The sequence below is a fragment of the Aythya marila genome, assembly GCF_965140915.1.
Source record: "Aythya marila genome assembly, chromosome: 4".
Taxonomy (NCBI): domain Eukaryota; kingdom Metazoa; phylum Chordata; class Aves; order Anseriformes; family Anatidae; genus Aythya; species Aythya marila.
This window is the reverse complement of record NC_139045.1, coordinates 32,578,789-32,867,146: the sequence shown is the minus strand read 5'-3', so window position 1 is coordinate 32,867,146 and position 288,358 is coordinate 32,578,789. Positions and strand designations below refer to the sequence as shown.

General features: G+C 40.5%; 4 protein-coding genes across 9 annotated transcripts; 2 read left to right on the top strand and 2 right to left on the bottom strand.

Moving 5' to 3' along the window:
* Nucleotides 1–4,032: 4,032 nt before the first annotated feature.
* RPS3A (ribosomal protein S3A) lies at nucleotides 4,033–7,709 on the top strand. Its single transcript, XM_082758742.1, has 6 exons — nucleotides 4,033–4,180; nucleotides 4,512–4,615; nucleotides 5,727–5,914; nucleotides 6,095–6,303; nucleotides 6,880–6,989; nucleotides 7,544–7,709. Exons 1-6 carry the CDS (start codon nucleotides 4,119–4,121, stop codon nucleotides 7,663–7,665), a joined length of 795 nt encoding a protein of 264 aa, XP_082614868.1. The 5' UTR covers nucleotides 4,033–4,118; the 3' UTR covers nucleotides 7,666–7,709.
* Nucleotides 7,710–10,527: 2,818 nt separating this feature from the next.
* Nucleotides 10,528–89,355, bottom strand: SH3D19 (SH3 domain containing 19). The gene is given in 21 exon segments (XM_082759242.1): nucleotides 10,528–13,484; nucleotides 14,823–14,920; nucleotides 15,844–16,030; nucleotides 16,535–16,587; nucleotides 16,841–17,028; nucleotides 18,142–18,200; nucleotides 20,608–20,738; nucleotides 21,053–21,125; nucleotides 22,078–22,146; nucleotides 23,464–23,728; nucleotides 25,335–25,393; nucleotides 27,693–27,805; nucleotides 31,064–31,171; nucleotides 41,721–42,716; nucleotides 43,413–43,614; nucleotides 43,889–44,036; nucleotides 45,265–45,307; nucleotides 52,483–52,523; nucleotides 70,936–70,975; nucleotides 89,041–89,143; nucleotides 89,145–89,355. Coding segments are annotated over 21 exon segments (3,294 nt in total). The 5' UTR covers nucleotides 89,346–89,355; the 3' UTR covers nucleotides 10,528–13,367.
* A 27,399-nt stretch (nucleotides 89,356–116,754) lies between these two features.
* FHIP1A (FHF complex subunit HOOK interacting protein 1A) lies at nucleotides 116,755–211,017 on the top strand. 6 transcript variants are annotated; one of them, XM_082759442.1, is made up of 15 exons: nucleotides 116,786–116,839; nucleotides 117,059–117,153; nucleotides 125,154–125,262; nucleotides 134,518–134,613; nucleotides 165,664–165,895; nucleotides 167,287–167,913; nucleotides 172,640–172,798; nucleotides 174,923–175,009; nucleotides 186,612–186,779; nucleotides 190,595–190,674; nucleotides 192,150–192,337; nucleotides 192,822–193,859; nucleotides 196,949–197,127; nucleotides 197,408–197,546; nucleotides 201,774–211,017. In XM_082759442.1, exons 5-15 carry the CDS (start codon nucleotides 165,794–165,796, stop codon nucleotides 202,022–202,024), a joined length of 3,018 nt encoding a protein of 1,005 aa, XP_082615568.1. In that variant the 5' UTR covers nucleotides 116,786–116,839; nucleotides 117,059–117,153; nucleotides 125,154–125,262; nucleotides 134,518–134,613; nucleotides 165,664–165,793; the 3' UTR covers nucleotides 202,025–211,017. The 6 variants fall into 6 exon arrangements, with proteins under 6 accessions (XP_082615569.1, XP_082615571.1, XP_082615568.1 ...); XM_082759443.1 differs by lacking the exon at nucleotides 117,059–117,153 and having other exon boundaries at nucleotides 116,755–116,839; XM_082759444.1 differs by lacking the exon at nucleotides 134,518–134,613.
* Nucleotides 211,018–211,153: 136 nt separating this feature from the next.
* On the bottom strand, nucleotides 211,154–254,930 carry GATB (glutamyl-tRNA amidotransferase subunit B). Its single transcript, XM_082759448.1, has 13 exons — nucleotides 254,734–254,930; nucleotides 253,226–253,376; nucleotides 239,528–239,641; nucleotides 236,236–236,434; nucleotides 235,036–235,158; nucleotides 231,543–231,656; nucleotides 230,506–230,590; nucleotides 230,065–230,109; nucleotides 227,770–227,959; nucleotides 220,885–221,018; nucleotides 220,394–220,472; nucleotides 214,808–214,942; nucleotides 211,154–212,238 (listed from the first exon to the last, which is right to left on the bottom strand). The coding sequence occupies exons 1-13, from the start codon at nucleotides 254,922–254,924 to the stop codon at nucleotides 212,110–212,112; spliced, it is 1,689 nt and encodes a 562-aa protein (XP_082615574.1). The 5' UTR covers nucleotides 254,925–254,930; the 3' UTR covers nucleotides 211,154–212,109.
* Nucleotides 254,931–288,358: the final 33,428 nt, after the last annotated feature.

Here is a 288,358-nt window from a genome sequence, read left to right as displayed (position 1 = left end):
AAAATACGTATGTTTAAAAAAAAAAAAAAAAAAAAGCATGGTTTCTGTTGATTACTTAATAACCATATGTATGGTCTATACATATATAAAGCAGGATTGTATAGAAGGGTCTGGCTTTGCTGAGGTTTTTTTTGGTGGTGGTGTTTTGTTTTGTTTAAGAGGCACTGTAAGATGAAACTCCTTTGGAATATATTTCTAAAAAAATTTTTGCATCTATCAAGAAGCAAGTGTTATAAAAAGGATGATCACTTGAACAGGATTAATAGAATTCCATTTTGTTCAGACTGGACACCTGGAAGGACAATAGTGAACAAGACTTGCATGTCCGTTTTTTTAAGAAAGTCATATCCTGAAGCGTTAACTGAGATGTGTGCTATTAGCTCTCTGAGACTTTAAAGGTGCCCTTTATTTCATCTGCATCGTGTGACAGGGATAGCAACTTCTTTCTTCTAATCTGTGGAAAGATGCTTGGGATTGATTTAGTTTAGAGAAGCTGAGAACAGGCAAGTTTCTGATAATTAAATACCTCTAAAACTAGAAGGAAAGGGTACAACAGAATCCCTTCATGTTGAGGAATGTGATTACAAAGGCTAGTAATAAAGGGTGGCAGATACGAAATCCCAAACCTGTTAAGCAGTTTCAAGGGAAATAGAGAAAGCTGGAGGAGAAGACAGGAAATGTTGATTCCTCTGGGTTTCCAAAGATTTATAGGGAGCAACGTAAAATGTCCCCGCTTCTGAATTATGAAAGTGCATCTACCCCTAGGTGGGGGTTGCAGTCCCTTATGCTAGGAGGCAAATGCTCCCTTTGCCCACAAAGCCCTCCTGTTACAAGTAGACCTCTGTCATTAAAGCCAGAGCTGCTCTTCACGTTACAGGCTGGCAGCAGCAAGTTTCCTAAAGAAAGCAACTTCCTCGTGGTGCTACCCATAAAATAATTTACAGTAAAAGACTGCAAACAATTTTGAATCTGACTTGCCTGGTGTTTTCTTACAGGTAATCTATACTGCTGTCTGCAATTTAGTCAAAATAAATTGTGTTTCCCTTTTTTGTTGCTGTTTGTTTAACCTGTAGAGTTATCAAACTGTTTCAGCAGAAAGGATGCCATTTTCTTCAGCTTATGTTTGCCTTTTTTCCCCCGTTCTTCCACTTTTATGTCTGAGCTCTTCATTGCAGCCTGATCAGAGAATAGAAATGTTACTTGATATTTCCTAGAACTTATATTTGGAGAAATAATTTTCTTGCTCTGATTTAAAAAAGAAAAAAAAAAAAAAAAGGAAAAAAAAAAACACCTTTGGAGCATTGCTTAACTACAAATGTACATAGGGGCTTGTGGGATGCTAGGTTGTATTTGTGTAGCCAGCTATAGCTGTAAAAAAAAAATGAGGGGAAAATGCTACTTAAAGCAAAGAGAACTCTGCAAAACAATGTGTGGGGTTATTTAAAAATAAAATAAAATAAATTCCCTAAGGACAAAGGATTTCACAAGGGGAAATCTTGTAGAGCTTGACTGATTTGTTGTTGTTGTGTCGTGTGTGGTGCTTGTTTTTTTTTTTTTCCTGTTACCTAGAGCAACACGATAGCAACAGAGTAAAGAGTGGCCCTCTGCCTTGACTACTTCAGTTGTGAAGGATGCTTAAAGGGAAAAAAGAAGTCTCTTAACGACAAGGCTTGATTTAATGAACTGTTCTCTGATATCTATATTTAGAAATCTTTGCCCTTTTTAAGAACTAGAGCAAGCCAACCCCATTGAATTGAATTATCACAGCCAACAGGGAAGTGACTGTAAAAGAAATAAAACCAGCCGGCCCTTCATCTCAGCTACAGAACTGCAGGTGAAGTTGTACAGCTTGGTGCAAGTTAAGAAGGAAACAGAGAAAGGGAAATTCCCTTTTCATTGTGAAAGAAGGTGGGAAAGGAGGGTGAAAATGCTTCTTGATGACATAGTTTGGACTTGATAGATAATCTGTTCCATTTTGGAACTGCCTGAAATTGTGTTGAGGCATAAAATCAAGACCCAAAAGAAGCTTCCTGTTTGGCACAGTCTAGAGTCACAGAAGGAGTTAGGATGCAAGGGGCTTTGGAGGCCTTCTAGCCTGAGCCCTGCTCAAAACAGGGCTAGTTTCCAAGTTGGATCAAGGTTAAATGGTCACTTCCTCCTAAAGAAAATGTGTAAAGAGAGAAGAAAAGAACTGTAAACATTTCAGCTGCTCTGACTGCTAGAGGCTTTTGAAGTATTTGCTTACCTTTTCAATTGTCTGTTTGAAATACTGGGCAAAAGCATCAGGCTGAAGTGCCAGGGCAATTGACCTGATCCAGTGTGACCTTCTTTCTAGTGGGCTTCCTACCCTGTTTGTTAGGCTCCACTGATTTTGCTTTTTTTGTTGTTGTTTCTGCCTCACGGATCACCTCTCCTTTACAGCTGATTCCAAACTCACTTAGGAGGGAAGTATCAAGGAATAAAATTGCTGATCTTTTTGTGTATGGGAGTCTCTGAGTGGAGAAAGCCTTCAGCTGCTGGGCAGGGCAAAACAAGGGCAAGTCAAGTACTGACAGGTGAACAGATTATCGGTGGTATCTCACTGCGAAACGTCTAGGAAAACCTCAAAAGCTGTCCTTTGGAGATGCATAATTTCCAGAACTAGAAGAGGTGTTTTATTTGTGCAGGTGAGATTTTGCAGTTAAGTCAATCTGCAGCAGGGAATCCTAATTAACAATGTGCCAACAACGCAGGAAAATAGGAAAGAGTCTCTTGCAGTCCTACAGCTTGGAGAAGGAGGCTTCACCTTCCTGTGTTGGGGGTCTTTTTTCCCTGACATTCAGGAGAAAAACCTGAAGTGTTCTGTTGTGTTTTTTTCATTTTTCTCTTATTTTTTTTTTCCTTGAAGCCTGATTACAGAAGAGGTAGTAAGCAGGAGGTCTGCTTTTGTCTGATTAAGCTCTCTGTCTGATAGTGTGAGCTGCTGATGGAATCCAGTTGCTGTAGGCATGCAGATGAAATTCCAGGCTAGCGTGAAAGAAATTGATGAAGTAATCAGAACTGTGCCTGCTGCTCTGGTTTCATTTGTAAAACATAACAGATGGCTTTTGTGTGGCTGACAACTACCCTTTCGCAAGCGCAGGATTTTTATTACCCTGGACATGTTGTAACTCACGACTCCGAACAGATTCAGAAGCCCCAGCCTCAGAGCCATGCTGCCGGCGAGCAGCTGTAGCGCTGCAGAGGGACGGAGCTGGGATCCTCCACCACAGGCAAGGCAGGGCTCCTGCTGCTGTCCGGGGGCAGCAGTTGCCTGAGAGCCGGGTGGTTCGATCCCTGATCTGCTGAGCACCTGTGCTCCTGGTGTGGGACCGAGCCCACGCTGCAGCTGGAGCTACCACACGGGCACCCTGCTGGAAGGAGGGCTCCCCACCACGTAGCAGGGTGTGCTTCCCATGTCCTCAGCGTGTGGCTCTGGATGATGAGTGGAAGAATGTGAAAGCAGGAAGAGGGAAGTCAAGGAATTAGTGAGCTGCGCTCACAGGGCTTTCAGCTGGTCCTCAGACATCTCCCGTGTAATGCGAACTACTGAGAAACCAGCCAGAGCAGCTCGTACTATTAATTACTGTGCTTGCAGCGTGACTGCCAGAGCCTGGGGGGCTGGGATCACACACTGTGTGTGCTTCCTTAGCTTCTAGGTTGGGTTTTTATGGGTTTTGCTAGACACGAGGAGTAAGTGCCTCTGGATGAAGTGTGTGGAATACACACGGCAGTGCGTGCCCTCTGTGAGGCACGGCACCGTGCCCTGCAGTGCACGAGGGGCAATGGGAGCTGACTATTCATGACGAAGCTGGGAGCTGCTGTGACTATGCGCCGTGACCTGCTAACTCACACGGCAGGCTGCTCCGAGGCAGCTGCAGCCGACCCACAGCCCGCTGAGGGCGCAGCGCCCACCGCACCCCGGGGCGCTGCGGGGCGGCCGGGAGGGGCAGCGCCGCCCCTCAGGCCACCGGGTCCCGCCCCGGCCCCGGCCCCGTTCTCGCGAGGGCGGGCGCGGCCGCCGCGGGTCTCGCGCGAGGCGCGCTCTCGTAAAGTCTCGCGCGAGCGGCGGGCGGCCTTTCGGCGGGCGGGCCGGCACGATGGCGGTCGGCAAGAACAAGCGGCTCACCAAGGGCGGCAAGAAGGGCGCCAAGAAGAAAGTGTAAGGGCAAGGGGGGGGGCGGGGGGCACGGCCGGGGCGGGACGAGGGCCGGGGGGCGGCGGGGGACCGCGGATGGCGACGGATGGTGGCGGATGGGGGTGGATGGCGGCGGATGGCGGCTGCTGTCATGGCGGGCCTGGGGCTGGGCCTCACCTGTGGCGTGTGCTCGGCTGGGCCCGGGCCCGAGGCCGGGGCTGGGGCTCGGCGGCCCCTCGGGTGTCTGCGGCGTTTGTGCCTCCTCTGGCCGGCCGTAAGGGAGAGGGGAGCTTGTGCCGGCCGGGTCTGATCAAGGAAGGAGAGTGAGTGCTGCCTCTGCTCTGTCCCAACGAAGGGTGGACCCGTTCTCCAAAAAGGACTGGTACGATGTCAAGGCGCCAGCCATGTTCAACATCAGAAACATCGGGAAGACGCTTGTCACCAGGACTCAAGGAACCAGTGAGTACCGCGGCTTTGCTTGGAAGAGCACATGCGTTGCGTGCTCCATGGGGGACGTGCACATGGGACTCCGTCAGGGAGCTGCTGACAAGCAGTTTTTGCTTGTCGCAATTATGAACTTGGAATTAAAAAAGAAAAAAAGGGGGGGACGGTGAGGGAGTTAGCTCAAAGTTACAGCCCTTGTTTCTGTAAGAGTACCAAACTGCGGATGTGCTACAGAAAGACAAGGCTGAAGTTTCTGATGGGCTGCTGCTGTGAGCAGATGAATTTGACAAAAGTTAAGTGATCCTTTTGAATGTCAGAAGGCGAGATGTGGAGACAGTGTTGCACGGCACCCTGCTTGTAACAGGGTCATAGGAGGGGTTGAAATTCAAAGCCTTTACTTAAGAGATCTTTGTTGAGAGCTGGAGTTTCAAACTTAACAGCAGCATATGTAGAATGGGTAAAGTTTTGTTTGTTTTGTTACTTCTAATCTGGTCTACACACCTGAGGAATAGGGAGCCTCTGTTAGGAATGCAGAGAGCTCTGGATAGAAATACCAGTGTTTTTGGAAGGTTAGCTGTGTAGAATGGCAGCTAAAAAGTTATTTTATGATCTCCTGCTTGCACTGAGTTATGAAGGTAATCATTATTTCAAGCTGTGTAATGTGAAATAGTAAAATTAGGGTTACTGTAAACTAAGAATGAGTCTGCTGACGTTAAAATAGCTAATTGTTAGAGGCAGGGGTGTGAAACAACCTGACTGTGCTCAATACCTGTTACTGTTTCATCTCTCATAAGTACACGTGGCTTTTTTTTCGTTATTGTATTTTAAAATACTTCGTAGCCTCTCCCGCTTGAAAAAAAAAAAAAATACGCACATACTGGAATTTATAGTATAGCAGTGTTTGTGCTCAGCATCTGGTGTAATTTACCTAAAGATTGCTCAGTTTAACAAGTGACAGTACTTGGTTGAGTTGATCTGGTCTTACTCAAGATGCATTTAAACTTGAAAACAACGAAGCTGGAGGCATCACCTGCTACTAGAAAAGATCAGATGGAAGTTGAGTGTCTGACTTGAGCAATACTTCTCTAATATTAATAAAAGGTGTATTGTTTTGTTCCCTAATCAGAAATTGCCTCTGATGGACTGAAGGGTCGTGTATTTGAAGTGAGTCTGGCTGATCTGCAGAACGACGAGGTTGCCTTCCGTAAATTTAAACTGATAACTGAGGACGTGCAGGGCAAGAACTGTCTGACCAACTTCCATGGAATGGACCTCACCCGGGATAAAATGTGTTCCATGGTCAAAAAGTGGCAGGTGCGTGAGGAACGAGCTCTGCGGGGTTGCTGTCCTCTTTAGGAAGAGGAGGCGGCTACCGGTGGGTTTTAAAGCAGTCATGGAAATGGTACCAGCAGGTGTAAATGAACCTGTTGGGGTGATGGTGCTTGACTCCTTTTTTTTTTTTTTTTTTTTTTTTTTTTCCCCCCTCCTCTCCAGACAATGATCGAAGCCCATGTTGACGTCAAAACTACCGATGGTTACCTGCTGCGCCTCTTCTGCGTGGGTTTCACGAAGAAGCGCAATAACCAAATCCGCAAGACCTCTTACGCCCAGCACCAGCAGGTCAGGCAGATTCGCAAGAAGATGATGGAAATCATGACCCGAGAGGTCCAAACCAACGACCTGAAAGAAGTTGTCAACAAGCTGTAAGCTCTGATGGTTTTCCTCCCTTGGCTGCAGTACCGATAGTTGTTTGGTAGTTACTGAGCGCTAACTGGGGGCCGGTGCTTCCCTGACTGACCAGCAGGGATCGGGCAAGGTGTGTCTCTGGCACCGAAGAGCTGAGGTGCCATTTGCTTTGAACACTCTCTGCATCATTTCTGTCAGCCTGCATCATTTCACGTTAGTGTAAATGTAAAATCAGGCCCTCCAGAGATCTTGGAGTCATGTTTCTAAAGACCAAAGTGGTAATTCTGATCACTTGAGGTTGTGAATGTTCTGGTTTCTTCCTGTGACATCTTCCAAAATACTGTTTGCTGCCTGAAGTTAGATCGCAGGCTTGGTCTCTACGTGGCCATGCTTGCTCTATATTCCTGCTAACATTGCAAGGAAGATAACATCTTATAATCAAAGCATGCTTACCCAAATTGCCAGAGAGTGAAGGTAGTATAGATGCAAGATCCTGTCGAATGTTATGTGTTCTTAGGAATTACTTACTGTGCATGTTGCTGATGAGGAAGCAGGCAGAGTTTTAACATTGTATCACTGCTCTGACTGTTCAGGATCCCAGACAGCATTGGCAAAGACATAGAGAAGGCCTGCCAGTCCATCTACCCGCTTCACGATGTCTATGTCCGCAAAGTCAAGATGCTGAAGAAGCCCAAGTTTGAATGTAAGTCGATTACTAATCACGTCCCAAGTTTTAAGAGGGGGGGTGGCAAAACACTTGAATATGCATTTGCTTTGGGAAAAATACACGAAAGCAGCATCAAAAGATTATGTAGGTGTAGTAGTGAAGGCTTGCCCTTCTAGTCAGACATCTAGCTTGCAGGCCTGGAAGCCAAGCAGTGGTTAGTTTGGAGCTTGTTGAAATTCTTGCCTGAAACTGGGTGCTTAAAGCTTTGGCTTGGGAATGAATGATGACAAAATGTTTCGGTCCCAGATGACACGGAATGATTTTAATTTCCCCATTTTCTGACATTCCCATGAAATGTAGTAGGTTCTTAGAACTGTAAGAATGTACGTGGCTGTACCTTACTCCACTGCTGGCTTCTGTTTTATGTCTGACTGTCAGTTAATTCAGCATCATTTCCTTGCACGCACTTGCTGGAATGGAGCTGATCCTATGTTCAGTGTTCTGGTGGTTTAATTTGTATGCAGTGAGCAGTTGGGTAACTTCAAACTGCTTTAAACAGGGGTGTATCTCACTGTTGTATCTCCTTGCAGTGGGCAAGCTGATGGAACTGCATGGTGAAGGTGGTGGTGCCGGGAAGCCTTCTGGGGATGAGGCAGGTGCTAAAGTAGAACGAGCTGATGGATATGAGCCGCCTGTGCAAGAGTCCGTCTAAAACTACAAATTGACCAAAAATAAAAGTTTTATTATACGGAATAAGTGTTTGGTTGCCTGTATTGCTGCTAGACAATATTGGTACTGGACGCGGATTTTTTTTAATGAGGTAAACGTCTACTGCCTTGGTTTAAAAAGGAAGAAGTGATTGTTTTGGAGATCTGTTTCTCAAGACTGGTGTTGCAAGGTAGGTGGAAGAAGGTGGTTTGTCCTGTTTGAAAGGTGCTATTTGAAAATACAATGCTAACATTTCTGTGTGTTTTTTTTTCCCCAGTAATTTTGGTCCTCATAAAAGAAATTATTGTGGATTTGTCTAGAAGTGTTAACTTCTGTAGGTGTAACTTTTGTTTCAGAATATCCTAAGGGAGTCTTCTGGGTTTACTAGTCAACTTCAGAATTATATATATGTTTAAACTTCTTGGTGATAATTTATTTGATACGATCTATCATGAGGTAGATAACTTTTCTGATACTGAAAGTGATCATCTTTTTAAATGAAAGTTGACGTTTTGATTATGGAAGTAGTGTTAGAGCTGTAAGCAGTGTAGACGTGAAAAATATGCTTGAGAGGAGTAGGGTTGTGTGTAATTCACCTTCAGTCAGAACTGAGGTTACTAATCACATTTGAGAAACCTGTGGAACCTGGAGACAGGAGTATTTCTACTGTAAAAAGGCAATGGTCTCTTTTTAAAAAATAAAGCACTTAAATTACTCAGCAGATCATTTAAGAGTACTCGCACCGACTTTTGTATTCTTGAAATGCAGGTGAGTGCTTAAGTTTGATACTCTCACAGGCCTGAGTACAAGCTTGTAACAGGAAGAATTAGGCCTTTTATTTCCCGTCTTCTGTTTAAAAGTATGTGAATGGGGCGCTTGGGATATTTTATTCTGAGGTACATGGCTTTAAACAAGGCAGGGTTTTTTTAATAATGGTAGAACACCTTAGGTTGCAATTAGAAAGCTTTCAGTAAACAGAAGACTTGCTGATTCACAATCTTTCAAGGACTGGTGTGATTCAGTGTCTTGATTTGGGGCTTCCTGCTTAGGTCTAAGATGTACTTGTCAGGGATTAAACGCTCTAAATGCTGTCGCAGGAAGGCTCCCAGCCCAGAATTGGGTAGGCAGTAAACATAGGCTCTGAGTGGATTTTTGTTTTCCGTACTATGGAACTCGTGTAAACTGCTGCAGAGGTGCCCAGTTAAAGCCAGTAAGTACAAGAAAACGCTTTTTAGCTTTTTACTAAAGATTATGAGAAAAAGTTAAAATAGTTTCGTTCGACTCAAAGGTAGGTGCGGAGGAAACTTGGAATATGATGCGATTCTTCAAAGCTTAATCGCACATCTTTGGCTGAAAGGGATGTGATAGGGTGCTCACTTCTGCCTCCCTTTCCTGTGTTCCTACTCCTGTGAGTTCCCAGCTATACACCATGCCAAGTGCCCGGCATTGCTACCTGTAGATTTACTAAGTGGGTAACTCAAGTCTGAGGAATTTTACTGGAAGTAGTAACGTAAATAAAGGAGTAGAGCATCCGCAATATTTGCGCATTAATAAACAAAGTCTTAATAATGAGATGGATTACAGTCTGTGACTTAATACTTGAGTAACTTACCTTTCTTGGTTGGCCAATACAGGCATCCTTGTTCTTTTTCCAGCTTGGTAGCAGAAGGGTAGTGAGTACGCAAAGCTGACACTGAAACAGGACTAAGGGGGAGTGCTGCTTTTGATCATTCCTCTGTTTTGCTTTTCTGTGCTGTTGAAGATGCATCTTAAAATAGTGCTTACTGGCAGCTGCTGAGTTTTGTAAGGTTTGGTGTAGTGCTTCAGGAGGCAGTTGTAGTTCTCCAAGAGTCCTAGGTAGGGACTGATACTGTGAAGCCATAGATTGGAACCAATTCCTCTTCACTTCTCCAGCAAAACTAAAAACTCACTGGAGTGAAAAACAAACCAGGGTTTGGAGTAGATGTTGCAAGGCTGAAAAATTGAACCTTGAACCTACAATTGTTTTAGTGCAGACGTGTACATGTATATGCATATATTCAAGCTCTGCATTAGGGCAAAGATCTGTCAGAGCTTTCCAGTAAAAAAAAATTGTTAGTATTTCCTCTGCTTAGCAGTAATTCCACCAAACAAATCCTCAGGGACTGAACTGGCCTGTACTCATCTATAATAGGAGAGTTAGAAAGCCTGGATACTATTTCTGCTTGTGAAAAACGCCTTTTATCATGTTACATTGTCCTTTAGCTGTTGCAGGAGGGCTACTACAAGAGCATCTTAGGAAAGAACAAAAACTTGCTTTTCCAGTTTTTCAAAAAGCAGTGCTTTGTGTGTATGTTGTTTTTTTTTTTTTTCTTTTTTTGTAGCATTAACCTATAGTGTAAATGTATGCTTTGAAATAACTTTAAACATACAGAAGTAAGCAGAAAGGGAACTCTCGTGCACCTACTGTATTCTTCGTACAAAATTTCAGCTGAAAAGTCCTGGTGTATGAATACCAAGCACACACACAATTGCTGACGGCTGAAGCTCAGCCTCTGTCATTGTCACGAGGTCTTGTCACAGAGCATGGCTGTCTTGTGCCATACCCCGTGAGGCCGGCTGGTTGCTGCAGGTAGCAGCGCCAGGCGTTCTGCAGGTGAGAAGTGGGAAATGTACCTGAGTCCAAAGACTTGACTCAACTGGAACCGCCCACAGGGTTCTCTGATGGCCTTGAACTGCTCCTGTAGGTATACAATTTTGCAATTTTTATTGCTTTTTTTTTTTTTTTTTTTTTTTGCTGGTGGGTGGGTTAAATGTATGAGCAAGAGTAGCATCTGTAAAACTCATCTCAAGTGGAGAGTCAGCTCTGTGCAACATAAGGTGATAAAATTGCAGTCACGACTTAATTATAAAAATTTATTGGTTAAATACATTTTTAATTTACAGAGGTACCATAACAAACTTACCGGACTTAACAAAGATTTATTTACCACATGGTTAATTGTACACAGAACAGTCTCCTTCCTGAAGATAGTTCCAGAGGGTGGGGCAAACAATAAAAGCCTTGTTTATCAAAACGTTTTCTATTAGACTAACACATGGGGCTCTGGCTGAATTCCAAGGTTACAGCTGAAATTTGCTACTACACTGCAGGTAAGATGTGTGCTCAACCTCATTCTTGCTTTTCTGCAAATTATGTACTGTACACCTTAGGAATTGTATTATCTGTATGCAGTTTCACGGTGATAGCAGGCATCAAGTCTTAAGAAAATCCCTTCCTGTAGAAGCCAACCGTCTTTATCTGACTTTTAATAGCTTGTGTTTGCAATAATGTAAACAGCCTTTAGGTGGCACTCCTTGCACTGAATGTAAGGCTTTGCTGCTCTTCCCTGCGTGAGTCGGAGGAGATAGGAAAGAAGAGCAGTCTGAACTACTGGGAGGCACTGACTTTAAACATTCCATGGAAGTTAGAAAAAAAATGGTCTACATCACAGTTATAGAAACGAGGGTGAGGAAACTGAAAAAAATATAAAAGAAATCCGTTCTAATTTGAGACTTGTATCAAAATCTTAGAAAACTGCCAGACAAACAGCAAGCAAGCATCATCTGCTTTGGACTCATCCACCATCGCTAGGATTAAATGTGTTTTCTGAGGACTGCTATTCTGCTTCTGGGGGTGGCTTTGTTGCTGTTCTCCTTGTGCTCTGCTTGCAAGAGGTTCAGGAGTTGTCTGGGCACAGGCCATGGTGCAAGAAGCCTGTTTAATAGGGTGGTCCCCTGAAAGTTCATGGTTGAAAAGTCAGGAATCTCTCATATTCATTTAATCGGAGACCTATAAAGAAAAGGCTGCTCTATCTGAATAAACAAGAACCTTTAGCACCTGGTAGGAGAGCTTGGAGAGTGGGATGAGTTGTTCTCAGAGGTGGACTTAGGTTGAAGTTGAATTCCACAGATCAGGATAGGCTCATTGGGATGTTAAAAATGAACAACAGCTGTAGAAACAATCACATTTCCATTCTTCTGGAACAGTGCATGACTTACAATTATTGTTACAATGTTAACCCCTTTAATGAAAGTAAAAATCCAGTTCTCAGCTCTCAAAAGCTTTGTGATCTTCATCCTCTAGCTGCGTGACGGTGACAAGTTCAACTACACACCACATTTGTGAAGCTTCTAGAGAAAAAACGCTGGAGTGCTAAAGCCTGCATCCAGACTTGCGAGTACTGCAGCATCACAGTGAAATCTGCAGAGCAAACGAGTGCTGGGGTCCTCGTGTCGGTGCTGTGCTGCGTGCTCCCTGCGTGTTCACTTCAGGCAAGCCCTGGCCAGTTGCCCCGACAGGGTGCACCCGCTCCCTGCTGTCTGCCTGCTGCGATGGGAACCAAGGTGCAGTGAGCAGGGAGGAGAGCTGCCCTCTCCGGCTGGCTTCAACACTTTATTTTTCCTGTTCCAGGCAGAGGTTAGTTGCTTATCAAGGCGTGCGTGTTTAACTACTTTGTCAGAAGGCAAGTGTCACAAAAAGGAATTTACTGCCAGCCGGCTCAGCTCCTGCAGTCACGTCTGTCTCAGCTTCTGTTGTTCAAGTCGCACCGCTGCTTTTTACTAAATGATTTTGTTCAAGCTTCTTGATGTACCAGTTTGCCAGACATTTTTTCCTTAAGGCCACGACAGACCATTTATAATGATGCTCAGTATAGCTGGTACGTGGTAACAAACTGAAAACTAATCCTGCGTCTGCTGAAAGCTAAAACCAAGGCTGTATAATATCCTTCATGTTAAGGAGAGGAATAGTGTTACTGAAGTATGTTCCAGTGCTTGAGCGACAAATGAAACGCAGACTGAGTGAAGTCTGGCTTTCCACTTACATGAAAGGGGTGGAGGGGCAAATAGTTGAAATAGAGCAGCTACTGCACGAGGGGGGCTGAGAAAGCTGAGTAAATGCTGTCCATCACAGCTAACTGCTGCTGGGACAGAAGGGCAGGGTGGCGCTTAAAGAAGAACGGGGTAGTCGAACAACTAAAGCTCTATCTAGAAAAGATTTAGGGTAAGGGAGAAGAGGTTTAAGATAATTCATACCAATTTGAATACTATTAGTTAAGAGGCAAAATACCTGTGTTTTCTGATCTTCCCATATGAGCAGCTTTAGGAGAACAGTTAACAAAGATTTGCTTGAGTTTTCCCTCTTACCAGTTCTAGATTTGATATTTTTCTACTATGAGATAAGTTACATTTCTTGTCCTCTAAGTCATAAAAACAAGTGGATTCTACTGCTAATGTGGAAGTCAAGCAGTAAAGAAACCTGAATATCAAACTTTATCTACATACTGAGTGCTGTAGTTATATATTAAAAACAACTCTTTAAACAGTTTTAAAAGAAGCCCACGGAAGCTTACTTTATGCAGACGTTGTGCATGACAAATGTAATACCAGATAGTAAACATAGCAGAATGCTGTTTAAGTTAAAATGGTGCTGCACCACAGTATTTCCCTAGCTGGAAACCACTAAAAATCGTGCTTGCATTTGCTCTCAGAGCATTCATGAAGCATGGCTAAACACACAGTCACAAAAGACTAAAATTGTCTCGTTTAACTTCAAGATACTTGTATGACTGTCTAGAAAAAGTAGTGCAAAACATTGATAGTCAAAATACGTCGATGTCTTTGCTGTGCCGTCAGGCTAGAGAACATTCTCTCCCGCGTATAGGGAGTACAAAGACAGGCAACACTTCATGGTGTTCTTAAAATTTGAACAAAGTTCCTGGGAAATATCCCAGATTTTCCTTGCAGCTCTCCACTCATCCAGTCCTCGTCTACGGATTCCAGCTCTGCTATGATATCACCTGCCTGTAAGAGAAGGAGTAACATGAGCCGGGACAGCTTACCAGGTAACAGCAATGCATTCATAGTTCACGTTATTCAGAGGCAGTTACAATCAAGCCAAAAGGCAGTAGGAGATGGCCTCTCTTCTCCTGTTACATTTCTTTGAAACTATGTTTGCTGAACTTTCTCTGAGGGTAAATACTGGTCCTGTTTTGAAAAATCACCGCTTCCTGGAAGGAGAAAGTAGCACTGCTGGATAACTTCCTGTGCTGCTGCGGGTCTAAAGGTGGGTAGGTATGCCAGCGAGATGGCCTACAGGCTGCTGCCTCATTCATTGTGTGTGCTCCTGCTCTGTGATTGGTTTATTTCCTTCAAACGCTTCAAAGATTTTTCTTTCAATTCAGTCCCAGTGATTCCCAGCACTTGGAAACTTTCCTCTTTCCTTTGGAAACTTCCCAAAAGGGCTGCAATCATCAAAGTGGCTCAGCATGGCCTTTAAAATAAACTCCATCTTCTGCGTTTGATCCTTGTTCCTATTTTCATCATCCTGCCCTACGTCCACAGTATTGTCGTAAGTCTAGCCTTTCTGCCAGTACCTCAGTTCTCTTCTGCTTTAAAGACTCATCTGTCCTTTCAGTATGGCAAGCTGTTAATGCAGAAACTAATTACTTTGCCAACTTTAGAAAGAGAAAATAATGTGTTTCAGCTGATAAATGCAATTTTGGACCTGCTGTGAAAGTCTGTTGTTTCTCAGAAACTTGCTTTTGAGGACAGTTACCTAAATATCATGGGTTTTAATCTACAAGGGCATGCTGTTTCATGTTCATGCTTTTTCATATTATCTGGGCTTGCAGCAAGTATTTCATTTTCCTCTTGCTCCCATGGCAACTATGTATTGTGCTACCAAACTTTCAGATTTTGCTGTACTAGGTGTCCCCTACAGACATCACTGCTCTAACACCAGCACTCTTACTATTATCACATCATCTTCTTGCCATTTTTCCAGACAAAAAAATAGTCTCCCTTGGCCTTAACAAATGATGAAGAACCAAATATACCACAAAAAAAGGTGTTGGTATCGTCATATTTGCTGGATTAGATAAGTCAGAGGAAGACTTCAATTCCTGACCTCTTCTCAGTGTCGTCTTCTGTGAAGATTTTGCCAGTATGAAGCAAGTTGTGGTAAGGACAAAAAATGTTTTGAGCAGGTCTTTCATCGAACGTGCTAATAGCTATGCCTTTTTCTGGAGTTTGATTCGTTGCTATTCCAAGCCTGTTTTCACTATGGATAAATCCTATTTTAGCATTTTTTTATGACCACAAAATCTTCTGAAAAATTGGGCTAACAAAAGAGGCACTTACCTTGAAGGAAAGCTCATCTTCATTTTCGCCATGAAAATCATAAAGAGCTTTGGCTTTTCTTTTCTTCCCTCCTAGAGACTGTGACATCTCTACTCTGGCTGCAGAACATGGAGAAGACAGGTTATTTGGATTCAAGTCAAATACATCATTGTTTCCAGTGACACTTCCTGGTATTCTTGTGTGTTTTTGTTTTTTTTTTCCCCCCCTATGAGTGTGCTGCAGGGTGCCCAACTGTTATTACTACTGATAGTGGGCAAATTTCATTGTTCCTAGTGGAACTGAAATCTCTACTGCCACTAGTTCATCTTACAACACCAATGTATTCTTGTGGTTTCCTTCTAAAAGGGCTAAAAGTAAAATCCATTTACTCAAACTTTCCAGTGTAGAAACTTAATGAAAGTTGTCTTTTCTTCTGTGTAGCGGGAGATGCAGCAGTGTTGTGTAACTGCACTCACTGTGTGCTACTGGTCAGACAGGTGATATTTATTTCCTGTCAAGTTTAACTCATGGCTTTAGTTGCCAGCTATGAGGGGGAAAAAAAAGTGATTGTTTTGTGTCCTCTGTTAAGGTTTTGACTGTATTGGTTGTAGGATTAAGCAGAAGCTTGAGGAGAGCAAGCAGAGGTCATTTCTTGATTCCCTAAGAGAATTATAGTAGTTATTTACAGCTATACCAAATCTTTGGTTGTACTGCGGTATTTCCCTTTAGCTGCAGGAGAAGCGGCCTCCCTTTTTATACACCTGAATTCCTGGTAAAGACAGCTAAATTAGTTAATAAATAATTTGGGAAGCAATACAGATTCTGAAATGGTTGAAAGTACAGTTTAGGTGCAGATAGAATATGACTAGAGTAATATACTGCCATTATTTCAGACTGTGGTTCAACACTTAGTTTAGCTTTAGGATGTTAAAGACTGTAGCGGCATATGGTTTTTAAGGCAATGGAAGAGTTGGGTTCTCCCAGAAATCGTTACCATCAGAGCCTAAGGAATAATGAGTTGTCATATAGTAGAGCACTGTACCTGAGCAGATCTGAACAAACACTGCTGGGAAAATCCCTTCCTTGTCATTCAGCCTTCCTCTGTACCACTCCGAATCTACTTGTTCCAGTATCTGGATGTAGTCTCCTTTTCTGAAGGATAAGTCGTCTTTGGTTTCTGCTGTGAAATCATGAAGTGCTTCACACCACTCCACTGAGTGTCTGTTGTTCTGTTCAAGTGAAAAGAAATGCATTAATTTCAGCAGCATCAATAGAGGCAACAGCACTAAGCTCCTGAACGCTGGTGTACAAGATGTGGGTATGCACACTTTCTCTCATACTATTCAGCTGTTGGTGAAGGTGTAGGCTAGAACAGCATAGGAGCAATTACTACATAATTTCCTCTAAGCTTACAGGCATTCCTTTTTATCACTGGTGGCAGAGGCTAGGATTAGTAAATTCAAAATTAGCCCACTGCAACACTACTCAAAACAGAACTAACAACTTGCTTAAGCACAAAGGATAAAAAAGTTGCAAATTTTAACTTGTCAAAAGCTACACATTGAATTAAGAGCAACCGTCAGACTTCTAGATGTGACCACGCATCGTTATGTGCTGTGGGAGTTGTACTGCATTCAAGTTTAAAGATGTGCAGCTAATATGACACTGTAATAGAAATTCTATGTAAATCTATGGAAGATAAATTCTGGCCCCTGCCTGTGAAGCTGTATTACCTGAGGAAGGGAAGAAGAAACCTCCACCTTGTTCTTCAGTGCGGCTCCTGTACCTATGTAGCAAAGGACAGGTTAGAACAGTAGCAATGACTACTCAAAATGTACTAATGAGAGCAGATTTAGACATTCAAAATGATTATTAAGAATAACTTCTTAAGAAGTCCTAGTATTTCTTTTGATTGTTCTCATCTCCCTTTCCACCTCTTTCCCCCATGCATTGTCCTGTTGGACTCTATCCTTTTACACCGCCTGTGTGTGTACAGTACAAAGCCACGTTCTTGAAGATTTTTGCTAACATAGTCATACCTGTTCCAGGCAGATCTTCAATTACTTCCACAAAGTTCAAGGGGAAAATTCCAGACGCGCCTCTAAGCTCTCCTTTGGCCCACTCTTCATTTACATATTCTTTAAGGATAATAGTTTCACCTTCTGAAAAACTGAGTTCATCTCTCTGGTCTCCAATATACTCAAATCGTGCTATGCATCTTGGCCCTCTGCACAAACAAGAAAGGAACTTACTTTGTATATTTCCTATTAGTCGCCACATCCCAAACAACAACACCACAATGACTTTGATGCTGGGCTACTTCTTGCATTTTTACACTTTTGTTCATATCTAAGCCAGTGTTCAGATATACTTCTGTTAAGAGTTTAATGTTTTTTTGAACCAGTATCCAATTCAGGTACAGTAAAACAAGGATGAGCTGGGGGGTGGAAGGGCAATGTATTTGTCCCAAATCCCAAATACAATGTGTGTGTGTGCTAGTTTTAATTTACTTTGACAAACTGCATTCTGTAAAATTCATCCCAGGGTGGGGCAATAAATTATTTAGGAAAGAACCATCAATGTATCTGATAAAGTTTATGCAATTTGGTATAACACTGAAAAACTAATTCATCTTTTTCCTCAATTTAATAATTTAATACATTTGTTAATTGCTCAAGCAAAGATGTTGCAACCAAGCAACATCTATGGTTTCTCAGAAAGGTCATGCTGTGAAGAAAAAAAAAAGTGAAGCTAGGCTTAGTTCTTTCCATAGTATAGTTTAAAACAATGTATAAGTTTGATTCGCATCCCCATTCTTATCTTCCTAAAAACCTTAGGGTGGCGGCAGCATTTTCTGCTGTATTTGCTTAGTTGCAGAAGCAGCATTTAAATAAACAAAGGTTCAGCTAGGACAAGCTATTTCTATCTCCAGAACAAACTCAACACTCCTTTCATACTGTGTTCCTACCTCTGAATGTGCTTTATTGCTGCAATAAATAGTTATGAAAGCCAACAAACCGCCACTTAGTTACAGCAAGTTGTTCAAGGGGGCTCTATCTACATAAATGCTTGTTTGCTTGTTATGAAGTGATATACCAGTTTTTGAACACATGAAGTAAGTTTTTAGTCTTTTTTACCTGAATATGAACCTTAGTAAAATGTCATAAACTTTCATTCTTGAGAACTTAATTTGTAGAATAGCTTTACAATAGATGGATAAACTGCTAACTATATCAACCTCATCACAGTTAACACCTGCTTCAAAGGTATCCTTTTTTTTTTTTTTTTTTTTTACTTACTAGTAAATCAAGATAAGAAAGAAAGTATTTATTTGACTCACTTAATAGATGGTGATGAGCAGGGTATTTTTTTCCTTTTGCTTTCTTCTGGAACATCAATCTAGTAAGACAGCAAAATCAGTACAAATATTCCATTTTAAGCTTATGGCAACACAACTACCATAAACTTTCAACTTGTTAAAATCACCCCTGATTTTAAATAAAGCACAGATCCTGTTATGGGCTCCATGTGATGCTATATAATCACTAACATGCTCTGATATTTTACCATATTAATGTAGATTTTGGTTTTGTATGTCTGATTTCTCCTTTTCCAATCTTATACAAATAAGGAACACTAAATGTTTTTTGCTATTAGCCTTTCTCAATATTCCTACTTGCAGCACAGCTGATTGACAGAAAATGAGACCAGGCGGTACTACAGCTTGTTGCATGTAGCTCCAACCTTCCAATTGAAAATTCCTCTCTATCATTTACTAGCACAACATATCACAATAGACAAGATTAGTGTTTACATATATTTTTCTGGGCTTTGGTAGCCAGCTGTACTGAAAACAAAAGCTTATGATAAATCTCACTTGTAGGGGCAGCACCTAAAGAAAGGTTAGTTTAGAGAAAACAAACTAATTGTTCCTAACTCAGCTGTAGGTAACTACTATGTGCTAATTAAAGGAAGGGGAGAAATATAATTTAGAAAATCAGCACGTGGATATACCAATCCATTATCCCAAGAAGACTAACTGTATTTTTGGTATGATATCAAGGGAGCTTTAGTATGAAACTGCAAGCCTAGGGAACCTGGCTAGGAGCTTTGGGTCTCAGCTCACTATCACATAAGCCAGTTCCCATCCACACCAATAAAAATGTTTCATTGCTGCTGTGATGTGCTGGAAGAAATCATGCTGACTTTTAGGACAAATAATCTCTGCCGTACTCTTGCTAGAGAAGCTCATAGCAGTGGAGCCCTGAAAGGTCCATGGTAAGCAATAACTATGTATTACTGTTCGGTGTCCAGACACCAAGCTAGTATGCAGCTCAATATTGTAGAACACAGTAATGTACTGATGGAGGCCTTGGATCAACACCCAAGCTGACATGAATACATAGGAGAATTCACTCAGTGCATTAGCCACATTTACTGTCCTTTTTTTTTTTTTTTTTTTTTTTAAATTTTGCTCAAAGGCTATTTTTGCACTCAAAAGGGTAAACAGCCATTAAAACTCAAATAGGTGTTTGAAAAGCATCTTCCCTAGCTTCTATGAAGCCTTATCTCTCTGTGGCCATGATGAATTTGATGTCAAATCTTCATTCCACTACTCTAACATAAAATCCTTTCCTTATCAGCTCTCAGTTGTAACAAGAACATTGATGATTTAAATTGTTGGCTTGTGTAGAGGCTCAATGTAGCTAACAAATCTTTCTTGTGAAAGCAAATATGATTACTAACCACAGGTCTATTTTTGATTCTTCAGCACTTCCCAAATTTTAAAATTCTTTTCCAGTAACGCCATTACAAGCCAAACAGACACCCTCTGTAACACACTGTGAATTACCAAACACTTGGTATTTTTCCACGTAGCAGCAGTTCTCAGCTCTTTCTGTCAGCTGCCCTGTTCAGTACAGACCCTTAATGTCTTTAATGCCCAGCCATACACCTTCACTGCATCCCGGTGCCAGTTCAGCATTCGTGCATGTCCATCTGGCTGGGGTGGATAGCCCCATGGCCCTTTCTACTGACACAAAATGGACTTCAATCTCTAAGTCAAGCTTACAACAGATGACTCAGCTTTCAAGGTAGTGAACTCTATTGTATCTTCTTTAAACCTGAGCTGCTCAATCCATTTCCACTGGGCTCCAAAACAACACCCGGCTCTTGCCCACAGTTTAATGGCAAGTGTCACATTCAGTAACAGGATTGCTTTAAGCTCCTCATTTGCAATAGCACAATCTCCTTGCGATGTGCCAGCACACTCATTTGTGTTGTCACTTAGGGGAACACATCCAGCTGGAAGAAAAAAAATCTAGGAAGGAAGAAAAATGTTTGCTTGGGCTCAGCTGCTGCCCTGACCCTGTACAGCCCTACCTGGCTGCAAAAGTGGTGATTCCAGCACAGTTCAAGGGGACAAGAATACCAGAGAAGCTGACATGGAAGCACAAAGCAATCATCTTACTGCGTGTTGATTTTTACATATTGCTGTGAAAAATAATCTGCTCTGTAGACCCAGAGAAACTACCCCAGTTAACAAAGAGAATCTGGTAAGGGCCATGATTTTCTCACTTGGCTTGAAACTAATAGGAAAATAATCCCCATAACACAAATTAGTTCTGCCAAATCAAGCATCTTCCTAATACCATGCAAACAAGTTGGTATGTCTTCTGCACTGCCAGAGGGAAAAGAGATTATCTAAACAGTGAATGGAATTAAACACACAGGAGCTTCAGTAACATAGAACAAGAAAACCAATGCAGTAGGATTGTGTGTAGTACTGTATACAAAGCCTACATACAACTACTTTCACAAAGCTGGCAGGAAATATCCCTGTGCGATTCCCACATTTTCCTCTGTACCACTCAGCATCGATTTTCTCCAAAAGACAAACTGTATCTCCAGAACGAAGGTCCAAGTCATCAGCATGCTCTGCAAGACAGCATCATTTCAGTTAATGGTAGTTATCACACTCACTGATTTTCTTTGAGTAAAACCTTCTTAATATAAATATTACGGGCAAGAGCAGAATGAGTTTTTGTCAAACCTTAGTCACACATGCTAAACAAATTAGCTTTACCTAGAAGACTGGCACAACTATAGCTAGACCCATGGATTTGAACAATTCTATGTGCAGACCTTGCACACTGAGCTTCCTGATTATTTTTAAGATCCAAGTCCTAAGAAAATCCCCATTTGAAAGTCTTGGAGAAAAACAAGCTTCGAAAATATTCACATTTACTTACCTGCAGAAAAATCATGCAGGACTACAGCATGAGGTGCACTTGTGTCAGCAACTTTTGGAGGGTTGTTTGAATCCTGACAACAACAAATACATCCAAGTAGTTTATAAATCATGGAAGATAGTAACACTGATTCTCTGTCACATACTCTGAGAGTCACTTTCTGACTTTGGACACAACGTTGTTGTGGTACCAGAGAACCACCACTGGAGGCACAAGTGCTGGTCACTGGCCTGTATTCTGTATGCCTTTGGCCAGTGTAAACCAGAAGGCATTTCACCAAAATCTACTTCTGATCCAGCAAAAGGAAAGGGAGGGCGTGAAACTTTTCCCAGTATAGACAAAGCCTCAGTATAGACAAAACCACTGTGCCTGAATTGCTTTCAAGCAAGGTAATTCATTGTGGGGAAAAAAAGGAAAACAAAACCAACAACCAAAAAAGCCCAGCGTGGACAAAGGTAAGGACAGAATAATATGAATTACAACAGATAACAACAGATTGCACAGAAACCTATTTCAGCCATGTAGGTTTTGCTTATCAAAAAGGCTGCTCAGAGCTAGCATCTACACCAGCTGTTTGATAATAATACAGTCATGCCCTAAAACAGGTTAAGTTCTGTATAAGCACAGAACAAGGGAAATTCTTTGAAGTCCCTATGTCAATCACTGACACATCACATACAGCACTTTGTAAAACTGAGCGCTCATCTTTTCCCTGCTTTTCAGATACTCAGCCAGGGAGTGATTACCTTCAGAGGAGACAGAGAAACTTTTACAGTTTCCTCTCCCTTCTGGCACTCCAAGTAATCACTGTTGCTCTCATAAGCAGAATGTCCTGGTGCTATGAGGCAAATCACCATTATTGGGGTTTGTTTTGGTGGTTGTTTTGTTTTTATGAAAGAAACACAAGGATTTAATAACCACTATTGCATTTCTCAGTACAACCTTTAAAGCCTAAAGCAGTTGATACTTTAACATAACTGGAGTCTTAACCATTAAACATTTATGAACAGACGAAAACGTCTTACCTTACAGGATGGTTCCCCATGGTTCCTGGGAAGGCAATCTTCCTTGGCAATTCCATGAGACAAAGGTAGCTTGAATAGAGGCAAATGGGAATAGTTTGTTTCAATTTTAAGCACCCGAAGTTTCCACTGCATGTGAAAACAGGCGATGGAAGTATTCATACAGGTAGCTAATTTAGGAATCTAGTGGGAGATGACAAGCTTCTTTGGAAAGCATTCAGAGCAGGATTGCAGGTGATATGACCTGCCATTTCGAGAAACCCAAGTCTCGCCATCGGCTTTAAAATTTTCTTAGCCACCTAACTTTTCTTATCCCATATGGCACGTGATGTTCAGCAACACTCTAATACAGAAATGTATTCAGCTGTCATGGAGGGCACTGGAGAAATGAGCCGGGAGGACAATTTCATAGACAGTAACATGCAAGGTCAAGAAATTACTGGCGATCTGCTACTGAAAAAAAAAAAATCTCATTTCCAAGATATGTCACATGTTTTTCTATGAAAACAGGAATGGCTGTGCCACAGAAGAAGCATGATGCTTCCTTTATGTCAGACCTGTTCCTACTATCACTTAGATGCACCTTTCTCTCTCTTACTCCTCTGTTCCACCAAGAACCTAAACACAAGAGTGAGGACCAGAGAGAAGGCAACAGAATGCTTCTAGTCTGTGCTGCATGTTGATGTTGTCATTCATGCTGTGGTTCTGTGGGCACTTTTTTTTTTTTTTTTTTTTTAATGGCAATAGCACTGGTTCAAGCTGTCACCAGTTCGGATCACTGACCAGTTTTAAGTATCTGCGGAAAAACTCCCTCCTGTAACACTGATCTGTGTTATCCCCTAACACCACATGCAGTACTAAAAAATAAATATATATAAAAGTATAAAATTTATAATGAAAACGGTTGGAATCTGTACAATGAAAACCAAAGATAAGTAATGTTACATTCCTCGCTCTTTGCAGGCTTGATTAAGCAAGGTAAGCTACTTTTTATGTTTTGATGCTCTTCCAATTTTGTTAAGTGTTTTGATATACACAAGGTATAGCTCTATACAGATGCAATATTTAGCATCATTTTATGTACTCAAATAGAATTCAGAACTGATGACTGTGGAAAAGACCCCAACAAATCAAAAGCTATAGAGATATATAAAAAATAATATAAAAAAATTACATGTATACATACATCTATACATCACATTTATATATTGCTTTCTCTAGTACTACCTCACACTGCTTATTACTCTTTATTTATCAGTATTTTCTAGGGAACGTTATGCTGATAGATGCACTAATCGTATCACAGTAACCTATCTCAATAGTTTTCTCACTACCATTTCCACCAGCATGCTTTTATAAACACCAGTGTCAGAATATCTCAGCTCTCACCATGTATTTATTGTAGAGGGGATGACCTGGTTTAGGTCTTGGAGGTAAAGCTGGATCTTGATTTTTTAATACTTGGCTCTTTGTTCTCTTGGGTCCCAATTTGAACTTGCTTGGTCTGTTATCAGAAGCAATGTCAGAAGTGGATCGGGAAAGAGCATCCTTCTGGGAGGAGGTCTTGATTGCAGAGAGTTTTGGTGGAGGTGGCCTTCCAGGAACTCCTTTAGGTGGGGGAGGTCGAGCTGGTACAATTTTTCCATTTGCAGGCCTAAAAATTGGGTAAGCCATCTGAGAAATATGCATATTAAGAAGCCTGCCACCCCCCAACCTCCACCACAGCCCTAGCAATAGAGCATGCTATAAGGAAACATGACTCATGGCTGTAGAGCTTGAAATATCTGAAGTTCTTGAGGAATCCACGAAACCTTCAAATAATGGGATTGGATGATCAAGTCCTTTTACAGATCCTTTGACTTCACATTTCCAAGTCTGCCCACCACTTTTATTAACAGCTTGCCAGTGTTCTCAAAAGCCCTCTTCATAAGCAGGATTTTTTTTAGCAATCCACTTTTAAAAAGAGCTTTGACTGAAGATGCCTTAGCAAGGAGTTCTAGTGGAGAGCCTGAGGGGAAGCCCTGAGAAGCTCTGCTGATCCAGCTGGTTTTCAGGAATCAGACTAGCTCATACTCTAGGATTTCACTCACCTGAAGTCACTTTTGGGCAGTGGCAATGCTCAAGCTTTCTGGTAATACCAGAGGTACCACACTCTCATTAGTGTACCAGTAGTTTAGAAAATAAAATCAAGAAGTCTAATAACTGACAGTGGTAATTTAAAAGAAAAAAAAATAAAATTCCTCCTTACTAAGTGCTGACAAAAAATACCAAAGTTTTCAGAATCAAAGAGAGTGAACAATAATTTGCTAATAAAAAAAAATCACCTCTGTTTTAAACAAGCATTGTGCCCATAAAACTTTGGCTTCACGTTATTAAGAAACCTGGCACTGCAACGATTCCAAAAATACAGGTTTGTTTAATTTTTATTGGGAAGTCTTCCGTGAGTAACTGCACTTTTCTCCTACAATTTTATCTCTCATATATATATTTTACATATATATATATATATACACACACACACACATAGATATGTATATTAGCATAATTATTTGCTAGCATGAATTCCTCAAGGATCAGTAAAAATTATCAACCTCAACAAATGTGCATTAGTGGAACTTCCAGAGAATCTGACATGTTTTGTGAATGTCATCTACCACTTGAGAAGATATTGGTGATTTACTAATGCCCCTGATAAGAGTTCCCTACTCCTATTTGAATAGGAATTATTTTTTTCAATTTCAAAAAATTTTTCCACTTCTGTTCAACTTATAATTAATTCTGATGGTTCACTGGGGTTTTAGGCCTGAAGTGAACGCTAGACACTGGGAAGGTCCAGCATCTGCCCTTTCGAGGGTGGCAGCATCTGCCACCTCTATTCCTCCACCACTCCAAGCCAGCCACAAGTGCAAGTGCTGTTGATCAAAAGGTCAGCAACATGCAGGAGGGGATGTTCTCTGTTCAGCTGTGGGTAAAAAGGTTAAAGATGCAGAAAGGAATGCCTGTCAGCAGCCACTGCACATTAGCTGAGGAGCCAAACAGCTGTCCTTCTGTAATCTCCCTGCTCATACCGATGTCGTACAAACAAGTATGAACCCACTAGTAGCTTGGATCTGCCTATTTATTACTGAGTACATTAAAAGCAAAACCTGCCCAAGCCCTTTGAGTTAGGATCAGAGTTGGTGGTGTCTACACTGAGACTAACTACACATACTCACATAAAAGAGATGTTTCTGAGTTAATCACTGAAAAATTGCGCTTACCTTGGAGGTAGTGCAGGTTCTAGCTGAGGTGCTCCAGCCTGTTCTGAATGATCCAAGTCCTACGAAGATTAAAAAGAAAAAGGCATTTCATTAAACCTAAGAAACAGAAAGGATCTTGTTTAAATGATGCATTTCTTATTTTAAATTACAGACAAGAAAAACAAGAGTTTCTGGCACTTTGGGACTAAAGTAATAAATATCATGGTGTGTTCTAGCATATTGTTGTACGTAGAGGGAGATGTAAATAACTTTGGCTGACTCACCTGAATCACAGCCTAAATTGTATATTAGATATGACCCAGCCCTCTTTATCCTATCACGTGGGAATCAGGCAAGAGACAAACTCAGGAGAATCATACAAACGCACAATTTCACTGCCCATAGGATTCCAACTTGTCTGCAGTTACGTTATTGGCTTTGATTTAACTTTGACAAATGAAACACTTTGAATAGGCTTAGAGCAGAAAATATGACATTGATGTAACTCACACAGGAGAGAGTCTCTTGCAAATAACATTAGCTCTCATTCAAGAAGGCATCTAAGGATGTTTCCTAGAGATCTAACACACAAATCCTGCTGAATCTTGCTTTGGCAGATCAAGGCTTTGCTGCTCCCAGCTGCCCATCCCAACCCTGCCAGAGATTGCTACCCTGTGGCAGAGTCAACAGAGGGGAACACATGACATATCTGAAGGGCTTGGACCACAGTAATGGATTAACAAGTTACCATCCTTCTGCCTCCTGCTCTTCATTTTCATCCCAGTGCCAGAGAGTACCGCCAGCTCAGCTGACCAAGCGCAGCTGTCTGCAACAGCACGGCAAATCAGCGTGCTAAATCTACGATCAAAAGTAACCTTCCTGAACCAGTAACTTTTAAAAGGGCTCAATGCTCTTGCTTACGTGTCTTGTCGACATGTGCTTGAAACTGGTAAACAATTTCTGTGATTTTTCTCCACCTAGAAAATACCTAGATGTATTTTGTGACTTTGCCTCTTGACTAAGAACTTTGCCTCTTGACTAAGTCCCCAGATGACTGCTCCTGATTAAATACTTCTGATTAAAAAGAAAACGGCCTGACACTTTCAGATGGGACTGGTATCCTAACATCAAAAGTTCTCCTCTTCTGCATGAAACCTGAGCCAATTGCTGCTTATGGTCAACAGCTTCTGTTGTTGCTTCTACAGATGAACACTGCTAGTTTCAGAAGCACTGGTTTGTGTAATACTTTATTATGAATCCATTCTCAATATTCTCCACTTGGCAATGGAAAAAGGTTGAAATGAGCATATACAATCTTGAACTTCAGTTTAGAGGAGGAGATCTCAAAATATGTAACAGATTATTCAAAGATTACTGTATGAAGTGATCCTCTGTGTGCCTGTCGCAGTAATCTGAAGGATATTGTAAATGTTCTTGGATTGTATTGTGTAAAACGTTATTTAATGTATTGTATTGGAAATTATTTTTACAGCATTATCTAGAAAAGATAGGACCTCTATGAATAGCCTCTTCAGCCACGATGTTTAAAACCCCCTTTATCCTATTAACAAAAGTAGCCACAAATACATTTGTTGGCAGCTGTCCACCTAGTCAGGGCTTTTGATTTGATTTGATCTTTTTACTGCCTATGGTTTCCACAAGATTCTCTGCCTTTCTTGCCATCACAGCTCTCAATATTTGGAAAATCTATTTTCATTTTCTATTTTATTTTAATTCTCTTTAGTAAATTTGTTTCAAAGTGAATATAGGATACAGCTATAAATGAAGCTACAGCTTCAGCTACAATGTCTACCATTATTATTTGCTCAGGAGTGAAGAGCAGAGCCTTACTTTTCAGAAAGATGGTTCTACTCAGGGTCTGACAAGGGCCAGTAGAAAACAACTGGAAGAAAAAAGCTGAAGAAAGCAAGCTTCATTCATCTACAGAACAGCTTCTCTGCCTGGACATTAGCTCAGACACAGAGAAGTACTGTGTATATGAAGGTAAAAAAGTATGTATTTCTAAAGGACTTTGGCAGTATTTGACCATAAAAGTCTTATTACAGTTTGAGCTGCTTTGCAGTGCTTTGGAAACTAAATTGTAGCGTGTCCTTGATTCCAGCTGCAAAATACAGAAAATTGAAGATAAATGTGATCAAAGTTTAGTAAAATCAACAAAGTGTTTTTCAGAACTGACAGCAGTCTAAATTACCTAATTAAATTAGAGGACGCAATTAAAAGAAGAAAACCTTATATTTTTGAGTAGTCCCTTTCATCCTTTGGTCCCTCAAATAACTTGCTTTAAAAAGGATTGAGAGTGACAAGAGATCTGTTACCCAAAGCAGACAAAGTTGTAATGCAGGAAAAGTTTTAACTTACCAATTTTTTTACTAGGTCACCACTGTTGGGTTTGCCTGCTGTGATGTCAGAGGTGTTGCCAATAGGCTTTTCAGCAGGGAGTGGTGGAGGGCTATGAGGGATGTCATTTAAAGCTGTAAAAAAAAAAAAAATCCCAAATGAAAATCTAATGAATAGCTTCTTTACACAGACCAAACATAGATAAGAAAATCCACCTTGTTTTGGTGCATCTTTCTGTGAACACAACTTCCTTCCTCATAGCCAGAGCAGCCAATGGGCAGGCCCACCAAAAGACTAGCAAAGGGAACATTGTACCTCTTACGTTGACTGTAGGAGTGCTTCCCATTCTGCATAATGAATCTTCACTTTATTCTCAGGACACCAGCAAGTTATTCTAGGGTTTCAGCTGCAATACTTGTTGATATAATATTAGACAAGCAGCAGAGTTTCTACCCTTGGGAATGTTGGACTCATTACTGGATACTCTGAAACACCATCACCATCTCTCAGCCACATTTCTAAACTGGCTCACTTTTTTCAGCTGTCAGCTCCTGGAATATCCTTCAAGCTGGAAAACAGCTGAGGGTTATTTCAAGTAACCCTGAAAGATCAGGAGACTAGGATGGAAGAATCTCCGGAAAGGTAAAGGCAAGCAAAGAAACTCTTGCCTTCTAGAAAAGTCACGGTGATAGAACAAAAAGAAAGATGGGAGCTCCCTCGTAGTCTCTAAGGAGCTAAGCAAATTTAGGACATAGAAGAGGAAACAGTAAAGTTCTTACTATGGAAGAGTGATGATCTCAGTCTCAACAAAGATACAAAAACCTGAGATACATGAGATTTGTTATAAACATCTCTGCCATCCAATTCTGGGAATGACTTGGTCAAGTTTTATCGGCATATTCACCAATATTTTTGTCTTTATATACTGAAACGTTGTCACCTATTTTACAATGCATTTGCATACCAAGAAAATTCCCTTCATGCCACAAACTTCAGACACTCTTCTGATTTCCAGACTGTCCTGGAGTTACATAAAAAGATGTACAGACAGCCTGGGCTTTCATAGACTAATGACAAAAATGAGGACAGATTCTACAGAAAGGACAACTTTAAGTTGCTCATTTCATGAAAAGTACTCTTAACAAAGGAAGAGCACCTAGGAAGGAGAGGTGGTGTTTTTAACACTTCTGTTGTACTACTATGATCTAGAAGACTGGTGTTGATGTTTAGAAGTGGATTATTTCAAGGATAAATACATTATAACACTCAGGAGCAGGTAATAGTCACTGTGTTGGCAGGGACTGAGAACAGGGAATAGAAGTTAATGAAGTTCATCCACTCTTCTAAGGTAATACGATGAGAAGTAAAAACAATACCTGCTCGTAATTGCAAGGGATATCTTCTCTTCAACATACCTTACTGATATACAAAGAACATGAGAGATTTATTTATTGATGCCATTTCAAATCTTGATATATGCACAGATGGTCTAACTTCTCTGCCTTTGCTGTTTATAAACTAAAATTAAAGGAAAGAGAGGAAGAAAAAAAAACCTCCAACAACTAGAAAGCAGGTGCTACTTTCAGTGATTTCTAAGTGTAAAAACTGAAGTGGAAGTTTAATGCTTCCTTTCTAATCATAGCTCAACAAAAATGCTAATGAGGAACTTCTAAAGCACTGGAGATCAAATTCTTAAACATACAGCTCTGCCCTCTTTTTGGTAGTGCTGTATTTTTTTGTTTTTGTTTTTCTCCAGTTTATTGTTTTTTTTCTTTTTGTTTTGCACTGGTTCCTAACAGACAAAGGATGGCAAAAGACCCCTTGTATCGAGACCATGTAGCTCTCTTACAAGGTGAATGTTACTATATCCTTGTCACTCTTTGGCCCAATTGCACTTGGGATTTTTAGCTTTTAACAGCTTACATTTCTACAGCAGTTCCTATCTGCCAAAAGGTTACTCTGTTTATTTGGAACCTGCTTCTGTTCCCCCACATCCCATTAATCTTCCATCCACAGCCTCTTATAAAGCAGTCCTTCACACCCCTCTAAAAATTGTAATTAAGTACACTCTGACTGGCAGTCTCTGTAGGAAGTTCAATTGCCACTAGAGAGCAGCAAGGGACTGGTTATCTACAAGTTCAAAAGACTCCAGATAAGAAAAAAGTCTTTTTTCTTAAAGGAAAGATCTCCTTTATGGAGATTAATTATGTTGGGTTTCTTCCATTAGTTTGTAAACATATTCTTCTAACTGAAAAAAGCTTTTATATATGATCATGTATTAGCAGAATGTCTTTTCCTAATTGCTTTATCTTCATTCTTTTCTGCATTTTTCATCACTTCCACTGCATTTCACACATACACAGAGGAAAAGAAAACCGGAGGGGTTAGGTGGAGAGAGAAGGGATCTCAGGGAATAGTGAAAGTCTTAGTAGCAATGCCACCAGGATATCTTTGGCTCTATACCTACACAATTTAGTACAACTTGAGTCTGAAATATCGGTTTCAAGAGCTATTTTCTGATCCCTCTTCGTAAGTTTTGAGGATAAAACATAAGGCTAAACTTCAGCAGCTATGTACTCAAGGACTAAAAGATCAACACAAAGACCTTGTGGCTCTCTGACAAATTTCCACTCTGAGATACTGTCAGTGTAATTTGTAAAGTTGTAAAGGATTAGAGATGGAAGGCATTAGGGATAAGATAACTATCAGAAAACTACAGACAGGAGGACCTTGCCACAAAATAGAACAAATCAGTTCTTTGCAATCGAATGCTCGCATGCCTTTTTTATTCCCTCAATTACTACCAAAACACTACAGTTTAAATGACCACAGATTTTGATGGAAGCTGTAAAAACTATGTTTACAACCTGACTAAGCTCCTGAAGCAAAATTTAATACACTAATGTGGTTCCTTTGACAAGTGCAGGCCCTGCTCCCAGGAAGCTTGGGAGCAGCATTAAAATATCCTCAGCTGATGTCTGCACATAAGTCAATTTGACCAAAGGTACAGCTCAGCAGTATGGGTTAGCTGACTGAGCAAGTTTGCTTCTGCTGCAAGGGTCTCCTCCAGCTCTTCTCTGCCAGCATTTAGATCTCTCCCCGCCACCATTTCCCCCCTGATACGCATTAGCTCCATAAGGTTTGAGGAGAATCAAGCTTAGTGCAAAGGAGGGCACCAGACAAGGTAGATGGGAGACAGGGAGAGAGGAACATGACTGCCAGCCACTGCTGCCTCCCACCACTGCTGGCCATCTGTCGTGTTCAACTGCACTGCGGGATTCCTTTGACAGCTAATACAGCAAGCTAACAGCAACTCGATTTGGAAATAGTAAGTCCCAATTAAAATTATTTCCTGGTAAAGATTTTTCAGACAATTTGGGAGAAGAACTTACATTTCCCGGGTTTAGCTGGGATTCGGATAACAGTGGGTTTCCGTGCTAACACTGGTTGAGCTGCCTGTTCCTTCACCGGTTCACTTTTGGAGAGGAACTGGAATGGATCTAGAAGAAGAAAAAAAACACAATATATTTAATATGCATTTGCTGAACACAAATCTTACCAGTTATAGCATTCATTTTTAAGCACATTAATATTTCACACCCAAGGAAGTCATAAAAATATATATAAATCTGTTTCCAGGGACAAACATTGGGCTGATGCAAATAGAGTAGTCAGCTCTTTGTAAATAACATATCTTTTAGGTACATCCACTATCATAGTCGAGTTAACACAAACATGTTACAGATGCCTTCTGGAATTACAAAGGCCACTGAAGAGCAACCGCATTGCTTGATAATAAGGACCCAAAATCAGGATGGCTTTGGGGAAATGTATTTTCATCACAGTTCCTCTCATGTGCTGTGAACACATTCACCACTAAGTTTTAATCAGCAAAATCTTGCCAAAGCTAAATGGTCAGCTCTACAGAAGTTTTATCTTTATGCCTACAGAAAGAAACAAACAAAAAAGCAGAAAGCACTTAACCATTACCGATTACAATATGTCTTTGCTGTAGAATAACTAATCCCCTTGGAGATTCTGCGTCATTTTGCTGATTATAACCCTGAAGTCATGGAGAGACTGGTTCACACCAAGGACTCGGAGGCGTCCCTGAGCTCTGTGTGTCCCTGCCTAGATCACTCATTCCTCTACAAGCCTGTCCAGTCATTCCATCAGTAAGACAGGAGCAATGTTTTCTATGATTAATAAACTTAAGCACTGGTCTCGTATTAATAGGCATGGGAACATATGTGCATGTAGAAGGCAGCTGTAAAAATACTCGTACATAAATAAAATCCAAATCAAAGGGTTCTTCCTCACGTACACCATGTCAAAGAGCAATACTTCGTTTCTACTTGTTCTATGCTGTTAACAGATGCTACCTTTTTCTCTGGCATTACTAAAAACTGCAGTAAAATGGCAATGCTTAACTGCATCAGAAATGTGTAAGGTAGAAACTGGAGAAGCATTCTGGCCAATAAATTCTCCATGACATGCATTCACAGCCCCAACAACTGAGTTTGATCTCCTCTGGTGGCCTTTTTAGATGCGTAGCTCAATGAGATGTTATTTATGGAGTGTCAGAGTCTCAGAGAGGAAGCATGCTGGGCATCTCTTTACATTCTTTGGGGCTTTTTAAAAAAAACTTATCTCTTCCCAAAACCACCACCACGCTTTCTGACAAAGCTGAAAAGACTGTATTTGATAAAACTCTATCTTCATGTTCAACAACAAGCAAACAGAAGTTATGCAGTGTGAAGTCATGATTTCCTATCGATAATTTGGAACAATACAACCCAATGCAGTTTATCAGTACACTTGCAATCTGTGTCTGGGAGTGTAAATCAGATTTTAAAGTATCCAGAAATACAGTACTTATGAACTTCATTACAAAGCTTTTAGCCCTTCAATTTAAAAAGCCTTGGCATTTTTCGAGAGGGAAAGATCAACCACATTAAGCTCTTTTTTATTATTTTTACACTAAGAATAGGCCCCAAACAGCTTCAGGCAGGCTCTAGCACCAGCAAGGACAGCATGCTGCATGGCCCAGGCATGCTCCGATGCTCATCTCCCGCTAGCCCCTGGCCCAAGGCTCTTTGTAGGTGTATCTGTCAGACAGAGGCGCAGGGCTTGTGTCACAGTCTGTCCCAAAGCCAGGACATCCAGCTACTTACAGCCTCCCCAGATCTGGCCAGGTACCTTCATGTTGCATTGCAGCCGTGAATCAAAGTGCACCGATTCCTTCTGCCAGACTGCTTGTAAACAGCTTCGGGCATAGACATCAGGTACATATAGAAGGTAAGTGTGAACCTGCCAGCCTGGTTAAGTTACTGTTAGCACTAGTCAGTAAAAGGTTTAGGTCCCCTCAGTGAAAGCTGCACCAGAGCAAGAGATGTGCTAGAGGACTGGAAAACACAGACCACACCAGGGGTGCGAGCAGTCTGGCAGTACGGTAGTTGCAACAAACATAAAACCCCACTCTCAGAGCAAGCCTGCAGTTAGCATTTTCCTTCCTTTCTTTACACCTACATCTGCTAGCTACACTGCTAGAATTTGAATTGCATTCAAAAAGATTTACCTAGTCGTAACTGCATGATGGTGTTCAGAATGATTTCAGTGCCACTGAAAAAAGAAAGCCCAAGGTAGGGTTTCCTCCGCTCTCAGTCAATTACCTGGTGACCGTAGCACAGGTACACCCATAGGGGCAGCAGGGTCCCTGGGGAAGTTTGAGGCCAAGGGTACCCATGGGAAGGTGAGCAGGGCTGGTAGCGGGCTCCTGGACACAGCAGGGCCGTAGGGAACCTCCCAGGCTAACCTTCTGCAGAGGGGAAGGAAGCTCTGCATGGATGGTGAGGAAATAATTGTCCAAAGCCTCCATCTCATAGAAGTACAGACAGAATAACACCAAATGGGAATACCCTGAACACCTCAAACAACCACAGGTCTGTGTTCTTTCAAATTGGGAGATTTACAAGTGCACAAAAGTACTGGTTGTCATCTGGTAACCATTTCTGTGCAAGGCTTTGCACAAGCAAGATGGCTTTCCTGACCATTCAGCAGTTGGCTGAAGTCTCTAAATCACTAGATTTGGGCAAAGTTATTTTTAACTCTCAGTTTCTGTCATTCTCAACCTGAGGCTGAGAAAACCGTTCTACAAACCTTAGTTTTCCACTCATTATCTTATGTTCAATTACACTGTTGTCACCTCATAATTAGCTTAAAACTCATTACCTTGTTTGTGTCATTCCATTCCCCAGTGCTGGGTTTGCAGCAGAAATTGGCTGAGTAAACGGCTGCGCTGCTTTGTGCAATGGGACTGACAGCATATCAAATTTTTATGTTGTTTAACAACAATCGGGCATCGTTTGAGCATAATTCATGGAAGTGTGAAAACAGAATTGTTAACATACTCATTTAAAGCTTCTCAGCTCAAGGAAATTAGTCTGCAAGGCATTTTTCATAACACATATCAACAGACTTCAATTGATCTTTTTTATTAAACTTTTACAATGATGCTTAAAGCCTGTGTTTCTCTGGGTCTCACTTTTCTGGAGCTTCTGTTTCAAAGGCTTATTTGATAACATATATTACTGTGCTGCTTTGTTGGTAAGGCAAATGAAAGTCATGTATCCAAATACGCCATGCACCATCTCTTTCTTTTACCAGTTTAGGAGAGAACCTTTTTGCCCACTTCCATATATCATCCTTTTTTAAAACCAGAAATCAGCAGGTTACAGAACAAGCATTCGCTTTCGTCCCTGTGAACAGGAAAATGGATAGCTTTCTGAAGCACGTATTGGTGGTCTTTAAGATAGTGAGATGGTAACAGATATCTCAGCAGCAATAAGGGGGCTCTCCAGACAAATCAGATGTGATATGCTGGAAGCACAGAATAATATCATCTACTGTGAAGAACGTCAGTCCTGCAAGAATTACTCTCAGTACGCAAAAACAGCAGAGTGTAAAATGTGTTGATGCTGACATTACAACACTTGTCACTACAGAAGTAGTATGCAACTGTGTCTACTTCCAATGTTTAATTAAAATAAAATAAAAAAAAGCTACTGCAGGCAAAGCTCACACATTCTCTTCACATGGAACATAATTATCATCGGGGTCACCAGGGGCTCCCAGGAGAAGAAGACAGGCCAACCCCCACCAACAACGGCTTTATTAAAACCCAGCCTGGCAAAACCACTGTTGGCTTTGTGGAAGCAGATTTAGTTCACACTTGGGGAAGATTTTCAATAACAGACCTCTCTTAGTAATATACCTGGAGATCCACTGCAGGTCTGACAGATAGCATCCCAAACAGGAATGGGGTCCATGCTTAAGAAACACTGGGAAATACCAAAAGTCTGACCTCTCCTGAAAATTCTGAATTTCAACCTATCTGCAAACATAAATAGTCAGATCAGAGCATGTATTCTACTGAATGCCGGCATCAGCCATTTTCCCAACCTCAGTTTTTCCCAGTTCTTTTCATCAGGGAAATTACCAGCTCACTATTCTTCGAAATGGTATTTCTGACCCAGAGAGAATTACAGAGTCTGTGCTGCCTTTCTCAAAATATGCAATCTTCAGGTCCCTCTGCATAGAAAATTGCCATGATCTGATCACATCCATGTCTTTCAGCAGACTGGGAAATTAAAAAAAAGAATAATGAGGAAAAAAAAAAAAAAAAGACAATGAGATGTAGGCTCTTTGTGATGTCCACTGTGCCTAACACAAATATAAGCTCAGGTGCAACTCAGGCTCTTTGGATTTCTTGTAGGAGAGGAGGCCGGGTCATGCAAATAGAAGGAACGCAGCATTCAGGAGTAGACCTTATATTGCTTCAGAAATCATTTCAAAATTAAAAATGGAGCAGAGACAAGCAAACCTGCTATCATAACGTTCTAGGATTTCTTTCTCCCCAGCCTACACAGTCACTTTTCATGACTAGCTCAGTTACTTCAGTAGCTGCTATGAGCAGACTGCGTAGTCCTGCTTCATTCACAGATTTACACTGCATCAGGCCTGGGAGATTTGAGGTACCTGATAGGCACAATTAGTCCAGCAGGTATTTGAGCGGGCTCCAAACCTCTTACACATAACAAGCTTTACATCTAAGTAGTATTTCTAACATTCTTGCCAAGGCATTAGCTTTATTTCTGCATCTACTTATGCTGTACCAAAAGCACACACCACCAGAGCAAGTAGGCAATGATTGCAAAAGTTTCTTCTTGAGGATTCTTTCCTCCCAGAAAAAGAAAGATGGTCCAGATGCCCAAACAGAAATTTCCAACTTCTCACACATTAGTAAAATCCAAAAATGTGTTGTGCAAAGACTTATGGATGGGAAGAATTTCTCTGGCAAAATTTATTGCTACTCAGAGCGGAGGAAATACAGGGAACCACTTGCACAGGTACTAGGTATTGCTCTCTGTTCACTGCTGACATCTGACATCTGATGAAAGGTAAGGCAACTCGAAGCCAGCAATCGTTACTTTGGAGGAATGAGTCTGATATGAAGAATGAATGATGTCTATAAGATATACACAGATTGTGCAGAAGGAGCCATCAGCACAACAAAATGCATGAAGTCACAGAATTATGCAGAGTTTGATGTTGTCCAAAAGGTATCATTAAAATTTGGTAAAAGATGCAATAGAAGACCTAGTATTAAGTCTTGTTAAAAACACAAGATGTCTTTAATACAGCAATGGAATACCTCATCCAGACGTTAGAAAGCTGAAAAATAAATGAAATCCACTAGTGGAACAGCAACATTTCTTGGGCTATTGTAAGACTTAACGGCAATACCAGCATTTATAGGGTGTAAAACTACAGCACTATATAGTGCACAGAGACAGTTATAAACAGACCTTTTCCAAGCTTTGGCTATCATCAGGTTTGTGGCATTTCTCTCTGAAACTGCGTGAATGCCCACACTTACTACCTGTGTGCTTCAAAAAAGCACAACAGTTTAATGTGGGCAAGCTAGCAGTGAACCACTCGAGGTGACGGTAATTGCACTGCCTTTGGCACAAAAGGCCCGCTAACACCAGCACCAGTTACAACATAAGAGTGTGGGGACTATTGAATCTATTTCGGTAGGGTAAGAAGAGGGTAGGTGAAGTTGCAAGAGCCTTCAGGAGGTCTCTAATCCAACCTCCTGCCTGGAAGAGGTCAGCTATGAGGTGACGTTGCTAAAATTGGCTGCACAACCTGGTCTAACTTCAAAAATCTGATGCTGGAGGGTGTTTGGTCATACAGTGGGCGACAAAACCAAAACCCAAGATTACCCCCAGAGGTTAAGAAACACAGCTTCACCCGTTCTTGCCTAACAATAGTAATGCTCGCTCATTGGTAAGAGACTCAAGTGCCCACAAACAAGCAAGCTGGAAATCTCCAGAGCAGAGGATCCATAGTGGAAGAAAGTAGGGCATACAAAATCTTTTTAATGAAAATTTGGAGGACAAAGGAATGTATGATGTTGTTTAAAATATTTGTCTAGCCTCTCAGAATAATTTTGCATGCTTTCAGTGAAGGAAAAAAATACTGTGTTGTTTATAAATGCTTCTTTTAAGTAAGCATTTTGTTGTTTTTTGACAACCTTCCTGATCAAAAGATGTCTGCATTTTAAGTGTTATAAAATTTAATCATTAAAGAAGGTTATCATTAAGAACATTATTACTTGCAAGCTACCACTTAACATGTATCGACATGGAACTCAAAAGTGAATTTGTTTGAGTTTTACAACCCAAAGGGTTCATCACCTATTAGGAGGCTATGATTTAAAATTTGTACTGGTTTCCTGAATTGGCTATAAGGCCTTCTCCTGCGGTAAGAGCGGAGCCACCTACAAGCTCCTTGGGGGTCCAGCTTAAGTTCACTACGCAAACATCTGCAGGGCCCGAAGAGGCAATGGATGCTTGCTACCACTTGTGTTGGAGATGGCCAACGCCGCAGCAAAACCAAGAGGGCACAGCACAGGCCTCCAGCTACTCCAGTCCCAGCAGAACACCTTCAGGTAAACCTCGCTTTGTCAGGGGCTCAAGCCAAATGGAAATGGATGAGGCAGCTCACTCTGCTCTGGGGATGGTACCTTGGGCAGCGAGTCCAAAAGGAGACAGGTAATTTAAAATAACCACAACAAGAGTCATCAGGAGTAACACAGCAGAGTAATGAGAAAAACTGCATTATTTTGAAGATAGGTCTGGAGTAATCTACCAGTTATAAACATTTTAGGTCTTTTTTTTTTTTTTCTCCTGTTCCTTCCTGAGGAAGCAATTAAAAACAAGCAGCTGGGCAATATCCCCACAGAAGACAAAGTTGGAGTTACTCAAGCAGCAGTTTTTCTGAATCGGCCACAATATCACACAGATGCCACCATTCATGCCACAAGAAGGAACAACATATATAAATAGACAGTAATCACTGGTTTGGTCATTTTTCTGCCCATACAGGCAGAATTGAACTTTTATACTGTGAGGAAGTAAGTAACTAAATAAAAGAAATAAGAAATGCATCCGTTGCATTACTGTTAGAATTGAAGTACATTAATATGAGGAAAATAAAACAGAAAACTGCCTCCTCGTAAGGACAGACACTCTCTGAATTACTTTTCAAAATATTTGGTTTAAATTAAATTCTGGTACATCAGGAATAGAGCGATCAGTGAACTATATGATGTCTTGGAGAAAGAAGGCAAGGGGAAAAGAAGAACTCCCTACACATAAGAAAGAATTAAAATATTGTAGCAAAATCACCTCCAGGTTTTAATTTAAATATGTGCTTTAAATGCACATATTTTGAATGTTACCTTATTTTCCATCTCAGGACTTGAACAAGCAGGCCCACTACATGCTTTAACACAGCAGCTGATGGGAGTTACAGGTGAAATCATGGATCCACTGAAGCCACGGAACTTCTACCCAGCTCAGCTCATACTAGGATTTCATTTCTTAGCCTTTTTAAATATGGAATACCCAGAAACGATTCCTCCTGACACATTAGTGAAACTCGTAACCTTATGGAACCGCACAAATCCCAGTTACCGGCTATAGCTGAAGTGTAAAAATATCCTTTATGATTCAAAATATCACAACTGTCATCAAAGCATTAACATGTCAAGATTTATGGTCCCAAGTAGACGCCTTCACATTCTAAGTGACTGGCTTGAGCAGGAGCAATTTCATTAGGATACAAACGCCTTTGAACATTATCTCTAGCCTTTGAGTGCAAAATTATGCGGGCACTTAAAACTGGCATCAATTCTGGCTGTTGATGAAAGGAACTGTTCCACAGATTTGTCATTCTTGACTGTTTCTTCCTGCCACTTCCCTTGGGCCAGCAGCAGAGACATGAGCTGGATGCAAGGTTCTGCCATGGTTTACCTCTGAATCTCCTAGCTGTCAAGCCTCCGTCAGACTTCAATTGGCACAGTGGGTGCTGAAAGCTTTGAAAGTGATCTTGATACAGGTACCCTGTATCTCAATGCGCACTAGAAGAACCATTTGGTTTTGCTTGTGTTTCACCTTTTCATCCAGATGTTCCCCTCAACTTCTGCACCTTTCCCAACATCAACAGAATGCTTCACCTTCTTCCTTTCAAATCTCTGTCCAAATCTATTTACATTAGTCTAAGTCCCAGATGCATTTGTGCTGTATCAGAAAAAAAAAATTATGAACATTCTAATCTGTGATGCAAAACTGCTCTTTGACAAAAATCTGTTGGTGCTTAGTTTCAACCACCACTGCATAAAAGCCTTTCTCCTTTTCTAGGGTTGCCATAACAACAAGGAGAGCGCTGTCATTTTGCTAAGTAATGACAATGACAAATATGTAAGAAATACAAAGGTCTGGGGAATTGGGAGCAGGATTACAGCTTCTCGTCCTGCCTTTACAAAACATTTTACTGTGGATTCATCTTGCAAATCCTAAGCTGTTCCTATGGGAACATGAGAAATAGCTAGTGTTAGTGCTCTGCGTTGCCTCATTTTTCAGAAAGCCAGTGTTGTTCTTGTAGATGCTTTGTCAAGACTTAGCATGGCATTAGTAATCAAGGGTATAGCGTATGATCTTCAGCTCACAAATGCCTGCAAAAATCTGGAAGGATTCCTAATTTTACAGAGTAATAAAGTGATAATGCTGTCAGGCCTTTTTTTCTTATCTACATATGAAGGTGTTGCAGCGAAAATGCCATTTTATTAAATGAATAAAATCATAGACTCCAGAAATCAGTAACCTTTCTGGAATCCTAGGTGTTATTCTTGATTAAATTAAGAAGAAAATACTTTCCATTCTTATGGTTAACAGAAGTGTTATTCAGATGATAGTTTCAACATGAAAGCTGATTTTTTCTTTCTTTGGGATGACTGAACTTTTGATTTAACAGAATTATCATTATATATTTTTTCAGGGTGGGGGAAAGGCAGACTCTTAGGGCACACAGCCAAAACATCACTTTCCTTTTTATTCACTTTCAAAATGTAAGAATTCTCTTTCATCGCTGCCTTCTAGTTGGAAGTTACATTTTCCCTTTGTTTATTGCATCTAATCATCAAAAGGCTGAAACTACAAGTTTTCCCTCAAATGCACAGAAACCAAGAATCATCGCTACTGCTTCTAACTTTCTTCTAAAACCACCACATACACAGTGGCTGTTGTACAATTGCAGTCTCCAGACCTGATGATCTGAACTCTGTTCCCAGCTAGGTACCGTCAGTCACACACTTCAAAACTCCTCTCCTCTTACCTGGTACTTTTCCTTCCTTCTAGATTTGCTACAGTCTCTGCAGTGCTCCTGGAGCCCATCAGTCCAAGAAAAAAGAAGCGGATCCCTGTAGAGTTAATCACCTCTCCTGCAGGACCTTCTGTTGCCTTATTTCACTGCTTTCATAAGCTGCTCTGAGGTTTGTATGTCTGTACATGTTGACCTGAACAGTTTACAGCTTTAAGGGACTTCCTACATCTGCCTTGGGCTTTTTATGCCAACGTAAAATGGAAGTGATAACAAGTCAGAACTTCAGCTAACAATATAATCCACTACCTGTAAAGAAATCACACTTGCTAACAATCATTAATATTGATTTACTCTGACAACTACACACTATTTGGGTGTCTCTTTGCAGAGTGATGAGATGTTTAATGATAAATGAGGTTAAAAAAAAAAAGGGGGGGGGATTTAAAAATCATAGTTTTTGAAACATGCATTTTGTATGACACGCCATCTGTTTTAAAGCAGAGCTCTCCCTGGATTGCAAAGAGGTTGGTGTGCTAAATCTGATATACTCGAATACTAGGAGGGAAAACCCCATTGCTGTTAAATTCAGTGACAGCTGAACACCCACTTGTGTCTTAAGCTACCTAAACCATAGTTTTATAAAACGGCCTTAACCGGCCTCTTGTTTGATGGAATCAAACTAAGTTTATGAGAGAGATGTAGTTGTAGTAATTAATCCACCCGTACAAAATAACTTTTTTAATTTTTCAAAAAAATCTGAAGTTGCATAACAAGTATATAGTTGCGTGACAACACAATAGACAGGAGAGAGAAAATAAATAGCCACTGGTGAAACAGAGTATTCCAGTGTGTTTGATCACCATTCTCCCTAAATAATAAACATTGCTGCTTCTCTAGATGACCTAATGGAACAATACCTACAAACATCCTATGCTCAGGAGACTTCCACTGCAGAGCTTCAGGCATTCTAATAAATTAGGCAGATTAGATGGCAAGAGATAAGATGTCCCAAGTTTCTGAGAGAGAATTGTGATACATTCTGGAGGGAACATCTGGTGTGTAACATGAAGTCTTTTATCATTATTTTAGTAATTGTGTAATAAATCCAGCAGGCAACCTCTGAGATTTATACAGCCCGAAAACCTTCCAAGTCCCAAAACTCATGTAATTTCATAGTGTTCTGGACATAATGGAAAACAAAGAATTTCATGCACATATAGACCCTGTCAAGGCAGGCAGAATAGGTAAGGCACAATTCACACAGGAACAGACACCTGCAAACAGTAACCACAGGGACAGTTTAAAACTTTTTCTTCTTACCTGCTGCTGCTTCACAACTGATGCTATCTTTAACGACACAAGGTGGACTCAAGGGCAAAACGTCATCATCAAAACTGATCAGATCTCCTTCCACATCTAGTTTACTTTGCAAAGTGGGTGCTGAGGAGTTGGCTGCAGGTGACAATTCCCCCAGAGACTTGGAAACTTTTTCTTGGGCAGATACAGGAGCCCGTGGGGGTGCAGCAATTGGTTTTAGCGTGGCCAAAGAAAAGGCAGGATTTTCTGCACTAGGTGACTTTTTAGGAATGAGAGGCCTTGGAGCAGGAACAGGATATTTCTTTTGTCCGTTGTAGTTCTCTGCAACCGATCCACTCTTTGTATCAAGAAAATCACTACTACTACTTTTTACAAGGCCCGGTTTTGGTTTCTTTGGCAGTTCAGGTTTGGTTGCAACACTGTTCCCAACTGCTTCAGGTTGAAGCTGCAATTCCTTGGAAGAAGGTGTTGATTTGCTTTCTGTCCATGCATCCCAATCTCCCGAAACTCTGCTTAGCCCTGGCTTTGGAGCAACTACTGGCTTCTTTGCAGGTACAGGTCTTGGGGCGAATGAACGAGGCGCAATTTCTGGTTTCTTTGCTAATCCTGAGGTATCATTAGTTCCTTGGGTTTCAAAAACTTTGATCCTTGAAACAATACTATTTTGGCTCTTCCCTGTACTCATGCTGTCCACTGCCAAATGATTGTCTAGTAAGCTATCATCTAACACAGACGACTGCTCAGCTGAAGGTTGCTGTCTCTTTGTGTTAGACTGGTTCACTTCTTCCCCATTGTCTCTTATCTGACTTTCAGTATTTTTGACCACAGGTCTGAGATTGGTTCTTGATCTTGGCTTTGGCACAGGACATATCACAGCATTGGGATTTTCTTGGTGCTTCTGACCTTCAGAAGCATCAAAACCTATTAAGGAAGTCTCATTTTCTGAAGACCTATTCAGAAGAGATGCAGAAGGCCTAGGAGGTTTCAGAGGACTTTGCCCTACAAAAAGAAAAGAAAGGGTTTCAGTTATCTATTCTAGAACACTTGATTTATATTAGTTTTTATCATCATTAGGGTGTGAAACAATGATTTTTGTTCAGAACTTAGTGCTGTGTGTGAAACTGCAATTCTCTTTCTAAAAAAAAAAAAAAAAAAAAAAAAAAAAAAAAAATTAAAAAAATATATGAACTCCAGGAAGAAGCTGAAGATTGCTAAAACATACGGCATCTGCATGCTATGAGTTCAAAACCTCTTAGCTTGCAGCAGGAAGGGTATGCAAGCAACGTTTTGACCAAGGAATAGCACAGTGATTTCCTCATCTGAGCATTGCACATTCAGCCAGTTACTTTTCAGCCTGAATGTGTAACTGCTGTTACTCCAATTGGACATCTGAGCTCTACTAGCCCCAAAGCAATTGCCCTTATGGCTGAATTGAGGAAAACATTAAAGGTTTTTATTGTAAAGTCATAAAGACATATGATACTACTCATCTTCCTTGCAGAAGAAGTTTTAATTGTAGTCTAAACGTGAATGCAATAGTACTTCAGAAGAGAGCAGCTTTGCAGGAATTTGCAGCATCAATCACTCCCAGAAAAGTAACTGTTATTCATGTTAACTGCTGCACAGATCAATAACGAAGAACATCTTCAAGAAACAGCCTAAGATTTTTATGAATGAGAAATCCAAAAATCTCACCTGGATAGCTTGCAGATTCCCAGTGTGCAGGCACACTGTTTTTTACATTACTTGCTGGCAAACGGCTGATTAGTTCCTCTGGAAAGTCAGTTTGTGTTGCAGAAGTAGTGGTATGTCTAGAAGCAGCAGCATTATTGTTATTTGTTGTATTGACTTGCACTTGATTAATTTCTTTTATCACCTGCTCATAAGACGGTGGAAGCTACAAGACAAAGAGAGAGAAATAGTAATGTATGTCCAGATGTGATCCTTAAAAAACAAAAAGCAAAAAAAAAAAATAAAAATATATATATACATGTAATTTTAAAAATACTAAATTAATATATGCAGAAGAAAAGAGCACTATCTTTTATTATTCACTGTCATGAAAGCCTAAGCAAGTAAAAACTCCTAGTGATAATACTGTTTCTCTCTTCTTACCTTTTTTTTCATTTACCCTTATAATTCAAACACACCTCATGTAAATCCATGCTCACCTCAGCTGGAATAAGCTCATTTGTCCTCCAGTGAGCATGAGACGAAGAAGAAGGGAATCCTAATCCCTGAGGAGCGACAGGGCTTGCACCTGGAAACCAGGAGGACGGCCGGAGGGGTTCAGCAGCAACTATTGTAATTTCAGGACGCCTAGAGACGAAGGCAAATGAGAATAATTATCTAAAATGTTTTAGAATAGTTTCTTTAAATGTAAAAGACCAAGGTTTTCTCAGCATGGAAAATCAAAACAGCTCAAGTCTTTTTGATTTAACCAAAGATATCTTTCTGCGATTTTGAAGCAACTTACCTGACCTTTCTAACAAGCACTTAGGCTTCCATTCAAAGCACCTAATTAAATGACTAAGCCAAAAAGTAGGTTTATTGGCTTCAGTGAAATAATTTACATGCTTAAAGTACTTAAATACAAGTGTAACTCAATTAGATGGAAGTAGTCCTAGTCTTCACAGGATAATGAGAACTAATCATGCATGTGCCTTTAGCCTGCTGCAATGCGAAAACAGTGGGATAGTCAAATCTGCTTCTGGCTGGCTACCTGAAAGATTGTCTGCCCCAAAGACTTCTGGAGAAGCCTCCCACTGTGCTACAGGAAAGCCAGAGCCCACTTCATAAGGCCTTTGGGACAGGGCCTATTTGCTTAGAGCATCTAGCATAACAGGGATTGCCATGGGTTTTAGGACCTCTAGGTACTGCCGCTGTTTTATTACTGTACCAACTGCTTTAGAGGATAAGCTGCAGCGAGAGCCTCTGTTTCCCAGCTACAGCCCCCAAGCCACTGCTGATTAATCTAGAATCCTGCATAAGATGCATTTTGAGAAGTGAGCTTTGTGAGTAGATGAAGCATCTGCTACAGAAGCCTCGGTCTGCTATCAGAAAAACTGCAGAAACATAACTTCTAAAATGATCGTAAAAAAACTTAAACAGGGGGGATGCAGTTCCTTCACACCTGAAGTAACAGCAGACTCAGTTCACCAGCTATTCAGGTTGGTGACCTCCTTTCTCAAATCTTTTGAGAAAATGGAATGAGACCTGAAAGTGTGCTTATTTTCATTGTGAAGTGATCCTGTAAATAGATGTCAGGAAAGTGAAACAGTTCTACACAGGTTTGTTGGCTGGTTGCATTCCTTTTCTGAGGACACAAACAGCACTCGACCAGAAAACGCAAACTCTTAGTCCACCCTGTGCTTAAGCATCACAGTATTTTTATTTTACTCCAAGTATAATTTATTTTTAAACACAAAAAGGATGAGGGGAAAAAAAAAAAAAAAGAAAAAAAAAAGAACGATGTAGAAAGTAATAAGACACAATCGAACAAGTTTTAGAGAAACATCTAAATGCAAAATAAATAACTGCATCTTACCTTCTATCCCTCTGCTGTTCACTATGGCTAGAAGTCCGAGAAGCTATTTAAACAAAAGAAACAGAAGTTTTGAAGAAGTTAAAATGTACCACCACAGCGGTAAGATGAGGGTAACAGCATAGCCCATACCAAGCCACCACAAACGAGACAGAGAGCACACAGCATCTGATCATATACTCCAGATTTTAAGACTGGCCAAGGTTTTGAAAAAGATTATTTGTATTAAATACGAGGGGAAGGTTTTAAAAAGGTTTAGGACACGGTTTCATCATCAGTTTAAGTCATTCTGTGTTCTAGCTACCATCAGGAGAGACCATCCTTCTTCCTTGCCTATGTTCCTGCCTCCTGCATTGCAACCCTAGAGCTGAAATTTGTTTTTCTTTAGCTTAAACAATCCATGAATAAAACAGAGAAGTGTTAAGCATATCTGGCTTTGTTTTTGATGGCTCATTTCTGAGATGTGTTCTTTTATCTCTTTTATTAAATTATTTTTTTGTTAGTTTTAAAGAAGGAAGAATACTAAGGCACAAAATCTAAGAAAGTATTTCACCCTCCTTTATATAAAAGGAAAAAAAAAAAAAGTTTCCTAAAGTTTAATCTCTTGTGCATTAAAGGTTAGCAACATTAAAAAAAAAAAAAGTGCTTTAAGTTAGGCAAAATAAGTGAATCCTGACCCCTTAGTTTTTCTTTTTGCCATATTTATATTCAAATGATTTTTTCAATGGCCACATTATGTTTTCATTTTGATCTCTTCTAAGGGCAAAGAAAATTATCTGAGGGACAGATTTCGGCATAGCAAGGACAATTTAGGAAACGGTAGAGACTTATTGTGCAGAAGCTGACGATTGTGCTGTTCCTGTGCCAAAGGCTCAGAGCTGGAATCTGAAATCAGCAAAGCGCACTTGATTTAAGAATTGCAGAGTTGTGTGTCAGACATACCTCTTCCACGGGGCATTTTTGATGTGCACTATTCATGAGTGCTAGAGGAAAAAAAGAAGGGGTTACAGAAGAGGAAGAGGGGGTGAAGGAGAAAAAAACAAGGCTCCAGAGTGCCAGAAACCACGATCAAATGGGTTAGTCACACAAGGACAGCGCACGTGCCAAAGATTTAAAAGGACAACTGTAACGTCTATTCACCATACAGTGTCTTAAAAAACGGAAATAAATCAGATTTTATTTCTAGTTCCACGCTGATTTTAACAATGGGTGTTCAGATGTTTTCCCTGCCATAAATTAACCATGAAGAATATAACTGAATATGGAAAATTCCACTGTATTGCTCAACAAAGTGCCACTGTAGGAACATGGGGAGGGGAAGTCCAATCTATTTTGAATGCTTTATTTAGCTTAAAATCAGGGTTTATTTGGGTCTGTGCTTTTTCCTCTCCAAAAATACTGGGTGACATTGAGGAGCTGATCCAGCCAGCAAGAAGCTGGGATCCCACAGTACAAACTCCAACAAAGAGGTACGGTCAGGCATGCTGACCAAGGTAAGAGGCGCACCTCAAAGTTTCAGCCATAACTGCACATCTCCTAACCCAGTTCTGTAAAAAACAGAAATCCCTGACATAACTGACACTTCACCTTCACTTTGCTGTTCACAGATCTTAACCCAGCATTCATCCTACCCACACATTAAAGGGAAGACTAAAAAACAAGCAAAAATAATCCCAAACAACAAAACCAACCTATTCCAAGTTTAGGTTTACAAAGAGGATGGAAGAAGCATTCATTTGGTAAATGTATTTAATAACTGTTCAGGGTACACCCAAATGGTAAAGGCTATTAAAAGAAATGGTAAAGAAATTAAAGCTAATTAATGAGGGATGTAAAACTAAACTGATAAACCTGTCAATTTCTTCGATCTTTCTCCTTTTCTTGATGAAGACTACATACTATTTTCTCCCATGAGACCCAAGACATAATTCTATTTATTAAAGTTATTAGAACAAATAAAAATATCTGTAAGACCTTTTTACTTTCTAAAGAGAAGCTAAAAAAAACTACAGTGGGGCATACAAATCTACATAACCCATCAAATATTTTTGTACAAAAATTTCAACTAAACAAGTAAACTCACTTCAAAGCACCACATTAACATTACTTACATAAAAATAACTTCACTATTAGAAATAAACACATCCTTTCAAAAAGGAATAACACCTACACCATTATTTATGTTTTCAAAACGCGTCCATTCTGCTGTTTGAAACCAAAAGTCCTGAACACTCATGGAATCATCTGCACAAGCATTTAAGATAAGCATTTTTTAGGGACCTCAACAAAATTCATCCCTCCTTCCATCACTTGCTCCCCTTTTTTTGCTTTCCTATTTTTGTTAGAACCACACTCCTCCAGCATTTTACTTTGTGAGCTCTTAAATCCACAGGAGGAGCAGAGGTGAAACCTACTGCATCTTCTGCTCTCACGCATTCATTGGAGTTCCAAGGCAGGAGTGGTCTTTGGATGCTGTAAGTCTGTTCTTCGTTCCGTTTGCGGACTGCCTTGAAAAAGTGTGCTATTAATTTTTCCTTCAGATTTCAAATTATGACAGCTTTAAGATTAAAAAAAAAAAAAACAAACACATTTCCTCCATTAGGGGAGTCAATAAAAAATTATTTCAGTGTGGACTTGCATACTGACAACTAGAAACCTCCACTTCTACACTAAGAAATGCTCTGGGTGAGAAGTGCTAATATTTTCAGGAGCATATATTTAGTGGTTTTTAAGTAAAAAGTAAGCAAAGTGGTTAAAGAAGGGGTGGGACAGGAAAACCCAGCACATAAAATCCACACATTTTCTTCTTATAACTTTATTGGTCTCAAGGGAAAGAAAGAATGTCAAATCGCCCCATAATATTGTCACTAGAGATGTTTATTTCCATGAGTGTCAATGAGGCATCCAAATGTTTTTCCACAGAAAAACAAACAAACAGTTTTTAACCTATTATAGCAGTTTTCAAGTGAATAAAGGATTAATGGTAATACTGTAAGCAGGGAACAGATGAGTGACTTACAGATTCATTCTGTACACAAATCAGTGGGTAAAGCTGGTTAAATAGTTTTGGCTGCGCAGGGTAGTGCCTGTGCTGGATGCTTACGTTTGAGAATGTTTTTCCTCTACAGTTCCTTCTCTGGGCTGTATTTTTCAAGCGAACTTGGCAATTCATTTCTGTTTGAAACACACTCCGATTATGGGGCTGGAGGCACTTCAAGCTCTGAGATCAAGATGCCCGTATAAGCACACTTTCTAACAGCCCTTACACCACAAACCCGTAAATTGCAATGATACAGATGAGCTGGTGGCAACTGAAGTCTGGCGTGCACTTTTGAGTCTTTTGAAAAGAGCTGGGCTAGAATTTACAGTCTTTCAGGCAACTTTTTTAGGCAATATAGAGGAAACTATGAAGTTCATTCAAGGATCTGCTCAGAGATAGCCTCCTGCTGTGCGCACTGAGTGCTTCCACAAAAGAAACACTGCATAATAATATCTGTATATTTCCATTAGCAAATCTGTATGAAATACTGAACAGCTTTGTCACTGCAGACTGCTTTAAAAAAGCAAGTTCCATTTTCCATTACAGATTGGAACCATAGCCTCAAATAGCCCAAACCTTGCGTGAAATGAAGCTTCAAATTTTTCTGATGATTTTTATTTATTGTCCCTTCCCGCAGCTGTCAGTAAACATGGTTTGGTGGGTAATAGTGGTGGCTGGGGGGCGGTGAGACCTGATACCTTTGAGGTCTTTTCCAACCTTAATGATTTTACGATCCTTCCGATTTTCCTTCATATTAACTGTTATCAATGGGTTTTAAAGTAATAATGTTACTTTCTCCAACAAGCAAATGTGCTAATATTTAAAAATACAGCTTCCCTCAATGCTTTTCCAACACCAGGCTAGAAATTTCTACCACCAATACTACAAAGTAAGCAGACCATTAGACTGAGAAGTTATTCTTCTCCCTGAATAGCTGCCTGGGGATAAAAGTTATTCCTTACGGTCTCAGAGAGAGCCACAATTGCGAGCAAACACTCCTTCCCCTACCTGCTAAGTAATACACCAACAAAGCTGACAGACTGCTTCTATGCAAGAGGCCACACTTAGGGCCTTTGCAATAGTGAGGGTGCTGCATGCATGCAGAGATGCACTCTTCAAGGGGTGCTAAAATGATGAGGTAATCCTCAAGCCTAAGCCAGAAAAGCCTAATGTCATCCAAGATCTGATAACACTAGTTATGTAGAAGCAGAGTTTCAAACTACTGGGAAATTTTCACACATCCCTGAAATAACAGGCTTGAGGCTTTTCTCCTGAACATATTTCTTGGCACAAGGGGGAGGTCTTGCTCCTTTTCTTCTAGTTCTGTTTCCAGGCACCTCAGAGAAATGTCAGGCTGCCTGACCTTAGAGCTACGCTGATTTAATGCTTGAATGTAGCTAAAAGAGATGCTGCCCAATTCCTCTTCAAAAGAGAGACTTTTGTTCCCTCTCTTGAACCAACATTAGCACTTATATGACCCCACAGTGAGTGAGTTCAGAATGGTAAATATATGTAAAACTAAGCACTTTCTCTACGGTTTTTGTCCATTTTATCTCCCTGCCCCTGCTCACCTTGGGCTCAGACCACTGGCAGCACAGGGGAAGGAGCGTGCCCCCCTAGCAGAGGTCTGTTCTCTGCCTCTCCTTCCTGGCTCCAGTTCTTCTCTGGACAACTTCAGTGAGGGAACTGGTCAAAAATTATCTGGGGCGGAGGTGGGGTGGGGGGGAACATGATGGGCATTCCTCTCCCCACCCACAGTGAGATCAAATACCTTCCCACAGCTGACCGAACTGCTGGGCACCAGAGAGGCTGGCATTGTTGCTGAATAAAATCTGTGTTAAGTACGCCCTTCGGGAAAGCCTGCAGTTTCACTCAAATTTGACAGCAGCGATTTATGAAGATACTTCACTCCTTCCCTTCCCACACCTTTCCTCGGGCTGTATGTTCCTGCCTCTGCACCAGTCCCTGCATTATGCCAGCCCAAATGTTTGTGCAGATGGGGAGCGAATGAGGTCATGGAATTGGTCTGGTTAGGAAAAAATGGGAGCCAAAAGAACCTAGGAAGCCCCCAAGCAAAACAAAACAAAAATGAAAACAAACAAAACGCACAGCCAAAAGCGGCTGCAAACCTGCCAAATGACAAGCCACAGCCTCGAAGTGCATACAAGCTGTTACACATCCTTCATTCAGCCACATATTTGCTTAGGACAGAATGAGGAACAAGTTTACAGGTTCTTCCAATATTTTATGGCAGCAGACTTGCCTCTGCAGCCCGTTCCTTAATGCCCCCCTGTTCTGGAAGAGCTGAGAAGCGAGCAAAAGCCCCATTCCCCTTTGTATCACTATTGCAGCACTTAGCTTGCTCCTTTTTGTTTTCTTTGGCATGTGGCTGTCTCGGGTGTCCGTGAAAATCATTCCCCTGATTTCATTGTGAGCTGGCTTTAGAGGTGTGTTCTCAGCTGAGATCATCATTAAAAACCCAGGGGTAACTCCTGAAGAGTTCAGATGAAAAATGACTGCTGAGAACATCTCGTTTTCACATGCTTGCTTTCTTCAAGCATCTTGGGCTCACTTTTCTGGATTCTACTGAGCTATCAAACAACAGAAGAAAAACAACACCATCTTCTTATACAGAGTTGCAGTCAGGGTGGCCAAAAGGAAAATAAGCCCTCTTCCTCTTTGGCCACAAGACAGGAAGAGACCTAGCAGTATAAAGTAAGCTTAAGCATTGTCCATAGGTTGGAAAGTTGAAACCCTGCAGATACCTGTTGTGTTTCTCGAAAATTAGATGTGAACAGCACACCAAAGCTCTGATTAAGAAAAAAAAATCTAGCACTGTTGGGAAAAATATTTTTCCAGAGAATACCATACTTTTTCCAGATTAATGGCAAGCAGAGTTAGGAATTATTCAGGGTCCATTTTTAAGTTAGATCCATCTTCAGGTGTGGCTACTGGCATATATATATGTGTATATATATATATATAAAACCATAGTTTCATGTACAATGCTATAATATGTGCATGGAGATTTTTTTCTAGCTTATCATCTGTAGAATTCACATACTATTCATATTTTATCATGGTTATTCACATATTAATATTATTAAGTATAATTATATATAGCATATGTGTCAGGGCTTCTTGACTAGAATTTTTGAACTTAGTTTTTTTTTTTTTTATCTAAGCCTCAAAAGAAGGTATCTCTTGCTACTGTATTTTCAGAACCATACATCTATCAACTGCTTAATGATCTTTTACACAGTTTATCAATTAGACGAGGGTCTGGAGCTTAGGCAGTCTGAATCAATTCCTGACTCCATGACAAAGGCCCTCTGTGATCTGGTGCTCTCTGTTTTCCAGTATCCTATTTGTGGCAGCAATAGCACAGATGAAGTGCTGCATTTTAACTACAGCATCATGTAGACTTGCTCTGAATAAAGCTTTCATGATCCTCTTTGACTACCTCCAACCTAATCCATACTAATGAGTCCCTTACTAATAGATCGAGGGAAACAAATCAGTAGAAACAAATCATACACACTAATGTATTTCCTCCCTGTGGCAGTATCCTCAAGGTTGTTTTGAGAGTACCAAACTGAAATCATGGACAGCAATGAAATAAAAATGAAAAGGGGAGAAAAAGAAACAGTATGAAGTACTTCAGAGAATGCAGCTGAAGAAATTCTCTATCTGGAAACATCATGAGCAGGCAAAGAGAAAGAGGAGTTAAAAAAAATCAGGGACAAAAAGACTGTATTTTCATACAAGATTACAAACTATTCATTTATTTTTGAAATGAGTCATGTGCATGCAACAAATCCCGTCCCAAATGGAAAGGTGCTACGGATTTCTCCTGAAATTATTCTCCTGAAATGAATTGAACTTCTGTTTTGTCAATGGAGAAAAACTGGGCATATATAACCCATGTTCTTCAGAGATGGATCAATCATATCTGCACACGAATGCTCTAGTGTACAAGTAAGAAAATGTTAGTAACTGTCAAGAAAGAACAGACCACCAGCAAAGCAAAAAGATGGTCTAACACGAGGAGGAAAAAAAAAAAGACGACAGACATTGCTAGCAGCTTTCTTTTCACATAAAAAGTTAACCAGTTAATAAAAATCAAGATGTAGCAATCTTACAATATTATGACTCTCAAAAAGTAAGAAAAATAGACTTACATCTCTTGATTGCTGCTCTTATGGATGACAAGGGTCCTTGGCTTAGTGAAGAAAGAACAAATGATTACAAAGTGGTTAACATCTCAAAGAGGAAACAACTATGTAACATCAATCTGATGTTCCCTATACGTTGTACTGGGCTTGCCAAATTGGTTTATCCCCAAGGTTGCTATCTTAACAGAAACTTGTCCAAAACTCTCAGATTATACAACTACACCCAACCCCTTCTAATGAAAACCAGGTTGCAGCTTAGCTTAAAGACTCTGAAAAGATAGAAAGCCAATTTTGTAAAGCATTTGTTCTCTCGACTGTGTGTTCAAGTTCACATTCTGTCTCATTTGACTGGAAAACTTGGAGAAGAGCCCATGTGGGTGTGTATACTCTCAGATTATTAGCATTTAATGACAACATTCCTGTAAATAATGAAAATTTACACAGCCAAGAAAACACCTACAGCCCCTCTGTTACATATTTTTAACAATTTCTTATCAGTTGATCTTCACTTTCATTTGGAGTTGCATTTTTTAGTAATAGCTCAGGGGTGGGGTTAGACAGGAAGACGTAACTACAAAATCGTTGGTACACAAGGACAGAAAAATGTTTCCTTTTGCCAACTCATCTGTTTTCTTGGTAAGATTAAGGTTTCTGTTGTCTCTCTCCCAAACATCTTATTTAACAGATATAGCAGCCTTTACTATTTCTGCAGGTACACATTAGAAGTAACCTGAGATTACCATTTTTACGCAGTGTTGCTAAATTGATGAACATATAAATAAACCTGCCATGTGTACAAAGTTAGAGAGGAGATTAAAAAACAAACAAACCACAAACGTAAACCTACTTCAGAAAAAGGTTTTTTCTTTCTTTCTTAGATATGATATGTAAAGAATACTTGGAGATGCCTTTAAAAGGATATTGAGCACTTCTAAGAGGCTGAAAATAGACTACATGTGGTTCAAATTAACACGGTATCTTAATTACAGCAGAAAGACATGCTAATCAAGTGTTTTCCAGAAACCCTGCACCAGAGCCTTCAGCAGTAGCTGGAGTAGGAGCAGGAAGGTTGGTGCAGGGAGGGCACGAGCATCCTGCGACCGCAGGGCAGGCACGCAGCGCACAGCCACAGGCAGCGCTCAGCCTGGCGCCGCCTGCACTTCTCCTGCGATTGCTGCTGGCTGCAGCTCCGCCAGTGGGATGAAGAAAAGGAGGGGCTGGAGGAGAGAAGAAAGAGACACTTACAAAGAACTTGGATGAAAAATGTCCTCCCTCTACATTCACTCAGAAAACTAATTAAGACTAGAAATGAATGTTGCCTTGACTGAACTGTCTTCTGAAATCCTTTGGCTAGTCTAGGATAAACAATGCCTATTTGTCTGGTTTCAGAAACAGTTCAACTGTGGCTTGGCCCCTCTCCACACAGCTAGCAAAGCCGCATTAGAAAACATTTCTATCAGTCATATTTTATTGCACATTCTCAGCAGAAGAGGATTCTTGCTTTCCTTCAAACTATTCCATCACAATACAGCCTTATCTTCAAGGAACACTTTTAGTTTTATGTCCCTCCCTGATGCACCCGATTTGTCTTTTTTTCTTCCTTCTAGCTAAACTCTTTCTTTTGGATGTTCAAATTTGAAACTTTATTCTTTTGCCTTCAGTGCTGTGAATAACTGCAATATTCAAGGTTTTAATTATATTTAGTACTGGTAGAAAGGAGACTAAAGTCTGGCAACATGAATCTGAAGTCTTCTGGAGGAACAAATACCTTCATACTCACAATTCAACATTTTCTTAAATTCTATTGCAGGAAATTAGGAAACCTACAAGTTATACATACTCAAGTATCAGTAAGACCCAAATGGAGCAGGTTAAGTTCTTTCTTCATCTGGCAAGAGCACTTGGAACCAGTTCAATTTGCCCCAGAATTTGATGAGCACTTTTAGATGTGAGCACATATTTTTGGCTAGAACTCATAGGAGTCATCATATATGCAAAAATTCATGTTTTCTGTGCATTAAACTGACCAAAAGAGTATAGAAAAGACCTTAAAATCAAAGTGCAAAGACCTTTCATGAAACTAACCTGGTGAAACAGAAGTATGAATGTATCATCAGCAAGGCAGTTCAAGCATGCAACAACCCGTATAATTCAGAACCCAAGAAAACACGGTTCTGTTTGAAAATTTATGAACTCACCAGCAAAAGCAAACTGTTATCAGATAGTTTTTCTTTCCCCCTTTCCATTAACAGGTCACCATCAACACCCTTCCTCTCTTCTAGCAAAGCACTGTATTTGCTATCCCCAGGAGAGTTTGATTCACATTTAACTTACAATTATTCAAGCCCTTTAAAAGCCAAGAAATGGGAGTGGATTTAAAATTTCTTCTTCTTTTTTTTATTTTCTTTCCCACAAAACCCTGTAAGGGGACTGCAAATTCCTTAACTTTGTTACATACAGAACCCCAGTAATTTAAGGAAGATGCTGTTCTTAGGGCAGCCTGTGCTTTTTGCCCACACCTCATGCTGAACTCACCCCACCCTGTTATGTAGGCAACAATTCCTGGTGTCCCATCCCAGCTTGCAAAACGAGGAGCGATAAGGTTGCTATTGTCCTCCTCTGCCCCCCAGTTAATGACCACATTTTCTCTCAAGGAATCCAAACATGTTAGCATAACCAAAGCAAATTTAGTTCTGCTATTTGATGTGGTAGGAGCTGCAGCAAGGACTCTGCTGAATGGAGTCCCTGCCTCTTTCCCACCTCCTCCTCCTGTCTGTAAAGCAGAGCAGCGAACCAGAGTGCACACACAGACAAACAAACAAACCAACCATCAATGCTCATGTCAAGGACAAGATCGCCCTAGAGATTTTTCCGGTGAGAAAAAAATGAAAAAGGACAATCACTTGTTCTAAAAAACAAATACGCTGAAGCATCTGCTACAAACACTTATCCTTCACATCGTGTTACATAGGATTTTTCTCAAGATATCCATCCTTCGGTTGACACACCTGCGTAAAAGGCATTTAACACATTTCAGTTGTGATAATTATTGACTCTTTACACAGGCACTTCAAAAAGTTAAAACATTGCTACTTTTAATATCTTGTGACTTATTGGAACATCAGCCAAGAGTTTTTCAATAGCTGATGTTTAAATCACTGTGAGGTAAAACACTAGGATAATGAAAGGCATGATGTGTTCCTCTCAGCTCTCCTAGAAATCACACTAACTTCCTTACAGCCAACGTACCACGAAGTAATCTTTTTAAAGCTTATTAGGAAGCTGTTAATATTATTTAGAAAACATTATTCCCATCAATATATTCAAAATACAATGATTTCACTGCAGACTGAGCTCCGGAAAGACGTTAGTATTTCTAAAGAAATATTAAGGCTGGTGCAAAAGATTGAGTTTACCACCACGCAGATGGCAGGCCAAGGACAGAGCTGTTAGTTTACGTGACGCATGGACCTGAGGTTCAGATTCTCCCTTGGTATAAGGCAAACAGAGAGTGCACAGCCAGCACAGGCTCTCCATTTTCACCAATCCTCCTGGGCTGGTGCTGACATGGCTGCATGTCTGCCAGATCCACCACGTGATTCTGCTAATAACAAACACCCCAATTAGTTCTCAGGCAGACAGGCTGACTGCTCCAGCTGGCTGCAGCGCCCCACAAGCACCAGGGTGATGCAAGAGGTGGTGGGAAGGGGCAGCCAGGGAGGCCAGCGGCTGTCCTTGTGGGAAGCAGCTCAGCCTCCATGCACAAAACCCGACCTTTAGCCCGTGACTCACTTCCAGCATGCAGCAAATCACCAAACGCTGGCTCTGCCTCGGGTCAGCTGTTCTTCTCGCCCTTCAGCATCAGCTGATTCACTGCTGTGGTTTGGCTTTCTGCTCATGCTGGTTGCCCAGGCTGGCTCGCTGGGAGATCAGATGAGCACCAGCAGCAAGCAGCTGGCAGCAACCTGGCACCACCCTGGCTGCTCTGGAACATGAAGACGCACCCTCACCTTCCCTGCTAGCTAATGGGGTATTGCACCCCGTGGCTCTGCGGGTACTAATAAAGATCCAGTCACCTAAGAAATCAAGTGCTCAATACTACAGATTTAGGAAATCAGACTCACCCTGGTACCACTTTACCTCTCTTGGGCCTGGCCCCACAAGCAAGCAATCCCAAAGCAGTAATAAAGCCCAGTTACAATTCAATCCTCATCGCTATGCTGAAGATGTCTACTTCTGCATCACTAAATGAACAGAGCAACTGTGACTTCCCACTGCCTGGATAAGCGAGGACGTAGTTAAGAAGCAGCTAAAACCCAGCTGCTCGGCTAATTAGAACAGCTCGCATTGATCAGCGTAGGGAGATGGTTTCAGAAATGGCTTTCTAGCTATTGCTTCAGCCACGTATTCCATATTCATGTGCTTGTCACTGTCATACTTGGGGATGGTATTTCAGCCACTGAACCTTCAATTTCATGGCAGGACACTGGAAGGAAGTCAAAGCAGATCAAGGCAGCAAATGATACCATCTCACCCACTGATCCTTGCAGCTAACTGCAGCCATCAGGCCGCAACAGCTTCCCCACTTAACGATGTCCAGCTTAGATCTTGAAGCTAAAACACCCCAAATTTTAGTGCGAATCCGAATCACTCAGTTCATGTGTATCCCAAATTAACACTTTCCTGATCCAGAGCTACAGACACGCTAGGCAGAATTCCCCTTTTCACTTTGCATTTTCCTTCAGACAACCCGAGCTGCAAATTGTCAGGGCATTATTCAAGTTTTCTCAGTCTTCACTGTCTGTTCATGGATTTCGTCTCCCATCAAAATGTGTATGACAAGAACGGAGGGCCCTGCTTATTGAAGCGTTTGGCCCCTCTGTAACAGCTAAGAATCTACAGTCTAACCTATCTAGCAACAATTTGTACTCACTTTTGTGATACCTCTGCAAATACATCTCGATGGAAATTTAGAAATAATACTGCAAATGCTTTAATGACAATTTAATCTTGGTAGTAAATAGAATAAGGGTGAACAGTGTATGAAGAAGCCTCTATCAGATAAAAAGACTTAACTGTAAGCTGCAACTTTTTCAGATATAAGTTCTTTACCATCGAAGTTCACAAAGATTGTGCATTTACAAATGGCGTGAGATGACAGTGCCCTACTTCTGCAGGTAAGCAGAATGAAATGAAGCTTCCTTCTCAAGAATGGCTCTTTGATTCAACTATTTGCAGTGGCATTTCAGTCAGCAAATCAAAGCCCTCACTGGCCACTGACAAGTCATCCTGCTTGCCTCACACATCTCTGTACATCACAACACAATCTGGTGGCTGAGTGAGCTCCAGAACCTTTGTAATTGACCTCACAGATGAGCAAAACCTGTTTTAATAATGAAGGATGAGCAGGACAAAGGCTTAGAAAAAACCTGTTGATCCAGATCCACAGGATTCAAGGTATCTTTACAGGTCTTTAACTATTATAAAGTATGGATATTAGACTTTCCTCAATAGTCTGTGTACTTCATAGAGAATGTAATTATAGTGGCAAGGTTATCTTTAAGCTTAAAGGTTTGTAAAAGGGGAAAAGTGTTATGTGAATATCCTCATTTTAGGATTAGAAGTATTAATAATGATATACTACCAAAACAGGGAACATTCTGCTTTACAACAAAGTAGTATCTTCAGTATATATAAAAGAAAGGAAGTATCTTCAGCCCCTACTAAAACCAGCTGCTTCCAGATCAACAAAGAGAAAAAATGAGGCTGGGGGGTGAGGAATCACCCAAAGCAGTCACTTCTGCTGGCCTGCTGTAAACAAAGGCCGTGAAGCTTAGGAGCAGAAACACACCAGAGCATGTCTTCAGAGGAGAACGAGCAGGAACTAAGGGTGCTGCCTGCAGGAATGAGCTTTGAGTGAGGAATCCAGAGGAGAAAGCTCAGGTACTTGAAAGTCTTCAGACTTCAAAGACTCCAGAGCTGTAATCAAACGGAGGGAGCAAGGCATAGGTGTTACTTATTTTGCCTCGATCTGTTTCCTGTGCAAACATAGTTGGAAAAACACAGGTCCGTTTGTTTCAGTTACTGTGCATCCTTCAAGGAAGATGCTGGCATATCTGTGAGGAAGGAGTTCCACGGGAATCTCGAGGCATCTTAAGGCCTCCAGCAGGTTGATAATTGAGTGTCACTTCCAAGGGACACTACCAAATAGCTTTTACACTCAGCAGTTAAGATACTATCTGCATCCTGCCTAGTCAGAGATTAACAGCACACAATTCCAGTTCTGTAATATAAAAGCCAGCTGTTTGAGAAGCATCCAAAACGTAAAGTTCAACCGCAGCCACAGAAGTGGGCTCACGGAGAAGCGTTCAATGCCGGCATGACCTCGGTTCCAAAAAATCAGCTGAGCACCTCTGAGAATTTCTAAGTGTGTCGGCCAACGCTGAGCCCTCTGACATGTAGGACTATCACGCTCCTTTTGCCCAATTCTACTTCTTTGTAATCCGTCTGAGCCAAATAAGCGGCATGAAATGTGCTGGAGTTTAAGCTTTAACTGAGTGAGGAAACAAAAGGAATTTTCTCATTATTTTCATTGCAGGCATATGTTGAGAGGAAAGACATTTGTTGTGGAGAGGTGGCCTATAAAACAGATTTATCAACACATATGCATAGAATAGACTGAAGCCTATTAACTCACAACCAAAAAGAAGCCCAACAAAGCATAAACCCTTCTACACTGTAAATGTGAAGCAGCAGCCAAAATTTTGTGTAAGAATTTTACAAGGTCATCCATATACAGATGTACTGGCTTCAAACTGATCATTTATTAAATACATAAAATAAATAAATGAATATTTAAATAATCATTTATGAGCAGCAGAAACTCATTTTGAGCCCTCCCATGTTAAAGCATCACAAAAGTTAAAACTATGCTCATGTGCGACCACATCTTGTTCCAGGGGACTGTTGACTCACCCAGTTACACCCTACAAGACATTAGGTCCATGAACTCGCAACAGTGGCCCTTACAGAAAGCACAGAGCACAGAAATTGTAAATTAAAATCTCATAACCACACCCTTCACTCAACCTGTCTTTCCAGAAAGTGCCCTGCATGCAGCTCAGAGAAACAGCATGTTTGCCTATGTGCTCTTCCCCTGCCCTGCCTCCATAAACACCGAAACACTTCCTTTTCTTCAAAACCACAAATATTGGCAGAGATTTTGGTTACAAATACAGACAATGACTCCTTAGAAATCTGCACTGTTTAACAACAAACAATATACTCATACATGTGCAGGTCTACAATGCCTATCTCTTAAGTTTAAATATGATCTTAAACTGCAGTGGCTTTTTATTCATTTGCAAAGATTCAGCAACTCTGAGATTATGGTCAACCATTCTCAAAAGACACACTTTACAGATTATTTTTCAGGTAATAGCAGCCTTGTTATTCTGAGTGTGCAAGTATGTAGACAAGGTATAGCGTACTGGTAAAGCTGGTACCTTTCTTAGCCCAAGGTGGGGGAAAAGATTCAAGATTTTAGATACCCAAATTCTTTTCTAAGTGAAACAGAGGCATCAGCCATCAAAGCTTAAAATCACACCTACACCTACAAAACCTGCATCTATGCCAAACACACTACAAAACCCCCCAAAGGCAGGCAATGAAAGGCAGGCAATGATGTTGCTTTAAGAGCACACAAAATACCTACCTCACCAATTGGGAGAAGGTCTTTACCCACTGGGGACGCTTCCCCTGTAAAGCAGATCCCATCTTCGAGCAGGTCACCGTGAAAATGCCCTGCACGACAAAATGAACTTCCTCCACCCTCAGTCATATACCCTGGCTGCCTTAAACATCTGGGACCTCAAATTACATTGCAAAATAATAAATACTGCAGCCTCTAATGGATGGTTACAGCTCGGAAGACATAATCACTATCATCACCTTTCGCCACTCAACCAAATTTAGCCTCACGAGCAAACACCTTGTAAAACAGACTGCACCGGACCTTCCTGGAGCAGCAGCTGTAAGGAACACCTTGCCAGGACATTTCAGAGCCACAAACATCAGTGCTCCTCCCTAGCCTGTCAAAATCCCCAAAACACATCGCCTTCCCCATGCTTATCCCTGCACTTGGATCAATGCACCATTTGCCTTACATCAGCCAGGTAGGCAGAGGAAATTCAGGAAGTACTAAGTAGCAGATTCAGCTTCTTCGGGCAACCAAAAGGACAGAACAACCACCCACCAGTGGGGTTACCCTTGTAACCAGTCTCTGATCTCTGATCCTTGAGCCCAAATCAAATCATTAAGACTTTTTTTAAATTATTATTTTTATTTTTTTTAAATCTCCAGTGCAATTTAAGGGCTCTGGATCCAGACAACATAGCAGGTAATTTCGCTGACCTCCACTCTTAGCAATGCCCATAACTCCAAAGGCAGGAAATTGTCCCTAACCTTTTTCACATCAGCCAACAACTTTACCTCCCTCTCCCCTTTTAACACGCCTCTGGGCCTCCAGGAGTAATGGTGATTTTTTCCTTCCAACCGCCTAACTGATGAACACAACCTAGGCAAACCCAGAAGAACTGCATGATAATTTCCTCAAGTAGCAAAGCCACAGGAGCTGCACTCCGTGGACCTTGTGGGTCCCTTCCAAGGGCAGATATCCTACGGTTCTGCAGGGAATGGCAGCTCAGCCTCTTACACTACACAACATGGAAAGCTTTATACAAAAGTAGCTGGCACCAAATTCAAAAGAGCCAAAAAAACTTCTCTGCATACAACACAAGGTTAAGCTATGGCACTTCTCGCTGCACAACACTGTGAATGCTAAAAGCCTCTATGCATTCAAAAAAAATAATAATTAAAGAAAACCCATTGAGGGATATTAAACACAAAGCAACATCTCTCTCAGGAGACCCCTGAGTCACGTAAATCTGGATGCTGAAAGAATACATGGATGCCTTCCAATACATGCTTGGTTTTTTCCTCATCTTCTTCCCTACGCCTCTGCTTTGGACATAAGCAAGACAAAGTAAGAACATTAGAACAGACGGACCTTTTGTCTGCTCCAGAAAGGCCACTTTTACAGATCCTTAGACGTCTTTCAGGATGGAAGGAGGTTGCCTGTCTAAAACCTTGGGCATTTCTTCCAGTTACTTCAGCTGCTCTAATTAAAAGGTAAATAATGTGGTGTTGTTTACCTTTTGATGACATTTCAAAATCTTATTTTTTATTTTTTCCTGTGAAAACATTCTTGGCAATTTATAATTAAGCTCCAAGAACATTAATGATTTTGTTTTTTATTGTAGTTCAACTACATCTGTATTATGCAAAGCAAAATACCTGCTTAGCACCTGCAGCAAGGCAGTTACTGCACTAAGGAGCATTTTTGTCAATCCAAATACTAACAGACGTCATTTAAAAAAAAAAAAAAAAAAAAACAAACACAGAAGATAGTATGGGAACAGTAATTACATGAATTACTAAGTCATCATTTCAGATGTGTTCTATACTGAAAAAAAAAATTAATTGCTGTTATTAACAGAGAGCATTAGAAGTCTGTTCACAGAGTACAATGCTCATTTAACAGAACACGTTTCCCTGTTATGCCTCAGAAGAAAAGACAGATGGGGCAGCAATGAAAATGATCTTCTGTCCCATACAGCAGTAGTGTGGCTGGAAAGCCTCTCCTATCCCTGTCACTGCTGTCCTTGTCTCAGGACACTGCTCTTCCTTCCAAGATGTCAAACCTACACCTTTTAGGAGCAGCAGTAGCTTTTAGCTAATCATGGGCAGAGTGTTTTAGAAGAAGCAGTGGAAAGAAGCTAATAAAAAAAACAGTGGTCTTCAAAGCGGGTGCCCATAAGAAGCTGTGTTCCCAGGAGAGGAGAGAAACCTCCTGAAGTGGTCCAATCCCAAAATGCTATCAGAATTGTCTGAGCCAGTACTGTACTGATACTAAACATCAGTGTGTGAGGAGATGGGGAAGCAGAAGTCCATGTTAAATGGAATAGAAGGACTGCAATAAAGAAAACAAAGTTATTTCTTCCCACCAAGCATTTATTCCAGGCAAGAACATTGCTTAGTGTTTTGTGAGATCACTCATGTACTTCTTTTGCTGGAACTACTAAGTATTATATTGTGGATCAACAGAGAGATTCAACTAAGTAACCATTATTTGTGGTTTGAATGATGTAATTAGATTTGGATCCTCTCTTTAACTAAAAATCAGCCTTTGCCTCATGCTTTAGGAGACTGGGAATGTTCACTGTATAGAGAAGAGAAGACAAACCTCTTGTAACAACTGCCAGAATTAAGATGTGACTATACGTACTTATAAGGCCCTTACCTTCAGAAATACTTTCCACAGTTAGAGCTGTGTGATCTAACTTCAGTCCTCTGTAGCAAGGGACCTACCTGTGACCACACTGGTTGTGGCCTGCAAGGGAAGAGGTGATGTCTCTTTGCACTGCTGAATCTTAGCTCACTTCCTGCAGCCGAGGCAGTTGGGAACAGACACAAAAGCAGCTCATCCCTGGTGCCCTCGCAGCCCTACTAAGGGTTAGTACTTGGTCAGGCAAGCCTGTGGTTTGTTGCAGCTGGCCAAAACTAGGACAAACAGGGACTACGTTCAGAACAGGGATTACATTCAAATTGCGATACCTGCACTGAGCAAAATGCCTTTGAAAGGAGAAATCTTGTAGCAAAATCAGAAATGCAACCTGTCTCACAAATGACAGAACCAGAGACTAATACACAGCTGTGCAAAATGCACATCAAGTACCAGATATATACAGTAAGATGGAAGAAGCTCTCCATATGACAGACCTCACTAGGAATAGCTCTCTACCATGAGACAGTCAGGATGCAACTGTATCATGCTTTTCAGGAGTATGTAATCAATTGCTTCTATGTTCAACCTGCCAAAATCAGATGCTACTTAAAGTAACCAATTATCTGTACTGAAATGATCTGCAGACATCAAGGAATAAGTTAAAATAAAATGACAAAGTAGGTAAGCACTACATAAAAAGAGAAAAAAGGGAAAAAGTAACGATCTCCTGCCTCTTGTGCACATCAGAGAAAGAGGCCATGGAAACCAACAACGCAAACTGAACTCTCCCACTCAAATTCCAGAGGTGAAGGAAAATGTAGATACTGACCTGAGTCCAACAAGAAACCTACACAGATCCTCAGGGAAATGAACCAAAGCCCATGTATCAGCTCCAGCACTCTTAAAATACCAATACGTGATTTTTTTCGGGGAGAACCTGAGCCACTGCTTCTTCTGAGCTGGATGTTTACAACCAGGCAAGTCTGCCTCCTCGGCCCGGACACATATCCCATGGGCTTCCCCTAGCAGCTCCTCCTCCTTCTAGAAAAATTACTGTTTTTTTTTTCAGACGATTACAAATACCTTTGGAAAGAATTCTCTTCCAGCCCTCTCTCCCATCCACCGGCTGAATTTCATGTGCTATTTGTCATTTAAACGTCTTTGGAACGAACGAATAATCATACAGGAGAATTAAAACCATGCCTGATTAATTTGGCTCCTCACATGTTACTTATAAACAGAGAATTCCAGTTCTCCCCATAGCTTCCATCCACCCTAGAGCTTGTGTATTTTCTGCAGGGTTTAAAGAGAAAACCATCTGGTTGTTTTAAAGAGAATTATTGCTGTCTTATAGGGAAAAAGTGAAATTGCCCAAAACTTCTTTTAAAAGGAAAGCACGATAATTAGAATAGGTAATTGTGTGCTTCCTGAAACTACCCTTGTAGAACTAAGGTGTGCCACGGTGGCTTACACTCCAGGTAATTATCCCAATCCACACAGAGAGCAGCCTGGTGCCCGGGTGGTTCTCAGTACCTTCCACTGGAACCTGCTCAGAAAGGTGATGAACAGCAAAACTGGCTCGTGTTCACAGGGCTCCCAAAGGAGCACTGAAGCTCTCTGAATGAAGGAGGAGGGTGAACCCTTCTCTCTTTATTCCTTCAACAACCATCTCATTCTCAGCATTATTTTCCATTATGAATTAGCATTAGCACTGGAGAGCAGCCCACACAACGGAAGGGGTTGTTCAGGGCACCAAAGCAGCCAGTCCTTCAAGTTCCCTTTGCAGAAACCAGGAACAGAGTGCTCTTTTATTAAAACAAATCCCTCTTCTCTGCTTAGAGTTAAGGAATCTGGAACTTTGGCTAGGATGCTCCCTCCACAACAACTCTTGACTGCTATCTGGGAGAGGAATAGCCAAAAATCCCCAGCACAACACTGAAGAATTGGTGGCATTAAAACAAACATCTGTAGCAATAGACTCTAGACATCCACAAGATCCCTAATTGCCAACAACTAAGCCTAACCCATCTGCTATTAATTCCTCTGCTTTACCTGTGATATTTTATTTCTCATTTAGAGACGTGTATAAACTGAGCAGGGAAAATTAACATTGCAAAGAAGAAATCAAACATAATGATTTACTGGGGCAAGGCAGCTATCAAAGAAATCTGCTGCACAAAATTGCTCCAGCTTATGCTTCTCCAGGGAGGCACATCCCTGACGTGCACAGCATGTGCTGCTTCCCAGAAAAACACGATAAACAGAAGAAAGACACATAAGCAGATTCCAGGCTGAAGTTACACCAGTTTGAACCCACATTTAACCAATGGGATTACACCATGCTCCAAGTGACCGAATGTAAAATGCAGGTCTCAGAAGGAGGAAAAAAAAAAAAAAAAAAAAGAGCCACATGATCCTACTTTTTAGATGTCAACAACAAGAGTCATGTTATCAAGACCCTGTCTTCCAGCTCTACCTTTGATTTATTGTCTGGCTCTGCTTCCCTCTGCTGAACCCACTTCATCTGTAAAATGGAGACGCAGCTCTTTTTCTCCTTGGAGATGAGCCTTCTGATCCAACTAACCACATGAGCACTGATAACAGCCCAAAGGAGGGAACGGTCGCTCCTTCTGGAGCAGCACAGGCTTAGCTCAGCTCGTGGCAATTGTGAAACTGTATCCTCAGGGCCCGGGAAGGAAATGAGCTTTCTGGACAAACACTTCTTCATACATCAATCTCTGACCTACTGGGAACACACAAACATAAGATCTTCATTTTTTCCACACCGTAGAAGTATGCTTAGAGTAAGAGTAACTTGCTACACTTCAGCCTTAAAAATTCGGAAGGCTTATTATGAAGAATAAGAATGCAGCAGTAAAACAAGCATCATCCCCAACATCTGTTCATTCTTCTAAGCACAACCCAAAGGTGTCCTGAAGGCTTTTACCCTCGCTTTGTCACACATCCACACCTTTCCCCTCCCTTTCACATCAAGTGTCAGCAAGGTTCCAAGTCTCAAACTTCAGATTTGCATTACAGCCTGAAACACTGGCTAGAAAGGGTGAAAGACTGAAATGTTCCTCTGGGTAAACAGCTGCATTGACAACGTATTGCAAACTTCTCCAGGGGATAATGCACAGCTTTTGAATGACAACAGTGAAAAACAAGGTATCAGGATGCTTGTAGGAATGAATGTGGTCCCCCTGGATAAAGCAACCCAATGTTTGAACTAAAGAATTAGATTTTGACTGGTTCTTTTAACACTGACTCCCCACAGCATTATCATTTGGAAGTCGAGTTAGTATGAGACAGGCAAGCAGGCTCTCAGCGTGCTGAAAATTAGCTGGATCACCAGGCTCAATCTCTCTCTCTCCTGGGGAGGATTTCAAGACTCGACTAGAAAAAGACATTATCTGATCTAGCAGTAGCATCAGAAGTCTGTCCACATTGCACTGTTAACTAAAATACAACAAAGAACCTAGAGGCCAACAAAGGGTTACAGGAGTACCTCTCACTCTTTACAATGCCCATTTCCAGTACACTAACCTTGAACTGAAATTTACCTAAGATGTGCAAAATCTGTTAAATGGCCCACAAAATTAATAGTGAAATTACTCCTGATGACAAAACACCTCTCTTTGTTAAACACACAGCTGTTAGCAGCAATTTGTGAAAGGCTTCAATCTAGAAACACAAACTTCCATATCTGGGAGCTAGCAACATTTGTAGGGTGAAAGAAAGGTCACTCATTCTCCTTCAGATACACAAAGCTGGAATTATTAAACGACTTACTGCAGACTGACTGTAATGGTTGCAACACAGAAAATCCTTCTATTGTCTGTTTTCTCAAGATGTCAAAAGCGTATTGATTTATACCCATCGTACAAATTGTACAAGTGTATCAATTTAACTGGAAAGTGAGTAGAGCTCCACTATATTGTCTGAACTGTGCCTTAAGACTCGCTACCTGCCCTGCTAAAGGCATGAGATCCTAATTAAAAGGTGTTTTCAGGTGATGCTTCAACAAATGGCCTGGCAAAACACTTTTTTAAGCTACAGTTAAAACATTGCTGAAATATTTATTAAACACAATTTCATAAAATCAACATTAAATAGCAGAGGAAAGAGAAATGCAGAGAATCATTCGCTAATGGAATTTTGCTACACAAAAACCTAAAACCAAAGTCATATACAAAATACCATTCATAGAAATGACAGCTTGGTTTACCAGAAGCTCACCAAAAGAATCTGTAGTCCCTTTGATCAGCTACTTAGAGTGCTTCTTTATAAAGGAACAAAAGAAATGCTGTGTCTGTTTGTATTGTTGACTTGACATATTTTAAATGAAAACAGACCAATTTCGTTCAATCAAATGAAGATGACAAGCTGGAAAAGAGCTTTAGTACATTACAAATAGACAGGATATACACTATACAACAATGTAGACAGAATGTATACTATACAGCAGTAAAACCTAGAATCTGCTGTTAGAATGAGCTAGTTCCCCCCCACACTCTCCATTTTGAGGACAAACTTTCACAGTAGTCTCCCAGATTTAAAAATCAAGATCCCTTATTTGACTTCAAGCGATTGATACGCTACTAAACCTGTCAATAAATTGTTGCAGTCTTCAGCTACCTTCACCCTCTCATCTCCAAGGTCGAGGCAACTACAATGAATTAGATCACATTACACAGCTGTGTTTCTGGATTTTGTGATCTGTAATCCTTATCCCACATGGAAAAAAAAAAAGCACAGTCTAGTTAATCCAGTTCCTTCTATGAGATTTACTCATGTTCAGGATTAGCTGTGAACATGTGGATGCCTGAAGTCTTCTATTAACTTACTGTCATGTAATTTGCAGTGTGAAAACATTTAGAGGCGTAAGGCTAAAGTGTCTACTTCTTTTGACCTAATTGACCCATGTTACAGCAGTGCATGACATGAAGCTATCAGAGCCAACAGTGCATGACCTCACAGTAAAATCAAGAAATAATGATAATTACAGATCATTGTTGCCAGCATCGACACATTTTTAATACCGTCAGGAATTTAATAATTGGAGGATGGGTAATATCAGGTCTTGAAATTAAATGTCTCCAGATAACAACCTAACATAGCAATAGGTGTTATTTAGATTAATGGGACATCTGTTTCAATCTTACTTATGTGCTAATATTTAACACAAAAAATCCATGCAGAGTGGTACACGAAGATATTCACAGGCTCTTTTCTGCTACTCCTCACTTGATCCAATCTCTCCTGCAAGGTGGACAGTTGCTAATTGTCAAGAGAGGTAAGTGTATCAAAAGCACTTTTTGTAAGCAATATCAAGGGTATGTTTCCCTCCTTTAAAACCATTTCCTATCATCTTTGGTTCATCCAACCCCCAGACTTACCAGCCTTACTCTAGGTCCCACTCCAGGCCTCCACAATCACAAGAAATATTGTCATATGATCTTTTTACTAAGCTGATCATGCTCTGGACTAAAACGTAGCCTTTCAGAGCCTCAGGAGAATTTGGGGTGTGGTGATGTTTGGGCTTTTTTTTTTCCTCCTTTTTTTTTTTGTCTCTATTTCATACAAAGCCCTGGTGTGATCTTGTATCATGAGCGTGGAACACTGGGATAAAGGACTACCTCTCCAACCATCTCTTGGCCACATTTATACCCACTGTTTCATCTTCAGATATCTGCTTTTCTTAAGGCTCATTGCATCTCTCTTCATGTGGTCAGCTAGCATCCCCATGCCCACCTCCATTTTTTCATACTAATTCTAGTGCAGAAATTCTCGTTAATAGGCCTTGCATTCAAGTACAATGATGTGCACGGTCATTTTGTTCAACTTTAGATCATGAGAAGGATGTTACGCTGCACTTTTGAGATCCATCCCACATCATGCAGCTTAAGGAAAAAAATAGAAAAGATGCCTTTAGGTCATTTTGTTTTGTCTTCCTTTGTCATGAGCTGCCTCCAGAGAGGAGGTCATGGATGCAGTAGCCCATCAAAAATTGGCATAAGCCATGAAATGGTCCTTGATGTAACTCACACAGCTCTGAAATGTTGTCCATTTTCTAAGAGCAGTGTTGCACTGCACTTCAAGTCTTGGATGCTTCACTATTTAGTTTTCCCTCAGTTTTTACTGCAAGGAATGCTGGTCTTCCTGTGGCTGCAGCTCTCTTCCCAAAGATGGTATGAACAGACTAGGGATAAGAAGAACGTCACCCAGCAATTTGTCACCATAGGATTAGGCTTCCACGATAACACAAGATAAACCATGGAGTGCAGCAGTATCAATTAGCAGAGTACGTCACGTAATTAAGGTTGGCTCTGGTCACCTCTGGCCTAGAAAGAGCAGCGGGACATGCACAAAACCATGCTATCCTTTTCAGAGCCATTTTTCTTCCACACAGCTCATCCTATAAAGCAGAACTAACATGACACCAATGGCCAGTGAAATTGAGAAGGTGATAGAAGATACACAGATGTTTAACAGGTTAGAAACTAAGTGCACTACTGACAAGAATGAAATACTGGAAAGCTGCATTTTCTTCAACACAATGAGCAATTTGCATGAGCCTGTTAATTTCTCTGTGCTTTCCATGGGAGAATTTGCAATCTGTAACCCAGACAATTTAGGGCAGTATTTTATTGTCAGGGTTGGTCCATGTTTGTAATTGCAATTCTTTGCAATTGTAATGGGGGTGGGGGGGGTGATACTAAAAACCTTTTCTTCTGGTTACAAATTAGAACTTCTAAAACACACTGCAGAGCAAAACGGTACTGGTGGGAAAGACCAGCCATATGAAGGGGGAACAGACTGAACCTGTTTCAACCTTGTATTAAACATTTTGATAAAATTAGATTTCCTTTTGATAATTATTTGAATACATTTGAATTTATTGTACTATAATCTAATAAAAGTTTAAGCATGTAGACAACAACTGCATCTTTTAAAGAAAAAACAATGAGCATTTTTAATTATAAAATACCAGTCTCTATTTCCTTTCAAGCAGATAAGAGTAATCAAAGACAATATTCCACTGCAATTGCAGAAGCACACAGCTGGAAACAGCTACAGTGCTGTTGGGGATTTGGGAGGGACAGGATAGGCACCCTCTCTTCCATTGCAATGCGTAGTAGATACAGCATATCAACTGTGCTAAAAGTTCCTTCTTACAGCTCCCTCTGTTCTTCTAACTATGAAAACTACCCCAGTGTACTGTAAAAACATAGTAACAACAACAACAAAAAAATAGCCTAAAATAAAATGAAAAGGTCATGCCATATTATGTCAGAAGGCTGGGCACCAGCAGTGTCCTTTGGAAAGGCATTTCACAAGGGTGAACCACTGCTAGCTAGCCTGCTCAATCACCGAACTTCATTAAAATCCCATTATCCACCAAGGGATATGGAGGAGATCTTATTCCGTGGAGAAGAACTGATTGAAGAGTTTGGAAATAAGACAAAAGGGAAAGAGATGGTTTGTTGTTGTTGTTTGTTTTGTTTTCCTCAAATGAGAGGATATAAGGAGGAGAACTAGAGAATTTTCAGAAGCTTAAGAGAAAATGAGGCCTTACAAATCAATAGCTTTCGAAGTCTATGGCAATTCCTGATGGAAATTCTGGATAAAAATAAAATGTGTGCATACGTGTTTTGCTCAATACCTGTTTGTTTCACCCAATTTTGAAACCTTAGGTATGATAGGATCAGAGTTAAGTGTTGCTATTCTTGACTGAGACAATAATTATTTTCCCTGCTACAAAAGCAAATGCTCCAAAGAACACAGAAGCAAAAGTCGTAAGTGCTTCTTGTCTCAAATCACAGTTTTACAAAACAACCCTGTACATGATACATAAACAAGCCTTTCCGACTTTGAGCGCGCAGAGTTACAGTGTAGTGAACCCTGTCAATTCCTTGAAAAATTAGGGAATATTACACAATTATTTTTATCACAAAGTTATTTGGGTATTTTCTTACTGTTAGCAAAACAGAGGAGTTGAAGAAAGGCATTTTTATTTTTTGGCTAATTTCCTAATTGACCCCATAAAAGGAAAGTAAAGAAAAAAAAAAAGGAAAAGAAGGGAAGAATAAACACAGGAATATGGTTCTTACCCTGAAGAGCGGCAGTCTGGCTTATTTCTTTCAGAGCGATCTGTGAGAAAGGAGGCATAGTATCAGCACAAAACTTGGATGTTCTTTAGCAATACTAGCACAAAAGTCTTAAAAGAACTGTCACACCATAGGACTAGCAAAAACAAAAGCTGATTCTGCCATAAAACTGTTTTTCTACACTGCACTATTCTGCCTGAGAAAAAGTAATATGACTGCAAGCTTAATATTTATTAAAATTCCTCTATTCCAAACAGTGTGTATTTCATGTTTTGTTTTAATGCTTTAGAAGCTTCCCCTCCCTTTAGCTAAAATGAATAAGACTTTAGTTTAGGGTAAAAATAAGAGGGAGGGAAGAGGAAAAAAGCAAAACCACAGATTACTCAGCGCAAAAAAATCATTCCATGAATCATGGCTGGCAGAGTTCCCTGACAGGATGGGAGAAAAATCAGCAGTTGGTTACAGCAACATCTGCAAATACACTGAATCCAGTGCAGGCCCGTCATTAACTCTTCGACTTCGGGGTGTTCTAGATACAGAATCTTTCTGTGCTTTCACAAAGGGTTTTGTTTATTCAATGACTACGTCAAGCAGCTTATCTGCACTAATGACATTGACCAGCAACTAATATCTACACAGTACAATCACATGACCTCAGATAAACTGCTTTTGCTGACTAATTTATTAGTTCCTAGAATCATCCCCAGATATGTTTCTGCATCTTGATTGATTTCTGAAAGCTCTGATACAAAAAGAAAGTAGAAAACACTTCTAAGAGCAAGATTCAACAAACAAAGATCATAAAACAGGTTATTATGTTATTAGAATCTACACACTCAGTTACACTGTAAGTCCAGAACATCTCTTACCGCAAAATTTTTGAAATGATTGAAAAAAAGTGAGACTTGTGTCCTCCTAAAATACATATTTTCTTAAATTAGAGTGTTTAAAATTATTTATAACAAAAAGATCTACGATGCAATTAGAAGGGTGTTCTTACACCTATATATAATCAACTCTGACCATTGTGATTTTGCTTCTGATTCCATCTGTGAGTCTAGACAAGAGAAAGCTATTTTCCCTGTTAGTAACAGTTTACTGAAAAGCTTCCCTACCTTGATGAGTAAGAGTCCTCTTAAAAAAAAAAAATCATACTTACAGACTGTATTTTGAACCCTAAGCTCCACACTTGAGCTAAAATTTCTTCTTCTTTTATTAGCATGTTTGTTCGTATAGTTTTATCTCATGTACAGAAGAAATATTCTCTTCTCCCAAGTTTTATATGCTCATTTGATTACATTTTGATAAAGCGGTAAAAAAGATCATGTCAACAGTGCCCAAAGGAATACTAATGCTTTTTCCATCCACAGGTGCTCCTATTGAGCTGTCATAGCCACAGAGCATATAATTTACTGTTTCTGACTCACAGCAATCCCCATTTCATCACACCGCATGCAACTCTGTTTGCTAGAAACAGCACGAGATAGCTCAAAACAGAGTTACAGCAGCCGTTGTTCAAAGACACGCAGAAAAAGCTCCTTCCATCTTTATCACTTGTTCAATTTACCTATGAGTATGCAAAAAAAACAACACAAACAAAGCAGGCAGTGCCTCCTACTGAAATCTGCTTGCCATCTGTTGCTTGCTGCCAGTGTCCCCGGTTATTTACACAGCCACCACCTAGCAGCAGTCAGATACAACCTTCCCACCGACAGCACGGCAGTGTGGATGTACCAGTGAGAAGAAGAAAAGAGTCACAGAAGATGTAAACACAGCGTATGTGGGCTCTCCTCTCAGCCCACGTCCAACTGGCAGATCCACCACAGCCTGGCCATGCCACTGAAACCTGCTCGCTCAGGAGATCAGTGCATTTCCTTCTCTCCTTCATTTTACTGAAAAAACAAAACATTACTGTTGTTCTTACACATTTCGTTTACTGCTAAATACAGAGAAGGAACATCATCCGCCTATACTCTGGTCTTACCAAAAAGAACAGCAGGAAACATAATCCTACAAGCATGCAGTTAGTTTTTTTTAAGAGTACATCCTTATTGCTATTATGAATTTAATGTTCTAAATTCATTTAGTATCAAGTGTAATTAGAGACTCAGAGAGTTGACTCTTTCTATTTAGCACCTTAATTTTGCGATTCTGGATGCTGTTTCGGTATTATGTACAAGCAACTAATGTCACACATCTCTAAAACATGAGCACACAGGCAAATCTTAATGTATATTGCACGTTTCATGCATACACATACAGGTACATACTAAATATAAATGCATATCCAAATCCCAGCTGAATGCCCACAGCTGGCTCTTTTACTCTGCATGTTACTTCGACAACCAAGATCTTTTTGCAACCTTTTCTAGGAGAAACAAGCAAGAAGACAGCATAGAGGCAAAGATCTGAAAATCAAATCTTGCATTACAGATTTTCCCTCACATCAAAGAAATAAATTCCCAGCAAACACTATGGGACACGATGTGTTCCCAGTATGATACCGTATGTCCTTCAATACTAAACTCTGGAAGGCAAAACAGCACGTCAGATTAGAGCACTGGACTAGCATGCACGATGAGGAAGGCAGTCCACACGCAGACACAGGAAATTTGCAGGCAAGAATTATGCTTCCACTGACAGATTCTACCTTCAAGAAACAAGCTTCCACAGATGAGATACTTGGACTACTTTCACCATCTCTGCACTACCCGAGCAATACAATTTCTTACTGCGTGTGCAGTTACCATCAAATACAGTACAAATTCCTAAACCTTTGCTGCCCTTTAACCAATACAGCCTGCGTGGATGAGTAGATTATCCTTGTTCAGCAGCAGGATACAGCGCAAGAAGTCAAGGAGCTGGCAGGTGGAGCAGATGAGGCGGAAGAAGTCAGAGACTTCTGGCTGAGGTCGGGAAGACCGCTGCCAAGTTTTAAACACTGTAGAAGAATCAAGGAAAACACCAGGACACAAAGATCTGCTGTTCATACCACAACTGTTTGGCAAATCTGGTGTTTATTTAGAAAATCATACTGTGTGCATTTCATCAGTAGCATGGACATGCTACGCCTTCTTTCAGCATTCAAAACTGAGCAGCAGACATATATGTCATATTCCAGTTGCTTTTAGAAAGGGTCGGGTTTCTTTAACTGGCGACTTTCTTAGCCTTCAAGCATGGGAAAATTATCTTGTTTGTTTGCTTTTATTTTGACAGAACAGTTTTTCTTCTCAAGGAAAGTATAAACATAACCATCAGGAGAAAAATAACTGACACGACTTTATTTTAGTCGTTCCACAAACCCAAAATAGCTGAAGTTTTTGCCAAAAACGACCACCAAAGCAGAAAACAATAGCTTTTAAGTCATTCCCTCTCGTCTTTGGAAGACAAGCAAAGAAAAGGGAAAAAGGCAGCCCGCACCAAAGAGAGCCATTGTTTTTCTCTGTTTATTTTGCAATATTCTCCAAAGCATCTTGTTGCTAAGAGTGACTTCTACTGAAAAGCCTGCTCTCACTAGAAAAAAATTTAAGAGTAAACACAAAATGCTGTTGAAAAAGGAGCGGAAAGTTAAGAGACATTCTGCTGCTTTCAACCTGCAAAGAGAGCGGGGAGCTTCCAACGCAGTTACCTCTGGACACAGATCCAACTTCCTACCCTTAATCCCAGCCCTCAGCTTGAGCTCTTGTAAAAGCTGAATTGGCCGAAGAGGACAAAGGGAAGCATGCACTATGTCCACTTTGGGAAATACTGCGTTTTCATCCTAACTATGGCTCTTGAATGGAGCAGCCGCCAGAGGGGGCAGGACATCCTGACGCTCTCCAAGAGGACACTTTATTACAAAAAACCTGTCCGTCTCAATTGCTTTTAGCCCACCATGGCACTGCAGTGGTTTGGTAAAGAAAAGTAGTAGGAGATGCTTGTAACAATACTTCTGCAGCAATGGCAAGCCTCTGTAAGAGAACAGGCAACAGAAATGGGCTTTTAAGCAGTACTGTTGCCAGTAGTGCTGGCAACCCCAAATACAAAAACTACAGAGAAGTCATCTTCTCAAAATAGGCAATTGTTGAAAATGACTAAACAAATAGCTCCAACCCACATGCCCCAGTCCCCAAGGATCATACTTCTGTAAGCTTCTAGGCCCTAAATCTGATGCAGCAACCTTAACAAGACATCATGCAGAAATACGATGGCTACTACCATTACATTAACAACTTCATTTTTGTAATCTTGACCAGCTGACCACGTTGCAACAGTTCCTGTTAGGCAGCTGCCCCAGATCAAAGAGCCCCAAATTTCCCCTTCAAGTTGTCAGTATACATAGGGCCCAATGTCAAACAAAACTGCACATTCCCTGGGCAAAAGATCTGCAGCTGTGCGGGATTTTCAGTGCTCGTTTTATTTGCACTGAGATAAGCTATAGCGGCCTGTGGTGTTGCCGTATTTCTGCCTTCCACTTCGTTAAGGCAGGACGTGGCTCTCAGAGACTCCTGCTTCTTTATAGCACTCCTCATGGGTGAGGAGTCGTAACAATGCAAATCAGTTCCAGGGTACGCAATCTACTATAAATTTCATTCAGTTTGATTAGGAACTGCTATACAATAAAAACTGCAAGACCGAACATTTATCTATATATTTCAGTATTGTAGCAGCAGAGTCCCTTATCAGTTGTTTAAAAGGCAGAAAGCATGAGGAGAGATTAATGAGAGGCTTTGAAGAAGTTTTTCTCATTTAGTTTAACGTATAGCTATCCCTGCTCTCCAAAAGGCCACAAAACCAGGACACACACCAAGTTTACAACCGTAAGGGCAGACGGTTTTTATACCTTCTTTAAATTCTGCAGAATGCTGCTAAATTTCAGAGCAGTAAATTGGGGAAAAGAATGGATTACACAGCCCGCTGCCCCCCAAATGAAATGTCACTGGCCTGTCCATTTCAATACCAACAGTAACTGAGTCTTGCAGGCACACAGCATTCTTGCAGTGTTTTAGTCTTGGAAGTAATGCTTTCTTCACTCCTAAGCACGACCGATATATGGCCATGGGAAAACAAAAAAAAAGAACAAACATGTAAATATGTACAGAAGAATTCATTGAACCTCTGGGTGAGTATTTAACCTTGAGACCTACTGACCACCATACAGCTTCTAATTATCCAAAGGCCATATTTTTCAATTGCTAAAGAGATTAACAGTGAACTATAGTCACCTTTAAAGCCTTCTGTGTACTTGTGTGCTATATAAATGAAAAAAAAAAAAATTACTGGACAACAGGGGCCACATCTACCAGTGCTACGTTTGCTGCCAATTTGTTTTTGTGGCTGTGAATTTCTAGCCTCTCGTTCTTGCTCCTGCATTACTCCTGCAACTCAACAGCAAAATTGTGTGGGCATCAGTGTAAGCACACGTGCCAGCCATAAGAGAGGGGCTGATGCAGAAAGATGAGAGAAAGGAAGGACCGTGTAAGCTCTCTGCTCCTCAAAATGGTCCATGTTGGAATAACTTCGACCAAGCTCAGCACTGGTTCCCTGTTCTGAGACCATGAACAATAAACAAAGTATGTGAGCAATCAAACATACACAGCATATCCATATGTTAAAACATTTGTACCTTCTAAAATTTAAGCAGGAAATTCAACATACATTTGTTTATAAAGGTGTATTTTTTTCAGGAAACGAAGAACTTCTGAAAGTGGAAATCAGCACATCTTTAGACAAGACATTGCAGCTGGTCAGTGCAATGTCCTTCTTAGATGATGTACTTCAGGCACATAGGACTAAAGCAGGCAGAGCTCCCAGAATCACAGTGGGAGCTAAGAGGAACCCTACTACTTAATTTTCTTGATAATTTCATAGAGTGAAGTACCAATTAACTTGACTCATCTTTTTGATAGACTGAAGATATATAACCACAAAATACCTCCCTCTCCAGGTATTTCAGAAATGTTAAAATTTACATTTCTGAAAAGCATTTCAGACATTGCCAGCATTACCAATAAAAGGAAATTATCTTTCAAGAGCATGGTACTGCCACTTCCTTCCCAGAGACATAGCTTGCCTGTATAGGCTCTGCTTATTCCTCAGTAACACAACAGGGCTCAGTCTGACACCAGGTCTCTTTGCCATAGAGTGATGATTCACAACAATAAATGATATAAAAAAATTAATATAAGAAGGACCATTTTAAGTTTTCTGTCAGGCTTGCCTTATTCTTCCCTTCCTGTTGAACAACAGTTTCCTAAAGTTGTGCATTCCTGGCCACAGGCAGGGATAATTTCAGGCTGAGTGCAGGGGATATCACTTCCACCATTTAAGCAATTTCCTTTGACCTACACGGTACAAACTAATGCGTTGCAGAAACAGCCTTTGTTATGTGCATTTCAGATAATCATGCACAATTTTTGTGAATTCACAACCTATTCTGTAACTTGCAAAAAATGTAATCTCTATTTGTGAAGTACTAATATTATATAGCAAGAAGATCATTTTTGGACACCAAATATTTTGCAAATCTCACCATGCTTTTCCCTCCAACAATCCTCCACCAACCCCACCCCGATCCAGGGGCAATTAAAAGGTTTTGGAATTTGCATATCCAAAACAGCACCCTTCTATTTTTGAGATGGCAAAAATCAACACCAGTCTGCAGGGTAATCTTACACATTACACGCTTGGAAGTCAAGTCTCATGTAACGCGTGTGAGACACGAATTCACAATAAGGTGCTGAATGGGAGTATCAGCTACAGACATTTCCACTTCCGTAGCACAGGAAACTAATTCAGCTTTAAAATAAACTAACAAGAAAAAAAATATTCTTAATTACTACATCCTGTGAACCCACTGACAGCAATGCCGACAGCACAGCTTCTATACCTCCACATATTAATCTGGAATCTAGGTATTGTTGTTAGTGCAAGCAAATGCATAGGTCTGTAGTTTGGGGGGAATTTGGAGAATAGGGGGATGAAGAGATACAGAAAGAAAAACGCTTATTGTAATAACCGATTGAAACACACTCAATCATAAAAGAACAACCTCTATAAAAAGAGAATAAATGTACAAGGCAAATAATATTTATTTCTCTTCAGATACCACTGAAATAGTCAATACATTGTTAATGGAATACTTTTTGGTCCCATGTCAGCAGTTATGCTGATTTTATTCTCCAAATTATCCCCAATTATCCCCAAATTGTTTACCCAGTCCAAATAAAGACAGCTAACATGAGAACATTCTTAAACCTCAATTGTTCTGTAGCAAGTACTGATTTTACAGAAAAGTGCATTTGAAATTAGCCTATTAACAAAAGATTTTCCTCAAGTGACATTGATAATTCTGCCCAATAGCCACACAAAAATAAAAAATTCTAGGAAAGCAAATAGAGCAACTGCTTCTCACATGCACTGGATTTTCTGTAAAATCTACAACATGGATTATCCTCCAGAAGGTCTCTTGCTCTTTACACTAAAATCACAATCACAGAATTGTCTAGCTTGGAAGAGACCTCAAGATTATCGAGTCCAACCTCTGACCTACCACTAACAAGTCCTCCACTAAACCATATCGCTAAGTTCAAAATAAAGATTACAGGCTTCAGAAACATCATTAAAAGGAGTTGTCTGAAGATCTGAAAAATGGAATTGTTTAATATTGTCAGCATATACCAATAAACCGTTGGAACCTAAGATAACCCTGATCCTTTGACACTGAATACACGTTTAAAAGTTGTGCATGTTATATGATAGTGATCAGCATCCAAAGCTCATTTTTCAAGACATGAGTCACCTGGCATTTTGAAAGCATTTTACTGAGGTGTGACATGAGTTCATCCACATCCCACCCCGAGGCAAACGTTAAACATCTACCAAATCTTCTTCAAGGTGCCTTTGTTATGGTGTAACACGTGCATGTAATATGAACATTTGTGTCCTTTGGTCCTTGAGGACCATCCTGACCAGAAGTCAGGATACAAAACAATGTTTCATAAAGGGGGAAGATAGGAGAGAATAAAAGAGGGGGGACAACAAGGAAATAGCAGATCACAAAACACCAACACCATCCGCTGGGAGAGGAGTGGCAGGCAACACTTGTGGAGCACAAGGCTTTTACACCACTTCGTAAGAACCTCAAAAGCATGCTCAACTAACACGAGCACAGTTCACAACGCACAGGTTGGTGTGTTATGGTTTAGGTAGAACTTGAAAGCTATGGATGACTTCAACACAGCTTACAAAACACAAACATATACAAATCTTAATAAAAATACCAGGTCTCTTTGTGAACAAAACGAAAGCTGTCACAACTCTAAGAAATGCTTTAAAAATGACCATTGATATTACAAACACACACCTTTCATTCTTCTCATCTGCCCCCCCTGTTTTAGGGAACAGCTGACTGTGCCCATCTTTGGGCTCCTAATTACAGTATTTCTCAAAATCCTCTCATCTGTTTTTCTGAACATTCAGCAAGTGTACTTCCTCATCCTTTCAGGCTCTCAGAGAACACACAGCTACTATAAAAGTAATATTTAGCAGCTTCTAGCTTTGACATCAGGTTAGTGCATCCAGTCCTCAGTCTCATAAACACCAATGTGTCTCTCATTCAGTTGCTCCTCAAGGAAGCAGTTCCTCTCTACTGTCCAAGGAGAGACTTCAAAGGCCAGCAGCTTTAAACAAATGGCAAGAAGATGGCAAAGCCACAAGCATCCTGAAAAGCTGAAAACAAGGGATCCCCTGATTACCACAGAAAAAACATGGGTTCCTGGGCACCGTGGTAATGCTGTCCATTATTGGAATGACCATTCCAATTCCTCAGCACCCTGGAGAAACAGCTCCCCTCCCACATGCACCCAGACCTCTCCTTTTCCCCACCCCACTCCTGTGCATACGCCAAAGAGGCGCCAGAGGATCCATCACAGGCATCCAACTTCTGTAAACACATTAATAAGTACCTCTGCTTTGCTAGGGTGCCAGGAGCATAATGACACCCCTCAATTAAATAGTTCTTGGTGATGGATCCACCAACCCCAAAGCAGTGGACAGGAACTGGAGAAATGAAGCGTCCCCAGAGTCACAGTGGCAGATAGCACGCATTTCCCAGAGCGGATGCTGGTGCTCTGCAGGAAGTTATGCCTGTTACTGCTGGATACATGAGATGTGCAGCATCCTCCTGTCCCGTCAGTCACTGATGCCTGTCCCACTCTGGTAGGGACACTGCTCCAAGCACTGTCCAGACCTGCTTAAACAGAGGAGGCGGTGGACTACAGCAGGCGCCCCACACTCTCAGGTACCCTATTCTCAGGTGAGCTTCATCATTCCAGTTCAGTGCTTACTGTGTGTTTCTTCAGATGTACTCAGAATCACCTAGACCTTCAAGGAAGTCCTAGAAAGGTCTTGAAAAGACCTCCCAGACCACCAAGTCCAACCATCAACCTGAAAGGCTGACAGCCTTACGGCGAGTGACAAAGCCTGCAGTATTTGCTATCAGATCAACTGTGGCATCCGACCATGACATTTTCAAAGCCCTAGGTAAGAGGAGAGATTTTTCCAAAGCTCTACCTTTGATCCCAAGTTCCACATTTCTATTAGTTTCTGCACTGTAAATTTGCAGTGCAGACAATCATAAAATGAACGCTGAGGGAACAATTTATCCTACGAAAGTTATCAAAATGCTGAGCTTGTTTCCAGGTATTTATATCCCATCACTCTAACAGGAAGAGCAAACAGTATTTTAATAATAAATAACATCACAGCACTCTGTTCACTCAAAAATTCTTGTAAATGATTTAACACAGATGTGCACAACCTGAATCAATTTTCACATGTAGATCTGCGATATTGACTGCTTGGGTTTTAATGCAAGACAGACTGCATGATTAATATAAATTTATCACCTTAAGAAAACAATTTACATTAATTTTAGCTTGCCTCATGTAAATAGAAACAAAATGTTATTGCTGAAGAAAATAATCAAATAGCTTATTTTATGCATACAAGATTCTGCCTAGGAGAATGCAGCAGAACCACCTTTGTAGGAAACACAGTGCTTGAAATTTACCTACAGCTTTTAGAATGTGAATCACCATGTTCAAAGCCACATTAAAAAAGCAAAATATTTATGGGAAATTCATCATCATAATTCAAGAATTAGTGAATATCCAGCAAAAATACCAACCAGCATATAACAGGTAGTAATTGATTATGTACAGTGAAGAAGTAAATTGCCTTCCTTGCTATGATGTAAGATTTGAAGATCAAAAGTGTAAGTGGTGTCAAAAAGGAACCAAAGCCATAAAAGATAAAGCACTGGGTAACTATTTAACAGAAACTTTCATATCAGCCTCCAAGAGGTTTCTAAGGTGTTGGCTGCAGAGGATAAGCAATCCTTTTTAGAATTAAAAATTAAAACTTCGTAGAGGTTTCTTGCATACTTCTCTGAAGGCACTTGCAGGCAACTGTAAGAACCAGGTTACTGAACAAGATGATCCTTTTGTCTGATCCAGCATAACTTGCCCATGGGCATGAAAATTATTAACTTCTTGTCCTGTATTTTTCAGTTTTTCAATGGGGCACAGATAAGCCAGTATCATGGCTCTGAAAGTCTGAGGCAGTACACGCTTTTAGTTACAGGAGTGACTGTATCACCCATTCTGATCCAATCACATTTTCTACAAAAACCTCAACAAGCTGACTGAGGTGGTGATTCATATACAAAATCAATGCAACAGCCCCTTAAAAAAACTTAGAATAAAAATAAATAAATAAATATAAGCAGTAGGAAAGAAAATGAGCAGTGAGATTTGTTGCATTCAGCTTCTAATATTACAGTGTGAAATCTTCAGCTTGACTTTTGTTGAGCCTTTCAGGTTGGCCTCAAATGCAGCTGCTTATAGCTATGTTCCTCTGGTATCAATATGGCAGGTATAGGTTTGTTCTGTCATATTTAAAAAAAAAATCACAGACCAGTTAAGTTCATCTTCAAAGCATCTTATTTCGAATTCCATTATATCTTGATAAAAGATCCTTAATTCTCAAGTCAGAATGTCAAGTTGATGTTTTTAGAATAACATGCCCAGTCCACACAGAACTGCTGATTTCCAACACCTGAAGCAGTTAGCGTAACACAGCGCTACGTCAGATGATCAACTTAACACTGATATCCATAGAAGCCTGGGTCTTTCAGAATTCATAAAGCACTGGAGGAAAAAAATGAAGTTTTTCTGCTCTGTGTCATCATCTACTAAATCTAGGCTTCCCCCCAAAACTTAAGTTTGTCTTTCACTGAGGGGAAGGATGGCTGCCAAGCATAAAGCACGGATCAGCAGATGATACATTGTCTTCTCAAGTCTGCAGTTGGAATGCTTCAGTAACTGTGCACACTGTTTTTCACCGTAAGAGTAAAAATCTTGGCTAGAAATTCAGCTGATGCTTCTACTCCGGTTGAAAAACTGAGAATGTGAGGCAGAACTGCCCAATGATAAGGTTGAAGGGTCCAGGCTTTTTTAGATGAGCAAACAGGAGGCAAACAAGCTATCTACACAGCTGCCTGAACGCCAGTGAATTCCTTCACTGGGAGGTAATGCGGGGCTGGAACAGGTTGCACGCAGAGGCTGTAAATCCTTCACTTTTGGAAGACTACTTATGACATGACTAGAGGAAGCCTTGGTGGATGGATCTAGTCTTGGCAGGAGTCCTGCTTCAAGCTAGAGGCTGGGCTAGGTGAGCCCCAGAGCTCACTTCCAGCCAACACTGCCACACTTCTGAGCCACAAGATCACCAGAGCAAGGACAGTGTACAATGCCCTATGCAAAGCACTGTATTTAACTAGGGCTGATAAGCATCAGCGGAAGATATTTACGTCAAATGGCTTTAAGCACTATCAAAATAAAAATTCACGCTGCACGTATCGTATGAAATACTTATTGAAATGCATGCTCTGAACTACATTAACTTTTCACAGAAAGAGGGTTAATACCACCTCTCTCTTGTTTCCAGACCTTAAGTCAAGGCTATACAGTCAAGAGTAACTATTTACAACTTTATTTACAAATACTAAACGTGTTTCATCTGAGAACAACAGCCGCTGTGGTAAAAACTTCTTCGAATTACAGAATGGCTTTTGTTGGAAGGGACCTTAAGGGTCCCAGGTTCCAACCCCCGGCCGCGGGCAGAGCCCAGGTTGCTTGCTGAAGGTTCTTGCGATGACGTTCTGACTCACACTGCCCTGTGCTGTCCATCCCCTGTATTTATGCAACAACCCTGAGTTATTACTTGTTACCTTGACAGGAAGCGATTGATTGCGACACCCAGTTAACAGCATGGTTTTGGACCATCATCACTCCCTGGGTTCTGCTCTTTGGCTATCATCTCCCCACTCCTTATGCAACGATTCATTTTTGTGCCTTGCTTTGGCTATAAGCTAAGTGAAGAAGATCTATTTCATCACATTAGTCTTTTATTATTAGTCCTTCTACAGTCTCTTGGCTAGGAAAAGACTACTCCCTGTTGGCTATCACAGATTATTCAGCTATTTTCCTTAGAGCAGCTTTTATTTTTAGAAGGCTTGTTTCTTCAGAAGACACAACATTCTTTGTGGTGCAGTCTGTGCTCTTTCCCAAGGAACTGCAAGAAGTTTTTTTCTTGCCACAGACAGCACACTTCAATTTCCAGAAAGGATGGTGAATTTCCACATACGGGTTATGTTATTATATTCCAGAAAAATTCTAGTTAGCTTTTTATATTTACCTCAAGCAAGCTAGATTCAAAGACTAGGAAATTTAGTGGAAACACGTAAAACAACTTCAGTGGGTTATGGGGAAGGCCTAACCAGGTAATTTTTTAATACCTACATGATACAACATATTAGCACTACTTTGAGATTACTTAATAAGAACTGCATTATTTGTGCTCTTTAAATTTTAAGTCTTTTACTGTGGTGGGGCCTCAAATAATTATCAGGACTTTAGCCCTTGAGCCTGCATTGAGACTGCAAAAACCATGAGACCAAATCCCAGAAGAAACAGGTAAGGGATGTCCAGCCAGCAATTAACCCTACCACACCTGAACTTGTGCTCTGACTAATTAAATAAATAACCAACATCCCCAAACTCTCTTCCTCAAACTTTTTGTGAGTGCTTCTTGTTTGCATATGGACAGACTGGCAGATCATAACTATACCTTATGCATTTATTCAAGACAGGTGATCTGTTTTGTCATGTTTATCTTTCTTCCTAACAGGCAAATAATGGTTAACATATACCATTACAAACAACAGGTAAGTGATTACTTTTGCCACAGATGAGCAGAACAATTTCCAGATCAGAGCTGAAAGACAGAGACATGCAGATGATGGAAGTTCCCAGTTGAACAATGCTGATTTATATTCCGTAAGAAGAAGAGCTTTCCACATCTTAAATATAAGGTTTATTTAAGATTATAGGAACATAGCACCTAACTCTTTCAGCCACCTTTTTCCTCATCACATTTTCTCACTACCCAGGGTCACAGGCTGCTATGTTCAGGATGTTTATGTCATGATCTAGTGACCCCTAAAGGAGTTCAGCACTTCATCAGTGCTGAATTTCATGAAAAATCTCACATCACCTTATTCTTTTCTTCTCAAGGCCAAACACACAATTTGCATTAACTTCGGAAAACTGCTGCGCATTCTTGTATCAAATTCTTATCTGAAAAAAATCCACGATGCCTGCAAATTACCATTCACTAAGTTTCATCAGCCACACTACGCAAACGTACCCCAGTAATTTCTCAGCATGTTGAGCAGGGAGATATTTAACCTTAATGTGTTAGACTGGATACAGCTCATAGTTCTCAGCTTCAAAAACAAGTCAGCACCAGTTTGATGTGGGAGTGCAAAGTGTTGATCCAACTGTGAACTAGGTCTTGTTTTGGCTAAAAACCAAAGCATTCAGTCAATCAACCAACCAAAAATTGATAATCGCATCCATAGTCTAAAATTGCCCACTAGAGCTGAAGAAGTTCCAGAAAACACTTGAAATACTGTAGAGAAGCAGATACAAAACACATCCAGAGATGTCAGCATAGAAAAAGTTGTGTGCAAAATTCACAGTCACTACATAGGAACAAGCCACAGACAAGTATTTATGATAAAAACGAGCAATATTGAATTAAATCAGAGCCTTTCCTTGTATTAATGACCATCTATACTTTTAAATACACACACAGTATAAATCACAAGAGCTCTTCATTATGAACTCAAATTTTGTTACTGACTTCTATATCTGGCTTTCTTTTTTTAATTTAAAGTAAGGAAACATCTGCTACATCCATAACAACTACTCTTTCTCTAGGAACACTGACCAGAATTCAAAGTGAAATAACATAGATATTAAGCATATTTAAAATTGCGTGTGCACTTTCAGTAACACCAGAATACTGAGATTCTCTCTCACTCCTAATGCGGCAAGCCTTTTGTGCTTAGACACACAATTAACCAAAGCATTTCACAACTAACATTTACTATACTCACTTACTCACTATAAAGCTTCCTTATTTGAGTCTGTACTCAAAATAAAAAGCTCACTGAAACAGAAAAGTACACCAGATTAAGGTCCAAAGTTAGACTGGACAGAGCATGCAAGTATATAGGAAAGACGATCTTAGGTTGGTTGTTTTGTTTTCTTTTTCATCATTCACTTCATTAAAAACAAGCTAAACAAAAAGATTATAATCATAAATTTAAAAAGAAAAATATCCAGTAAAAATCCCGTGTTCTCTATGACTTCCCTGAGTAAGAACCTATATGGCAGGCATATGCAACATGAGGGTATAATCTATCACGTTATCTTAAGATGAAATCTATCATGTTATTTTACTTACTTATATAAAAGGTTTCCTGCAAGACTGGCTTCCTTTCCCACAGCAGGTGGCTAGGAGATTCAGTTTAATGAACCTATGTAGCTAATTTTATTCTTCCCAATTTTTAAAGATTATATCCTATTCTTCCTTCCTACCACTTAAAGAAATAATATAAAAAATATTAAAAAATCAATCATTTTCTCAGAGGGAAAATCATTTCATTAGGAGATTCTCAAATTGCTCTACTTGTTACCTTCTCCCAGTTTCCCAGAACGAGCTAATCAAAAAGCTTTCTTGAATTCAGAGAAAACTCATCCCACTGGCGTACGGTGGGGTAAACAAGCAGTCAAACAAAATAGTTAAGCTACCTAAGATGTCTGCCACGGACAAGGATAGTTCTGTTCCCACCTCATCTGGTCATACCTCCAAGTTGCCATTCCCTGCTTTTAACATCAGTTCTGGCATTTTTCTACTGCTTCAGCAGGCCTCTAAAGCTCATTGAACCAGACAACAACAACAAAACACACATACGAATCTAGACACAATAGAAAAAAAAAAAAAAAAAAAAAGAAAGAAAAGGAAAGAAAAATTACACCAAAACAACAGGCAAGTAGATTTCTTAACAGCTCAGCCTACAGTTTCACGGCAACCTAAGCCAAACTAACTCCTGGCTGGCACAGTGCCTTACCTCCCTCCGGCTGCATGTTCCCACTCTCTTTTTTATGCCAGCTTCAACACCATCAGAACCTGTAGAAAACTTTGCCAGCAAGCTGAATCAGCAGAATTGCATCCACCAAAGAGAACAAGAAAAATAGCTTCCTGCTGGGCCAGTGCACCAGAACAGGTTGGTGCAGGTCCTAGTAAGCACAAGAACTCCAAGAGAGGCCCCAGCAGCCAGCAGGGAGATCAGCCCAGGCTGCCACACAGCCACAGCTTCAGTGACTTTGCTCACCAGCAGGTCGGACGAGCAGCACAGCTGACACACGGGAAGAGCAGAAGCACAGGTCCAAGGAAGGGATCACCCTTCTTGCTGCAGCAAGCTGTTAGATGAGCTTAACCTGCTTCATCCTCTTGTATCTGTGGTAGCGCAACCAGGACTAGCTCCCAGGAAAAATACTGCTTCTTCGTTCAGTGACGTCCTGTGTTTTCGTTCCTCAATAAAACAGCGCTAATTATACCTGAGTGTTTATTAAGTCAGAAGCATTTCTGAACTTTCACCCTTCAACTACCTCTCGCTTTGCCAATGCAAGTCCTGTACGTGCGGGACAAAGGTGAGCAACTGCCCTTACTTCCACGTATATAAGCTGAACAGATCAGAAATTTAATATACTCATATTCGCAATTAGCTTAACACACTGAAATGCTTAAACTGGCAGCTGGCTAAGACGCTTTTTTTAAACTTGGAAATATACCCAGTAAGTTTTTTAACACTTACGTATGTTACCATTTTGTCAGCGTAACTTCACATAATACACAAAAATGCACTTATTTTCAACAGGCTTGTATATTAATGTATAAGGGAATTATCAAATAAAGGAAGGGCAGCACACTCACCCACTTGAAATGATACGCTTCATGGATGACTTAAAAAACACTCTGGGAGTGTTTGTGCCCTGCTTTCCACTGTGCAGTCTTTCAAACAGATGGAAGGAAGGAGAGACAGCCAAAGCAGAATGCTAGTCATCCACACCTACTTTACACTAGTAAGGTAAACAGTGCCAGGCCCATTTTGGAGGGGGCTTGTCAGGACATAATAACAAAAAGTTTTATAAAAGGAAGAGAAAGGCCCTTTATTACTGATTAGTAGCATTTCAACCAAGATAAACTCTGGGAACAGAGTTGGTTTCCAGAGTTTATAAAACACTTTGCTTCACAACATGAAAGCAATGATTATATACGTACATACACGAACATAGAACCAAATAGATGTTCTCCACCAATAAATATCTCCAGAAGAAACAGCTTTAAAAAACAAGTATCAGAACTAGCAGCTCACATGTTTGGCTACCGAGGAAATGGTTCGGGAACCAACACTGGTTTTCCCTCCTGCCCTCGACGAGGCGAAATCCTGCACACGTGCCAAGCCACGCTGGCTCCTACTAATCCTGCACCTGCCCAGGAATGCACTGACATAACCAGGGTTGTGGGAAGCCACAGGGCCTGTGTGTTGCAAACTCTGCTCTGCATTGGGAGCCCTCAAATTGCTGTTTTTCTCATCTGCGAAATAATACTCCTGTTGCTCAAATGGATACAAAACCACATGAATTGTAAAAGTGATTAGAGCATTATGGTTTTATCATAATTAGTAGTTGCCAGAATATTTGGAATTAAACTTTAAATATGCAGTGTAGCTGATATTTTCCCTGGAAACAGACTTTAAGAAAACAGTTTGTTCTGGAAGGATTTTTACAGCGAGAGAAGAGGAAATTGCTGCATTTACCAACTTTGTAAAGATAGAGAATGTGATATAAGCATTGCTTGTCAATTTAATGACAATCAAATTAATGAAACTATTTCAACTGCTGCCAAGATCCACTGGATGTCATTTTATCAAACAAAAGCTTACTGCAACCTCCAAGTCTGTGTAAGAAGCCATATCAACCTGTTTGCTCCCAAGCTCCTGTCTCCATGCCTTGCTGTACACAACAGCTCTCACCTTCTGTTTGCCAAGGCCTGCAGTCCTTACCTGCACGGCAACCATTATATGCAATTTTTTATATAACTTTTATACCTAGATGTTCCATCAATCTTGACATTTACACGAAGCATCAGTAACGTATTTAGTTTCCTGGTAAGGAGTGTATGTATGTTTCCTGGTAGAGCCGTCTGGATGTGTCTCTGGTGGACAACGCGTGCCTACCTCAGCGCTAGCCTGGAGGAGCAGGCTTCCGGAGCCAGCTTCCTGATCACCCTCCGAGAGCACGCTTTCAGCTCACGCTGGGCAGCTGTACAGGTGCACCTGCCCTGAACTAACTCCAGCCCAACTGACTGGGATGAAATGCTCCAGCAGCGCTGCTGGCGTGACCCAGCCCCACAGAGAAACCCAGTCCCACCAACCAGGCTGGTCCCAAGTCAAGGCGTGCTGTGGGGTCACCGGGTCCTTGGTGCCAGCTTTCCCACCCCACACGCCCATGCTGGTCAGGACGGGCTCCACAGACCACACGGTGACCCCGGGTCCTCCTGTGGTGGCCCGGGGCCTCCTGACGGTGCCCTTCGCCCTGCCGCCCCCCCCACGGGCACCTGCAGCCTCGCCGCCCCGCGCCCCCGGCCCCTCACCTGCCGCCGAGCCCAGGGCCCCCCTGCGGTGCCTCCTGCCCAGCTCCCGCAGCTCCTCCTCGTCCTCCTCCAGCCTCCAGGCTTCGGCCATGGGCGAGGGGCCCGCGGGCGGCGGCGCTCAGCGAGCAGCGGGGGCTGCCATGGCCGGGGGGCGGCGGCTGAGGCCGGCGCCTTCCCCTCAGCGCCGCCCGGGCCTGCCCCGCGCTGCTGGGGGGGGGAGCCGAGGAGGAGGAGGAGGAGGCGGAGGAGGAAGAAGAGGAGGAAGAGGAGAAGGGCAGCGGGGGCCGGCCGCCCGTCCTGCCCATCCGCGGCTGGCCGCCGTCAGCAGGAAGCCCCGCGGCCGCCTGGCAGCGCCGCCGAAGGGGGCGGAGGAGGCGGCGGGGGGAGGTACCTGGCGGCCGCCGCCGGGGGCACCGCCACCTCGCCGGCCCCTTGGAGAAAGAGAAAAGTTGAACGAGGCGATAAAGGGCTGCTGACGGCGAGGGGGAGCCGGGGGAGGCTTCCTGAGGGGCAGGCTTCGTGGCAGCAGGGCCGGGGGGGCAGACATGCAGCCCGCCCGCAGCCTGGGGGCTCCCTGGGCGAGGGGAGGCGCTCAGGTGATGGCCAGCCCTACCTCGAGGCTTGCAGGCTGTGGGGTTTGGCTTGGCCTTCAGACTGCTTACAGATAAGCCATCTCAGGGATGCACTTGCAACCCGTAGGTACACACTTGAAGCACAGAAGTGATCTGCACAGTCTGGCTGTGCTTCAAGTTGGGCGCTTTAAACGCAAGCTGTAGTCTAAGGTTTTTTTGCCCCCTTTTTTTTTTTCCTCCTTTCCTGGGCCTCACTTGCCCATAACTAGAATTGCAATAAGATTGTTTCTTTGTGTAATGTTATTGTAAAACCAAGTCATAAATGTTTGCACAGGTGAGTCCACACTGGGCATTGCTGAAAGAAAGCGCACGAGGAAGTAAAATTCAGCTTCAAAGCAGGTGAAAAGTGGACGCTAAATAAAGTATGTGACCACAAATTAGGCCAGGAAGATACAACAAAGCACTGAGTAATCCTAATGTTGAGCAATATCTGTGGTGACTCACTAAGCACCATCCACTCTGCTGAAAAAAAGTACCACGCAGGAAGAAAAAAATGTATCACAATACGTAAATACAAATGAATGGCTACGCGTTTCTTTGTGTTTCTGTGCCTGACTTTACAACCATTGCTCCTTAACAGTTGTTCTGTTTTGGTTTTCCTCTTTAAGAGCTTAGCGTTCAAGGGGCTTAATAGTTATACATTAGGAAGACAAGGCTTTATGCTATAAGGGCACGTAAAGCCAGGCATAAAACTGAATGTACAGTAGGACTATATTAAAAACAAGTTAAACCTGCCGCTACAGGTATGTGTTCTCAAAAGCTTCATGCTTCAGATGACTTCTGCATGGGTGGATTGCATGTTAGCCAAAAGATCTCACCTCACAAATTCCAGCGCCAGATCAACACCTTGTACTTGATCTAAACTGGATAGGCATTTCCCCAGTGGGGTGCTTCTGCTGCAGATACTCTACAGGGGTGTGCCACCCAGCCTCACCTGCAACAACAACAACAACAACATAATACACAAAAAAAGAAGTTCAAACAAAAAAAGTATGAGGAACAACACGAGAGAACAGTAAAGTTGATGGTATGTGTGTGTAAGACAAAAATTCTACCACATGAAACAAATGGGATGTGTTGTTTGTATTCTATTTCTTCGCAATGGAGCCCAAATGCAGCAGCTGTATTCGTCTCCTAAACACCACTAACCACAGCGTGACAAGAACCATCCATTTTCTGCTTCCTGAATATTTATTTTTATTACTATGTGGTTTATTTCTGGGGTGACGGGAGGGAGAAAGAAAGGAAGCTTACTATCATGAAAATTACCAAGGAAGGAAAAAAAATCAGGAATACATGTATATGATAGAACATTATATAAATTTGAAGAATCTGGAAAGTTTAATTAAACTTCCAAGCATATAAAACTGAAAAATACATTTGGAGAGATCTTGGGTCTAAGACAAATACGCAGAACAGAATCATCCCAGCTGTGACTAGGGAAACATTTCCCAAAATACCAAAAAAAAAAAAAAAAACAGAATATGAAAGGATCCTGGATATTTAATGTTGACAATCATCAAGAGTTTGTTAGAGATCACAGAGCTAGCTTAGTTCACCAAGACTGTATCAAAGCCCAAGTTTTGCCAGCTCTGCATCATGCAGCCAAAGTAAGGTTTCTGGAGATGGAGCTCCAGACAGAAACGTGGTAACAGTTGGGGCCCTAAAATTATACAGGAGGTAATTATGGACACCATGGAAAAATGGATAACAAATGTAATAAAAGCAATCTTCCACATTCTCAATATGGCTGAGATGCACTTAAAAGTGCCCAGAGAAAGCCCTATGTGCAAAGGAAAGCACAATAGCTAGGTTATACAATGTGATGAAGTCTCTGAAGCACCAGCGTGGCCATATACCAGGCTCTGCCAGCAAGAAATGCAGCTGGGACAGGGACCAAGTTTCAGAGCTAAAAGAAGTGTTCAAGAGGTGCCTTGAACTGATGGAGGATAGATTTCACCAGAAAGCAAGAGGTCAAACTGATACAATTCTGAAGTGGATACAAGATTCAGGTAGCAATAACCAGCATACTACTGGAAACTATTGGAAACAGTTTCCAAGCAGTACTACTTGAAACAAACAAAAATTGCAGTGTTTAAACAAAATTAAAATGCAAAGTAGCATTGCATGAAACACTTGAATCAGATTTCCAAACCCTTTCTTGCAAAAGCCACGCAATAACACCTCCAGCTGGAGGCTGCTTACCAGAAGGCAGAGCTCTTTGGGATATGTTATCCACAGGTACTCTGCTGTGTGCAAACGCCACAGGCATTCAAGTTTAGAAGTTTTTTTTCTGGGTGGTCTGGGCTTCAAATGCCTGTGAAACTAGTGCAGGTAGGGTAATATACAGGAATGTGCAGGCTGGTATATTCTCATCCTCTTCATTTCTCTCAACAGCAAAATCTGCTAGTATGCAAGGACTGTAGGGGCACAGAGGCAGAGGGTGGATGGCTAGATCTCCATTTCTTACAGGTAATTATTACAAGCTTGGTACATACATGGTGCTGACATCGTGCTCCTCAGCACCAGCGGCAGCTGCAGCTTAGCAGGCCCAGTGACACATCCTGACACAGCCCCGTACCTGGGCAAGCAGTTTCTAGGTGGAGAGCGCTGTGCTTTTGGGGCTTTAGAGAAGCAGCAAAGCCAGTTGTCGAAATAATCCAAACAGCCAGAGTTGCTGGCTGATCTCAAAATAGCCTAGGCCAGACAGAGTACTTTGTGATAATTTGACTCAGATTGGAACACAAAAAGAGAGTTCTGCTGGATTACCACACCCAGGGGAAGAAGGAAAAAAAGGTGGTGGAGGGTGTGTGTGTGTGACTGGACCTGATATTGTCAAGTATAGCAAAAATTAAAGCCATGCAGGAAATTCTCTCCAGAAATTCAAAGAGAAAAGCTCCTCTTTTACTTCTCAGCAAAGAGAAATTATCAAAAAGGAAGAAAAAGGGGGAGAAAAAGTAAATAAAGTTCCAAAAGTTAAAGAAAAAAAAGGGAAGAGCACTTGCTCCCTTCTCACATAGTTGAGAAAAACACATCAGCATGTGGCATATGCCGCTCTGAAGCCCTGTGTGAAATACAATATACTTGTGTCTTACAAGCAGGATGAAAGAAAAAAATTGCATTCTTGTACTTCAGTGAGAATCTCTGCTGTGTACATGTGCGTAGGAATAAAAAGCCTTTGTATATTTTCATAGCTATACTTCTCCAAGAAAACAAATCTTATTGTCTCAGGAAGTCTGTAATGTAGCTGTTAGAATCTGGAAATTTCTCACCAAGACTCTGCCTCGCCACATACATCTTTGCTGTAATGTACATACTTGGGATTTCACAACGGTAGAGCAGATGAAGGAAGCAACTGGCTAAATGGGGCTTTGTATTCTCTGCTGAGCCCTCACAATTAGTTGGCTTGGCAGTTATTATTTTTTAAGTATTTTGTTCTGATTTGCATCCCTGGAATTGCTGCTTTGTTTGGCCCTGCAAAAAGACACTGTTTCTCAACAAAAAATATCAGCTCTATAGAACTGCTTAATTGAAGTCGCCCATGTAGCCTCAATGTCTATTCAGGTTCTGCAACACAGCTGAAGCCCGCGATGAATGTATCAGTGTTTGGCAGAGATACAGGAGCCTCAGACCACAAAAGAATGCAGACAAAAGATTTTCAAAAAATGCAAGGGATGAAAAAGAGTGTTTGCAAAAGAGAAAATGTAGCCTTTGGACATGACAACATTATTTTTGTTCTGCATAAAAATAACAAGGATCTCGTTCAATAGACGAATGACATTGGCAATATAGCCAGTATAGGAAACAGACATTGTGGAGGGCCAAGATCTGATAATTTGATCTCCATTTGTTTTCAGCTGGTCCAATGGGTTTTTGTGTAGCTGGAGAATGACATATCAGGAGCCTGCAGGCTTCCTGAAATGTCTCCAGCTAAGTGTGGGTTCCCTCACATTGTTACGGCTGCTTGTGGTTCCCATCATATCAGCAGGATGACAGACTAAAGGTAGATGGTTTTGTGATGAATGAAGATGATAAAAATAGAAGATTATTGATTTCCTTGAATAAAGACCTTCCTGACTGAAACACTGGGAAATTACCTTTACGTGAAACTAGGGATTTGAGATTGCTCTCAAAAAATGACAAGGATCTCTGCATGAAAGGATCAATCCAATAATTTCAAAAGACCTGAGAATATGGTGACATTTGCCAAAAGACTGGCAGTAAAGAGGGCAAAATGTATTCAGAGGGAGATTTTTACAGTTGTCAGTTTTTAAATTAGTTTTACTAATAATTTCAATTACTTTTGCTCTTTTCCAGACTTACTGGACTAAAAGTACCCTTTCCTCTCCTATCTCGTTATTTAGCAAACACCTCCAAACAGTATTTTTTCTCTTTTATTGCTCATTATCACTCACGGGGTAATAAATTTATGTCTACAGCCTCTGTGATTAAAGGGAATGACAAAAAGAAGTAGAAAACTGTGAGGAAGCACAGAAGGGAAAAGAACTGCTACAGAGTTGAATGTTCTTAGCAAGAGAGGCTGTCAAGGCCAAATTGATTTGTAGTTTGTGCCCCGAAGTATTAATGGTTACTCTACAACCACAGACTTACCAGCGGACAGGACAGTGCTGATGTTGTGCTAAGTGGGTTGGCAACAGCGTGATGTAAGAAGTATTATCACATTGGACACAAGTGCGTCTAATACCTAAGAATATACAAAACTAGCCCCAGGATGCGAGTCCAGCTTTCTGCTGCAGTTTGCATTTCAGTGCAAAGAGCTGACAAGGGAAAAACTTAGGGAAGATAGCAAAGAGAGTCCTAAAGAACTTGCAAAAAGTGAAACAGAGTCATAAATTTGTCCATTGCGGTAAAACTAGAAGTTTCCCAGAGTACCAAAATTGGTTACAGATACAAGGAACTCTGATTCTGTTTTCTTCTGTTCTGCTGCCATGAAATGCAGGCAAACTGCCTCCCACAGGATACCAATATGACCTATTAAGTGCGTAATCTTCACAGTTTAATATAGGATTTGCAGTCTCCTGTTTTGTTTTGTTTCATTTTGTTTTTCATGGTACCACCCGTGATCAGCCAGGCATGCTATCATGTTTTGCTTGTGCTGAACACCGACACAGCTCACTCTTAGCAGAAGTGTTTGCGAAGGCACGTTAATATTCAGCAACAGGATAATTTTGCAATTAAATAATTGTATGATAATTACTAATTTGTGAGTTCAGTGCCAAGAAGTTTAATATTAATGAGGTTGTAACAGTCTAGTTACCTTAATGGGTGTTTACTAATGGGAAAACATTTTTCTAATGTGGAAGTTTTGCAGAAATCCAGAACAGTCTATCCCAAATGGAACAGTGCAGGTTTCCAACTTTCACAAAATTATTTTGATCTGTTACAGTCATCTTTCAGTCGTACATTCAACAACGCACAGCTTCTTAAAACAATTTGTTTTTAATAAGAGATGAAGAATGGAAAAAACAGTTTGATAGCTTTGATTGAGTATTTGGCTAGGCCCCTTGACAGAATATTGGATGACACCTGCTCATTTTAAGCCAGCCAGCCAAACGTGGTGCAAGATGCAGCCGTGTTTTCCTCAAACATGTATTTTCCAATTAATCTGATAGGGAAGGACTTGCAAACCTCAGGAGCAATTAAGGAAAAATAAAAACACTCCTACCTGATAGTATCAGTCCTGTCTTTTTCAAATTTGTTTTATTTATTTATTTTTACCACAACCATTACTCTAAACGCTAAATGCCAATAGAAGAACAGATGATGACAAGCATCTCCATCACCACGGCCTCCATACTGGCTTTATTGAGGTTTACAGTACAGGGTTTATGTACTTCAAATTCATGCTTGCAAAAATCTATTTTGCTAGGCTACCAGGGGTAGTGCACTTCAGTTATATATACTTATTTAAATGACTGTAGTTTCTGAGCTGACAACTGCTGAGTAGCCAAGAAGATACCTGTACTTTTTAGGTGGTTGGATGAAAAAATGAGTTGTGGAACAATGCTTTCTTCTGACTACCAGAAACAGTTTTATGTTATTCATACTTTGCGACTATATAGCAATCTGTTGTTTTCAGTGTCAATGACAGGCCTCTTGCTAAACCCTTTAATGCTGAAGTTTTTTTAGCAATATAGGCCACCAACAGAGGTCCTATCCTAAGTTTTCACTTCCTTGTTACTTTGTATATACATGTGCACATTCACAGCATTCAGGAGTTTTTTCCCATGTTCACCAAGTGTAATCATAGGATTGCATTATTCACTGGGAAAAGATTCCCAGTGTGATGAAGAAAAAAACAACCTCACAAGGTTAAAGTTTGCAATGTGAAGGCACAACAGTAATCAAATTTCCTTTGTTCTAGTTACATAAGTGAACACCAACTGTCTGCCAAATGTCTGGCATTCCCAGTGAGGTCTGGACTGATGAAGGTTAGCAGCATTTTTGCAAGCTACTGTTGGCAAAATCTGAAGTTTCATGGACAGTTTCTCAGAGAAAACTCACATCTTGCATCAGAGCTTTGCTGTAGCCAGGTTCTGAGGAAGATCTGTAGACAACAGATCTGTTGTTCTCAGCTGCAAACTGAATCAACTTGTATTTTCCCTAAAGAGTAATTTTCAATTTATTTTTTTTTTAGACTTCCATCACATCTTCTTTTCTGCAACATTTTACTTCACCAGAGTCTCTCCTAATCTTCCACAATGCATATATACCACAACTCCTCTAGCCTGCCCCAAATCTCTGCCTTCCTCAGACTGCAGCTTCTCATACTGTTCATTCTTCATAATGTTTGTTTGACCCAGAAAAATGCTGCACTCTTTCCCCGAAGATGTACAGGCCATCCAGTCCCTATCTTGCAGGTGGTTTTTGCAACTTTATTAGCTCAAAGAAAATGTCATATTTGTCAAGGGCTGGCTGAAGCAAGAGGCTTTCAGAGTGTGGAAAGCACAAAAGGCGAAATTAGCCTATGTAAAACTTCCTAGGGGTTTTACACCTTGAGAGGAGGTATGGGCTACTCCTCTGCTCTTTGTAAAGGGCCTCACTCCAATTTACATGGATATCTGTTGTTTACAAGGACATGAAGCAGCATTCAGGAATTCGTGAGGTAAAAAGGACTTGAGACACACTTACCAGTGCTTTCCATGCTTTTTCTTCTTGTTCCCATTGGCTGACTACAGTGCCTTCACGGACAAAATCTCCCAAATGCTCATCTCGAAGTAACTTTACAAGTACAGGATCTGTTTTATGGAAATTTTTTATATCTACTGTGAACTCCTTTCTTTTGATGCTGCTTAAATGCCAGAAGCTTTTTGAGGGAGCTCTACAACATTCAATTCCACATCAGTAAAAGTTCAATGGTCTGGAAAATAAGGAAGAGAGTGTCGGAATCAGTTTCTGAGATGCCTTCACAAAACTCATGTGTTCAGCAGTGTGCTGGAGCCAGGCTATCAGTCCTAAAACAGCTTTTGCAGAGAAAACTTTATTCCACATAATTGCCTAGAGCCTGTAGTACTCAAGTGGCTTCAAATATAGTATCTTCTCCCTTTAGATGTTACTGCAACTTTGGGTAGTGAACTGTTCTGGTTCTTTCTCAGAAACATTGGAAACATCTGTCTGTCCATAAGAGAAATGGAGGGATTGCTCTGGAAGAAACCAGTGTTTTGCAGCTATAATCACAGTGAAGGTGATTAGGTAAACAGTTATCATCATAGCAAAAGCTTCTCTTATGCCTTTGCCTAAAGCTTTTGTGTCCAAGCCAGATAGTCTGGGTTACATACACTGTGAAACTGGAGGCAGAGATTCTTATCTGTGTGGGAGCAGAAGACTTAGGGACAACTTCATAGTGAGAGTTTGATGTTGCTCTACAGCAAAACATGCCTTTGCAGGTGCAACACAGCCCTTATATTCTGAAAATGTACTGATGCAGTCATGCCCAAAATTCGTATCTAGACATCAATTTCAGACTCATTTGGAAATTTAGAGAAAATGAGTGAGATGTTCTGATATAACTGAACACAGAATTCAGAAAGGTTTTGATCTAGAGTTCAGCAATGAAATCAACAGTGCAACCCCTCTTGCTCAGACTGGAAGGGTGCATATAAAGGAGGAGGGTTTGAACTACTCTTTTCTTTGCGTTCCATCTGTGCAGCAACGTCTGGAATTTTCTACTGTTGATAGCTCTGGCATACACAATTATTATTGTCAAAGCAATGATTTAAGAGTGAGAAAGGAATGCAAAAATTTGCAAAGGGGGAAATGCAAAATATACAGATAAAACCTTCATCCCATCTCACACGATTATACGAAATACAGCTTTCCAGGGGGATTAATAGGGTTTTATCATCCACTCCCAGGGTAAGACATTTGAAAAGTTTATAGCAAAAGGAAAGCAAATATTGAGAAGTTCTGGAGTAAACTGTCTCTCATTTCACCCTGATGCTTACAATTGCTGAACGTTGATATACTGCTGCAGCACCAGGGCTGATCCTTCTTTGGATCAGCAATAAAGAAAATGCATTAGTTTGACAGTTGTAGTAAATGAGCCTTGAGCTTTTTCTTTTTTATTCATGGCTGGTTAGGTGTGCAGGTCACGTTCCAGCCTCATTAGCGAATAGTGGCAACTTAAATCTAGTTATTAATTCTCTGGCTTGCAAGTTGTTAACAGATGAAGCCCAACAATATTGACATAATGTTGGCTGAACCAGAGATTTCTGAGCGTAGCAGGACTTTTGTTTCCTGATGAAAAATGTCTTGTTGAAGAAAAAGTAACTGCTTCCAGCTAGACAGGTTCACATGGGCTAACATTACATCTGGTGTATTAGCAAGTGGAAAAGTTACATGCCTGAATGTTTCCTTTTTTTTTTTTTTTTTTGGTAATTGTTCAAGACTTCTGGAGATCCACAGGCTATTTTTTTTTCCTCTGGAGTTTAAAAACAGATTTAATGACCTAAACACACTTCTCGTTCTCCCCAGGAAGTGATTTTTTGCCTGGGTACAATGGTTCTTGATAACTTAAAATACCAATATCTTTTATTTGCAAGATGGAATCTTCATCTAATTTACTCTTAAATGCTTCAACAGCCTCAGTCTTAAAAGCATACGTATTGTATTCATTCTGCATCAGGTCAAAACTTTCTGAGGAAAAGCTATGGATGTTCACGATTTACTAATGTATGACAGAAGCTGTATTAAAAGGGAGCACGGGAAACAGAAAATCATTACTGTTATTTCTCATGTACCCATGATCACAGTACCCCAGCATGCTACTGAATTAACTGAGTTCTATTTAAATTCAGATACCTTTTTCTTCCTTCTAATTACAATAGCACAACTTCTACTTGTGTCACACATTTGCATATGTGTTTGTGTATACATGATAATTCCAGTTTCTGTCAGTAATTAAAACACAACTCATAGCAATAAGCTAAAACTGACGTCTAGCCCTTGTAATCTAATTAAAGTCCAGCACTAGATAAAGTAAAACATTATGTTGCCTGACAGGACTGCATCCATTGCCTTCTGCAATTACTAAAAAAATGTAAAGAGAATTTATGCCATTTTCCAGTCTCTTTATTATCTTCTGAATGCCATTCATACACCTTTTCCTAAAATGTGACCTCCCCTTTTCAAAACTCCCGTAAAATTAACACCATGGCTTACCTTTCAATTTAAAATTAAATTCTTGGGAAATCCAGTGAAATGAATTTCATGGTTACACAAGTTGCTTTTCTCACTGTGACTCTACTCGGAACTGGTGAGCTGAAGGAATATTGAAATGTCAGCATGCTGCTTGCCTATAAATAAAGAACAGGCATGTAGAGTGAGTGATGTCAAGAGGGGAATGACGAATCATGTGCACATATAACCCTACATTTCTTGTGTATATCCCCCTTACAGCTCTATCCAATATTGACATGTAATTTCTGCAGTGTAATCCAAATCACGTTCAAAGGACAGACAATTTTTATTACCATCCATCCTTGTCAGGATCACTGGAACAGCACGTGTAACTGAACTCTCCAAGAGACAATCTTTTTCTGTGAGAAATGCTATCAGAACACAGTGAGCCAGGAAGAAATAGGAAAATCAGAAGTTTGTAGCACTCCTGAGGAAGAAAACTGAACAGATTCTACTGGAACAAGTAAAAATGTTTTAAAAGGGTGTCCATTGGAGCTGATTTTTGATTTGTCTAATGTCTAATGTTTTCAGAGTCCTGTTATGTGGGTCTTTTCTGTTGAAATTATTCATTAAGAGGCCTTACAGTTCTCAAACTACCTTTGTCTTCAGTCAGCCTGGCTAATACACACATGCTACTTGAAAGCTTATTTCAAGCAGTCTACCAGAAGTATCGTTATTAAGGGCTAATGAAGAATCCAGATAGAAATGGTAGAATCAGAAACCATCTAGAGGGACTATCTCGTAAGACTTTTCATTGGTGAAAGACAGAGACGTGACCGCTAATAAGGATGAGCAGTTTTAAGGAACAGAAACAGGGTGGTAGAAGCAAGAGAGCAAAATTGCTCTACACATTCTAGTTAATTTCTGGCTTCTAAACACCCCCAAACACTCCCCAGTCTTTAATAGCTTAATCAAGGAAATAAAAAGAATAAAAGGAAATGCTGAGTTGTTTGTTATTCACAGAAATTCTGGACTTACATTTGATATCACAGTTTCTATGTTTGTGCTGTCAACTGCATGTTTGATGGATTCCTCATTTTTATCTCAGTTACATTAATCTTTTGTTAGCTGCAACAAAAAGTTGTGTTTCTGTATTTATTCTCTGTATAATTTTAGCTCATTTACGATGAACTTATAGGGTCCACTTTGATCTAGAATGATCGCAAGAAAGTTTTGCATAGGTTTTGGCACAGTCTCAGGAGTTACATCTGCATTTCTCCAGTATTTCTGGGGGTGCCAGCTCAGTGGTGAACAGAATCGGTGGCAAGAGAGACGTATCAACACACCGCTTCCTGGTAAGTGAGCCTCATAAAAATTATTTTGGGCTTCTCAATAAAAGTGAAGTAGCTCTTGTGCACAGTAAATATCATCACATGTGCTCTACCCGCTTTATGCCCCTTAAGAAAGCTGGAGTGTTCTGCGGTTGGTGGAGCCCTTGCAGCCGGTGGTGTAAAAAAGAACATAAAGGCTGTTTATTCAAGGGCCTCTTGCAAAATGTGGCACATGGAAGCTGTCAGAGCCAGAACTTCAGCACCAGGCTGCTAGAGACTCCCTAGGCTTGCAGCCAGTTGCAAAGACACCCAGCATCAGAGGATTACAGGGATGGCTTAAAGTCTTGCCGATCCTCCCCTAAGGCTATGAATTCATTCATGCCGCTTCTAGACACACAGCATAAAAATTCTCTTGCAGTCTTTCAGCTGATGCATCATTTACTTAATTTGGCAGGCTCCCACTTACATCAAGACTGGGTTTCCCCATCTGAAAAGCAGCAAAACCATGAGTGCTTTCCCTGAGTTGTCATCTGGCAGTGAGGATGGAACAGAAGCTTGGCACAGGTATTACCATATACTTATTTTATTCCATGTCAGTAGATAAGGACATATATTCCAAAGAATTACCATCAAAACAATTGAGTCTTTCTGCCAACTTCAGCTGGTTTTGGACCAGGCATGCAAGTTCTCACATTATCCACAGAACACATCCAGTGTTGAAGCAATCCAAAGGGAGAACTATGAATTTTCCAGGCTTGCAGGCTCATTTGATGAAATCACATTTATGGGGCAATAATGCCATTCCATTTCTGTCCTTTGCCTCTTCTCACAAACAACAAAGCTGCCAATTTCTGCCAATTGTGAGAAATCCTGAGATGTGAATGTTTATCCATTAGGATGTGCACAGAAAATATTGAAGAGTGAAGTTTCAAAAGGCAGTGTTTTGAAGAGAAAGAAAGGAACACCCACATAATTTCATGGCAATTTGTTAAATATCAAGCCAAAGGGAAATCGAGCCAGCTTCCTGGAGCTGGCACTGTGAAAGTGGCTAGTTTTCAAGCCTTAAATTTAATATACTGCTCACAGAATTTATCACATCCAATTCTTTTATGACAGACAGTATAACTTGATGTTTGTCTGTGATGGAGAGCTATACCAAATTGTGGTCCTGGAGCACTGCATTGTACCGAGCGGTTTTTTTCTCTTTACACTTCAATAAATTTACTACTACTGTGTGTATAGTGTCCACAAAATATCTATTATAAAATAACAGTATTGGAGATTCACCAGTGCCTGAAGGTTGTGGTAGATTCCATGCATATTCAACGCAAGACTTCTGCAGTTAAGCCAACAGGGAAAGAAATAGCTTAATAAATGTAACATGAAAAGGAATAGAGCAAACAATACAGATAATTAAACAAAGGAGGAAAATCAAGGCAGGAAATTATTTTAATGCAAAACTTGGACTGAGGTGAGAGAGGACAGAGCACTGGATAGCTGACGGGGATACTAACTACAGTATCTCTTCAGTTCTTGTTCTTAATTGGATCTGACCGTGACCTCCATCATTTTGCAAGTGTTGTAGCAGGTGCCCTGCTCCTTCTCATCTTCTCCTCCCCACTAAACCAGAATATTACTGAGAAAGAAGTGCTGTGAGGAAGCACATCTGGTAAAATCTGATAAAATGAGCTACAGTACCCAGGCTAAAGAACTTATTAGTGTGATTATAATGACACAAAGAGCTTCCAACTCAGATTGGTCCCTTTTGTGCTGGGTACCGTACAGATGCACTGATCCTGCAGGGAATTGCTTACTGGCAAAACAGATAGATAGAAAAAAAAAATCACAAAACAAAAGCAACACACACAAAAACCACCACCAAAACCACCACCACCAATAAACCAACAACCAGACAAGAGCAAGGAAGCACACTGCATATGGAAACTGTCAGGCAAGCAAAATGACCGGGATTGCAGAAGCACGTAACTAACTCTGCCTCTCTGGGGCTCCAGCCTTGTAGGTTCAGTAACACTACTTACTCCAGCTCTTTAGTGGCAAGGGAGAAACACCAGGAAAACAACATTTGTATTCTCTAGGCACAATCGCCTGGACTCTATGATGAAATAAATACACAGAATCTGTTTGCCTGACTAATTTATAGTAAACAGAACAAGAGGAAACAAAGATAAGGTAAAAGCAGTTATTTATATTTCCACATCTTGTCACTAAGGTTGATTTGGTTTAATGGGCCTTTTCCCCTTGTGAAAGATTCAGATGCACAAGGGAAAAAAGGTCTCTTTCTTGGGATTACGATCACTCAGCAGTGTTAAGAAATGCTTTTACATTTCCGAAATGTTCTATTGAGGGCATGTTATTTTGTTTTAAATACATGTATCAATGTCAGACACCTACTGTCTTGGAAGCAGAGACAGACCTACAGGTGAAAAGTTTTCAACTAAATATAGTCCTGTAATACAATGCCATTATAAGAACAAAGGGACAGTGACATTTTGAGAATAGTTATGTGTGGAATTCAGCAGCATAAATTACAGTCCTGTTGCAGCCCTACTGCAATACAGTGCACTGGGATTCCCAACCCTGCAGGAAGAATGTAGGGAAAAAAATGATAAATGGCAACTAAGTTATGCAAAAATTTCCAGGAAAAACTATGCAACATACTGTAAAAGAAGGGCATTTTTAATATCTCCAGGAGAAGGAAATCATTATAGCAGCTCAAAAACTGTGGTGGCTGTTACAGGATCTGATCTGATTTGCAGTTTGATTCACCATCTTCAACCAACAGCTGAACTAATTCCTGGAAACTGCAGCTAACCTAGCTCTTGTTAGCTCTGTGCCTCTGCATACATGCTTTGCTTGTGCATCTACCTGCCACAGTGCTATCCAACACAAATTGTGTTGGTATTATTTCACTCTCTACTGCTCTAAGTCTCACACTTTAGCCTTGCTGGCAGACGGTGCTTCAGCTGTATGTGTTCAGTGCCAAAGCCTGCTGCACTGCAGCACTGCCTGGGTTTGTACACACAGCACCGGTCGGTACTCGAGGGACTCTGGTGCTTCTGCTATGACAAATAAGCAGCAGAGGAGGTTCCTGCGCTGCCTGCATCACGCCTCAGGCAGCCTTGCTTTCTTTTGCATTTCAGTCTCGAGCTATTTGGGCAGCATCCCCGTTCTTTAAAAATACTTTTCTTGTATTTCAATACTGACACTTGCAACTTCAGTGTATGGTTTTAAGCGACACCTCTTATGTTGCTCTTGCTTGCGCTGACTGCTGCAGAAATACTTGGGAAATTAGTTTTTTTTTTTTTTTTTTTAATTTATTTATTTCCTTCTCTACTGGTTTAGTTCCCATACCCAAACTGTTTCTCATCCAGCTTCTTTTTGAGCTCCTGCTTTACATTGTTTTATGATCTCCCTTTCTTTCTCAGCCTCCTGCTCCTAATAAATTTTACTTGTAATATTACTAAATGGGGAGATATAACCAGGGCCTTCAGAGCCTCCTAATATATATCACAGTTTGGCTTCTTAGGGCATAGGACTGTTACCTTTTTGGCAGCACTCATTAGCACTTTTAACAGTGGGTTCTGTTTAGAAATCAAAGGTGCCTTAGGGTCGAACATCCTGGGGAACATTAGTCTAAGAAGTTTTGTTCCTTGTAATAATGTTAATCTACATTAACACAAAATATTAAAATGCCATAGAGATTTTCTGGAACAATGTTACTAACATGGTCAAAGGTCAGCACTTGTTTTAGTTTAAATCAATGATGACTGTATGATGGATTTTTATATTAGTAAGAGCAAGCTGTTTAATTTTTAACAGTCTTCCTTCCCCTCTGCCCTCCAGCACACCCAAGAGTGGATACAGGAGAATATTCAGAGGAAAATACATATGAATTTTTTTTAGCTTGCTTTCACGCTGCTGGGCTACTGTGCCAGTAAGACCTCTTTCTTCTCTCCCGAATGAGTTCCCTTTGCTCTGGACTTTTAGTTTTTCAGAATATTTTCAAATGGTAGCTATTGTTTATAGAGAAAACAGGATAATTTTGAAGCCCTGACAATATGTTATGTAGAAACTGATAGTCATTTTAAACCACTGTGTATGGCTACCCATTGGGCTCTATGTTTGAAACACATGTTGCTTCACTTCTGTGACTTAATTGCTGCACAGATTCAAAACCGTTGAAACTTCACACTTATAAAGGACATCAGATGTGTTTCAGTTGATGCATCTACTTGATTTCTTTGGGAAGGTATTTTGAAAGTTTATCCCTTTGCTTACTGGCATAAAAGTCTGAATATTCACTCACTTGAAAATCCAATTTAAAATAGCATTGATTTAGGGTATCCTACTACTAACAGCCAGGGGAAGCAGCATAGTGATAAATTACATGTTGGGATACTAGAGTATGCACCGTATTAATGATCAAAAGGATAGTCTGTAACATACTTAAGATACCAGCGTGGTTGGTGCCTACAGGTAAAATGGTAGTCTATTTGTCCTCTGTAAGGTAATAATACTCTCCCTGGAGCAAAGCAAGAAATGAAAGCCTGATTTATCTATCACACTCACAAAAACTCCTGCAGTACAGCTTACTTCAGCAGAACTACAACTGTAGTTTACGCATACGGCCATGGTGCGGCAGCCTAGTAACAAAAAAAAAGGATGTGCTTGATGTTCCAAGAGGTGGGCATTTCCTAATGGCTTAAACTTTGCAACAGGGATTCTAAACACCAGAGAGAAAAATGAATGAGACATGACTGTTCCCTGCAGAAAAAAAAAAAAAAAAAGAAAGAAAAATCTGGCCTTGATAAAAGCTGAATAGTGAGGGGAGGGAGAGTCTGAAAATTAGATGGCAAAGGGGGTCAGATTACGTGCCCACATAAGCAAAACTGATCAAAGAGCAAGAAACGAAGGCTTGATTTATGTCTTAAAAATCAAATGCTTTTTCCTCCCTTTGAGACAGGCAGTTCGTACTTCCATGGTCTATGGAAGCTAGTGGATTTCATTAATACAAACTGATTTCCAGTCAAGGGGTTTCACAGACTTTTCATTGATAAAAATACAGCTCAAAAGCCACTGAATATTCAACCAGTACAGTAAATCTAAAATGTCAAAGAACATTGTCTGTTTTGTTGTTTGCCACAGAGGCTTATGTGTGAAATGAGAACAATTAGGACACTCTGTTTTAAACTTTAATTTTATGTGGAATTAAGTGGGTTTAGCAGTTCCAAGCACACTTGAAACAGTATGTAAAGTAAAGCTTAGGCTGAGGCTTCTTTGCATTTATGTAAATGAAAATTGGGATTAATTCCATTAAAGCTGACGAAGTTCTACAAGCATAAAATCAGTATGAAAAAAGCATTAGCCACAGCAACTTTTTAAGAGGTTATTTCCCATGCCACTAAATTATATAGCTCATTGTGCTTAAAAAATATAATTATTTGATATGAACCATATAAAGTTACACTTCAAATAGCTGCAATTACCAAATTTAGTTATTACACAATAAATATCTTCATGCTGCAATTCCTTATTTCTGTATCCGTGATATCCACATATTGCTAATGTTTTTTGCAGACCAGAAGTAATACAAAATTAAGAAAAGTGGAGAGAGGAATGCCAACCAATTAGTAATCCAATATAGGCTGCATTATACTTTCATGAGTAACTGTCACTGCAGCAAGCCTGAAAATAATATGTCAGAATAAGGTACAGTTTTAAAACTGAAAAGCACCCTCACACAAAGTTGAAGAAGCCTTTGCTAGCATGTTCATGTTCCTTCCGATTCCTACATATCCCCCTTTTCCACACACATACCCATCTGACTTACTTGGCTGCCATTCAATGCTTAAAGCAGAGAGAACTGGTAAATGTAACTCTTCCCAGAGCTCCAGCAATTACTCTAAGTAGACCATATTCCGCTCCTTTCTCTTCTGCACCTGCTGCTTACATTTAATTGATGTTTTCAAAGGATGAAAAAGAAAGTGGGAACCTCCAACCTCCTCCACTTCCTTCTAGATATCAAAACAAACTCAACATGTTCTTTCCTTCAGTGTCTATCTCACTACCACTTAGCCTGTTGATGCTTTCATCTTTCTAATTTGAAAAGAGGTGGAAGTCAAGTCCTCATAAACACTCACACAGCTGGGTCTGTCCAGCCCAATGTCCCATCTTCTGCAATAGCTGACGATACACACTTAGGGGAAGAGAATGAAAACCAGGTAATTAACAGTTCAGAAGCCTTCTGAGACAGAGGTAGTACCAGGAGTACTTTTAAAAATATACATTATAATAGTGGAACTTGTTCTCCTTTTTTTAAACTCTCTTTGAACCCATTTTATTTGTTGACTTCGAAGCAGTGTGTTGCAACAACCAGCGAACTAGCAAGACGTGCTGACACCTCTTCCTAGGCTTCAGCTGCTACCTCTCACGCTCCCACCACCTCCCACTTGCTCACAGCTTTAAACCTGCAATCACATCCCTTTATTGACTGCCCTCTAGTGCACGTGCTATGGGAATAACAATGCCACAGCCTCCTATTGATTAAAATTAAGGAAATAAGCATTATGTTCCTTGACAGCTGCCTCTCCTAGGAAGGTAGACATTGTACCTGGCTGTATAGTTGAGCCAAGGACGTTGTGATCCATGGTATAAAATCCAGCCAGCAGTCAGTTACCACAGTGCCTTCAGGCTGGGGTTTGTACTGTCCAACACCTTTAATAAAGGCCTGGATGATGGGATGGCTTGCAACCACAGCCAGTTTAGGAATGACACCAAACTCAGGGCGCAGCTGATATGCTGCTAATTCAGAGGGGCCACTGCACCCGGGGTAAATGGGCTGCTGGGAAGCTCATCAAGTTTAACAAGAGCAAAGGCAAAGTCCTGTGTCAAGGGTGGAACCACCTCATAAAACACTGCAGGCTGGAAGCCAACTAGGTAGAAAGCAGCTCTGTGTTTGACAACAAGCTGAATGTGAGTTAGCAGTGTGCCCCTGGCTTATTTCAAAGCTGCCCAGTAGCAGAGCAAGAGGCAACGGGCTGAAGTTAGAATAAAATAAAAAAAAAAAAAATAAATCCCACTAGCTATCAGGAAAAACTGTTACTGTGAGGGCAGTCAAACAGTGGAACAAGGGCTCAGAAAAGCTGTGAGATCTCCATCCTTGGATATAAGACACCCAAAGCCTGCCTGGACAAGGCCCCGAGCAACTGGATTTATTTGGTCCTGCTCTCAGCAGGGATATGGCCTAGGTGGCCTCCAGAGATCCCTTCCCACACAACAGATGCTGTGTTTCTGTGGCTGCTATGGTCAGACCCAAACTGGTGTCTGTACAACAACTACAAGAAGGTGGGGAACGAGTTACCTCCCCAGAGGGGTGCAACTTCTGTCAAAGGAAGCCCTCTCCTGAGTTTCAGGCTCCATCTGAGCACAGATTAACGACCATAAACCCCTAAGTGCTCAGGACTCAGTACAGAAATAGTTTCGCAGAAACCTGATCTTGCCAACAGAAACAGCCATGCAGCACACAGCTACAGCACTCCAGCAGCACAACGATCTTCTGAAGTCTATAAACTTTTTCTTTTTAAACCTTCCGATGTAATATTTTTTAATTAGCTTGTATTTCTGCTTATGGTTGCAACCCTGGTCAGCCACTGCTGTTTGAGTTTCTAGATTCCAGTAAGGGAAGTGAACCATTCTGGTTCATGCTGCCATTTTTTTCCTATAGCTCTCCACTACATTCCCAGACAACTTTGAAGACACTGGCAAGTTACACGTGTCTGTCTGATTAAGAATTTATGTTACACTTAAAAAACAAACAAACAAACAAACAAAAAACATAACAGAGCATTCGTTAAATTAATAGGTAGGAATACCTATTTGTGTGATTGCTCTCCCAGGTTTGTTTATGGAGAGATGCATGGAGTTTAAATCCAGAGGCATTATTAGATCACCTAGTTTTACTGCCTGTGCATCACAGCTATCCAGTACATTTATTGCTTAGTTTATCAAAACAAAACAGGGAGGTGCCTTGACTACAGCACGTAAAGTCATATGTGTATTGTCTAATCCCCCCCATGCAAATATGCACACAGAGGATTATGTGTATATTCATATACATGTACGCACACACACACACATTCATACTGTTCCTAAAGAAGAGAGAGAGGAAGGTAACCTGGAGCCAAGAATAATTTACTAAAAGAAAAAACAACAGGCTTTGCTTCTCAGCTACATAAGATACAGACTGATACCATAGGAGCTCTCGAAATATAATACTCATATGAATAACACAGGGTAGATGCTAGAGGACTTCTGACTCTAATACTAGGTAACGTCATCATTTGGCAGGTGAGATATTTCCCACAGGTCACACGAGTCAACGTATTTATTCCTAGTGAGTCCGCTAATCTCTGCTCTGGAAAGCAGAACTCCTCCACTAGAGCTTCTCCTCCCATCTGATGCAGATAACTCCAGCAATAAGCCCCCAGTGACTGGAACAGATGTTGCTGTTTATTTAATTTATTTATTTTACTAACGCACAGCTGCCAGGGCCAACAAATGAAAAACACTGAATTCCATCAGGATTATCATTTCCAGTGGCTGCATGCTAAGACAGACTCCCTAAAAATGATTATTCTTTAAACAAAGGTGTCAAGCTTAAACTTGAACATGTAATGTCTTTTGATAAGGACTCTCAAGACAATAGTATCTGACAGCTTACATTCTGTAAATATACAAGTTCTGGGGTGTGCAAATGGTAACTGATTCTGAGACGAATATGTACAATGCATGTTGTACAGTTAGGCCATATTTCTGTAATTGTAAGAGACCAAGTTCAAAATGAGCAACACAGCACTATGCAATCCAACCTAGGATTACGGGGATACTAACTGTGCGTTGTTTTCTTTTGCTTAGTATAGATTGCACTTATATGCAAGTTTCCTTTGATGCAAGCAAAATATTACAGAATCTTGTTTTTAGGAGAGAAGCCTAAGGAAAAAAAGAGGAAAAGAAAAACAATTCAATAAAAATACCCTAAAAAAGGCTGCTGAAGGGCAAATTCCCGTGAATTAGAATTCAGACTATTTCAGGTTCTCTATTTTGCCTTCATCAAGACAGTACTGGCCAGATTTCCAGCAGCAGTGGCACTGCCTAGCTTCCAGATGCTAGAATGGAACTTGTAACTGAGTTACAGGTTCTACACAGAGTGCATGAGGAGAGCTAAGCCACTTAAAAAGACCATCCAAATAGCCTGCCACTGAGTAGGGAGCTCTGCCTAGAAGACAGACAACACACAAGAGTGCAACTGCAGACCTGCCCTTTCTGAAGATTCAGTGTATGAATTAGAGACTAGAAAATGGAGATTTTCTTTTAGTTAACGCCCAGAGTCTAGAAACTGCTCTTAGTAAGAAGCAAAGGGACTTTTCTCTCTGCAGAAAGGCATCTGTAAAGGAGCCGCTCTTGGCCCTAGAAATAGTACACTGAGAGATCATTTGCCTACAAAATAAAAGAGTAAGGTTTAGTTTTTCCTCATCCCAAGAAATTCAAACTGACATTTCCTTCCTTGCTTCAGTATTTCTTACCCAGCAATTTACACAAAGTGGGAGTCTTTTGAAGCAGGGGTATGCTGCAAAGTGCACCAGGCTGGGAAGAGCAAGCAAGTGGAGCACGCTTATGCCACCTGGCAGCTAGGAACTCAGCTCTCGAAGGGAGAGAAGGAGACTTGGGGCCTGGTCTTTGATCCTAACACTGTTTATGCATTTCATTCAATGACTTTGAAATGTGAAGGGTTATGAGAAGTTCTCACCTGCAAGATTTCTCTCTCTTTTTATTTTTATTTTTATTTTTATTTTTATCCCCATAGGATTTTGTTTTAAACAATTTAGCCGCCTACTGATGGTGATCCTTGATCCTACCTCTCCAAATGGCCATTGGCCTCCATTTCAGCAAATTGCTCTGGATTTCAATAAAAATTCCTACTGAATACCCTGCAGAACAGGGAGGGACCTTAAAAATATGAAGCTTTAGGACTGTGAACTTGCTGGAAATCATACTGTAGGTTCTCGTCTTGACTATTCTCTGTCTCTTTCTGTGAGTCTCTAACTGCCCTGAGAGTTTCTAGTAATTAACCTTGCACAAAGATAGGTGCCCAACTTTTCTCTTATACTACTTATTTGGTATAAATAAAATTGCTATTGGTAAAAATGAGAAAAACAAATTTTCAAAAAATAAAAACTTTTCTCAGTTTACTTTATACTTATGACTTAGCCATAAACTCTGAAAAGAAGATAAGCTATAGTATAAAACATTAAAAAAACTCAATTTCCAAGAAAAAAATAAATCTGTACATCATGTGCAAGAAACACAAAGCAGTTTTCCTCCTTTGCAAGTACCGTTTCTCTCTCTTATTTTTTCTGTAGAAAGTAGTGCCTCCTGACTTCACAAACTATCTGACAATGGTAAAGAATCACTTTATTCCAGACCTAAGGAGGGAACAAAAAAGAACATGCAGAGGAACAAAACACTACCAGGAATTACTCTCTGATTCACTATAGATTTTTTTGTCTAGCAGCTGAATACCTCATCTCGTGCCTAGTACTGATTCATTCATAGAGGAAATCAGTATTCATATGCTCACATAAATATGATACTTAATAATATTTCATTGTATTTTAAGTGGTGTAAGAGAGACGTGCAGACTTACGAGATCTTTCATTGCCTGTTTTCTTTGCATCTTCAGGCATGCAGATGGACAGAAGTACTATTCGGAGACCAGCAGCACATGCAGTATGACAAATTCTTTCTTTACCTTGCCTTGGTATCAATTTCCTGCGGGTGCAAAGTCATGTTAGTTCAGGAAAAAAAATCTAGAATGTCCAACTTCACATCTGGCAAATGGGCTTAATGCAACACAGACCACAGGATTTTCCTGTATCGCAGGTAACCTATTTCCCATTACCAGTAGCCCAGCGATTAGACAGCCTCCCAAGGTGGTCTGTCAAGAGGACAAAGCGGAAGATTTTATGAGAGCAGACAGAATGTCACTTTGCAATGGCAAAGTAGTAGTGAAAACCCGGGGTGTGTGTGGGGGGAACTTTATCAAAACAGGGAGAATACTGTGCAGGTATCAATGAGTGCCTGTTTCTCTAAGGAATCGACATAGATCACGTTGTAATTAGCTGAGATTAGGCCTTTTATCTGAGTTCAATGGTGCTATTCAGGTCTACTAAAATATTCCCTACTGATCAACTGTCAACACTTTTTTTTTTTTTTTTTTTTTTTTTAAATCTGAGATAATTAAATGATTAAATCCAGCTTGTCTGAGGTGACTTTCTAGGGGGCAGGGACAGAACACCAGGATGTTTTTGCACTATTGACTACATGTGACATATGGGCAGGTTACAGGTTATGGAAGAGTAGCTTTGGCACTGTTTGCTTAAATACCATGTTAGCTATAATCACAATCTGTTTAATTAGAAAAGTATAATAATGCTGATAACCTGATTTTTTATTAAGAAATGTGTTATATAGTTCTTGCTTGAAGCTCCCACTGGACCTTGGAGGATAATTTGTAATTAGAAAAGCAGGACTAAACCACTGCTTTTCCTCTAGGGACATATTTTTGTTAAATATCCTTCAGCTGTATTCTTAAGGTAAGCAATTTGCTAGGGGCCAGACATAAATCTTTGCTGGCAGGGATGGGTTAGTAAATCCAGAAGAAATCTATAACAGCCTGAAGAATTTTCTGTCCTGAAACTACCTTGAACTGGTAACAGCCTATAGAGATAGAAGTAGTTTTGTTTGTTTGTTTGTTTCTGTGGGAAAGGAGACTTTATTTTAAAGAAGTTATCAGTTGTCCTCCTCCTTCCTAAGTACACAGCTTGAAGGATTTACAGCACAAGTCCAGGACTCAGCTCTGTGTTTTCAAAGCAGAAAGAAGGCAAGTTCTCACATAATGCTGAGGATATTGCAGCATATGCTTTAGACTCATACTCTCAAACAAAACAAAAAATAAAAGAAAAACAACACAAGGAGGTTTTTAAAACCATAGTTTCACACGTTCCTTATGCTGATTTATGTAGTCCCACCTCATTCCTGTACGCACACTGCTTCCTCTTTTCTGTCAGGGTGAGGATTTATATGGTGGCAGGTGAACCTGATCAGAGACCTGATCCATGTCAAAACTAGCCATAGAAAAAGAGGGTTAATTTTAATCTGGATCAGGGAACTGATCTCATTTATTAAACAGCTGCATAAATGTTCTGTGCCAGGATGTTTAGGGAGAGACAAAATGGGTGAAGAAAGGCAAGATTACTTCTTTTGATAGCAGTGCTGACCTGTGCCATTTTATAGCATATGAGAAATTGCAGGGTATAAGTGGACTGACTTTTGGAGCACAATGAATTAACTTATTCTCAAAATTAGTGTCAGGCCCTTACAATGTATCATAGATAACCAAATCTGGTTTTAAAAAGGAAAAATAATTTTGTTAAAGGAACAGTGAATTTATTTTAATTTGTCTCATAAATCGCTAATTTATAGTGGTCAAAGGTGAGTTTTTTTAACTAAATGCAGGTATAAAACTTCTTTAACAAACTTTCTTTTATTTTAAGAAGTCCTCTTGGAATGAGTAAATCAAAAAATACCAATTAGATGAGTTTATGAGATCTTTTAAGATGTTTCTGTTCATCAGAGGACAGATATTTCAGAATGTATTGTTTCTTTTTCTTAGCAGACAAATTGTTATTTCTTATTCCTTAGGTTCTCATATTCATCAATCACAAACACATTGCTTAAGTACTGAAAGGTAACATTAATTTCCAATCTACATGGATATTTTTATTAGTTACCAGTCTAGCAAAGTATCTGGATTCTATTCACGTAAGTAAAACATTTATCTTTCATGTAGTAATGATTTTAGAATGGCATTACACTGTGAGTTGTGTGCTGAAGCAAAATATCTGCAAAACTATCACAAAACAAAGCTTGGGGACATCTTTGAACATTAAGGGATAAGCATGGTTTATATCTTTCAGATGAAGTATGGTTTAGGTAGAAGTAACTGATGATTTTTCATAAGCATTTAAAGTAGTGTTTGTCTTTCTTTGTATGAAGGTTTTAGGGTATGTACAGAGAAAGATCTTAAAGGACCTTTCTTAAGATCTAAAGCAGATTTTATTTTTTTTTCTTATTGCTCACAGAAGGTGTGGAAGAAAGGTTCTACCATGGCATTTCACGTGACTTTGAACACATGCCCATGTTTCTCTCTGTTCCTAAATAGATCATTTTTATTCTCTAATACTTTTCCTGGAAAACAGAACTCTCACTAAGAAGCAAATGTAGTACAGGCTTGTTTTACTGAGGTGATATCAACAACACATCAAAGAAAACCTGCATCTTAATGAAACCGTTTCTATTTCATGGATTCTCCACTGGTAGCACACCTGAAGCTTGTAGTTGGAGAGTATAGTCAAATTTTTTGCACAAAGCACACTTAAAGACATGTAACATACCAAAAATGGTGAAGAAATTTACAGTAAGAGAGCTCTTCTAAAACCTGTCTGTTTTACAGTTGTCAATCTACTTTGGCAATTTTATTTGCAAAATGAAAACTGTCCCTGGGTCACAGAAAGGAGAAACTTCATGGAATTTCTTTAGAAAGCTTGATCTTTCCATGGAGTAAAACCAGTGCCCAAAAGTATAACCACACATGTTGTTATATTCTCTAACTACTATACATACAAATTTAGCTGTAATTATTGCTTAAACTTTACTAGACGCTGTACACTTGTCCTGATGACACAACATTCAAGACAGGCACATGCTGTTTGCTAAAAACTTGCATTACCTTTAGTTCTTGCAACTCTCCTGTCAGTCAGGTATTATGCCTCTTACTGTTTTATCTTGGTGAAGTATTTCTTAGATGCTAAGAATGCCTTCAGAACAAAAAGGGCCACTAGGAGGATTAGCAGGAGTTTGTGATAAGCCATCTTTACATTTCCATCTCTTCCATCTAACTGTGTGATAGAACAGCCTATCTAATGATTAAGAGATAGGGATATAAAGGGACAGCTATCTTGGCTTCCACCTAACTACCCCATGAAAAATAATTATGGAGTGTTTTTGAAATGCTTACAGCAGCAATAGAAAGAAATGAAATGGATTTTATCAGCATCTGTAACAGATCCTGTTGCAGAGGCTTACTCCTTAATGATCTACTTATGATGAAGGCATCTGTGCACTGGCTGGCAACTCCCACGCTGCTGAGACTGAGCAATTTAAACAGAAGTATCCTCTCAATTTCTGCTAGAGTCCTCTAGACACTTTTACCAAATTGCCAAGCTGGCTTCTGCTCTGCTGTTGTAGGCAGATGCTGAATGCCACCTACCTGTGAATCCAAGCGCTATGGCGGCACACAGAAGCTGTTTCCTGAACAAATGGTAAGAAATATTGCATCTAACATCGAAATACATGTCTCCAACAGAGAAATAAACTACCAGAGATCTGGGCAACATTCACGCTGAATTCAGACCATGAGAATGTTTTGGTACCTCTGCTGAGCACTTCTACCATAGCATTTACAATTAAAGAATAATGTTGAACTAACAATTCATCTTGCAGTTCTGAAAATAATAAACAACAGGAGAAGAGGGAAGAACTGTTATCTCTGGAATGGCTGCTTCCCCCACCCCTCACTCCAAAAGCTTAGATTTAATTTCTACATGTCAAGATATTTTAATTCTTTCGGTTATTCTAAATGGAGGAACCTGACTCAAGGTAGTTTAAATTCTGACTGGACTTTTGGATGACAGCTTTGTCCTGGGTTGGGAAATCTTAACTCTAGCATACCTAGGTGTGAGTTAGTTTGTGAGGTCCTATGTAGTTAGCAACCTTAGTAAATTATTCTTTAATTACATAGTGCATTTGGAGAGAACACTTCCTGAACTCACAGAGAATACCATTACACTTGGTAAATTATATTATATCTTTATGTAAATGAGCAGTTACTCTAATAGGCCAATGTCTTTTCCTATTTGGAGTCATTAGCAAAATCACAATCAGTACACTGACAGTCTAATTAATTCATTTGAAGCCTTTAAAAAAAAAAAAAGGAAGACACAGCAAACCATGCTTAACTATTCACCAACAGCAGTCTACCACAGTTAAAGGATAGAGAAATACAAGCTATAGCTAACATCATTGGGAAACTACCTTTAATTTCTAATTCTTAAGTGTCCTGGGCTGGATTTAACAAGGCTGTTGGTACTTCTGGTTTGCTGCTGTTTCATGAAGGAGACGTCAATGGCATGAAGCTAGGTGCCTTCTTTGATCTCTAGGTCAGCCTCTTCTCACAGATAACTAGTAATAGGACTAGAGGGAAGGGCCTCAAGTTGTGCCAGGGGAGGTTTAGTTTAGAAATTAGGAGGAATTTCAGAAGGAGTAGTCAGGCGTTGGCATGGGTTGTCCAGGGAGGTGGTAGAGTCATTGTCCCTGGGGGTGTTTAAGGAGAGGTTGGACCTGGTGCTTCGGGGACATGGTTAGTGGGTGACATTGGTAGGGGATGGTTGGACCTGATGATCTGTGAGGGCTTTTTCAGTTTTAATGACTTCAGGCTTCAGTTCCCCCTGCAGCCCCACACAGGGGCACAGGCCCTGCAGGCCTGCAGTGACTCACCGAGGAAAGAGCCCTTGGGAGAGGCAGCTGCTGGCAGAAACGCACCCCGAGGAGCACCAGCACTTGTGCAGGCAGGCAGGCAGTCGTGTGCTGCAGCACCAGCTAAGGGAAAAGAAAAAAAAAACCACAGAGGTGCGTGTATAACAGTGCCATCTAGTGACGCGCATAACCGGGGCCACCTTCCCTTCGCGGGCCCAGCCATAAAGCCCCAGAGCCATGTGCTGTGCGTTGTTATTACCACTTTATTGCCGTCCCGAGGCTGAAGGACCCTTCCCCAGTGCCCAGAGCCACCCCACAGACCCGCGGGCCGCCTCCAGGCGCCCTCCCCCGGGCGGAGGCAGGAGCGGGCGGCCGGCAGGGGGCAGCGCGGCCGGGCCTGGCGGAGCCGGGCAGGTGGCGGCTCCTCCCCGCCGCCCTGACTCAGCCACACGGCCCCGCTCCCCGCTGACACCGGCCCGGCCCTGCCCGGCCCAGCTGCTGTGTTGGGGGGAGCCGCCGAGCCAGGTAGGGGCTGAGGGGGGCCGGTTGCGCTATGTAGGTCACGGGAAATCAGGCCGGCATAATCCCCCTCCGCGGGGAGGGGAGGGGAGGCTGGGCGCGACCTGGCTGCCAAGTGCCGTGACGGGAAGCCGGCCGGGACGGGGCGAGCGGCGAGGGGAGAGCCTGGGGAGGGCTCCTGGCTGCTCCAGGAGAGTTTTTTTTTTTTTTTTTTTTTCCTCACAGGTGTGATACCAGCGTGCTTTTCCCTTGGCTTGTTGGCTTTCTGACCCTGGCCGTGGGTTCCCGGTTTGGGTTCGCACTTCTCCGTCAGCGCTCCGGTAATACCGACCTGTTGGTTTTTTTTTTCCTCAGGAAATTCCTCGCGTCAGTCACTTAGGAAAACTTAAAAAGGCTCCTTTGGGTGTTCTGGGGGGGCACAGCAAAGCGAGGGGCTGAGTTTGCCTCGATGAAGTGCCTGCCGCCTGCCCTCGGGGCAGCGCTGTGCGGGCAGGGCGGCGTGAGGCGCTCCCCGGGGCCCTGTGGGGACGGTGCGGTGCCTGCCAGGGGGCTGTGAGCGGGGCCGAGCCGTGCTGCTGGGGCTCTGCCGCATCAGGACCCGTGAGCTCTGAAAACTGAGAAATGCTGAGGCAGGCTTGGCGGTATTCACAGAATCACAGAATTCCTAGGTTGGAAGAGACCTCAAGATCATCCGAGGTAGTATTTCGCTCGGATTTCCTCCTTCTCCTGCCCAGCGCCTGTGATTGGTCTTCTGAGCATCCCAGAGACAGATAGGAAGATAAATACCTCCAAATGAGCGTTATTTTTATATATTGTCATACTTTTTAAGCTGAAAAATACTGCAGAATCTGCCTCTGCATTCGCTGTCCTGATACTTTCCAATGACCAGCGTGAAACTCTGATGCTGCTCCAGAGTCCGCAGTGGCATTTTTCATCCATACCACAGGGCTTGCACCCCTCCCCGGAGCCCTCAGAAGAATTCAGGGCCTTATTTCCTTGGCAGCGAGGCGTGATGTTTTTATCTTGTTTCGTTTTCAGATTGAAGAGGGAGTGGTAATAAACTCTTTGTTCAAAGAGCTCTCTCACATCAGTGTAGTAGTAGTGCTAAGCCATGCAGTTCACACCCATGCTTTTGGCCTGTGCTGTTTTTGTGTCATAATTTCTAGAGGTAAATCTTTTAGAATTAAGGGTAATTGGAAGGGGATAGAACACCTGAAGGAGTCAAGTCAGATTAGGATTTTCACGTTATTTGTGCTGCCTTACTTCAGCTGGGCTGTATATAAAGAGTCCACCTGCTCTGAAACTAATCTAGGAATTAGGACCTGATGCTGTGATTCATGTCTTCCTTGCTGGCTGTACGTTAATAAATGTGGAAGGTCAAAGGAGGAAGAAAAGACAGAAAACCTTATAATCTGCTTTGTAAAGTATAAATAGTTGCAAAGGGCAAGACTGTACCGGTGATGTATCGATGTGAGGATGGCAGTTGCAGTTGTGAAGCTGTTGAACACCCAGATGCCTTTTTCTGTGATTCATCTCAATCAACACAAATGTTTTCAATTGACTTCTGCAAACAGCTATTTTAATCTATTTGTTGAACCATGAAGACTGACAATATGTACTTTGAAAAAATAACTGAATTGTATTAAAATGATGACAGCTGAGTTGCTAAAGCCTGTAAAAGAAACATAACTCCATTTACTTTTTTTTTTTTTTTTACTTTTTTTTTTTTTTTTTTTTAAGACTTTACTGTCAGAGCGTTATGGTGGTTATGGTAAAAATTAGGTTATGCTCTGTGAAGGGTGGTTTTTTTTTTTTCCCTCTGAAGTGGGATGTGGAACTTCATATAATCCAAAACTTTGAGCAACAAAATTGGAGAAACTGCTGCTGGCGTGATTTTATTCAATCATGATATGAAACTGAGTTTTAGAAGTCTGTCTATGCACTTTCTTTTTAAAAGATTATACTAATGCATTGGACCCTGCTAAGTGTAAGTCTTCAGACTTACAGACTCAGTACCATCTGAATCATCAGTTTCTCTGTTAAACCCTTCATTGAAGGGTTATCGAGATTACTTTGATGTACATCAAGTTTTAAGGCTGCTTTAAAAAAAATAATATATATATATATTTACAGGCTGCTGTTCCACCCTTGCATATCTTTATTTATTAGTATACAAATGGTACTTTTTGATGTTTGCAGAATGTTTGATTGCAAGAGCTTTTAAAATTTTAATGAGGTTTATGGAAATCCAGTGTAGTTCTTAATGTCTGAGTTGTGTACTTAAGCCTTTGACAATGCAGGTCTATACGTCCTGGTCTTACTGTGACTTATAGTTTCTCTCAAACATTTGAGAGAGATGCGCTCTGCTCTCTCTGTGCTTTACAACATGTCTAGAGCAGTTGGCATGTTTGTGTTTGCTGTGTGTCCCTGAGAATAGGGCTTTTCAGACCGCATGTTCCACTCATCCTTTTTCTAATAGTTTTAAAACTATATTTTGGTTTACAGACACTTAAACTCTAAGACATGCTATTTTTTTTTTCAGCCACAAGTGTTCTCTCTATTTAAACATGCTGACATGGCATTGTTGGCTTAGTTGTGAGGTCTTCTCAGCCTAACCAGATAGTCATTTAGTCTAAGACTGTCTGACCTACCACCCAGAAAGCAAATGTATTCTGTACTCTTATTTAGCACCAAGGAAAGAGAACTTCCAGGAAGATAGAGCAAAGCACTGATTTTGTGTCTTGCAGTCTGCTCCGTGTAGCTGCTCTAACATATGGTGTATTTCAGGTGGTGTTGTCACATGACAGTAGATGCCTATGCTGATGTTTATAGATGTTTACAGATGAGTTTATAGATGAAATGATGTTTATAGATGCATTTTTACTGCTCTGATAGTGTGGACATGGGATAGGCTACAAAGGTCTGCTCTACTGAAAAGCTGGGGCAATAATGACCTGGAAATTCTGCATTTTTGTCTCTTTTACAGTACAGCATCGTTACAAAATAAAGGCTTCTTATATTCTGTTAGAATTATACCTTTAAAAACCTCATACAAACACTCTCCAGTACCTTGTTCTGATTGGATTCATCCATTTGAAAGTCAGAGGTAGGACTTCAATCTGTCTTGTAGAGCAGGCCAGCTAGACTTGGATCAGGTCTGAACACTGACTAGGCTAAGCTGAAAGAATGGTTTTGAACACACTTTTGAATGCATACAGCAAGAAATGGTGCTGTACATTACGCAGGAGTAATTATTCCATCCATCAATATATTTTTGTGGTGTTGATTGGCATTTGGAGGTGCTGCAGTGGTAATAAAGCATTCCTAGCTCAAGTTAGTGTTATCAGGACTAAGGAGCTTTCGGGAACACATACTGCCTTACTGTTTTATGGCATTAATCATAAGACTTCTTATGACTGCATGTAGTTACCTTCTGGTAAAGGAGTCATCTTGGTGGTGTGATAAGAGTACTTTCCCTTTGAAATCATGTGGCCAGAAAATGCTTGTCAAAGGTTGGTTCTGAAGGACGCATCCAGGTGAGGCAATTCAGTACGGAATGAAAGCAGACCTTCTAACGGTGGTTGAGGCTCTGGACACCTGAAGGCATCATCTGTAAAAGTGTTACCTTTGTGTCTAGTGGGATTAGCTTTAATTGGCAGAGAAAAGTTTGGAAACGTGACACAAATACAGCTATCTGCGTGCAGGAGGCCTGAAAGCACAGTTCCATACGTACCAAGTAACACTATGGTTTTTTCCTCCGGAATAAACTGTCACCTGAAAAGGAGGGATGAGGGTTAGGTTGCGTGAGGTGTACTTAGGTCTTTGATTTGCTTTGTTTTGTCTCTGAACTAAAGGCAGCGTGTTTTCCTGGCAGTTGCAATATTTGTCCTGGAATTTGTTCTGCTTCGTACTGTGGTGGCTCCCCATGGGTGCACAGGGACGTTATTGAGAAATCAATGACTTCTAAAAAGAAACAAAAAAGAAAAAAACGTTCAAGTGTGAAGTAATACTGAATTGCCCAAGTGTACTGTGACAGTTAATTCTAGTCTCATCATGATTAGCATTATAGAGAACATGCTATCTGCTTCTGTAGGGAAATAGATAGCTAAATAGTGCTAAAAATGTTAGCTGAATTATTATTATATATTTTTGCCATGTTATTGCAGAAGGATAGTCAAATGTCATCATTGTCCCTTGTACCTCTACTCAAGTCTCCAAATAGCATGACAGACGTTGTTTGATTGATATGAACAGTTGCATGCCTTAGTATAACTTGTTTGGTTTGAAAAAACAAAACAAGCTGTATGTTAATAAAAACGTGCTAGGATCTTTGCATAAGTAACTTGCTGAGAGACACTTGTGCCCTTTCTCCTCCTAAGTCTTGTGCATTTTGAACAACTTGCCTGTGTTGTTTATCAGTGGAGGGTAGGATTTATTTCTGTGAAACTTTCTTATATAAGTAGCTCTAATGTAGTCACTGATGTAGTAATATTTTAATTTGCCTGGGGAGCTGATAAAGTGATGCCAGCAAGAAAGCTCCCAGCTAGAAGGGTTTCCTAATGTACATAAAAAAAAACAAAACACTGGCACAACAAACAAACAAACAAAACCCCTTTAAGCTATTTAAAAGACCTATATGCCAGTGAACTTTTGAATTGTAAATTAAATTTAACTGTTGGCTGTCTACTGCGCTGCTGGTTGGAGAGCTGAACTGCTGAAAAACCAATCCCAACTGAACTCATAAAATCATTAGTAAAACCTCACGTACCCTGGTGCAGGAGAGAAAGTGTATGCTGAGGATATTGCATTTTTGAGTTAGTTATATAAACAGCTATTATTAATATATTTATAGTAACTAAACCATTTTTTTCAGGTGTTTGTTTTTGACACATGCGACAGAGCAACAAATGAAAAACTGCCATGGTGTAGCCAGGTCCAAAAAAGTAGCGTGCATTTTTATTAAATTACTTTAACTCATTTTGATGTGGCAGGTTCTTGCCTTATTGCAGCACATGTGAGAGGCAGAGATAATTTGGCTTGCTGCTGCAATGCTGTACTGGTATTGGTTATATTGAGAGTGGTGTTTCTGTAAGCATGTATTTTGAAAGTATTTGGGAAAAAGGGAGTGTGAGTAGGGAGGTGCTGATTTTATAATCACGTGTGCTTATCTTATTCCGCTGGACCAATCTGCTGTGCATAGCTGTGCTGTTTCCTCCCTGGAGTTTTGTGACACTTACACACTTTGCCTGTGCCATAAACGTGTTTTAGTATGGTGCCATAAATTCAGAATGTATTCCCATAAGAAAACCTATGGAGGACAAAAGCTCATGCCCTCTTGTGAGGAACTCCTTAATGAATACTACCAAGCACAGAGAGATGTGGATGCATGTCAGAGACAAGGGCTCTGTACCCTTCTGCATGTGACCTGGAATTACTTTATGTTCTCTCCCATATGTGCCTGAGTGAGGTACAGCTATGACCGGTGCTAAGCAGCCCAGTAATTTTGTGTAAACCACTACTGCCTTCAAAAAAAAAAAAAAAGGGTGTGTTGCTCCTTGTTTGGCTCTGACGTTGTTTAACCCACCCAAATGCCCTTGGGATACCTGTGGCATGGTCTGGGAGCAGCACTCATACTGGGACTTGACTGACATTTGAAGGTAGTGGTGGTGGGTTCATGTAGTCTGTTGTTTTGAGGGAATCTTGTGTTTTTTCTTTCTTTCTTTTTTTTTTTTTTTTTTCAATAGTTAGTCATTTTGCCATTCAGTTCATAGTCAGCTATCGCATTTGGAATTGCTAGGTCTAAGTGGGTAATTTCCTTTCTGAATTCCTGACTTGCATTGAGATTAATTATGCTTGCCCGCTTGGACTGGTTTCAGGTAAACAACTGGAAAGTTCTTTATCAGCTCCTTGAAACATTTTCATACGGCGAGCAGCACGTAAAGTGGAAGTACTATGCTCTCTTAAAAGGAGGGGAAAAAAGCAAAACAATTTCCCCTCAGTGATTCCTGTTCTTAATGCTTTGGTCCCAGCAGTGTGAACAGCACTGGAAGACGTTAGTGTGAACCGGCTGCCAGATACCACAGAAGTTTTATGGATGTCAGTGGTTACATCTGCCTTCAGCAGTTTTTTGCTGGCATGATTTTTACAGTGGTGATCTTTGCCAGCAACAACCCAGTGCTCAGGGGTTCCTGACTTGCTGGTGCCGATACAGCAGAACGCACAGGAGAATCGAGGAGGTTTTGCAGAACTCCTTAGGCTGCATCAAGCTGGGTTAGTTTTGCTTTGATGCTGGTGGAGTCCTTGGGTTTAGAAAACTTCTTTATGTTTACAAGAACTTTTATTGAGAAATATTTAAATATTCCAAGAGAAACAACTAAGGCATTTAGCAAACATTGCCTTTATGATGTGTTCTGTTTGCAAGTTATGTCTCATGTCAGTGGTGGTGTTTTCAGCAACCTGTTAATAAAATGGGTTAATTGGAAGAGTTAAGTGATATCCACCACCCAATATTGGGGACGTAGGGGCAGAGGTGAATGCTGGTGATAATGCTCTTCAGTAGATGGACTGCTGTGGCTGAGGGAGTGGGCAAAGTTGTAGGCACCCAGACCTGGTTTCTGCTGACATTCAAGGCAGCTCAGTTAAAATGCCTGAATTATTTGACCTTTGGTGTATATAGAAGTTATCTGAATGCTTTACCAGGCATTAATGTTTCTTTTAGTCTTTGCCTATAAGGAAGAAAATTGTTAGCGGAATTTGTGGCTTGTATTTGCATGAACATTTCCCATTAGCCTTCAGTGAAATTCAACAGCATTTGAATTACTTCATGTGCAGATACATTTTAAAAAGTTAAATGAATTAAAGATGAATGAAATGTTATCTGATTCCTCCTCTTGACAATTTAAAACTCTAAAATGATAGCAGTAGCTCGCATTTCATGGATGTTGTATTGGTTTGGGAAGTGCTAAGCTATGCATAGCTGAAATCCAGGACTTGCTGTACGTTCTTATCATTACCGTAGCAGGTGCATGTGCAGCGATTCAATAGGTGGAAAGTTACTGAGTGATTTCGAAGCAGCAGCAAGCGTGGGGGATAACGCCTTGTTGTATTGGCAGGAAGGCCTGTTCCTTTACTAATGGTGATATTTGTACCAATTTCTGGCAAACATTTCAAGTAACAACAGTTGAGGTTTAAAGGAGGCGTCAACCCAGCAGCAGCATTTCAGCAGCACACAGCACTGGGTGCAGTGACAAAAGGCTGTGACAGAAGATAATGTGATCCAAGCGGTTATCGTACCAAAGTACTTTCAAATATTCTGAGATAAAAATATTATTTATTCAGGAACGGGAGTATTGGGGTCTGTGGCATCAGGGAGTTGAAAGAAACAGTTGCAGGCAGACTAAGCCTTTCTGTGAAATAAACCAAGGGATTTTTAGAAAGGCAGACTTGAGTCGAGTGGGGTCAACATGAATCTTATCCACTCTTTCTGTGTGTTAAGAGCAATAGAAGATGACACAGGAGAGAGATTTTTCCTTCGGGAAATTATGTTAATGCAGAAAGAGAAACTATTCCTCCACAGGGGAAACCAAAAAGCAGTGAGAGGCTGGTTTGGCTCCCAGTGAGCTCTTTAACATCAAACACAGCAAGGAGGGTAGGGGAGTCCTGGTAGTTGGAGTAGTTGGGTTACTACGGGCAAGTGTAGAGTTGGAGCACAAGCAGGTAATGCTAAAATGCAACTCTCAGACTGACGAAGATCGACAAGAAGTCGTTAGAGAAATATAACGATAGTGAAAAGAAAGACAAGGAAGGTTTGCTGCTCTTTGAAGACTAGAGCTGTTGACAGATAATACAAAGCAGACCGAGGTCTTTGACCTCATCCTCTTGTAAGAGAGCCTGGGACTAAGAGGCCGATGTAACCCATGATCAAGGCGAGTGCTACAACCCTAAGCTGGCATGGGGAGGGGACAGCTTAAAGAGCACGGAGATAAGTTTAGGTCTGATGTGTTTAAAAAGCATTATTCAAAGGGTAAGAGCTGGCTGATGTAATCCCTGAGTTGCTGCAACTCTTAACTCATGGAGGATGTGTGTAATGCTGGGGAACTGAAGAGCAACTGACAAGTCTCTGTTTTTAGAGGGGAGGATAGAAATGAACACTTGTAGGCCCAGTTGTTTAACTTTGTTTATTCTGGTATTTTTCATGGGATTTACATTCTTCTGAAGCACTAGAAGATGACGAAGAAATGGGTAGTAGCCCAGATGATTTTATTTTTAAGATTAAAATGTGTTAGCCTAATGCAATTTCTTTCTCCAAAACTCTTAACAGGCCCTGCAGACAGAGGAGGAGCAGTTGATCTCTGGTATCTTGAGTCCTTGTGGTAGAAAATGTCAAAGTTTCACCCTTGTTAAAGAACGTCGGGAGGAACTCACTGTGGGTAAGTGCTGAAGTGCTTGAAAAACAGTTTTCTCTGGCAGCGGACTCAAAAGACAGTGTTCTGTTTTGTGTGTTTGTTTTATAGAAAGGATTTAAAGATTATAGTAGATGAGAAGAATGAGTCAACATGGTTATGGAATTGTAAAATTAGAGAATATCATACCAAGCTATTGTCATAGAATGGTTTAATTCTGCCCTCAGTAAAGGGTTTTTTAACAGGGCTGGTTCTTGGGTTGGCTTGAGGTTTGCATAGCAAAAGCATGAGCCCCACCGCTCAGTTCCTTACTTCAGAGTGAGGCTACTTTGAAGTAATTGCTGCCACCTGGTTGTTTCGGCCTGGTCAATGGGAGCGAGCAGAGAAGGCTGGAGGGCCAAATGCATCCTTGCTTCCCCTGAGGTTTGCTTCAGTAACCCTTCAGGACCTGTCTAGTTCTTACTGTGGGGTCCTGTATCTACATCACCTAGGTGAGAATAGAGGTATACTCTGCAAGTTAAGTGATGTAATCTTTATCACCAGTGGAGGTAAGGTCTGAGTTGAGGTAGCTCCCAGTTTTGAAAACGGAATTTATTTAAAAAGTAATAATCAAAGTACAAATCCATTGGAGGCAGTCTGGAGAAGAACAATAAGAATGCCTGGGAATCTGGAGGAATGACTGAGTGAGCTAAGAGTGGTTATTTCAGCTTCCAAGAGGAGAGGGAAGTAGTGGGGAAATGAGAGCTAGCGAGGGTCAGTCTCAGTATGTGATACACATGTTTTTGTTTCTCCGTGGTCTGTTTTGTTTCCTTGGTTGGTCAGACACTTGTATTGACGTGTTCTCAGGAAAAGTTGTGAATAGTATAAAGAACAGCTGATGTGAGCCTCTGTGAGTTGTGATAGAGACAGGGTGGGTATTGCCACGGCAAAAGACATCTAAGTGCACCAAGTGACTTTGCATGGGTTTTGATTCTTCGGTGAGTAAGAGATGGCTACAGTGGTGCAACGCTATCTGCAAAATGCAGGGAGTCTGCAGTGCTGGCAATTCCTTTTCTCCCTGTCTCTGCTTTCCTGTCTTACCACATAGGGAGGATCCAGAGGATACTAAAGCATTGTGCCTCTTTTTAATATGTTTTTTATTTCTTCCTGCATCAAATGTATGGGCGAGACTTTTAGTACTTCTCATTGTAGCAGTTGAAAAGAAGCTAGAACTTCTTGGTGTAAGACAGCAATGTGAAAAAAGGAGACTGTGGGCATGCCTACACCCACACTGGCTCTGCAGGAGCAAATCCTAGAACAGGGAGTGCTAGGAAACATGGTATGAAGACGCTTAGATTAGCTTTGGAAGCAGTTTAGTCATGTTTGTGTGGCCCTGCATCCAAGCCACTGTGGTTTTACTGCTTCCCGACCTATGCTAATGTCTACTTGCTGCCGTGCAGACTTAATCAGCTTGTATTAGTGACAACTTGGCAAACCCTGCCTTTTAATCCACTCTGTGTTGTAAACAGCCCTCTATTGTGCTTCCCCTGTGGCCTATGTTTATTAGGGTGCACTAACTCTTTTCCTTTAATTAATTGTCCACTAACAGTGCAAAACAGGGATGGCACTTGACTGTGTGAAAATTCTAGTTTGAGTGCTAGGGATAACGACAGTGAGATGAAACAAAGGCTTTAATTTCATCTGGAAGGTATTGGGCAAATTTCTGAATAGCAGAAGGAAAGCACGGAACTGAGGCAGTCCAGCTACATCAACTGATCTCTAAATCAAGAGTGAGTAGGCAGAATTTTATTGAAAGTTAACAGCTTAGGATTTTTTTTTTTTTTTTTTTTTGCTTTATTCACAGAGGTAAGTTTATCAGGATGTATTGCTTCTATGAAATGTACTTTCTCTTAATTACCATTGTGTATGTATGAAACAGCTCATTTTTAACAAACTTGCCTTTTAATATTTTAAAGTGCATCTGCTGTTTTTTGAGACTTTGAATGGCATGTATTGCTACTGGGAGGGTTTGTGTTGTTTCATAAATCTGTGGACTGTGGATTCTGGGGTTATTTTCTTGGTTTTCACATGAAGGGGAAAGATAAGGAAAGCAATTTAAATTTCCCAAACCACAAGGCTATGCATCTTTCATAAAATCTAGTCTGGGTAGTGGTGTAGGTTATGATACATGGGATGCAATACAGTCTCTAAGGAGAACTTCCATCTCAAATAAAATGCAGTGTAATCCTATGATTATACTCAGCTCAAAATTAATTGTGAAAGGGGATGACTAGCTCTTGGCTACTCACTTCAAAAATCCTTGAAAAGGTTTTTGCCATTCTGAGGATGTCCCGTATCCTTCTTATTAAAAGGAAGTTTGATGGACTCTATGCTGTGGCTTGAAGGAGCACTGAAGACTGTCTTCTGTCACAATGATGTTGACGTTCTCAAGATACAGAATTGAGCATCTTAATTCATGAAGGTTACTGCTATGAATTGACTATCTTTGTGTTCTAAAATTTTTAGATCCCTTTCCACTGATTTCAGTGAGGATAGAATTTCAGGCTAACGAAACAGCTGATTATGTATATGTGTGTTTTTAACTTTTTTTGGTTCCTTTTTTTTTTTTTTATAGCATTTCTTCCACCATTTCCTATCTTCCTCATTTGTCCCAGTTTTCAGAAATGAGAAGGTGCAAACTTGCATTTTCTCTTCCCTACCAGTTTACGATAGAGAATGCAGATGTGTATTATTTCTTACTTGGTGTGTGATTTTATTTGCTTGCTTTTACAAAGCCATGTATTTAGTGCAAAAGCAAAATCTTTGTTCTTCCAAAAATGTTACACAAGGCAAGACTGTACTTGGCAGGAATGGTTTATCAGTGCCTAGAATGAGATCCAAGTGTCAGTGCTCTCTGGAGATAAGGATGTATTATTTTCTACCTGCCAGTGCTGAATTCTGTCTGGAGGTGAATAAGAGCTGGTGACAAGTACACTCTGGCAATATTGAGTGATTAATATGACTCTTCTGAGCTATGAGTACAGGAAGCTCTCTGTTTAATTGTAACTGTGCTTTTAAAATTTAATTATGGCTTTTTATGGAGAGGGAAAAAAAAGCTGATTGGGAAATAGAATTTCGTGAAGTAATACAGATTCTTCCTATTTCATATGCTACACTGACTCTCCTGTTGCCCTCTGCATCTAAGGTGTGTATTTGTGTGTTTTGTTTGTTTGGTTTTAAATTAATTGGAAAACCAGAGGCACTTAGGTTGTGGAAAGTGACTGTAGCTCAATGTTAAGGTTTCAGATGTAGATTTTTTTTTTTACATATTTGTGTTCAGAGAATTTTTCGATGTTCTTAATGCCTTCTCTTTAATGCCTGCACACTGACTGTATATCACAGAGAAATCAAGCTTTTGTAGACTACAAAAGAACAGACCTTTGCATCTTGTTTTACTGCCTCAGTAGAGGAAACAAAGATTTATTGCATCAGTCCTGCAGTACTTTGAAGCTGAAACATTGAATATGTTAGGATAATATGGCACCACTCTTAAATACGTCTAATACTGTATTAAGCATAAACTTGAAAACATGCACTAGCCAGCTCAGAAATGTGATTATTCCTCATATGACCATCTTCTTCATTGACCGTGTTTACAGTCCCCTGTACCAATTTGCAATTTCAAGCTTGTGATTCTGGATGAGGAATGTCTTTGAAAGCAAAGCGTCCCAAACCAAACCGGCAACAATGAACTGCCAAAAAACTTTCACAACCAACAACATTAGATAGTAATAGTTCCCAGAGTAAAGTGGTTCCATGCTGGTGTTAGGTATATATTTTCCTTTCTTTTATTTTGGAGGCACAGACCGGATTAGGATTGCATTAAGGGTGCTGGCAGGAAAGGTTTTGGAGATGATCTGGAGGGTAGACAGATTTGCCGTGGTATCATCTCACTAGAGAAAATGGGCTGGTTCTGAAGATGACCCCTTTGTTTTAACAAAGGGGGAAAAGATGCTAAAATACTGTAACTAGATTTCTAGTTGCCTCTGTATAAACCTGATATGATCTTCACTAAAATTCTGGAGCATAAAACAATAAAGGATCTGCTGGGTTTTCTAGTCTAGTCTGTACTGAAATCATGTTTTGATTTCTGCTCTATAAACTGATGGTGTCCTCTCATTAGCTCTTCAATATTGGAGTGGTTTTGTTCATGCTACTCTGATGAGAGAGCTGTTTCAGAATGATCTTAGAAACTGCGGCTCTGCTTCCATCGCAGCCAGTTCGAACTATGAGTTCTCGTCCAAAAATTGTACTTATGCAAAATAAATTTTTTCCTCCCGTGATGTATACCTTTTTAACTGCTGCATGGCTCCTTAAAACAGCATGCTGAAAGCCATTTCACAATTCTAGTTCCTTGCTCATAAGAGGGAAAAACTGACAGCCTCCCTGTTTGGAATTAATTTGTGTTGTCTGGAGGATTTTCTGCCAGACAGGTTAGCAGGATGTCTGTAAAATCCATTTTGAATGCTAAGCACTGTATAAATGAATAGACACCCTTTTCATACTTGCTTTTTCTTGTATGTGTGCGGCCTTGTTAGATGTCAAATATGAATTTAATATAAATGACTCCAGTGTTAACAGAAATGTGTGGATTTCTCCTTCCCCTTTGCGCGCACCTGGCTGGTTTAACAAGATGTTGTTATGATGCATTTCCTGTCTCAATAATTGAGTTTTGTGACCGGCTTCTTGGCAGCGCGGCCAGCTTTAGCATTCAGTGTCACGCCACTTCTTTCTGATTTTGCATTTCATGGGTGCAGTGTGTAGCTGTGAAATGACCTTGATGGGTCTAGTGTGGCTGTATATTTATTTATCTCTTTCTCCATGGTTAGTTTTTAGCCAGAATGGTTTCTTAATTGCCCCTGACAGGCTCAGCGTGTGGCACACAAGTGTTTTCAAAGAGCAACAGGGATGGGTGGGTGGCAGCAAGCAAGGGAAATGCGGATGGCTTCCACAGGGCAGCGAGCACATAACTGATGATGGTTTCAGTGCTTTCAGGGGTTTCTCTCCCAGGTGGTGGAAGAAAAAAAGCCTGAAACCACTGGACTTCTCTGTGTGGACTGTCTCATGCTGCGGAATACAGTTCATCGCTACTGCGTCTCTTGTATGTGACCTGAGGGTATATCATCAGAAGGCTTGTTCTCATAAAGGTTTTTGTTGGCCCTCTCAGTTGTTACTCTGCCAGATCTCATTCAGTTGTTGGGCAGTTACTTTGTATTAATAGAGAAGGATAACTTTCACTTCACTAATTTCTTCCCCTTTCATTGTCTGCAGTGGAAAACAGAACGCAGCTGAAGGAACTTTTAAATCTAGCTTGTCTGCCACACAGAGCAGCTACCAAAGCAAGATGTTCTTTGCTGTAGACACATTAATTGCAGGTGAAGTGGATGTGTTTAATAAGTAATGCATAATAGAAGTGTCTGCTGAAGTATGAGGTCTCAATTTGGAATACTGGCTGTCACGATAGGCTCTGGCTTGATGGACACAACTCCTCTGAAAAATGGGCTTGAGACTTCAACTTTATTTACAGTGCTGAGTGGAGGCTCCAGTAGCACTGAGCTGCATTTAGGTGATGTGAGTTCTGGAGCGTCCTGCCCGTGTGCACTGAATCATTTCTCTTCTTGTTCACACCTATACAGTATCCTCTGCAGGGTGACACTTGCATAATATTCCTGTGGCAACCACAGTAATTGCTAACACGTGAAATCAATATATGGCAATTATCAAACGCACTTCAGCTGTTTCTCAGTGCCCTGCAGACTTCTGGAGAGCAATACTTTGTGACCTACATAGTGTTTATGTAGGTCATAGATCACCAGTGGCACACCGGTGAGGACACACAAGGCTATATACCAGGATTTTCGTGAGTTGGAATAATTCCTCTTTTTTTCTTTTCAGAGTATCTCCTTGTCATTTGGGCTATGGGACATAAAATAGTTGAAAAGCTCCTCATGAGATGAATATGTGCGTTTTGTTCCTAACGGGTACACTGTAGGATACCCAAAGAGTTCAAGGAGGAAGGACTTGTCATCTCCATCTCTACTTAAAAAAAAAAAGAGGATTTCTAAAGTTTGTGTGCTCTTACTATGAAAACAGAACAAGGGGCAGGGACTGCTAGACTTCGGTTTGTCATTGTGCTGTCTTACTTCACCTTTCTGTGCAGTGAAACTAGTCAACTGACAGATGAAAATTCAGATAAATCTCTCCCAGACCTGATCTACAAGTATGAGTATCATTTGGTTCTTGCTGCAACATTGTACGTGTGCTTTTTTTATGAGATAAGCTGCTTTACAAGGTGGAAAGGGCTGGATATGTGCGTTGCCTCCCCAAGTGGAACTTAGTCTGCAAAAAGAGCTGATCAAAGAGCACAGACAGGGGCGTGGTCTGTGTAGCTTGAATGTTTCATATAAGAGTTGGCACCATTTGGGGAGGAGATGTGGATGTTGATTGCAAGATTGGAATAAGGAACTGGTGTGGATAAGAGAAGTGAAGTTGGATGGCAGGAGCGAGCCCAATGTGTGGGAGTTAAATGAGATGGGGATTAGTACAGACAAGCTTGCCATTCGTCAGTATGTTCGGTTTCCAGAGCTGTGTTAGTCATACTAGGTAGTCCATTCGTGCCATTCAAATAGTGTCATAAAGCAGAACTAGTGTGAAGTGATATTTTCAAGTGATCACTAGTTCCTGCTGTTTGTATACTCCAGTTTTCTTTGAAACTGATTGGAAAGGATAGGAACAGCTGGTAGATAATGTAAACTCTGGTGTCCTGCTTGTTCTTTGTAAAACTCCTAACACTTGCTTTATGAAAATGAACATCATCTTTCATCACGTTTTGATGTAGCATGTGTTTGGTCTTGTCCTTCCCTGTAATACAGCATAGTCAGTCATTCTTCCACCTCGTGCTTGATGCAGTTTGTGTGCACCTGTGAATGGGAGATTTCTGCTTTGTCCAACTGGAAAGGAAAGATTCTTCTAATACTAACCTGTGCTTCTCTGTAATGGCTAGGGAAACAGCTGGTTTCTCTGCAATATATTGTAGGGGTTCCCAAAGTACTGTATGAAAGGATCTTTATGAAACCGGGGGCTGCAGAAACAATGATGCTTGACAAGTTAAGCATTTAATCTGTTCTGGTTTTCATTGTCTGAAGGAATTACTTGGCAGTTCTGACAGGGCTGTAAACCTGTTTTTATTAAATGCAAATTATAAAAAATGTATCTGAATGTCAAGCCTTTTCCAGAGGCTCAGCCACAGCAGGGTGTTTGTCCAGAAGCACTACATGTTCCCAGCACAGGTGGCACTACCTCCAAAATTGAAAGAGTGTCAACTTTGAAATGGACTGAGCTGCAGTGATCTATGTCTCTGTGGCTGTATGGAAGCTCTTGATTTCCCAAGTGACTGTTTCTCCATCAATTGCTGTAGGTAAGAGTTGTTCTCCAGGTGGGTTGTCATTATTAGAGTTGAGGCCAGTTGGTTTTCCTGATAGAAAACAAAGGACCAGAACCTGTTCAGACTGTATTCCCATCTCATTCTGTAAATTCATTTATAGCAGGTGTAGAGCTTTCAGTGACTTGTTTCTTCCTTACCAGACTTAAAATCTAGTTAGGTTTATGGGCAGGCAACACGTTCACTGATGGTAGAGAGTAATAGAACTAATACCAACTGTCTGTAGTTCCTACTGTGCTGGCTCCAGCCATCAGTTTTACTAGTATGTTTGAGATCTTCTTGGTTTAGCTAACGATAGCAAGAAATGGGATTGTTTTTTTTTTCATTAACTTAATAGCTTGAGTTTCTAGTTCAAGTTTATCACTGATAAAGATTTTAGTACCAGTTGATAATCAGAAAATATTATTGCATTTGAAATAAGTATGTTTCCGAGTATGTTTTTGTTTTCAATTAAACTCCTTTAAGGAAATCTTTCCTAAGTCCAGGTTGGAATTTCAGAATGGAAAAAACACAAAATACTTTAAAACCTCTTTTAAGTTACTTCGTTTGTATGCAGGATATTAGGATAAAGCTTTCTTTCAGCTAAATTATGTTTGTTTGTTTTGTTTTTTTTTTTCCTGGTGAAAGATTTGTAAGGCTTTGAGTTGTGATTTAAAAAAAAAATTAGAAAAATTATGAAGATGTAGCCTTGTGGGGCGGGAATATTTTCTTTCTTCCCAGCAATGAGCTGTATCATAGGAGCAATCCAGTGAAAAATTTGGTTTTTATCAGTTATGTGAAATGAGTGTTACAGGCTAAGGTTCTGTTCTACTGATGTAGGTAATTCTTAAACTGCCTCGAGCTTCACAAAATGTTAATAGAAAAGAGCAATACATGACTTAGATTTTACACTTTCATAGGATTCCTATTTGCAGGCTACTTGGTATGGCCTTTTTTAGGAGCCAATGATGTGCTATAAATGATTTAAACAGTTCTTATTGTCTTTATCTTCCATCACTACATCCCAGTGTATGAATTTGCTCTTACTGTGGTGCTGGGGGATAGGTCCATAAAGGATGCATTTATCTGGAAGCTTGGAGAAGCACAAAGGTGTGTACATTACTTCAGTAATGCGTAAGACACGATCTTTCTCAGTTCAAGACAAACAAGGAAAAAAACTTGTGTGTGTATCACATAATCAGGGCTATTCATTCCAGAGTTTCAGGGTGTGTCATAAAAAATGTTTTGTCCAACCACCTTGACTTATTTGACATTACTTGTGTCTCAAGTCTAATTAAGTAAGTCCATTATTTTGTCCTGAAGAATTTATGCACAGTGCAGTAAAGTTAACGGTGTGTAATGATAGGTGGGACAGGACACTGGCAAGATGAAATGAAAAAGTAAGACTAGTTTTCTGCTGGTAGCGACAGCTGGTTTTCTCAACTTCAGTCATACTGAAATAGAAGTAATAAGTAGTTATCTTTCCAGAACTGGCTTTATTTTAGTACTAACTTAGTGGAAATTGTGCTTGGTACTAAACCAAAGGAAATTGGAGACCACTCGGAAAAAAGGAGGTTTGGTAAGTTCAAAGCAGCACAAAGGGAATTTGTGGTCATTTTGAGTAGTTGAGATCTGCTAAGTTCAGACCTAAAAATGAAGAACTTTTAATGATACTGCAAAAAAAATAAGTGTGTGTCTGATTTTCATAACACAATAGATCAAAGAGAGGAGTAGGTGTTGTTAATTTATAGGCCTGTAAGAACAGATTTAATTGGAAGGCTAAATGTAAACTTATTGATTAGATTTTGGTTTTCTTTCTGCAGTCTGAGAACCTGAACAGGCTGAACAGGAAAACACCAGAGAAGCCTTTCTGGAGCTGTTGTCAGACAAACTTCTTTTTAATCAGGCAAGCAGTGAAGGTAATGCTGTGCGACGCATTCATTCTGTACACACCAGTGCAGAGCCAGGGTGGGTTTTTGGGTTGAACTGTCCTTAAGCAGGAGGTGACAGGTTTATGGCACTGGAAAGAAGGGGCAGAGGTCTGGTGGAAGTTTTGCTGCACAAGCACAGAGCTGGGTTTCCCAGGGCAGTGCCTCAGGAGTGCTGTTCTGAGGTGAAACCAGAGAGGGCATAGCGTTCGTGCAATTCAGCACATTTTCCTGTTGGTCAGGTTTGGGTTCCACCTGCGTGTACTCATACCTGCAACTGAGCAGAGAGCACAGCAGCATCTGTACTGACGGGGGTCACGGATCAGTTCAGCACAGGGGTATTTTCGGGTCACAGGTGCGTGGGGGCAATATGCGAATAGTGCAAGCATGTAGAGGTATCTCTAGCCATGTGCTTATTTAATCAAAACCAATAGTTTTCTGTTCTGTAAGTTCTTTTCTCTCCTTTTTTTTAAATGAATTTTACTAGTTACTTTTAGAAATCATGTATATTTCTGATACCTTCTGTGGCTTGTAACAATACGTTCTCTTGTTTGAGTCACAAATTAACACTGGTGCTGGAACAGAGGCAGCAAATGGAGATACCCAGAGAGGGGAGAATGCAGGATCAGAGTTGTAGGCACTTGAATCACATTTAATATTCTCTTTTTATATTTTTTTAAAGGACTTGTCACCTCTGCTTTAGTGTATGCTTCAGGGCTGTGGATATACATTGTCATTTATGTCACTGGATTCTAGAATAAGTTTTCAAACTCTGGTTTGCTAGAAATAGAATTGTCTACGTGAAAATTCAATGTCACCTGCTTAAAACATACTGTTGGGCTTTTGGAAGCAATATTCATGGTCTTAATTTCATATTAAGTTGAAATGAAAAATTTACATCAAGTATTGTTTTTATTGTAAGTCCCTTAGAACAAAGATTTGGAAACTGTAAGTATAACATTACTGAGAAGGAATTTTGGAGAACTTTTTTTTTCTACCACCCAGATTAGATTAGCGTGGTTTGCTGGCAGTGCATGAGGTTCAAAGCTGAAAAAAATATCAAATCAAATTAATTTGATTTCATTGGCACATGTGTGCACAAGTTTACAAAATGCAGGCTAAGCAGAATACTTGTTTCACCCTACTTCTGTGGCTCTATTAACTAAAATGAACTGTGGCTTATCTTAACCACGAGAAGATGGAAGTGATTAGATAAACATGATATATTCCTGTGGGGCGCCAGTTGCTAGAAGCAGCATGCAGTTTGCAAAATGATTTCTTGTAACATCCTTTTTATGTCCATTCAATCTGAAAGCTTGGTCTTCATTACCAGTGCAGTGCAGCAGTGTATCTGACACAGAGGCTGCTTTGTTGCAGGCCATTTCCATATATTATGAAGGTGTGCAGCTGACTACTTCAGCCCCAGGTTCTAAAACTTTTCAACTGGTTTGTGTGAATGTGTTTTTTTTTTTTTTTTTTTTTGTGAAACATAGGGGGTTTTTGCCTCCCTTTGAACAGGAACGTTATATTGAAGAGGCAGGAAATCTTCTTGCTAGTGAGGGAATAGTTGATGATTGAGGATAACTCAAAATGATTTTGAAACTCTGACCCAAATCTGTATTCTCACAGGTAAAATTAGTGTAACTCATTGACTTGAGTGGTACTGCTCTGGGAATTAATTTTCTGAAATTTGAATTTACATTCCAAGGAATGTATAAACATTTTGTTTCAGTGCAAGACAGTTGATGTTTGTCAGTTTAATCACTGTATAATTAGAATTCAATTGCTTTCTGAAGTTCTTTGATCCTCCAGATATAAAAAGGGATACTGGAAAATAACTTGGTAATCACCAGTTAATATTGATTTTCCTCAGTAGTGTTTCTTTCACTTCATAGCTGTTCTTCACACCTAGTGGCTACCCAGTTACACTGAGAAGACAGGTAACAATTAAAAATAAATTTAAATCTCAAAACGTTGATATTTAATAACTCCTAGTTTTGCTGGTTGTTCCCAAGTCCTCGTAACCTTTGTTTGAGTTGAGTTTGTTCCCCCAGTGTGTTGAAATTAGATTGCTAATCTGTAAAATGTTGTAAATTCTCAAGTGGCCTATGCAAGATAAACTTTTTGTACAATCTAGCAGCAGAGCACTGTTGTTGTAGGATGTGCTGGAGAGAAGCATTTATTTTAGTCTCATGAACCAATTGTTTAGGTATGCCCTTGAGCAACCAGCTGCAACTAAGAAAATGAATCTTTTGAAGAGGCTGTGGTAATGTAGCTTTTCCTTGTGAATTCAGTAACTTGAAAATTTGTCTTACTGTACAGTCTTTAAAGATTACAATTACTTGTGTCCTCATTTAAGCAAAATTCATAGAACTCTTTGACAGTTATCTGATTCTATGGGTGACACTAGTAAGTAGGCAACGGTGTGATACTAGAAAATCTGTGCAGACTAATATTTCACTGCTTTGAAGATGCCATAGTATCTTCAGTGAATGTAAGAGAATATTAAAAATCTGGAGTCTGATTAATTTATCAAGGGGATTATAAATTATAAATTGACTGGACTTGATAGCCAAGGCGATCTTCCAGTTCTAACCGTTATGAAGGTCATGACATGGAAAAAACTTTCAAAAGTCAAAATAATTGAAATATCTACTTCTGTTCTGGAAACAGCTTAGAAACTTCAGCATAACTTTCTGCTAGTTGTGAATGGCAAGATTGAAACTTTATTTTGATGTGATAGGTAGGTGATGATGATAGCTATCATCACAGGAGCAATTTAAAAATGCATTTTGCCTGAAAGGAGCAAGTTAGTTTTCTGCTTCTCTCCTTGTGGGAAGGCTGTAACCTTATCAGTCTGTTCGCCCTTTCAAGGGTGTGTCAGCTGAACAGAAAACAGCATTTTAAGGTGGGTACTGCAGCCCTTCTACTGGAGTCACGGTAGGTGCTTTTGCAATCAGTTCCCTCCATACCAAGGATCTTTGAGGATGGAATAGAATAGATGAGGAAGTTTCTGTATCCTTTCTTACACTTCTTTGTGACTGTATAGGAGATAAACAGACTACTGTTAATTTCTGTGTTGGGTGGGGCGTGTTATGGGTTCTGAAGAAGAATCTGCTGGCCTCAAAGGGTGTTATTAGTTTGGAATTGACCAAAAGCAGAGCTGAACATTACAGGGGAATAATATGGGGGAAATAAAACATGAAAGAGATGTTTGAAGAAATATTTGAAGAAACAGACTTCTTCCAGTGCCAGAAGAGGAAAGGATGTGAAAAGTTTTAAGAAAATAAGGAATTCTTTTTATTTTATTAGATATACTGAACATGATTGTTTCTCTAAACATTCCTAGGAATGTATCTATTGGCCAGTAAGTTCTTTTTTTGTCCAATTCTGCTAGCATTTTGTTATATTTCCATGCATGTCCTGTATCAGTTTTGTGTCCCTTGCTAGGGACATGGTGGCAACCAGGCCAGGGAATATTTTCTTTGCATTTGGACAGTTCTGAATGAAGTGTGAACAGGGATCTAGTGTCTCCTGGCATTTTAAACATGTTGAAATGTTTACTGCTGAGAAATTTGAATTCTTGTAATGTTATTTCAGAAGAATTAACCTGTGTTTAATGACTGTCTCAGTGAGAAATGGTAAGGTATGGAAGTGTAAATCCTCAGCATTCCACTCTGGAAGGGCTCTAAATATACAACTATGGTAATAAAAAATTAGGGAATAGTCCCAGGAGCAGCCGAGCTGCTCTAGCCTCTGTCAGAGGTGGGAGCTGCACAGCCCCACTGATCAGGAAACTGTCCCTTTCTCTGTTCTCCTGGGTTTGCTTCTGATAGTTTGGTAAACTGAATCAGCTTGGGGGTGACCAGGTGCGCTTCCATGCACAAAATACAAGTGCTAGGGATATGGCACAAGGGGAAGGACCTCGCTTTCTTGGAAACCCTGGGTTGTTTAACTGGATCATCCCATCCTTTGGAGATGTATTTTAGTGAAAACCCTATCAGAGACTCTCTAAACTATTGTCCTAGAAAGGTAGAACTGAGATTAAGATGAACTGTTAATCTTTGGACACTAAAAATCATAGCCTAGAAAGCTTTGGGGTCTCATACATCTTAAGGCTGTGGGGCTGGATTCTGCTTTCATTGGTTAATGCTGCTGCAAGTCGACATGCCATACAGAGGGGGAAAATAATCAGGCTTTAATGAGACGCAGTTGAAGAAATCCAGTGAGACAAACTCAGCGGAATGAACATGTAGAAAGCAACTACGGTTGAAGAGCTAATATGCTGTGTCTTGAGAAATACAAACAAGTAGGACGGTAGTAATAAGTGCTCATGCAGGGTAAGCCAACTGCCTAGAGCTGAGTGCCCCACAGTAGTTAATTGGGGAGATGAAGCTATTGTCCCACTGCCTTTGGAAAAGAAACAAGAAAAACTGGTCTGCTGCTTCTGAAAGGCAAGGCAGCAGCTGAAGCAGTATCATGAATGACCTTGTTCAGAATTTCTCACTTTTCCTGAAACTGGGGAGGAAGAAAAAGGCAAACAAAAACCAACAGCAAGCCCTGAGCAGTTACTGGTGCTCTTTTATCAATGTTTTGTTTTTCTTTTATAATGGAAATATTTGGATTGTTTGCACAATTATCTTACAAGCAGGTATTCTGGAAAATCTCCTCCAGTGATACATAGAAATTTATCTATTTTTGTGTTCTGAAATACGAACTGAGGAAGTCACGTAAATGCATCTGTTCTACATTTTCAAGCGTTGTTTTATAATCTATGGATTAGCATGTTACTAATAAGAGAACTGAGTTTGCATGTTCTCTCGTAGCATGTTTAATTCACCATATTACCACTAGCTTCCCAAATAGGTTCCTCAGTGTTGCGAAACAATGTGAGCTTTGTATCTGACCGAGGCATGTCTACATGTGATGCCTCTCCGGAGGTGCAGTCCAGGGTCAAGAGCTTTAGAAGCAGTTTTCCTTTTTGTCTCTCTCCAGTGTAAAATACCCCCTTCAGACTGGTTGCAGGTGAGAAGTGAAGGGGCCTGGTCTCAAGGTGCTTGGTATCATTCTGCTGCTTTTCTGATTGCTGAGAGGGTAGTCATAGTTGTACTGCCTTAGAGCATTGGAGGTGTGATGTGTGGAGCAGTGCTCTGCTGTTCTAAATAAAATAAGCGAAACTGCTGTGCAAGCACTATTAGATATTTTGTGTAGCTAGTAGTTTTATTAGCTTTTAATAAGAGCAACAGCAGTTTGCTTTTGCAACTGGTGTAGTCAGAGATAAGCAAAACGTCTGGTATGAGGAGAGTCTCTCACTTTTGGATTAAAGATGGGCCTCAATGGTGCTGGCCTTTCCTCTGCCTTCTCCTGCCCCTTCCCAGAGTAGCAGCACAGCTGAGGCTGGCTGACACCTCTGGAGGTCATCCTGTCCAGCTGCCCTGGACCTGCTGGCAATCCTGCTCCTGCTGCAGGCCAGGAGGGATGCAGCGATGGCTGTGTGTCAGCCTTGCAGCAAGAACATGTAGCTGCTTCATGGTCTGCCTGGTGTCTGCCAGGTCCCTGCGTCTTGTGCCAGGCTGCTTTCTAGCTGGTTAGTCCCCAGTGCGTGCTTGTGCCTGGAGCTATCCCTCCCCAGGTGCAGGGCTTTTGCATATTGAACTTTGTGAGTGTCCTCTCTCATCATCCCTTCTGCCTGCTGGGATCTCAGAATGGTATCACAGCTATCTAATCTATCAGCTACTCCTCCCACTTCTATAATTTCCACAAACCAGCATGGGAGTGCACTCTGGTACTGCACTCATTAACAAAGATGTTGAACGGTATTGGCCTCTAGCTGGAATCTTGTTTTATCTCATTAGACTAAAATTCAGTTCTGTCAGTGGCTAATTTCCTAGCACCACTTGTGATTCCTCCACATCTTTCTAGTAGCTGTTGTCTTAAAGAGACTTTAAAACTGGGCAACGCCAAGTTCAGTGTAGGAAATGGGCAGCATATAGAGATGTCATCAGAGCCTGTGTGGGGACTGCTGCTGAGTGCTGTGCAGCTTAGCCCGAGGGTGCTTCATGAACAGTGGAAAGCAGATAGCAAACAGCTCACTCCAGAATGAGAGGTCTTCTACTAAGCTGGAGTCAAACCAGCTGCAGAGCTGCATCTAATTACTTAGCCCATGGTTACAGCTAGTGGAGAAGCCTTCCTATTAAATTACCCAGTGTTTGTGTTGTGATTTTTTTTTTTCCCCGTTCATTATTTGTTTTTATTTCATTATTTATTTTATTTTATTAATTAAAATTATTTATTTTTTTAAATATAAGAGAGCAATATTTATTTATTGCTCTCTTTCTTGAACCTCGTAGAATGCTATAGTAGCATACAAAAGCAGTGTACATTTCATAATGAGGAATAATTGTCCTAAAGCTATCTGTGGGGGAGCAGCTGGAATGGCTGATCCCTGTGAATCAAATTCCCACTCAAGTCAGGAGTAAGCTGATGCCACTGCCTGTCCTCCCTCACATGCTCACAGCCTGAGTGGAGGCAGCAACAAAAGTCACCTGTGCAAGTGGCCAGGTGGTAACTTCAGTCCCTCCAAACTGCAGCCCAGGTAGGTGTTTAGCATTTTATATAAAGAGTAGCCAAATTTCTCATCTTCCCTTTTTTACAGGAGGTTAGCATGCACATTTCCCATCTCCTAGACTCCGTAAGCAAGCATCAGCTACAGACCTAGCTGCTAAGAAATTTTGGAAGACCTCTTTTGTGCGAGTCAGGAGAAAATGGTTAGGTAAATGCACATCTGTTGTGGTTGAATTTTTTGATTTACCTCAACTCTGATTCTGCTTTCTTTCCCAACCCTGATTCTTGCACATTTAATAGCAGGAGAATCCACAGAAAATCGATCTGTGCCTGGGGAAGTATGGATAATTATTTTCTTGTTCCTACACTTATGTTTATATTTCAGGTACTCTTCAAAGCATCTTGTACGCCTGAATCAGTCATTACTTTTAATCTATCATCATTCTATTGCCATTCATCTATCATCGTCTTAGCATGTGTCCATGACAAGCATCATGGAGATAGAAGATTGAAAATATTTCTTGACGTATAGAAAGCTGGGATTTTGTTTCTAGTGTGATAAAACTAACTTCTGACATGCCATGTTTATACTGATGTTTCTTTATATCTCAATTATATATAGAAAGGGATTGCATGCTTCTTGTCTGAGCTTCCTGTGGTGATGGGGGGGCGGGGAGGGAAATACTTATGTGTTGTAGTAAGACAAATTCAGAAGGGATGTTCTGAACCTCAGATGCTCACAGCACATTCCTTCTGTATCTGGGCTTCAAGGATTTGTGCACTTTACTTTTCATTAAACTGCATATGCAAGTCTGACTTGTAGGTGATAGAAAATGAAAGGTGAAATGAAATGACTGGAGTTTTTAGAACGTATTTTCTGCTGAATAATTTCCCAAACAAGTTATGCAGTTACTTCAAGTGAAAAATTAACAAGCTACTGTGCTTTGCATTTTAATAATGCATAGTAAGGTAAGTCCATGTCTGTTTTTTTTTTTTCTTCTGTTTCTTCATGTTTTCACTGTTAAAATAAGGAAATAAATGTCGTAAGATTTATTTAGTATGTGTGTTGTTGTTCAGTTTTTATAGCAGGGTGCCTACATCTGAAACTGTCACTTTTATGTGCAAGTTTCAGATGCTTTATATATGGTGCATGTAGGATTTGACCATGAAATTAGAAAGACCTGTACAGTAAATCTGCCTCCATATTAAGGCATTTGTGCAGCAACTTGACTCCTAACGGCAAAACATACTGGCTGGTATACGTACTGGTTTGTATATGCATAGGTGGTGATGGGAGTAGGTTGTTTTTTTTGAACATTACTGTGCACTACAGAAGAGGTTGATTAGTGGTTTGTCAATACAAATCAGAGCAATCTATCTTCTCTTTTCCACCTATAGTTTTTCTTTACTTTTCCCATCCTTTTTTGTCTGGAAAAAAAAACAAAACAAAACAAACCACCAACACGTTCATTTTGTTTAATTCAGTTCTGCTATTTCCATCGCTCTCCCGTTTATGCTTTTCTGATAAATGAAATGCTGTTCTGCAGGAATGATATTAAATGGAATTGGGTGGAAAAAAAAATGAAGTTATTTCTGCTTGGACTAGTCCTTTATGCACCTCTTTAATTTTACCCATCTGTATTTCCCTATTTTCTTCTTATAATTCACATAGTACCTTCAGCGATATGGCAGGTTGTCTGCAGGAGATGGGCTGACACCAAATGATTGAACAATTGAAAGCATTATTCTAGATATGCAGGAATTATTGCAAGAAAATTGGCCTGCTTGTTGTTCTAGGCATTGTGGAAAGAGCACGCAGATACGCAGAAGTCCTGACTTGAAGGAGAGGATCTGAGTTATGTGCAGAGTACGTCGGCAGCGGTGCTGCTCAGTGAGTCAGGGCTGGGAGCTGCTGGCAGTCAGAGAACATGTTACAGATGCCTTTCCACTGTGGAGCAGGATGGGAGGGAAGGGGACATAGTTCATTGCCCTGGGGAGTTGTGGCGGTACGCAAAGTGGGAAGATGCTTGCTTCCTTTTAAAGACCTGGCCTTGAGCTGATACAGCTCCGTTTTGCTCTGCCTCTTCAGTCTCCCTGCTATGTATAAAAGCAGCTGCCAGTGTGAGAGAGGCTGATGGCTAAATGTGTTTTCCCGTACAAAAGGTTCTGTTCCCATCCTGGATGAGGAGGGACAGCAGGAGGAGTTCTTCTTGGGTATTAAAAATAGAACAGCCCCCACGCCCCAGTGTAACTGGGGATGTTTGCACTGGTTGTTTCCTGTGGACTTTGATCTGAATGCTTAGGATGTTCTTGCAAGTAGCATTTAGTTAGGTACCACAACACCTCAGAAACAAACACAACCCTCTCTGTCAGCTCTTACCTCTTTTTGCCTGATGTGACCTGGTTCATTGGCCAAGTGATCTGCATAACTGCAGCTTTGGTGCTTTCTTTAAAATCAAGCTGTTGGAGGACTCAGGCATAGAGAAGAGGATGAGAAATACTTGGTTTTGGGGGTTTGCTCTGCCCGTTGGCTCTGACTTCCACCTTGTGGATTAGGAACCACTAAGCATAAAGTCTCTGCAGCCCTCCATGTCCAAGGATCTATTTGAGCCCACTTTGGCTTGCTGATACATCAGTGAATAAAAGCAAACAAACTACATCGCAATCAAATATAGGCCAACCCTGCGTCAGTTCATGTTCTTTTATATTGTATAGAAGGCCTGGATTTGAGTCTTTCTTCCCAGTTTCTAGTTCTTTTGGGGCTCAGTCCTGCAAAGCACTGAGTTTGCTTTGGTCTAGCATGGTGTTTAAACATTTTCACCTCTGCGAGCAGGGAGCTCCACGTCAGTTTGATGACAATGTTAAGCATGTGGTCTCTATTGTGCTTTTTTTTTTTTTTTTTTTGGCTTTCCAGGTTGAAGGGCTTCGAAGCAGTGAGTGTTTGACTGTGTTACTTTTTCTGCCTTGAAAAACTGGGTCTGAAGGGGAACCCTGGAAGGAAGGACAACGGTATAATAATTATAAGTACGAACCTTTTATGGTTTTTCTATTCCACTTTGAGAAAGGGGAATCAAGTTGGCATTAAAGTAAACAGGATGCATCGCACTGGGTGAGACTAAGTCCCCTATCAGAGTAATGTATGAGATAATAACATAATGTGCCATAGGATTCTTGAATATGCTAAAAGCAAAAACACTGATGTAAGGTATTCTATTTGTACAGTCAATGTTAACAAAGCACCCTTGAGATAATAACTGTAGCACTGGAAATTAGATGTGCTGCTGCCGCCTTTAATGCCAATTATGTCCTTGTCAGCTAGCCTGCTTACTGCTTGTTAACCTTAATGTGTGAAACTGCTGTAGAGCTGCCATTCAGTTCCTATACATGTTTTAGTCCAACTTTTAAAGTTAACTCAGCCAGAGAAATACTCTATTTTGACCTTTGTTCGTTTTCTCAGGATACTTTCTGAACTGTTCAGATTCGTTGCACTTAGCGTGCATGCACACTCGTATGTAACTGTAGGAGAGGAGTACTCGGTAATGCACTGCAGCCTGGAATTTGCCTTGCTGACACAGAACAGGTTTGGTCATCCAGAAATTAAAATTGGGTACCCTTATGAAGTTTTAGCTGTCCAACTTAATTTACTGGGGGATGTGCATGATAGGTCTATTTGCAATCTGGACGCAAAAAACATTATAGCTGGTTAAATTTTGTCGTGTATGCAGAATCACCAACAATAATAAATCTATTTTGAGTCATCTATTACACGAAAAAAAGCATTTTGCTCTAAGGTTGTCTTTTACAGATAAATGATACTTTTAAGTGATACAAATTTTGCTGTTCTTCTGAACCTGGTACTGTGTGTACTGGCTTAGTTGTATCTGATCACTGGGCAACAGTTCCTTTTGGCTTTCCTGTTGTGCGGTAGGCTTTATTTTTGGTTATACAATTTCATGATTTGTACTGTGCAAAATTTTTGTATTTTGCATTGAACATAAGCATGTAAAGTCAACTCACAGTGATTTGTGGCCAGATTATCTGCACAGAGGGCTGTCTATGCTGTAGATGCAAAAATAGTTTAGGTATGTTAGAGCTGGCATGGTGTGGCTCAGCGCTCCAGAAAATCCGGCTTGAATGTTTCCAGCCTCAGTTTGTCCCTGGTAATGCTGCAAGCAGTTTTGCAGGAAACGGAGCCAAAATTAATAAAGGGTTGCTGGCTCTGTGTGGAGCCACTGTGTACACGTGTTCCTGGAAGAGGAAGCTCCAGGAGGCTCAGTACTGAGGTGGCCGTTCTGCCTGAGGTCAGCTCAGCTTCACCTGCGGTCGCTATTAGCCCTGGTTCTGCTGGCTCGGAGCTGATGTTTGTGTAAAGCTACTCTAGCATGCTTGCTGATGTTTGTTTTTGAGAAGACTTGTTAGAGCAGAGTACAGCACTGTGGAAAAGCACGGACTTCGCTTGGGAGCAGTACCACGTCTGATCTGTAAAACCCTTCTGTTGGAGTAAAGCGAGTTTTGTTGCTGTTACTTGATTTTTTTTTCTTTTTTTTCTGGAGGAAACAATTTGGATGCAGTATTAGTGGTGCGGAGCCAAATCTAATAAAGTTAAGTTAGTATCCCTGTGGACTGCAGTTACTTCTTGGGTTTATCTACTCACTGTTGGCTTGAAAGTAAAAGTTTTTTTATGATTAGAATTGATTGTAGTTTATGTAGCAGGACTTAGTTTTCTAGTGCTTTCAGGTACAAACTTGAAAGACAGAAGTTGCAGGAGAAAATTCAGCCTCAGTGGGATTTGAGGTTAGCGTTAGGATACCTCTCCTAGGTGCTGAGTGTTTCTTACCTTGCATTGTCAAAGACTTATGCCAGCTACTTTAGCTGGATGCTCAAGTTGCTCAGAAACATTCCTATGTTCCTGTAGCAGATTCCAGCAGGAGAGGGGATCTTTAACAAGCAGAAGGAAACCTTATTTATTTTCATCTTCTATCTGGCAAAAATCAAGTCTTAGAATTACTTTGGTGGTAGTATCTTTGACTATTTTATCTCAGAAATGAGATTCAGCTGGTAAGTGGAAGGAAAGATTGAGGCTATGCAGATGGAACATTTCGGGAGGATTTCTTTCATGTGACAGTGAGTCCATTGTTAGCCTTGATCAGAAGCAAGAATTTGTTACACCCTTTCACAGTATGGAATATATTCTGAGCCTCTGAAATACTTTGTAGGGAGAGGAAGGGAATCGGGGATTTTATCAATAGCTCCTATAAGGCCACTTCCTAAAACTGCTTTCCAACTGCGTTGCTGCTTTCCATACTTTGCTCCAATTCTCCAGCAGAGGTTCAAGTCAGTTCTTGAATAATTCTTATTTAAAATAACTTAAGAAAGCAGACTTGTTATTTCAGCAGCCGTCTCGCTGGAGAGCAGCGTGGCCCAAACGCTACAATATTTTGAAAAGCTGGTCTCTCAAGATGAAATTCTACCTGTGTCTCTGTTATGATAATCTATCGTCTTGAGGTTGGCTGTGATTATTGTTAGTACTATAAAAATGTCTTTAAGAAAGACTTACTCGGTGGCATTTCCATGCAAGTGAGTAATAATACAAGCATGAGGGTGGAGAAGGGTGTATGCCGGATTTATTTTCCATAAGACAACAAGGGGAAAAAAAAAAACAGTAGAAGAAATTATTCAGAGCTTTCTCTTGCATTGAAATTCTATAAGTGGAGCCTGTGAAGAATTAAAAAGATCAGGAGAAAAGGAGTTGGTTAGAGCTGGGCTGGACTAGGTTTGTGCCTGGATCTGTGTGTGATGAGGCTTAGGTTTTTTTTTGGTTTTTTTTTTTTTTTTACTAAGTTATTTTGAGTTCAAAGAGAGATGAATATGTGATTTGTGCCCAACAAAAGAAAGGGCTACAGCTGTCAAAGCTCAGGAAGAAATCCACCTGGTCACAGAGCTGACTTTATCTGTCCCTCCTTTTTCCTGTCCTGTCACTGTTCTGCCCTTGCATGTGATGAGGGGAAATACCCAGAGTGCAGGAGGTGCTGGGGTTTTCCAGACTGCTTTAGTTTGGGTTGAGGATAGCCACGAAGCACTCCCATCCCAGCCATCATCTGCCTCTTGGGAGTATGTGGCAGGCTATCACCCGGCATACTACACCTCTCTGCTTGCTGTAAATGTGCTGATTGTTGAAGAGATTTCTACAGATTTCTGAGGGAGTGTCGTAGTTACTGCTGCTTCACGGGCACTATTTCAGTGTGCTGGCTCTCGTAATTCCACAGCATAGAAATCACAGCTCTAGGAATGGAAAACGCACCTTAATTTAATAAAATGGTTAACCCAAAAATGCAATGCAGAAAATAATTAATATTGTATTTTGTTTGGGCCATGATGTCTGATCAGCATTACGTCCCGTAAGTGGGACTCTGTTTTGCCCTGCTTTGCGTGTGGGCATGCTTTTGAAATAAAACATTTTGGGGCGCGCTGTTCTGCTACAGGCTGCAGTCTTCTTCTTTGCTTCTGTCTTCTGCACTCGTGCTGTTGTTTTCATGGCCACAAATCTAGCTGTCTAACATTTAGTTTTTCAGCACCTACTCTCCTCCTAATGAATGTGATCATTTACACAGTGTCACTGTAGTATTGGCATGCTAAATAATTTAGTGAGCTGTGTCAGGTAGATAGCTCGATGTTGTCTATGTTACTATGGCAATACATTTGCTTAATGTAAATATTATTCATTCTGACCATATGAATCTCAGGGCCTCTGACATTATTAGCTGTATTTGGAAGGTGGGAATCTGCGTATCTGGAAGAGAAGTTGTTCTGAAAATACTAATAGTTTAAAGATCACTTTCTTTTTTCATAATTCCTTCTGCTCGTTGACTGAGCTACATAATCTATTGATTGTAAAGAACAGAGCAGAACATTTCTCCTGTTTCTTTATAATGAAGCTGTATTACAACCACGATAAAGAAATATATAACTGTATTCTGATCCTCTAAAAATTCAGCTAACTGAAATAAATGGAAATAGGATCCTGAGGTCCATTAACTTTGCTCTCGGTCACAGAGTCACGGCAATTCTAGAAGCACAAGAACTTAAAATCAGACCTGGAAGACAAATTTCCCTCGGGCATTGGATTTGATTCTGTAGTTTGAAAGGACTGCTAAGCGTGAAGGACTCTTCTGTCACCTTTATGGGTACCAACAGATAGAGAGCTACTCAAAAACAAAATAAAAAAATCCTTCTTTGATAGAAAATTGATGTAAGCAATATGTTAATAAAGTTTATATCTCTTATGTGGTCGATGGTTTTCTTGTCCATTTTGTGGACCATTTCCAGAGAGAAGCAACTACCTTCAACAAAGTTTTGTCCTGAAGGCCAGTTTATTCCTGATTGTATGAGCAATGAGCTGCCAGCACTTCTGAGGCAGCAAATAGGAATAAACGTTGTATCATTCTATTAATGTATTTTTTGTTTTACTTTCTCTAAGTGTGGTATGGCATCATGATTCATCAGCTGACAGTCCATATAAAACTTCAGTCACTTCAAACCACAGGTGTTACCTAATATTGAATGCAAGTCTGTAATATTCACAGTATTTTATGTACTGTTTTTGCAGCTTTACTTGCTGAACTGCTAAGTTTATGACCAGCGTTGAAAAGAGGAGTTGGCTGCACTGCACCCACCCCTTTGTTTAGAGTTGTCCCCAACCTTCACACCAAACGTCTGTAATGCAGGGGGAAAAGGCACAGTAAACACTGAATTACACCTTCAATCGTTTGTAGCTCTGCAAGGAAGGGTAGGTGATACTGGAGGGCTCCGTGTGCTGAAATCTGAAATCAGTGCTCAGCACCTATCTGTGTTTGGCCTGCTAACTGGAAGGAGTGATAAAACAAACCAGCAGTAGCTGAGCACACACTTCTGCGTTTTTTATTTCACAGAAGAGCCTTTGTTGGACTTGCATAAGCATTCTTTATTTTTCCCATCTCCAAGATGGTGAAACTTTTGCTGTCAGTGCTTGTACGTAAGGTAAATCTCCTGACTGGACAGGAATACAAACTAGAATTGGTAGTTGCCTTGCCATGGCATTGTTGCTCACAAATGCTAGTCTAGAATTCAAGTTAACCTGGGAAAATTAATTATTTACTACTTATATCTCTTCCTGACAAGGCTGCCTGTGGGAATACTCTGCTGCTGGCTGTCTCCCTTTTAAAAATACAATATGCTTTAGATACATCTGTTGTTTATAGATGCAGGCAGATATTGGAGCATTTAGATTCAGAATACCTACCAAGTATTAGCATAGCTGAAAGAGTAATTGGAGCAGCTTCTCTGATTATTATTTTAGTAAACAATCCATACACGTAAACTAGCGTGGGAGAAGCTGTGCCTTCCGTAATGTATTGAAGGAAAAAAGACTACAGAGGCATTTTATCCCCTATGGGAAAAAAATGTGTAGCGAGGGGAACTCCTGTGGGATCAGGCTGGCAGGATTTTCCCGTACAGAAAGAGGCTTGAAGGCTCTGCACTTCCTGAGTCACAAGTATCTTATTTTCAAGACAGGTTGTCGGGAGGGATCCTCTGAGTGCCCAGCCTTTACCAACGCTTGGTTTCAGGACCTGGTGCGTGCCATAAGAACCATGTGAGGTGCATGGGCTGTTCTGACACAACTCACACTGCCAGTAGCTGGAAAAGTGGCGGAGCTCCTCTGGCCTGGCTGTTCTGCAGCACTAGAGCTGTTCACGTCTGTAGGAAGGAAAAGTTCCTGCAGGTGGGGAAAGGAGCCTAGCTCTGAAGTGCCCCCTTCTCACTTGTAGTGCCTGGCTGCAGCAAGGAGTTGGGTGCGTGCCAGTGCCTACCTGGGGCTGCCTGTAGGCACAGAGGAATGCTTTCCGTCAAGCCCTGTGCCTAACCTTGTGTTTCTGAGCTCCGCTGCATTTCTTTGCATGTACTGCTGAAATATAGCATGCCTGTATTTTAAAGCCAGGCTGGAGGAAGCGGAATGGATTGCATTACAAGCTGGGTGTTTAAAGCAGGTGATAAATTGAAAGGAACAAAAGCGCGTTCCGAAAAGCAGTTGCGTTTAATGCTTCACACATGATTTGCTCAGCTAGTTTCTTTTATTGTCACGCTCTTAAGTGTCTTTTCACTTTACTCCACAGAAGAAAACATTCTGATAGCTCTGCAGTGCCTTTCATGAGCATAATGAATATTTGCTTTTGAATATTACCTTACAAATAAGAAGTGGAGTTGTTTCATCTGTAGTGTTCTTATTCTTTTGGCTGTCCTTCCTTTTGTGCATTTTGCTTTGAAAAGGTAATGGTGGCTGCTGTGCCATCCCTTGCCTTCCATGGCTCTCCTCGTGGTCCCGTGTGTGGGTTAGGATGGTGGCTTCCCAGAGGAACTGTGCCTCTGAAACATCTCCTTTTGAACTGGCACAAGCGAGTCCTGACACTGGTTGCTGTTGATCCATAGATAGATGGCACTTAATTATCCCCTGCCTTGCCTTCTTTCCATTGCTGTCACAGGGCAGATATGCTGTGGAGATTAAAATGGAAAGAATGTTATCACCCTCGTGCTCTTGTGTTGTCCTTAAATATGATGGTTGCCCGTTTAAGTGCTCAAGTTAGTTAGATGTGGCATAAAAATACACAGGGTAGTGTAAGGCCTAAATTATACTTTCAGTATCCTTTTCAGTAAATGTGGGTATTTTACAGCACTGGGTGTACTTTTGACAGAATATGGTGAAAAAGGTGAGTAAAAAAACCAAATACAGTCTCCAAGCTTCTGCTGTTAATTTTGCCAGTACCTCAGTGCTTTGCTTTCATTGTTAGGGATTAGAGAGTATAAACCAAGTGTAACATAATGTGTTGTAGATACAAAAGTACTTGCTATTTAATCCTTACTGTTACTGCAGGAAAACAGGCAGACACCATTGAAATAACAGCAACAAGCAGTGTTTGTCTGCCTGTTGAGTTCCTAGGTCGTGGCTTTGGGCTGTTGGAAGGGTGAGGAGGAAGGCCCAGAAGGCTGGTGCTTGCTCACAGCGGGAGCTCTGCAGGTGTTTACTTCCAGATCCCAGCACTGAACTTCAGAGCTTCTAATATGCTGCTTGAATGGTGTTAAACTGTAATAACCAGCATTGTAATAAGCTTTACTAGACGTTATTAAGTGGGTTTAGTATCCAAACCGTGGTGTTGGAGATAAGTCTGCCAATGAACCTTATCAGTGGAGCAAAATGTAAATTTTAACTTGTTTATCTCATTAGTCCTTAATAGGGCTTTGCAAATCTTGGCTGCATCATCTGATGATTATATCCTCTGATCTGCTAAGCAAAACAGCACTCTAATAATAGCCAAACACTGTATGAAATCCTCCAGTTGGCATCCTGAGACACCTAATGTATTTTTTTCTTCATTGAGAGGGGCCTTGGTTGTGACGTACCTTTTCTGTGCAATGCTGAAGTGACGGTAACGTGAGAATTCATGAATTGTAGACCCTGAGCTTAGAAACATTTCCCCAGGTAGGGGTTTCTGATGGGCCCGTAGGTCTAAGCACATTGTCTGTGTGTGATGTGTAGGGACTCGCCTTCTGGGCAGCTAAAACAGCCCGGCTGTCAACTGAATGATGGTGACTTGCTGCATTAAAAATAATCAGAGTTCTCCACAAGTCTGTTGCTCCCATCTAATGGGAGAGTGAAGAGATTTGGAAGAGAACTTTAGTCTCCTGACTTGAAGGCATTTCCCTGCTGTGGCTTGTGAGGATGACTGTGTCTCCAGTATGCTATTCAGAGCGATTAAGAGGGAATTTAATAGATTTGAGGGAATTCTCCTTTTTCTTACCCAACTGCTCGTACAAATCTTGCCCGAGTCCAAAGAAATTTGTTCAGTCCATCTAGAAACTTTTAAGTTTTGAAGGTTTCCCAGTAAATGTAAGATGTGGTAATTGCGAGTGAACACGTGGTTCTGGGGTCTGACACAACCAAACTCGATCACTTCCACTTGCAAGTTGATTTGGTTCACATTTACTTCCATGTAATCTTTACTTTGAAAATGTTCTACTAATCGTCTCAGGTTGATGTCTTAAATGACCACACCTCTTTGCAGAACAACATTAAAATAATACTTCAGATATTGCTGAATGCTCTATTATGAGAGGATCCATTGTTTGAATGGATGCTGGAGGTGCAAGATTTATTTCTTCTCTTACCATCCTGTTGTGAAATTGGTACTTAAAACCCTTTGCAGTACTCTGAGGGATGTGAGATGGGACAACTGTTAAAATACAGCAGTACACCAGCAGTAGCTACAGCCCTCGTGGGTCCACAGAGTCAATTTACTGCTTCTGGTGGTGGGTTTATTGTGCTAGCAGTCATACATCACAGCGCTGCGTTTTATTTTTAGCATTAATCTTACTGACGGTCGAGTTGGTGGATAGGTACACTGTCACAGGGAAAGCTTAGCTTTTCCCCTGTTAGAGACAACTGTGGCTCTTGGCTCCCAGTCCTGCTGAGCTATAGGATATGGGAGCATTGGGGCAACCTGACCTGTACGTGTCGAGTCGAGCTGTACTGAATTTTCAAGTGTTAGCAAATTTGGGGACTGGTTCTTTCCACTTATTTATTACGGTGGGAGTTACTGCAGGTGGATATGCTTTTGGTACCTGCACTTCTAAAGAGAAGTTTTCTGCCATACGTTGTTAATTTGTCCTTAGCCATATATGTGTGGTTTAGTGCCGTCTTACCATTTATTTTCTGTTACTTTTCCAGAGCAGACACTTGATTGTATGCAAATTCTCACAAAGTCAATGAAATGCCTCCTGAGACATCCAGGGACTGGAGGTTAATGTTGTTCAGAGGGCAGGAATACTTGATTGCAGCAGGGATATCTGAATGCTGACTAGTGGAAAGACATACTCAGAAACAGTTTTGAAGTGTCATTACTGGAGTGTCCATGGCATGAATTATGGTTCAAGTAAAGTGGTGTCTGTGGGGAGAGATGGACTTGGAGATAAAACAGTAAAAAGTGGAAAAATAAAACATAAAACAGAGCACAGAGATGGCAGTATGTGGTGAGACAGTAGAAATACTAAAAGTTTAGTTTCAGCAGAGGGATAACTGGTAAACGTAATAGTGTTGCATATACTACAGTACTTTTCATAACTGTTGTATCAATGCAAAAAATGGATTGACATATGCTGTCTAGTTCTTATAACTTATTTCTTGTCTTAAGTGAGATGCTAGAAAAAAAATGTCATTTAGTTTCAAGAAGCACGTGCTCAGGAATGAAATTGGAGTCCTACTTTCAAAGATGCTGTGGTTACAGCTGACTGCTGCTCAAGACATATGCGTGCAGACTGACGGTCACATGCCTCTTCAGACTGTTCCTGCCTTCAGCTTGCACTTCTCCTTTGGAGCTCTGTGAGGATTGGTATGCGGTATGTAACGTTGTCTCAGGCTCAGTTTGCAATTTTGGGTAGCATACAGTGCCCATTTTCAAGAAATTTGTCAAATTTGGGGTGAGGAGGAATGGGATAGGAAAGATGCTGGATTTCAGGCATGGCAGATAAGTACACCCCAGCTACTTAAAAATAAAACCACAACAAAACAAAGCACACAGAAGTAGTGTAGGCATACTGTAACTTGTACAGCTCCACAAGCTCAGGAGGGATGGCAGCAGAGGTGAGAAGCAGCAAGGTTCCCAAAGACACACACAGACACTCCCCGCCTTTGGAGGTGTGCAGGAAGGAATAGGAACAACCTGTCGCTGGGTGGAACCTGGGCTTTCCCACGCCTGTAAATTTCTCCTTAGGTGCTACAGAATTAAATGGGAGAGGTTGTGGTTTGACTTTCTGTTATCTGTATAGAGAAGTGTTCCTGCTACAGCTGGCATCCAGGCTAGGATGTCAATTTTGAGCGTTCCAAGTGTTAGAAAGTTTTAATAGTAAATAAATTCTACGTTAGTAGCTTCTGGTGCTCACCCCACCTTTTAGTAGACACTCTTCTCCTGCAAAATTTGTGAGGTTCTTTGTTTATCAGAGCACTCCCTTTTTAAGATGTGCAGTCCTCATTTGCAATTCAGAAAAGGCTTTTACTTACCTTCTCTTGCCTTCTAGGGTGTGGAAGCTGCTAGTTTATCTTCATTCCTCACTGGACTAGAAAGGCACCTCTAATTCTGTTCACCTTGTGCCAGAGGTTCAAAGGCAAAACTGAAAAAAATAATTCAGAATTGTCACAAGTGTGTTGGATTTCCTTTGTCTTTTTTTTTTTTTTTTTATTGTTCCTTTACTTGATTATTTAGCTGTTGTTTTTTCCTTAAAGCTGACAACATGTCTGAAGCAAGTGTTGTATAGACTAAAAATAGATAGTTCTTCTTTGGCAGTGCATTTATATGCCTTATTATCCAGGCAGAGACAGTCTCAAGAATGGAAGATGCTGTAATTGCATTTGGTTCCAGTTGTGGAAGACAGGACAGCATAGGAGTATAACATATTCTCGTAACAGAGTAAACTTGTGTTATGAGATCGGAGATAAATTAATTTGTACTCTGCATAATGGACAGCTTGATGCTGTTTATGTTGACACAAATCTTTTTATTCCCGGGAAAGCTGGAGAAACTTAGGAGGAAAAACACCTACCAGATGTATAAAATACAGTGAAACTGATTGGAAATGGAAATACAAATTCAATTACACGGTTATTTTTCTTTTGCTTTGGCTTTTTATGCACTGAAAATAATAAAAATGCCAACAATTCACTTTGGATTTTGCTGTTCACTAGCATGTATATTAAAAGTGAGAAATTTGAAGCACATATAGAAAGACATAACCTGTCAAAGTCCATCCAACTTGCAAATCTGTGCTAAAATTTTTAAACATGGGCATCACCGCAGGAGGAGAGGCAGGTTTTCCATGCAGCTGTACTCAGCGATGGGTGAAGTGTTACCTTATGGAAATTCCTGACTTTGCAGGAGGAATTAATGTGAAATGAATCGTCAACTCCCGCTTCTCTGTTTAAATTGGATTAGAAGGGGAGAGTTGAGAGCAGCATTTCTGTGCATCTTCCTATGGGACCAAATACCTGGGGGTTTGTGCGTTGTGGGAACAGAGAGCTGCAGGGATGGCTTAGGATTTTGTAAGGAGTGCTTATTTTGCCTTTTTTACTTTTCTTCCTGTTTCTCATCCCTATTCTTCAGTGAGCAGTGTGCTGCGGTGATTTGTGGGCCTCATCTGAGGCAATAATGTTAATTCAATTGTTATCCCCAAATTTGGCAATTGATAGTCATAAAAAGGAAATGAAAAAGGATTTTGCAATTGCTTTTCTCTTCACCAAGTGTGGAACATAATTTAGGAGAAAGGCAGTTCACTATCTTCTGGAGCTTTCTCTAAGCTAAATTGCAAATGCCTGATGCAAACAATGGTAGTTCATGCAATGTTCTGTTCTTTCTGTGTTTCTTTTTTCTTTCTTTTTTTAAAAGAGGAAAAAAAAAAAACATAAAATGGATTTCCATGCATAAGCGCCAATCCGCTAGATTTAACATTCTATTACAACCCTCTGCCTGATGTCAGGTGATGCATATACGTAGTGTGAGATATGAAAATGACCTTTCAGGTTTTAGTAGCTCATTAAGCGTAGTAGGCTTGCTAAGTAATTTGTGACAGGCTTCTGCCATCCTACAATGTAATGAAACAGTTGTCCTGAAGCTGTGTAACAACATGCTTTTGGTCATTCCCTTCATTCATTAATTCATCGCGCCACTAACAGGGTATCACTTCAGAGAGTAGGAAATAATCTTTACTTGCTGGATAAGTATCTTGGGGGGGTAATTCTCTCTAAAATGAGTGGTTTCAGGCAGCCACGTACAGAAAGATAAATGATGATTTTAAGTCATGCAGTCAACTATTATAGTCCGTGCACTATAATGAACATACTGAGAAATGTGGGAGGTTTTTATAGTGTAATAGATAGCTACCTAAATTTATATACAGTTGTAAAATTATTTTTTTAAGGAAAAAAACAACTTGGTATTGCAAATGAATTCCTGAGAGGAGGTATAAATATGTTTCTAGAATAAGTAGTATGTTAACAACCATGCAATATTCATTGCATACCTAGCAGTTTTGATTTAATGGGATATTTTGGCCTATTCCTGGGCTTTTAATTTGAGAGAGGCGGGTAAAAGAGAAGTAACACGTGCATGTGAATGAGAGAGAATTCCAGTTACAAAGTGCAGGTTCTTTTCTCAGTGAAAACTTCGTAACAAACCTCTGGGGAGGCCAGTTGGTTTATTGATCAAGTAATCAGGGTAATCTTTTAATGCTTTTTTTCTTTTTTACTGATTCTTGAGCCTGAACTGTATTTAGAATCTGCAGAATCATCTGAGAGTTTGGAGAGAAGAAATATTTATGGCTTCTTTGTTATGAAATATGGGGAAAGTTTAGAATATGTGGATCTGCGTTGTATTGTGGGTTAGTGCTGAAAGCTTACATGTCATCTTTACTGTCAGTTTGTAGAGTCAAGAACATTAGTCTTGGATGACTTATGCTTGTTATAATGAATAGTTTGACATGTTATACAAAGCGCTTGAAAAACTGTTTACATATTGCTCTTGTAGCCATAAAATATATAACTTAATCTTGTTTTCTGTAATCTGCATACGGTAATTATGTGTATGTTGATAACTGTTTTCTAGAGCATTGTTCTCTCAGGAAGATTGTATTTCCTATTCTCTACGTGAGTGTTCTGAAAACAGTGTTAAATCTTCAGAGCATGGAGCCTTCCACTGTTGAGCTAGCCTCATTTATCTTCCTGTCAGGAAGCTTTTCCAGATATGCAACTTAATTATTTCCTATGAATTTATTTTGTACTTTTAGCTGTAGACGCTTTATTTTACCTTTCTTAGAAAGAAAGAACAGAACCCAAAACTTTCAAAAAGGAAAACAAGGTTCCGGGGTCTGTTCACTTCATCATCACAACTTCAAGAAGCTTGTGTTGTCCCAAAATATGAGTGAGCTGGGGCCAAGTTTGTATGATTTAACATGTCACACAGATGTCAGAATTATCTTGGAAAGCAAAATTGATGTTACAGGTTGAGTTGGATCACTTTGATGTCTCTCTTCCACTAGCATAACCAGAACATAAAGTTGGTTTTGTTAAATGTCTGTTTTCTGATGTACTGCTCCCTCCCACTCCTGGATGGTGATAAATCTTGAAATAAAGCCCTGCAAATTCCCAGTAGAGGTGAGGAGGTTGGCAACAACTGTTTTTTCCAAATAATTCACTTCAATGATGTCAAAAAAAAAAGTGTGGATGCAGCAGCTGATCTGTGCAGTTCCTCTATGAATCAAGGAATGCAAAGTAGCTCTCTTTCAGTGACATGTCTTTTGCCCTTTGGGGTTGTTCTCTTTCCCTCTGAAATCTGATAGGAAAGCATATTCATTGCACACAGTTGTAAACTGAGTTTTGTTTTGCTTGCAGTGCCTGTCTCTCACAGTACAACAGCAAACACTTCTGTCTGTGGCCATCAGACATGTTAATGACTTGGTTCTCTCTGGAAACATCCTTTCCTTGGATCAGCAGTTTTGGTGGTGATTCGGGAATGAACCAGTGGAGTTAAAGCCTTTGAATCAATTTCAATGACATCTACTTTCTTCAGTATGTAGGTAGAAACAAACTTTTCTGAGATGCTCTTTTTTCAGTTTTAAATTCAGGTTCCAATCCCCCTTTTGTAGCTGTTGTCTGCAAGTAGCCGACAAGATAGCTCAGTCACGTGGTGACTGAGTGCTATTGTCAAAGGAGAAAATAGAGATAGGTATTTTGAATGTTGATAACCTCAGCTACCATTTTATTCTCGCATTTTTAGCCACCATAATCTGTGTTTTTAACCACTAATTATTACTGAATTGCTTCATTTCTGTAGTAAGCCAAATGTGGGGGAGCTCAAACATAACAGAGAAGCAGATTTATGTTCCTTATCGCTCTTTAAAAGAAGCAAATCACACCACTAGATTTGCAACCTTATTTCCTCGCAACCCCAGCCCTTCCTTAGCTTCAGATTTATGACCTAGGGATATGAATGTATAGCTCGTCCCTCCCGGGTCTTTGCAAGAGTAGCTTCAGTCATGCTGTGCTCTTGAGTTCCAGGAAAATTGCCTGTGTACAAATGAATGTGGTGGCTGAATGTGCCCCGTGGTGTATCAGGTAAATAGAGCCCTCCTCGAGGAGGTCAAGGTCTCTGACAGGTATTCTGCTTTGTTTAATTACAGTTCCCTTGAGCAGTCGCTGCCATTTCTCTGGCTGGTAATGTGCCCTTTGATGAATTGTCTTTGTTGGTTACTTGTGCACTTTCCTAGACCCACTATGTGTAATGTTAGCCTAAAGCATCAATGCATTTTGGACCATACTGCCTAACTGGCCTCTCTGTTCATTCATTTTGGCCAACCCTTCCAATCCCTGCAGCAGAAATTGCTGCGGTCTCGGGATTTGGCAGAGCCTGTGCCCCAGCACACAGGCTACCAGTGTGAGTCCATCCCATCGCTTGTCCTTTACATGCACGCTGTGCCACTGCAGCACGGCTGAGCTGGGGCAGGCACTGCTGCTGTGCTTGCTCTGGGGAAATGGCTCATTCCTGTGTCTGGAGACCCATGTATTTATTTAAGGCCATAAACCGGATCCCCTAACAACTAACACACAGGACATGAAGAGGTTAGTGGGACCCCAGCTAGTTATCTGAGCTGGTGTGACACCCCAATAAATGTGTGAGTAGTGTACGTCTCCAGAGATTTCAGAAAAGATGAATTGCGTTTTTAACTGCAGCAGGCTGACCGTAAATGTGACAGTAAGGTTTTCATCTCCTTATAAACCACACTCAGCGTAGTTTCTGTCATGAGATACATCTTGTTATTGTGGTCTCGGTGGGCACAAGTCACAAGGCACGCTTTCATGTTTGTGGGTTGGATTAAATTGTGCTTGATGAGAACAGAGTGATACTTCGATTAACTGCATTGCTTCACAATTTGTGGTGACTTCTTCTCTGCTGAGCTTTGATAAAGCTACCTGCTTAAGTGTAAAACATCTCCCACCCACCCACGCGAGGCACAGCATCTTTGCAGGTACTGGGTAGCAAAGGCAAGCAGAAGAAAGCTGACTAAATGTGAAGTGTTTGCTTGAGGTAGACAAAGGACAAGACAACTAGCGGACTGCAGCATCAAAACATGGAACTAAAATGAAGGAGGAAGCTAACTGCTAATATAGTTTAATGTGTTAAAAAAATGTGGTGTAAAGTGTTAAATTGTTAATGTAGTTTTCTTGCTAGTAGAACTTTTGCGAGTAGGACTTAATTAAGCACAGAACTTGAGAACTCTCCAGTGCAGTGGCTTTTAACCACTGTTCTCCCAGTTACCCACCCTGGTTCCAGTTCTCCAGTGAGCAAGCTGTAATCTTTCTGCCTTCTGGTACTGAATGTATAGGACCATTAAGGCAGAGGATGTGACTCCTCGTCATAAGCTTTTCTGTAGCAAAACTTAGCACAAGCAGGATGAATCCTATAATGCAGCGACTGTTTTCCTTTGAAATACTCTCGTTAATAAAATTTACACCCTCTCCCGGATCATAGTCCCTAAAGAAAAGCTGACAAATTTATGCAGAAAGCCTTCTTTTTGATCAAAAATAAACAAACCTTGAACAAGGTCTCTTTTAAGCTGGAACTAAGTTGAGGCTTGCTAAAATTTGCCACTCATTTTTCGCCTGCTCTCCCTCATCCACTTATCAGAGACTGCAGAAAAGTGATTGTATAGCTATGCTTAAAACCATATAATTTCCCTCTGCTTCTTTGAAGTTGTCTAATTTCAAGCTCCTTTATGCCACACTGATCCATGAAAATGTTGTGGTATTTGCTGTTTCTTTCACTTCCATTAAGGCTTCTTATCCAGCTCTCTATTGTCTCCGGATTGACAGGGATGGGCAGCTTTGGCCAGCAGGACAAAAGCGTGCAGAATCCAGTACCAGCAGTACAGATGCACTCGAGAACTGTTGGAGAACACACCAGCATAGGGTTTCAACAGAAGACAACTTTGAAGATTAAACAGGGGAGCCTTGCAGCATATTCTGAGTCTATATTGCCTTGCTATGTTAGGCTGCACATTTTTTGTCTGTATGGTGTGCATTACCTGGTACGCCCCGATCCTGCAAACTTCTGTGCTACTTTTTTAAATTCAAAAGTGAAACTTCTGAAGAGATGTTCTGGTGGGAGTGGGCTTGACAAGGGATGATTCTCAGCTGGGCTGTTCCTCCAGTGTACTTGGCAATGAAATAAGTACTTCTGTTGATTAGGGAGTTCAGCCATATAATCAGCTGTGGGAAAAGGGTTGATGATTTACAGGCTTCTGAAGGAAAACTGAAAGCAAGTATCCTCTGCAAGTCCAACAGTTAGGTCTCAGTCTCATCGTTAATCTAAAGCTACTCAGTGTAGTTATGACTGCTGCTTTTTTTTTTTTTCTTTTTTTTTTTTTTTTTTTTTTAAAAAAGGCAAATCAGTTAGGTTGTGCTAAAGATTTCTGCTCTTTTCCTTCCATCCTCATTTGCTTTTCTCAGATTCCACAGACGTGGTTACAGATCTAGGTTTGTGATTGTACAATTTTCTCTGCTGCTGCTCAGGGAGCACATAGGTGCTCGTTTACATCCCGTTTGTATACATAACAGTTAACTGTATTTGCAGAAAAAAAGAAAACCCAACAAACTAAATAAGCCCCCATTGAAAGGTATTTGATATAAACCCATCAAAAGCTTTTGAAATGATGCAATTTTGTTCAATTACTCAAAAAATATAGCAAGATCTTAGGGGAATTTCACTTGTCTGTGTGAAACTCATTTCCTCGTGTGTGATGCGCTTCCCATTCCACATTGGGATTGTTATGTACATAAAACTTTGGCTGTAGGTGTGGGAACCTTGTGTAGGAGAATAAAGAGTAGAGACAAAAGTCGTGTCAGTTTAGGCAATTACAATAGCTCTAGAATGCATATGTAAGTGGACTTTGCCTCTTAATAATGTTAACTGACTGTTTGGTAGGATATGCTTGAATTATGGAAAGATTTACCTGCTAAGAAGGTTTTGTTATTGTACAGCACGGTGAAAATATTAAACTGAGCAATGGTTTTTGGAAGTTGCATTTCGGATGGACTGCAGGAGAGGTGTATTTCCACTCGTCAGGTCTGTTAATTGATGGAGTAATGCCTTGACTAGGATTTAGTGGAGAGGAAAAGCTAAATTATTGTAGTATTTCAACCCTAAACTGATTAAAATATTTCTGTCTGTAGTGGTGACTGAGTTAATTTCTGCCCTTTCTTCCATGATTGGTGTTTTATAAATTAATTCGTTTTCCCAAATTTGCATTTAGTATAATCAGATTATTTGTCTTGTCAGATTATTTGTCATTCAGCCTTGCAAAATAATCAAGAAAATCCAGTGGAAAAAGCTACTTGCCACAAATACGGTGAACATATTCTTTCTAGTGCCGCTGTAATGAGCATACTAACTTTCGGTAGATGTGTATCTTAGAAGATAACATCTCTTCCAATATAATTGTCTTCCTTTTTCAAATAGTACACTGTTTTTAGGATCTATTCTGTGACCGCTTGTCAAAAAGCTGTATATGCTTTCTGAAGCAGCATTACTGACTCTGAAGTCTTTGAAGCCTATACAATCTATCAGTGTTTTGTCTTACTAAAGAAATCCCGATATCCCAAGATACTTTCCAGACTGGAAATATTTGCTTCCTTAAGAGAATTGATTTGATTTTAGAAATGTTACTGCACATTGCAGTCTTGCTTGCTGCTGTCTAGTTACTTTTAAATTAGAGATAATTAAAAGGCCGTAGTATTTGCTGCTGTGAGGGGAAGGTCTGTATTCTCTCACCACTCTTAAATTTCGGATCCGATAGCTGAGCTGGATGCAGGCCAACTTAGCCATGGTCAGCTTACCATTTGCTGCAGACAAGTTGATTTGTTTTCAGCTAGTAATTTGGATTTGGTAGTTTTGCGCTTCATTCCGTGCTTCATACAATCTGTTTATAATGACTTTGTGCGGTAGGAGTGAGCATTCAGAATAAACCGGTTCTGATTGAGTTTTAATGTCTGAGAGGTTGCTATTCATCACCAAGGGATGAATGATCTTTTTCATGATTCTTTGTTATTAAAGATTTAAATGGCTTCAGTCTTGTGACATATGTATGTGCAATCTACTGGTACGGGCAGGTTTTTGTTAGAATGCATAAATGCAGGAGGTGAACTTGCTGTTTTACGGTGTTTGTCACTTGTGTACTACTAAAGATCTTCATCTAGCAATGGGGTAGCATTTGTGCAGGTAATAAAACACATCTCGTAAATGGATTGGGCAAGCTGCATGCAACAGCAACTCAGGGAAACCTTCCTAAACCTTCCTAAAAATAGAGGGGAACCTTCCTAAAAGTCTCCCATGGTTGGTAGTACAGGAGTTTCTAGATGCCCATACTACAAGCACAGACAGCAGAGGTGATCTGCTTCGGCAGTAAGCTTTTAACAGAGGCAGGACTTCACTGTGTAAGAACACAGAGGTGGTTATAAATTCTTTCATAAATGTTAGCCATGAAGTAGGTCTTTAGTAGAAAATGAATTTTTGATCTGCACACACAAATGTAACTGGCTGTGTTGTTGGATCTCTTGGTATGTTGTTGTGTTTTGAATGTGTGGTGAGAGATGCACCATAAAATAGCGCCTCACTGCCGGTGAGCACTTGGATGTCCTTTTTTCTGTACATCTGTGCTGAGCCACTCCTGCACAGCTGCAGAGAAGTGGAGCAACACTGCAGGAGTCTGTGATGATCAAAGTGCGAGTATGGCACCTCTACCCTCCAAACCCATGTTTTGATAGCTACAAGATAGAAGTAGTAAAAGTGTCTTTCCCTCTTGTTTTATAGGAGGGTCTGATGGGGAGGGAATGCATGCTGCTGGGAACTTGGGGAGTGGAGGGTGAGGCTGGTTAGGCATGATGCATGAGAAGGAAGAGCCGTGAAGGTTGGGGAGGACAGAGAATTAGAACAGGTTGGATGAGAAGCGAAGGTAACAGGTTTTAGATTGCCCGTGTATAATACATCCTAGAGCTTTGCATGTATCTCAAGTGTCTTACGTCACCAGCCTTTGATTTTTATTGGCAGTCTTGAAGAAAGCCATGATCTCCCTTACAGTTGTTTGCTAGATTAAATAGTGGAGGCTGACCTGAAGTTTCTGATTCTACTGTCGCAATTGTAACGATGGTAATCTGTCATGTGATATCGAGATGGGTATGTAATAGCAGTTTCTTCTGTTTAAATTCTTCAACAAGTGCAAACTCTACAGAAACAACCTCCAAGTTGTAAAGTCAAACAACTCAAAACTAGTAAATTCCAGAAATGAACTTGCCTCTGCTTTGTTAATTAACTTCTCTTGCTGCACCTTATGATACCATCTTTAATTACACAATCACATTAAGTTTTCCAAAGCTGCTTGCTTCATTTCATGCACAGGACAGATCTGCTTGAAGGGTGAATTGGGGCTGTGCGGTGAAGGGCACTTCTGCCCAGAGGAGTCTGCTCAGCTGCTACACAAATAGGAAGGTTTGTGTTTGGAGGAGAGGGCTGGCCAAGGGGGAACGGGCATGAAGTGAACAGGTGCTCCAAAGAAGCTCAAATAAATATTTATTGGGATTGTTGGGTGTGGTATTAGGAAAGCTACTTGCAGCAGGCTTTTTGTAAGTGTTTTCTCGGCATGTTTTTGGTTTGTTCTGTAGATGTGTTGAGCTGCTAGTAAAGGTCACCACGTTTGTGTGCATTGAACATACAGGAGGTAATGGGGTGCCAGTATTGTTTAGGAAGCAGTGTTGTTACCCAAATGGATAAACTGTCCCAGGTTCATGCTGGCCTTTCCATGTGAGGCATGTTTTATCTGCAAAAGAGAAAATAGCTCGTGTTAATTGTGTTGTACAGCAGTGTTTAGGAAATGCATAATGTGTATTTCAAGTAGTATAAGGAGCAAGGGGTGGGGGTGGGAGGGAAGACCCTTATATGCAATTGAATCTTGTTGAATCTCAAACATAGAGAATATACATGGGAACAAGGGGGTATTAAGACTGCCTGATCAACTTCTGTTTGTTTTTTGTTTGTCTCAAAAATCTTAGTGGTGTAGCCTGGTCTTTTTTTGGACATTCTGAATGCAGCAAAAATTTGCTGTTACTTTTTTGACTGTCGGTATGTTTTTTTCTGCTAACAATTTCAAGAATATAAGCAGAGCATACCTGCAGGGAGCAGAGATGTCCACTGTAGAGAAAGATTTTTATCTTCTAAGATACATGCAGGGAAGTATCTACTGCACTAGCAACGAATTGCTATATAGGCTGTGGCAGAAAAATCTCCTAATGTATTTGACTAAGCCAAGGAATATCCAGGATTCTTGGGATCCTAATGAAGACTGGAGAAAGAAGCATTTCAAAATGCATAAAAGTCTTCTATGTTGTACACAAGCTGTAGGAACCTGTAGTGCATTTGTTGTCTTCCTTAACTGTGTTGTTTTTTTGTTGTTGTTTTTGTTTTGCAGTGGCTCAAAATTAATAGCAGAGTCTGTTTGCAAAAGAAGAATAAAAAATTAAAGTTGATGGAGGAGCAAAAAAGAGGGGAACTGTGTAACTTAGATATTGACGCTTGAGGGAATACTATGTTCTCTTAAGCCTCCCAAATATCTGTAAGATATCTGTCTTTGTTTCATTTTAACGTTTCCCTGCAGGTGTGCAACTACTTTGATACTCAGATATCTAGGATATTAAATAATGGATGAAAAGAAAGTGCCAGTGTTTGGTCTTATAGTCCTCTAATACGACATCTCAATTTATTTGACGGTGAATACATGAGGGTGGTTTGGTTTTATATTTTTTTATGTCCTTTGGTTTTGGTTATTGTCCTTTGGTGTTGATACAAGTGCATCTTTCTACCTGCATACGGTATGCTACAGGTATTTCCAACTGATATGTTTTCTGACAGAAAAAATGAAGTATTCACGATTATATCTATTCATGGGAATACTGTTTTTAAAAATATATAAAGAACCTGTACTTTTTTACTTGTACAGTCTATGCTACAGTTATTAAGCTACCCTGAAGAGAGACATGATCAGAAGGCAAAAACATACAGAAAAAAATAAAAATGTAATAAAGTATGCATACAGTGTTTATTGCATGAGCTTGTTGTATTTGAGTAGCACCTTAATTCAATCACTGATCTTAAAAAATACGTTTGAGGCTTAAAAACTCTTATGATGAGAAGTTTAAGATGGTGGTCACATATAACATGTTTTAAAAAATTCCATCCTCCAGCTGAATTAAAATAAAATAAATGCTTTAGTGATATCTATAAGTATGTTCTGTGTGTGTGTGCGCATGTATATATATAAATTGGTGTACAGATGTGTTTTGTGTTATTTTTCCTTAAACAGAATTCTGTGGATACCGGAGCTCAAAACAGGATATTGATCTCTCTGCGATGCTTGGACATCTTTTACTAAGTACGGGATTTTCAAAGGAGATCCAGCATGGCCTAGATGGTTGACCTTCGGAAAACTTATAATGTCCTCTGGAACCAGTATCAGAAAAAAACGGCAGGGTCTGAGCCTGCAAGGTGTTGACCCAGAAACATGCATGATAGTGTTTAGAACACACTGGGCACAGGTAATGCTATTGAGTTTTATTGATTTGAAGAAGATTGCATTAAAATGAATTTGCTTCAGTCTTGCTTTTGGGGGTAATCCTGAATTGCTGAGGAACAACTTCATCTACTATGTTTAAACATTTTAAAACACAAAGGTAATTGATGTTTTAAGGTATGGCTAGGCTTAACTAATCACAATTCAAACCCCAGACTTATATCTGAAAGGGAAGTAGTATGACATTGCAATATCTTATAGGAGGTCTAGATCTTCTACTTGTCTTTTCTAATGATTCACTGGGACTTGTACCCTATTACAAACTTCTGTGTTTCCTTTCCTTCTCCTAGTTAAGAGTTGCCTATTTTCTGTAAAGCATTAGATGTATGGGAGCCAAGCTGTATGCAGGGTTGTTTATTATGGACAGATAAAGATTATGCACTGATTCTAAAAATTGTTTGCTTGTTATCAGGATTTTTACTGTTTGTAGGCAAAGATGTTTTGCTCTGAACAACATGATAGAAGATCTTATTTGCTACAGTAATATAAATAACATTTTATGTAAAATTGATTTCTGTGCTTCTGCTTTTGCTGCTTCTGCTATCTTTAGAAGCAAGTCAGGAAAGGGCAGTGGTGTTTCTGAGATATTTCCAGTGTTGGAAGAGCCGTCTTTCAGGAGCCACCTTCTGTCATTGAACTGTGGTGATGCTGTTGTGTTAGGGGAGGACCTGCTGAATTTTTGGTTTTGCAGCAATTATCCTCCACAAAAGGACTAAATATGGTGGTTGTTCCACAGACAATGAGCTTCACTGATCGCATGCAGAACAGAATTTAATCCAGGGCATTTAAGTGCTGGGATTGCAGTTATTACTCAATCCTAAATCTGTGTTGAACGTTGCCAGGAGTACATGGGCATAAGCGGCCATTTGTATTTTATATGATGTGGCATGGAGAGATCAACTATGTGGACTTCTTGGACTTTTGCCTCTCTCACAACTGCAAGTCACCTCATGATATTGATGCTCCTGAACACGGTTACTCTGTGTGAAGAGCCAGCCCTTTGATTTCAGTCCTTTGTGACTAAGAAGCTGACCGCAAACATCATTGAAACTCAGTTTCCAAAGGCTAAAGGAACCTGCTTTAGCCATGCTTCAGAGAACCTAAAGTTTTCTGCAGTAAGAGAAGTGGCAAATTCAGGTGCCTATAAAGGTGAACAAAAGAATTAACTTTTAGCCTCTTGCATGCCAAATGTGAGACTTTTACATCTAGAAGATTCTTGACAGACAAATCTTAAAAGCATAAAAAGGGTTTGGGCTTCTTGTTTTACAAATCCTGATTTTTTTTTTTTCCTCATAGGTAAGTGCATATTTTGAAACATACACTGAAAACAATTTACCTGTTCTTGTTTCTTTTTAGGTTCTAAAAATCTTAGAGAAGCATGATCCCTTGAAGAATACTCAGGCAAAGTATGGGGCAATTTCACCTGATGAAGCCAGCACTGTTCAGAATTACGTGGAACACATGCTTTTCTTACTAATTGAGGAGCAAGCAAAGGACGCCTCAATGGGGCCCATTCTAGAGTTTGTGGTCTCAGAAAACATAATGGAGAAGCTTTTTCTTTGGAGCCTACGGCGAGAGTTCACTGATGAGACAAAAATTGAACAACTCAAAATGTATGAAATGCTAGTAACCCAGTCTCATCAGCCTTTGCTACATCACAAGCCCATCTTGAAGCCTTTGATGATGTTGCTGAGCTCCTGCTCAGGAACAGCCACTCCAACAGTGGAAACAGAATTGGTTGTCCTCCTGAACCAGCTCTGCTCTATAATAGCCAAAGATCCCTCCATTCTAGAACTGTTTTTCCACACCAGCGAGGACCAAGGAGCTGCCAATTTCCTCATATTTTCCCTTCTGATTCCCTTCATCCATCGAGAAGGAACGGTGGGCCAACAGGCTCGTGATGCACTGCTCTTCATAATGTCCCTGTCTGCAGAAAACAATGTTGTTGCAAACCACATAGCAGAGAACACCTATTTTTGCCCAGTAAGTTGTTCCTCTTTTGCTCAGTCTTCAATGTTAAGCTAGGCATTGCACTTGTGTTCTGCTCATCTTGTTCTGTCCTTTTTGGTAAAGATGTGTTTTAACATACTTTTTTGTTTCTGCCAACAGCTGTTTTACAAATTATAATGCTGTTCAAGCTGGCCCTACTCCCAAATGCAGTCTTGCTGCTGCTTTTTATACTACTGCACTTCCCCTCCTTTGGACCAGCACAAGTGTGTGTGTGTGTGTGTTTTTTTCCTGCAGTCACTCAGTGAGTCGATTTAGGAAACTGATGGAAGCTAAAGTGGGCGACTTGCTCTTTGTCAGCGATCTGCACATTTTGGTGGCTGTCTCAACCATAACACCATCGTGCTATGTTGTAGTCTGTTACAAAACTTGGTAGTAATGTTGCATTGTTAGAGCTGACAAATCAGCTGTATTACACAAATGGGAAATCTTTGCTATTAAACAAGTAAATAAGCTAATTTAACAAACAGCATTGCACTATTGCACTTGCTTCATGCCTTATCACAAAAATTAATTTGAGATCTGCAACAGCTTTAAAACCTAGTATCACTGTGGAGAGAAGATGCTCTTCTGTGCCAGTTTCTGGCTCAATTCTTTTATCTTCTGTGTGGCTTGCATTTTTAGTTTAATAAATGCCATAAAAAATTAAATGGATGGGAACCTTTCATAGCTACTAAAGCGTAGTGCTTTACAGTGCCTTTACACTAACATACCTTCAACCCAAACATTTGCACGTGACAGCTATTCCAGCCATAGGTCTCTGTTTCCCCTCAGACTGCTGTACCCTTTGACAGGTAAGGCAGAGCCAGGTTTGTAGTCTGGAGCAAGCCTAGAAGTTCCAAAGCAGAACTTGTAAATGGTATCCTTTGTCAGTTGTAAATGTTGCATCAAATGTCTTGTGCTGAGAGACTCCAGTTGACCTTATTTAATAGATGCTGCTAAAAAATACGAACTTGGTTCTTAAATTGTCCCTGAGACCGATGCCATTATTGGCTCTATGCTATAACTTCCATAATTACATCTTCCAATTAATTAAAAAAAAATCCTTTTTACACTGAAGATAAAAGCCAACTATATTAACCTTCGAACAGCGGGGAGCCATGACTGACAATCATTCTAATTAGGATGGCCTCTTGTCAAATGTGCTAAAATCAGACTTTTCTGAACAGTAATGAGACTGGCCTAAGTTTATAATAAAATTTTAATGCAGTGCCATAGAATTAGCTCACTAGCACAGAGTCTTTCTTGAATTTGAGTGTGATGAGCTCAAGGACCAGGTTCTGTTCTGGTGAAAGAAGATGCTCTGTAGACATCAGTGGCATTGCTGCATATCACTAAAATCAGGGTCACTGAGGCTACATCTGCACTGCAAAACAGGTGGCACAGCCCTTTGCTGATCTGAGTTGCGTTTGAGTGGCACTGTGATGATGCTGTCTCTGGTTACTTGGCTAAATTCATTGATAGCACGTAGGATTTTCTGTACCATGCCTCACTGCATAGCATAGACATGACCTGGGCCGAGACCTGACCATAAATCTCTTCTGCTTCATATGTCCAAATCTGTGCCAAAGTGTACCTGAAGGCTTTCTCCATATTATTTTTTGAGCTCACTTTGTTTAGCAGCTTTTTAAAACTAAACTGTCCATAGTATTCAAAGCTGTGGGTGAGTAACCTATAAAGAAGGAAGGGGACAGGCTGGAGTGAGAACATCTCATAAACAAGTGTTTTTGACATAGAATGTGAAGACAAGCTATTTAGGCAAAGATTTCTGATTTTTACAAAGGTTTTCCTGTATCTTTGGTCAAGTAATTTTTACAATGTTTTAACCTGCAGCTTCTGTAACTTCGTGATTTAAGGTATTGTCTGTTCACTGCATAACAGGAAAACAATGTTTCTATGGAATTTTGAGTGGGGTAGCATCTCAAAGCTTCTCCGCGAAACATTGTATTCGTAAATACCCCACAACTCAGGAGAGTTAGGTATAAAAGAAGGTATTATGACTCCAATGCACTTGAAAAGTTGAGACCGCACAGAGATAGGACAATGGATGTGGGAGGAATGAGGAATTATTAAAGGGAAGGAACTTCAATGTGAAAATAAGATGGCCAGATAGCAATTGTTTATATATTGACAACACATGATTTAACCAAATATGAGATTTACAAATCTCATAGACAGTCAGTGCCTTTCTCTGAGTCAAGACAAAGCATATCAATCATTGGTTTGCAGAGAGCCTCGTGACTCAGTGGTGAAAAATAAAACTTTGGAGGTGTTTCTAAGAGTTGATGAGCATGTAGGGCTGCCATAACAATTGTTAGAAGAAATCTAGAAGGACAGTGACTGTTTAAGGTAAAACAAAACAAACAAAAAGAAACCAATCTTTCTCTCCCAGGATGTGAACTCATTCATTTCCTTCCTTCTAGAATATTTTTTTCATTGATGATTGTGATCTTGCTGATTAAAACTCCATAATGTGGACTGTGTACATTATTTAATACGCCTGCTTATAACATGTGAAGAGTTCTGTTAGTAATTTCAAATGGTAGTTGTATTTTTACCACATACTTTTATATAAAAAAAAAATATTTTTTTTATTTAAATCAGAGTAAATTTGCTTCTAATGGCTACTCTGTTTCTCAGTGCTTTAGAAACATGGTTTCACATAGAGCTATTTGTGTTGTACCTCATAGAAAAAATAAGAGCTTTCTAAACGCTTCACATTTTAACAGCTACATCTGTCACTTGTTACTCCAGTAAGTTGGACAAGCTAAAGAGTGCCCCGTTTTGAGACATTGAATGATTGGGAGTTCTCTGCTCCTTGTAGCAGTGAACAGCGTGTTTTGCTCAAGGTCGTTTTCATGCACTTCAGAACTAAACTTCCATATCAAGGAGAAATGAGGATAGTGCTCAGTTCTGAAAATCAAATTGCTTTGCTTACTGAGAGGGTGTGTGCTTATAAATAGCAATTAAATTTTAAGCAGACAATGGAAAATCAAGCATGCATTAATTAGGAGATTGTCACACAAAAGAAATTTAAATTCTCTTTTTCAGATTTTTTTTTTCTTTCTACAATTGTCTGAAGCCTGGGTTTGTGAGTACGAGTATGGAGGGGATTACTGGAAATATTTTAATAGGTCTAGTGAAATCTTCCCAACTTCTTACTTTGAGCTCTTCTACCAAGAGAAAGGAAAAAACTTCCTTGTTATAAAAGAATGTGATTGTACAAATAAAGCTTTGCTCCATAGTTTAGCTTCTTGGATTTGTTAGTATTTCCTGCAACTTTTTATTGTTGGTTTTATGTATGTGTGTGTGTCTGTATATATGTGTGTACATATATATATATATATATATATATGTATATTTATGTGTGAAAAAGTAGCTTAGCATGCCAAAGCAGAGTTTCCCACAGTATTATCTTTTTCATGGTATTTGGCTTAATTATATGTACCAGAATAAGCTCGTCTTCAAAGCTTTGTGATTTTTTAGAAATGGAAAGCATTCAGAAAGACAGCCTTTGCCCAGCTGGATATGTTAACAGTTGTAATTGGTTACACTTGCATGTCATCAACACCTCCGTCCCCTTCCATGAACCCTTGGGTTGTTGACCTGCACATTGTCAAGTGTTTGTTTTCTAATGGAGAAAACAGTTGTCTTTCACCTGGACTTTGATTGTCTAGCCCTGTGGACACCAAGTAGCCATTTCTGGACAGACAAATTCCTCTAAGAGTTCACTGAATGAAAACTGAAAAGGTTTCCATCAGGCTGAGTCTTAATGATCCCATTAAAATGAACATCATCTTAAAAAGTGCCCTAAAGTTGTAGAAAATCATGTCAGAAGGATGAGAATTGTAAAATAAAAATTTCCAGCTTCAAATAATGTTAATAATTAAAAGTTTGGTCCTGAACTCCCAATGCTCTTGATATATTCAGTAACACTTAAAAAGTTTTTTTTTGGGGAAATACGCTTTTAAAATTGTAACTAAAACTACATTTTTGTGCTTCTGTGATAATATTCTACATAGATCACCCGTAAGCCTTAATAGCACTGGAAACGTCTATACAGTAAGTTATTTCCCTTTTCTTCCCTTCCCTTCCCTTCCCTTCCCTTTTCCAAGTAAATACGAAGGAAAAAAGAAATTATTAACAGTTAAAAAATTCTTCTTGTGACTTGGATTCAACTGAATACCCATTTCTACGAATAGAAGTCAACACGTATCTGTGGCCAGAGTGAGACTGTACTTCATTTTTGTTGATGGGGACACTTCCCCCTCCATTTCTAGTTTTTTCTATTTCCTGGTGAAATAATTTTATATAGGCATATGGAAGTAACATTCAAACCATCTGCATCTGACAGGCTATGGAGATATGACAATGGTGGCTTCTTCTGGAGGATAAATGAAGGAGAGTGTAAAATAATTTTACAGGCATTTAAAAAAATATATAAATTCTGATAAAGAATACAAGACGATCTGCTTTTTCACATCACTTTCTCATAATTACCAGTTCTTGTAAGAAGGATAATATGTAGAAGGCTCTTGAAAATACTCATGTTTTTCTGCCACAGAACTCTTCCAAAGGAAACTGAATTAATCATAACAGTCTCTTGAGTTACTAAAACTAGCAAGAGAAATGATTTGTTGTGCATTCAAGCAGATGAACATTTAGAAACTTAACTTATTTCTCTGCTGTTTTTGAAATACAGGTGCTGGCAACAGGACTAAGTGGCCTCTATTCGTCTTTGCCTACAAAGTTGGAAGAAAAAGGGGAAGAGTGGCACTGTCTACTGAAAGATGACTGGCTGTTGTCACCAGCCCTTGTGCAATTCATGAATTCTCTTGAATTTTGCAATGCTGTGATACAGGTAATGGAGTAGAGCTGTCCTATTCTCTTGAAGCAATAGTTTTATATATTCTGCAAAAGTTTTTGCATGGTGGAGTTTAGTTTCCCTTATTGATGGCATGGACTTGTACGTTACACTAAATAAGTTGCTTATAAAGTGAAGGCTTTGTGCTGGTTGTTCCAGTTGTAAGGATGAATTAATATGTTTTTGTTTTTCAGATGACAGATGTTTGTAATAAATTCGGTATAATTGTGCTGCTTCTTGATATTTCATCACAAAATTGGGAGTATTTTCTTTATTTTAAAAAAAAAAAAGTTTATTGCATTTTAATGCTACTGTTGATATTAAAAGTAAATTGAATGCCTTTGCGTGGGGGGGAGAGTACTATTTATGTATTTGTGTTAAAAAACACTCTGTTTTTGTTTAAGCTCTTATAACAGTGTACACAAGAAAATAGTCTGTTTAGTTTGTTTTGCCTTTCAGTGACCACTGCATTTAAATTATTAATTTCAGATTGGCCTGTTTAGAATACATACTCTGTTCCTAATAATTGCTTCTTGATTTTTTTCTGGCTTTGATCCAGAAAAATCTATTTTGTATTGTTTTTTAAGGACAGAGGACCCTACAGAGCACTTGCCCAATATTTTATTAACATAGGATATAAATTCTACACGGGCTGTAGGTATGTGTTACTTAAAGAAATGCACTGAATAGGATTGAAAATAACATTTCCTGTTAAATAAAAAATAAGTTGTAGTGAGATGCGTGCAAAATACAGTAAAGCAACCGATCGACTATTAAAGCATTGAACAAGTGAGAATAATAGTAGCTGTCATTCTTTAAATGCAGTATAAAAGGTTTTTTAACATCTGTCCAAGTGGTGTTTGTATGCAGGAGATCTACATTTGTAGGAGATAATATTTGATACCTTTTTTAGAGTCCATGCAAAAGTTGCTGCAGACGAATTAAGAATATGTAATTTAAAAACTGCTTTTCAAATAAACTGAAAATTATTAAAGATCTTAAGTTGACATGCACAAAAGAGCAGTTTCTGAGTGCTGCCTGATTGTGTCTTCATAGTCTATCTTCAGCAATGCGCAGAAGAAAACTCAGTTACAGCAGGAATTTTTGCTTAATGCATAGAATGGTTTTTGTGCTGTGGCTCGTTCTGTGCTGACTGAAAAACTTTGGCCAGAGATTAATAAGGGACAGTGTAGCCAAGACCTCTTGCCACTTACTACTTTTTCCCTGGATCACAGCATGAAGAAGGGTAACCATTTTTCTTCCCCTTTTCAAAGTGAGGGTTATAAATTATAGGAATTTTGGGAAGAATTGCAAGTAGGAGAATGTATTTGTGGCTGCATGTAGGCTGTGACATTCAAGTTTGTATTTAAACTTCAAACAGAATATATTAACCTGGAGTGCTTCTGAAGGGATATTTTTTTTGCTCTTATTAAATTTATTTTAAATGCATTAATTGGTAATATGTTTTATTTTGTGGAAAATAGTGAATGCATCATTATAAAAGTAGATTTTTGGCTTCCAATAGCAGTTCAATTTTTTTAAAAGTTAATAACCTATTTTATAAATAACGTATGCTGTTTTTCGTTTTATTTGTTCTGTTTCTTTTTCTTTTTTTTTTCCCCAGTGGTTGGGGGAAGAGCATGTGAACTGAATGTTCTTGTGCCACAGCCTAGAGAACGCTTTGGTTTACCTACTCTTAAAACACAGGAAAACAGTCGTTCTGCTTTTTCTTGTTGTAAGAGGACAATTTAATGATGGCAAGTCCACCTTCAAGTGACCCTGAGAAGGTTGCAGGAGCTAAATTTAGAATCTCAAGTCTTCCTTGATGCATGGGCATGCACGCTTTGCTATCCATCCATTCATCTTTGTCAACACACGCGGAGATTGAAAAGCCCTGTTCTCCCACTGTTGGCAGGCTTACCGTAATTAAACACAGTTTGTGTTTGAGGAACACACAATCTTTAAGAATCCATATCGTAGAAAATGCTAGAGAGAAGGACAAATGAACATGGCTTTTTAAATGTGAAGTTATTTTGGTAGTGGGCAGTAGTAGTATCTTCCTTGTCTTGTTTGAAATCTCACTGGAACTGTTCTGTCTTTCCTCACCTCCCTTCCCCTTAGGTCGCACATCCTTTGATTCGTAACCAGCTTGTGAATTACATTTACAATGGATTTTTGGTGCCAGTAATGGCTCCTGCGCTCCATAAGGTCAGTGGTGAATGCGAGTGTGGCTTGAATGAGGCAAAGACATTATGGATGATCTCTCTGTGAAGATGATACTGAACATAGCTGAGTGAACATAGCTAACAGTAGTGAGTTCTAGGCTGACTTCCCACCTTTTCTTTCCATAATTCCTCTTTACTCCATGCAGATTGTTAAGTAAAATGAGGATATTTATGAAAATGTTTAAAATTGTGAAGTGAAATGGAGAACCAAAACCTTTTTGTTGCACTAGGCTGACATACCATCAAAAAGCAGTGACCGTTCAGACAGCATTTCATCATGACGGACATTGCCATGAGGGATTTTTTTTCCAAATGAATATTTTTCCAAAAGGAAAATGCCCAAATTCCAAATGTTGAAAAGGAAAATGTTTGGTCAATAAATATTCCCCCAACTTTAGCTAAGTTGGTAGTGTTTCCTTACCACAGTTGGTAGAATTATTTTCATAAAGTGGAGAAGAAATCGAATTTTATGTCAATTTTCTAATGTGCTAGGGTGCAATTTATGTTACGTCAAAGAAAAAAAAATCTTTGAGTTTTAGTGCAAAATATTTCACTGATGTTGGTGAATTACTGATTTTCTTTTTTTTTTTTTTTTATTTTGGACTGCAGGAAACTACATGTCCTGCAGAATATGTCAATTAACAGTCATTTTCCTAAAAAAGAACATCTTGTGTGAGGAGAAAAAGCAGGAAATGATGAGAATAAAAACTAAGATTTTTTTTTGGATATCTACCAAAAATTGCCAGGAGAGGACTAATAAATAACTTTAAAAAGTTTTACTAATTTTTACTAAGCCTGCCAAGCAGAAAGCTGTGCACCTGTTCCATTTCTGAGAGGCCAGTGAAACACCATCTCCTACTTCCTAGTGTAGGACTTGTCTTGGCAGTACACACAATTCCTTGTGGTAAGCAGTCACTTACCAAGAAAGTAATAAGCAGTGTAGAATCTTCAGCGATTCAGCAGAACACAAACATTTGAGAATTTGGCAGGGGCTGAAATAAAATTCGGCTGCGATCCAGATCAAGTTTGTAATCTGTCATTCAGATAGTTCACCCCCTTACCCAACAGGATTTCTTTTTTCTGTTTTGTAGAAATTTCTTGACTTAATCCAGTACAAACACTGGGAAGTGCAATCAAAAGTGAAACAGGAGCTAGCTTTAGGTCAACATTACAGATAACAAGTGAGATGTCAGAAGGTAGCCATGGGACTCTAGTTTTAGTAGGTACTGTTTTTAACCTCTGACGTGCTCAAGACAAATTTTAGGGTTCTTGAATACTACCATGCAGATGAATGCTATTTGTATTGGTCAATATAACTCCGAACCTCCTATTGGCTTGATTATTTCTTTATAGATGCTATTTAAATTCTTTAAAGCATGCTGTTCAGATTAGCTTCTTCATGTGATAGAAATTTTATTGAACCGCATTTATATATTCTGAAATTGGGTGAAATCATACTTCTCTTGAAAATGGAGGTGTTGGCTGCTAACACACATAAGCTTCAATCCCAGGTCTTTCCTGACCTCTTAAATTCTCTTGCATCCTTTTTCTTCCATTAATAAACCTTACCTTGATGAGCATTAAGTTTGACTTCTCATTAAAAAATAAATATTTGATATATTTAAACCCCAAACACACTTAACGGAGAAGATGTATTGCACCATCTAGTGGATTTGACACAAGGTTCTCACATATATGAGACCAAAATCTGTAGCAAAAGGAAACAAAGGGAGGTACCTTTGACCTCTTCAGTCTTTGTGTTGTGCCACATAAATTTAACGGAAAATAAATATTTTACATCTTTGCTTTTGGGACAGATGCCTCTGGGCTAAGATAGATAATTATGCTGTAACAGCTCTTTCATATGCTACAGTGATTTCTAGCGGTTGTTCTAAAAGTTCATGCTGTGTTGAGGAGTAAGCAAGTATCATCCATTTGGGGACATTTCCAGTGTTGTAATGGAAATTTTGTTTTTCTCTCCTTAATAACACAAAGGTGAAATATGGGAAGGGCCAAAATGAGAGAAAGGACAGAGGCATCATGGTGGTTTTAAAGCAGAAGTACTTCATTACTTTCGTTGAATAATACTACATGCATCTTGATTATTTTTTTTTATCCAGTTGTTTATCGGTGTGGGTTGCTTGGATTCCTTCTGGCATGTATACAGGAGCATGGTATAAAAACCTGACTTGGAAGACAGATCTGGGGAAGGATAAAGAAGAGATGCTAATTATTAGTACATGTTCTATAAATCTCTCTTCATGGAAATCTTATTAGCAGAATTTAATTGGTATGGAACAGCTGCTTCTGATACCTGTTGGTGACAGACGTGGAAGGAAGCGAGTCCGGACTTTGTATGGCATGCAGGCCCTAGCATCCCACATCTAGTCTGGTACCCATGGTTCTAGCTTAATGCAGAATTCAGAAGAGAGAGGAGCTTTTGGCTCTGTTGGCACTACTTCAGATCTGTTCTCTACGTATTCTACTCCAATTTTCCCTCAAGGAGTAGATGTTTTGAGTTCAAAATTGCTTTGCAGAGGGACGCAGACGTGAATTTGTTGTTTTGAAAAGACAGCTCCAGTCGAGAATGCAGACATCTAGGAAAGAAATCTTCAATCTTCTGTGTTCTCGTTGTGATAGAATTTGATTTCTGTGTAAAACAACAACAGCCACATCAACAAATCACATTAATATGACTTCCTGTCTGATCACCAAATCTAATTTAGATTATTCAAGTATATAAAATAAAATCAGCCAAACAACCGTGCAAGCAATATTCAATAAATTGTGTAGCTAATAACCTTGTTATCTTTTAATCCCTCGTGGAGCAACAGCAACATTAGTTTGACTTATCAGCTGAGGTATTTTGATATGAACAAAATGTCTGGCATGAGGAGGGTTGCTCGCTTTTGGATTGAAGCTGAGCCTTGATCATGCTGGCCAGTCTCTCCTTCTCCTGTTTCTGTCCAGAACTGCAACATAGCTGAGGCTGGCAGGCACCCGTGGATGTCATCCTGCCTTAACCTCTCACTCAAGCAGGATCAGCTAGAGCAAGTTGCTCGGAGAAGTGCACTAGTTGTTTCTTTGCCTTTTTTTTTTCTTTTCCTGATGTCAATTTGGAATTTCCTGGGTTTCATTTATTGCCCCGTTGCTTCGTATTCTTTCACCAGGCACCACCAAGAAGAGTTCTGTTACCTTTGCTCCTTCCCAGCAGGTATTCTCACACACTGATAGGATCCTGCCGAGCCTTCTGTTCTCCCGGCTGAGTAGTCCCAGCTCTCTCTGCCTCTCCTCATACATCAGATGCTCTCACAGCACATTCATCTTTGTGGTCCTTTGCTGGACATACTCCACCATGTCCTGGGTGGCCCAGCACATCTTAGCAGTGCTGAGTAAAGGGAAAGGATGCCCCCCACCAACCTGCTGGAAATGCAGCCTGGAGTTCATCTTTGCTCTAAGAATGCACGGCTTGCACGTGGCCAGTCTTTGTCCCCAAGGACCTGTATGTCAGGGTCCCTCTGAATGGCAGCACAGCCATCCAGTCTGTCAGCTGCACTTCCCACTTCTTCATGTCTACAAACTTGCTTGAGGGTACACTTCATCTCATCATCTAGGTCATTAATGATGATATTAAACTGCCCTGGCCTCAGCGTAGCCCCCTCCTCACGGGCATTGAGCTGTACTTTGCATTACTGATCACAAGCTTTTGAGCCCAGCACTGCCACTGGTTTTCAATCCACCTCACTTCATCATTTCGTCTGTGAGGATATTGTGCAAAAGGCAGTGTCAAAAACCATGCAAGAGACAGTGTCAAAAACTGTGCAAGATAGATATCAACTGCTCTGCATTTATCTGCGAGCCAGGCATCTTGTTGTAGAGGGCATGATTGCCCCTTCATAAATCCTGCCTGCTCCTATTCACCTTCTTGTCCTTACTGTGTTTGGAAATGCTCTTCTCTTCTTCCTGCTTAAAACAGTGGACAATTCAACAGGACACTTCGTGAAGGTGTCACAGCTTTTCAGAATTCCAGTTCATGGCTCCAGGCTTTGAGATGTGTATATACGTGATCTTGAACTGTCTGTAATGCTCATGGCATTATGTAGTAAAGCCTTTTTAAAATTTTTGCAGGCTGTCCCCCACACGTACTTACTATGTACATGATTCACCGTGTGAATGAGACAGTACAAGAGTCTTGAGGATAGCAACGCATTGCTATGAACAAGTTGGGATGGGGAGACCAACGTACTTTGCTTGGTGTGATTTGATGGTTTTATTCAGCTCAGGGAGCCGATATGTAGCTGAAAAAAGAATCAGCTAGTTCAGGTTTTTTCCAGTTAAGGAAGTTTCAAATTTATTGTGCAGGCTAGCTGCCTTGAAATAACCTGTTTTTCACTGTGAACACTGAGGGTTATTTAGGGAGCAGATTAACCGTGATGTGCTTAAAAAAAAACAAACATTGTCTGAGTTTATGACTCCCTAACTTCGTTTCTCAAAGATAAGTGTCCTAATTATAGCATGTTCTTGCAGCCTAATTTATACCTGGTCTGTACTTGTCTGTTGTCGCGTTGCGTGGGTTATCCCACCTACCCACGTAATGAGGAATTGACAAATATGTTCCTATCCCAGAAGCTGAACATTGCCAAGTGGGTAGACAGAGCTCAGATTTGTATCGCGTAGCTGGGGATATGCATTAACTGGCTGCAGTGAATAGCCCTGTCTTGTCCTTTGGTTGGTTTTTATTGTACTTCTTACAAGAGTTACCTTCCTTGCTTCTGACATCTGAGTTTCTAGAGAAATGGAAACACGTGATTTGGTGCCGTTCAGTGGGATTTGTCTGAGCGTTTGTTATGCAAGGTCACGAATTCCTTATTTCTGTACGGATTTAGTTAAAACCAGAAAGAATAAAATACTTTGTCCATAAAGATAGACGGACAAAGGAGAGGTTAGCTTGATAGTTTTCATTTTGTAGTAACAGCCCACGATTTTTGGCCAAACCATCCTTCGTTTTTTCTGGTGTAAATGTCTGGGATTTAAGAAAAGACTATCTGACAAAATCTGCTCATAATTTAAGACTGGCACTTTTTGACGGCGTGCCAGTTACAACTTGAAATTATGCAAATCTTTACGTTCCTCCTTAGCTTCTGGTACTTAGGAAAAAATACTTGCAAGAAGGTGTACTTCTGCTCAGGAAGGGAGCCATGACATTACGTTTCTGTGATTTATCTCACTGGCTATTTTTTCACTTAATTTTCAAAGCTAACTGCTTGGACCTCTGTCAAAAAATATAAGGTATTTAGGGGCCAAACGTTACAGTGGTCCAAGTAATCAAATCAAGCTAATTTCGTCATCAGTTAAAGTCTAGTTGAAGTCCCACAGTGAATCAGAATAATGCCTCTGAAGTTGAAGGAGTCTTACTGCTTGTGACAGGGGCCCTGTTGCCTTGTTCTAGTTTTTATGTGTTTGGTATTAGAAAGTGCTTATTTACCTTATTCTTTTAGATACTTGTCGTGCCATTGTAGGAAGCTCATCAGTGGATAATCCTTTTCATGAGATCTTCAATTAGTGTAGATTTTTGCCATCAAAACCATGTGCTAGATAACAAGGAGTCAGACGGTGATTATATATGCAATATTACATTACCTTTGATGCAAATAATATTGTTTATATACACCTCTTTCTTGGAAGCTTCTATGATTTACTTTGGCATTCAGAGCATTTGGGTGATGCAGGTAGCAATCCTGATCATTTTGAATGTTTATGTAATTTGTGTAATTTCAATTTGTTGAAGATAGTGCTAAAAATTTGTCAAATTATATCATTACAGCAAATTTTTCATTTCTTCGTATTTACTGCTACACTATATGCATTTAATTGCTAGGATATTATTTCTCTACTTGGAAAGCTAGTTTTAGTCTGAATGAAGGAAAATTTTACCAGCTTTTTAGTGAAAAACATTGCTGTTGGCCAAGCAAACAGAACAGGTTTCTGGGAGCACTGGCACGGTCCTGTCAAGTGGACCTCAGTTACATTGCTCACTAACCCATCTAAATGAAAACCTCTGAAGTGGTATGCTACTGTGATAATTCAATAATACTTGCTCGGTGATTACACTGCTCAGCTAGGGGGAAATGACCTGTAAATTACACTATACTGATTGGAAGTAGCATCTTTATAAATATCCTAAAAGAACGTCAGTTTCCAGTTAGAAATAATCCCGTCTCTCACCTTACTGAGAAGTGTTTGGACAGCTGCTGTAAAAAGGTGTAAATACAGCCTTACTGGAAAACTTGGAATAGTCTTATGCTTTGGAGAAGCCCATCAGGAGCTACAAAACTTAATTTTACCTGCTACAAAGTGGACATATGTTAAAGGTGCTGTTCACTTTTTACATCAGGCAATTGATTTGAACTTTAACGAGGTACAAACTGAGCCTGTTTATTAACTTAAGCAGAAGGAAGTTGAAGCAGCTCTTGTTTTCTGGTTCCTCCCTAAATGCAAACTTTCTCTGTCACTGATCCCACTTGTTCAGATGGGAAACTGATTGATTGAAGATAAAGCTTGCCTTTATTTCCGAGGTAGTTTTATCCTGAATCAATTCCCTGAGCCAATTCACTGTGCAATGAAGTGAAGCATGAACACTTCTGCCAGTATAAGCAGGGGGCAAGAAGTTGAAAATGAATAGAAAGGAGAAGAGGGTGGGAATGGTTGAATTTTATTTTCTACTTTTTAATCAGGGGGGTGGATTTATTCAGGTTTAAACTGCTCATGGATCTAGAAGATAAGATCTAATGAGGACGTTCATGGTCACTTCATAGGCAGTGTGAAATCCTTGTAGGAAGGAGAGGGGGAATCATGAAAGCCATACTCTCGTAAGAAGGCACAAAGCTGTAAATTAGAAAGTATATAGTGCAGATCCCAAGGGAGAATAGCCAGTAATAAAGAATCAGTGCAATTGGTCTAACACAGTCAGTGTAATATATTAAACTGAACTCGCAATGACAGTAATTTCTGGCTCTCTGCTATTACTTGGCACGGTGACTTGTAAAAGCTGGATCTCTTTACAGCGTTCTGCCTCACCATCTAATCAGTCATCAGAAGAGGCAAGAAAAGATTTACTAAAAATTATTACATAATAAGAGAAGGGTATTAAAATGCTAAAAGTAGCTTTCTGTTTTCAATAATCTCTGATCAAGTATCTCTCTGGCTATGAAGGCTCTCGGGTAGTCCCTCTTGTAAAAGTATCTGTAATCTTCAAAAATATCTGTAACAACTGGGTGTTGTAAGGAAAAGCATGTGGATGAGGCTTCCAGATGGCATCTTTTAGATACATACTTTATATGTGTATTTTTCAAAATTCCAGTAAGTTTTTGTCATTACAACGATGGATAATGGAAATAGAAATGGCAGAATCCTTGTCTGAGTAATGTAATGGATACATATTTTTCTCATTTTTCATTTTCCATCCTACAATTTTATCTCAAGAGCAGAGATATCCCCAGTCTTTACCATTCCCAAGCAATTTTGGTAGAAAGGATCTGATGTAAAGTATGCTGCTGGTAGGTTTTCGTTTTTTGCTATTGTAGCAGTGATGGATTTTAATACTGCTGAAATATCTTTATCAAAAATACACCTCCAAATTTTCTTACTTAGCAAAGGACTTCCAGCAAACTACCACCTCTTCATTCATCTCCCTTTAGTATGGTATTTTTCTTGATCCTTGAATTATCAGAGGTGAGGAATATTCAGATTAAATGTCACACTCGTGGATATGTGAAAGTTTTGGCTCGTTTCTTATCATCCTTTCAAAGCTGTTCACATAAATTCACTTTGAGGGCTAGCTAGGATGAATTATACTGAAATCAATGTTTACAGTGAAATACAGTTTTTTGTAAGCTGCCTCAGGTTTTGATTGTAGTGAACATTCTTGATGTGTGTAGTAATGTTTTGTTCTCCAGGAACATTTGTTCTTTTGTTGCTTACCTAAATACTGATTTGGATTTATTATTTTTTTTAGAAAGGATTTTCCTACTTTACCCAAATCTGTCTCACAAGACATTAGTTTCAGGAGAAACAACAGCAGGTAGTCTGAATGAAGCTTAATATTATGGTTTGCGTGTCTTAGAAAACAGAGATCTTCAGTAATAACTGCACAAATTGAACCAGCCTTGCTTTCAGCACTGAATGTGTTATGTACAACGTGGAACAGTTTTACTGAGTTAAAAGGTCTTTGCCAAGGCTGATTTTTGCCTAGCGTGACTGGTTTCTCCAAAGTCCTTCCTTAGTTAATTGCAAAAGTGAGTGAGTTCTCTAGAGGCTCATTCAGGGCAGGTTAGTGTATCCCAGTGAGTAAAAGGAAATTAGCCTCGAAGAGCTAAAATGAGCCTTTTTGACTTACTTCTTGTGCTGTCTCAAATCTTCAGAAATTATGTTTATTGTCAGGAAGAGTAAAATCAAGAAGTACACCCAGAATGCAAGATGGGGAAAATATGATATGACTGTAAAAGCACACATCTGCTTGCCAGCTTAATTGATCCTAAGCTGTATACATGGCTTTTGTTTCAAATGCCACAGAGCAATATATTTTGATTTGCTATTGTAAGGAAGCAGAAGGGCCATCTCTGTGCTGGTTTTATGGACAAGTTGCGCACAAAGGTACGCTGAGAGAAGTCCCAGCACAAGTAGCAGTAATTTCGCTTGCGTACCCTTAGCTTGCCTGCCTTGAGCGCTTTATGGGGAGTTGTGAAATAGACCCTAGCCTCGTTTATTGCACAAGCGTGAAGGAGTGTTGTGGTGAAGGTGGTGCATTTTCACTGGAAAATGCAAAAAGATTCTCCTTCCCTCTTTCTCAGCAAATGGTTAAGCAGATTCAACACCATCCTTCCCAAGAAGAATTAAGAATTAAACATGATGTGGCACACTGCACGAAAAACCTCAATTCAAACAATTGAGGTTTAACAAAGTTATAAGTAACTCTTCCGTGACCTATTTGGGCTGCTTTAATCGCTATTTGGTGCTTCTAGCTCTGTTTAGTGGTGTCACTGAGGTGTTGGCTACAGTAAAGAGGATTTCTTTTTTGTTTAGTCCCCAAGCTGCAAGAACGCTGAACATGCTCTCAGAATTGAACATTTCTTTCCTAAAGTAGTCTCTCGCTGGCTTTCTTCTGCCCTTTGTTTCATTCATGATGCACACTCTGAAAAGCGCATGGCTTTCTCTTGCTGATACAAATGTAGCACGAGTTGCCCAAAGAGCATTGATTTCAGAAAAAGGTCACTGCCCTTGTGAATCTGCAGCCTTTGCTTGCTTTCATTTACAGTTTCAGTACTTTATATATCTACATAGGCCCATTCCTCTGCTGTCAGCAAACATCTGTGAAACCCGCAGGCCAAGTGCGTGCTTCATTTTCCTCGTAAAGGATGAAGGAGGAGTGACAGAGACATAACAATATATTACTTCTGTCTGGCCTTTTCTTGGCAGAGGTTTTAAACCCTTTGATGAACTGTATGCTATCATTATGATGTCACATGATGGATTTCTTGGGGTTTGCTTTTTAGTGTTTGTTGCTGTAAAACACAAAACAGAAAATGCCAGTTCTCAGGGCAACAGTCAGCGGCTGTAATCAGAAAGCCTTTTATTTATTTATTTATTTACTTTTATATTTTTTTTACCCCACAACTTCCAACACCTTTTGGCTATTGCAAAAAACGAATCTCAGCTCCAACCAGAAACAATTTCCTTTGTTGCACAGCCCCTTGCTCATTTCCTGAGCAAATCTTATGGTGGTTGGGATGTGGCGGTAGCGCAGTGGAAATGCGTGCCTACGTGCATATGCACATAAAAAGGCATTTTATCATAATATTTACAGTAATGCAGAATTTGAACCAGAGCTGTAGCCACAGTGTTAATCCTGGTGATTTATAACTTTGGGGTGCTTGATCTCGCAACTTTTTTTTTCTTTTTTCACTTGACATTTGCAGGAGAAGGAAGAGGAATGAATTCATAAACTGGATTTGGAGTTGGAGTGTATGTTAATCAGTGTTGGTTCAGGGAAGATCTTTTTTCTCATTTCTGTACTGGGCAGCACTGGTCGTACAACTACAGATCTAGCAAACCTGTCTGGCTGTTGTTTACGTAGCTTTACGAAGTTCATAGAGCCAGTGAAAATGTGCTGTATTCCTTTCCTTTCACTAGTATGTTTTAGTGCTTGATTTTGACCAAAATAAACTGAATAAAATGACCTGAATTTCTGGTGAAAAATTTGACTGTTGCAGCTTCCCTGGTGTTTTGTTTCTAATACCAAAATGAGCTAGTAGGCTGCTGCTTGATGTTAAGGATGTTGGAGCCGAGTATCAGAATAAAGCCTCAGAAAGAGAGGGAAGCAGTGACCTCAACTTCAGAGCTACTCTGCATTCTCCTCGTCAGTGCCCCCTCTCCATAAGGTCTGCAGGCTGTATACAGCATTCCTATGTTCTGTGTAACTGGCCAGAAGCAGCTTGTGATCTTAAATGCTTTAAAGGGAGCGTTTGCTGGATGACATTACTGTGCATGTAGCTAACACGCGGCAGAATGGAACAGGGATTTTAATATTTACGGCGTGTTACGTAAGTGCTGCCCTTCTGAGTCGCTTCTAAATCCTCTTAGTTCTGAAGTGACAGCTTTGATTCTTTTTTTTTTTAAATAAAATCAGTCTTTTCATTTATCCAGCTAAGTTTGGTAAACAAAAGATGTTTAATACTTCCTTTCATACAGAGAGATTTTTGTGTATGAGGGTTTATCTTTGTACGCTTAAGCTTATTGGGTTCCTGGGCAACTATTTTTAAAAAGCTGACTTTGCAACAGCAATGTGTGGTGCAGAGGTGGCCTTTGGAATTCGCTGCGCCTTGCCAGTGCATCCTGTCAATAGATAAGCTCCAAAAGGCTTGCGTTAAGCAGAGCAGTACGGGCTGTCCAAATGGTATGCAAGCAGCGCGTGGATACGGGACAATTGTGTTTCAACATACAAATAGGCAATAGCAAACACTTCAGTCTTTGGTTTGTGTGTGTATGGCTGTATACACACAGCTTTTAAAAATTGAGTGAGATGGAAAATAGTGGCAAAATTGTGGATAGGCATGTTCTGTTTTTTTAATTTATTTTTTAAAGCGCCGGACCTACGAGTTTGTACTGTGCTTTGATTCTGCTCTGTTGTCATTTATTTTTAATAACGCGGTAGATCCAGGCATTCACAACATCTGAGAATGCTTCTGAGGAACGGCAGAAGTGTGATTCAAAACCCCTGACATAGCAGAAACGTGGTGGGGAACTTCTAGCAGGATTTAGCTCATAGTATTTCAGCATGTATGAGATCTGGGGTGTTGGCAGGTTGGGGGAGTTTTTACCTCTGGGGAAGCAAGACATAAGAAATGGGTTCAGAATGGTTATGAGAAAGTCAGAAGCACGTTACTTCACAGGTTTAAAAGCAAGGGTCTCAGTATTTTGGTGGCAATGTATGGAGAGCTTAGGGTGGGTGCTGGGTATCGTACAGTTGCAGGGTGGGGATGGATGTTGTGTGCACAGTTTGTTTGCATTTGCCTTTTATTTCCCTGTAGGTGACCGTGGAAGAAGTGATGGCTACCACTGCGTACCTGGATCTCTTCTTGCGTAGTGTTTCAGAGCCAGCCCTCCTCAAGATTTTCCTCCGTTTTATTTTGCTGCATCGACATGAGAATGTGCACATCCTAGACACGCTCACTAGCCGAATCAACACGCCATTCCGGGTAAGGCCAGCAGGAGGCACGGTCAGGTGCTCAGTGTGGATGCAGGTTCACTAATTAAATGGGAGAGCCCGTGTTTGCAGTGAGCATTTGTCTAACTAGGAATTTTCTCCCCCACCCAAATGTGTGCTTTTTAAAAAAAATCTCTATTTTTTTTTTTTTTATGCTGGCAGCTGGCTATGGCTGCACTGCTGCACTGAGAAGTTGATAAATGTGTGAGGTGGTCTGACCCATACACAAAATGGGATAGAGGGAGATGAGGGCTTTTGGAAGTTTGAATTCTGTTAGAACTCTACAGGGCAATTTGGAAGTATTTTCATTCTGGATATGGCTGAATTAGTGCTGCCATAGATACCTCATCCCCAGGACTTATAAACATAATCAAGGTGGGGTGCATTTTTGATCTTTGGAGTTCTGCCTAGCCATAAGTATTTGCAAATGATCTCTGTAGGAGACTGTGGGAGCCCTGTAAGGATGTCTCCAAATTGCTCAAGTTGTGATTGCAGCATTGCCAATGTATTTCTCACGAACCAAGGGTGTATTGTCGTAGCATGTTTGCTTAACAGAGATATTGCCAGCTTTCTTGTTCGATTAAAAAAAAGACACTTTCTTGCTCAAGTGATCAGATTTGCCACTTCCTTTTCTTTCTTCACTCCTCCGTGTAGTAAGGTTTATCTCAAATTTGCAGTGAGCCCCTTCGCAGTATAGGCACAATGTGCCACAGTGACTGGAGAGCTAGCTTACAGAGATAGGCAAGTTACCTGTGCTAACAGTTTCATCTTCTGGCAGAGAAAAGGAATACTTGTTGCACTGGACTAAAATTCTGAGCCTTGCTTGGCTGGCAACCTTGGCTGAATCTTGTGTGGTGCACAACTTCATGGGTGAAATACCGTATAAAGTTTTAGGGCAAGAGAAAGCAGAACACCAGCACATGCATTAAATCTGTGAATTAGGGACAGTGTCTTAGTCTGGAATTTGTTTGGAAATGTGAGTGAACACAAATATGGATATATGCTGTTGTTACTGCATTTTTAAGATGGATTAACTCTGAGAACTGAAACAGCTTCTGTCGACAAAAATGCAAATGCTGTTGTCTCTGCTAATCATTAATTACTGTTCCATAGGCGAACGAGATTGGAATTGTAAAGACTTCTCCAGCCCTGAGTAACTCAGGATCCCAGCCAAAATGGTTCTGTGATACTAAATGAGTTTTCTGCAGTATAGCTTGGCCAAGTACAAAAGCCAGAGCTGCAGCCTTCTGTGTGGTTTCCATAGCACAAAAGCTGCATATGTTACTATCGCTGAAAATACTTATTAATAAATCACGGGATTAAACTTATGTACAGACAGGTGGCCAAATACGCTTGTAAATACTATCCTCTTTATCTCCTGGTAGTACATTCAATCTTTTCTTTTTATGAAACGCAAAAATAGACTAGCTCTTCTCCTGCAGAAGATTCCTGATTTCTCATTTGTCCTTGCAACCATATTGCAAACGTTTCCCTATAAACTGCAATGCCATAAATACAGGAAAATTTAAGGAATTGGCAGGTTTTGCACTTTGAGGGTATGAAGAACAGTTAGGCTTGGCTCTCCGTTAGTCTCTCAGAGGAAATGAGAATTCCCATTTTACCCCTACAACCCCTCCCTAAAACACTCCTTTCACGTCAGGATCTGACTTCTTCCAGAAGCTTGTTTTGCAGCTCTTCGTCTCTGCCTCCACATTAGCAACTGCATTTCTGGTTGTTTCTTCCTTCCTTGCTCTTTCACTTTTTCTATTTCTGTAGGCATGAGGTCTTGGGCTAACAAGCACCCTCCTGTCGGCTCCTGGTACAAGTGGTGGAAGGGCAATGAATTTGAGCTCTGCTTTGCCTCACAGCAGGCCAGCTCATGACTGTTCCCGGGTTATTTTCTCCCTGTGCCTGGCTAGCTGTCAGCCATGCTTTATTACCTTCATGCTTGTCCACATCCCAGCTTGTTTTTTGAGTGCAGGGCTTAACTTGCTTTCTCTTGTTCTTTTCTGGGTGTTAACTGAGTGACCAAACTAGGGAAGGCAATCAAAGAAAAGTTTGCTTTTTAGAGGCTACCAAGTGAGGTTCATTAAAGCTTTACTACTTAATAGCTCCACAGAGATAGCTACCAAGTCAGGGGAAATGTATGTATGTGTATGTATATTTTACAAGAAATGTGTGCATTCCTCTGCTCTTGGTCAGCATGGACAGCTGGTCATTCTGTAGGGCTGCTGAGTCGCTGGTCTGAAAAAGAGAAGGGAAATGGTGAAACGACGAGTCTTTCGAGTTGACATTCTCAAGAAAGCCTGGGCTGGAGAGGAACATAGCAATGTGCTTCTGCAGAGCTAGCTCAGAGCCTTTTATCAGTGGGAGTAGGGAGAGTGCAGAGAAGAGGAGTAAATTCCACAGTTGGGAAGAGAAGCCTTGCCCAGGAAGGACGCTGGATTTAGTCCTGAATGAACTACAAAGGACATTCAGTGACTGAAAACAGGCAGAAAACATCTATAGCTTTTTCTTTATTTTGTCCTAATTTGTTTCTTTTTTTTTTTTTTTTAAGCTACTGAGAAGTGAGATTTATTTCATGTATTAATTATGTGATTAATGTAATGAGAAGCAAGATTAAAACCAAAGTGAAACTCTAGGAAGGAGTCAACTTATGCTAAATAATTCTCACAAGAGTCAACCTGGTCCTGGGATCTAAGCCAGCTGTGAGATGCTGTTTCCAAGACAGAGCAGCACAGGAGCACATGCCCAAGGGAATACGTGTAAAGAGGCAGGGAAATGATGGTGCTGTTGTTCACAAAAACAAATGAAAGATAAGAGCTCATGCTTCTACCATGTTGGATGCGTCTGTGCAGTCAAGCAAGCATCTGTTAGGTAAAAATACACTGCATGATAGTTTTGAAAGTGGTATGTGTCTTATTTAGACATTATTTGTGACCAAAAATCCCGTAAAAGTCTCAAGTTTCTAGTCTGTCCTAAAGCTAGTGTGAAAATGGGGTGCCGATCACAAAAAGGGTATGATTTTTGCCTCTGCTGCACGTGACTGCTGAAATACTTGATTATGGGTGTGTTTGATCAGACCTTTGCCAATAAGGCAAGCACGCAATTCCAATGAGGAGTCCTATTTTCCTTTTCCTTTTACATAGTCTCACAGAAAGGATCTTCATGCCTTGCCATGGTTCCCCGCCCTTCAAATGAGCTGTAATGGCAGGATTGGGAGCAACTCACATGGAGTGGATTCCAGTAAAAAATGGCTTGTGCAGTCCTATGTCAGTGAGCTGTATTTCTCAAGGCAGGAGGGTATAGAAGCGTTTAGTTTTGTAATGTGCAGAACGCTAATCTTTCCTAATATGTAAAACAACCAAAACTTGAGATGGTTTATAGATTTTTTGGGAAAAGACTCTTTGTTGATTTAAATTCTTTGTCAGAGGTAAACCCTAGCACTTTATCTTGCAAGTTACAGGATTCACTTTATGCTGGATTAAGCTAATAAATTAGGAAAAAAAAAAAGACTGGTAAATAGTTGCTTTGAGTTTCCATATAATTTAATGCTAATACCTTTCAAAGAATATTTATTTTTTTATAGCTTTTTTGAAGGAAAATTCTGGATCATGTTTTGCCAAAATGTAACATGGTGTATGTATAGCTCAAGACAACTTAATAAAATCCCATAGGGGTGCTGACAAAGTGCAATAGCATAGTAACAGTAACTTAAAGCATTATGTTCTGGCAGAGTCACTCTGTTATGCAGAATGGAAAGGTACAATTTCCAGATCAAAAACTGAAGCATTTATCATTTTCCAGCTCTGTGTGGTCTCCTTGGCACTGTTCAGAACACTCATTGGCTTGCATTGTGAAGACGTGATGTTGCAGCTAGTTTTAAGGTAAAGCCCAAATTCTTCTTTCCACTTTTCATTCTAATTCTGGGACGTGTAATCTCAGCCTATGGATGCAGAGTTAGATGGGGGTTCTCCAAGACAGCAGAAATGCAAGCTACTACAGAGATAAGAATATTTACGGTTCTGACAAAAGTATGCTAGACCTGTAGAAGCGTGATTTATGTCCTGCGATCTTCAGGAACAAGAGATTTTTCATGTGATTTATTTCTATAAAAGAGAGAGAAGAGAAGCTAAGAATATATTTATCACCTTCAAACTGCTTATTCCCTGCTTTAAAATGTATAATTCTTCTCTCCTACATGTTTTCTCTAGTGTATTATGTATACAGAGGACCTGTATATTTGCTTGCAGCTTCCATCTCTGTTTTTTCACCTCTGCTCAGTCCCCAAGAATATTTCAGGTTCCTGAACTGTTGTACATAAATTGTTATGTAATGTGCTAGACACACTGATTATATATTACTGCTAACTGTTTGTTCTATGGGTTGCCTCAGAACACTACAGTTGTAATTGAGTATGTGGATTAGATTAGACTTAATCACTTATGTGGAAATCCTGGTGCAACTAAATCAAGGTTTTAACGTTGTGGAAGGTGTGACTGGAAGGTGGGACTGTTTCAGGCACCTGCCTGGCCCTCCACTGATAGGTGTTAAGGTGAAATTCCTTGCAGCTCTCTGACTGTTGTGCTTGGGAATGGTGTTAGGAACTCCGTGAACTCAAGTTAGATTGGGACTCCCCTACTAACTGCAGTACAGTCGAGTGCTGTTGTTTAATCTTCTTTTTGTTTATTTAGGGAATCCTTTAAAATTTGTTTGCATTTTAAATGGCAAAACATCAGCCCAGTTAACACTAAGGGTCTTAATAAAGTGCTCTTAAAAAGTTAAACATTCATTGCTCTAAAGAAGTTAAACATGAGAGTGTTCTTTCTCTGTTCCTTGTTCTCCCCATAGCTTATTCCCTCCTCTGCCCAAGAGCTCTTGATCTAGTGCTGTAAAACACCTTGATGACCCTTCCTTCCTTTTTGCTGGCTGCTTGCCTGGTACATGTAAACCAGCTCTCTGTGGTTTTCCTAGAAAAACAAATAAATTAAGGCTTCTGAGACAGAACTCTTTCATAATGGGAGCAAACCACACAGCTAGCCTTTGACTTCTGCCCATCCTACGCTTCCCCCATCGCTTCTTACAGCAGGCTTGCTCTGACCTATGAAGGAGCGCTCGTCTTCCCCATTCTGATGCAACTGATTTCCTATCTCTACTCTTCTTGACAGTTACTCCTTGAACTGTAGCCTCACAATGTAAAGAGTCAGGGCTTCATGCTCTTGAGAGGTTTAGGATATGGATCACTGTCAAGATTATTGTTATTTCTTTTAATTTGGAGTGGGAAGGAAGGTGGAAAGGGAATTTTGTATGCGTTAGCTTTCTCTAACGTGGAAGGATGTAATGCTAGGCACTGCTCTTTCAGGTATCTGATCCCGTGTAACCACATGATGTTGAGCCAGCGGTGGGCTGTGAAAGAGAGAGACTGTTACTCTGTGTCTGCTGCAAAACTGCTCGCCCTGACACCAGTCTGCTGCTCCACCGGGATCACCTTGACTCTGGAAAGCCAGGGAAAAGATTATATTCTCTGGACAAAAGCAGCACAAACTAAAGGTAATTGTTGCTTGGGGGATGACCAGATCATGAACTGCAATGAATTTGGCTCATGGGAGGAGGTGGAAGAAAAGTGGTGGGTAACAATAAACTGGGCAATTAGGCTGCACTGGAAAGCTGATTTAATCCCTTCCGTGTGTCCAGGTCTATGGAAGTCTTATTCAACTTGGCTAGCTGTTAAAATACACATTTGTGAAAATAATGTACAGATACATGATGGCAATTCTTGCGGCTTCACGAGTGCTTACAGCTGCTTTACAGATAGGATGTGGGCTGGTCTCTCAGAAATACTGCATTACAGTGCTGGCTTGCTAGTAGGAACAAGTTGTGCATTTATGAACAAATCTCTTAATTCTTTGATCTTCCTGCCTTATTGGGTGGTTGGGGCTAAAACTCCACCTGCCACGTCTTAGTGACTGTCTTGCTAGAGAACTTTTGTGTTGTTTTCTTATTGCATGTTATGAGTCATCTTCTTTATTTTCAGATTCTGGTAGAGGCCCTTGTGAATCCACCTGCATTGTGGAATGTGGAAGAACTGTGGATATCAGCTACCTGCAGTACCTGGGGGAAGCTCAGGAAGCCATCCTCCAGTGTCTGAAAGACTGTAAGGTTTGGTCTGCCTTATATGATGGAGTAAACCCCGATCCAGACACCTTTATCCAAACGCTTGCTGAGGAGAACAATACAGATGTGGAACACCCCATGTTTCGGCTCCAGCAAAGGACACCCAGCATGTGTAGCTCCTCTCACACAGCTCCTTTTGGTGAGAAGATGCAGCTGGAGCTAGAATGGGATGATAGCTATGACACAGGGATTTCTCCTGGTTCTGATGTGAGCTCGCCCCAACCGTATGATGATCTGGGGAGCACAGAGATGCAGCCACCTATAGAGCCACCAAAACACATTCAGGAGATGAAAAAAAATGCGATCATGCTCATCAAAGGATCTTATATAGAAGAATCAGACTTTCAGGATGATGTTATGGTTTACAGATTATGTGCCCAGAAGGATACTCAGGAAGATAACTCCAAGGAGAAAACTTCAAATGTAGCCAAAGAACGTCAGGTTGAAAGCCAGACTGTTGTCAATGGGCCTCTTGCAAACAGCCAGCTGGAAACGGACTTGGATGAGCACAGTAAGACAAATTCAAGCTTGACTCAAGGTGTAATGAAAGAACATACAAACCAGAAAATGGCTGAGACGGATCCACAGCCAGATTTGGAGTTGAAGCTTTCTCCTCAGGAGGCAGATCACAACTTAAGTGTAAGACTGCTGAGCACAGATGGTGAGGATTTCATTGCACAGTATGACAAAATTATTAAGGAACTGGATCCAAATAATGCAAGCTTGGAGGAGGAAAAGTTGGACGCTCCTGACCCTGTGTCTCCTGCAGAAGAGGAGGAGGACTTTGAGAATTTCTCAGCAGACACCCCGTCTGCAGAGAGTGTGTCATCTCCATTTGGCCCTAAGGAGGATCCCTCTCCCAAGCGTGCTACGAGGAGCCAGAGTGCTCCATTTACAGGTGGCATGTCCTGTTAGTTACACACACAACAAATGTGAGAAGGGATGGTGGTCAAAGGTGGCCAAACGAGATGGCACTGCGCAGTGCATGGCGCGAGCACAGCGCAAGGAACAGCCTTGGCACTAAGGAGGCTGTGCCCAAATAGCTGGGACTGGCCCAAGGAGAGCGAAGGGGATGCGACAGGGAAGTAGGGCAGAGCAGTGCAGTGACACGAAATCGTGGCTGCTCAGTTCTTTTGGGGCTTTTAGTTCTAATTGTTTAAAACCCTGCGATTATGTTGCTTGTGTCAGAGCACCGTCGTTCTAGGGGAAGCCTGGTGGTTGAAAGGGGGCCGGAGTAACTGTGCTAGCAGACAGAGCCCGGCTGAACGATGCGTTTTCCTGATGCCTTTCATCTCTGACGCTGTGGATGCGGCATGCCGCTATCCCCCCTCAGCTATTTCACATTTTAGCACGAGGTGGCAGCACGGGTGCCACGTCTGCCCGTGCCTGTCTGCGTGCAGCGCCCTGGCAGCCCGCTCCTCAAGCGCCAGGGCAGCCCTGGCTGCTGGCACGCTGCGCTGTCATGTGCCAGACAACAATTTCAGCTTGTTCTCCAGAGACTGGCCAAAGCACTCCGGAATGACAGCGCTCCTGGAGGCTGCAGCGTGCTTTTGATCTGTGCTTGTGCAGCTCCTTGCACTGCAGGCTCCCGATCTTTAATTAGGTCTCCTAGATACCACAGTAATGCAAATAATTAAAAAAAAAATAGTAGTGTGCCTGGGTTTTTCTCATCCCAAATGAGACTTCTGTAATCTGACGTCTCGTCCATTTGGAAGGAGGGGGGAAAACATTCATTTGTATCCATTGAAATGCAGCCCTTTCTGGTCAGCTGTGGCCAGCATGCCTGGCACTGTCTCCTAATTGAAAAACTCTGCCTGTTTATCCCGTCCATTTGCTATTTTCTCTGTGGTGGCAATTTCCTTGTATTAGAGGCTAATCACATTCAAACCTCTCCATTACCCATTATCTGCTGTCAAATGTAGCTCAAAAATGTTGTCCCTGTCTCACATTTTTCATCCAGTCCCTTCCTCCATTTCTTGCTTTTAAAAGCAGGAAAACAAAACCCAACCCAACCAAAAAACCACACTTTGCTCTGCATCCATAACATGTCTTACTCTTAGGCTGCTCACCTTGCTTTAGTGAAGGTCTCGGTGATCCTTGGTAAGGAATTGCTCACAAAAATGTCTCAGAAATGTGGGATTGCAGCATCCTTCAAATATATTTAATGTGGAGAGCTACATTACATATGTAGATGTCTGGGATAAAGATTTTCGGTTGCTTTCAATTTTGGGGATGATGCCATAGGATGGATGGGGCTTCCTGCTGCAGGATCAGCTAACCAGACAGAGGCTCTCACCCCCAGTAACTCTCAGCAGTGCAAAAATGCTCTCTTCAGGCTCACAGATCTATGAAGAAAATGCCCCATTGATGTCTATGTCCAATTTAAAAGTGTTTTTTTTGTTTTTTTTTGTTTTTTTTTTCTTAAAAAGAAAAATTAAATGTCCAGTATAAGGTTAAAAACTTAAAAACCACAATCATCCCTGTTTGCCCTGGAGCAAGGAAGAAAGTGATGTTCAGGAACTTAGTGCATCACAGTTTTTGTTTTCTCCATCCATCAGTGCTTGACTTCATGGCCATGTGGCGATGAAGTCAGGAAAGGAATATGTTTTTGTTATTTTCATTGGTTTACTCCACTTCTTACCAGGCTTGCAAATTCTTAGTTCCTCTGATTTGTATTCTAATGATTTCTTGAAGATACATCACTCTACCACTGAGAATTTCATGTTGGTAACTTCTCTCAGAGTGGCACGCAGCATTTGTTACAGATGTCTAACTTCAGCTTTCCCTGCTCAGACCTGAAGTTTGACCTACAGGAGAGGAACTGTGAGCTACCTCAGCTGCCTCCACTGCAACCCCTCCTGAGAGAGGAGAGCTCCCGTTGCACCGTGGTCCTCAGGAGCTCTGTGGAAGTGTCCCCACGGACAGGAGAGCAGCAAGCAGTGGCTTATGTTGGGACAGGAGGAGCCTACCCAGAAGTGCCGGTGGCCTGCGCCTTGTGCTGGGGCCTCGGGTGGCTGTTCAGCGTTTGTCGTGCTGTCACCCTGTCAGCCAGGGGTGCCCCTGGTTTCCCCGAGGGGTTGCACACGCAGTCGTGTGGCGGGGCTGGCTGCGGGCCGAGGGCTGTTCCCAGCGCTTTGCTTGTGATCAGGGCACCCCTCCAGCACCCCCCGGCAGTGCCACCCAGCAGCGCCTGTGATCTGGTGAAAGGCACGCTCACCTTCAGACAGCTTTGTTAAGCTTGAGCACTACAGGGCTTGGTACCCTGGCGGTAAATGCCTCTGTATATCAGTGGTTATCCTCCAGCATGAATGCACAAGCTAAAGCTATTATTTATTGCTGACATTTATATGATAAAGACTACTTTTACAAATAATTTTGCTTATAAATCTATCTTAATATCTTCCCTGCTTTGTGTGACTGTTCGCAGTGCTGAAAATGCATTTTCTTGTGATGTGAGCTATTGCAGGTTTTGATTTTATGTTTAGAGTAGCATTTTTGTATTTTCTTTACAAGAGCACAGATTTTTGATAAGACTATCTGGCTGTAATTTACTTTGCCGAGTCCTTCTGTGGAAATAAGGCACAATGCCAGTGTAAAGGACAGATTGTTCAGTGGTACCATCCTGATTAACTTCAAAAGGCATGGAATGACAGACCATAACACATGAGGCTAAATCCTTATTGGCATATGTAAAGTAGAACGGTTGTGTATGTTAAATATGCTGTTAATGCAAGTGGCTAGCTACTCAACTGCTCCTACTCATGAAAGCTTTTAACATCTCTGTTAACTCTATTTTGTCTGTTCAGTTATGTTTGTTGTTGTGTTTTTTTTTTTTTTTTTTTCTCCTCGCTGTCTTTAATTAGCATGTAGGAGGTCTGATTTGGTTGGTTATAATGATCAAAGTTCCTTTTCCATGCTTATTTCCTGGATCTTAGGATTTTTCTTCTATGAAAACAAAGGCATTGGTTCCTTCTCCTTTTCTTTCAGGACCGTTTATCAGCGTGGTGTTGTCGAAGCTGGAGAACATGCTGGAGAATTCCTTGCATGTCAATTTGCTGCTTATTGGGATTATTACTCAGCTGGCGAGTTATCCACAGCCTCTTCTTCGCTCCTTCCTGCTCAACACCAACATGGTGTTTCAGCCTAGCGTGCGCTCACTTTATCAGGTATTTGACCACCAGTCATGCCTATAGGAACGGTGTTCTTGGTGTCTTGTTAAACTTTACTTCAGGTCTTTTCAGTTCCACCTGCTCTTCTCCCACCTGAGAGCCTTGCATCCCATTTCAATGTTTTAGTGATCTTTTGTGCAAAGAACTGGAAACTCTTCATGGCCATAACTTTTGTTGCAACTCTTCTTTAATGCATATGGAGAAAGGCTGAGCATTCAAGCTGTGGTTGCACAGGGAGCAAGGGAGTAAAAAGTGATTGTTGCTCTTCTTTTGGCAGGTGCTGGCATCTGTGAAAAATAAAATTGAACATTTTGCTTCCATTGAAAAAGACTTCCCAGGTCTTCTCCTGGAGGCCCAGCAGTACTTGCTTTTTCGTGTGGACATGTCTGATGCAGCCGAGGAGCTGCTAACCAAAGGTAAATGTTAACCGCACCCGGAGGAGTGCTGGGTGCAATGACTCACCAGCCACCTCTCCCATTTGCTACAGCACGATTAAAAGTAGGTGTGGTGCGTTATAAATATCATTAGCCAGATGCACTGTTCTGACTTGAAACTGATGATCCTCAGTAGGCCACAGTATAGGGATCTGTTTGGATATTCCGTGCTCTTTAGAAGCTTTTATTATGTCGTTGCTACAGAAAACGTCTGTTTAAAGGAGTAACAAAATCAGCTCTTGCTTGGCTTGCTGTCAGTTTGGCCGTAAACAAACTTGCTTTCAAGGCATGAGGTGAGGTGGCATATGTGCATGATTTCATTTTATTTTTAGCCTGACCTTCTGCTAGTCATTGGGTCTTTTTTTGATAAATGTAGGGAGGACAGAAATCCAGAATAAATTGGTTTTGGTAACAATTGAATAAGGCTTCATATCATAGCTTGGGCTTCAACTGAGCGAGATAGAGATGAGCCAGAAAACTTCAAATGTGCTTTCTTGAATGAAAACATAAAACATAAAAATAAATGGGGGGATATAAGTCAGGACACTTCAAGAGCAGCAGGGAGTTAAGCAGGTATTACCCCAGCTTTCCAGGGGACTTTGCAACATCTGCTGCTAGTCAAGGACAGTGTGTGCTACACCTGTCTTAACAGTTAACAGTACTTATGCTGCAGTGAGGGAAGCTAATAAAAATTAACAAAATGAAGACTCTTATGTTCTAATTAAGAAATTTCCAGAAGCAGCTGGGTTAGGGGCCCTGCCCTGGTATCATGTGGCTTCTCAGCTTGTTGCTGAGCAGGCAGGGTTGGGGTGCAGGTTTTCCTTAAAACAAATAAAAAAACGTACCACCACCACCAAAGAAAATAATTCCCATGTGATGAGAATGTGTAGAAGTTAGTGAGAGCTGTGACCAGATGTTCAAGAGATGTTCACCTGGGTTCAAGAGGCTGCATATACAGATGTTCTTATGCATCATTTGGAATCGGTAATGATCATCCTGCCTTGCCTAGACCTCTGTAAAGATGTTGTTTTCCTTGGATTTCCTTGGATTTCCAGAGGTGTGCAAGGCAGGACTTACATGCCTTCTTAATTGTGTTTTCATTTTTCAAGGCTCTGAAGAATAATTTACCTAGCTGCTAGTCAGCGTGGTGTGTGTTTGTGTGGTTTGCAGCACATCTATTTTGCAAAATTACGATCTTGCCAAGGCTGCCTCTCGAAGAATGAGCCTGTAGAAGGCACGTGCTGTAAATGAGCTGTGTGTTGCAAATATCGGGGGGGGCTTAGGCTCTGCGTTCTGGTACCATGGATTAGGAAGCCGTACAATTAGGTGATGTTGTGGCTGGCACTTGGGAGACAAGATTAGGAGGCAACATTAAATGTCCTTTTTTTCAGGTGCTAGCAGTAGGAACTTCTATATAATGCATTCCCAACAGAAATTCATCTGTCTGAGAAAACCCACAAGCCTTGCACTTAAGGGTTTTCAGTGCTGGTTAGTCGTATCTCAGTTAAATACCAGAGTAATTTGGGGCATTTATTTGTACTTCCTACATGTATTTTACGTCAGTTTTCTTCTGTGGGCTTCAGAATATGCCAGGCTGACTCATGCGGGTCATTATTTAAGATCTCAAAACAAGGCTGCTTAGTCACTCTGTTGGTACATTTTCTTCTGTCTTGTGGCAACCCCTGTAAAGAAGGCACCTCTTGACAAATGGATGGAGAGTAAATAAATGTCTGGATAACAGCAGATTTGGTTCCCAAGAAGGCTGGTGATGCAAGCAATCAAACTGTAATTCTTGGGGCAAGTTGGCTCACCAGTCCTTCGACACGCAGCAGGTCATTGTATTGATTAAAAGTGCAAGGGCAAGGCAGGAGCTGCTACGCTAATGGAAAATGAAAAAGAATGAGGAACTCGTACAGGATTCTTGTGTGGTGCTCACAGGTGACATTCAAGCTAATAAGGCATCAGCTGTGCTCTGGGGGTTTCTTCCCCAAACAGAAGTGATGAATAACCCCCCCAGATTTTCTCTAAAGGCCGGAGCACAACAGGCCACCTACAGAATTTGCATCTGAAAAACATGAGCCAGATTTAACGGGGAAAGCAAATGTAAACATGAAATATTCCAAAGCATTTCCCTTCTTTTGAGAGTGACAGCCTCCAAAAGCATTTGAGCAGGAAGGGCCGATTTGTTATTTTCTGCTTGCACAGTACTAGATGGTTTGCTCACACAGTAGTTGGGGTTAGGGTTAGATATGTAGAGTTTCGTGATGTAGATCCCATATGAAATGCTGCCCTTTTTCCAGTGCATTACTAACGCTGTCTCCAGAGTGCTCATTTTCTCAATTTCGTGATTCAGTTTGCATTCTGACTGCAGAAAGAAGCGGACAGTCTTGGTTGAAGAAAAAAGTCAAATCTCTGATCCCTTGACCAGCTTACTCTGCCTTCCTTTTTTTTTAATATAAATATATAAAAAGTTTAAATCAAGACGTTTTTTGTTGAACTGTGTCAATTTTGATGCTTTATGAAGGGAAGAGTTTAAGAAAAAAAAGCTTTCAAAGCACAGTAACATTCTGGTTATATTGGCTAAACTATTTAAAATACTTGATATTAATTATGAAACATTTTGAGATTGTAAGAGAATCTAAAAGAAAATCTTCAAGGGAAGCTCAAAACTTCATCTTTTGATTGTAATTCATAATTTAAGTTGTTTTTCCTCCCACAGTCAGAATTTTCCACAGAGCTGAAATTCCTGTACTGTGTCTCTAGTAGACAGAAATTTGTAGAATAACAATATGAATGATTGATAAGTCTGGAGTTGGAAGGGTTTTTTGAAACTCGAGAAAAGTACAACTCTGTTAGATGATTAAGATTAAAATTTCTTTTGAGTAGTTGAAAGCTCACAGTGATTCCACAATGCCGGAGGAGAGCTACGGGAAAGAAACCCGAGCGCAGAGCTGTTGAACAGAGGAATTGCTCTGCCACATTGAGGGAGGCGTTCACCTGGGGTACCCCCATTAGCTGCTTGCAGATGTTTCAGAAAAAGGTTCATGTAACCTGGGACTGAATTGTTTTAGTATAAACTGCATGTGCTTCAAGGGAAACCTCTCCTTAATGCAGTCTTGTGGTGTTGGGCTTGTCTGCGGTACGTGAGTTAATATGACAGGGTGGGTTTTTGTTTGTTTCCTTGGTTGGCTCTAGGTTTTGTGTGTGTGTTCAATTATTTGCTTATCCAACTAATGGGAACATCCACTTGTAAGTCAGGCAGGATGCTAGCTGGCTGAGATCCTGGCCTCAGTGACATCTTGTGGCACGGAGTTCTGCAAGTTCATTTTTCTTTGTAAGGTATTTATTTCCATCAGTGTTAAATTTTGTCACCTTTTTAGTTTCGCTGAATAGCATTTAATTAAAGTGGAGTTCTGCTTCAGGATGAAACAAGGAGCACTTGATTGAAATTTAAGTGCTGCTGTCTCTGTAATTCCATGCGTCCTGATGTTTGAGCCCCGATCCCCTGAACTCTGGCATCAGAGATCATATAGCTCTAATGCCCTGCAGATCACATGGTGGTTTTCACTTGTTCTTTTTTTCTTCCTTTTTTTTTTTTTTTTTTTAAATATTTAGCTGCTTTACAGGGAGTATAAGTAAGTATAGTTGGCAAGAGCTACAGCTGTAGGAAAATCAAAATTTCAGAAGTTTTTTCCCTTAGTTTCCAGCTTGCTTTAGATTCCCGTGGCAATTTTGATAGCTTGGCTTCAAGCCCACTTACACAGTGATTCATGGGGGGAGGAGAGAGCCAAGTGGAGCCGAGTGATATTTTGATCTGGGGGAGGGCCAGAGTATAGTATTTTAAACTGAGGAAACCATGCTGGGTCTAATGGTAGATATTATCTATTTCATAAAGTAAATCCATATTACTCTTTCCCTTGATGACTCTTCTGCCCACATATTTCTCTCATCAGAGCTGCAGCTGAATAATATATAACCTGGGGAAAGACGGCTAATAAAAAATGCAGTAGAAGCAGGCCATGTAGAACTTAAAAACTTTGGATTAGCGAAGTATCTGCCTCTGCAGTCCGGGTACTGTAAACTCCAGCTCTGAACGCAACCCTTGCAAACTGTGTTTGGTCGCTGTACAAATACCGTGTGCTTAACATACTAAGTCCTTTTTTTTTTTTCTTTCTTTTCTGTCCCTCCCCACCCTCTTCCTGGCTTTAGGTAACGTCCAGCACGGCAGCAGCACAGGGAAAGGAAGGAACCTCTCAGAAGCTTCCCCGGCTGTACTCCAGCCTTTCCTGGGACATAAAGGAAAAAGGGGCCTGGCTCATCCCGGCCTTCCTGCGCACGTGAGGAATGCTGTCCTGGCAGCTGCCCTCTTCCCGGAGTTCCTGAAGGAGCTGGCAGCTCTTGCGCAGGAACACTCCGTTTTATGTTACAAAATACTGGGGGATTTTGAGGATTATTATTAGGAGGGTTTTTAAACATGGTTTTAAAATGCTTTTGGAGTTCAAACAGATTTTTTTTTTATAATGCAAAGCTGCTTACAAAAGAAGGTTGTGCTTCAATATTTCCTGAAAATACTTGATTTGGAGGGGGAAGAGAGAGGCAAAATGTCATTCCACATTACCTTAGATTGGGTCTCATAATTTCCCTCTGTGCTACATAACTTATTTTAGAGATCCCTGATACTGGTCTTAATGCAGCTTCCGAGTTCCTCTTTATGCAGCTGCACTTCTTCAGTGTCACTGACTCCTGTTGAATTTCTGCAATAGGCACTCGTAGGTTGGCTCAGTGGCAAATGTTTTAGCTTGTTCTGCTCCAGAAATATTCTTTTCAAAAGCCTGTCTGACAATGGTTTGTCTGGAAAAACGTTGCTCCATGGACAAAGTTTGGGGCAAAATCTGCACAAGTTCCCTTTCTGTGAGGGGCTGTGCTTCTCCATGTCTCTGCCCTCCTCCCCCCTTCCTCTCCTTCTCCCTGAGACGGGGTTCTTACCAGTCCACCTCCGAAAAGCCCTCTTTGACTGGTGGCTCAGGTTTGTGAATTCAAGTGATCTTATGTGTGTGAAACCCGTGACTAGCCGAAAGCAGGTGCCGGACCCTACACATACCGTGTTGCCTTATGTTGCAGACGGATCTGCAGCTATCAGCTGTTGGTCTTTGAAGTCAAATGAACTGTGTAAGTGGATGTGGATTGCAGACTGCCTGGAATTTTCCTTGCAGTTTCTCAGCATTCTTTGATAACTGCTGCATTGCTACCTAAACTCTCAAGCATGCCTTATTTAGTAAGATTTGCACAAAGTACAAAACAAAACGTGTCTATGCAAGTGGTGATTAATTTGTAGTTTGTTTTTATGCTTATTTTAATAAGCTAAGGAAAGGTATTCAATATCTTTCAGTAGTATTAAAAGGACAGCAGGCTGGTTTTGTCCTTTTTTTAATGAAAAAGGTTGGCTTGCTCCTGAAAGCTGTTCTGTTTTATTGTTCATTTTTTTTGGTTAAGGGAAAGTTGAATACTGTTTGTTTACTTTTAATTTAGGTGTTGACTTTTCCTAATATTGCACTTTTGGGATAGCGAGGGGAGGACCAGGCTATTCACCAGCTGCAGAAAAGGAAGCGGTAACAGGGAAAGCTGTCTGCTGGTGACTAACTGCTCGAGAAAATTCTCTTCCGTGAGTAATGGGCTTCATTAGAAGAACCCAAGCATGATGAATTGGTGCATCACCACTGCATTCCATCTTATCTCAGTAGCATAATTGTGCTTCCACTCTGCTCTAGCTGGCTACATAAAAGGGTGTTTGGCTCAAGAAAGTCTTAAACCCCCTTTTTCCAGGAAAGAAACTTAACAGCCTCCCCAGAAAACCTGAAGAACCAGAAATCGGAAATAACACTTGTGTGTGTTGGTTCCGCTCACTGTAATTCCGTAAGACTGGGATACTTCAGTCAATCACACCCCAATTTCCATACACATCTTCTCAGCGATTGCTTGGGGAAAGCTTATGGTAGTAAGAACACTTGGTTAAAAACAAAACCACCCCAGAAGAGTGTAATTAATTACAGATCAATTCTTGTGGACCTTGCAGTGCAATTTAAGCTCCTAAATCCTTTAGATGCTTGTGAAAAAATTGTACCTTTCATCTACAACTGTGAGAAGCATTCATTGTCAGACTGCTGGAGGCAATTCTAATGAAAAAAATCCCAAAGTGTACCTCTAACAAAATCACCTCAAGAATTTCTCTGGGTCTGTCTTTGCTTGTTTGCTGTACAGTCTTCACTTCGACCGTGGCTGGGGGCCATGTTGCTTCCTGGCTGATTCTCTGGTTTGCTTTCACTTCTAACTTGTCTATTTTTTTTTTTTTAAGCACCATTGCATTGCCATCCTGTAAATCACCTTCTGACCTCCACGTGGCCCTGTTTCACTTCACAAGCTTCTGTGGAAGCTGAAGTCAAAGCTGTGTTCTTTTTTTTTTTTCTTTTTTTCTTAAATCTCAGTTATCCAGGCTTGGGAGAGCTTTTCCCTTCTCTTTCTTTTTTCCCCTGCATTGCTGTTGTGAATGAGAGATGAGCTAATTAAGATACTTTATGTCATCCTGGGAAATGGTGGGCTCTTCCTCCGCTCCTGCTATTACCCGAAGTGCTGTCTTTCACGCTGTACTCACGCTGTCTTTCATGCAGGCCGGGCCTGAAGGAGTTCTGTGGCATTGTGTGGAGTGTTTCAGCATTGTGGGTGTAGGGCAGGGCGTGCTGTGCTCCTCGCCTCTTCTGGTAGGAACTTTGTGAGCAAAAGAAAAAGACCTGAATAAACGTGATCAGCTCACTTCTAGTGGTTCAGAATCATGTGCTAGATTGCAAAAGTAATCCAATTGTTTTTTAAAGGAGGATTCCTTAAAAAAAAAAAGAAAAGGAAAATCAATTCTGCAGACAGATGCTCAAGGCAGTGAGCTTACTCTGTGAACCCTCCCTTCCCTTGTTTTTATTCTGAAACAACAATCTTTGTTCGCTGGGTAGGAGCGATTTCTTTTGAGATTGTTATTTTAACTGGTGTTTTCAACAAACCTGCAAAGTCACGGCAGTGTTAATCTCAGCAGGGCTATTAAGCTACATGGGGATTTTAAAATCTGGACTGCTCAAAAAAGCACCTGTAAATTTGAGAGAGGGGAGGATTTTCCCTCCTGGAAGAGGATAAAGTCAGCTGCAGGAGGATAAAGACAGCCAATGGAGTGATGTGGAGGACTTCTTGCTGAAAGGTCACAACTGTTTGTACACAGTGTCCCCTTGTAAGAGGGAAACCTGCCTGTCAGCTCCCCAAAAGGGAGAGCTGGATGAGTGCAGTGACCCTGGCTTAGGACCATAAAAATGACCACTGTATGTGTAACATTGTATTTCTTGGTTCCTGAGCTAAGTGGGGCTTGCAGCTATGACTCAGCTGTGACAGAAGCATAATGTCAGCACCCAGTGAAAAAATATTGGCAGGAATTACATCTTCCTGTCTTCAAAATGCAGAACCTGTGATTTATCTTGAAAATGTTGATCCTTAGAGATGAATCACCTTTTTGTGCATAAGTTCTTCAGCTAAATGCTTGTTTAATAAGCTCCTTCCCTCCAGTTAGATAATGTATTATCCCGTCTCTCACCAACGAGACATCTTTTTTTTCAAAACAACAAAAAAAATTAATAAATTATGCCTCTGGTCTCTGCAGTCCAGCCGGTACTGCATTGGAGGACACAGTGTTATGTTGCTCTTTCCAGGAGGGAGGCGTTCCACGATCTGGATCTCCCCACGCTCACGTGTGTGTCGCTGGAGTAGTCCCCTTCTGCACGTTGTCTCAGCATCGGTCATGAATGAAGTGCCCTGGGGTTGGCAGATCTATTCCAAAACCTGCAGGTGGTGGCTCAGTGATACCAAAGCTAATTTCCAGTCTCCTCTTATACGTTTCAAACTGTGACTGCCACATTTTCAATGATGCAGCTTTTCAGAGTGGTTTTAAGCTGTTCCGCTCTAGCAAGGAATCTTTCCTGCTCTTTGAATCTGCTATTTTCTTGCAACCTGCCTATAAGGTGAGCACTTTGTGTCTTAAAACAGCTGCAGTCATTGTCCTTTACCTTTGACCCGTTTTGGATGCCCTGTAGTTTAGGCTCAGCACACACACATGTTTCCTGTTGGGCTGATGCACTCAGCAGCTTTCATTCTAGACAGTATCACCCTTCGTATGTACTGATCTCTGAACACACACACACATCAGTTGCAATTCGTGTGCTGTGTTGTTGGCCCTGCTTAAATTTGGCTTTCCCCTATGTGCCGTAAAGGAAAATCTGGGATTTTAAAGGAGACTGAGGTGTTGATTGGCGTTGCAGTTCCAGGTGTGAAAGATGCACTGCCGTGTTTGTGCAGGTAACGGTGGGGCTTCCTGCACTTGCCTGCTGTTTTTACCAAGGCTGATAAATTTCCTGGAATGGAAGAAAACCCCAGTGATTGGGGGTGGACTGGAGACATGGGCAGGAGCCTCGCTTTTGAATGGGAACAGAACTGGCAGGCAGTAAGGCTGAGCAGTGCTTCTGCCACCAGCACAACTCTAATTGCTCTTTGGCCCAGGCACGATGCCTGAGTGGTCTGCACGCTCCTTCTGAGAAAAACATTTGCAAACAAACTTACTGCATCCTGCCGAGTCCAAGCATTTAGGTTCAAGAGGTTAAGTCCTATTTACCAAGAGAAGCGGACCATCTAGCACAGCGTACAGGCATTCGCTCCCCTTTTGTGTGCTGTGCTTATGCCTCGCAGAAGGCTTCATGCTTCAGGAAGGTTTTTCAGCTCCTCTAGGAAGCTCTAAAATCTCAGGGTTGAGAGGAAAAGGATGGGAGCTGTGTGATTTGGCGCGGTGAAATTATGTCATTGTATCACTTAAATTTGTAGCCACAGCTCCTGTTTGAGGGCAGCTTGATTTAATAAGCAATTTACTGTGCTGTATTTACTGAAATTGCTATGTCATGCCTGCAGTTTTTATGACAGCTCCTATTAAGTTTGTAACATTTAAACTGCACCTGCAGTTATGAGAGAATACTGGCGTTTTCTTCTTTCTTTTCTTTTCTTTTGACTCCGATGCCTCTGGCACAGTACAGTAACGTTGCTGCTGTGTCTAGATCTGATTTAGCTAATTACAGTATGTTGTTCTTGCACGTTTTGAACATTCCCAGCAGAAACAGGGTACCTGACACCCAGGCTGTGCTGGCTAACGAGCAAACCCAAGGTAAAACAGCGCAGATTAGCAGGGGGCACTTGCATCTGTGTGAAACGCAGCAAAAATTTACATTTGTGTTGTCTTCACTTAACAGGGACCAGAAAGAAAAAGCTCATGGTAAACTTGAAAAAATGGATCTGACAGTATCCTGTGGTAACTGTCCAGTTGGGTAGTGCTGCCCAGTCATGTTTTGGACCAGAACCGTGTGAAGGAGGGTAAAAATTGCTCCTTGTTAGTGTGGTGTCAGATTTGCATAACGAGGTATTCAGATAATAGGACAGCAGTGCCAGCTGTCAGGCCGAAGGCAGCCAGGGAACGCAGTGCTACTTCGGTGACTTTGTTAGCTGTGAAAGCCCGACTCTGAGTAAATGTACTTAATTTTTCAGGGGCCCCCAGCTTTTCTGAACACGTTGTGGCCCTGCATCAACGTGCTTCATTTGTTACATGCCCAGTTGGAAGCCTCTTATTTATGAATAGGAGCATTACTTGTATTCTTAAATGTGTAGGTACTTAGAGTGGCGTTTTGTTGCTGACTGTGCAAATCTTCTTTTTGTTCATTGATTATAATGGTTCTTGTGTGGCAGCTGGATTAAATTAAGACTGAAGTCTCTGGGCTTAAAGCCCTGATGGAACTTTTGTGCAAAGCCTGCAGTTCTCAACCAAATAACTTTCTCTGGCGCTTCGGCAGAATGCCTGCATACAATTAGGTATTGTGGCCTGAATACCTGCAACCTTCCAGTTCCGACGAAGCCAATTCCATAGCAGCTGTATTTTATTGCAGTCTGCTTCAAAAGCAACTAGCTTGGATTCGGACCAAAAAAATAACGAGTTAAATCCAGGACAGCTAAACTGCGTTTGGCTGAGTGCTGCTGCGGCAGCTTGGCCAGGGCCCGGACAAAATGCCATCCTGCCCGTCCTCTGAGGGCAGGGAGCGGTGCTGGCTCCTGGCACTCCCTGCTGCACCTTGAGCCGAGGCCTCGTGCTGCTCCAGGTGCTTCCCCGTGTACAGGCGTCGGTCTTAAAACTCCAGCGTGGTAACAGCGGGGTCTGAGCGCCTCTAAGACCAGTCTGAAACTAAAGGCTTCAGGAATGAGGAGGCAAAATGCAACTTGCTGGTGGCTATGCCAGCTTTGTGGGTGTAGCTGCTTGAGGTAATTGAAGCTGTGGTTGGTGCGGCAGTGTCAGGAGAGCTCTTGCTTTGGGCTTACGCGTAATGGCTGTGAGTGGAGGGAGCACTCCCTGGAGTGAAACTGTTGGAAGGACAGGAGGTGAGGGCCCCTCTCCACCTGTACATCCAAACAACCGTGTAACGCCTGAAGGCCCCACAGGAGATCTGGGGGCTGGGACTAAGTGCCTGCGAGGGCTGGCCCAGCACTCAGTAGGACCGCACACAGCTGCATTGCCCCCTGAACTGAACTCGCATCCCTCTCGTCTCGTGGCAGCAGCCGGGCACTCCTGCTGCCCACTGAAGCTCTGCTGTAGTGCGGTTAAATTCAGGCTGTACAGCCAGACATTGTGAGTTGGAGCACAGTCAGAAAAGGAGGAGCATTCCTGGCGGCGCTGTGTTCCTGCTGCAGTGACCCCTAATTACGGGTCTGGCTCGGCCCAGAGACTCTTCTGCCTGGAGTTTAAATTTACCATCACGATGGGCAGAAAAACGCACAGCAAATCACAGGCCTTGACAACTTAGGACTTGGGATTTTATTGCCTTCCTCACACTGTGTAGCAATATCATTTGCTCTTTCTCTGTGTTTTATATGAAAGTTTGCCACATCTTGCAGGGGAGCAGGGAAGAGATTTGCACCAACCAGCCAGCCCAGTGCAGGCAACCTCCTGAGTGTCCAGAGGGATAAATCTTGACCTCCTGTCTGCGGCAGCTTGGTTTTATGTGCCTGTTGTGTGAAGCATAATATAACAAACTTCGGGGTATTTGTAAACAGCATTACAAGGAAGATGCAGGCAATGAGGGCAAAAAGACTAGCGTGCTGTTCTGCCTTCTACCCTGAGCAGTTTTAGAAGAGAGAGTTGAGGGAAAACCTAACTTGCTTAAGAGAAGAAAAGCCACTCTACATGTCAAGCATACACACAGGGACATAAATTACTGAGAAGGTGCTGCTGAGGTCAGTGATTGTGAGAGTGTGTAGGTAGAGGGGTGCTCAGAACAGAAACGAGAACATTGCAGCGTGCTGACGCCATGCCACAGAGTGGAGAGGGGCTGCAGTGAAAGTGCAGTGTGAATATTCTAGCTGTAAATTTTTAGTTAAGGCTCCTATCATATGCTTCTATTTTTAACACAGTTAAAATTAAACTCTGCAGCCAAGGCTGAGCGCTAGAAATTCTTTCTTCGCTACTTCAGCTTTGCCAGCATCTTTTTTGTCAACTTTCTTCTCCTCTTGCACAGCCCCGGGTACGGGATCCCTCAGCTATAGGGGATGGTAAGTATCATCTCTCCGCCTCAGGGGTGACCTCCTAGAGGACTTTCATCAGCGGTTAGATGAGCTTGTCATGACAGTGTCTGGTGTCAGCTTTTAATTTGCGAGCATTTTCCTCGTCCCTCTGTTCATGGACGGCTACTGCTGAAAATCTGCACGAACCTGTCCTTAACTCACCCCGCCTGCTGCTGTTGCCCAGATGGCACCTGCACTCGGTAGCTCAGGGAGCCCTGTCATGGCTGTGCAAGGCTTACCAGTTAGGGGCAAAGCCCCCACCTTAATTCTCGAGTTGAGTTCCTAGCCTTGATACAACTGTGTTTAAAACAGCCTCTGAACCCTTCATCGCCAGGTTCTGCATTTTATCTTCCTGGACCTACCTGTCCTCTGGTTTTGGGGATGGTTGCTTTTTATTATTATTATTTATGTAGTCTTTGCAATAGCAGATACAGAATTCCGTGAGGCTACTTCTGTCTTTTAATGTGCTTTGCAGAGTATTGCTATACACAGCTAAGCCAAAGCTGCTCTTGTGCTCAGTATGAAGTTTACTTCTGGGATGTTTAGAATTTGCCTTTAGCTCCATTTAGGACACAGTGTGGTGGTATGAATTTTGGTTGTATGGGTTTGCTCAGGATGGCGGGGTGTGACTGACGAGCCCTTTACCACAGGCTGCCGTAGTCAGAACCACGTGAGCTGGCCACGCTGAGCTTTCTTACCTCTGGCTCCTGCTGCCAGCTCAGACTGCTTCGAAGCTGATAGCTGCTATCTCCACGAATGTAAAAAAGATCCATCATCTTGAACTGCTCTGACTCAAAAACACTTCTCTTCCTATCATAAAGAAATTTACATTTTGTGTGTGTCTGCAGAAGACTTGTTTAAAAATTCAACAAGTGACTGGTTCTTAATATAGTTCAAAATTTATAGGCTGTGGCTGATCTTTACCTTCCCTCAAAGAGAAAGAATATTAAAATTATCCCTTTCTATCTTACTAGTTATCCACTGTGGCTGGCAGGTGGAGGTGAAAAATAGGTTGAGACTTAGAGTAAATCCAATTCAAGACCTAATGCTGTACTCATATAGAACTTGGCTCATGATTTTTAACAGATTTTGTACTGTATTAACAAAGTCTAGTTATTTAGGAAAAGAGTGGGTACAAAGTTATAACCATTGAAAAGAAAGACATTTACCAGCAGTAGCCATGCTACAGTAGTGGAGTGCCTTCCCTCTCTTAAATACAGCTTAATTGTTACTGTCCCAAATGCAGTGTTGTGCTTCTCAACTCTTTATTTATTTTTCAAGAGGCACCCACTACTATAGAGGATAAACTCAGCACAACAGCATCAAGCTGTACAACAAAAAGCATTAACCTTGGAGGACAACCTTTTGGAAACAATTGTGGTTTTTTACACCCAGGAGTACCTTTAAATTAGGATTTGAGATTTCACACAGAAGCCCTTGTGCCTTTTGGGTTCTTCCTGCCGTGGCAGGAGTTGAACAGACCTCCAGTTCTAAAATGTAAAGTTTGCTGTATAGTCTAAACCTTGTATTAACTGAAAGCTTACACCACTGTGTAAGAGAAAATGGTACTTCTTGCTCATGCTATGAAAACATAGTAAAAACTTTTGTGTGACTGTCAGGCTACAAGAAAATCCTGGTTTTGTGTTTTTGTAAGGGTCATGGTTTTTGATTGCAACCATGTTACTGCTTTTTGTCAGCTGTATGACTTTTTAACTGTAAAGTTATTTTTATGTGAATTCTGGGTATACATTTTATTCATTAAATGTATTTGAAAGCCGTAGTTTTTTTCTGTCTTCTAATTCAGAGTTCAAAGGTGAACCGTGAGCCAATTTGTGCAGAAATCTTCTCCTTGAGACAAACGTTAGCAGTGATACTCATGAGAATTATCTGCCATCAACCTAGCCTGAACTAGCATTGCAAACATCACCTTTGCAAAAGGTGACTAAAAGCCCGGAGTATACCTGCTGCATGTCTTCTGTGGCAACATGTGCCCAGGGGGCACCTCTCCAGGAACAATTCTGAAGAAGCATCTCTGGGGTTGGAGGTAAATATGGTCTTTAAAATGTACCATTGAGCAGCCTCCAAAAGGGATGTAAGAACTCCAAAGAGCCCCCTGGTGCTAAATGGGATTTCCTGCCCTCCCACCTGTAAATTTGAATGGCTGCCCCTAGTTGGGCTTCTTGTTAATGGCTTGATCAGCTAAAGGATTTAAATATGTCAATGAGTTGGGAAGGGGAACTTAACTCTAGGACCATGGACTTCAGTGGACTTCTTCAGTGGACTTCAGGACTTTGTCCTTGTCCCGTACCTAAGAAACCAGGAAGAATGAGGGCAATGGCACTTTTTTTTAATTCCCTCTTCTGCTAGGCATGCAGGCACATGCGGCCATTCTTCATTAGTCCTAGGTGTTTTGATTGTATCTACTAGTGTGCTCCCACTAATTCACAATGGGTTCTTAGTATGTACCACCAGGTTTATGCATTCAAGAGCTGTGAATTGCCCATCTCAGGATGCTAGAAGAGCTCAGTTTACACTTGCTTTATTACAAAACTAACGAATACAACTTACGCTCTGTATACTCACAGACTTTTCTGGGAACTTGTTCCCTGTGGCTGTCTGTAAATTACATTTCTGAATGCCCCACCAAAGTGGAGGACATGTAAACAACTCCATCATCATCTGTTGAGGTGGTCTTTCACTCATCTGCCTTTGGCTGATGCAGCTGGGAAGGCAAGAAAGTAATGCTCCTTGCAGCAGAACCGACCTGGGGCACGTAATGCTGCCACACAAGGAGGCACCACAGTTAGTTAGCAGCGAACCACACGGGATGAAGCGTGTCTTCTGTAGACAGTTGTGCAGTTTTCCCTTGTGGCTACTCTGACAGCTTCTTCTCTAATATTTGCTTCACCAGAACAGGATTGGATCGGCCTTGGGTTGCTCTTTGAACCAGTCCAATTAACTTATTTACGACTTTTTGATTTCCTGCTTTTATCGCCATAACCTTTAAAAGAACAGATAAACACCATTGTTACTGGAAAACAGCGTCTTCACTCATTCATTGCCAAATCATGAATATTTTTGTCCTTTAAGACAAAACCTAAAGGTTTGTCCTTTGTCCAGCATGGTTGAACACTATATTTTGGGGCTAAGCTGTTATTTATAAAAACTGCCTTCAGCTTTGCAATAAGTTCCTGCTCTGCTCCCCTGAGAAAACAGCAAGTCTCTGCAGCAGCAGGGCCTTACAACTAATAGAAAGATTTGTTCTTATTGAAAAAGCCAGAGAACATTTTTGGATGTAAACAAGGTCTGCAACTTGAACAGTTGACTTCCTGGAAAACAGCAAGAAAAATGAGATAGAGCCTATTAGCAAAAAGAAGCCTATCTTATGTTTTCTTCAACATACTGGTCAGGTATAATAATTTGCATCGAATCACAATCTATTTGATATTTGTGAGGTCCTTCAAGAGCAGACTCAGGTGGTTTGGTAACAGCACGTTGTTTCCTTTAAGCAAGGAATCCTTTGCAAAAAGCAAATATGGCCTCCTGTCAGGGAGGTGGTTTTCGGTGCACAATTACCTGCAAAATATCAAGGCCATGTTTAAAACCTAAGTAAAGAAGCTGTGGAAAAAAGTATTGAAAAAATTACTTTTGGACATTTCTAAGTGATATGCTACTGCTGAAACACAAGCTTCTGGTCTTCATACTGTTTGAGTGGCAGGAAGACATTCCCTACATTGTCAGAATTACTGGGCAAAACACGATAGCTTCAATTAACCTGGACGCTGTATTTACAGACATTAAGGGAAGGATGGCTAACATATGAACCACCAACTGTGACAATGCTGAGCGCAAATGCAAATACGGCTGCTCATTAGGGTATCTGAATTATTGGCAGGCTAAAATCTTCTTGGTATCGTCACAGTATGGAAAGGACTCATTACGCCTTCCATGCTAGGAATTCCTTATACAGGGGAGAGTACGGTACAGCCTGGATGTTGTGTTTTCATGAACTGCTTGGTGTCGCTTTGAACAACTTTGTCGAGGTTAGTTCTTTTTAAAGAAAGTTGCTATCAGAAAGCAAGGCATACTTTTTTCCCCTGGCAAGTACTCAGCTAACTATTTTGTCATGCAAGCTCTTGCAGCAATTTGAAGTAGTGAATTACAGGGCTTCAAGGCAGCTGTTGCTGTAGTGAAAGATCACCTGGAAAAAGGAGGGAAGTGAGGCCATTCTCCTGCATTTGGCTTGACTCAAACAGGGGAAAGCAGAGAGGAATTATATTCTCAGGCAAGGCATTATTATTGAAATGGGAGTATAGTTATGGACCTTCAGCTTCTGCACTTCCCAATCAGTTCTAATGTTTTTTCTATCCACACTTGTGCTTCTGCTCTAGCCAGAAAATACAGGAGCACTTTTATCAGGCTCTGCAAATAAGTCAGTCTGATGGAGGTCACGCCGACCTACTGCAAGCTCATTTTCTTTATCAAAAGCTCTTGCAGAGCTGTTAGCATCCCCCAATGAGATCTGGGGTGGGTGGTATTGTTCTCAAAAGATGTTAATGTCTTTTTTCCAAATGGCAAATGTATCTAGACAATGTTTATAGTAGAAGCAAGCTATTCACTTCTGCCTTTACATTTTCCCTCCACAGTACATCTAAGCACTTGTTTTCATTTTGTTTTTTATAAAGCAGATGTTAGACTCTGTCAGGATTCCTTCCCACTCCTCCCCTTCAAGATCAACACGTACTTTTTCCCCTTTTCCTGGCTCAGAGCATGTGAGCCTGATGGCCACGCAGGCTGCTGCACGTCCTTTGATGGGGATGGGGAAGAGCTGAAACCCTGTCCTGAACACACTGCAGCACTTGTGCTGCTGCCACAGCCCAAGCGCAGGCCAACAGAGCTGACAGCAGCCCTGTTGCAGCACACGCAGCCCCCTGAACCCACAGGTGCTGCTGCCACATGGGGCCGGCTCCTCCCCACCCCACAGACAGCGCCAGGCAGGACAGCAAGCGAGGCTTGCCTCTGGCACTGAGGGAAGGTGGGGACATGGAGAAGAGACAGAAACAAGTGAAATTTTGGCCCTGCCAGTTCTGATACTGTCTCTAATCCCGTAACATATGCCTTGCTGGTGGATAGCCTCAGTCTTCAGATTCAGAACAGCGTAGTGCTGTTGCTCTAATATCTCAAGAAATGACATAATGAGAGTTACGTGGCCAAGTGGCGAGGTCAGGTTAAGGCCAGTACACTGCATAGGTGAAGACAGAAGGAAAGCCCCGTAGCTTGGCTTCCTTGCATTAAATTTTTATGGTTTCATAGAATGACTTAGCACATTAGCCAGACTGGTAATTTCTTCTGCTGATCATTTTGTGTAAGCTTCAATTTCCAAAGAAACACTTAGTAAAATAAGAAAGGAGAAGAAAAGACATGATCATAGCTGTGCAGCAGCTTTAATGCTGCTATACTGGCTCTAGATCTCAAATAGCAATTAAAAGAGAAAAGGCCATTTTAATCCCCTCCTTTTTAGCGGCACAGCCTAACACAGCGCCCGAGCTTTCCAACACCACCATAATCACCTCCTTTTCGTGTTCATCAATCACTGCTTGGCAGATCTGTTCCAGCTCCTCTCGATCCTCTAGCAGTTGAAGCTGCTTTTCTTTAACGATTTCAAGAGGCGTCTTTCCTTCTCCCTTCCACAATTCCTCGAACACCTGAAAATCACAATGAGTGGCGAAGGTCAGTTGCTGTACGTATCAATGTTATTTACATGCAAGTATTTTAATTACAGAGCTAAGTCAGATTTTAGTAGCAGCAAGAGCAGATTGTCTCAACATGAACAAGCCCAAGATTTAATCATGCGCTGTGCTGAAAGAGCTCTTGTGCCTTCCCTCCTTTTTTCGGCACCCTGAAATCAATCGAAGCCTTTTCACTCCCTGCACAGAGTGGTTGGGTGCTCTGCAGCCCGCCGCAGCACCAGGAGCTGCCTGCTAGCAGCGAGGATACTTGTTCCAAGAAGTTTGCCTGCTGCAGCCCCCATGTACCTTCTGTCCCTCCTTCGGGCAGCAGCACGTGCTGCTCACCGTTCTGAGCTCTGCCCCCTGCTGCGGGTGGGCCCAGTGGCAGGCACCACCGCCACCAGCGAGGCTGCTTCTCAGGCAGCACTCGCGCTCGTCTCACATTGTGCACAAGAAGTGCCTGAGCGCGGTGACAAAATGCATTTCCATGAGCGATGTCTCTGCACAGGAGCTGACGATTAGCTGACTGCTGTACCGAGTCCAATCCCAGGTAACTCATCTCATTACCAGCCCTCATCAGCAAGCTGTAATGAGGATACATATGACAAAGCAAAAGAGAAATGGTGCCGAGCCGATTCCGCGCAGCAGCTCCAGCCCACCTATGCATCACCTCCACGCACAGGGATGCGGGGTGAACCTAAGCCTCTGGAATAATTACTTCTTAATGCTGGTGTGTTCTCCTATGCCATAGCAGGGCTATTGCCCTGGAATAAACTTGAGAGAAGGGAACATTTATAAAAAAACAATTTCCTTGGGCAGTCATTTTCTGTATTCCCTTTGCTCTTATTTCAGAGCTGTGGGAGGAGAGAAAGAAAACCCTTATTAAAACAGCTGCTTGTGCTTCATCCTGCTCTGAAGATATAATTGTATGTTTGGGCCACTGCTGTGTACCAGTATGGAAATGGATGTCACGTCAAAATTTCAGCGCTAAACACTCAGTGTAGATGGAGGAGAGGCTGGGAAGGGGAAAGGAGAAAGGCCATTCAAACCGTGTGTTAAATAATTAGCAGGGCAGCAAGACAACTTAGGAAGAATGGAAGATGCGGGATGGTACTTTAAGTACCCCAGCCTTCAGTGTGGAAGACTTCTCCGATACGAAAGACCCGCGGTTAAGCAATTTTGTAGCCACAAGAGGTCTGTAAGAACCACGTGCTGACAATTCTTGTAAATAGAGATTTGTTTGCCAGCTGTACCCCAAAGCGTTCGATGGTATCTTGTCACAGTGCTGGAGACCCCGAGAGAGGGCAGCGACACAAAGCGCCTTGTTTTTCCCCTGTAAGAGGGCTGCAGGCAGATCACAACATTAAAGCTACCGATAAGCGGCCAGAGTTAGAACCACACTGAGTAAAGCTTTCAGCTGCTTACATCTAAACAAATCAATGCAGTGTATGATGCCTTCTGCAAGATCTTCCTTCCAGTGCAATAGAGTGCAAATCATTGTGGCAGCGCTACCTGCAACACCCCTAGAAACAAACACACCCGGCAGAGATCCACCCAGTCTGCAGCAGGTTGCGTTATTTTCTTTTTGCTGCACTCCATGGCCTAATTCCACGGCAGCCTCCACCTGCTCCTTCCTTCCCTGAGGGCCTCCCGAGGCACTGGGCTGGTGCAGCGCCCCTCAGAAGGAGCTCTGTCCTCTTTGTACAGCACAGCCCATGGCAAAACACCCCGGAGACCCCCAAGCACTGCACACATCAGAAGTTGGACAGTAAATATGCCCCATCACCATCCTGGAAAGAGGCAGATGTGATTTTTAGGACTGGTATGTATGCAAGCAAGACGTTACGTGCTGCGGGAGGAGAAAATCTGCGACAAACAAAATCTAAGCAGCCAAGCATGGCAGAGTTACCCAGGAGCAACTCATCCATCAGGCTGCCTTAGATCAGGGGGCAGGACAGCTTGACGGTCACGGCCACAGCTCTGCTTCCCCGCCTGTCCTCTGCCAAACATCTCCTGGCACGGAGAAAAGCTTGCCCGTTAGAAACCTTCACAGCGCCAGATTTTCCCTGTGGCATCTGCATCGCGTGTACTTTTCAATTTGGTAACAAGCATATCCACTCAGCTACCGGAGCAATAATGTTATCAAGGCCCCTGCTTGTTTACAGGTATGAAGGAAAGCAGAAAGAGATGTGGCCAAGTCCTGTCAAAGATGCACTTTAAAAAATGTGTTTCGCTACTTGGCAAAGAGTACAGATCTAAAGAAAGCAGTTTAAAAAATGATTTCAACTCATTTACACAAACTGTCTGCACCAGAACAGTGGGATCAAATTATGAGGTCTCCAGAGCCAAAACGAGAATCTCAGGCCTCATTTCCATTACTGAAATCTCAGTAGTTTCTACTATTGATTCTTGCCTGAGCGTGATTAGATTTTAATGATGTTCTGCTCTCTCTACCTACACCGGCATAGCAGCGAACCATTGGTCAAGACAAATTAATCAGGACTCACACGTCTGGCTGCCATGGGCATCATATCAAACATTTTGCAACTGGTGAAGATGCCAGCTGACTGCTGCGCCTGAGAACGGCTCCAACTGGAAACCCTACCCGCAGTCATTTCCTGCCAAAGGTGGGAGGGAAGCAGCAGGCAGCACCACTCGAGCCTGTCCTGTGGGCATCTCTCCTTGCCACTGATGGAAAGCCTTGATGCCTGGCAGTTGTCCCTCAGCCTCTGACAAAAGTGAGGGGCAGGCTGGGTCCAGTGCTCCAGATGGCGCAGCCATAATTGTCAAAGCAGATGGTTCTGTTTAGGTTTGTGTACTGTGCTCATTTTCCTGCTATCTACTTTAAAGCAGGGGTGCCAAGTGGGTGTGCTGAAGTTATTCCTATGTGGGTGACATATGCAACTGCATAAGCAAACAAGACCTGGGGGCTGCTCTGCTCCGTGCCCTGCTCCAGATCCCTGAAGAACAGGCAACAAGGGCTCCACGCTGAGCTGCTCCAGCAGGGCTCTCAGCAGCCAGGGCCACTTTCTGCTTTCCTGCCCCAGGATCCGTCCTCCTCCAACTCCGGAACACACAAGCGGGCCCTGATGCCACAGATGTACACCCTGCCAGCCCCAAAGTGAGGACTGAGGCCCCGTTGAGGCGTATTGCCCACCGGAGTGGTTCCAGCCCTGGGGAAGTTGCACCGGGACGTCCCGCCGTGGACTTCAAAGTGGAGCCTCAAGGCTCCCCTGGCCCAGGCCACACTCGCCCCACAGCCCTGCAGCGTGGGAGCTGCCCCCCTGCGCACAGGCATGCCAGACTGAAACCGCTTCGGAGACCTCTGGGCAGGATGCTATATTTGATGGCAAGTTGGGCGTGAGCTCCGTAATTACCTAAGTGTTAATTATGCAAGCACACAGTGCCCTTTCCTTGGCATATGCATCCTACCATACAATGTTCTGTGTCTATAATCAGCACTCTTGGCTTTTATCTGTCTGTGTTTCTAATGCCTCACACAGCAGAGACCGAACACAAACCTCTTAAAAAATTAAAACTTTTAACAGCTTCCTGCTGTGAGCCGTGTATGTGGATACACGTCTGCGTGCTCACCCCATCAAACCCTTCTATCATTTCTAGTTGGATCCGTCTCCACCGCTGCAATTCGTTCTCCCCCACCCCAAGTGCTGCAATTCATCTGCTGTTGTGTATATATAGCCCTTTCTGCCCTCGGGCCATCCAGTATCTCTGCCTACTGCTGAGAATTGTTATAAACATTTGTTATTCTTCTGACATCCAGGCAACCAAAATACTTTTCTAAATGCGGCAAGGTTCCTGCAGTTTGATAGCATCACTCAGTGATGGCAAACAGTACTGTTATTTCTCTGTGTCCAATTTCAGAACAGAGAGGACAACACGCACATTACAAGGAGTTTGTAATTAAACAAGAAAGGCATCTCTGAAATTCTTGACATTTCATAACCTGTCAGAAGTGCTGGCGTACAGATATATCACAAGGAAAAACCTCCAGCAGAAAAGCATTAGTACCCCGTTTCTACCTCCACAAGGAAGCTGAGAATTAAGAATGGAGTTCTGAAGCTCCTCTCTCAGACGCAGACTCCAAGCTGATGGGTGTCCCGTTACCCCACGGGCACACAACCACCCGGCATCCCAACGCGTTTCCTTTTAATGTTATGTTCTTTTTGAAGCTTTTACTTTTGCAATCTAAAATTTCCAAATGCACATGCCTGAAGTCAGGCACTTAGGTCTTGTATTTATGGTGCCTATAATAAGCCGCTGGCTATTCTGAGGAGCAGACCAACCACAAGCCCAGCTTAATTAAGAAGCACAAGAAACCCCCCCCAAACCAGGAGGTTTAAGTGTCTCCAAGTAGGGTAAAGAGCCACATTTGCAACTGTTACTCTTGGTTTATAACCATGCAAAAGGTGCACTGCTCTCTGTACCGTTCCAAAGTTGTTCTTGGACTCCATTTGTGCTAAAAAAGCGGAAGCCAGCCCTGTGTATTCCAGTGTTAAACTCTTGAAAGCACACAAAGCAAACTAAATATCTTTATTAGCAATTTTGCTGATCACCTGAGAACAAACGGCCATCTGATGTATTTATGTAAAGGCCAATCACTACCTGAAAGAACAACACATTCCACAAACAACGTGAGATGAATGGCAGTTATTCCCTTTCACAAAAGGGCTCCGAATTTTGTCTATATACACTCAGACGTCACAGTACCCATCATAAGCAGTTCATAACTTAAGATGAATGTGCCAAGTGCTGATTTTTCTAACTGTCCTGACAGGGGGAAAACTGGCTTTACAGACAGCTCTTGCTTGAGACGCCAATAACAACACTTGCTCAAAGAAGCTGGGATAAAAGAGGCCAGAAGTCTCCATGTTTCACTCACAGAGTATGCCAGATCAGACTTTTTTTTTTTTCTTCTTTTTCTTTTTGTGACTACAATCAGGTAATTATATCCATTTCCATATGCTAATACTTGGGAATGTAGACCCTAGTATCCCTTAGCACACAGTAGCTGATACTCCCAGCTTAACTGCAAGTCAGGGATTAGTTCCCACTGACCTTTCACTCAGGTCTGACTCAAACTACCAAATTGAGATCTGTGCCCGGTCTGTTCAGAAGCAGAACTTACTTAACTGACTGCAGTTCACATGTTGAAAATGTACTCTTTGGTTTGTGCTTCCTTCTAACGCTGAATATGCAAATATATCTGTAAGATTATATACACGAGGTATTTTCATCCGTTATATGTATACAGTGTAGATGCTAGATTTATCCTTCATCAACACTCTGAATAATTTCCTTTTAAACAAGCAGTGTACTGATACACACTGAATATAAAGTAGCTATGCAAATGGACTAAGTGCCCACAGATTCAAAATAAAATTACAGTAAAATCAAAAAGGTACTCACCTGCTTTGCTGCTGAAGCAGAAATTTCTTTTTTTTCGAGAAGATTCAGAAGGTCAGCTAGGAGAACAGAACTGATTGGGCTATGGAAAAAGGGGCAAGAGTTACCTCAGAGAAAAGGATACGTAATATATCTAGGCTACTGATGCTTGCCTAAACATCACACCATTTAACATGACAAGCTAGTATTTTTTCCCATGATACACTATATTCAGCTTTGGTATTGATTGCCTGATTATGCCTTAACATTGTCATATTCCAGAGAAGGAAGGCACTGATTACTACTCTTAACTACATAGTCCTCTTCTCTGGAAGGCATTTGGTTAGCTTCATTCATCATGACAGTGTCAAGGCCTAAGTAGCACTGCCTAGGCTAGCAAACTTCACAGATAATAACTAAAGCAGAAGTGAGCAACAGAGTGACATGATACTATTCTTGGTACATGAGAAAAGGAGCAATTTTGTTTCACCATTGTAGTAATTGAGAAGCCTGACCTTTCCTTCACTGTACAGGAATGTTGTTTTAAGTAACTCAGCAGGTCATTTAAAATCCAGCCGATGACTTTCTTTGGCTTCATCTGGGTCTGTTTTACTACATTTTCAAAGAATTCTGTTAATCCGTCTTCATTCTGTTAAAAGAAAAATTAAATGCATCAAAGAGATACTGAAGTGCAAACATGATTAGTTACACAATTATATTCAGAGTATAAATACTCAATCCTAAAGTAAATTGGTTTTGTGAATTCATTTCAAAGCCACAAGACTTTTGAGTAATTTTATTAACAAAACAGTAAGCAAAGTATGTTGTCTAGAATGCATACATATAGCTTGTATGTCAACCTGTCTGTTTTAATGTAACTTCCAAGAACCGAGTTATCTTTTTTCTCTGAAATCCTCCCTAAAATTATCATTTGGAGAGAACCTCTCATCTCCTTTGTTCTACATACATACGATGCCAGAAAATATAATGCTCAATAAAATGCTCCACATGCTGTCATGCTGTCTGTTACCAAGAAGACTTTGCCTGAAACTGTCTACAGATACTTCACTTTTCATCTTGCAATCACTTCTTCTTATTTTGGATCGATGGAGTAAGATTGGCTTGTATTCACCCTTGAATGATACGGAAAGGTCATACTGTAAGGAGTGGGGTTTTATTTTTCTAGTTTCTAGCTTTCACAGAAGCTATGTAAGGCTTCACACGGCACCCTAAGTGCTCAGAAGGTATGACAGTAAGGGATTCAGTTTATAGTATAAGTGAAATCTGAGCCTGTTTTTAGAAGAACAGACACTGCACAGTCTGTTGAATGCTGTGCTGCTCGACATCAAGGCAGTGATGGATCTTTAACTATAGCACAGAACTTATTAGGTCTACTAAAGGCTTGTAGCGCTCCTTTTCAAGGAGGAATCCAAATCCAGCGTGCTACTGGACTTCTGCAGTGTTTGGCATAACTGCACAGGAGGACATGCCAGCTCTGAGAAGTTGTCAGAGGTAACAGTTTAGAGGCAGCCACTGAGTTATTCTCAGTACACTGTCATCACAGCAGAAACATTTTCCAAGCACATAGTGATAGCAGACAGATCTCTGCGAACACTTCTGAGCAAAAAGAGTCCAGGTACATGCTAAACCAAACCTGACTTTTCCACCCAAACTCACCCCTGTCAAAACTGTCTCTTTTGCCCTTGTTTTTATAGATAACTTATCACCATAGCAATACAAAAAATTTGGACTTTCCACCTTGAAAATTTCAGAATGTAAACTTCTACCATCTCTGGATACCACATTCGTTAGTAATGACGTATGGCTTTTAGGGAGGTTGCAATGTACCGCTCTCTATTCAGTAAAACAGATTAAAACCTACTTAGAATAATGGATTGAAGTGCTGTAAAACTGGTGGGACAGAAATCAGACCCTTCCCCTTTACCTTGAGACCATGAACAAAGAAAGAATCGAAGTTCTCAGCCTCAGTAAGTCACTAAGGACTTCTGTGGAGTGGATCCGGTAACTCCCAAAACTTATCTGATACACAGACACAAACTTCCTTTCTTGACCTATGTTCTTACAAATTTAACTAGCAGTTACTTAGCGATACAAAATGCAAAATCCAAGGTTAAATACATTAGAACAAATTTTGCTTAAAGACAAAAAAATAAAAAACAAAAAAGCTCAAACATCAGAGGAGTGATATAATTATCAAAGTCTAATAAACGATTAAAAACTAGGCATGTGTGAAGTGGAATTACTAAAATGATAAACTACTAAATACTGCACTCTTCCTAATTCACCCCAGGATTCATTAGCACAAACACACACCTATTATTTAAATAGCAGACTCCCTTACACAGAAGCACCTGTCCAATTTAGGTAGGAAGAAGTGAGTATGTATAAATGTTGGTTTTTGTTATTGTTGTTTTTTATACATGTGCTGCAGAAGGTTTTACAAACACTCCAGGCAGAGTAGTCTAGCTACAACATTATGCACACAAAAACAATGTCTGCAGACGCCACATGTCTCAATGAAGGCTACACAGCTCAGATGCAGCATGTCCAACACTTTTATCACGTATATGATGGAGAGCATATCTCTAGCAGTGGGCTTATTCAGATTTCTGGATATCAACAGCCTGGCTGGAGTTACAGCTCTGATGCTGCTGCCAGACCTTTGAAAATCAAGGACAAACATACACAGCCTTCAAATTTTAATCAGATGATTTCCAAGCAGTAAGAGGAGAAAAGCCCAGGAATACTCTGAGAGATAGACTTACACATGCTACCAGGCACTGAACCCTATACCTACCGACTACTTGTGCACATAGAACTGGATATATTCCCCCAAATTCCTTGGCCCTTCTTTATTTTTTTAAAAGTGACTATAATTTTCTGTAGCCAAAAAGAAGGAAAACCCAGCAATGCCAGATTGAATTGAATAAGGCAGAATGTCAAAACGTCAAAATGACAGTTAGAAATGAAATGATTTCCTTATTTTCTTGCCATATAAAGAAGGAATAGCTTGATTAACTTTAATTTCTAGATACCATACTACTTGAACTTGACTTTAATTTGCTGTGCATTTTGGTCAACTTTTGTCATGCCAAACTCACCCCAACTACCAAATTCATTTTGATGACTTCTCCTCAGAAGACGTAGTTAATCTTAGAGAAAAATAATCAGGGGGCAGCTCTGATACACTGAGCTCTACTATCCATCATTTCACTTCTAAAACAAACAAAAAAACTTCAGTGAAATCTTAACTTAGCTACTTCCCTAATAATTTGTCATCACAATTTTCTGTGTGCTGTCTGCACACACTAGGCATTTCTGCTTCTGTATTTCTACACCGTGGCTTAAAACATCATAAAGAGTTAACGTACACACACACACACAGACCTGTCCCTTGTGATAGATCTGAGCTGAAAACCACTGCAAGCTCTAATGTTCTGGTTCACAGGAATGCTGTCTCACTTAATTCTGAGTAACATATTTTATGCTTCTTAGAAGGAAAACCAGAATTCTGGAATTGCAGCACCATGCTTGTGATTGAGGCCCACTTGGGGGCTCCCATTATGCACAAAATATGTTGTAACTTATTCATCAGAATCTCACTGGCGTGAAATATGAACTCAACCAGATGCAAATTTATTTTTGAAATATGGTTTCACACCACCATTTAATAGTACACGTCAAAATCTAGGGGTGGAGTGATTCCAGATGCTTTTAAAACAAGTTTAAAACAATATGCTACTTTACAGAACGCCATGGGTGTCATCTGCAGAGACATTGGCTCTGTAATGCAAACTTGTGCTTTTAAAGACCAATAATGTTTCCTGAAGAACTGAAGGAGAAAACCACATCAGTGTTCACAAATGTCATTTTCTGCTTTCTTCTTCCCATTTTCGCCATCACAGCTCCCACAATAACCAACTATGAGGTAACTACTGCCGCAAAAATGTGCAAGACTGTCAGGGGGAAAAAAGCAGAAAATGTACTCTGTTAAAGCAGCAAGAAGAGCAGTCAAAGAAAGACAGTTCAAACTTCTTTATGGCTTCTTATAAAATGCTTTAAATTCTAAAAAGAAGCATAAATTCACCTGCACACCAAAGTGTATGAGGGTGGCATGCTGTAAACAAAATTGTCAAGAACTACTTTTTCAGCATCCCATTTTGACCGTTTAATGGATTCACAAATGTAATTGTTCCAGCAAACGAATGACCCCAAGCCCAAGTGGAACTGCTGCTTTTATCTGAGTAAGCAGAGGAACAGTAAATGTATACAAAGACTTGAAATTCAGATGAGAAAGGAAATGATCAGACTTTTTTTATTTTTCTATTGCTGTACTGTGACAGCCAATCTATTTTTCAGTTGGACTTCAGCATGGTCTTTGAAAACAAAGCATCACATTTATATCTATGCCAATGCATCTTATTTTTTTTGCCCCTACAGGAAGCAAGGCAAAAATATTATACTACCATAACTGACCAAGTTCTCAGAGATCCTTCTTGATAGAAGAACAGTATTCGACAGCCTAACAGTTTACACAGCAAAGTAGGAACTGCATGCAGAAATTGAATACCCAAATACCACTCAGTCTATCCAGCCCAAAAAATTGTATGTTTACAAATAAGAAGGATTTTGCATGAAGAAAATCAAACTTCACTTATTTTTGTCATTTGTACAAAACTATGAAAAATCTAGCAGTTTACACTTAGGAAATCTCAGGCAAAGATATTAACAGCCAAAGCTCTCCTTCCATTTCAGTTCATCTTGCAATTAGGCAATGCTAGAGACTTACATTCTCAATACTGCAGTGCGTACAGGCAGTTATCGTATATAAGAATAAAGCTCATGAAGTGAGCTCAGAAACTAACTTGCATTCTGAGGTACAGTATTGTTTTATTATAACTTTTTTTTTTTTTTTTTTGCGTTTTCGCTAACAAGTTGGCGCAGAACAGAGATTTTGCATTTTAGAGTCATCCCTCTACCACTGCCATTTATTTAATGAGCACTCCTGGGCGCTCTAACCTGAAAGAATGCTCATTAGATTGTGCATCTGGCCCTATCAGCAATCTTCTGTAACTTCTGATGTAAGCTTAATACAGCAATGGACATACCATTTTCAGATGAATTAAGGTTAACTAGTCTCCCAGTGAACAGGCAAGCAACTTTTATGGAGAGTATACATGCTGACATTCTAATGCACAATAAAAGAAGACCCACAATGAAGAATGTGTTCACTTCATGCATTCAAATGGTTGCATTATCTTATTACAAGCTGTATCCCAAAATTCAGCTTGGAGCTCATTAATTATCTTATACGCTGCAAAAAGGAAAAAGCTAAGAGAGAAAAAGCAAAGGCAATAGCAGATTTCAGAGAATGGCTGGAAAGAAAGGGGAGCTGGTCAGGCAAATCCATAGGGTTAGTTACTAGAGATGACAGAAACCACACAGCAGAGGCCATCAATACCAGCAAGATTGAAGAAGTAGGTTGATGCCAAGGGAAAGGAGTGGGTGTACTGAGTCTGGCTGGGATGAAGTTAATTTTCTTCATAGCAGGCCATAGGGGGTTGTGTTCTGGATTTGTGACTATAACAGTGCTGGTAACGCACCGGTGTTTTGGCTACTGCTGAGCTGTACTTGCACAGCATAAAGGCTTTCTCTTTTCCCGCTATACTCCTGCAGGGAGCAGGCTAGGGGCAGGCAAGAACAGCCAGCCTAAATTGACTGCAGGGATATTACCTGCCATATGCCATGCTCAGCAAGAAAAACTGAGGGCAAAGGGTTTGGGATGAGGCACTCTGAGACTAGATGGGCATCAGACTACTTGTGGGAGGTGATAAGTGATTGCTCTTGCATTACTTCTGTTTTTATCTTCCTCCTTCTTTGACTTCTTTAAGTGTTACATCTATCTCCACCCATAAGTTCTTTTGCTTTTGCTCTTCTTACTCTCTCCCCCATCCCACTGGTTGGGGGAATGAGCAAGCAACTGCATGGTGCTTAGCAGCTGATCAAGGTCAACCCACCAGAATGGGGGAGAAGAATAAAAAACAACAGAAAAAAGGGTGTGCAGAGACCTACTTCCTCTTCTGAGCTCCTTTTATTTTAATGTGCAAGATAAAATGCACACTTGGACAGGAATACTGCCTGCTAAATCACATTGTGCAATTTACACAATGAAACAGAAAGGTAAGATACTACAGACACTTCTCAGTCACTGCAGCCTCATCACTACGATGAGACTTACAACATATCTGCCTACCAAGCAGTAGCCCACTAAAATGGCACACCAGCACAAAAGCAGATTTCCTAACATCTTTCTTCAGACGAAGTAACTATGTTTTCTGTAGAAACAGATTCTATAAAGGTGTATTAAAATATACACAGTATACACAGCACAAGTGTATTAAAGACACACGAAGAAGGGTTATTAGGTAGTTATGTGCACTGCTCTCCCTGCACTTACAGCCAAAGGAAAGGAACTCCTCCAGAGGACAATTTAAAGTACTTACGGTTATACTCTGAATCTTACCATGAAGTTGTTTTCCTTCTGTCGCCACTAATCACAGAGGTAACCAAAGCAGAACCCTGTCCTAGCTTAGCTGGCTATGTGAAATGTCTAAACTTGGGTGGCTATACTAACCCACCACAAAGTTTTCATTGCCAAAACAAGATGATGCAATTTGTATTTAAGAAGCCTTAAGTCCTTTAGATTAATTTTGGAAGTTATGAGATTTTGTTGTCTTTTCATTATTTACATCCACATTTGGCACATCCTTTCTTTCACATCCCCTCTTCTCAACATGTCCCTGGTAAACTGCATTGTGAGGTCAACGTTGATGTTGTAAAGCCATTTTGTTTATTTACCTAAGTCAATTTTTTAATTTTTTTTTTTCTAAAGAGTATGGAAACTGGGGCACATGAAGCTGAAAGATTTAAACTATGGGTTTTCCATCTGCAGTCAGGAAAGCATGTCCATTAATTTGTTAAACACTGACACCGTGCCCAGACTCATACCAGACCCAAAGACAAGAAGAACATGCAATTGCAGACAAGGATTTCTCAGCAGGAAGTTGTACATTTGTGGCAGTAAGTCACTAGTTTGTCCATGTGTAGACAGACAAGATCAATATTAAATAATAGTTATTTGACTGCACCTTGCATGAGAAATGCTTTTTCTAGTAGCTCTGTGCAAGGTTTCTTTTCCCCCTACTATTCTATTCATATGGCTCCAAGGTACAAAGTAGGCAACGAACTGGACAAATTTCCAACCAAAAAAAATCCATGAGAACTGATAGCTGGTTAATAATGACATTTGTAAATGTTTTTAAAAACAATGGAGCTTTGAAGTTGCTAGGTTTATTTTCGCACTTGATCAATAGACCTACCACTAAGGTGAAGCTGTGTTCAGGAAGAATCCCATACAGCTCAACAAGCTTTGCTCTCTTCGCACTGGGGAGGTCAGGAAGTCTTTCATGAATCCAATCAATATTTACCACTTGCTGATGGTTCACATTAGCTGGCAAAGATTTAGTATCATATAGAATCAATGGAGGAAGATTTGGCTCTGGCATGAACCTAGAGAAAATGAAGAAAAACTTCCTTAGAATTATTTTTAGTCCAAAAGCTAAGCAACAAGAAAAAAAAAAAAAAGACAAGTTTAAGCTCACCTGGAAATTGTACTACTATTTTAACAAAATAAAACATTAAAAAATAATTACTTGGTATACTAATGGTAAGTACTAAGAGATCAGTCCCTGAACTGCTGCAAAGTCCCTATTCTCTATAAGTATTTGCCACTGATTGTCAAAGTCAATGTTTAAAAAGGAGTAATTAAAACACTTCTGCACTCAAAATAATATTATTAGTAACAATGACAATGATAGCTATGGAAACAACGTATTCAACCTTTTGGCATCAAGCATGAATTGTAGATCTGGGCAAAAAGACTGCAGTGGACTGGCAGGAAGAAACCCAGATTGAGAGCCAACTGCCAGGAGTGATCTGGGCAGGTTGCGACCTTTTGCATACTAACTTCAAAAATCTAGATGAAATCCCGTGCTGTTCTAAAAGCAAAGTCACTGTGCTCAGCCGGGTGCCACCACTGAACAAAAGGCTCCCTTAAAGAGAAGGCCATTTCAAACCAGTGGAATAACTGCAATTGAAGCAGAAACTTCATTGTTAGATGATCAAATGAGGGGTTCAAAAATTTCAGAATAAAGGACATTGGACAACCTCTATAATTTTTTATTTCAAATCTGCCTAACCACATATCTCACATCTGATGTATATTTGCAAGAAGTAAATTATAAAAATCTGAGAAAACACAGTTTAATATTGGCCACAATCTTAGCACTAATAGTAATCTTTCCAGTCTTTATTTGAAGTATATTGGACTCACCAGTTTTGCCAAGGTTTGCGTGAATTTTCTTTTGCATTTGTTCTTATTCTTGTTAAATTAGTTGTGTTATTAGTCTTGTTAAATAAGCCAGCCCCTACCACATTAAGGAATTCTTAAATGATCACTGCCATTTCTGCTGCATTTCTACAAATGCTAATTGGAAAAGCAGATTTAATTTAAACTTTGTGGGATATTTTCAAAATCCTTGCTGTGCTTCAATGAGAATATATGCAGGTTTAACAGGAATACAGATAGGGCAGAGCTAAGAAGCTCTGAAAATTCTCCTGCAGAACTACAATTTTCCAGCCAAGAAGTGAACTCTGGCAGTAACAGGAAGACTGTCCTAGGATGCAAAGCCAGGGAACTCCTGGGTGGATCAGCATTAAGAAGACCCTAGGCAGGGGAGGATGCAGGCAGGCACAGAGCAGGAGAAGAGGAGCCCAAAGCCCTCAGTAATCACTGAGCTGCATAACCAGCAGCATTGTCTGATCATCTCATCCAGACACTACTGTGATTACCTCCTGTGCTAGGGCACGCAGAGGTTATGCTGCTGCTTTGCAGTGCTGCCCCAGCTCCCAGCAGCACTGCTTCCTGCCAGGAGTCATGCCTTAGTCCCTCACCCTCCAGCTCGATCCTTCCCAGCTGGCTGTTTGTGGCTTGACTGTGCTGCACTGACTTTGCCGAGAGTAGATGAAAGAGTGCTCACATGAATCATGCTAGCAATCAAACTGCGATGGCTGTCATCTCACACTGGTGGAAAGCAAGAGGTACTTAGCAGGGTAACAACCTCAATAGGGCTACACAGATCTTAAGGTAGAAACCTGCCTATGTACACTGACACTCTTCAGCAGTAGTTAGGATTTTCAAATAGTGTCTTAAACAGAATTTAAGCGTGAAGAGGCAGGGCCTGCTATCTGAAAATCATTTCCCTCAGTATTTATTTAAAGCAGGAACAATTCTTAACTCAGAATATTCTTACATTTAATGTCAGACATTCTTAATAATACATGTGTACTGGCCACAAAGCAAACCTTCAATTTATCCACTTGGAGCGAAGGTAATCCAGCTTAGTTTTTGGGAAAGATCTATGGGATTTAGCAAAGATCAGAGAGTTCTAGATCTGAACTTCTCAGAAATAAACTGATTTTGATAGGTCTCTTTCCCTTCCAGTGGAAGGTCTACACTCGCCATACTAACTTTACAGACTCATTACATTGACTACGCTTAGCATATTAAATAAGTTTTCAGTTCTTGAAACATTAATTTATTGAAAAAAAAATACCGATAATCCTGCATTCCTTCTTTGTCTCTCATTGGTACAGTGCACCTAAAATAAAACACAACAGGTAAGATGTGAGAAGTGGTACAACACAGAATCAGTTTTCTGGAAAAAAACAAAACAAAACAAAACATCACCTTGTGAAGATCAGGAGAACTTCTTAAAGCCACTTCAAAGAAAATGTGTGTGAACTCCCTGACACTGCTTGATGTAACACACAGGGGTGTTTTTTTTGTTTGTTTGCTTGTTTTTATCAACAGATTGTGTTAAAGCCTCAGCTTTATGAGGAATTAATTACTACCTGCAATGAAACTATGCTTGTGAATTTTGACTTTAGAAGAAAGAAGTTGAGCATTACCATGCTATCTCCCCTGATCAGTTCACTGGGTATCCCTAGCACTCTAAATGTATTATTCCTGATATTCCTCCAAAATAAAAACTCACCCAAGCTTGGAATCAAAGGCTCTTGTTTCATTCAGAATTGTTCCTCCATTTTCCAGTTCTTCAATTTGCCTCTGTATTTCATAGTCTGACAGAAACAAAAGAAAAAAAATAAGCTTGTTATACTGCACTATTAGCTTTTATACATTCTGCTATTTCACTGCTATGCAATAATGGAAAAGTTTGTTGATTTAACCTTAATGAAATCAACAGCAGTAGTTACAGACAGAATTATTAGTCACTGCCTTTCTCTCTAGCACTGTTTCTTTCCTTGCATGTTTTCCTCATCTTCTTTCATTTCCTTCAAGTAGAAAACATTTTCTCCCAGGCACTGCAGCCAAGCCATACATTCCTAGTGACCTTCCTCTCACCCAGTAGAGTATTTAGAACAAGAATTCTCATATCGCCCTTGCCAGTTTTATTTTGGGGATGTAACGATCATCTTTTCTTGCTCATACCCAAGCTGCATCTGAACTTCACACACACCATCTACTGTACTCAGTGGAAAGCAATCATCTACACTGGACGACACGGAGCTACTGCTAACATATTTCAGAGCCAAACACTCTAAGCACTGAATCATCTGCTTTGTTCTTCTTACAGGCAGAGGGATAAAAGTTAAAACTGCAGACTAACACGGCTGCTATCCCCAGAGTGCCCCATAGGTCCACTGGCAGCGTCTCGGTCACTGTGACGGGGGTGAGCTGGGTCCAGGGTCCATCCAGGGAGTTCAGTCAGAAGCAGCAGGAGATGAGGCCAGCCACAGGACTGGGAACAAGACTACAGCACGGGTCCAAGGTCCATCAGGAGACAGGACTGGAAACTCACACACCTGTGACATTGCTTAGGCAAAGTCTGAAGGCCCCAGCCCGGGCTTAAATGGGACTCCTGCACCAGGGGCAAGACACATGGATGGGATGCCCAGACAAAGCTAGTCAAGGCATTTAAGGCCGATTAGTGTACTCTGGAGCTTGGCATATTTCATTTACTGAGACCTCCTAAAATATCTACAATGCTCCAGTAACAAAGGAACCATTTACCTATTGCTTTTGCCAGGAATCGTATGCTATTGATATTCTTCACCTCCGTCCTCACTCCGTAAGGCTCTCCAGGATGATGCACAGAAACATTGGCATCCACTCTCAGCTGACCCTCTGTAAAAGGAAACTTCATCAACAGAATAGTCTGCCCTGTAACCTAGAGTCAAAAACAAACGAACTTGGCATGCATTAATAAACTGCATGTTACATGTAGAACATTAATAGCCGACTTCCGTATGATCAGAAATGGGTAACAACCACCTCATAATAGCTTTCTGTTTGTGATTCCATTTTAAGCTTCTGCCTCCAATCATTCATAATTTTCCGAGAATACAATTTTATATATATGTATTTTATTTTTTTTTTAGTATTATTGCTAATAATTCCTCTCCAAGAAAACTGTATGGCACAATGCAGGGCAGGTCATCTAGATCAGTACAGCAAAAAGAGCTTCTGACTCACAGCTCTTAAATAAAGGGCAGAATTATACAAGCAGTTTAAAGCAGTAGACTGTGAGTTCCATTCCACTAAAAACAGCACCAAAACTTTGGAATTACAACTTGATGGATATATACTACTCTAGCGTGGAACACAAGAACTTGCAGTTACGTTGAACAGATTTACTTAGGTGTCCTTGGAAGTCTGCAGCCCAAAGACAAAATGTCAGAAGTGGTGGATTTTTTGTAATTTTCTTCCTCTCCTTCAAGAAACTGCAATCTTTTCCCTCCCCAGATTTCCCTACCTGCCAGAAACACTGAAACTGAATACAAAGTTACATATAAAAGCATCGTACAATTTTAGTCCAAAATGGGCTAATGTTCTCAGAGATCTTTGATGACTCAACTTCAAGTAAATAGGACTTTCATCTTTCTAAGTTTTCTCCCCTAAAGACATCACTTCTAAGAAGAGAAGGTTTGCCATAGTTATTCAACTGGTGGGAAAAAAACAAACAGGAAAGGTTATATTATAATGACTTAACATTTTTTCCCATATTGCACAGTGAATGTCTATGGCCTTCATCTTTGGTTTTTAAATTTTAATACAGATAAAAAGAAAAACAAAACAAAGCAAAACCAACCAACCAAAAAAACAAAACAAAACAAAAAGCAAAAACCACTTGAGGTTTAGATACAGTATTAATAATAAAGGAAATACAAAATAGCTCAGAGTCAAACCTGAGAAGTCTATGGCTCAGAATCCATTCTGGTCAAGAGACGTAAATTGACTAGAGAGGATTTGGTACATTTTGTAAAAGTAGGCTGGATGATAGTTCATTCATTTTCTCTGTCTTCAAAGAGCCTTTGCCGAGCACATATTAAGAATAAAAGTGCTGGAATGACCCAACATCTCTTTCAAGAGAGGTGTTTTGCATGTGCTTCCTCATTGGGGTGAAATGAATCCTTGTTACAGAAGAAGAATATTCTTGTCCTGTCCTTACTTCATTTTGAGACACAACCTGCTTCTACTTGGATGTAGGTGTCAATGTGATGTGACAATGAAGTTAATCAGGCATAAGTGAAAGGAGATCCAGACCCTAAATGTTCTTAAAACAGCTTTTTCCCTTTAAGCCCACTTTAAGCTCAGCTTCTTTTCCTTTCTTTTTGCAATGAAATTATCTTTTCACTTGTCTATTGTTAATGAAGTAACAGTGAATAAAACTGGGCACTTGTCTTCACTGAACACAGAAGCAGAATGAAGGTAAAGTATGAGAATGTAAAGACCTTATTTGAAAGCAAGTAATTATGATTTATAGCAATGGTAATTATGAATTACTATTCTATGACAAGGGAAAACCATAGTAGCAAGCCCTTAAAAATGCCACCGGCAAAAAAAAAAAAAAAAAAATAAAAATCAAATGCTTTTAAAGTGAATTATATTGCAGGAAAAATATTCCCAGCACTGGACTCTGCCTTTACAGTCAGAAATCTCAATGCAGTAAAAGATACCACAGTGCAATTCCAGTGGCAATATTCGGGTCAAATTCAGAAGTGATAAATGATGGTGTATATATATATATGTCCATGACGGCCTTTGAAAACTGGATGCTTAATAACAAAACACCGTGCCCCACCTGATGGGTACCGCACTTGTGAGAGAAGATTCAGAGAGAAGATGTAGGCAGCGCAAGGCACTATGTAACATAAGGAATGTCTAGCAATTATTATTTCCCCCTACATTAAATTAGATTTGAATCAGTAGCTAACATTTCTTAGATCCCCTAAGTCTTTGGTAATACTTGGACCATTCTGGCTCAGTTCTCTAGGTGATGGACCCATTTATACTATGACCTGATTTTGTTGCCAGATCAGTGAGGCCAATTATCACAGGGAAAAAAAAAAAAAGAGAGAGGAAAAAAAAAAGCTTAAATTGTGAACACTAACAGGCAACAGATAAATGAGTGTATGTGCTGGGGGGAATGAATGCCCCAAATTGCACTTTTTAAAACTCTCACACAGAAGCCTGCTGTTTGCTAGCTGTAACCATGGACTGGCTGTAAATTTTGGTAACATTAGGACTGAGCAAAAATGGTATGTCTCAAATTTAGAAAGGGACATGAGAGAGAACAACCAGTTAGGAGGCTGAAGACATGCTGCGCTTCTGCACAACTATTCAGACTAGAAAAATTGGGGCTTTAGAGTTCCAGACAGAAGAGCTGGTGCCAAAATGAGGGATTCTCAAGAGGATGTGGTCTCAGAAAGATTGTAGTGATCTCTGCTGGAGAAATCCTGGAGGTAGAGGAGAATCCTGAAGATCAGATTGATGTGTGGGGATGAATGCCAGAGGATACCTCGGGACCTCGGCTGCTAATGCCTGCAACTGTTCCCTGCAAGCCTGCTGCACAGCACGAACCACCACAAATTTCTGCCCAGCATCCCCCGATCAGCAGTGATCTCCCTAGCGGGAAGACAAGTTGAGACCTAGCGAGCACAATGCCAGAAGGGTGTGGGGAGGGACAGACAGTGTGTGAAACAATCAGGTGGGGTAAAAGCTAAAATCTTGTTGGTTCACCCAAGACACCTGCATAAGTTTACTGCTTACACCGATTTTATGACCAGCTGAGACCTGACATGCAACTTAGAGGATGATCCATACTCCTGCTACTTTGTGGGAACTAAGGGAACAGCCATATTCCACAGCTAGTCCTTACTGCATTGCCTCTGTGCTGCAGCTCTGTGGCAAGCAACATGAGGGCAGACAGGGAGAAACACAAGAACCCTGGGGACACTCTTTCCTGCCTAGGCTTATCCTGTAAAAGTAATGTGTGAGTCAATATAAAATCTAACACTGCAAAGCTCTGCAGAGGAAGGCAGGCCCATAAGGACACCTGAAGCATGGGAGACATTAGGGCAGGCTCTGAGGATTGTAAAAACAACAGCTAGAAAAAGCTACGTGTTATAAGCAACTGCAGAGCAAAAGAACCAGAAGCTGCAAAACTCCTGCAAACACAGAGAATTACTGGTGACAAGAGAACATGCCCTTCCCCCTTCTGTACCTGCCATGATTGCCTGGCTGCTCCCAAGTGTTTGAAGAATAAGTTGAAGCTCTCTGACTGCTGCAGCTGCTTCTTCCCCACAGCACATATCAGGCTCCATGACAACCTCCATGAGGCCGACTCCTACCAGGGGAAGAGACAAGAGATTTCCAACAATAGCTTTTGATCTCGGCATATTAGAGTGGAACTGGCTAAACACATGAAAGCACTTGGGCCTTTTTCAAGAAAAACACACACAAAAAAACCCTCCACCCCAGAAAACAACAATGCCCCCAAAAGAAAACATAACAAAACAAACAAAAGCAAACATAAAAATCATGTATTATTTAGTGACTGTCACAATGGACCCAGCTGCAGACTCCTATAAAAACTTTTCCTCCTATTTTTTTAAAGGAGCAGGCAAACTGCAGGCTGTCCTCCACCCTCTGATGACTTGCAGAACAGACACACACATTCCTCTTCTGCCTTCCTCTAGGAGAACTCCAGTTTAAAGCCAATCTGACTGCAGACTCAAATTTATTGATCTTAAACTAATCTTGGAACAGACAGAACTGCAAACAGATGTAGTCTAGTTTTTATTTTCAGTATCTGGCTTTCAAAGAATATGAGCAGCCACAGCCCTTAACTCCAGGATACTGGAGCACCACATCCCTGTTACGCTAGGCCATCCTGATTGCTGTCTTCTATTTTGCATTAAGTTGGTTCATTCAGTTTATAATTTCAATGCTTTAAGAGAAAATCTACATTTTTTCAAAGCTAATAATTAAAAGAAATCTCTGACTCATGCAATGTCAAATTCTAGCAACTACTCCTACATACAAACTTGATTTACTACAGGTCTGGGATTTTTTTATTTATTATTATAATTTTTAAACAATGCCTATAGTAGCAAGAGCTTAAGCAGCTGCGTGGCTGTATGTTACTGACATACACAGTTTTGAAGAATTGGAGCCAACAGATTTCTAATTTGCTATTGCAATATGCCATCAACCAACTGCAATAGGAAAGGCTTGCTAGCCATTAAAAAATGCAAGCCTTCCCCTGCTTCAAGTGTAATGTGCATTTTGATCTGTTTTTATTTTTGAGGAGAGACATACCAGGTTGTTTTTACTTTTCACTTGTTACTTGTCACCCATTTACTTTTAAAGACTCATCTTATACAGAAAGAAGGAGAAAAATAAGAAAATAGTCCAGGCTTACCAGCCCTATTCAAGTCAACAAGAGTTTGGCTCCTTGAATCATCATGGAGACTCTTTCCACTGTCTTGCTCCAACTGAATTTGCTTAATCCTCACAGTTTTGGTCACCATCTGGCTCATTTTGTTATCTATGCAGAGACTGTATGACAGACTCCCATTCACCGCAATAGGAACTCTTTGCTGAGTGATTTGATAGCCAGCCTGTCAAAAAAATAGCTTTATACTCAAAACATTCATTTTATGCAAAACAGCAGCATTACCAAATGCAAGTACTCTAGACTAAGAATATTAAACTGACTATGCAACAGCTTCCATAGTGACCTGTAAAAGATGAAGGTACACGTAAACAGGCAAAAACACAAATTATTCTGCTTATCTGGAGAGGAGGGAAGCTAGAGAAGGGGACTAGAATTTGAAGTAACTGTGAGAAGCTGGAGATCTGGGAAAAAGTAAGAGTGCTCCTCAATACAGGCAAGAATGCAATACTATACTAATGCAGAAATAATCAATAACCAACTACTCAACCACTTGCTAAAGATTACATCAATTTCACTGATACTGCCTTGGGGCAGAAAATGGACCAGAAGAGGTTCTTCCATGCTTGTGGTTCTGTGATCATGTTAAATCTTGTCTGAAGACAGTAACTGTACCTCCATCCCCAAGCTGAATATCCCTCTCTGCCAGTTCAGTAACTGACTCATTAGTGTGGTGGGGAGGGAGGTGGCAGGAAAAAAAATATGAAGAAAAGGAGAAAGTCCAGTTTCATTAACACAGCAATTTACAAGCTAGACACTGCAACCCCCAATGAGGCACACAGCTGATAAATACCACCTCATACTCGGGACTCCATGCAAAGGGGCAGCTTCTAGCCAGAGAAGGGGCTGCCAGTGACAAGGGCTTGTAATCACTGCTCTGATGTAAAAATACAGACTTGAATCAATTACTCTGTTGAGATAGGGCCCCTATCCCTTCCTCCTTGCTAGCCTGCTCATGCCCCCACTGGTGAGAATTTTAAAAAAGCCTGCCAGTTTTCTGGGAGAAGCATTTGCGTATCTTGTAGGGAGGAAGGGCTTACTGTAAAGTTTAGAGATGGTGACAGCGCGTTGGGATACAGGACAATGGTCTGGCACCGTGAATAGCTCAGTTTATATATGCAATAAAGAGCACGACCTTCTAGCCATAATCACTACAAGAAACATAAAATAATAGACTCTTTTCAGACTATGCTAACCAGACAGCTCTTCCCATCTCTTAAAACTTCTCATTAAAATGATTTTTTTTAAAGCCTGGAATGCTGAGTGACAATAAATAACAAGAATCCCATTTCCTATCCAAAGCCCTACGCTCATGAGTAACAATAATCCCATTGTCAAAAGACCCTAAGAGCAGGATTTATTTTATCTGTTCTGTACAGCTCATTAGCCTAAACTCCGCATCTTATTACAGAGTTCCTGGCTAGACTGCTTCACTGTGAAACGCAGGTTGGGCAGTTTAATGTCAGCGCTTTAAACTACAGAAGTCAGTCACTAGAAAAAAAGAATTACGTGTTTCAGGCTAATAAAATCAGCATCTCCTTCACCAAATTTCCATCCATATTTTACAAGAGGATCCTATAATTCACGTTCACTGACAATGGCAGCCCACATGATGCTGTACACTCTTTCTTCTGCCTCACCTTTCTCCTCTAAACACATAGCTGAGGTTTCTTTTACTTGACAACATTCTTTCATATAGTTTCTATACAGGAGACTGATAGGACTGATAGCAGGAGAAAACACAAGACTATGAGATTCTTTTCAGTTTAACGGCAGAAGCACCAAAGGTGACGTGGAAACAGATCTGTGATGTTTTGGTGCTTCTTTAGTATGTATAAAGGAATTTTGAAAGTTGTGTTTATTTCTTGCTATTTCACTTTTTTCTTCTTCATGTCAGGAAATGGGTTCTAAAATAGTTCTACAAGTAAAAAAAAAAAAAAAAAGCATTGATAATTCAACGTGATAAGGATGTGTTTCATATTCCCAGTAGCTCATTACAAAACTCCCAGCAAAAGGGCCTCTCTTAATGACTCACAAATATTAGCAAAGTTATCCCCAAAAACAAAATCAGCAATTATGTCAACTTCACAGAAGTGAACCTAAGAGTTGCACATTCCCAATAAAAAAGAAAACAGGATACAAATCTCTTCTGAGATCCAGGTGTCCAACAGAAAACTATAAAATCTTTCCCTTTCCAAAGTGAGAAACAAATGTATTTCAATGTGTTATGTGTAACTTCAAAATATTTTCAATACCTGAACAAACACTGGGAGAGAAGATAGCCTGGTTAATAATACAGCACATCTGTACTTTGATTTGGGACCTGAGAAATCTCTTTCTCTGCCTCTCTTGATGTCTGGGATACCTCACCTAAAGAGAGGATAAGCTAACATGCCTGATCTTTCTCAGATAAAATAAAAACATTTTTTTTCTTCTTATGCAGTCAGCAGATGTTCAGCCACAAATGAGAGAAATTAAAGCTAGTGTTCCTCCCTTTGACAAATTAAACTGAAAAATCAGAGCAAATAAGCTGACAGGAAAAAAAAGTATTTAAAATTAGAAAGAAAGAAAGAAATATAAATTTCTATTTACCAAAATAGACAAAGAAAAGATTCAAACACTTCTGCGCCCTGTTGTAATGACAGAAGTTAGGCCCTTACTGATTTCAGTATTTCCATATCAAGTGTGGCAAAATGTATTTGACTTCCACTGACAATTTCTAACAAATACGAAAGCTACCAACAAACCACACTGAAAAGACTCAGTCATATTTTTTTTTAATTTATTGGAACTACTGACTGAGAAATTTTTAAAGGCAAATTAAATATTTTTAGCTCTTTAAGCACACACAGAAAAGACACTACCATGTTTATACCAGTGAAACTTGTGTTTGTTATACATTCACTTGAAATGAAGGGCTATTATCAGACTGCTTTTACCCTAACAGACAATTAGTGCTAAGCACCAGGAATGGAGAACTTAGGGGGCAAAGCAGCTCCAGCTCCCAATTCAATTACATTAAGCCACTGGAATCGTGCAGCTAAGCAAGGAGTCAGCAATCAGAGCAATCATATTCAATCAGCGAGCACCAGGGTACAGCTGTCTATTCATCAGGGCACAGCGCAGCATCCTGTTGGGGCGAGCAGAACACTGACTGGAAACAGAAAAAGCATCTCTTCGCTCATCCCCTGTTGTCACCCGTACTCCAGACTTGCCCTTTCCTACAGCTGTAAAGGAGCCACCCACACTGCATACTTACAGGCAGATCTGCATAGAAATAGTGTTTTCTGTCAAACAAGGACTTCTTGTTTATGCTGCAGTTGAGTGCCAGGCCTGTCATCACTGCTGCTTCTACACATCTCCTGTTGAGAACCTAAGGAAACATGACACAGAGTTTTGCTCAGATGCTCAGTATGTAACAAATGTGTTTCCCACACACTACCTTACATGGAGCGTATATTCAGTTTTGCTTTCCTTCAGCCACCCTTATATCTCTTTCCTTGTGTGGGTAGTTCTAATTCATCATTAAAGTTGCAGTAGCTACAAATCCGCAGAGCTTTAAGATGAAAAAAATGTCATTGTCACGTTGTCATGCCACATAAGGAGGTATGCACTGCTCTGGCTTGCTACTCTTGCACACTCAGAGATAAAAAAGATTAATCATAGCAAATGACAACTGACTTGCAACTGGCTGTCACGTCATACTGGGAAAACAATGGACTTGCACAAGGGACTGCAGTGCTATTTCATTCAAACACTTTGTGGTTACAGGTGTTCTGAAACCACAGTGAATTCCTGAATAATTATACACAGATTTGTTTAACAACGATGAAATTAAGTGTGCTTATGCTTTGTTAAAAGAGAACCAAAGAAACATCTATTGATCCCATGGCTACAAGTATGCATGCATTCCAGAACCCAGGGAACCCATTGCATTAAGGTTCTTGAAGAACGCCACATGAGCTGAAGACCCAGCAAGGCCTTCATGAAGAAATAAAGGAGTTTCTCACAATGAATCCATCACTCTCAGTGTTACACCCTTCTACCTCCTCAGCAGGTTCAGGATCCAGAGGAGAAAGAAAATTCCACTCCCAAAAGTAGTAACAAGCAATGTTTCATAATTACAGCTTTTTTCAAATGTGCTCTCATTAATTTAACAGTTCAACTAATATCAAATTGATATAACTGGAAAAAAATAGAGAAGACTGAGTTTGCCTTAGTGCAACTCCAACATGATCACATTTACTGTGTTTTGAGGCAGGAACGGAACTTTATTCATCTTATTCTGTGTTGTAGAGCTGCCAAGAAGTCAATTTCTGGACCATTAAAGGAACACATTAGGTAAAGGTATTTACATGATTTCATCTGCATTGACCAAAACATAAAAGGCTTAAATACCGTTTTCTTCAATGTTTCCGACAGAATTTGTTTTTTATATTTACCAGCCTGGTTTCTGAAAACAGAATAAGCAGCTGTACATTGTTCATAGCCCATGTGTTTACCTCAAAAAGGACGTATCTCTGCTTTGAGTATTTTAGAAATCAAAACTTCACTGAAAAATAGGAGAAACTCTTCATATAAGAGAAACTTAAAAATTGCTTATACAGTAGAGAAATTAAGTATTTAAGACATCTAACAAGGTAACTTTCAGATCTTTAGCATAGCTATATATGGCTAACTACAACACATCATCTGTTGCAGCATATTTTATTTATTAAAAATTTTAAAAGACACATAGAACAGATTTCAAAACAGATAAGAGGAAGAACAATTTCCCTTTGAAATAGATCTGCAGCAAAATGAACGCAATTAGCCCTGACTGTAATCTAAAGTAAAACAGGTAACTTCAAAATATTACTTTATTTTAGTATCATGGCTGCAGTTCATTACATAGTAGATGATCCTGTTTTCAGCAATTAAATGCTTCCAGGCAGAACAGAGACTTTTTTTTTTTACTGTTTAAAAAAGCTCATAACAATGCCTATAACGGTCCATATTGTTCAATGTTTAAAACACCACAACATTTCTAACTGCACCAGCAAAATTTCCTCCTTCTGAAGCCTTATGGCATGACACTACTCAGCTTTACAAATCAGAGAGGACTATACCCGTCAGCCCTTTAACCAGAAACCATTAAGGCTTCATATGGACCAGGGAGACTCAAAACACCAGTGTACCAAAGCAGTGAACACATGCCTGATGTCCTGCTGTGTCTGCAGCCAGCGAAGGGATTGTGACTGACTCCAATCTGAGAACAAGACAAAACCCAGGTCCCAAGCTGCAGTCCACTAGAGCCTCAGAGGATGTTCTACAAACACAGGTGGAGTTTAGCCAATGATTATGATACAACTATCACCTTTGACTACTTCTTCAGTTTTTGCTTCAAACAAGGTAGACTGTATCTTACTCATTGCTCTACGGGATTAATACTGTTTGGGGGTGGAGGAAATAATTCCCATATACTTACTACTTACATCTGCAAGAAGCATTTGTACTACAACTGGTGAACCATTCTGGTGGCCCTGGGGAAAAACTAGCATAAAAATGTAAAATATTCATTATTTTCTATGCAGTATTACTAAGCAGTTGGATGGCTGCAATGTGTATCTGCGCGCAGCATATTGGATCACAGTAGCCCAGTCCTTGTACATACATTACTCATTCACTAGTCTCACTTCCTGTGGTATTTCTTGACTGCAGAAGACACTGCAAAATCAATCTTTCCCCCAGCGCCATACTGAGATGTCTTTTCTCCTGCTCTGTTTGACTAGGACAAGCAGATGACCATCTACTTCCTCAAAAATCAGAAGTTATCTAATATTGCTCCACTTCTGAATTATCACTACCCATTTCGGTCTTTTATGATCTATGTGCATAAAGCAGAACTGGTTAAGCAAACTACTAATTTTGCTTCAAACAAGCTTAGCTTCTCAAATAATCTACAGTGATAAATATCAATTCAGTATGTGAAACTTCCCTTACTAATGACCTAGAATAAGTCCCCCCAGCTTGTTTAGGTGGTAAGCTGTTATTAAGTTGACAGCTTTGACTAGCACCAAAGATCTAAATTACTGGCTTGAACTGACAAGCTGCCAGTCTGATATGCTAGCAAATCACTGGCCTTGAAAGAAAGCTGTGCAGTTCCTGGAACAGCTATGGACAAAACACAACAGTCTAGAAAGCCTTCTTAAACACTTCTGGTCTTCTAAAACAGAAGCATCTCTCCTAGGTATTTATTTCAAGAAACTCCTAGAGACCTATCACAGAAAGAAATGTAAATTGTTTGGATTGGAAACTCATGCAACACCTTAACAATGGCATCACAACATCAGCACCATTTCCCTTGTAGCTAGGCTATCCTGCTAGAGCACCATGGTAACTGAGAGCTAAAGGAATGAAAGAACAATCCAACTAAGACCTTGCTTTTTCTGATACTTGTCTATTCTCTACATCTAGTTCACAAGTGGAAAGATTCCTTTTAAAAATTTATCATTTTTATTTGCAAGGTCGGATTAGTCAAGACCTTGGCTTTAAATACAGGACTATTCAATAGCTATACAACAGTACATGCATAATACCTTCAACGGCATAAATTCCCATCAAAAGCAAACTTTAACAGTTTTTTTTTTTTTTTTCTTTAGCAGCAGGTTTACTCCTTATACTAATACATTAGAAAAGCTGGTTCCCTTTTAGGTGAAGATATCTGTTTCTATATTTAGTGAATGATCATTTTTACACTTTAAGAGTGTAGGCATAAAGCTTTTTGTTTTGGTCATGAGTAATATATAGGATAAGCAGCCTTTCAATACTTAAAGGGGGCTTATGAAAAGACCGAGAGCAACTTTTTACTTGGGCAGACAATGATAGGACAAGGGGGAATGGTTTTAAACTAAAAGAGGAGAGACTTATATTAGATATTAGGAAGAAATTCTTCACTCAGAGGGTGGTGAGGCACTGGCACAGGTTGCCCAGGGAAGCTGTGGATGCCCCATCCCTGGAGGTGCTCAAGGCCAGGCTGGATGGGGCTTTGGGCAACCTGTTCTGGTGGGAGGTGTCCCTGCCCATGGCAGGGGGGTGAAACTGAGTGGTCTTTAAGGTCCCTTCCAACCCAAGCCAGTCCATGGTTCTATGGTAAGTGAAAAAAATATATATATAAAAAAAGAAACACCTAAATCTCCTTCCTGGAAAAAAGTTCATTTCTGCTACCCCTTAAGAAAAAAATCTATATTATAGCAGTGGGTTCCCAGAGGCCTTTGTTACAGAACAAAGCATTCCTTGTACTAAACACAGCATAATCAACATAATTTCCCCAAAATTAATAAAAATATATATTGATTCTAGGTTACATATTTTAATAAAGTAGGTTCCATATGAATTGGCTATCTTAAAACCTTCACTCCTACTTATAAACATGAATAAATTGGCATCCTGTGATTAACTACGTGACTATTTATCTTGGAAATATTTAATTTGGTTCCTTTTAATTTAAAATAACAGCTGGAAGAAGGAAGTAGTGCAATGTACTTAGCAAGCTCTCTGTAGACAAAGCAGTAATCTTTAGAAACCTCAACAGATATATCTAGTCATATTTCCTGTTACTCTTATTTCATATCACTCTGATTTTTATTTGCTTCCATTAATGGATATGTTCAGTTTTATTATTCCTACAGTTTTAAAAGTACTGACCTGCTCCAATATATGGTTCTTTGAAGTGCATTCATAAGTTAAACTTCAAAATAAATTATTCTCATATCCACTTAGTCCAAATGTAATTGTGACCGTTCCATCTGATACTGCAGTTGAGTACTTCAACCCGGGGTTCTTCCTTGGCATCCTCCCACACAGAGAGGAGGGCCTAACTGTCTTGTAGCTATGCACATACAGAATGTACACGGCAATAAATGAAGAGGTAACCATGTCCCAAATAAACCATTTGTTTCAACAGGATCATTGGGAATCATACCCCAGCCCCTTTGGCATACAATATATATATATTTTAAAAGAACAAGCCAACATAAGACTTGTCATTTGTTTGGTCTGCAAAGAACCTACATATTGCAACAAACAAGGTCACTAACTGCAGGATAGATTTAAAAAGAAGGCCAGCTTCAATTTATGCTTTTTTGGCTTTCAGTCCAGCATCTACTTCACAACATATTTCCCGTCTTAAGATGAGCATTATGTTCTTATCCCTAAGGAAAGGTGCAAGTGAGTAGAGGAGAAAGCAGCAGACATTATAAATAAAGACCTTAGATTAACAGAAAGAGACTCTAGCTTAAGGAAGGAGAACAAAATGGCAACTGAGAAGTTGAAGCAGTGTATTTTGGTCAAATATATCATTATATTTTGTAACCTTATCTGTCTGCTGTCCGGTGCCAAAGATATATGCTACTATACAAAACATATTATTATCCTTAACCTTGTCTGGTGGCAAAGAACAGGGAACTCTGACATCTTAAGAAGTGCCTGGCTCCTAAACACATTACTTTACATGTATCCAAAGAATAACAGGGCACATTCTCTGAAAATGAAGAGCCATTGTGAATACTTGTATCACAAGGCTTAGAATAGGAGGAATTCTCTTCCAGTGGCAATGAAAATCACAAAAATTCAGCAGCAGTAGGGAGAAATTCTGACCCCTGAGAGTAAGAAAACCAGGAAGTTTAACACCAAATTCAAAGCTCTTTAAATACTTGCTGCCTTCTGGGTTTCTCAGCCCTTTGAGACAGGGTTTGCTAAAACCCACAGAACGAAAAATCCATTCAGACTACTATGTGGGCAAAGTGCTCAGTGTTCTCAATGGAAAAAAATCTGTTTCTGGGGTGCTAGTGAGGCAACAAATCCAGTGGCATTGCCTCAAAACAGAGATCTTGGTGTCTAAAACTCCATCATCCCTGGCTACAACTGAATAAACTTCTACCATTCAGAACTGGTTCCAAAAGCAGAAGAACAACACAATAGAGATGCAATGGTTTATCATATCCATAAGCACTGTTTCCATGGCATTGCCATCAAGAAGTCCAGTATCTAACATCTATACCCACCCTGCTGACAGTTCCACCTTCTGAGCCTGCCACATGGCTTTTTTGACCTGTCATAAGGATGCTTCCTCTGTTACGCCACCTGAAACGGAAACCACTGCCAGCGCTATCTGGTCCAGGAGAAGCTAAACAAGGAAAAAGCCAGTGAAAACAACTCCCTGATTCTAGAGACAGGAGACTGAGCAATGGCTAAAACCTAAGTTACAGAATGGGATCAAATCCAAAGTCAGCCAGAGCTTTGAGGAAGAGCTGCTCAGACCTTTTCCTATGCTTAGCTCTGCAAAAAAACAACAAACACTAATAAAGACTTTTAAACATGAGTAACATCTGCTTTCTTCAACATAACTTATATTGCTCAACTTGTTTAAGGGGGAAAATTCAGAGCATTTAGTAAAGAATGGAAATAGAAAGTGTTTCTAAATTGCCCCCTTACCCTGTTTACCCTTGCAGGTGGTTCTTGGCATGTAGGCTTGTTCAGGGCCATCTCCCTTGTTATCAAATCCCTTGCAACAAATTCAGAACTTCGATACACATTGACTGGCATTCTCTTGCACTTCTAAATCTTGCCTCTCTGCCCTCTGCTCCTTGTTGCAATCTTTAAGTATACTAAAAGCTCCCAGCCCTTTGCTGCTACTCACTCCCTCATCCCTTCTTCCTCCATTCGCAGTTTCCTGAAACATGCTTATTTGCTCTTCAAAAAAGGTGCCATCTTTCCCTTCAGGGTGGTTCTTCTGACCTCTTACAACAGCACAACTTACAAATTGAGAGTAAAACAGAAGTCTAACACACACAAGGAAAAAGTAATTCAAGCAAACGATAGGTAACATACTGCAACAAATCTTGCAAAAAGCTATTAAAAGAGCAAATTAAAATTATCTTTTAAAAGGCAAGTTTGTTTGCTTTTGGTTAAAATTCTTCGTTAAAAGACAAGACCAGCAGGACCAATGAAAATTAATTTCCTATAAATAACTGTCCAAGTTTGTTTTAGCTAAGCAGAGATCAGCACCATCTCCTCCATGATTCCCTTCACCTCTTCCCCACTTCAACATCCCAAACTGAGTATGAAGTGTCACAAATACCTGAATGTCAGCAGCCCAAATAAAGCTAGTAGCAGTGGGGAGAAAAGAGCAGACTCAAACGCTATTTTCCTCTTCATGTACTTGCTAATAGATTCAGAAAAACATCTGCAGATCGAAATCTTTTTAGACAAATTTGGCTGAACTTGGCAGCTAAACTGCAAAACTAACGTTTCTGTATAGGAAACAATGGTTGCAATAGCAAAGTCTACACATACAACTAATAAAATCCAGTGGCACAAGCTTACACATTCCTTTCAAAATCAAAAATACAGCCATAACATATTTACGGTGCCAAGGTGGCTGATAGAGAGGAAAACACAAAGAAACAGATTAATTTTACCCTAAGAACCAATTACAGCCTAATTGCACCAAGATAAGTTTCAAGCAAAATACATAAAACTGAGAGTTATGCAACATTACACATGAGATAGCTAACCATGATGAGAACAAAGACCCAGTCTACAATTATCTGTCATCAAACGCTGTTGGACAGTGTTTCCTAAATACCTTTTAATGAAAAAAGTCTTCAAAGAAAAAATTGTTAATAAGAAGAACAAAGAAGCAAGATGTCAGTTTGCAAAGTTAAAATGCTCAAAAAAATGGTAGAATCCTGATTGCTACTGAAACTCTTTCTTAATAGAGTGCTGTTTTCACTTGCATATGTACACTCCACTACCTTGGATTTCCTCAGAAGGAGTCGCCTGGAACCAGACTGGCTGTCCACATATGGAGAGAAAATTAAATCAAAATCTTAAGGATGCCAAAGCATATATAGTGACTGATAAGAGAAGGAATAGAAATTTGCCTCTCTGCCAAAATCACCCACAGTTCAAAGTTAAAATAAATTCCCAGCACACAAATAAAAACTACTGCAAAAGCCTAATGTGCATTTCGGCAGCAATTTCAGAGTGCATCAGGAAAGAGGGGACAGCGATCTGTCTAGCTGTCATGTAACGGTCACACTGTCCTACCGTATCAGAGGTGGCACGATGACTTCGGTAGCAGAACTACGTGAAAGAAAGGAAACAAGATACTGCAAACACCAGCTCCCCACTATGAAGTAGAAAAAAAATATGTATAAAGCAAAAGGTAAAGCAATAAAAACCAACACAAAAGGAGATAAGTGAAAATACATAGATAACATCAGTGATGCATTGAAGGATCTACTGAAATAGGTGACAGCAAGATGTTATATCAACGCAACGCAGTTCTAACAGGCAAGTTTACATCAGCCAGAGGGACCTGTTAAGGATGAACAGCAAAGCCAACAAGAAGAAAAAGGGAGAGCTCAATAGGTAGCACAGTTTCTGAGATGTTAAGGAGACAAAGCCCTACAGGAATTGTTAGCCTTGACAAAAAGATTAAAACACCCAGAATGAATGTTCTAACTTCTCACAAATAAACAAGACACAGCAAAAAGCAAGAGAAAATCTTGCAGGGTACTCCTTCAAAGCTTGACAGAAGAGCATTGACAAACATCACCAAACACTTCAAAGCACAAGAGCAGAGGCATCTCCAGAAAAATAGTATTCATAGTTAAGCATGAAATAATTTTGACCCAAGCAACTGCAGCAACTGAGGAGGTGTAACGCTTCTCAGACCCCAATGAAGGAGACTAGTTCCACGAATAACCACCCCAGGCTGTGCGTGATCCTATGAAAGAGAAGAAAATACAACAAGGAGAACCCCTCACTCTAAGCCAGCCCTGAAAGTCACCTGAAGCAGGCCTCCTTAATCTCTCAAAGACTTCTCCTGACCAGTACAACAGTGCTGAACTGCTTAATAGCTTGAAATTACATAGGTAGGCTCTAATCCATCACGTACGCAGGAATTCAAGGGTCTATGAACTGCAAAAGCCTTCTCAGGGAGCAATCATTTGAAAGTCTGTTTCCCTCTCCCATTTTTTTTCTAAACTAAGTGGTATTTTCTTTTTAGAGGCTTACAGGGACTAGGACTAACATACTTTGCAAGCTGGGGCTGTGTCAACAATGAAAGGCTGTTAACCACTGATGATACAATGCTTATAACACACCCAAATATCATCAGGAATGAAAGGACTGCAACAGATAGGTACCACGAATTTCTAAGAAAATATCTCCTTTTTTCCACTTGAATACAATTATTGCAGCTTTAGTGAAAGAAATAGCAAACAGTTAAATAGAATCTAGACATAAGTAAATGGTTTTAAACAAGTATGCACTCACTTCTTCCTTCAGGCACTGCTACTAATTTATTTTTAGAGGAGAGATTGAAGGGTACAACAATCTAAGCACATGTGGTTTCAAAGAAGAAAAGTAAATTTAGATTACAACACCTAAACCAACACGCATAGAAGGAACCCAAGACTGTCCGGTTCCTCAAGAAAAGTGTGTGCAATTGAACATGTAGTTATCAAAAGGAAAGCTAAGTACAAGAAGGGACTCAATTTACATGCGTGTCAGCAGGAATGTCAAAACACAACTGAAGTCACAAGTTGATAAAGCAGCTGCTGTGGTCACCAGATCTAACAGGCATGGGATATCAAAAAGTCTAGTTTCAAGTTGTAAAATATAAATTCTAGTCTCAATGTTTCTGTTCCAACATCTGTAAGATGGTGCCAAATCCACCAAAATACATACCAACCTCCCAGTGCCTTTGAATGCAAATGCACCAGGTAAATCCTGTATGTTAATAGCATCTGAAATTTATTATGAAGTCTGATAATCACCCAAGCCACCTGTAAAAATACTGGGCATCTCCTACTGCCAAGGATGGATGCAATCTCAACACAGGAAGGGGAACTAAAGCATCCTCCACATCTCCAAGCTGGGTATTACCACTGCCAGGTCCCTGGGCAACTATGTCACAGCACTGCAGGGGGGGAGGACAACAGCATGATACGTGTGCTCTCAGCTACTGAGCAGTGCCGCAGTCACATTCCTTAGCTTTGGAGAAGTCAGAGTTTGGATTTCAGGTTGCCAGTAACACAGTACCTGAAGGAGCAAGGCCTAACAGCTCTTCTAGCCCCACTTTCTTGCATGAAAAAGTGTATCGGTTGTAGGAATGTCACTGTACCGCTGAGAGAAAATACAGGAGCATGCAAAGGCTTCCTTCTAACACCACACAGGGAAAACTGAAGGGGTTTAAATCAAAGACATGAAAGTCTCAGTAGCAGCAATGAGTGAGTTGCCAAGTGCTGAAGGATGTCTAATGAAACAGGAAAAAGATATATATTCAGAAAATATCATGATATTCTACAGCAGTGTTCAACACAGCCCTTACTCTACTTTTTCTAAGGTCAGATGGAATTTATCTTTTCTTCATTAGAACCAGAGCTTGATGATTACCTGTGCTTCAGAAAACTCTACCTTACAAAAAGATAAAACAGACACTGTTCACACTGTGAAGATAACAAAATTCAAATGCAAGAGAAGGTGTCAAAATTTTCAAAATACTTAAGGTTGCAGGGCTAACATTCATTCAACTCTTATTAACTTAAACCTTGGTTAATAAATCCTAGGTTATTTCTTAGTATACCTGCATACAAAGAAACAGGATCAGGTTTTCACTTTAGTCATGAAGGATACAAACACAAAATGTTTATCTTCTGGTGTGATTAGCAACAAAGACTAAGCACAGACAACAAAGGTTTCAGCCTTTAGTTACTAGATCTATCATCTTATTTCTTAGGCTGAGCTATAATTAACTTTTAGTCAGCCATCTGAAGCATGAGAATAGCTGGATTTACTTTCTGTGAGGCCAGTCTCACCTTTATAAACCTTTATAAAGATTCTCAGAATTTTCAAAGAGGATTTATCAGACTGGAAGTGAAAACACGTTTATGGATCCTCAGAAGAATTTTAAATCAACCTACATGTACATATAATGCATCATATGCAGCCCTGTGTAGCTTAATACTTTCTACGTAACAAGGTCTCTAAATACACCATGCTAATTTGCTTGCCAAGTCCATCTACCTGGTAAACAAAACATAAGAGGTACACTTTGCACACTTCATTAAATTTTGAAGGCTTGTATATTGTCCCAAAGAGAAGCAATCCTTAGAGTGATTGAGTACGATGCCTAAGGGTGAAGGTTCCATCACCACAGGACATGAAAATGAAGCCTGTAGAGCAGTGCGGGACGTGCCCTCCAGTCTTACTATTTCTTAATGTACCTTCTTAATTAAAGCTTTACCATGTCATTTTTCCTGCTTCATGCCGAACAGGAGTACACCTGCATCGCTGTTCTTGCCTGTAGCTGTCTCAGAGGCACATTATGAAAGCGGCATAGTGAAATGGTCGTGACACTAACACTGTTTTTGATGGTCCTCTGAAGGCCTACTTGCAGCAGGAACATAAAATAAATTGTATGACAGTACAGGAGGAAAATATAAAGCAGAAAGATGGAGGAGGTCTGAACAGATTCCTCTAGTTTCCCCTTTACTGTGCAGAGCACAGCGAAGTATCATGCCCACGCTGATTAGTGACCAAGAAATGTATAACAAGTAGAAAAGTTCCCCCTAGCACCATTCTTTCTGGTCCCACTGCGAAGCACCAAACGCTAGCATGGTTGTCTATCATAGCCATATCATAGTCCCACGGTAAGTTTAAATCCCTGTGACATTGAGAACTGTCACTATACTTCCCAGTTTATAACACTAGTTACTCTCTGCTGCAGACAGAACAACCCCTGTATTTTTCAGTTCTGTTATGACTTCGCTCCTATTTTTTTAATTTCTTGTCAAAACAGGGTTGGAAAGCCAAATATTTACCTTCTAAAAAGACTTAGTAGGCAATAATCTGAACGTTTGTAAAGGTGTTACTTTATTTTTTATTTTTTAATAAATACTTAGAAATTTTCAAAATCTACCTTCTATCTTTCTAAATCCACTGAAATCTATCAAATTCTACTTCTGGTAATACTGCTATATACAAATACATGTAGTTACTTCAAGAAAATAAGCCCAGTTATTTGCTGCCAGAACAAATACTGTTCTCTGACATTAATTCGTGTGCAGCAAGTACAATGCTAAAACAAAGGTATGACTACAGACTGGATTCTGTATCACATGCTAGCCTGCAAGAACTGGTGTTCTGTAACATTCACTTTCAACTCTATTTTCAGCAGTACTACAGTGAGAAAAATCTTTCTTTTTGTAGAAATAAAAGCACCTGGGAGAAGCTAACACAGAATCACTACTTTTCAATTAACCTAACTGTCCGGCTTTCGCATCTCAGGTGCAGTTACCTTCTCTGCCAAAGCCCACGTGTATCAGTATGTTCTCACAAAGGCCATACCAAGCCTCATTTGTAAGCGCTGCGACAGAGAAAAGCAAGCCAAAAAAGCCCCAACCTGGACAAATAGAAATGTACATAAAAATGAAACTCTACATAAATACTCATTTTCGTTCTTTCAAGAACAGATTTTCTACTTGACTGAAGACAAGCATTAGACAATTTAACAGGATTTCTGTGCATTCACAGAATGTTAAGAAGCTGTAAAACAAAAATTTGAACCCTTTTAAATTCTGTGATTATGAACTCCTTAACCTTGGCCTACCCTCAGATGAAATTAACTCATCTTCCATATTTCAGGTCTAACTGGGATTCAAGTCTAAAACCAAATGATTGCATAAGATTCCCATTCTCTCTGGAAAGTTGTCAAGATTTCCATATAGTTAGATCTGAAACTCAGCCCTGAATTGGCACTGAGACCAGAGTCAAGTCCAAATTTTATCAGCATCTAACCTCTACTTTCTTGGGTTTCAATACCTTTGCAAATACAAAATGAATATATCAATTCATTTATCTCTTTAAGGATCACACAGCACATATAAAGCCCCTAGAAATCTACCTGTAAGTTAATTCTCAATTTTATAATCTTATTTAAGGCTATAATATGGTGAAGAAAAGCTTCCAACAGATAAAAAAAAATACATCTGCAACTGGAATTCAAGCCTCCACTCTAACAAATATACTCAAGGAAGCACTTTTGCATATGCATAAAATAATTTCACCCCATTATAATCTCTGCATGTTTGTTGCATGAAGCAATGTAAAGTCTATTCACTATTTACTTTCGCTGTATAGTGTTACACTTTTTTTTTTTTTTTTTTAAACTATTATATGAAACCTGTTAGATTCCTGGAGAATTCTACAGAAGCACTGTCATAGCCATCACAACCAATGAAGTTATAATTAAGCTGTGACTACAAAAATGTATTATGCTGTCCCTAAGAAATTCTCATTGCCAAGCACTAGCTATCTATTCTGACTTATTAGCTCACAATGTTTCACACGGATTCTTTTTTTTTTTTTTTTAATTTTAATTATGTTGCACTGGAAATAGGAACAGTTGACACTTGCCTAAATCAGAGAGTTTCTACTAAGGAAACTAAGTAACCCTGTAGTGAGACATTCCAAATGGCAAATGACAGCTACATAAACACACATATGGCAAAGTAACATCAAATGGCCACTTGGAAATAAATCTAAGACGTTCTTCTCTCACAGGATTTTCAGTACCTCTCATATCTAAGGACTTTCCTGTGTGGCATACTAACCAAATACACCCACTCTGGCCTCAGAGAAATACTGTGATTCATTTAATATGTCGAAAAGACAGTCCTTATTTTTTTTCCTTTGCAGGGGATATCAAATATCCGCAGTGATAACCAGGGAGTCAGTAGAATAAAAAAAAAAACAGTACCAGGCATCTCAAATTATCAAACAGACGGAAAATAGACAAATGTGCAAAAGCAGTTTTATAGTCAAATATTAGAAAGAGAATATTAGAAATACACCCAAAATTGGCTGACATAAATTCTGTTAAAAGTTAAGTTGAAACATAACTTACTGGTAAAGTTCCCGGTAAAGAAGCATCAAAGAAAGATACCAAAGAGTTAGGAGGTGCTGCAAACTGAACTTGGGAACCAGAGAAAAGTTTTGAGTTGGAGCTGATCTGTGCATGAATTTCCAGACCCACAACTGGTACCCAAGGAGCAAGACTGAAAAGGAAAGAGAAGAGAAATGTAGTTAAATATCGATGATGTTACCTACACATAACTATCTATGATTCTATGTTAAAAAAACATAAACATCTAAAAATACAAGAATTAAAACCTCTTCATTTAGTTATTTGACAAAAACTAAATTGCAATTGTAAAAATTTGCAAACAGTACTGCAAATCCATCTACAGTGTGACAGCAAAGGTTGTGCTGCAATGCCAGAGACAAGGCACTAACTCAATATATAAAGACAGGACTGTATGGCAAAGGGTCTTGACTATACGCTGGAGAGAATGCTGTAAGAAAGAAAACGTAATGGTCTGAAACTTAACTTTGCCTTAGATGAGAAATCTTACAGAAATTAATGAAGCAAACTTGCATGCTGAATGAACCCTAATTTGGTACCCCATGAAAATCACAAAATCATCATAAATATCAATTACTTCTCATGCAGTTTGATAAATCTCCAGCAGACAGGTGGCATAATAAATTATGTATTCTTTGTCAGACAGTCACTTGCATGCTGGGAAAGGTGGCTCTCCAGAGCAGTGCTAGTAGCATATTAGCATAAACATTAGTAATGTGGTAATAGAGAAATCACAATTTCAACTAGAGAGCTGCTGCTCTCTGAACATACTCCATAGCATAAAGCTTCTCTGTATCATGTGAAAAGTAATTGCAATTCTCACATCCATAACCTTTATATGGACAAGGGAAAAGGGTCACCTTTACAGTATGAATTGCTTGACAGTTTCTGTAAGTAATTATCTGGCCTTGTACAAATAAAGTGGCACAAATAATATTTCAGTGATGAAATCACATTTCTGTGGCAAGAGACTTCAGCAATATAAGTACCCAGATAGCTATAGCAGATAAGCGAGCTATGGAAAAACATTAAACAAATATATCAAGGATAGTGTTCCTTCCAAAGGTGAACATAACACGCTGCCAAGATTTTAGTTCTCTGTCTGCCCTCCAACAGCCGAGGACATCCCTACAGACACGAAATTAGAGATGCAGATACCACTCGCACTGCTGCTTTAGGAAGAAGAGTATTGTCCTAACGGATTAAGGTTCAGATGTTTAAAGCATCCCATACATTTTTTTCTGTACTGAAACATTTTCTTCGGTGTTTTCCTCTACTCATACAAAATATCTCATTTTGGGAAGGCGAGCTGCCTTGGGACCCCTACCAGGGGCACGCCAGGCTCTCTCTTTGCCCGTGCGCTAACCACAACCGTGTCCCTGTGGCAGCCCGTGTGTGTCAGCTCGCTCGGGAGGTGCTGTCGCTGCCCCACCGCCCTGACAGCAGGCTGCTGAGGCCGCCCGCCCCCCGAGCCCGGCCCCACGCCGTACCCGCTCTTCCCCGCCGGCACCGCCCCACCTCCGGCGTTACGGGCGACGACCCGCGGGGGGCGGCGGGCTGGGACAGGGACAGTAACGGGGACAAGAGCAGCGATGGGGACAGGGGCGGGGAGGGTTCCCCCCAGGCCGCGCCGCCACGCCCGGCGCCAGCCCGCGCCACAGCCCAGCGCCGCCGCCGCCATTTTGCCTCGCCCACGGCTCCGAGCCTTCCCCGCAGCGCCCCCTGGGAGATGTAGTCCGGAGAGCGCGGTGGCTGCGCGGAGTGTCGGGCGGGGGGACTACAACTCCCGGCAGGCCCCGCGCCTCGGCTCCGCCTGAGGGGGCGGTAATGGCGGGCGGCGGCCTCGGCGAGGCGAGGCGAGGCGCTGTGAGGTGTGGCAGCCCTCAGGGGAGCGGTGCTACAGCACCGCTGGGGACCGGGAGATCCACGCTCCGCACCCATACCCTGACACACTGATTAAAAAAAAAAAAAAAGATGTTTTATAGTTGGTGTTTCCCAAATCTTGGGCGTCAAACATCACCTGCCTCGTTTCATGTCAGCAATCTGATGCCCTTCAGTGGCAACCCTGGGCCTTGGCTGTGTGCGTGGAGCACTGAGGGCCAGTCCCTGGAGGGCCCCAGAGTGGTATTGCTGTACAAATACACGGTAACAAGGATCACTGAATAGGCAAGTATCTTAGATGCTGTTTATGCAACTACATCAAACAGACAACAGAATTAACAACCTTCTGTCCTAAACCACAGGCCTGGGGAGCTTAAATGGGAATGTACATTAGCTGTTGCCTCTGTCGTCTTTGCTCTATGTCAGATACTGCCAATAGAAGCTAATCGGTCACAAAAGTGTGAGTAAGACTGATTCCTTCCAGCAGAGGACAGTGGTGCATATAAGCACTTGACAGCGTCTTACTGCCTTTATGCCCTTTACTCTCAAATGTGAGATGATGAAGGGTTTAAAATAATGTGGAAGATAATTCATTCAACTAAGAATGCTGTAAAACATTTGTTTCATTGTACCAATTCTCGAATATATTTATATTTTAAATGAATTAAATTAGCAGTTCTTCTATAAGAAGAACCAGTTGAGAGTAACCGTCAGCAGACACCAATCCACAGTTATTTGTACCATCTAGTTGAGGGATATCAGTTTGTTGTTTTTCTTTCCTTGAAGAAAGTTCCTTCTGTTGTACTCAAAGTGTGACCAAGACAAAATTCCTTTGCAGTAAAGAAGAACTGGCCACAGGTGGTCTTGGACGCTTTGTGAAGAGTGGAAGAACCCTGGTGTGTCCTGTTTCCTCCTCTCCTGTCATGGAGTTCCCTGTGTATGACATATCCTAATATAACACCAGTATAGCAGTCTAAGCCAATGTAATGGGTAAGATTTCTTGATAATTTTGATATGAGGAAAACCCTGTTGCTTTTTCTATATAGCCCTATGCCTATGCAATGTAATATGAAAACTATTTAATCTTGAAACTTTAGTATATTATTGTTATTTCTGTAACAGATTCATTCGTTTACCAATTTTATTCCATGAGCACTGTATTTTATTATTATTTGATACTTTGAAGGGATTGGCAGATTGTTTCAACCCAGCTATGAGGATGGGTTCCGAGTTTAACTCTAAAATGTTTTTACTGGTGTAAAAATGCTAAATTTTGGGTTATTTTACTTTCTTTTAAGCCTGTTATCCTGAAGTTTTCATAATATTCATATAATCATCTTTTAATAATAAGAATATAAAAGTTTTCATAAATAATCACTAAGAAGTTTAAACCTTATGAATATTAAAATCACGTTACTTAAAGTCTTATTCTGCCTTGGTCGCACAGACTTCTGCCCTTTGTGCATATTATTTAAAAAGCAATGGAAGGTACAGAGGGGTTGAAATCTCCTTTCTATATCCAAAACTATTCCCCTGGAACTTTTAGCTATATGGGTGTTGTCTTATATAGAGAGGAAGATTGGAAAGTGTCATTGTTTATGATTTAAATTGCCTCAATGCTATTTTAATACCCTTTCTAGAAAAAATCCCATTACAAAACCCTCTTTCTTTGAGGCCTCATGCCAGTGACCAAGAAGATAATAAATGAAAGCTCACATATCCATATACAGGAAGCTGATCAATCACAGACAAGCAGGGAATAATTGCCTTTCCCAGCAGCTTACTCAGAGTTAGGAAAGGCTACAGATTTGTTCTTTATGTACCTTGCACAGCAGCCTCTACTTTGCAGTATGTTTATAGATCATGCTGTGTCTTGGAATAGGAAAATGTCTTCAGCACTGCATAAAGATTGGTATGATGATAGTTCAGTACTGACTATGTAGACTTGTGTCTTAGAGAGGGTACATCCAGGGGACACTTTGCTGTGACTCTGATTTTCTTACTATCTTAGGAATTTAACCAATGTCTGAGAGGAAATTGTAATTTTTTAAAGGACGAAAGCCCAACAGTTTATTGTTTAAGCCATAAAAATGCGGTCTGTCCCACTTACTTGAAAGAAGATCCCTCTGAATTTCAGTTTATAGGATCTGAACTCTAAATACTGCTTTCTTGCAAGCCACGTTTATTATGCGTGCTTAGTCTTTTTGCAGGTTGTAATATCTCCTTTTGGAATAGCAGGGAAAGGGGTATTTGTTAGATACTTCACAGGCTGTCTGCAGTGTCTTATTTCAGCATATGAAATCAGGAACAAGCAGGAACCCCAGTTAGATTTTGAAGTAGAGGGTGTGCCTTTTTGCAGAGTAGAGCTGTAGCCTTATCAAATAAGCAGATGTTGTTCAACAGAGAACAGTGATGAAGAAGGTTGTTAAGTTTACAAACAAACTGTGGGAAAGGATGCTTTCAAACTTTTAGGCTCCTAATGTTATCTGTGTACCTTGAAAACCTTTCATTCGTTCTACAGGTATAAAGAGAGAAACTTTCTTCTTTTTCTGCAACTTTTAATTAATAAGGGCAATGATTTTCCACTAGGACCATTGGTTCAGTTTGTCAATCTACCAATAGTGAGAAATGATTAAAAAAAAAAAACAACAAAAAACACTCACCTTGCAGGTGGGAAGAGGGTATTTCTCTTGAACACAAGAGACAGTATTTAAGGAGCTAATATGACTTGCTCATATGACCTGCTGACCGTGTACATATATGCATGCATTACATGATAGGTAGGGTGATAGAAGGGGCCTCGTATCAAAGTACGTTAATGTAAGAAATGGTATCAACTCTTTATTGGCAAACAGGTAATGCTATTGTATTTCATAATAAGTATTATTACTTGGAATTTAAGGGCCAGATGTAGCTAGAAGAAAAGTCACAATAAATATTTACACATTTCTGTTATACAGTAACAGAAGTTAGAAGTAACATGCAGATACTAACAGTTATATAGAAGGTGAATTCATTATTCCTCAGAGGCTGTAGCAGGATAGAAACTGTATTTTTGCTTCAATGAGGAGAACCTCTTATACTATGGCTCTCCTCTACTAATTTTCACATGGTTTGTCTTGCCTGGCAGTGCTGCAGTGAACAAGTGGCTGCACCTGTGGTTTGAATCAGGTGTTGGCAATCTGGTAACTAGTGCCTTGGTGCACTGTATGGCTGTTTGGTTCAGGGCACCAAATTGGAAGCACAGTGGCTGCTGAGCTTATTGTGGCTGGGAGCCTTGCAACTCATTCACCAAAGGCAGTATTTGTTTGAGAGGCTTCAGTGCTATTGATCATCTTGTGGTGAGTGCTACTGCTAATCCTGCTTTCTAATCAAGTTGTTTTGACAATGTGAAATTCAGTTATTGCATGTGTTATGCTTTTTTTTTTTTTTCTTTTTTTTTCCCCCCAGTATGTTTTTACCATATTGGTGTTGATTCTCAGCAAAGTTATTAAAGCTTCATTATGAGCCTATGGTACTTGTGGTATGGTTTCTAGTGCTCAGGGATTCATTTTATCTGGGTGGAAATTTGTATAATTTACTTCAAGGGCGATCACTCCTTTTGGTTTGGACACACTATAAAATACAACATTTTCCAAGTGTTTAAGTTGTAATATAGTAGTTATATTAAGCTTATATTTAGATACAATTCAGTCTGTAGGGAATGTGTTTTGCTGCTGGTAGTGTCTTGTTGTTGTGTATCTTTTTTAATAGTATGTTTTTCAAGTAATGGGAACTGTATTTGGAAAGAACAGAGTCTAACCTAAAGAGTCCAAGTTAGAGAAAAGTTCATAAAGTTATCACGTGGCTCTCATGTATATATTGCCTGAGGGGGCACAGAGAAGAAAATGATTGGTAATGTTTCAGTTGATCTTCAGTTGACTTGTATGTTCTTTAATTGTATTGGCACCAACGTGAAGGTCCTTGAACTATGTCTTCTGAGGCTGTGTATTCGCTTTAGCCTTGTTCTTTAGTGCATGCTTTCTCTCTCTTCCATTTAGAAGTGAAACTAACTTAACCCTGTTTGTGTTTTTTTTTTTTTTATTTTATTATTATTCTGATTTTTTTTTCCCCTGTGTGTATTTTCCAATGAAATTTCAAGGAACTATTATGCCTGAGGCCTGTTATTTCCTAAATTAAGAGCAACAACTCTTGTTTCAGACTATCTGTGACTTTAAATGTAAGGTCAGAGATATAATATTTCAGTAGCATATGGTTTCACATAACCAGTAGTAGACCAAGAACTTTTTCCCTTAACCCCAGGATAAGGGAAGGAATTAAATACTGTTGTACAAAGCACAAGACTAAATCCTAATTGCTGCTTCTGAAGGTAGCATGATGTAGTCTTGCAGCTTGTCAGAAGTATTTAGTTTTAGACAAAGGATACCTTCCAAAATGCACTTGAGATATAGATTGTCTGTTCTGGTATCCTTTTAAATTATTTACGGTTTCAATTTCATGGACTCGTTTATAAGATTCCAGCTGACAACCCCACCCCAGGAAAAAATAGACACGAAGATCTCTGTTAAGTTTGCTAAAGAGTAAAAATTTTAGTTGAACAGTCAAATCAGGAATATATATCTAAGTGTTTTCACTGACTAAGAGGAGGCATTAATGATCAACAAAACCTTCAATTACTAGTGACTTTTTCTATCGTGAAAAAAAGTGAAGGAACTGTTTGAAAGAGTTGTCAGGCAACATAATGCTTGAAGTAAGCCCATTATAATAATGACATTAGTCTAAAATTATTTTTTTAATCAAAACCAGTTTAAAGGTAGTCTCAATTGTTGAATCTTGTTAAGGCTCTGTTTTCAGAGAGGGATTTTATTTAAAATGTGGGATTATTTATAAGTTGAATATATTTTAGAAGAAAATTATATTCTCCAGCCTTAGCACAGTGCTTCGAGTGACTGCCTTTGGTGTTGTTAGCGGTAAGAACTACTTTTATTGTGTGAAGCAATAAGGATGTGAATTAAAACTGTTCTCCAGATAGAACTTTGATTAATTTCTTCTGTGCTTTTAGTGCAGTACTGTGCATGAAGGGGAAAGACAAAAAATATTGCAGGTAGATGCTCAAAAGCTTTGAATAAAGTTCCATGTCTTCACGTGAGGCAGCCCTTGGCTCACCTTGTTTCCATGCGATAACACAGACAAGTTTTGCTTGTTTAGAGTTGATTTTCAAGGAGTGGTTTATTCACTTATTTTCAAGATGTTTTATATTCCTACACCTTGCCTTCAGCTGTTTACGGCTATGTGTTGTCATGCATCACCCAAGTGGGCTCAAAGAACCCAGGCTGAAAGCCCTCATCCTGCAAGACAAAATGTCTTTACACTCCGACGTAAATAAATTTTTCCTTCTATGGTTGCGTTGTTGCCATGAGTTCTACACAAAGCCTGTAGCATTTGAAACTATCACATTTATCTTCTGCTTTCTTGGTAAGTGACAAGGATGTTGATTACTTTTCATCATTATTTTTTCCATCTGTACTGTATTTAGGCCATACCTTTGTGCTTGATAACTTTTCTGATACCGAAATAGAAAAATGTAAGTGTTTCTTCTTCTCATGAGTGAAAAGCGAATGCCAGGGTCCTTCCTTGAAATTATTCATCCATTTCACTGTTTGAATAATATTTATCCCTGTACAAACTTCCAGTGTTCCATACTGAAGTAATGAGTGAAATATAGAAGAAATGAAGTACCACTACGCAGCAGATTAAGTGGAGAGACATCCCCCAGCCCACCCTTTTTTTTTTTTTTCATCTTCTATTCCCAAGACTCAAAGGCTGATTGCTTATTAATCCAGGTCATGATTTCTTCGTGGACCTGGTACAGATAGTCTTATTCACAGGCACTAATTGAGAGCTTGCAATCAGTGTCACATTGTGACGACACAGAAATTAGTCCCTTTGGGTACAGAAGAGGCCAGAACACACAGGAGCAGCTCAAACTTGCTTCCCATTCTGTTACTTGTATATCTAGTGTCCTAATAGAAAGGACTGCCACCAAAGTTATATCAAATATTTAATCCTGTGTTGTTTGTTCTTTCCCTGGGGCGCCATCAGTTCCTGCTGCCTGGTTTGAACCGCTGCCCACCAGTGCCAGATCTATTTCACACAGGCTGCAGACTGATCAAAAGATGGGGACAATATTCTACCAGAATCTTTTTTTTTAATTTCATTTTGAACTAGGGACCTGGATGCCAGTGGGGTAATTTGGCCCACAATGAATACTCTTGAGATAGTGTTTTATACAGATCGTGTTAAAGTGGGCCTGTCTTTCAGTTTATTCTTTAGAAATAGTATGAATAATTGTTCAGTCTTGTGTCCAACAGCTGTATTAAAGCAATATATCTGTATAAAATATATGGGTAATACAATGCTTCTTTTACTGTTGTTTTAAAGGTACGGTAAAGAATTAAGTGCTGCTGTTGTCATCTTCCCCCCAAGTAATCTCAGATTTGCCCTTAAACTTCCAATTACAGAAGTGAAATTCTCTCTGCAGAAACTTCTATTAACCTATCAGTCAGTAACTGCTGTGGGACTGAGGTGCTTTAGCTTCAGAAACTGATTAGTAAATTGCAGTCTGAAGCCAGAATGGAAGAGATGCTGTGTGCTTTGCACATATTGCAGCAATGGCTCATTAAGCTTTAATAAATTGGATAATCTTTAAAGTTTGTATTTCCTCCTTGCCTTGTCCAGTATAGCAGTGTGTGCAAGGAGTTCAGTGCAAACCAGCAGCAGCGCAGTATAGCCTGACTGTGTCAGAAGGCTGTTTCCATAGGCCTTGTTAAAACAAAACTCTAAGGGAATTCAGCAAGAGTTTGCAATGAGTAAAGTGTTTGGGATCGATCCCAAAACTTCTGTGAAAGCAAACCCAGAAGAGTTCACATGTGTTAGACAATTGAGACAATGTCTTTGCCTAAGGTACTTTAGAGACCAGCCTTTCTAGCTTCGCCATGTGCCCTTCTTCTCAAAGTATTGGCATTTATAGGATGGTACATGGCTTTCTGTCTATAAAGTAGTCTGAAATAGTATTTCCTTTTTTCATCCTTCCAGTGCTCGCAGCAGTGGCCCTAGCAGCTGTAATAGCATGTGCATGCATTGCTGGCTTTTGTTCTAACGATACCTTTGATCTCTTCTTTTTCTGCTACTGTACACATTAAAGCAACACAAGTGATTCCATCAGGGCAGTAGCACTGTGAGGAGAAGTGATATTCCGTGTCACTAGACAATTAATGTGTTGTGTTGAATGTACAGGAGGAGGCCAGGAGTGCAGTAGTAACCGTGTATTGGAAGGCCATGTGATAGATCTGGCCTCAGCAGCACACTTTGGATTGCTGCTTCCTCTGCTACTGAGGTGGAGATTCAGTGAGATGCATGTTGTATATTCAAACGGACTTTTCCATGGGTGAAAGAAATGCACATATGTATCAAGAGATTTTCTTTTTCCATTTATGATCTTCAATCTCATGGTACTAGACAGGAAGTGTCTAATTTGGGGAGCAGTTTATTACCGCTATATGAGTCACGCAAAATTTACTGCTCCTTCTAGGTCCCAGGGAGGAGAGATTTAACCTCTTCTTGGAATCTGCATCCCCAAAGCATGTCTCTTGTCTTCTTACCATGTTCTGAAATACCCAATTAAGCATTAACTGGGGAAAAAATATTTTAATTTGTCAATTTGTTCATGTGTTGTTTTTTGATGGCAATCTTCAGTGATTGCCAGCCGCAAAGGACAGGAGCAGCACAACAAGATGTGCTCTGAGATATGCAGGGCTGGACATACTGTTTATGTACGTTGTGCTAGGTAATGCAAAGTACCGTATTCCCTCGATGTAAAGGGGGTAATCTGCCTTCCATGGTAGTTATCATGTGAATTCTGATGTCTTGTAATTACAGCCTTGCTTCCCTAGTTTGTGATCATATTTACTTGATCTTTCTCAATCACTGAATGTTTCCAGGTTTTAATAGTTGCTTGCTTCCTTTGTATAAAATAGAAAATGGATTTTTAAATTAAACAAAGCCATATGTTTAGTCAGGAAGATTTTACTCTAACTTGAGAAGGAAAAAGGAGAAATCTTTATTGGGAAAATACAGGCAGTTTATCTGCTAACCTCTTCTGGACTGAACACAAAATGAATTTTTGTCTCTTTGTCCAAAATGTACTTCAGAGATCTGAAAATGCATGGTGGTAGCATAGTAAGTAAACAGAACATTGCAAAAGTATCTTCAAAGGCCAAGGAATAGCTTAAATACTGTTTGAAATTGTGGTTGATATAAAACATTTCCAGTTGGATCTTGTATAGAGTAATTACTTTTGACAAGTTAATTTTGCAAGTGTCCAATTAAGCTATTCATTCATAGCTTCTCTTCACAAAGAGGCTGTATTCACTTAGATGTGAATTTCTACTGTGCACCCAAGAACTGATCCAAATCCGTGGAATATGAATTCATTTAAAGGGCAGCTCTTCATTTTGAGAGTTTGAGAACCCAACTCCAGATCACAAGACTGGCTTAAATCAGGATGGCCATGGTGGATTTTTTTGTGTGTTGTGTGGGTTTTTTTGTGGGTTTGTTTTTAGTAGCAGTAAGTGCTAATTTCTTAATTGCTTGGCTTCTATTGAGTATTTTTGAAGCCATTGAGAGTCATATTCTCAGTTTTTCTTTAGATTCACTTTAATTAACAATATGAAATCAAAGTTTAGGGGTTTGCTTTCTCATGAAGCCCCCAGACTCCCAAAGCTGTGACTTTAAATGGAATGCCAAATACCAAAATGTGTGGTAGAATTAGAAAAGACAGAACTACTAACTTTGTAGAAATGTTAAAGTAAATAATTATGGAGTGTCCTATCTTTGAGATTGCAGGATGGCACCTGGTATTTTCAGTTGATAATGGAAACTGTTGATTCACTGCTGTTGATGGAAGTGGAAATAAACCAAGACAAGAGCATGCTGTGATTATTCAAAAGGTTCAAGGCTACCTGTAACCTGCCACAATCAATCAGGTGGTTGGTTTTTAGGAGGGAACTAATTATATGCATTAAAGATAGACTTTGGCCTCTAGAAGCTTTAAAAAAAATAAATATAAATGAAGTATCCAGTGCTTATCCTCTGAATGAGCAGTGCAGGATTAGGGAACTGCTATGCAATTAATCAAGCTAGTGATTATACCAGGCTGAAAACTCAGGGGACCAAATTTATTAGGCCCCAGGCAGGTAATTTACATGATCTGCCCTGGTATTAGTGAGGTGAATTCAACAAGATGTATGATAGTGCTGGTAGTTAGTGCTTCCCCTTAGTCATCTGTCCTGTTTTTTCACTTGCACGGAAAGGTCTCTGGTGGTAATGGACCAGACCAAAGCATAACTGAACTTTATGGTTCCTTGCTGCTGACACAGAAGTTTGTAGGTTGCTGTTCCAAATCCCTGTGAGGGGGAGAAAAGCACGGACGTGGCAGCAAACATGGACTAATGTTTCTGGACTTCTTATTTCTTGCATTACTACCCTGAGAGAGACCCTCTCACTTCCCACTCAATGTGTGTGTACACTCACAGACTGGGTACCTACATGGCTGTTTACAGTCGAGACTTCAGTACTTGAATTCTCTAAATTCCTTTGTCTGTTTTGAAACTTAAGCTATAAATGGATCTCGGACAACAGGTTTCACACAGGGATCTAGATGTCGGGCTGTATCATCCCCCACACATAGTTGAGATTAATTCCATATCTGTTCTGCAACTCTCATGTTGACACCTGTTTGAACACAGAAAAGCCTGGCTTTCCCTGCATCGCATGAAGTCACTCAAGTGAGAGAAGGGGGCAGGCCAGGCCATAGGAGTGCATGTTGGGAAAGACAACTGGAAATTTTGAACATGTGTATTTGATTTCTAGGAGTGGCAGGGAAGTCCAGTGGCTTCATCACCAGTTTTGTCAGTGCCACCGAGGAAGTGTGTAAGCAGCAGAGATTGTATTTCCCCAACTCTGTTAGCTCGCCTTTCTCAGAAGCTCTGCAGTCTGGAGGAGACTCTCTGTTATAACTTACTGAGTGGCTAAGGAGGCCACAAAAACCTCTCTAATGTAAGGCTTTTCTTGACTTCATGTTCATCACACAGACTGCTATTTCAGTACCATTGACCTTGGCTTCCTAAACGTGGCTCGCCTGATGCGATTTATCTATCCACTCAGTGAATAAATAATAATAATAAAAAGAAAACTCAGTATTTGTATGCTGGGATATTTCTCTGAGATTAATTTTATAAGAGAGCTGAAAATCACTTTATATATTGGCTTTGGTATCCAACTCTGGGAATTATGTAGAGGTTAACAGTAATATAAATCCTCCATCCAGATTTTACAGCATTGTTTCTACTTTTTTTTTTTTTTTTTTCCTAGCACAGTTACAGTAGGTCTGTGTTCAAGTTCGTATTGTTCCCTCTTGCATCATGGCTTGCTTCTGTATATGAGAAAATAACTATAAAAAGCTCAGTGTCCAGGGTATGCCTCTGACCCCTGTTTTGGTGCAGATAATGTGATAACTCCTGACTCTTAATACAAACAAACACCAGTTTGGGTATAATTATCCTTAGCTGAAGCAAGAAAGCTTCCCTAAGCTCCGTTCTGAGGACAGGAAAAACAGCAACAAACTCCTTGTGGTCTGAGTTTCAGTGACAATAGCATTCAGGATGCAGAATAAATGTATTTGGGGAGAGAGGTGCTACAAATGTTAGACCTTGAGGATTTTCCAGGTAGAAAAATAAATTCAGATAGTGCAGTCTTAACCAGGCTGTGTCCAAGTTGGTGTGGGAGCTGAAGAGGTGGTGAAGTTTTTGACTGAGAATTATTAAAAGAAAGCTCAGTTTTAAAATAAAAATATTTTTTAAAAAAGCTCAATATTAAAATAAAACATTTGGTGTCCAACAGGTGTTGGCAATGAATGACCAGAAAATCTGGTGAAGTTCAACTTAAGTTACATTAAAATATAATTTAAAACCAACCTGATGTTCTTTTAAGTCATATTAAAAATCAAACTGCTTCTCAACAGCCATCTATGTCAGCAAAGTACAGGAGTGGCTGCATTTTCTGCCTGTAATTAGTGGTAGCTGAGAGAATTGTGGTGTGGATTTGGCACAGCACTTACTGCCAATGTAACAACTCAGCTGTGTATCACATGCTGGCAATTGCGTGTTTCTTTGCATGTCTAGATTCAGGCTCTGAAGCTTTCAGTTTCAGAGTTTATTCAAATATTTCTTAAGTATGTCATTAGACGTTAATATACTCAGAGTGCTTCGTATCTTATATCACTGCACTAGTATTTCACTAATTAATCTTCATTTCATTAGTTATATGCATTAGTGTAGGCAAGCACTCCAGGCTGGATTCATTGTCCATGTAATATGTGGTACAATGATTTAAATACGGGAAAAACTGCTCTCTAGGGTTTTTAAATGAGGCAGGAGCATAATTTACATATTAGGACAAATCAGGACTAGCCCAACAGTGGATGGTAACTAATTCAACTAGGTTGTAATGCGGGGAAAGGGCAAGTGGAGTCACAGGGGAATGTGGTTTATTGAAATGTCTGTATATGTAGGCCTTTCAGAAAATTCCTTAGGATGTCGAAAGTAAATGTTCTGCCTGTTCTTCCCCTATTCTGTAAGAGGGAGGTGGCCTCTAAGTCTGACCCAGTCTAAATATGGTCCCCAAATGGACTAAACTAAGGGCAGACAACATTTGCTCTATCTACTGTTCTGTCCACCCCTGTACCAGAAGTAAACACCACCTCTCGTGCAGCAGAGAATGTGGCAGGTGTCTGTGCTTTGGTGTATTAGCACAAACCACAGAAGAGTCTAAATGGGTTTGGATGTGCTGGACTGTGAGAAGAGCTGGCTGAGGCACCATCATGGTTTTGCTGTTCTGCCTGGGCTTCTATGTATGCTGCTTGTATAACTCGTTCCTGCAGCAGAACAAGCTATTTGCTTGCTCTTTGCCTTGGCATAGCTGTGCGAAACCGATGGCATGCTCATCCTTTGAATTCGGTGACACTGAGATGTAAATTACCATTCCTTATTCATATGTTGTCTAACTCTGTCCTTCACAAGAACAGATGAAGTTCCAGAGGCTAATAGCTGCCTGTGCCACATTGGGGAGTTTCTCAGTGGCGCAAATAGCCCGATAGGATTTCACCTTAATGAGGACTACTCACTCACCAGGACACACAAATCTTAGAACATTAAACAAAGCAGTAAAACCCTATTGCAAGATATTTTTTTTCCTAAATAACATAAGTACTAATCTAACTATAATATTGATTAACTTATTGAGTTTGTCCTGTATAGTTGCATCAAATTTCATTACATTCATACCTACTGGAGCCTGTAGCCATCCTGGTGGTTGCTGGTTCTTCTTAAAGATAAATAACCTAGTGAAGCTAAGAGGTTAAACAATACAGTGGTACAATACCTATTTTTATACAGACGAAAAGAGCCGGAGACCAGTGTGCAATGCTTCAAATAATCTTATTCTTTATTACTAATGTACTTGCCCCATTTGCTCTGTGCTTGTTAATGGTACTGTGTTACCCATTAATAATGCTTTTCATTAGCTCCCTTTTATCACCTTCTCCTTCTGCAAATAAATATTGCAATTGTTACTAAATCATGTGTAAGGGATGAAGATAGTTAAACGTTTCTGAAAAGACAAGCTATTTTAGCATGCTGTGATTAGTTGACAAGTGAACACAGACATATTATAAGCAGGCAGATATTACAGTGTTGTTGCATTGTCATTTTTTGAACTTAATTTTCTTCATTTTGGTTCCTAAGCATAATTAGTATGTGCATGTATGTGTCAGGTGCAAGAAGATATATATGTCTGTCTAGAATTCATGTAGCTTTTAAAAATTTTTGGAAGAGAGCAGGGAAGCACAAAAAGCTGTACAGCTTTGATGTATTGCTTCTCAGCTGCAGTAATGCTTAGCTTTGATTTAACAAGAAAATTCTCAAGAATTTACCAGCTCTCAGGAAATCTTACAGTGGATCACACTCCCTAAATTACTACTTTAGAATACTTTACTTTAAAATACTTACTTCGTAGAAGTTCGGGTATTTTTTATTTTCTTTAACGAGCAGAAGTTTTCCTGTCTATTGTTTTTTCTGTCCTCAGAGCTGGCAGTTCTGCTTACAACAACTGACTGATTGCTTGGGCTATCCTAGGCCAGAAAGCGGAAGCGGACTAGAATGGGTTAGATGCTACAAAACAGTTTGAAAAGAAAGAGGGTATGCAAAGAATCAGGAATTATTCTTGGATCACAAGAAGTTCTCTGTGCCAGTGTTTTGAAACAGGATGAACTACACTGATGGCATTCCTGACAGGTGTTGGTCTAGCCTCAAGGACCTCCACTGCCTTTACTAATGGAAAACTTCTGTTATCTAATGAGTTCTAACATGAGTCTCTCTCTCTTTTTTTTTTTTTTTTTTTTTTCTGTGACTGAGACTAAAAAGAGATCTTTAAAGCCAAATAGTCCTTTTTGTCTTTCATATTATCTGATATTTTTTTAGATCTCTGATCATTGCTCTTCCCTGAACTGCCTCCAAGTGGTCTGTTTTTGCTGAAATGTGGTGCCCAGATGTGGATGCATAGCTTAGCTGTGCTGGCTAGTTATGCCACTTTTGTCTTTCAGCTTGTATTGGTTTATGCATACAAATTGTACAATTGATTTTCTTTTTGTATGGTACTAAAACAAGGAAACAAAATCTGTTTAATTCGTGTTTGTGATCCTATGGAACCAGCAGAACTGATACTAGGCGAGGTGTTCTCCATTGTGTGCTTGACCAGATAATTACTCCTGTCAGAGCCCATGAGCTTGTGATTCTAACGCTTTCCAGTTACTACTAGGAGTTACATAGATTTTCTTAAACACATTAATTGTTCTGCTTGAGAGAAAAAAGTTTAGTTCCTTTTCTGTAAGAGAAAATGATTGCAATACAGAAAACTTTTTAATGATGGTAATTGAAAAAATGAGGTGGTGAGTCAGTCTTCTCCAGGGGATTTTTTGGAATGTAATGCCATTGTAGCCCATTTGACTTATCAGTTGCACATCAAGATTTTTTTTTTTTTTTATCAGGGTTTTTTCTTTTTACCCTCGCTGAATGAGTTGGAAGAGGAGACTTGTTTTGAAAATGTACTTTTGCAAACGTACAATAGTGTTGCAGTCAAAGGTGATGATGACCTCTGGAGCGATGGCTTATCCTGTCAGTTCTAAAATTCTGTTAAAACTTCAGAAATCCATAGGATTCAGGGACTTTTTTTTTTTAAAGTTTTCTGTCATTTAATTTTCATAATGATCCCTTACAGCATTGAAATCAGAATGTACATTTGATCATTAGAATATGTGTGTTTGTAAAAAGCTGGTTTTAAGGAGAATCAATCCTTTGCATGGAAAACATCAAAAAGATGGAAATGATCAGGGAAGGGTACTGTTATGGACTGGAGTATGTGCACGAAGGTGAGCTCTGTCCCTGTGGCTTGGGCAACTGAACTGATAAAGTAAGTAGGTTATCAGACCACCTCAGTCCAAAGTTCCTGTGATATCTTCATAGCACAGTCCAGTAGTCATCTAGATGGAAAGAAAATGACTTCCTACCTGGTCATAACATGGACTTTGTTGTTCTGAGCATCAACTTTAGGAAGAGAAAGAAGAGCAAATCTTCAGTCCCCTTAAACAGTCAAATAAAATAACAAGAATTAAGGAGGAAGGTCTGAAGTTGTGCCAGTTGTCACAGGAGCGTGGGAACTGATGAGAACTTAAAAGGCTTTCTTCTTTCTAATTAACTTAGGCATCTCCATCAGCATCCCTGGTCTCTAAAAAGCTGTTATTTCAAGGCCTCCACAGAGACCAAGATGTGTGACATTCTTCACCACACAGGTGATCTGCAAAGAGGAGATGGTGATGCGAGATCCTGAGACTATGATGTGGGTTAATAATATTTACTGCAATTTTTGTGATCCTGTGGATTTCGTGAAAAAGAACTAGAGCTGTTGTGAAGTTCTGGTGACTAATTTGCTTATATTGCCTTGTAATTGCAACAATAAAGATTGAGGTGAGATGCAGTAAATTGCCCCAGTGATGATTTTTGAAGCACCATCTGTGGCCTGATCCTTCTGGGTCTGTAAGAGTGGTATTGTTCAGGAATCTGTTGTGTGGCGTACAGGCGGTTTATTCTGCTTGTGCCTGCTAATCAGCAGTAGCCTGTGTTGGTGGGGGATTCCTCCACAAGGAAAGATGATGATGCTTGTCATTGCTTTTGGAGCAGAAGTGCTTCCCACAGGCTATAACATCGTGTTTTATTTTGATTGTCAATTTCCCACAAGACTGCGTTTCCTGAAAAGGGCGAACAATTAACCAAATGCTCGTTATTGGGCTTCATGTGTTTGAACACAATCTGATATAATTGATTCAATTCCACTAAGTAGCATGCGATGATGTTGTTATTTTAGGTGCACTGTACAGGGGAAATTGTGGAAAGAAGAACTCCCTTATGTCATGTCCTTATTTTGTGACCTTCGATCGTGACCAATCCATGTTCTTCAACTAAAAACAAAAAACCCTTAATCCTGTAAGAATACATCCAGGATTCCCTGAATGCATCACTCAAAGTTGACGTAAGGGAATCCATATTTAATTTGTATACCTTTCACCACTCAGCTCCTTCAGTTAGCTTCAATTCAGTCACTGGGCCACAACAGGCAAAAACTAATGGCTTGTTCTTTGCCAGTTTTACAAGCAGGACAATATAGGGTGGTAGCAGAGTAAAAGAAAAAAAAAAAAAAAAAAAGTACTACTATACTCCAGAAGATTTGAAAGAAATCTTACCCTTGCAGTTATTTTTAAAGGGGACAGCAGAGTTCTGCAGTCAGTATTTGTGTTGTGATGGTGAGAAATACCACCAAGAGGCATATGCTATGCCATCAGCTGAACCTCCCAGGACCTTAAATTAGCAGGTGCCCTTGTAGGAAACCTACCACTAGGAATGCAGATAAAACCTCAGTGGGAAAGCAGACTTTTAACGCTGTAAATTTTACTTCACTGCTGTGCAGTGGCAGTACTTCCTTGCCAGTCAAGCTGGCATCCCATTGTACAGTTGTCCATATGAAAAGAATGTGCTAAAGTGCCAGGCTGAGCAGGAGAGTTGAGATATGAGCACTCTGTGGCCCAGTCAGAGCTTGCATGCAGCGTGTGTTAGTGTGGTACGTGCCTATAACCTTCCTGGTCATCCCAGATCTCACTATCTTGTAGCTTTGGCATTTGGCATGGCTTTCGTTTGGAAGAGCAATACTTCCTTCTATTGATTTCACACCTGTCACTAGTGTGTACTTATTACTTTGTAGTATCAGTAACATAAATGTATTTGTATCAAATGTTAATGAAATGGGATTTTACTGCGTTAAAGCTCCTATCAATATTCATCCTTTGTTTAAAGACATTTCTCCCAGTTTTGACCATTTTTTATTTACAAAGAACATGCATGCACAAAAAGCTCACATGATATTTGCCCAGAGCCTTTTAATCACTTATTGGACATTGTACTTGTAAGGTACTTTCATTAGCACTAGTTACCGTTCATGTTTTATAGTGCTGGTCAGTTAGAACTTGGTTACTGAATGAAGCAGTTCAGTGATGAGTGATTATTAAGCAGAGCACATCTAAATTCAAAACAAGGTCTAGGGATGGAGTGTACCTTCATGTTTGTAGAAGTTTTAAGTTGTCCCTTCTTTCCTTCTGCTCTTAGCAGGTAGTAATAATGCTTAGGTAAAAGTTTGTGTGATAATAATTAGCTAAATGCTAATACTGCTTACAATTTTTCCTCTAAATATCATTCTGCAGGTTTGAAGTAATCTTTTTGGCCTGATATATGCCTCAACGTATGCAAATGGGATAAATATGTGTTAGGTCATAACATAAACAGAGACATCAAGAACATAAATGAAGACCTATAAAAGGACAGATTATAGTAGAAGGTACTTGTTCACCTATGTAATTCCAGTCCCATTGCAGTGCCTTTCATTCAGCTGCAAAACCTAACTACATATCATTCACTGGAATAATATTTCCAGTTCCCTTTCCTTTCTACCCTCAAGTTACGTGCTTGTGCTTGTTTGTGCTAAAGCTTGATTCATTAGTTACTGAAATTAGTGTGCTGTTAAAAAGGTTGGATGCTGCTGAAGACTAAGAAAAACTGGTTAAAAAATAGGAATTCGAAAAAGCAGGGTGAAATGTCTTACTGGAATCTTTATTGCAGATAACCTCAGTTCATTGTAGAATAGGAACTATGGAAAATGCATTAAATCCCGTAATGGTAAGCAGTGAGCATTGAAGATTCTGTATCATATAATAATTTGTCTTTAATCTTAATAAATGCTTTAGCTCGTTTCAAGCGGTTTTGCTTCATTTCATGTCTTTTGCTATAGGCTTGAACCAAAATCATATAAAGTAAATGAGAAGATAATATTTCACCTTTACATCAATAGGCTTTGGATCCAATGCTATGACTCATGGTAGCTCTGTGGAGTTCTTATTATTGCACTTGACTGATAATACAATGGCTATTCAACTAGCCAGGAATTTAAATAGATTTTGGGAAAAAGGAAACTTTTCTCATTTGGCACGCAATAGAAAACAAGTTTGGGTTTTTTTAATGCTTTGCCTTTATAAAAATGTTCTTTGGGTGTGATTTGTAACATTGCTGATAATGCAGATATGCTATTGGGCAACACCTAGCTTCAGATCTGTCTGCATTTTATGTCAAGTTTAGCTTGGCAATCTTCAGCTCACGTGCACAAGCTTTTTTAGCAGTCTGTAGTTCCTGTAGAATAAAAACAGCTGCAGGAAGGAGAAGCAGAAGACTTACAAGTATTCAAGTATAAAAGTCCTCTTTTCAGTCTGATACTGGTATGCTCAGGAAAGGCTACCTTTGCTGTGTGCATAGGTTCCTTTTTAGAGATGCTTTTATAGAGCTTGGTTCCTGTGCCTCTGTGTTCTGATGTTCCACACGTTCCTAAGCACAAAATAAATTATTTTATTGAAGGAGTGTCACTCGCCATCAGACCAGGCTTCAAGACATTAACTTATTTTTATACTCAGAGGGCGTATGAATGAAGTCACGGCTGCGGCAATACTCCTATCACAGCAAGAATTTGTTGTTCTTGTCTAGAGCAGCAGAGTATGTTACTTTCAACTGCTGTTTGCTTTGTTCTCATTTTCTCTTGTATTATCAGTGACAAATGCTAGTGAGATATGCAACCAGCAGTCTGCTCTCTGACTCAGGTGGTGTTTTTTTTGGTGGGGAAAGTGATGGGAGCAGTGGGTGTGGGTTGTTTTTTTTTTTGTATCGTTCTTTTCCTTTTTAACAACTCAGTAAATTCAGTGTTCAGTAGCTAGTCTGGTAGGTGGGATTTCAGAGTTGCATTCTTCAGTCAATTCTTTCACTTCTAGGTTCGTGTTTGGAGCTCACATCAGCCTTGTATCAGCACTAGTATCATCTTGTTCTTCAGTAGCCATGTGAAGTAAGTTACTGGCTATAGAGTAGTTTGTAATGGATGCATTGGATCGTTGACCACCGCTGCAGCTGTCGAGCCAGCATGCAGGATAGCCAGGAACAGAACGGACAGTGGAAGCTTCTCTGCTTCCTTGGTCTTAGAGGAGAGCTGTTGTGAATGGTTTTAATGCAGTGCTCTGTCTGTGCTTTAGCTCTGTGTATAAATGCAGCTTTCACTGTTTTTAGTGTCTTCCCATCACAAGTTCAGTGACAGTTGCACTGGAACTACTGCTTATGAAATGCACGAGGTTTATGGCCTGTAAGACTTTGAACTTTGGAAGAAACCCACAAAGCTTGAGGAAAATGTAAAACCTCCCCAGGTATGATACAATCCAAGGACTGCAGTGTGACCCTCTCCTCTGAGCGTCATGTAGGACTGCTCATACCCACTGCACGCCCAGCACAGAATTACAGCCCTGGCTTTTCTCATTCTAAGCCACTGTATAATTTCTGCACAAAACTCTTCCTTGGTGCTTGGAGAATAAAGTAAATGCAGCTTTCTTCTTGCTGTAATGAGTTGGGAGTATTTAAACCTTAATTAGGGCTTTGTGTTACGCAGAGTAATGGTTTCATTGATCAAATCAGAAATAAGCAGAGGGAGGGTTTGGGACAGGTAGATTTTAAGATTTGTTTACAGTAGTTTCTAGTCCGTTTCAAAATTGCCATGGGCAATACTAGTAAACCTGCAAACTTTTCACTGCACCAGCTGCCTCGAAGAACAAAGTTCCTTGTTCTGAATGCTGTATTAATTTGAGGGAAAGCACTGAACTTTGTTTCTTTGTTTGATGTAGGAAAGAAACCTGTTGTTCCCGAAGTTGCTTTGTTTTACTAGGAGGAGAGTTGGGGGGGAGAAAGCAGCTGAAGTTTCTGCCTCTGTTAGAATTTCATGACAGTATGTAAGCAGTTATATTTCTCCTGAGCTGTCAGTAGCTCAGTCTTCTACTTTGATTAGATCCGTGACTAAAAAAATTACCATAATCCACTGACAGGCTTGAAGAAAGCCATAATAAGACTGATAACAATGTGTCAGTTAAGAGGCTATTATATTTTACTGCCTTACTACAGCAGACTAAAAATCTATTCAAACTTACCATTGATATAACTGGAGCCTTTAAAAAAATAAAAAAATCTGTTGCCTGCCCTAGTCTTAATAATTATGCCAATGGGAGAAAGAGCTAAAATATGTACCTGTTTACATGAGAGTTTAGATGTTGACAGTTTTACTGCAGGCATACGGAGTAGCTACAAATACAGGATCTTGTTTTTTTTTTTTTTTTTTTTTTTTTTTCTTCTTTAAATGGCAAACTTTGGAATCTGGGCTAGAAGCAAGCACAGGATGAAGAATATGACTTTGAAATACTATGAAATGACAGCTCAGGCTTGCAAAGTCCTTTTTGTGGCATCTTCACAGAACGTTACGTATCTAGAAAGGGAAATGTGATCTCTGCTTCAATCTCTACTCCTGTTACCTGTCATCACCTACACAAAGTTTTCAGGGTAAACCAGTGCAGGCCTTATGCTGATGGAGTTTATACTGTATTTTTTGGTTAATTTCTTGGTATTTCAGTTGGAGATATTTTACTTGGTTGTTTAGATTCAGCAGGACAAAGTTTGGTGTTGACAAGAAGGTTGGTGGCATTGTCTGTCTGCACGTTGGGCATAGAGGGTAGCCTGAGGAATGGATTTGGACTTCATGATCCTTATGGGTCCCTTCCAACTCGGGATATTCTATGATTCTGTGACTGTGTTGACCCTCTGGCATAAATTAGGGAGCTATAAGACATAAATTAGCAATGTGCTTTTCATGTTGTCCTGTTGGAACCCTTGAAGTTGCAAATTGTGGTCATCGCTGCTTGTTATATCATCTGCTACAACCACAAAGAACGTGGCTCTCTTATCTTTGTATCCTTTCTAGCACCACTTCGCCTTTTCATTGAGCTACAGAAGTGTGGCTTCCTTGATTGCTCCTTGCAAATCATGTTCTCAATGCCTCTGGCCATCTTGGTGACTCTTCTCTGGATGTTTTCAGATTCTTCTTATCCACATGAAACTGGGCACAGATTCCTGAAGCTTCACCAGCACTCAGTAGAAAGATAACTCCCCTTGATTTGCTGGCCATGCTTCTCCTAATACAGTTGTGTATATAGTTTGCCTTGCTCATTACAAGCAAACACTTGCTGCTCATGTTCAGATCGGTGTCTATGCGTCACATTCTTTTCAACAGGGTTGAAACTTGCCCGTCTGCCTCCCAGTGTGTATTGGTGCATGGATTTATTCCATCTCAGGTGCAAACCTTTGCATTATTCTGGAATCTTACTGTTATGGCTTTACTACTATTGAGCAGTAGAGTCCCCAGTATGAATTCCTGGCATATGGTGCTCGTTGCTGACTGGCAGCCACTGGACAGTCAGTGTTCTTTGAGCACAGCCGTGCAGCGTGCTTTCAGCCTGCCTTGCTGTTCTTCCAGCCTGCGGTTCTTCAGCTTCCAGAAACCTTACTAGCATCTCCGCAGGTTACACCCACCATTCTCCCCTTTTCCATTTAGCTAGTCATTTCTTCATAGCAGGCAATTTGGTTAAGCATGATTTACCCTTAATTCCAGCGCTGGCTTTTCCCAATTACCTTCTTCTTTTGTGTGTGTTTGGAAATGGATTCTGAAACAATGAGCTCCACAATTTACAGGGTTCCAGGTGAGAAGGTCCTCCTTATTCTCCTTATTTTCTTAAAGACCAATGCAACACACCTGTTTTCTAGGCATCAGTGACCTGAACACCATAAATGTATGGTGATAAATAGAAATGATGGTAGTGACTTTGCTGTTGGATTGGCTGAAACTTTCAGCCCCTTAAGGGCTTCAGGCTCTGTTTGGTCTTGTGGATTTGAAAACATCCAGCCTCTGGAAGTAGTCATAACCTGTTGCTACTCCATTGCTGACCACACTTCTCGCTGGTCTCATTAGGAACTTGGCTACAACCTCATCTTCAAACATGCAGAGATCTGGGTGCAAAGCCCACCTGTGAAGACTAAGGGGGGAAAAAAAAAAGGGACTTTTTGGATGTCTTTATTACCCATTACTCAGTTCTGTTGGGCTTGTAATGCAAAGTCCATGAAATTGCCTGAGAGATTTTAATTATCTGACAATTGATGTACTCGGTAATTTGGGAACCTTTAAAGAAGCTAAGTGTATTCATTATTCTTGTCTTGTACCAGTATCTCTTCTATTCATCCATGTGATGAATTTCATCACTCATTTAGAGGAATTGAAAACAGTCTGTCAAAAAGATTGAAGTTGTTTGCAGGTTGGTAAAGGCTGTAAGTTGTTACGATGTCACTAACCATTAACATAAAAGAATTTTCCGCAAGTATTTAACACAGTTTCTCAACAGGATCTGGGGAAGGAGTGGACTTTGCAGCACTCCATAGGTGAGCATCTTAGAAGTTGAGGAGAAAAAGGTCACAGCGGTTGTCTGGTTTCATGTGGATGAAAAGATCTCAAGCTGCTTTTGGCATTTCCATTCAACCTTGCAGTTTTCTAGAAGAAATGAGAGAAGCAATGACTGATGGTAGTAAATATAATAGTGAGGTCCTGTAGGGTAAGCGTAGATTTATTTATTTTAAATAGAGGAATCAATCCACCAAAAACTTTGTTGGCATAAAGCCTAGGTAAGAGATCTCAGACATAGGAGCTGGCAAGTGACACTGGGGCTTTTCCCCTTTGGTTTTCTTTACTAACCTGTTTAGAAAAGTTTACAAGCAGTGGGCATTGCCTATAGTCTTTTGGTTGGGCTTGGTGAGGCTCTTGTATTTTCCATGGGGTGATTACCAGATTCCCTGCTCAGCCAAAATGTGGGAGTCTGTCTGTTGGAGTCTGACTTTCTGTTTGACCACTGTCACTTTTTTCCTGATTCCATCAACTAGTTGCATCTACTGTCTCATGAAGTTCAAGGTGTTTGTCTCTTGTTTTGAAGGCTCTTTACTCTTTAACACTTCTTGCATCTCCTGCAATATTTTACTGTTTATTCCTACCTCCAGTTGCCAATCACTGTAACCCACTTAACTTTTTAATGCTTCTTTTTCATGCTATGATTTATATTATGTGCAGGCCCTGGTCTGCAAACAGTCTTCATTCAAAGCCCTTCTAAAAAGTCTGACTACAAAAGTTTACCATTAGGTAAGCAGCTGTCTTATGCTGAGACCATTCTTCTTCATACTGCCCAATATTATCCCCTTATTTCCTTGTATTTTTCCTTTATTTTTTTTTTTTCCTTCCTGTATATTATTTCAGTTGTGGTAGTGCTTTGTGGTGCAGTGGACATTTCCCTCTCTCCAGATGAAGGGTGCTTTGTCTTGATTCATACAGCACATAACAGCATGGCTTGAGTTGTGCAGGCACTGTGGTTTACACAAACAATGACAGGGACAATATTTATGGCCATGGCTTTCTTTTGCATCCAAAAGATGTTTGTGTGCAAACCTGAAGAACAGAGGCTGCAGAAGAAAAGTTAATTCTGTCTGATATTTTTTTTTGACTCGCATAGCATTCCAGCTGTAAAATCATGGGTGTAGCAGAGAAAAATCACATGCCTGTAATTTGTGCTGCCTGGTCTCACTAGGAATTTTGCTACAACCTCATCTTCAAGCAAGTCAAATTGTTGGTAAGACTTAGTGCATGCTTTTGAAAAGTCATGCACGGAAGGAAACAATGGTGCAATTAATTTGCATCCCATCCCATTTTGGGCTTTCACTTGCAGGGCAGCACTTTAACATCTCTGCTTCTGCATGAGCCGAAGTGCCAGAACCAACTAGTCAAATTGATTGCTACCTGTCAGCAGGCATTAGCTATTACATTTTGCAGATGCCAAGAGGAAGTACAAGTGCATGTTGCAGCTGCAGATGGGCCACTTAGTGGAACCCCATGAAATAGAGCTCTTCTGGAAAGCATGTTCCTCAAGTGCTGATTAGTCTCATGCTCTTCTTTGATCTCAGCACATTAGATAAATGTTTATCAGATGTTTCAGTTTCATGACCATGCACAATGACAGTGCAAACCTATTTGGTAGGTCCTCATTAGAATTTGAGTCAGTTCTTAATCCCCCATATGTTCTTTAAAGGGAAGCATTTATGAATAGATGATAGATCTAAGTCTTATACTAGATAGTTCTTTTTTTTTTTTTTTTTTTTTTTTTTTGACTAGATAGATGGCTGGTGGAAAAGCAGACACTCCCTTTGAAAGAGTATGCTTTAATATTCTCCCGTCCCTCCTGTGTATGCTGCTTGCTGCTTCAGAGGATTCAGAATCTAAAGCACTGATGGAATCTGTGGCAATCAGCCCCTGGACTATGGGCGCAATTGTAATTCAAATGAACTAATGGCAGTAATAAGATGACAGATATATTCTGTCTGTATATAATCCAGCAAACAATACCTTGATATGTTTCCTATGTTTTCACCTTTCTCTGTGGAAACTGAATATTTCTTCTTTTTTTCTTTTTTGGAAGCAGAATGTGTTTCGTTACAGCTGTATATGAAGAGTATTTCACATGTATCAAAGCATAATATAAAAAAACAACAATGTTGTCATTAATGTGCAATTAGCAAACTTCTTTCTGCTTTTGGGATTGCTTTTCTCACTCTCTTCTTTCTCCATTTTCTTCCCATTTCTCCAGCCCCCAAGTGTTTTCCTTTGTACCTTTGAGTAGGTGTTAGGTGTTTTTTTTTTTTTTTTTTTTTTTTGTGACTCTCACTGATTGCTTTTGGATCCAAGCACTGAAATAGACTTATTTTGGAGTATCTGAACTTAGCCGTGTCTTTTGTAGTCAATATAGAGTCTGTAGCCTTCAGTGCACGTATTCATGTATTGAAATGGAAATAAAATTCAAATGCGAGTTCTGTTTTGGCTGGAATACACAATGTCATTATTACATTCTAGCTTTAATACTTGCTAACCTGTGATTTTTAGGGGCTGTGACAAGCTGTGTATTAGCTCCAAGCAATATATACTACCGTCATCATAACTTTTCTCTGCTTTAAGCTACTACTTTATTTTTCAGGCTTTCGTGCACCATCTGTGATCTTAGAACAGCTTTTCTTTCAGCTTTACTTGATCACAAAGAGAAATCTGCCCACATCCTAGCATTCTTGACTCTGCAATTAACTAGGTCTTGGGAAAACAGTGGGAATTTCTTTATCTGTCCCTAACCTCACCAAAGTCTAAATCTAAACCGACTTGAGTCTTGCATTGAATATTCCAGTGCAGTTAAAAAAAAAAAAAAAAAAAAAAAAGCAACCTTGAAGGAGAAAAAAGATGACTGTAGGTTTACAGATGAGGTTTTGCTGTTTGAGGTATTAGCAAGTCACAATCCAGGAGGAGCATATACATGGGCTATAAATCAAGGTTATAAATATTTTCAAAACAAGATGGGAAATCTGCTGCTGAATCTGAACCCGTTCTGTGACATTAAATGCCCTTTAGGGTGTCATCTGGGCTCAGTGATCACTGTCTGTGTTCTGCCACTGTCTGCACGTCCTCTTTCTTGTTAAGTCCCGTAAGTTTTCCCTCTGTTCCTGTTCTCTGATAAATTCCTTCAGCCAGCCCTTCAGTTTTCTGCAGCTGCCCGATGAAATGCCTGCCACAGCAGATGCTCTGGCTTCATTCTTAAAAACATATCCTAGATGTTTTCATCTTCTTCTTTTTTTTTTTTTTTTTTTGATACCTTTGGAGATAGAAGTTGTCAGACACTCTACTGAACTTGAGCATTTGTTGTCAATTAATTAAGTTTGATTGAATACTTAGTATTTTCCAGAGGCATTTGCTTTCAAAAGATACTTGCCTATGTCATTTTGTCCCTCTGGATTTCATTATGTTCGTTATGTTGGATTTCTTTATCTTACGTTCCTTTGCTAAGATGAAAATAATATGTGAGATGAGCATTTGCAGTTGAGTCTGTAGAGGTTTAATGGCAAAATCAGAAGTGACTGCAAATGCAGCTGTTTGTTTGCCAGCTCATTACACTACTTTGTCTGTTTTTTTCCAGTGACTGCCATGATACTTCTGGAGTACAGGGGTGACTGATCTTCTGGTATTCCTTTGCCTCCTAATAAAGCACTTTCTGAGAGATGAGGGGACACCACGGTCCTGGCATTAGCTCCATGGTTAGGCTGCGGGCAAATCAACTCTTAACTGATGATTATTTCTTGAGTTGTTACAAGGCAGACTTACTACTAACCCAGGTCAGAGAGCGTGATAAGCTTCTGGAACATGTTTCTGCTGCCTTCATGATGGCTTACCTGTCAGTACACCATCAGTTTGCAATTGCATGTAGCTTCTCTGGGTGTTTCAAGCAGGCAAACCAAAGCTTACTGGCATGGTTTAGTCTCTGAGCTGTATCTGCAGCGCCCTTGTAAAATGGTTGCTTTCCTTCAGCGTTTGGTGAACGGTGCGTGCTACTGCGGGCGGGAATGACATTCCGTGCGTGTGCAGTAGCAGCTGGAGCATGCCGCAGCTTTACGGAGGTAAGGCAGCCTGGCATGCACCCAGGGGGAGGAAAAAAGTTCCAAATCCAAGTATGTTTTGAGGTCATTAATGTGTCACTGCAGTGTTATGGTTAGAGGGGCCATTTAATTACCATTAATTGCTCACAGCTCATTGTGTGGCTCATGAAGGATTTACTGAAAAGCACCTTATAAAAGGTAGACACAGCTTTGAGGGAAGTGCATCTTCTCTCATGCTCTCAAGCTCCATTTATATACATTTTTTCCACGCAAGAGTCAGTGGTATCAATATTATTTTTATTTGCATAATATTTGTGGAATGACAGAGGTATTTTAAGTACAAGGCGTGTCAGGAGAACGACTTAGAGGCAGAAGCCAGCTCTCCAGCATGCATTGTGTTTTAGACAGATTTTTGATAGCAGGCGAGTAGAATGTCCTTTGCACAGAGAGAGCAGATTTATCAAGACTTCCTTCCCTTTCTTCACCCTCCCTCCTCCTTTGTTCCACATTCCTTTCAGCTTATTTTTGTATGGGTGGCTTTATTCTTTGATAGAGACTGCATTTTTTCCCCTTCTTGCAGCTTGTTGGCTACAAAGAGGAAGAAGTGACAGGTTTGAAATAAAGGTAATGATAGGTAATGGTTCATATTTCTCTGCCAGTGCAATCAGAGAAAAGCACTCAAAGCACTTTCATATGATAGCTTCAGTACAAAATAAAGTAAGCAGGTTAAGGTGAAAAAGAATTAATGGTGTAAGGGAAGAATGTTATGGTTTTATTATAAGACCGTAAGATATTTTAGGACTAGCAATGTGCTTTTTAATATTTACTGGTATCTTAATCCCACCTGTCTGCTTTTTACAGCCCCTCTGCTGTTTTCTTTTCATTTAAATAAACACATTTAAAAAATGAACAACCAAATAACCATGTGATATGGCTAGAACAAGCAGTTGAAATTATCTCATCTTCCTCATAGGAGCTCTCAGAATTACATCTTCCTTAAGTGAGAGGTTATACTTAACAAAGACAACTAGAACTGGCTAAATTTTTTCATTGCTTGAAGAATCCAGCAGAGCCTTTGGTAAGCTATGTTATTGTAGAGTCTTTCAGTTATACACATCAATATTTATTTTCCTGGGCTGTACAGTAGTTCTGCACATCTCTTGTTATATTGTCATTTTAAAGTTTTGATTCCTACTTTGTAACTTCTGTTTTGGTGCTGAATCCTGCTTCTGTTGTGTGGACCTATGAATATGTCTAATGGCACAAACAGCATTGCCTTTTTTATTGCAAATTTTGCCCTTTACTAGTGTGAAAAATAACTTTCTAACAATAGTCAGTTGTTTGAAAAACCTCCATTTGTCACATCCGTGTCATCTTTCCTGGTGAAAATGGACCGTGACTGTCTGTGCTTCTTCTCATAACGTGCATTGTCCTGAAATGTCACTGGTTGTATGTGATAACATCCTTTAAGTGAACCCATTCCTATTAGTCAGTGTACCACAAATCTTTCTTTTAGCTTTAGCCTTTCATCTTTGTGTTTGTATTTTTATTAATTTTTAAAAGGACCAGTTTGTGCCAGAAGTGACAATCCTGCGGTGTTTTTACATAGCTGCTTCCCGGATCTGCCTATACTACTTTGTTGCTGTTACCATTCGTTGTACTGTATTTTTTCAACAACACAGTGTCTAGAATAATGGTTTTCTTTCTACAGAAGTTATTCCTACGTGCCATGGTGATCTGTGATACACATAATTACTGCAACTGGTTGTGTATTCTTCCAAGTTTTAACAAAAATTCAATTTCCATCCTTTTAAAAGAAATCTGTATTAGGGAAGGGATACGTGCTTCAGAACAGCCCTGGAAGCTCACTGTAGAAGAGCTGATAGTGAAGTGATTAGAATTGTGTCTAGAGAGACCAAAATCTGGAGTCCTTGATCTTCCTAGTTTAGATAAGGAACTTGCATTTTGGCCTCATATACGAAACCCACAACTCCAATGGGGAATCTGAGATTTCTCCCTAAGATACTTCTTTGTTGAGATATTGACTATTAATTGAGTAGGCCAGGGTTTCTCACTTTATCTGGCCTTGTTTTGGGTTTTGGTTTTTAAACTTCAAAAGGCTTTAGTTTTATCCTAGTGTACTTGATCTTCAAAGAACATTTCTGACTTTAGATACGATACTATGTGATGCCAAACACATCCTGTAAGGTGTTGAATGCTTCTGCTTATACTTGCGCTTTCACACTAGTTGGTTCTGTTACCTAATTAAACTACTTCCTGCCTGGATCTCTCGATTGTAAAAACGGATCACATACATTATAATGTGTAGAATCTAATAAATGCCTTTTACTATTTCCTTTTTTATTTATTTACTAATATGTTGTCATAACAGTTTTCTTTGTCTCTTTTTTCTGTATGCAGGATGGAATGGTTTAATTTTTTATCCCCACAAATAATGCTGTTACTTAATCATCATGCTATATGATCATCCCATTTAGTACATATTCCCAGACCAATTATTTAACATTTTCCTACGCTGAACTACATTTGCCATCTGCTGGCCTAATTACCTAGATGATCCAAATCCTTTTGAATCTGATTGTATTATTCCTCATTATTTGCACTGACTCCAAATTTAGCATCGTTTGAAAATCTGGAGATCTCACTATGAATGCTATTCTGTAAACCAGTGGCATAAATAATGATTTAAAAAATACTAATAAGTATATATAACACTTCCATTTTAAGTGTTAAGGGTGAATTTTACCCTCAAATAGACTACATTTGGTCACCGTGCATTTGATTTTTGTAGAGCTGTATGGTTAGTTTGATTCTGCAAGGCACTAAAATGTATTGTAAGGTGCTGAATGTCTTCCATTTACATTGACACTAGTTTATAAGAGGCTTATAAACCATTTCAGTTTCCCAGCACTTCATGAGGTGAGTGGGTATTTCTTATTTCTCTTCTGGGGACACTGAGGGCTGAAAGATGAGATACATCACAGGATGTGGCGGAAAGCAGTATCACAGGTAGAGCTCATGTCTAGAGCTTGATTTGCCAGTCAAAATCATCTGCCACAGTATTAGCCATGAAATCTTGTAACAATGTTTTCCCTCTGACTTGTCAATATTCATAGGAAAGGCACATGCCAGCTATCAGTCTAAGGAATATAAATGTCAAGTAGGTTAACTTCTATATTGATGACCGTGTAATTTTATCCATAGTTCATTATTGATTTGATTTTGAAAATTAATTTTGTGATAGGCCTTACTGCACTTGGCAGTTTTGTGAGTTAAATTAACTGAGGACACCATGTATAGCACTAAGATATCTTACAGGTTAAGTAATTAATTTCCTAACATGCTCAAGATATTTGCTGCCAATCAAAAACTGTGCTTGCAGAGAAAAAATAAAACAAAACACCTCTCAAAGCAAACAAAATAAAGTAAAAGCCCTCAACCCATAACAGAAAGGCTGGATTTTGACTTTTTAAAAATGTCCAGCTCCATAATATGTATATTAGACTTACTCTCAGCATTTTTCAGCTCCGCGTTTTTGGTATTTAGTGTGAAACGTGAATGTTGTACCTGTAAGGAGCTCTTCTGACTAGTGCAGTGTTCCGCACAGGATGTGCGTTCAGCCTGGTTCAATGAGGGAAAAATGGTTGCCTCCCTGTTTGTTCCAGCATCACTGCTGAAATGTAGAAGTACTGGCAAATGTTTATATAGGTGTAGCTTATCCAGATTCCCCAAAGATCCAAAGCTATTATGCCAAAATGTTCTTTTTTTTTTTTTTTTTTTTCCTCTGATAAAACTGAGTTATTTTACACTTCTGTGTTAAAATACCTTGGTTATGCGTTGTTTAAGTCATGCTCCCAACTCACTGACAGTCTTTAACACTGTAGTCTCTGTGCTGAAGTCTCTCCACTGATTCCTCATGGTTTTCCTGTGTATGTGTACATATGTGTTTGTAAGAGTGTGTGTGTGAATATGCAGCTACGTTAATGTGTTAACATGCATACACAGTGTTCAAATTGACATGTATCTGCTTGCTTACATAATTGGCAAAGGAAACCACATGTATCTTGCATAGTCCATCAAAGACTATTGACAAAGAGTAGCTGTAAATGACAGCTGAAGCTCAACTGAAATTAAGCTGATACGTCTGGCTAGAACAACTCGCTTCTCCTTCTCTCTGTTGTTCACTCTTGACTGATACTGCCCATTTTTGAAGAGGTACTTACAGGGGGAATTCCCTTAGAAAAGTGCACTCCATCCCCTAGAGTAAAAAATGATGGACTCAGAGGGCAGAAGCCGTTGTCACGTAGACCTTAATACAGCTCTTACCTTTTAAACGTTGTCTTGCCAGGTTTGGGGAGGCTGAGTGATACCTGGCATTTTCCACTGTTGCAGTAGTTGTTTGCTTTTTCCTTTTACTTACCATGAAAAATAGAATTTAAACTCTCTACCCAGTATATTGCAGTCTTTTTCACGTAACAGCTCTATCAGGCTGAACAGCAGAAAAGTTAGCTGTTCTCACCAGATGCCAGTTTCAAAAGGATGGCTGTGGGTTTTTGCAGACTGTAAACAGGGTGCCCAAGCAGGTGCAATTTTTCTCGTGGAAGCAGAAAGCACTACCATGCAGTAGAAGTGCCACTGTGTAAATGTTTCCCCTGAGCTTTGTGTTAATATAAAAAGCTTCCGAAGTTTTGTCACCTTAGCCATGTTGGGTTCCTTACGGCTGGCAACATATATATGAAACATTTTGGCTCCTGTGTTGACACCTCATGCAAGTACTTCTAGTCCCAAATCCAAGATGCTCAGACTCCACAGTTTCTCTGTCTACTGAAATACAGAGAAGCCTTTGTGCATGGGAGAGCTAGGGATTGAGGCTCATTACTTTGTGCGCTTCTCCTCTTAACAGTGATGCAGCACTCCATACCCCTCCATCTTCAGTACAAGAGCACTCTCTAGTTTCTGGGACAATCTGTAAGCACATTGTTAATGTTTTGAGAGACAAAGAAAGAAGACAGCCTAGACTGGGCTTCACATGTGTCTTTTGGGGAACTTTAAGAGGTAAAATGACTTAATTATAGAATAACTTCAACTTTATTTGGAACTTCAGCATATTCAAATGTGATTTTTTTTAAATAATGAAAGTGTGTAGGGTGAAGCACTCACCAAGTCTCCTCCTCATTTTCAAAAATTCAATAATGTGATATACATCAGCAAATAAGAAATGAAAAAGGGGTCGTGACAAAGAGAATTTGCATTGTATTTTCTTCATTCTTCTATATGAGTCATAGAGAAGACAAATAGCTTTTATTAGATGGAAATTTAATTTAAAATTACTTCTGAATGACTGTTTTTGTCATGTTTTATCTACTGATATACAGTCAACTGAAGAACTCTTGAACTGAATTTTTTTTTTCTAAAAGGAGTTTTGCATAAAGTTAGTCATTATGAGGCATCAAGTCTTCTTTCATTGTTTTGGGTTGTGGTGTTTTTCTAAATTCTTCTTGCTACCTAGAATAAAAATAAAGGAAAGAAGACATTAAACATGTGTAGGAGTTTATTTTCAGCACCATTTTCCTCGTAAATAATAATGTTCTTTTTAAACCCTGTCTATTATGCATGCCAGCTGTGATGCATAGTAGGTTTTGTTACAATCTTAAACTTTGTTTAACAGCTCAAATATGAGCTGCTGCTCACCCAAATGAGCTTTATTACACTTGTAGGTTTTTTTTTTTTTTTTTTTTTTTTTTTTTTTTTTTTAAACAAGACAGACTCAGGTCCTGTAGGGGCTGGACATAAAGAGGTAATTTGAGGACACTACACTCGCGAATATTGGGTGGACTGAAAAAGTCAGACTTACTTCACAAGTTGCTCAGCATCTGTGTCTTTGAGCGATGCTGGTTATGGGGAGGTGACATTTTTATTGTTTCCCAGTGGGGAATGAAAGCAGTGATGTTTCACAAGAATAGTTCCCTCTGCTTTTTAAATGCTTTCATTTTCTTGTCTCTCAACAGTAACGTTTTAACTCCTTAAAGAGTAATTGTGCTGTATGAATTTGAACCACTGGCTCTAAGCGAATTGAAGCTGGCATTTCAGAGGACAAGGCATTATAAACTCCTGACTGTTTCTTTCCCTACCACTGCCTGTAGCTTTTGTAGTTGAGGTCATCTAGCCAGTCAAGCAGCAAGTGCACATCACAGCTGAGGCTAACAGACAAACAAAACAAATAGGTGAAGCAGCTGATAATAGACAACTGCTGAAGAAATGAATCACTTTTCTCAAGGCTCTATTGTAATTTCATTAAGTAAACACCATTGTTTTTTTTTTGTTTGTTTGTTTTACATGTTTTCTTCAAGCATTTATTTTACAAAGAATTATGCCATTTCATCATCTCACAACCATTACCAAGAGTACTCGGATAAGTTTGGATGGATATTTTATGTATAATTTCTCTTTAGGAGATGAAAAGGTAAGCATAAGACGTGGGCACAGTATGATTCCCTCTGAGCTTAGAAGGAAAGGTCTCAGTCTCTTGTACAGGAATTAATTTAATAAAGAGAGAGATTTGTCTTGATGACATGCACTTCCTCTTAACAAACCCATTCCTCTCAGAACAGGGGTCAGATAGGATTTGACACCATAGCTACAGTACTGTGAGGGGGAGGAAAAAAACAACCTTTGCTCGATGCTCTTTCAAGCGAACACATTTCCACCCATTTCTTGATAAATGCTGACCCAATTGTCTTTTTCCTGTTCTGCTTCTGTGGGTCACTTCTCCATGGGGAACTCCATCATTCAGTTCCGTTGCATGGGATGCAGAGTGATGTCTGCATGGCTGGTCTTCATCACACATGGCTCACCCCTGGGGAAAAACAAAACAAAACAAAACCACAACTTTTTGGCAGGACTCTTTGAGCTGTGTGTTATGGTCATGTGTGCCCTCACAGGATGAGGTTGGTTTTTTTTAATCTGTATGAAGCATTGCCAGATCCTATAAGTATTTCTTGGTGAGGGCTAGTGCAAATTTTATAATAGAAGTTTCTGGTTGTGGTGAGAATAAATGTTTGTTTGTCTGCCTGTCCCATTTGTGCTGCTT

Excerpts from the sequence above, each read along its gene's own strand:
- FHIP1A (XM_082759445.1), top strand. The coding sequence starts at position 165,794 with ATGTCCTCTGGAACCAGTATCAGAAAAAAACGGCAGGGTCTGAGCCTG. Across the intron at positions 192,338-192,821 it reads AAAAGCAGCACAAACTAAAG|ATTCTGGTAGAGGCCCTTGT; the intron begins GTAATTGTTGCT and ends CTTTATTTTCAG. Across the intron at positions 197,128-197,407 it reads GCGTGCGCTCACTTTATCAG|GTGCTGGCATCTGTGAAAAA; the intron begins GTATTTGACCAC and ends TTCTTTTGGCAG.
- GATB (XM_082759448.1), bottom strand. The coding sequence starts at position 254,924 with ATGGCGGCGGCGGCGCTGGGCTGTGGCGCGGGCTGGCGCCGGGCGTGG. Across the intron at positions 230,591-231,542 it reads ATTCCTGGCAAAAGCAATAG|ACTATGAAATACAGAGGCAA; the intron begins GTAAATGGTTCC and ends TGTTTCTGTCAG. Across the intron at positions 212,239-214,807 it reads TTGATGAACACGAAAAGGAG|GTTATGGCGATAAAAGCAGG; the intron begins GTGATTATGGTG and ends GTTCTTTTAAAG.
- RPS3A (XM_082758742.1), top strand. The coding sequence starts at position 4,119 with ATGGCGGTCGGCAAGAACAAGCGGCTCACCAAGGGCGGCAAGAAGGGC. Across the intron at positions 5,915-6,094 it reads CCATGGTCAAAAAGTGGCAG|ACAATGATCGAAGCCCATGT; the intron begins GTGCGTGAGGAA and ends CCTCCTCTCCAG. Across the intron at positions 6,990-7,543 it reads GAAGAAGCCCAAGTTTGAAT|TGGGCAAGCTGATGGAACTG; the intron begins GTAAGTCGATTA and ends ATCTCCTTGCAG.